Source organism: Lemur catta, chromosome 13 (assembly GCF_020740605.2).
Source record: "Lemur catta isolate mLemCat1 chromosome 13, mLemCat1.pri, whole genome shotgun sequence".
Classification (NCBI taxonomy): Eukaryota; Metazoa; Chordata; class Mammalia; order Primates; family Lemuridae; genus Lemur; species Lemur catta.
In genome coordinates this window covers 60,499,429-60,762,960 of record NC_059140.1, presented here as the reverse complement: position 1 = coordinate 60,762,960, position 263,532 = coordinate 60,499,429, and the positions used below count along the sequence as shown (strand labels likewise).

The 263,532-nt window shown below is 38.6% G+C and overlaps 1 long non-coding RNA gene across 1 annotated transcript; it reads left to right on the top strand.

Moving 5' to 3' along the window:
- The first annotated feature begins 115,299 nt into the window (after nt 1-115,299).
- Nucleotides 115,300-258,191, top strand: LOC123649254. Its single transcript, XR_006738942.1, has 3 exons — nt 115,300-115,352; nt 194,198-194,304; nt 258,054-258,191. It is a non-coding gene; the product is annotated as an uncharacterized LOC123649254 (long non-coding RNA).
- The last annotated feature ends 5,341 nt before the right edge of the window (nt 258,192-263,532 follow it).

Genomic DNA, 263,532 nt, shown 5'->3' with positions numbered 1-263,532 from the left:
GAAATCAATTTGTCATCCATTCCTTCACTGATTTATCCTTTATTTCACAAATATTTACTGGGTGCTTCTTAATGTTATGGCAGCTCTGAATGTACAAAGCTGACATGGTCCCTGCCCTCAAGGAGCACATAGGCTGCAAGAGGAAAAGGATAGCGATAGGTAACTCACGGTGTGTGATCAGCGTCATGAAGCAGGTAGTTGCAAAGTGTTAGAGGAATGCATAGCAGGGTGAGAGATTAATTCTGACAAGGGAGTTGGGGGGCCATTCATAGAGAGGAGAATTAAGCTAGGCTCCAAGGGGCTCTCCAGGTAGAAAAGGTCATTCAAAGGTGAGATACGGAGGAACAAAAGAACATAGAATATAGGGAAGAGTAGTACTAAATGGCTGGGGCATTGAGAACATGTAGAAAGTACAGAGAGATGAGGCTTGGAAAGGTCACATAGCTTGTAAATGATAGAATTGGGAAGGTACAAAGTTTTCTGCTTTCCACTTTGACGTTTTTCCTCTAGACAAGGTTCTTTGTTTATTTAGTTCTCGCTGAATACATCATTAGCCGAGGTGCCTCTGTACAGTCCAGTTGAAGAAGATGACAACTAGGGGTTTCACTTAACAAAGTTATCCCATTTAGCTAGAGTTGTAGCTAGTATTTTGGTCAGTATACAAACCTGTATGTGTCCTCGTGGATTAGTTAAGGTGCAGTGAGTGGGGCTGAGGCCCACATGTTCTCAGTTAAGTGCCCTGGCAGGTGAAGCATATGTCATTTGCAGATATTCTCCCTGCATGACCTTAGGCCTACTTTATCAGTCTCACAGGTTATGCATATTTGGCACTTGGAAATATAAAAACTTTAGTAATTATTTTGATGGAAAAGGTGTTTTTAAAGCTGTTTCTTCTGATTGAAAATGACTTTTTGCTGACAGAGGTAAGTGTTAGAAAGAATTGAAAGCAACTTGGAGGGGGACAAGTGGAGGTAAGGCATATTAGTTGTTAGCTGATATTATTGCTTGAAAGCAGGCGGTTTTGTTAGATTTTTGTACACTGTATGTGGTGTGAAGAACAAACCTTTCCATTTTTTTTCCTGAGAGCCATGATGTTATCGCAGTAATTGAAAATAATCTTCTAAAGTTGCTCTTTAACTAGATTTACACAGTCCCCTTTCAAATCAGCTGTTATCTGCCTTTACATTTCACAGTAAATGTTGCTGTCTGCACAGCCCCTGCTAACAAGAAGATCAAGTGTAACTCTTTTCATGATTTGAAATAAAGTGTTTCTATTGTAATTATCCTGGCTTCTGGTTGTGCTGTTACAAGTGGGCTCATTTCTCAGCTGTGTTTATGAGGATGTTTCGTTGTGGGATATAAGGCCCTCTGTTCACGCAGCGTTTTCTCTCACAAACATCTTATGGATTTCTCTGATTCTCCCAATCATTTTAATTTTTTGTTTGAAGGGTTATGGCTGGGATTAGGTTGAGGTGGGTCTTGGGAATTTTTTTCATCAGCTATACTGGGTGACACTTGAGAGGCACTATATCCCGTTTATATCAGCATTGGCCTCATTTTGGCAAAATTAGAATAAATGCTGTGCCTATTAAGCTGCAGTAGGAAGATTTTAAACAGGTGTTTTATAATAGTGGTAAGAGTGGTAAACACTGAAATGTGTTACCAGGTAATATTTTGAAAAGCTGTGGAATCTCCCTAGGAATTCTTCAGGAACAGGCTACATTTTCATATGTTTAGATATAAATTCGCTGGGTCTTATATATCTGTGATAATTCATGTAACTGTCTTTCTAGATAGTGTTTACATTTTATTTTTAAGTTATTACATCATTCCACTTGTATTAGTGACCTAAACACTTGTTTATTCTAGGCTGGCAACATTTTCAGTAAAGTTTTCTTTAAATCAAAATGGCTAATTGCTTACTTCCTCAAGGAAGATGTCAATCAACTGCCATTTTTAAGTCCACAGTTGCAGTATTGGATCAGTCTGAGACTACATAGGAGGTGCTCAGCTGGTATTTGCTACTGGTGTTTTGGCAAGTGAATAAGGCTTGAGGGTTGAATTAAGGAGGGCGTTGGGAGACACTGAGATAACTAGTTGGTTTTCAGGCTTCTTTTGAATGGAGTACTCATAACTCCACTTTATGATATCACTTGGGTGGTTTAGATTAAGACCTGCTGTAGACTGAATGTTTGTGTCCTCCCAAAATTTATGTGTTGAAATTTTAACCCACAAGGTGATGGTATTAGGAGGTGGGGCCTTTGGGAAGTGATCAGGTCATGAGGGCGGAGTCCTCTTGAATGGGATTCCTGCCCTTATAGAAGAGACCCCAGAGAGCTCTCTTGACCGTTCCACCAGGAGAGGATGCAATGAGAACACAGCCGTCTATGAACTAGGAAACAGGCCCTCACCAGACGCCAGATCTGCTGGCACCTTGATCTTAGACTTTTTAACTTGCAGATCTGTGAGAAAAAATTTCGGTTGTTAAAAGCCACTCAATCTATGGTGTTCTGTTATAGTGGCCCAAACAGACTAAGACAAGGCCTAATTCTTCCATTTAACAACTGTGTTTAAGTCTCTTAAACATTTTAAGGCTAACTTCCCTTGGATGAAAAAATAAGAGGGCTGGACAAAATGGCCTCTAAGATTTTCAACTTCTCTGAAATGATGGATTCGGTTAAACAGGAAGAAGAGTCAATGTACCATATACCAATAATGAGTGAATTTGAGCCGTATTTAAACTATTAATACACAGTTTGCCATTTTAGGCTATCTGTTATATTGATCAACTCCATTACTAGGAATAATTGAGAATGGACCAAATTGCTTAGGCACCTTCCTAATTACATTAACAAAAATATAAATATTCCATAAATATTTCATGTAATATTTCACAGGCTTCATATAATATGAGACTTTATTTTTATTAAAATATATTCTGACTCTAGGGAGAATAAGCATTGTTTTGCAATGTAAATAGTAAGGAGTGAACATCTTGCCTAATTCAGTTGGCTACCAACAGTGCTTTTTTAGTACTCTAGGATTCCAAGTGAGAGCTTACCCCAGATGATTAACTTCCGTCTGGTGAAAATGGATACCCCTGGCTTAAGTTTGTTGGAGGCAAGAGATTCAGGTTGTACTGCTTTACCGAGTAGTTCAAATATAGGGACAGTCTCAAGGAGTTAAATTCAAATTTTCCCCCCATGATTGACTGCACAGGTGAGGAAGTTGGTAAGAAAGAAACTCAAATCTGATTGTTAAAGTGAAGCTTAATTAAACCACCCCCAATTATCTCAGAAAACTGAGACTTGGCTGTCCTGTAGAATAAATAATAGCTCCCAACCTGGACACCTTTTCGTCTTTCTTCACAACCGTAGGCTGTTGACAGCACAAGGAGCAATGGGAAGATTGGAGGGGGAGGTATGCGTGGAGGAAATGGAAATGGCTAACATCTGTAGCTTACATTCATCCTAGAGCTCTGGACCGACTTGGTAATGAAGTTTAAATTGCCCCTGAGCTGCTTTAATTTATGAGTTTCCCACTTAATCGAGATGTTGCCAGATGAATTCAGACTTTTGCCAACACTATGCTATCCCTGAAGACATATCTCAGCAGTCCTATCCATCTCAGATACACCCATGCACATTAAACATTACCCTGCTACTTGTGCCAATAAGTCTGGCTTTATTGGACATATGGTGTAGAAAAAGTGAAAAAAGGAGGATGTGCATTAGTTAGATTTGTAGGGGGAGGCAGCATGACCCTAGAGTAGGGTAGAGACACATGCTTTTATTTTTGTTTCTCTTCCTGTTCTGCTGCTATTTGGAGCATTGTTTTCAATTCCTCTCCTGTAAAAGTTTGTAGTATTTTACTGTTTGAGGCTGGAAAGTTACACAGTTTTTGCTTAAAGCAGCAAGAATGTTGTAGGGCCTTTAAGTTGTTACATGCCAAGAATCATGAGTAGCTTCAGCAGACACAAATGAGGGAGAAGAGGAGGATCTGGGTACCTCTAGTTGAATAGCACATAGAGGTGGGTCATAACAAAATGAAATTCATTTGAAAACAATCCAGTCATATGCACAAAAATGAAGAGACATCCGAAGATAGTGGGCAGGGAGTTGATATTTGTAACATGCTAATACAAAGTCATTTCTGTAAAGGTGTGTAGGTAATTTTACACACTGTCATGGAATGGTGTGGTGTTCTCACTGTATGAAAAGTGCTTTGAGAGTTACTGCATTTATCTGAAGTAATTTCAAGGTTTTGGAAAGGTGATGAGTCCATGTGGTGATATAAAAAGATGAGGGTATTTTCCTTATAAGTTTTAAGTACTTTCTGTAAGTTTTCATGTGAAATAAAGGTGGTTTCCTTCAGACTCAAAACATCTATTAAATTTTTTTGCTAATCTTAGTTCTGGGGATTTTTTTTTTTTTTTGTGCCTCAACTTCTCAGTATCTGTGGAGAAAATTAGATATCTTATGGGCATCTCAGCTCTGGAAGCATTGCTTCCCAGAAAGAAAATGAGGGCAGGGGGTCAGGAAGAGCTTTAGGCCTCTTTCTGTGACTTTGGGCAACTCACTTAGAATCTTGTTGGTCTTAGCTTCCTTCTCAAAGTATTAATAATTAAATTTTCCTTTTTCTATATCTTATGAATTTGGGGAAAATAAGTGAGATAATAGTTGGTACAAACATTTGAGATCTTTTTAGGGAAATATTCTGTATAATCATAATTGATATAATGCTTACTGCCAGGCAGGTGGTATTTGTTTATTTGCTTGGTTTTTCCACTTTAATGCTCTGGAATATATTTGTGATGTTGGAAGTAAAGTCAGGAAAGCCCAATGTCCTTTGGCCTACTGAGGATATTTTCTACAAATCCTGTGCAAATTTGAACTTTGTTTTAGGCAAAGGGTCTTTTTACTTTAAATTTATGTATGTTGCCTGTTGTTTGGGTTCCCTTGGAAATTTTCGTTTTTGTTCTAGCTTATAAAATACAAGGAGGAGAACAATTTAGCAGAAGAGAATAGGTTAGAAGGGAGGAATGATGCCAGAAGCAGGCAGTGTGGACAGGTGCCAGTGTGAGCACTAAAGAAAACAGAATGTATCGCTGAGCTAGGGATGTTTAGTGCAGGGGCAAATGTGCTCATGTACACCCTGGATTACAGAGAGTAAGGGAAGCACAGACAGATGGCAGGGTACAGCATGCAGACTGAGTTCTGTTCCTCTACATCCCTCAGGAGAGTTTAAAGTCTTCGTGGTATGAGCACGTGATACTGACACTCATAACACTCACCAGGTGCCTTTGAAAATAGTGTAAATTATAATCATTTGCCTATTTTAGTGATTCAGGGTAGTGTATAATGTCACATTTTAGATGGATTTGGTTTTTAGAAATTTTAAATAAACTTTTAGCATAAGGTGATACATTCCAGCTTTCTAGAAAGTGCACTTAGACCAGGATACTTTTTCATGATAGCAGATAAATGAAGTGTTTATTTTCATTATCCAAATGGAAAAAAAAATTGAGCTGCATTTTCATGATGTGTAACTGCAGGGAAGAGAGAGTCTTAGTGTTGATAATCTTTCAGATGAGTAGATGCTACTTCATCCTGTGAGGTATTCCCATAGCTTCTCTATAGTCCCCACCATTATGAATTTTGTGATAGTTAAGAAATTATGTGAATATCCCTATATAATATAAATTTTATGAAGGCAAAGATTATGTCACTCTTGCTTATAGTTGTAGCTCCAGCATCTAACATGGTACCTAATACATAATTATTTGTTGAATCAGTGGAGGGATGGATGGATGCACCTCAATATGGTGTAGCTTGATTATGCCGTACCCTGGCTGGATGAAGATATCATCAAGAAGTAAATACTGTATCTTTAAGTGTTGCCTATATCTACACACTGAAGAGACATCATTCTTTATCATTCCAAGGTGATTAAAAGTCATATATATGAAAACCATTAACCCTTATTTTTAAAATGCTTACCAAATGATTCTGATGTGTAGTTTGGAAAGTCAGCCTCTGATTTAGAGTTTAACAGTTATTAATATATTTTATTCTGTAAGATAGTGGCTTTTCCATCACTGGAAATTAAAAAAAAAAACCCATTTCTTCAGTAGACATTGTAGAGAGTTCTTCAGTGTAACCTATGAGGGGTTGAAAAAGTTCACTGGGTTAAGTTCTAATTTAACTCCAAGGTTCTGTGACTCTTTGGGTATGTGTTTAATTATGTATCTTTATAGAAACTAATTAATTTCCAGCCCAGGTTTTCATTTAATCAACTTTCTGACAGGTCCTCTTTGTTTTATTCTATAGCTTTTTCTATTATACAGTAGAGCTCTGTTTCTCAGTTTTGTTGGCCTTGAACAGACAGGACCTCCTTTCCCTGGCTCACACTGCCATTGTCTGCTTTGTTGTCATGCCCCTGAATCTGGCAGGACTTTAAACAAATAAAAAATAATTTTAATTTATGACCATGTATGTTTATTATTATTTGTTACTATTGCTACTAATATTATCAATAGTAACATTTATTGAATAAAATAACACACTAAGAATGTTATAAACATCACATCATTTAATCATCTACTTTAAGCCTTATGGAGTACTATTTTTCTCCCATTTTATTGATAAAGAAACTAGGGTTTAGAGAGGTTTAGTAACTTGCCCAAAGCCATTCAGGTAATTAGTATAAACTTATTTTGAGATAACTGTAGATTCCTACATAAGTGTAGGAAATAATACAGAGAGATCCCTTTTGCTCTTTATTTTGTTTCTCCAAGTGGTAATACCTTACAAAACTATAGTACGATATCACAATGATATCATTGTGATATTGGACTATAGCACAGTGGTACAGTCAAGATGTTGGACATTTCATCACCACAAGGATCCCCCATGTTGCCCTTTTATACACACCCTCCCCACTCTCTTCTTGCCCCTACCCTCATCTGTCATCCTGGAAACCACTAATGTGTTCTCCATTTCTATAATTTTGTCATTTTAAGAATGCTACATAAATACAGATTGTGACCTTTTGGAATTGGCTTATTTTTCACTCTGTGTAACTATCTGAAGATTTGCCTAAGTTGTGTAAATCAATAGTTTGTTCTGTTTTATTGTTGAGTAGTCCAGGTTTTTAACCATTTATCTATTGAAAGACTTCTGTGTTGTTTCCAATTTTTGACTACTTTGAATAAAGCTTCTATGGACATTCATGTACAAGTTTTTGTTTGAATGTAATTTTTTGTCTGGAATAAATGACCAAGAATGCAATTAATGAGGAGTTGCATGTTTAATTTTACAAGAAACTTCCAAAATGTTTTCTACAGTGGTTGTATCATTTTACATTCCCACTAGCAGAGTGCAAGTGACCTTGTTTGTCTGCATCATCACCAGCATTTGGTGTTGTCATTATTTTTTATCTTAGCCACCCTGATAGGTGTGTTGTGATATTTCATCGTGGCTTTAATGTGCATTTCCCTAATTCTTTGGTGAAATGTCATGCATCTGTGCCAACATGGCAGAGTGGCTCAGGGCTGGCTGGTCCAGGACACCCTCACTCACATGTCTGGTGTTAGCTAACTGTCAGCTGGAGTGATGAGGTGGCCAGATCACATAGCCACATGATCATGAGCCAGTCTCATTATCCAGCAGGCTAGTGTGGTGGTGGGCAGGATTCTGAGAGAGAGAGTAGAAGCTCGTAAGACCTTTGGAGACCTAGTCTCATAACTGGTACACCTTCTTTTCCCCTCTATTCTGTTACTCGGAGCAAGTCACAGGGCCAGCGTGGGTTCAGTGGGTGGGGAAATAGACTACCTCTTGATGGGAGAAGCTGCCAAGTCACACGTCAAAGGGCATGAATACAGAGAGTAATGGAGAGTTGAGGGCCATTTTGCAATTAATCTACCATATCAACTATCTGATATAATTATCTTCCACCCATTTTCCTCCTTCATAACACACAATAACCTTGGAAGTAGTGTGTCTTAGTGAAAAAAAATATTCAACTGGGAGTTAGAAAATCAACATTGTGTGTGTTTACATTAAGAAATTGGATTAAGGATCCCTAGAGCCCTAAAATTATCTGGCTTATTTATGAACATTTACCTATAACATATCCAGGATGGCTTCTGCCTAAATCACAATGGGACAATTATAATTAGAGAAGGTCATTTTTCATCCTTTTTGTAAGGTGTGTAATGTAGACTAGTTTCTGCCTGTTCAATTTCAGCTCAACTGCTTCTCAGATAGCCCCTAAATTGAACAAACCTTTACTAAGTGGCAGGCACTGGATAATAAAGATACCTGCTGAGAACTCCTGGTCCAGTGAGAGGCATGGATGAACGTAAAAATGGCAAGTGGTATGTTGCATTCCCCACTGCATGCACATCTTTTTCTCCGGACTCTGGCACTTAAGTTTTTGTTCTTCTCACCAGGAACAACAAGGTCTCAACTCTCTTCCACTGTGCCACCTCCAAGTGTCCACCACATGTATTTATAGGCTGCTTAGAGCTTTGTCTGTGGCCTAGGCTATCTCTTGAGACCTGGGTAAGTGATAGTGTTATGATTTTCTAATTAGCAAGGGACTTCTCCATTTTCTAGTTAATCCTTCTCTTTAGTGATAAACCATGGGCTAGCTAGCGATAGTTCAGATCTCACACCATAATTAGTTTATGCCTTTGGTTGAAGGTCTCTCTCTAATGTTTTACTTATTAAGATCCTACCAAAAGTTACCAACATGTCTCCCTACATATTTGACAACTTAGAAAACAATTGTGGGTACCTTTATAATTTTATTTTTGTCAAAAATGTTATAACAGAGGAGAAAAGTATAGGAGAATATATATCACATGTTAGGAATAGTAATTTCCGGGTGGTAGGTTAAATGAAGATTTTAGTTTTCTTATTTAGGCTTATTTGGGCTAATTTTATACTGTAAAAATATATTATTGTTGTAAAAAATTTAAACATTTTTATATGAAAGAAATCTAAGGCCCACAAGTAATGATTTATAACCACAGGGAGAGCGAGAGCGAGCATGTGCATAGGAGTGAGAGGCTTTAGAGTTTCACTGGTACGTGAGGTTCTGATTAAAGCAGTGCCAGAGGCCTTCTGAATGACTGTCACACCGACCTAGAGAGATAGGAAGAAGGTTTGGGAATTTTGACCAGATTTCATTCTTTGATGTTAATTCTGCATGTTTTCTCCTGGTGTCTGTTTCTCTCTACCCTTCATACAGCATGTCACTCATACTCAAAAATGATGGTTCTGACAGTGACGGTCATCTGGAGATGTGGAGGTACCTGAAAAAGCTCATGTTCAACCAAAAATCCTTTCAATTGGGAACATGCTTTGAGGTTTTCTGTGCAGTGTGGAACAGAAGTGGTTTGTTTTCTGGGATTTGTAACAATGGTATTCTGTCTTTTATGTCCTGAACGGATAGAGTTCTGGTGATGTGAAGGATGGAGAAACATGTGACCTGTGAGTTTTCAATTGTGGAGAATCAATGCAGCAAATAGGAAATGCTGCATTGTTAAGCAAGCATTTTATCCGTGGATGCAGGGGCAACAAGAACATAAGCAGATTGACAGGCAGTCAATGTAAATTAATATGTAGGCTTCAAAGTCAGAAACTCAAGATCAATCTCTCAAAATACAAGTAGATAAATAGAGGGAATACTGCAGCTTCATGTCCCAGTTCTGAAATGTAGGGACTAGATTGCTACTAAGGACACCTGGTCACACAGGATGTGGAACAGAAGCAGAAACCAGCCTACGAGAATCACAACCAAAAGAAAGGGGAGGCATTACTGTTACTGGTTCCTCTGAGTCTGTCTTCTGTGGTGAGGATTATAGTGTTTCACATTTCAGAAACGGTGTTAGGAAGAACCATAGATATTAAATCTTTGTCTTTTTTCCAAATTACTTGGCTCATGGGCTTAAAGGCTCAAAGGCATACAAACAGAAATGCTGAGGTTATGTCTTTACTTCTCTTCTCTCCCCTAGCAAATGTGATTCCACAGTTTATTTTTTCCTGTATGTAGTGATCAACTTCCTTTGACCCCACTGCCATGCATTGAAATGTTAATCTTAATTCTTAATTATAGTGTCCTCTGGCAAGATTCCAAGGTACATTATCAGTATATAAAAATTAATTGTGTTAGTATATAGTAGTGGTGAACAATCAGAAACAAAAATGCCATTTACAATAGCATCAAAAATATGAAATACTTAGGGATAAATCTGATAAAAGATGTATAAAACTTGTACACTGAAAACCATAAAATATTGTTGAAAGAAATTAAAGAAGACTTAGAAAGCTATAACTTGAACATGTTCAGAAGTCTCAATATTATATGATGTCAATTTTCCCTGATTTGGTCTGTAGATTCACCATAACCCCAATCAAAATGCCAGCAGGTTTTGAAATTGAAAAGATGAATTCTAAGAAGTCAATAGAAATGCAAAGAACCTAGAATACCCAAAACAACTTTGAAAAAGAATAATAATGTTCAAGGACTGAAACTGCCTAATTTCAAAACTTATAATGCTATACTTACCAAAAGAGTGTGGTATTGGTGTCACAATAGACAAATAGATCACTGGAACAGAAGAGAGACCCAGAAAAAGACACACACGTGTGTAGACCACTGATTTTAGACAAAGGTACAAAGGCAATCCAGTGGAAAGAGGACCATTTTTTTTTTTTTTTTGAGACAGAGTCTCACTTTGTTGCCCGGGCTAGAGTGAGTGCCGTGGCGTCAGCCTAGCTCACAGCAACCTCAAACTCCTGGGCTTCAGTGATCCTCCTGCCTCAGCCTCCCGAGTAGCTGGGACTACAGGCATGTGCCACCATGCCCGGCTAATTTTTTCTATATATATTTTTAGTTGTCCAGATAATTTCTTTCTATTTTTAGTAGAGACGGGGTCTCGCTCAGGCTGGTCTCGAACTCCTGACCTCGAGCTATCCACCTGCCTCGGCCTCCCAGAGGGCTAGGATTACAGGGGTGAGCCACCGCGCCCGGCCGGGACCATTTTTTTTTTTTAACAAATGGTGCTAAAGCGATAGGATATCCGTAAGCAAAAAAATGAACATTGAACCATACATTATAGTATATATAAAAATGAACACAAAATAGACATATATGCAACACCTAAAAGTATAAATCTTGCAGATGAAAACATAGAAAAAAAAATCTTTGTGACATTTGTTTGGACAAAGATTTCTTAGCTATGATACCGTATTTTTTCATAGAACAAATTAATAAATTGGACATAGTCAGAATCAAAAATTTCTGCTTTTCAAAAGATAGTGTTACGAGAATACAAAGATAAGCCATAGATTAGGGGAAAATATTTGCAGCTCATATATCTGCTTTGTAATTCAGAATATATAAATTACTCCCGAAACTTAATAAGAAAACAACCCACTAAAAATGGGCAAATGATTTGAACACATATTTCACCAAAGAAGAAATATGGATAATAAATAAGTGCATGAAAAGATGTTCAATATGAGTAATTATTAGGGAAATACAAATTAAAACCTCAATGAAATAATACAATAGACATATTAGAATGGCTGTAATTAAAGCAACAAACTATATCAAATATTGATGCAGATCTGGAAGAAATTAAACTTTCATACACTATAAGTGGGGGTGTAAAATGGCACAGCCACTTTTGAAAATAGTTTGGCAGTTTCTTAAAAATTAAACATATATCTACTACATGATTCATCCATTTCCACTCCTTGGTATTTACCCAAAAGGAAAGAAAACGTGTCTATACAAAGACTTGTATATGAATGTTCATAGAAGTGTTCTTTGTAATAACCAAAAACTTGAAACAACCCATATGTCCATCAACAGGTGAAAAGGCAAACCCATCGTAGCATATCCATGTCCGTGCTGAAACTACTCAGCAATAAAATGTAATGAACTATCGATTCATGCAACAATGTGGATGAATCTCAGTATAATTATGCTGAATGAGAGAAACAAGACAAAAATAAAAAGACTGCGTATTGTATGATTACATATATCTTAAACTCTAAAAATGCTAATGAATCTATAGAAAGCAGATTAGTGGTTGCCTGGGGTTGGGGAAGGACATGGGTGAGAGGGAGAGATGACAGAAAGGCATGGAAAACTCTAAAAGTGGTGGATATGTTCATTATCTTGACTGGGGTGATGGTTTCACAGGGGTGTGTGTGTATGTATTAATATATTTAAAACTTATGAAATTGTATACTTTCAGATGTGCAGCTTATTGTATTTGAACTATTCCTCTGTAAAACTATTAACAAAACGATGCAGTAAAGTGCCATGGCAGCCAGAAGAGCAGGAGTGGTGCAGGGGATTCTGAGGGCACAAAGAAATCAGTGGTGAGTGTCTTCTGGGAGAGGAGAGTGGGTAAGGGCTTTACAGGGGGAGATGACCTTAGCTGAGAATGATGAGTAAGCATTTGTTGAAACTGCTACAGAGACAAAAACATTCTGGGCACAGACATTGTCAGTAAGGGCTGAGAGGTGAGAAGGAGCATGACAAAACATTTTGCAACTTACAAGGAGTGTGGCATCCTGGCAGCTGTGGAGGTAAATAAAGCTAGAGAAGTAGGTAGGGGCGTGACCACAGAGGTCTTGTTTGTCATCCCAGAGTATTAGGATTTTAGCATATAGGCACAGGGGAGATACTGGAGGTGTGTACTCTAGGGGGTAACAGGCCATGTTTGTGTTCAAGGAAGAGTGTTCCCACACTAGAATGAATGCTGAATTACAGTGATTAAGAATATGTATGATTTTAATTAAATAAGAGGAGAAGTTTCCACTGATAAATGTTCCATATGAACACTTCCTTTGAAAGTATTTTATTTTGAGTATGTCCCCCTAAAATTTGATTACATGAAAAATTATGCACCAAATGCCAACTGTTCAGCTGCATACATGTAGATACACATTCCAGGGTTTCTCTCCTATCTTCCCTTTACGCCACCTGTTGACTTAGAGGGCACATTCTTCAATCCTGTTCCAAGGCTCTCTTGACAAAAGGTTCCAGATGCGAGATCTTGCCTTAATAGGAACTGTAAAGGTGCTCCACTGCAGAATCACATCAGAGTGGAGCTGAGAACCAAACGTATCAGCCTGGAGATGTGGAAGGCATCTCAGTGTGGTTGAGCTCCAGTGGTCAAGCACTAAAGACCAGGCCTCTCTCTCCCCGGGGTGCTCTGAAAAGCCCCTTGCTATTAATATATTGAAAGCCAGATTGTAGGGGCAGTTGTCAGTCCCTCAGCTGGAATGTCATACTTTTGACACTGTTAAGGGAAGCTGGAAATAATAATACTGCCACAAAATATGGAGAGCTCTCTAATGATCACATCTGTCTTGATTCCACTGTAAATTTTTCCACTTCCTGATAATCTTTGGGCACTAAATCCGAAGTATGCCAGATTTTACTTTCTTGCTAGGAGGAAAAGCTTCCTGTTTTCTCTTCCTTCTGGGAATGGACTGTTAGCCATCTGTGCTGGAAAACTAAATCTCTAAGGGAGACCTCTCTGTTCATCCAGTGAAAACCTAAAGGTTTATTGCCTCTGACGTTTTAACACTAGTGATTTAGTAACCTTTTAATTGTTATAATTCTAAAAAATTAGATCCTGCGTTTGCATTTTTGGTGAGTCCTGGGGATGATGAGCACTAATTTTAGAGTATAATAGAATTATTGGGGCATATATGTGTCATAATTTGATTTTAATGTTCATTGTCTTACATGTTGGGAGGGTTAATATTATATTCAGCAAAGAATTCTGAATTCTTAAAGCTCGTAAGAAAAAAAAACTGAAATAAAATGATGGTGAGAATACTTTCACTTGCTTTGTAGCTTTGCTGTGATGATTAATTGTTGAGTTACTAATTACTCAACCACCTTAAAAGATGGAGGGGAGTGAAGTGCTTATTATCATCATCATTATTGTTTCTACTGTTACTCTCAGTTTAGAAAATAACATCAGTCACATTCTCAAATCAGTAGTTTTTGTAGGTTTTAAATTAAGTCAAACCCTACTAATTGCCAGGTGAGCAGCAAGGCCAGTCCCCTGCTGGGAAACAGGTGCATCTCTGCTCCCACAATGCTGACGTGGTCCTTGCTGTTGTCACCAAGCCCAGCATTTCCATGACTCCTTTCTCCAAGGTGAGCTCCTGCCTGGGCCACAGAGGCTCCTCTCTGCACCTGTTTAAAGGTACAAGAGCAAAGTTACATTTATCCCTAGAATTCACAGATCTGTTGTCATAAAAGAAGCATTTCAAACTATAGAGAATCTTTCTTGCACAGACTTTCGCTTGGTTCTGAAGCCACAGGAAATGGGGTCTTTCTAGTCCCTCCTTGGGAATAATTGTGGCTGAATTTGCTCCCTATCTCGTCCTCATTAACATCAACTATATTCACGGAAATAGTTTCATTTAAATGTGGCTGACTCCACTACATTTGTAATAAATCTTACTAAAATTCAGATTAAAGGAGGAATAAGTAGTTCTGTGTCACTTGATGAGAATCTATTACATAATAACTATTGATGATGATAATAGTTGATAATTACAACGTACCATGTGCCAGGCATGTTTTAATGTGCTGCACATATGGGTACTAATTTGACCCTCAAACCACCCTCTGAAATAGATATGATTTTCCCTATTTTACAGGACTAAAACTGAATCTCAGAGAAATTAAGTAACGTATTCAGAGTCATACAGCTTGTAAGTAGTAGAGGAAAATTCAAACCCAGGCGGTCTGTTGTTAGAGTCTGTGTTCTGAGCAATGTGCTACATTGCTTCTTAAGTATAAAACCTTTTAAAGAAGTCATCTTAAATACTCAATATAAATTATTACTTAAATGACACTAATAACTAAAATTGGACAATAATATTCCTATAAGTTATTGAGTAATGTGTCAGGTACTATGCTAAGTGCTTTGCATGTGTTATTTAGTATTTTGCGTGCATTATTCCTTTTAATAATACTTTGAAGGAAGTATTATCTTTCACATTTTGTAGATGAGAAAACTGAGGCTTAGTGAGGTTTGTTGACTTGCTTAAGGTCAGATAGTAAATTTGAGACAAGATTCAAAGCCATGTACTTGACTGAAATGCTTAGGTTTTTAACCCTAAGCTTTTTAGGGTTTTTTTGATAATAAAAAGAACTCAAATTGGACTGTTTCATGCATAGGCTGCTCTATTATGTAAGTCATGCCATTAGCTTTGAGCTTTTTAGTCAATATAAATAACTCCTACATATCAGAATTATTATGGATACTCAAATGTTTTCATTTTTACTTTTAAAAGTGTTTCAAGTAGCCAGGAGTAGTGCATCACGCCTATAATCCTAGCACTTTGGTAGGCCAAAGTGGGAGGACTGTTTGAGGTCAGAAGTTCGAGACCACTCTGACCAAACCCCGTCTCTACAAAAAATAGAAAAATTAGCTGGGCATGGTGGTGAGTGCCTGTAGTCCCAGCTACTCGGGAGGCTGAGGCAGGAGGATTGCTTGAGCCCAGAAGTTTGAGGTTGCTGTGAGCTAGGCTGACTCCCTGGCACTCTAGCCTGGGCAACAGAGTGAGACTCTGTCTCAAAAAAAAAAAAAAAAAAAAAGAAATATTAATATTTGCTGAGTTCTATGTCCCAGGCATTGAGCTATTGAGCTGTCATTATCTGTTGTTTGAATCTCACGATTCTTTGAAAGTATACCCATTTTTCAATCTAGGAACCTGAAGCATGTAGTGGCTGTGATGTGCTCATAAGTGGTAGAGCCAATCATTTTACTTTTTATACTGAGGAGTACCACTTAACTCTTGTCACCATTCCCAGCTTAATAACCTGGAGGGAGGGCCCGATAACTGAACAGTTTAGCTGCTAGCTGCTCTGATTCCCGCAAACATCTGAGACATGGTGACACAGACTAACATGATATACAAGCATGGTGATTTTCAACTGAAATTTGCTCAACTTGTTAAAGGCAGACAAACTGCATTTTAAAGTTCAGAGTGCTATTTTGAAACCAGAAAGTGGATTTCAGGTTAATGGATTTGGATCCAGATTACTTTGTGCTTGACTGGCTTTTGGTAAATTGGCCATATGTTATGAGTCCCCTCATAAATTCTGTGTACTTTCCTCCTGTTTTTCTTTTGTGCTGTTTTATTCACTGTTACCCATTAATTCTCAGCCTAACTTTTTCATTTATTTTCCACCTCTTTTCTTCTCTCTTTCAGACATTCCCTGTCACTTTTTCTGGCAACTCTGTGGATGAACAATGATCTTTGCTACCCTATGAAATACCTTCTCCTACGTTTATGTTCAGATGTGCTTCTCATTCCTGCAACCCCTCAACTTAGTGTGATTGGTTAACTATTGCCCAGGTTAGAGCCAGGTTATTTACCACTTATGTCTCCTGCCGACCCTATCCCTAACCACCCTCTGCCCTTCAAAGCTCTTCTTAGATTTTCTCTCTCAATACCCTAAGATAAACTTTCAAAAAGTTTTTCCCCATATACCAGTTGTTTTTAACATTTTTAATTTACTTTTTACTGTTTAATTTAAAAAGTCTTTTTTCTAATGACACATATAATACAAGGTTACAAAGTTTAAACATTATAGAAATATATTAATGTATATAATAAAAATCTCTCATCTCATAATTTCTCCTCCATTTAGTATGTATTACTTCAAACTCTTTCTTTCCTGTGTACACACTGACATATATTAATATAATGATTTATTTTCATATAAATATGATTACACCATACATATTTTTCTCAATTTACCTTTTAAAACTTTTGCTTGGTGATATCTCATAGACATATCTTCATATTAATTCAAATAAATACACTTCTATTTTTAAAGTGGTTTAGGCGGTCATTTTATATGTATGTCAGAATTTATTTAACATGTTATATATAGATGGATATTTGAGTTTCCCTTTTATCATCACAGAGCTATAGTGAATATTCACATATGCTCTAATTGCCTTTAAAAATAGAGTGTGTGTATGTATTTACAACAATATTAAAGGAAATTTCAAAAGAACTGAAATGCCCACAATTTTACCACTTTCATTCACTGGTTTTGATTTCTCTGTATCCCCTTCCAGACTTTAGCGTTTTGTATATGTGATTTTATGTCTTTATCATCTGATATTTTGCTTTTTTCATTTAATATTATTTTGTGAACACTTTCCCATGTTGATAAATTTTCTTGGTAGTTCTAATGGAAATGTCATTTTCTAGTATATTGATATTTTGGTTGACAGTTTTCTTGTCTTCTTCTATCTCTTCTGTTTTCTGTTACCTGTCTCGTGATGCTTCACCACTTCAAGCATTCTATTGCAGTTACTCTCTTCTTGCATATCCTCTGTTCAGCAGCCTTTTCTTCCCTCCACTCTTGTGAAACCTTCTGCTAGAGGTTGCCAGCACCTGGCTACCTCCTCTGTGGGGCTCAAGGCCCAGCATACTTTTCGTGCTCAGTAGATAAATGATCTTCGTCTGCAAGTGCGTGCTTTCCCAATATTTTTTTTTCACATTGCAGTGCCTCTACAAACATTGCCTTCTGGAAAAACTGTTGGTAATCCATAATGCTAAGATGCATTATAGATATAATTTATATTCACAGCCATTTATGCAGTGCATCATTTAGGCAGTTCAGCACCAAGGAGAGTGACTATTTGCTTTAGCTTGGGTTCAAGGTCAGTGGAGGATTTACTGTGTTTAGGCCTCTGTAGTGCTGTTGGCAAGATGTAATTTTTCCATAATAGATGAAAAGCCAAACCTTGTATAAACATACTTTAATAATGGTGAAAGCACTAGCAGAGCTGTACACTGAGGAAATATTAAAGTTCACATCCTGTAGCTTAGACTTAATTGAAGCAAATAGTCTTTATGTTTACATTTGGGTTGTTTGTTTTAATATCAGTTCTTGGAGTGGTTCATCACATGTCTTCCATTTCTCTACACATAACTTCTAAACATCCCCTTCCAGGATTTCATTTGGTCTCTGTCTTCTCTCCAGGCTTGAGGAAAGATTTACATCTTCTGTTGCTTGCCTTGGAGATCCTTGACGTGCTATCCTTGCCTTCTCTCCTCTGAATATTTCCAGTGCTAAGAGGCACATCTTCCTCATTAGTTCATGGTTCATTGAAAGAAAAATGACTTGAGGTTTATTGGGGTCTTAAACTGAACTCTTTATGTCTGTCTGTATAAAAGGTTCTCAGAACCAGTTTAGGGTTGCCCAGAACTTGTTTTCAGAAAAGCCCTGAAGCCTCATGCTTTCACTGGAAAGGAACATTAGCTAGTGCCATTCCTTGTGCTCTATGGACTCTGGAGATTTTCACTGAAATTGAAGTGTTTTCTAGGAATGAAGGGAGTGAAAAGCTGCTGCTTTGGTGCGAAGGTGTCCCCCAAAGTTCATGTGTTGGAAAGTTAATCCTCAATGCAACAGTTTTGAGTGGTGGGACCTTTAAGAGGTGATTAGGTCATGAGGTCTCTGCTGTCATGAATGGGTTAATGTCATTATCACGGGAGTGAGTGAGTTATTGTAAAAGTAGGTTTGTTATAACAAGTTTGCCTCCCTCTTAATGGCTGTCTCTCACCATGTGATGTTTTCTGCCATGGGATGATGCAGCAAGAAGGCCCTTGCCAGATGCCGGCTCCTTGACCTGGGACTTCCAAGTCTCCAGACTGTAAGATAATAAATCTCTGTTCTTTATTACCCAGTCTCATGTATTCTGTTATAGCAGCACAAAATGGACTAAGCTGCTAAATCTGGAGGAAAATCATCCTTTTTAATGCAGAGAGAGACAGCTTCAGAGCTTCTGCTTCCTCCCTGTGTGTCACAGTAGTTATCCTGCTTCACCTGCCTCTCTTGAGGCCAGAGGAGGAAGATTAAATCTCTTCAAAGGATCCTAGAGCTGCAGGGGCTTTTTCCAGTGCAGTGGTCTCAGCTATTCAAGTTACACCTTGACCATCTTCTCAAGGGGCTTTAATAGAACTCGAGGATTTATGCCTGAGAACCCCCTGGGCTGGACCTATTAGAAAATCTACCACAAAAGATTCTTGAAAGAGTTTCCAAGTTAATGGGAATCAAGAATCTCTTAATCTTCTAGTGAAAATGTTCTGGTTTGATTTGATGGGTGCTTAAAATCCCATCTACCTTGTAATATCTTTTCCATTGACCTGTGGTAAAATTTGTAGTTCTCACAATTAATCATTTGTTTGTGATAAGTCATCATGGTGTCTCTAAGAAGTACTAATGGCATTTCAAATAAGTTCCTGCTGAGGGATTGTCAGGATAGCTTCTGGCTGGTTTCTCTGCTTTTGTCCTGCCTCCCTTTTCCCCACTGCCCCTGTCTGTTTTTAATATGGTAGCCTGAGTGATCATGTCACTCTTCCCCAAACCAAAATTGCAGTTTTTGTGTCTTCAAAACCAAACATATCAGAATCAACTTTGAGTTCTTTCTTTCTCTCTCCCCCACATCCAGTCTCTTGGAAATTCCTATCAACTCAGCTTTTAAAACATCCAGAATTCAACCACTTCTTACCACTTCCAGTGTTACCCTCTTGGTTGAGCCACCATCATCTCTTACCTGGTGTGATGATTAATTTTATGTGTCAGCTGGGCTGGGCTAAGGGATGCCCAGATAACTGCTAAAATGTTATTTCTGGGTGTGTCTGTGAGAGTGTTTCTGGAGGAGATTAACATTTGACGTGGTAGACTGAGTAAAAAAGATGGTCTTCACTGATGTGGGTGTCATCTAATCTGTCAGTGGCCCAGTAGAAAAAAAGAATGAAAAATGGGTGAATTCTCTCTCTTTCTGCTTGAGCTAGAACACTCATCTTCTCCTGCCTTTGGCCATTGGTGCTTTTGGTTCTCAGGCCTTTGCACTTGGACCAAGACTTACTCTGTTGGCTCCTTTGGTTCTCATGCTTTCGGGTTTGGGCTGTAACTATGCTGCTGGCTTTCCTGAACCCCTAGCTTGCAGACTGTGAGACCTATCAGCCTCTGTAATCACATGTGCCAATCCTTCATAATGAATCTTTCCATATTTCTCTTTATATACCCGATTGGTCCTTTTTCTCTGGAGAAGCTTAAGATAACTGGTTTATGATAGTAGCTTCTTCCTAACTTGTCTTTCTGCTTCTACCCTTGCCCATTTAGTCTATCCTCTATATGGCAACTAGAGAAATCCTGTTAAAATGTGATTTAGTTTGATAAAAGTACAAGATAATTCAATAGGAGAAAGAATAGTCTTTTTAACAAATGATGCTGGGACAACTGGATTTCTACACATAAAAGAATAAAGTTAGACCCCTTTTCTTACACCATGTACAAAAATTTTTAATAATTAAAAATGTATTAAAGACAATTATAAGAGTAAGACTATGAAACTGTTAGAAGATAACATAGTTGTAAATCTTCATGATCTTGGATTAGGCAGCAGTTTCTTAGATATGATACAAAAAGCAACAAAAGAAAAGAAATAGATAAATGGTCTTCATGAAAATTTAGAACTTTTGTATTTCAAAGCACATCATAAGAAAATGAAAAGCCAACTCACAAAATGGGAGAACATATTTGAAAAGTATATATCTGTTAAGGGGCTTGTGTCTTGAATATGTAAATATCTCTTATAACTCAATAATAAGAAGACACATAACACAAAATATGAGCAAAGGATCTGTGTAGACATTTCTCCAAAGAGGATATACAAATGATCAATAAGCACATGAAAAGGTTCTCCATATCATTAGCCCTCTGTGAAATGCAAATCAAAACCATAATGAAATATACCTTGCACCAACTTAGATCCCTATATTCAAAAAAGCCAATAATAACAAGTGTTGTTGAGAATATGGAAAAGTTAGAACCCTCATAAACTGCTGGTAGAATGTAAAAAGGTTCAGCCACATTGGAGAGTAGTTTGGCAGTTCTTCAAAAGGTTAAACATAGAGTTACCATATGACCTCCTAATATTTACCCAAAAGAATTGAAAGTATATATCTGCACAAAAACCAGTATGCAGATGTTTATAGCAGCACTATTCATAATAGCTAAAAAGTAGAAACAAACAACACGTCCATCAGCTGATGAATGGATAAACAAAATGTGATATATCCAGACAATGGAATATTCAGCAATAAAAAGACACGAAGTACTTACACGTGCCACTAGAATGAACTTTGGAAACATTATGTGAAGTGAAAGAATTCAGTCATACAGACCACATATTTTATAATTCCATGTTTATGAGATGTCTAGAATAGGAAAATCTATGGAGACAGTACATTATTGGTTGCCTAGGGCTGGGAATTTGTAGGGGGGGGGGGTTGGCGAGACTGCTAAGGGTAAGGAGTTTCTTTTTGGAGTGATAAAATGTTGTAAAGCCAATTGTAATGATGGTGTAAAACTCTGTGAATATATAAAAACCATGGAATTGTACACTGTAATGTTTTAATTGCATGTTATGCCAGTTATAGCTCAGTAAAGGTGTTAGAAAAAAACAGGTAAATTAGGGCAGGTCATTCCTTTGCTCAAAATCCTCCATTGGTTTCCCTTCTCACTCAGAGTAAAAGCAAAGTCCTTACGACAGCTCCTGATGTCTTCCTGTCTTGAATACCCACTATACTTTGTCTCATTAACCCCACTCTAGGCACATTGGCCCCATTTCTGTTCCTCAGAAATGTTGATCTTCTAACTTATGACTTATGAATCTGCTGTTCCCTCTGCTGGGAACACATTCCCCATATACTGTTGACCCTTGAACAATGTGAGGATTAGGGGTGCTGACCCCTCATGCAGTTGAAAATTTGCAATAACTTTTGACTCCTAAAAACTAAACTACTGATAACCTACTGTTGACCTAAAGCCTTACTGATAACATACACAGTTGATAACACATATTTTGTATGTTATATGTATTATATACTACATTCTTATAAGAAAGTAAGCTAGAGAAAAGGAAATGCTATTAAGAAAATTTTAAGGAAGAGAAAATATATTTACTATTCATCAAGTGGAAGTGTATCACAAGAACGGTCTTCATCCTCATTGTCTTCACGCTGAATAAGTGGAGGAAGAAAAGGGGTTGGTCTTGCTGTCTCAGGAGTGGCAGGGGTAGAAGAAAATTCATGTATAGGTAGACCCATACAGTTCAAACCCACGTTCAAGGGTCAACTGTATATTACGTGGCTTCCTCCCTTGCTTTTAGTCTTCACCAAGTGCCCATCAATACATGAGTGGATTAATAAAATGTGGTATATGTATACCATGGAGTTCTACCCAGCCATAAAAAACCATGGCATCTATATAACACCTCTTGTATTATCCTGGATAGAGCTGGAGCGCATTCTACTAAGTGAAGTATTACAAGATTGGAAAAACACACACCACATGTACTCACCATCAAATTGGTATTAACTGACTTAACTGACCAACACTTAAGTGCACATATAGTAGTAACATTCATTGGGTGTTGGGGAGAGGGCAGGAGGGGATGGGTATATTCACACCTAATGGGTGCAGTGTGCACCATCTGGGGGATGGACACGCTTGAAGCTCTGACTCAGGTGGGCCAAAGGCAATATATGTAACCTAAACATTTGCCATTTGTAACCCCCTAATATGTTGAAATAAAAAAAAATCACAATGTTCCCCTTCAAAAAATCACAATGTACCCCATAAAAAAGAAAAATTAACTATATCACTAAAATAACATAAAATAAAATAAAATAAAATGCAACCTCATCGCATCAGCTCTTCTTGTTTGTTATTTTTCTCCATTGGTCTTAGAGCCATCTACTGTAGTGCATGCATACACACTTATATATGTTTAAATGAAGAAATTTATTATTAATTGATTATATTAGCCTCCCATGAAGGCAAGAATTTTGGTCTGGTATTGTTCACCAATATATCTCCGTTGTATAGAAGAATGCAGGCACATAGTTAGGTATGCAGTGGATATTTGTTGAATGAATGAATCAGTATAAGATAGCGAACAAACGGTATCAATCTGATTAGCTAGTTGGAAACTAGGAAACAGTGGATGACAGAGGAAATAGGAGATAGGATGGATTTCTTTTTTTTAATGCAGTTTTGCAGATTGATCAAAGTGTGGAATGGTGAGCATTGAGCACTGCCCATAAAGGGGCAACCTCACTAAGCCATTAATATGGAGGGTAGGGTCCTGGGTGCTATTTGTGAAAATAGTTCATAGAAACTATTAGAAAATACTAGAAAGGGAATGGAAGGACATTCTGAAAGCAGAAATATGTGGGGTTAAAGGTAGTTTGCAGTTTTAATTGGGATGAGTGTTGTGCCTTCTTAAGAATTGAGTTAAAATTCAAAATCAGTGTGAGTAGATGAGATAGTTTCAGAGTTTTTGACACAAAAAAATCATCTCTATATGCTAGTCAGTTATCGTACAAAATAACTGAGCAAACGTAACCCAAGAAGAATCAGTTGCCATCTTGGTTTGCCTATTGGACATTAACTTGCTTTATTTTTTTCAAAACCTTTCTAATGATATGCAACTAAAGAATTGTTTGGAAGGCACTTATCTTTGAAAAATAGTAAATAAAAATATGATTTCTGTTTAAATGTGGATGAAAGATGGGTCATTTAAATAGAGAGGGTTAATATTAACTTTACCAATTTTTAATTGATAACTTAAGAACTAATTCCATTGTAATTCTGTGTATGACATGAGAGAAAGGTAGTTAACCATAGTACAGATGTTTTCAATATAAGATATTTTTTCTTTATTTAATGTCAGAGAACTTTCCGCTAAGTTACTGGATTTTTTGACTATATACTTGGCTGTATAACTACATATTGTTATGTTGAAAAACTGATTAAAGACTCTTACATTTAAAATAATTTATAAAATTATTTTCCTCTAGGTGGTGTCATACATATACTGTGTACTCTTTAGGCTTGGGTAAAAAAAACGGGGGGGGGGGCTTTTGCAGATATTCATACTGTAAAATAAAGCATATGGCATTTCTAATGCTTTATAATCATATTTGGAAAATACCATCTTATTAATAACATGTTCTTACCCATTTTACTTAAAATACACAGGATTTGCAAGGAAGCTAATTATGATGATGAATTTAGGTATAAATTAAAGTAGGAATTCTTCAGAAGAAAGATAAAAATGGTTTAAAATCATGGCCCCAATTTTCCCATCAGAATTGATTTAAGTGAGGCTGATCCCCCCATGTGCTGTGGGGGATGTAGAACAGGATAAGATTTAGACCCCACATTATTAGGTATGTTTGCTGTGCAAGTGCCCATTGTGTGTTCATTGTGATTAGCAAATTACCTTTATGTGAATTTTAATAAATGAAGTCAAGGTATATTCATAATAGTCACGAATTATGACTTGTTTGATGACACTTATATTTGTGGATACCAGACCTTTAACCAGGTGGTCCCTTCTAAAAGGTCAAGCTTAATCTTCTTCCTTGTTGGATATGTTATCCTGCTTTTCACTCACAGTGTATAAATATGTTGAATATGCATCCTGGGCAATGTGTATAACTTGTGCAAGTGGGTGATGTCCTTGGCCAGTGAGATGGGTTCTGAGGAATGGGTCCCATCTATCTGGAATAGTTCCGTGAAGGTCTGAACCAAATGGAAGGAGGTTCCATGGACTCAGGAACAGTGAACCTGGGGAGAGAGTAGAACTTGACAGACTGTTCAAACATTTGTTGTCATTGGTGAGCATTGCAGTGATTTTTCAGAGATATAGACCAACATTTGCTTGAGGACATCTTCTGTCACTAGTCCAATGCCGAAGGTGGCTGGTATTTACTATTAGTGCTTCAAGATATGTAGCCCATCTATTAATATTCAGGACTGTTCAGTTCAGAAGTGGCAGATTCTCTCGTTATTGTCTAGGAATGGGAAAACCTAAAGGGCTCTGGAATGTAGCAATACAAATTTAAATTATCATTCCAAATTTTATCCATGATTCTGGAGTATCTTTTAGAAGTTGTGCTTGATTTTATTACATGCATCATTGCTTTGACACTGGACCTTGTTAGATGGAATGGTACATATTAGCTGGTCAATATTAGAAAAAATCTAAATGTAAAGCTGGTTTTCACTAAAAATCGTCTGTGGCAGAGTGGAATTAAGCCTACATTGGGACTGTATCTTCTGGTGAACTTGATTAATCCAAGTTTAAGTTAAGCATATTTAAGGGTAGTTAAAGTATTTAGAGGGAGAGATGAGGGAGGAGTTTGAGTGGGAAGACATGACAACCAATGTTTTTTCTACCTTGAACTTCGTGTCTTCAATAAGAACTCAACATCACCCCTTCCATTTCTACTAAAGGGCCCAGAACCCACCTTTCGTTATAGCCTTGTGGCTGGTTCTGTGGTGTTTACCACCCAGATTGTCCCCTTAACTTTTATTGTTAACCTAGTACAAATTTTCTAAGTGAGAGTCAGTCTTTCCCTTGGACTAGAGGGCCATACTGCAGGTTAGAGGCAAAGTATTAGGAATTAGCGTAAGTGGGATAAAATAATTCATCAGACAATACATGTGACTCCGCAGTTTGTTCGGACTGTCTGCACAGGATCTTAATATTGTGGCAATTTTGGTGGAAAGCTTGTTGACCTAATGTGGCTCTATATAACCTGAAGATGGACACACTGAAATGGAACACTTGTTTGCCATTCCCAGGGCCAAATTAAAGGCATGATGATAATAATGTTTCTGAAAATTAGAAAAAAATATTTTCATCCAATGAGTTGTTCAGGCTTGTATGATTCTGACTGTAAAAAATTTTTCTCATTGACAACACATTTGAAACAATACCGGTTGACTAGCATTTTTAGGGGAATAGGCAAACCACCATGTTTCATTTGCTCATAATTTTTAATAATTTTCTTGCTATAATTTGGGAAAATAAAAAATATTTACAGTGAAGCTCTTCAGGTTTTGTGGCTTACATTAATAATTAAAAGATCAATAAATGCACTGTAGCAAAAGTTTCTACACAAGTATTAATGTGTACAATTGAATCAATAAGGTACATTAAACGATGTTCCCTGCAACCAAGCTGACTGAGAGGGTGCAAAGTGGGTTTAAAAAAAATCAATAGAAGGAGGGAAATGGAAGAAGTTAGTCCTGAAAATGGGTTTTGATCATCATTCTCTATTGCTCTCTTTACCTTCTGTAATGTTGCAGCTTTACGGGAAGTTTGAAGGAACAAGGATTTTTCCCATCATTGTCTGCTGTGGTCAGTACTAAATGGAAGGGTAGATGTTGTTTTAAGCCTTAACACTGAATGACCTTATGGTGTGATTATATATGTGTTTTCACTGTCCTTCCAATTTGGAGGTTTTAAATTATTTTTATCCATGGCCTTTTTTCTCCCACATTTTATTTTTGCTCAGCTTTGCCTTTTCCTTTTATACTTCCTTATTCCACAAGTACTTGTATTGTTTGCAGTGAGTGGTAATAACTTGTACTGTTTGTTTCAGTTTGGTAAATACTGTAATGTGTTTTATTTATTATATTATTCTTTTGTTATATATAGCAGAAAGGAATTTTTATGTCTGTTCAGAAAAGCCAAGTTGTAATTGCAGTCTTTAAAAGCCCAGTTACTAGATTGTTACCTCAAATGTCATGCTTTCTGATACATTTAAACATTGAGTATTTCAATTAGTATTTTATAGCCTAGAAGTATGTTCCCCACTTTCCATTTTAAAAAGGTAGGCCAGCTGGCTGGCTGAGTTTCTTTCTTTGGAACAAAACTGGTTTTAGTTGGGATATCTGAAGTATATTATAAGCAAATGTTATCATCCTCTGGTTGGAGATAGAGAAGCATACGGATTGTGATCTGGCAGAAAGCCTGCCTAGGCCAGGGTTGGCAATGGTGTCTCGAAGATGTATCTTGAGCATGATTTTTCTCATCTGTAAAATTATGGTACGAGATCTCTGAAAATATAACTAGGTAACAACAGGTTCTCTGATTCTGTCTTCTATCGTTATGAATATATCCCATGTATCTTTGTTCCAGATGGAACAAACTGGAATCTCTTTTAGAGCACATTTTATTGTAGTGTCTGCTATAGGAATGCTCAATTTTCCCAGTTGCAAGTGGTGCTGGCTGTGATTTTATTAAATGATATAGAGTTGTTATTGTCTATGTGTTCATACCTGCAGATATTAAAACATCAAGTTACTAAAGGTTGTAGCTCTGGGTGTTCTGAAAAACAAGTGACAAGGCTCAGAAGTTGATTGCTGGGACTTCTTGGTTTTCCTCATTGCCTCTCTCAGGAGGATTCCCTTAGGAAAGGAAGGCAGGATGACCTCAGCAGGTTTCGGAGATACTTTTAGGTTTGGAAGTGGTGAATTGCAGTTAATGCTTTTTTGTTTTTCTTTTGATTACTGATAAGAATTTCTGATTTGGAGGGTCTTACCTATTGGGAGAGGTTAAAGAAGGGTCCTATGGCCTCTAACTCAGTCTACCCATTAGGATTAATTTTCATGCAGTCCTGCTTGAAGGTAAAAAAAGATGGAAGAGACAACCCTTGTATTAGTTTTCTAAGATTGCTGTTAAAGTACCACAAACTAGGTGGCTTTAACACAAGAAAAAATTATTGTTTCGTAGTTCTGGAAGCTAGAAGACTGAAATCAAGGTGCTGGCAGGGCCATGCTCCTTTGGCACCTGTAGGGAAGAATCCTTCCTTGCCTCTTCCTGGCTTCTGGTGATTTGCCTGAAGTCCTTGGACTGTTTTGGCTTACTCTGCAATACTTCAGTTTCTGCTTCCATTGTCACGAAATATTCTGCTTGTATCTTTTCTTCTTTCTTATAAAGACACCAGTCACATTGGAGTAGGGCCCACCTTCATGACCTCATCTTAGCTTGATTCCATGGTGGAAGACTATTCCCAAATAAGGTCAGATTTACAGCCACTGGACTTTAGGACTTCAGCATACCTTTTTGGGGGATATAATTCAAATTTCAATAACTTTGAAGCTTTTTTCCATGTTAAAGACGCAGAAAGTCTTTTGGTGAAGGGTTGAACCTGAAGATCAATTTGAACAATATATTTGGAAAACAAGTGTCTGGTACAAGGAAAGATGAGAAAGCATTTTAAAGGGCAGTGCTTTTGGTGTATTGAAAAACTGGGTCTCTGTTTTTTCTTGTTTGTTTGGCTTTTCTTGAAGTATTCAGACAAAGTCAAGGATAAATCACCACATAGGATGTGGCTTACTCTAATGCCTTTTGATGCTTCTGACATGTTTGTAAAGCCCTAGATTCGTTTGTGCATAGAGGTTATTATCTTTCAGTTCTTTGTGTAAAAAATAACTGAACTGGTGGTGTTTTTCAATAGCACAGTTACTATACCTTCCATACAGCAATTGCTGTCTGCTCTTTGCTCTTGCTACAGAAAGTATGTCACCTACCATTTGTTGTATTTTGGGGGTTGTTATTGTTATTATTCTTTCCTTCTGTGGATGGTATATAATTATTTAGAGTGTATGAATTCCTTATATTTTCTGTTTTCTAACCCCATTATACTCACGCTTTTTGTGGGGAATGGAGTCTGGTTATCCAGGAACGAAGGTGCTTCCTTCAGGTATGGAGAGAGATTTACCCTTCACCTCAGATATGGAGGGAGGTTTCCAGGAAGGGGACGAGGTGATAGCAAGATCTGTCTTGCAACTGGCCCAGCCAGTTAGGCATGGGCTTTTACTCTACGTGTGTGCCTTTGTGCAGTTAGATGTAATCTGTGTCAGTGATGTGAGCTGTCACTGTGTGCAGCTGAGCACTGACTTTGCCGTATCTGGAGCAGTCTGCCGGGCAGGTGGAGAACTTGCTTTGTCTTGCATTACTGGGGCTGGGTAGAATTCAGTTGGGCTTGAGGGCCAGTAAACCAAAATCGCTAGTAGGCAGCACTGTCTGAACCCACACCGAACTGTCTGAATTTACCAGATTAATTCTTGCGGGGACTCTCATTTAAGAAACCCTTAGAGAAAGATTTATCTTAGTATTCTCTTACCTAGTAGTGAATTGTCTTTTTCTTAAACATACTGTTTTTGGTATTGGTTCTTCAGTGCTTAGCAGTGGGAAGCTAGTTCACATTCACATTTTTTTTTAAATTAGTAGGGGGCTGCTTGGGCACTCACCATTACTTGTTACATGTTTTTCATTGACTTGGTATAAAATGAAACTAACTGTGTGAGAATGGAAGTACATTCTAGAGGCTTAAACTGTTTATACATCAATTTCTAATTGTGGTAATAAAGATTTGAGGGTGTATACTTACAAACAAACACAATTGGGTTCAGTGTATTTCCTGTCATTGCCTGCTTAATCATAAGGAGTGGAGGAAGACAAAAAACTAAGAGAAAATTATTGAATTATGAAACAGGAATGGGTTCTTGGAGTTCATTTTCTCCATCCTGTGTCTTTAGGCAGTTCTGTAGATTGGCTGCAAGGCTGCACAAGATTCAATCCCACAAATAACGCTGTTTTGGAGTTAGCTAAGTAGGTGCAGGAGCAAGGGGGTATCTGGCAGGCTTGGTGGTGTTACAAGCGTCTTAAATTATATTCACGTTTCAGATGACTCCTGGAAGGTTTGAAGTAAATTCTGATGCTGTTAATATTGATTTTAATTTTCTTTCCCGTTTCCTTCTCTGCTTGGGATAAAATGTTAATTAACTCTCACCTGTGAAACTTGTGTTGTTCATATTGCTTGCTTAATTTAGATTACAAGCCCGGGGGCAAGCTCTTTTCTTTTCTCTGCAGTGCTAAGGACCTCAATGGCAGAAATGTTTATTATTATTATGTATTATAATCATGATGTTCTGCTAAAATATTATGCTGATTGCATTTACTTAGAAGTGATAGCTTTAGTTCTTTTTAACTTGAAAATATTTTATTTTGCTTTAAGCTGGTTAGACAGTGATTTCGTAAGGAAGACTAAGCTAGATACTAAATTGAAATGTAGTTTGAATATATTTTTGAATTATGTTGGTTATTCTGAGCCAAAAGCAGTTGCTTTTCAATATAAAGTATGTTTTAATAATTTTCAATCTCCTCGCACTCCAGAATGGCAATTTGATCTTTTTCTCAAATTATTCCCAAAGAAAGAAAAAAATAGGACTGGTACCAAGCTTAAAAAGGTTTTGCTGAGGAAAGGAGTTATGATTGAGTTAAAACAGGTGGTCATAATATTCTGCTTAGAAATCTCTTCAACAGGAACTTTTTAAAAATTATAAACTTTGTCATTTACTATAGAAAGCTGTACCCATGGCAGGTGACAGAGAACTGAGGCACATATCAGAATAATTCAGTCCAAAAAACACTCTCTGAAATATCTCAACAGAGAAAACCTCGTTAATTAAAACTGACTTGGAAAGGCCAACCAAATTAGTGAAGTTTAAATTAGAGTAATCTCTAGTGTATGACAAATTGATGTGATTACCCAGGGCCATTACCTAGAACTTGGCAGGGGTTCTCGGGAGTGGGGAGGAATTTAGAGAGAAGGTGGGTTTAGTGGGTCTGTGCTTGTCGTCCCTGGTTATTCATTTTATTCATTCAGAAGACACTTACAAGGCATCCATTATGTCATAGGCACTGTGCTAGGAATGGGGCATGCACAGAGGAGTAAGACATTGCCTCTGTTCTCAAGGATGAGACACGTCATAAAGAGTTGGGAAGCAGTGTGAAAGAGCAGGGACAGCTACGGGAAATCATAGGGATATGGAGACTGGGGAGCCAGACTAGCCTAGAAGACAGGGAATGCTTCCTGGGGGGGAATGATGCTTGAACAGAGTCCTGCAGAATGAAGGTGAAGATGAAGGAATGGCTGGAACAAAAGTACTCAGGTCACAAATAGCACAAGCATTGCAGGAAGCTGCAAGTAGTTCTTGGACCACACAGGGTGAGGGGCATGATGGTGAGGCTGGGCAGTGGGCGGAAGCTGGACGGGAAGCTGTGTGAGGGAGTTTGGGCTTTGTCCATATAGATGACATGGTAGTACTGAGGTTGTTATCAAGAATGTGATGGAGTCGGCTTTGTGTTTTGCAAAGATCTCTGGGGATTGGTTTCTTGATTAGAAGATGGATTTGAGGGTGGAACAAGGCCAGAGGCATACAGATGAGTTAGGAAACTTACTGAGTTATTCAGGCAAAAAAGGGGAAGAATTGACATCTTGTTGGTAAACGCAGCAAACCTTGGAAATTAATTGAATGTAGGTTCTGAGGGCAATTGAGAAATATATAATAGAGTGAACTCCAAAGTCCTTGTTTGGATAACTGGTGCTAACAACTGAGATTGAGAACAAAATTGGAGGATCATGTTTATGGGCAAAGATGAGGAGAGGCTTAATTTGATATGCCTGTGGGATATAAACAGTATTCAGGTCCAAGGCCAGCCTAAAGATATCACCATCCTTCCTTTCCTTCTTTTCTTTGCTGATTCACTGAAGAAGTATTTAAAATAGTCAACTACAGTAATGGATTTAGGAGCCATGAACATAAGGGTGGTGGATGAAATTGTGAGAATGGATAAGATTTCTCCGTATTCCCTGTGGGTAAAGGGAATGCCTCCTGAGAGCACGGTGAAGATCCCCCCCCAAAGGGTAGGGAGATTTCCTATACAGTGGAGGAGGATCCCACTCAGAAATGAGTGAGAAGGTCTCTTAGAGTAGGAGTAGAAGGGATTCCCCCCAGAGAGTGGTGGTAACTCAAGAAGGGAGCCAGTGCAGGGGAGAAAGACTGTAGTGATTCCTGGATTTAGTTTACACAATTTACTTTCTTTCTCTCAATAAAGACAAAGGTTTCCTCCTTCATAAGAATGACATTTTTATTTTCAGCCTATTATTTTGTCATTTGATTCATTTTATGGTTGCCTTTAGTAAATTAACTTCTAAAACTTGATTCCACTTTGAGCAAAACATTGGTTTCTAGGGGATAATGGGGAGATGACAGAGAATGCACAATGTTAGCCCTAGGCTGCTTTTGTTAAAAATATTTTTAGTGCCAGTTTATTTTTTAAGATACAAATACTGTAAACAAAATGTTAAAAAATTAATAAATAGAGAACGGACGCGCTTGGGACTCTAACTCGGGGGGATGGGCAGGACATGGACAATGTATATGACCTAAACTTATGTACCCCCATGATGAGCTGAAATAAAAAAATATATATAAAAAAATTAATAAATAGACAAAAAGTAGATTAAAAATGAGCTTTCAGTGGGTTACTGTTAAGATGTTTGAAAATCATTGTTTTTGTGTGTCATATATGAATGAAGCATTTCCTGTGCTAATTGTGTTTATATAGACATGTTCCTTCTTCATAAATAATGCAAGAGAAAGGTTTACCTAGACCTAGCTGAATTATCCAAAATACCAAATTTGCAGAGTAGGAATTAATAGGTTTTACTATAATTTAATCAGAAGGGCAGCATTTTAATCTGAGTTAAATAGATACTTATTTAGATTTTATACTTTATGTTGGCATATATAATTATATCCAGAATACATATTGAGTAAATATAATTTCAGGGAATGTTAGATATTGTGGAATATTGGGTTTTCTGTTCCATGTTCTGCCAGTTTCTCACTGAACGACCTCAAGTAAACCAGAAAACTTCTCTGGACCTCAGTTTTCTCATGTGTGAAACAAAGGGACTGAACTATGTTAGTGGTTTTTGTGGTTTTATTATTATTCTTGATCAAATGAATAAAGCTGCGAGCGAACATATCAGGAACCTAGCTGGCCAAAGAAAAGGCAGAAGCTTTCTCCCTAACTTTCTTTCCCAGTCACTCAAATTCTTAATAATATTAAACATACCTCCATTTGCCATTTAAAATAATTCAGACAAAATATTTCGCAAATGGCATGATTGGATTGTAATCACGTGGTCCATTTTTCCTCCAGCTTGGGTTTGATAGAACAAGAGTTAGTGACACGTAGCCCCAAAGGAGTTAGTTGTCAGATAAGTCTTGGGAAATGCTACTTAACCATATTCCTCTCTTAGAAATTCCCAATGCATCTCATAGTCTCCAGGAAGTTCTGTTGTAAACAAATATAGGTTTTTTTTTTTTTTTTTAACACAGTGGTTCCCAAGTGAATTTATGAGATTCCTATTTTACTCAGACTCTATTACCATCCCAGAATCCCCTTGGTCTCTGTGCATTTTGGGAAACAGTGATCTATTTGCCCAAGATCTCCAGATGTTCACTGAGAGGATAGGATATTAAATGGCAGAGAAGTGAGCAGTACTGTGGTAGACTCAGATGTATGTTACCACCCCATGAGTTTTTGCAATCTAAAAAGGCCTGGGAGATGGCTATAGAAAGAAAAAAACTAAGTGCTATTTTTCCCCCTTACAGTCTAAACTGACAAGTCCTGCTATTTTGTTCAGATTGTTTTTAATTCCATACTAAGCAAGAGAATAGAATTAAAATTTATGAATTTGAGGTTTTTACTTTTTTCTTTTATTCTGAGGACCACTCTTGAAAAAGAATGTACTCTGACTTGTGAAAATCTGGCCTGGTTTGATTCATAGGTCACTTGCCCTATCTGTACCTCATTCCTGTCCCTTCACCCATCTCCAGGGAAGGATGAAAAGAAAAGAGCAAAGGAAAATAAGGCAAGGGGAATTGGATTTATAAAAGCCCAAGGGGTATTATAATAAATTCTGGCAGCTGGTGCCAACGCCTTTAGTACATTAAACTATTGTACATTTTCTTTAGTAGAAAATAAGTGTTGGGGGAGCTTTTGTTTTAAACTTAAAATGATTTCTTGTTATGGACTGGTGATATTAGTATTTATACCAGATGTGCTAATATGGTTGTTTTGGATCTGCAACTAACCTTTTGAAAATTTGATTTTTGTAAATATGAATAAACAAATGCATAATATTAATGGTAATAATTTTAGCACCTAAAGTCATTTTAAGAAAACCCTCCAAATTGATAATATTTTTCAAATTAGGGGTGAGGACAATGGGGAGGGTGGAGTGGAAGGGAGAGCAGAGAGGGGCAGCAGTTCTCTCTTTCACTTGGCCATCCGCCCATAAGGTTTAATTCAGACACACTCTCTCCACACTCCTGCCCGGCCTTTCCTCTCCCTTCCACCTCCACAGCAGCCACGCACGGGGTTCAGCACCATCTTTTGCTATCCCTATTCTCCTCATGGCAAGCCCACTGACATCAGGGAACCCCATGCCTAAAACAAACTTTTCAGAACAACTTCATAAGGACCATCTAGTTATGTTGTCTGCCACCTAAGAAGAAAAGAATTTGGATTGTATTCACTTTTATCTGTGTCTACATTGTCTGCTGAGAGTGAGGGATGGTATAATTTGGGGTGTCCTTACAAAGCAGAACTTCTGCTGGGGGTAGAGGGATGAGAATTACCCATCAATCCTGGATCTAGAGGAAGGCGATGCTCTCTTATTCCCTTCTGGCTTAACATGCATGATGAGGAACTAGCCCCAGAATGGTTTTTAAAAAGGATGTAACTTGAGTCTGTTAAAATGATTGGGGGACATCTGCCCTTACTCTGGAGTCTGAGGTGGTGAGAAGTGCTCCAGGAAAGAGCTGGAAGGTCAGTGCCAACACCGGCAAAGGGGGGAAGCAAACACTGAGAAGTGTAGGGGGTTCTTTGATGCAAGACTTTGACTTTGAGGCAAAAGTCAAAGACTCCTGCCTAAAAGAAACAATGCATTTCTTCACTCTCTTTCTTTAGAGCTGAATTGTGATCCAGGGAGAATTTCTAGTTCCCTTACCAAGGTCAGTTCTTCTCCTTGCCCTTGACTGTTTCAAACATGTGTATGTTTGTTGGGTGAGTCAGATGTTCCCCAGCAGTTCATTTTTTAAAGCTCATGCAGATGATAGGAATGGTCACTGAATGATTAAAGTTGAAACTTGAAAAATTGTGTAACAAAATTCAGAGTTTAAAACCACAGGGTTTTCTTTGTCTGATGGCAGCAGTCCTCAACCTTTTTGGCATCAGGGACTGGTTTCATGGAAGGTGATTTTTCCATAGATTTGAGGGTAGGGAAATGATTTCGGGATGATTCAAATGAATTGCATTTACTGTGCAGTCAAACCTCTCTGCTAACGATAATCTGTATTTGCAGCCATTCCCTAGCAAAACCTAGATCTCTCACATGTGCTGTTTACAGTAGGGTTCACACTCCTATGAGAATCTAATGCTGCCACTGATCGGACAAGAGGCAGAGCTTATGCAGTGATGTGAGTTATGGGGAGCAGCTGTAAATACAGATGAAGCTTCACTTGCTTGCCTGCCATTCATCCCCCGCTGTGTGGCCTGGTTCCTAATAGGCCATGGACCAATACTGGTCCGCAGTCTGGGGGTTGGGGACTGCGGTCTTAAGGTATGTGCTTTTTTGTGGTTTTATATTTTTTCAATTCTATGACCATACTTTGTTTCGTTCCCTTGTGGTGTGAATAACGTGGTTTGCTTTAAAAAATAGTATTGTTATCATGAACTCCTAGGACCATATCTGGTTGCCACAAAAGGTAAGAAATCAAAACTAAGTGGATCATAGTTGGTCAGGAGCATAAGCTGGCTGTAGAAATGATAACAGCAGAGAGCAGTAGTCACTTTTCTTGCAGAAATTTCTTCCTTGTGGAAGATAAATTTGACACAGGAGACAAAAGATACGTTCTTATTTATAAAATTCTTGCTGTCCGGTTTGTGCCCTTGTCTCAGGGAGAGGATCATGGCTTTGGCTGACTCTGTGTTAGGACCTCTGTTAGGACACATCACAGCAATAGAAGAACATCATTGCTTGTTGGGTTCTGAGGTCTGTATTCCTTAGGTTGGCAATGATTATAAAGGCCCAGTTAGCCATATCTTACTCCTTAAGGTTCAAGCATTTCAGAAAACCAAGGGTCTTTTTTAGTCATTGTGTTGGGTGCGGAATGATTGGGTTGATAGTTGTTTAATCAGCAGGCAAGGAGACCCTATTTGGTTTCTTCATAAAAGCAGAATTAAAAAAATAAAACATTCTATTCCTTCTAAATACCTGTCAGAAAAAGCTTATCCTTTCCTACCAAGGTCAAGTGCTCTAGAGTTACAACTTAATAGTCAAAGGAAGTGAGACATGCGTCCATGTAATAATGTTTGAATTCTGGAAATGCAAGAGAACTTAACGTTGGCTTTGTGCCAAACAGCAGGGTACTCCATGGAGGCAGCCATGCCCTCTCCCTCCTCTTGTCCCAGTGGGTCTGTGCTCCTGTGGTGAGAATAACAGAGTCAGATAGTTTTTCTTTTGTAGCTATCTCATGTATGCTACACCCATAGCAAGTGACTGACTCACGTAAAAGTGTGTTTCTCGCATTGATTTAAATAGAAGCTGTGTATGAGAGAGAGAGAACAAGGAAAGGGAAGGACAGACAAGGGAAGGACAGGAAGAAGGAGCCTTCTTTTGAGGAAGGGTGAATTAGATAAATATGAATTGGAAAAAATCCAGATTTTTTAAGTTCATATCGGTTTTTAGTTGAATTTTCTCCAAAACCTACTACAATACAAAGGAAAACTTGACTGATTTTTGTTTAATCTATATTTATGCATTTGGTGTTTGAGTTTCTGCTATTGTGCTAGTCAGGGAAGATACATAAATGAATAAAATGGTCCTTGTACTCAAGTATAGGTAAATAGATTATTTGATCAATGCGGTATGATCGTGCTGCCAAGGAGGGAGGGATGTATAGGTGCTGTGGGAATTCCCTCTCCTGTCCTTTCTTTGTGTGTGTTGGAGGTATTGATGAAACAGATGTCAAAAGGTGGACACAAGGAGAAGTGAGGTATCAGATGGATAAAGGACAGAGCAGGTAGAGGACAGACCAGGCCTGCTTGAACTCAGCATTTGGGGGCCTGGGGAGGATAGATATGCCACTCCTATTTGTGCAGAAGCATGTGTTACTTTTCATGCATGAAAAGTCCTTTGTATACATTTCATTTATTTCACTGAAAGGAACTGGTGGAGAGGCAAAGTAGGCACTTCCATATGGGCAGTAGCAAAAAGAACATGAAAAATGGATTTCTAGAATCTTTTCCTGGTGTTTGCAACATTATTTAAAAGACCTAATGTGATGTCATGTATGATTTATGCTGTGTAGGTGTTTTTCTACTGTGTTTGAAGAAGATAGGTATTAGGGTGTAATACATTACGTAGTTTCAAATATAAAAACCATTCTGGTGATGTGAAGAGATAAGGTGTTGTACTGCTGATCAGATAGCCCAGAAAAACTGTTTTCAGTGGCAAAGCTTATATTTGGACATTTTTATCCTAATGAAACATTCTGGAGTCTAATTTATTTTTTTTCCTACTTGTAGCTTAAAGTTTTGATCCAATTCTTTCTTTCATGAGAGTGTATGTGTATGTGTTCAGGCATTTGTATAAGATGCTTAAAATGCCACCAACAATTTGAAGTAGAGTAATACCTGGACAGAAAGAATCTTGGGTCTCATTTATAGTATGATACCAACTCACTTTTATTTTGAGTATCTTTGGTGACTCTCACTGTCTTGGCTTTTTCTTTTGCAAAAGTATGTTGAAAATGCATTTGTACTCATGGAATGGTTTGTTACCTACTTGAAATGAATATAAGAAGATTAAGAGTTTGAAGTGCTTTTAAGAATAGCAGATAGAGTCAGCTGTCTTCCAATTCTTAATTTTCAGTTGAAATTTGTGGTGATGTCATTTCAAAACAATCCTAACAGATAGAATACAGAGTACTTACAGGCTCCTGAGTAATTTTTTGAGAACAGAAACATTAAGTGAGCATCACAGCTTTGCTTTGATAGATCTTGGTTTCAATCACGTTCTGGGCTTAAGTGGTAGGGAAGAGATCAGTGTCCCACCAAGAGGTAATTTCACACCTGCTCTACTTCTAAGTGCTGGAATATGGCTTTCCTAGGGTGATTTTCAAGATGTTTAAGTACAAAAGCTACACAACATATTGTCAGATGGGACAAAGGTGCTGTCTGGCAGGCCTGGGCTCCCACTCGCTCTGCTGAGGCAGGGGCTAAGGTCTGTGTTCAGGGATCTTCTTCATAGAGAACGGGGCTCTAGAAGACAAACACCATGTGTACTCTGATAATTTGGAACTAATCGATGGGCACATGTAGAGCTCTGAATGTTTCTTAAGGTGGAGGAGCAGTTTGGGGAAGGCTAGAAACTTAGACAACTGTGTTGATGCTCTTAGAAGAAAACCTTTTGGCTCCTTGATTATTTTTAATGCTCTGCTTTATAATGATGTAATTTTCTTGAACAGATTTAGTATGTCTTTTAGGTTTCCTCCTGATTCAGATGGTATTGTCATGTTTGTGTGAAATTGAGGATGCCATTTTGGGTGTCTTTCAATATCCCTGAAGTTTGGGCTTTGAAGAGAATTCAGTGGAAGGTGGCCAGCTTTATGATAAATTAAATTATGGATAAATTACTTAACCTATCTGCTTTACCCTCAGAGTGATACTAAGAATAATGAAAGGAATGTTACCCACCTATTGGATTTGTTGTCATGGTTTAAAAAGATAATGTATGTAAGTTGCCTCTCATAATGTCTGGTATTTAGGATGTGCCAAGAAACAGTACCTACTATGATCATAATCATCATTATTTTATGCTCCATTGTTAGATGATGTTGTATGTTTCTTAAAACCATAAAGACTCCTCTACTCTCTCAAGGGACAGGGAGCTCACTGTATTCTCAGGCAGCCCATGTTTGCCTCTTTGGAAATTCTTCCTTATGCTGGTTTTCTGCATATTATAAATTCCTTCCAATGGTCCCTGCTGTGCTCTTACAGGTCTGTGACAGACACTCAACTGTTAGAAGTTATTGGTTGTATTCCTACTAGGTCTTCTCTGTTTCCTAAAGCCCTGCTGTTATGTCATCTCATCATTCTGGAGACACCTTCTAGTTAGAGTCATAATAACTAACATTTGTATAAAGCATTAGAATTTGCAAAATGCTTTTCACTTACATTGCTTTTAAAATGTCCTATTATCTCTATTTTGCAAAAGAGAAAACTCAGGCTCACAAAGGTTAGTTAACATCTGTTTGGTTATACACCTAGTAAGCTGCTGAAAGAATTTGAACCCAGAACCTTTTTATGTGTTCTTCTGTACATCCCATTTCAAATGTGGTTCCTAGAACTGGGCATAACACCTCAGGTATAGTCTGTCCAGCACAGAGTAGAGAGTGAAATTATTGTCTTCCTGGCCTGGGACACTAAGATCTTTTGTTCTGTATTATATTCAACACCTTAACAAGTGTTTGTTGAATACTGAATGAACATAAAGCAGGAGCCTAGGGGCTGCAGTCATGTAGCCATTAATGAAACAGAGTCCTTATGCTCCAGGTACCGATATCTTAGTGGCAGGGCTGTCTACCTAATTTCCAGGGTTTCAGTGCAAAACGAAAATGTTATGCCATGCTGGTTTTAAATGTAAACATAAGGGCACTAAACTTCTATGTGGAATCACTGAAATTACACAATTACATTCTTACCAGAGCAGTGTAAACACTGCACAAAACTAACTCAATTGTTTTTATTCCATGTGTTGATATGGTGGGCATATTCTACCTAACACTGTGTGCCTTTGGACTACTGATAAATGAGAAAGGACTTAAAGGAAAATGAATTATGGGTTTCCCTGTCTTTCCCTTTTCTGCTAAGTTGTTATTTTCAGCATAAGTGGTTGGCTACTATTTAGAAGGCTGCCTTTGCTCCTTTCTGCGTGTGAGCCAAGTTCTGGCTCAAATGGGAAGCATGTCCCCTCAGGGTTGTCAGTGCCCCTGCTTACTCACTACTTAGTCATGAATGTAATACATTTACCTTGACCTTGCTTTGAGTGTTGCCAAACTTCTACCCATTGTGGGTCCACTGGAGTTCTATCTTCATGCGGCATTGAGGTAGGCAGGAATGGTGGACATGTGTGCACACTCCTTTGCTCATGCACATGTTCAACTTCCTATCAGACATCACATACAAAACACAAATTCAAAGATAAAATTATTAAAAATTTCAAGATGACAACAGCAGAGCCTTAAACCTAGTGTGGGCTCTTCTGAGAGTGAGGTTCTGTGTGGCTGCGTAAGTCATGGGCCCATAACACCAGCCCTGCCTAGTGGAGAAATAGGTTAGTCTAATACAAGGCAAATAGAAGGTGAGCTATAACTGAGACATCTCTAGGGCTTGGGCACCTGGGAAGAGTGGGCAAAGTTTCAAGGAGAAGGTGATGTTTTAGGAGCTATTGAGGAGGGAAGTTGATAAAGAGGCATTGAAAGGGCTTCTGCATGAGGGAAAACTTGTGCTAAGGCACTGAGTGATGGAAGTACAGAAACTGGTAGGGTTCAGGGAGCAGCTGTAGTCCAGGGCTGCCTAAACAAAGAGAAGTGTGTTTATAGAACATTTACTCTGTATGGCATGAGAATATTGAATAAGATCATTGCTTCCTTATTCTCATTTATATTGCATAGGGGCTATAAATCTGCACACAGTCCTAGGAGAAACATCAGACTTGTGATTTTTATATATGTGATTTTTCAATAATAATATAAGTAATTTATATTAACTTTAGACAATTCCCCCCCACAAATGAAATACTATTAATTCTCTGTCCTGCTTTTAGAATGATTACAGTTAGAGATATAAATCTTGAATTTTTTTCAAATAAATCTGCTTGAAGAGAGGATTAGGTGAATATGCTGTAGATTCTTTTATATATATATGAAAATTCCAGCAAATTTACAAATGTTGGCCTTATCATATCTCAAAAATAGGATGTGAGTCTGATACCTTCTCTAGCAGTCAGAGATAGAAGGTCAGAATTGGTCAAGAGACTTACTCATTTGGACAAGCTAGGGGTTGGGAAGGAAGTAAGGCTCATTAGGTGGCAAGCTCCATGGCCAAGGAAGTGTCAAGCCCTTTCAGGATCTGGGCCAGTCTTTTCAGGGTTCCATTGCATGTTCTGAGGCTTTCCGTGCTTGGTAAGCTGCAGTGGGGCTCTCTGGAAGTTGCTCCTTTGTATTCCTTTTATTGAGGTGAGGGCTTAGCCAGTTGTCTTGTGTTGAAGTGCCTTAGGACTTGGTGCATGTCTGGTTTCTACTCTTTTCACCTGTGATCTTACCCTTATCTCCCAGCTTCCCAGCCACTGCATTGTGACCAGTAGGACAGGGAGGATTCAGGAGGAGTCTGAATGCCCAGGCACTGCACTGAACAGCTCCACCTTCCAGGCAGAGGGGCAGGCTATAACAAGACAGAGACACAGAAACCAAAAGCCACACCTCATCTTGAACATGTGAGTGCTGGTGCACATATGTGTATGTGAATGAGTGTATGTGGAGTGTGCTACAAATCAGTGTAAAGTATAAGAACACAATTATCATTGCTGAAGGACCTTTGACTTCTAATAGGCAGTATCTATAAGAGGTTTAGGAATCTTTGTGGAAACCAGTATCTGAAAGGGTGACGAGCTCCAAGGCCTTCAGGAAGTGATGGCTAGTGGGATTTAAATGCTAATTATCTTACATCTAGATCAGCTTGGAATTAGGTCCTGAGCTTCTGGGGATAAATATTAATAATTGCCTCCCCATGGAGAGCTGGAGAAGCATAGTGGTAGAAAAAAGAAATTGGGATGACAATAATTTTTTCCTATGTAGGGAATATTTCTTGGTTAATTCATTGTGTCTATTATATAATCTTAACATAGTCATAAAGTTTCCCCACAGAGGTCTTGTGCATTCTTATTTAAGTTAATTTTAAGATATTTTGTTTCATTGTGAATGCTATCTTATTTTCTTTTATATTTTCTATTTAGTTATTGTTTTTGTGGAACAATATGGTAGATGTTTATAAGTTGGTCTTGAATTCAACCACCTGTCTCAAATTTATTATAATTTTTAATTTTTTAATCTGTTTAGGTATTGATTCTATTTTCCGTTAGTTGAGTTTTTTTTAATGTTGATGGTCACATATTCTATTTATCTATTGATTATGTTAATTTTTCTGTGTTGATAGTTACATTTTATGATAATCAGTTTTTTCTCTCCTCCCAAAATTATCATTCCTCCAATTTTGTTTTCATGTCTCATAGTGTTGTCCTGAAGTGGTGATAGCAAATAGTATTATGTGTCTAAGTTTTTCAATTAATTATAGTGCTTGCTGTAGATTTTGGTATATAACCTTTATCTTTTCAAGGCAGTTATACCTTCATTCTTGGTAGTCTAAAAATTTTTAAATGAATCATTTTTAAACTCCTCAAATGTTATTTCTATATTTCTTGAGATAACCATGTGATTTTTTTTCATTTAATCCATCAATGTGATGGATTACTTTAATAGGTTTTCTGATATTAAACCATCCTTGAATTATTAGGATATTTATTTTCCAGACATAGGATAATTCTGCATATCAGTATAAGCTTTATTTGATCATGATGTCATTGTTATCTTTGTCACAGTCTCCTCCCTGCATCTTTCCCCGCTTATGTTAATACTCTGTCAGATGTGATTGACTAAAGTTTATGTTAGGACAGTTGCATCTGTATTGACAAGTGACATTTTCTTACATTGCCCTTATTATGTTGTTGAGTTAAGGTACCAGTGTTCTCATCCCATATGTTGGCAGCTTACCCTCTTTTCCTGTATGTTTTAACAACTCATATAAGATAGGAATGATCTGTTCTTTGGAAGTAGAAGTCATGGACAAAATGATCTGGACCCAATTTTTGTTTTTGGTAGAGATTTTTAAATTATCATTTAAATTATTTCCATTTCTATTTTTTATGCTTATTATTTTACTCAAGATTTCTATTTTATCTCAATTTTGACACTTAATAATTTTAAGAATCCTTGACAGTTATTCTTGTCTCATTTGAAATTTTGTAGTTATTTCTGTTTTTCTACTTTTTTGTTAATCTGAAACTTCTATCTTTTTATCTTGCTCAGATTTGCTTGAAATATGCCTAATTTAGGAATCTTTTCAAAGAATTAGCTGTAGGGTTTGTTCATCTTCTGCTTTCTTCTTTTGCCCTTCTCCTCTTTCTCCTCTTCCTCCTTCCTTTTTAAATATTTTCCACACTGATTTCTGCCCTCATCATTCTTATTTCCTTTGTGTGTGTCTGAATTTGTTAGCTCTTCTTTTCAGATTCTTGTGTTGATTATTTAACTTACTTGTTTTCAGTCTTTCTTGTTTCCTTAAAAATATATTTAAAATGATAATTTTGGGGAGAGAACCAAGATGGCCAACTAGAGACATTGTTTGTCCGATCATCCCAGCCAGAAGGTAGAATATCATACTGAGGAGAGTGTAGAGGAGTTGCAGCTCAGGTGTGGATCACAGAAAAGGACAACAGAGACATCTGGGGGGTCCCATGGAAAAAAAATGCAGAGCATAGAAAGAAGATGACAAAGAGGAGAAGTAGCAGTGCACATCAAACTCAGAGAGGCTCCGAGACCAGTGAAAGGGTGGGGGCAGTTTCCCCTCCCACATCTAGGTGCCTTCAGTGAACAGAGGGACAGAAAGTATGTTGAAGGTACTTTCACTCTCCACAAACCCAAACATGGCAGCTAAATAGGCATAGTGGGGTGAACCAGTGAAACCCAAGAGTTTGGACATCCATAAGGGACACTTTGTGGGAGAGTGCCATGAGAAACTGGAGTGCCGATTTTCTTACACCTAGACACTTCCTGCTTTTTATCTCCTCTATTCATGGCATCAGACTAATGGTATCGAATTGAAGATTTTTCAAGTGTTAATTGGCTCTTTGTATCTTCTTTTGTGAAGACTGTATTTAATTCTTTGGCCCATTTTTTATTGTGTTGTTTGTCTCTTATTGAATTGTAGCATTTTCAAATGTATTTTGGATACAAGTCCTTTGCCAGATACATGTATTTTGAATGTTTTCTTTTTTTCCCCCCATAATTTTATATCCTTATTTTAAAAACTGTGATTTTTTACAGACAAGATATTGTTAGCTCTTTTTAAAGCCAGTCTGGGAATCTATGGCTTGCCTTTTCATTTTCTTAATGATATCTTTTATTTCAAAAGCAGAAGTTTTAATTTTGGTGAATTGAATATATCATTTTTCCCCCTAATCCTTAGTGGATTTTATGTGTGGAAAGATATTTGCCATCCTAAGGTCATAAAGATATTTTCCTCTAGCAGTTTTATGTTTTTAGTTTTTATATTTAGATCTATGAATCATCATGGCTTACTTTTTCTCTGTGTTGTGGGGCTTATTTATTCATTATATATTTACAATAGTTCCAACATCATTTGTTGAAAAGATTGTACTTTCTGTATTGAATTAACTTGGTGCTTTTGTTGAAAATTGGTCATATATGCACACATGGTTTTCAATTCTTTATTCCATTTTATTGATCTGTTTATCTGTTCTTATAGCAGTACCATATTTTCATGATAACTGCAGCAATTTTTAAAATTTTGGAATCAGATTTTAAAATTCCTTCAACTTTGTTCTCATTAAAAATTTTTTGATAAGGATAGGTTCTTTATGTTTCCATATAAGTTTTAGAATTACCTGCTCATTTATAACAAAAATCCTGCTTCTATTTTCAGTGGGATATCATTGAATCTATAAATCAAATTTGGCGTAGCTGACGGCTTAATATTATTGAGACTTTCAGTTCATGAATAAAGATGAAACATCTCTTCATTTATGTAGGTCTTTTTTTCTCTAATATTTCATGCTTTTTAGGATGGAAGTCTTGCATATTTGTCATTATACTTTTTCTAAATATTTTATGTTTTATGATGCTATTGTTTTAAATTTCATTTTCAATTATTCATTGCTGGTAGATAGAAATAGTTGATTTTTATATACTGCCTTGTCATCTGCCGTTCCTAAATTAATTTTTTAGTTCCAGTAATTGTGTGTATATGTGTGCCTCCTTTAGAATTTTCTCTGTAATCAACCACATTGTCTGGGGGAAAAAACCCCACAAAATACAGTTTTATTCCTTCTATTCTGATGTTTATGCCTTTTATTTCACTTTCTTGCATTATTGCATTGTCTGGTACTGCTAGGTCAATGCGGTAAGAGTGGATATTTTCCTGACTTTAGGCGAAAACTGTCCAATATTTCAACATTCCTTATAATATTAGAGTGGGGTTTTCTTAAATAGGTTTATTAGGTTCCCTTTGAACCTTGCATTTTGGGGATAAATACCATAGGGCCATGATTTGTTATCTTTTTTACTTTTTGTTGGACTTGATTTGGTCATATTTTGGTATGGTTTTTTACATCTTCATGAGTGATATTGATTTGTAATTTTCCTTTCTTATAATGCTGCTGTCATGTTTTGGCATTAGGGTTAAAATAATAATAAAGTGTGTGGTGATATGCTCCCTCTACCTATTTATTCTGGTTTCTTTTTGAGAACCAAAATTGGCTTTTCTGATATTCCTTATTGCTTGTCTCTTTTCTGTAATATTTAATTGTGCTCCACTTTATTGCTTCCTCTCTAGTTTGTATTAATTTATTATTATTATAGCTTCCTAACTTGGCAGCATAGATCATTGGTTTTAAACCTTTTTTAGTTTTTAATGTAAGTTTTTAAAAGTTACAGATTTTCCTCTAAACGTTGCTATAGTTAATTGCACAAATTTTTATATGTTAGGATTTTATTACTATTTAGTTATAAGTATTTTCTAAATTCTCTTAAGATTTCTTCTTTGGACTCATGGATTATTTAGAAGGACATTGCTTAATGTCCAAATTTTGGGGGGAGAGTAATTTTTAGACCTCTTATTATTGTTTTTTCCTGCAAAAGACTTGATTTTATTGTTCTTTTTAATTCTAATTAAATGCTTTGTAGACAGGGAACATAATCTGTATAATTCAAAAAATTTATTGAGAGGTTTTTTAATAATATGTGGTCTATTGTATTGAATATTCTTCAATGTAATTGACAAAAATGTGTATTATATGAATTCTGCTTTGTTGAGTTTAGTATTCTAAATATATTTTAAGTTAAATTTCATTGATAATGTTTTTCAAATCTTCTATATCTGTACTATATTTTTTATCACTTCTTGGGAGAGGGATGTTAAAACTACGTGTGAATGTTTCTATTTCTGCCATTATTTCTGCTAGTTCTTCATATATATTAAAAGTCTTAGGTGCATACATATTTGGTGTTGTTATGCTTTATTAATGAACTGGCCATCTGTCTATAGTAATACCCCTTTATCATTGTGAAATAACACTCCTTTTCTCTGAATGTACATTGGCATGAAATCTACTTTATTTGATATTTATATAGGCATACCAGCTTTCTTTGTGTGGATTATGTGAGGTATATTTTTCCCATTCTGGTTTTTGATCTGTCTATGTCTTTACATCTAAAGTGCATCTTTTTTAATAGAACTTGTATATGCCCATTTTCTTATCTAGTGTAACAATCTGCCTTATAATTGGAGTAGTTTTATACATATTTAATGTAACTATTAATATTTGTGTTTAAGTGTGCAATTTTCCTATTTGATTTCTATTTGTCTCCTCTATTTTATGTTTCTTCATTCCTTCCTTGTAGTATTTTTAGGTAATTGAATACTTTTAGTATTCCATTTTATATCCTCTGTTGTCTTTTACCTATGTCTTTTGTGTTGGTTTTTAATGGTTGCTCTAGAGATTACAATATGTAGCTTTATTCTCATTGCCAACTTCCTTGAATCAGTATTACACATATGCATATAAAATGAAACAACCACATAATAGTACACTTTTATTTCCATCCCTCCTTGCCTTTATGCTCTTGATACCTTATATGCTTTTACATATTTGATAATACCCATAATATTGCTTCTGCTTTAGTCAACTGACTTTTTTAAATGGAGGAAAATACACAATATTTTATATTTATTCATATATTAAGTGTTTCAATTTTCTCTTTTTTTCCTGTAGATCTGATTTCAGTATTTCCTTTTAGCCTTAAAAATTACTTTAGTCTTTTTTGTCATGAGGGTCTGTCACAATAGTTATTGCTTATCTGAAAATACCTTTATTTTGCTTTAATTTTTGAAAGCTGCTTTTGCGAGACATAGAATTTTAGGTTAATATTTTTTTCTTTCAACATGAAGATTCTAATCCATTGTCTCCTGGTCTTCATTGTTTTTAACACTAGATCGCTGTCCTTTGCATGGTGTGTGTGTGCCTGTGTGTATGCACATGTTTCTGTGAGTAAAGACTGTTTTCCATTTATATTTGCTTTTTAGAAGTGTGACTATGATTTCACTAGATGTTGTTTTCTTTTTGTTTGTCTTGGATTTGTTGTTTTTGATAAAATGTATAAATCAGCCAATTTTTTAAAGATACTATTTCTGTTTTGATCTCTCTCCTTTCCCCCAGAGTTTCCATTTATAGTGTATTAGACCACTTTGTAATGTCCCTCAGTTTATTAAGACTCTGTTATAATAAATTTTTTATTCATTTATTTCTGATTTCTGTGCTTCCATTTGAATAATTTCTGTTGAACTCCCTTCACGCGTACTGATACTTTCTTGTTGCTATCTGCTGTTCATCTCATCTATTAAAATGTTCAATTTCAGATACTGTGTTTTTCAGTTTAGAGTGCTCATATGTTTTTTTTTTTCAGTTTTTTTTTGACCCAAATTCTTTTGTAGATTTTGTAACATCTTTATTATAGTTATTTAAAAATTCTTGTTTGATAATTTCAACATCAGGATTATTTACATTTCTTTAGTTTTCCTTTGAGTGTGTATCACATTTTCTTATTTATTTTCATATGCCGTTAATTTTTATGGCATACTGATATTGTGAATGATATGTTGTAGATAGTCTGGATTATTTTATTTCTTTTGGAATATTTCTTTGTTTTATTGTAGCAGCCAATTATGTTACCAGTCCATTTCATTAAACTTGGAGAAGCTTGGTATTAGATTTTGTTAGGGAAGTTCTATTTTTGTTTTGCCTTTAATACTAAGGCAAATAGTCTTTCAAAATATTCTTTACTTCTAACTTGTGGCCTTTTTGTGATGTCACTGGAAAGCCCAAGTTGTTTCCCAAGTCCCACCTATGTTGGCAGGACTTGAATTTTAAATTCTGATGCCCCTGCCTGAGATGTACAGCTGCTAAAATCTCCATTTGGTTCTTTCAGCCTTCAATTGGTTGGTTTTCTCCTCTTTAGAGTCGTGCAGTTAAGTGATCAGCCATAAATTTATTTGCGGGTTGTAGGTTTCGGGTTTTTCCCATATGCATTTCTTCTTTCTTGGATCCCCAACCCCATCCCCAGCTGCTTTTTGCAGTGTTCTGGTACCTTCAAACTTTGTCCTCTGACTCTTCAGGCCAGTAAGACTGTGGACTTCTGATTGAATTCCAGTTACACTGTCCTAGAGGAAAAGATATATAAAAGTAAATCTTACCAAGTGTGGGTTTTTTCTTTCAAAGGATAGTTTCCCTCTTCATTTGTTTTCTCTTAAGTACCTTCAAAAAGGTGTTTTTATATTTTGTGTAGAATTTGTACCTGTCTGCAGCAGGAGTGGTAGTCGATTATAAGCTACTGCACCATTGCTAGAAGTCAGAACTTCTCTGGAGGACTTGGTCGGTGGGTTTATACCGTTTATAATGCTTTTAAGTATTTTTATAAGGACGTAATGCTGTTATCTTATTCATATTTTCTGTTTACTATTTTTCCTTTTTGTTTTCTTTTTTCTTCTTATTTGTTTAAAATAGATCAAATTTTCTTTTGTTTGTTTAAAAGATATTCATTCAATTTTATTCTTTATGTGATTCTCCATAACTTAAGATGCTTATTAAGATATTGATAGAAAATTTAAAAAAACTTTTCTATCAGTAATTTAATTGTCATCCATAATCCTCCTTATCAAGAAAAGAACAACGACACACCTATCCTTGGTGTCTTTCACCATCTCTGTCATTTTGGTATTTTGGAATTTTAGTTCTTTGTTACCAAGGACACTTTTTTCAGATTTGAGCATGGGGAAAGGGATACAACAGCCTGTTCTAGTTTACCATTTTGCCATAAGTTGCATAAAGTTGCTTTTTAAATAAAATATATTTCATTAGATACAGAGGTCACCTTTTAAAAAATGCAATACTCAGAAGCTAATAAAGAAATAACTTCTAAAGGAAAGCTGATATAGAACTGGTGGACATAGTGTATTTTTAATAGTGATTCCTTTTTGGCAAACATTAGGAGAAAACAAAACAGAGTCTTCATTTGGAAATTAAGGTAAGTTCTTTAACTCCTAGCATATTGCTTGTTTATTATATATTTTTCTGTAAATTTACAAGCCACTGAGTAAAAATCTGTCAAGAAATATTATTGAGGTATTCTATAGAACTAAGTTAGAAATCAGGCTGAGACTGACAATAGAAAGGAAGATAGATGTGTAATGTTCCCAGAGAAGCCTAAAAGAGTTATCTAAGAATACTGTCTGGAACTGCCTGGATTTATGGTCCTGAAGAGCAGTCTCCACTCAGGGTTGATAGCAACATTTCTGCTTATCCATAACTGAAGGCGATTAGCTAAAAGAAAGTGAATGGGATAAGAGGGAAAAAGCTAGACTGTTGGATGGAATGGTTATTCCATATACCTTGTGTTTCTACAGAGGAGAGAGAATGTGTGCCCCATGCCTGAGGAAGGAGAGATGTGGAAAGAACACTACCCACTTCTCTGTGCCTCCCCACTCATTCTTCTCCAGGGTTTGAGGTGACCTGTCTTAGTCCATTCTCGCTACTATAACAAAATACCAGTTTATAAACAGCAGAAATTTATTGCTTTCAGTTCTGGAGGCTGGGAAGTCTAAGATGAAAGTACCAGCAGATTCGGTGCCTGAGGGCCTGTTCCTTATAGATGGAGCCTTCTGTGTGTCCCCACATGTCAAAAAGGGTAAGGGGGCTCCCTCAGACTTCTTTTATAAGAGAACTAATTCCATTCATGAGAGCTCTGCTCTTGTCACTTACTCACCTCCTAAGGGCCCTACCTATGGACATTAAGTTTCAACACATGAATTTGGGGGGCACATATTCCAACCATAGCATTACCTGAGAGGTGAGTTAGAAAGTAGGAACTCAGCATACCCTGAACTTCCAGATGTGCTTGGCAGTAATTTTCAACCTATGCCAATGGATGAGTTTAATCCTGCAGTAGAGTGTTAGCCAACCCTTTTGGCTGCAGATATAAAGCTGTGTTCTCCAATGAGAGTGAACAGTAAAACACTGATATCTTTACCCCTATCTGCCTGCTTCATTTGCCTTCTTATTTGGTTTGGAATTTGAGAGAAATGTTATTTATCTATCCATTTAAACCCCAACAATATATTTCTGTATTAGCCAATTTGTATGATGATCAAAATGATAGCAATATTTCAGAGCACTAAAAAGGGTAAAAATGAACTATTGATACATGCAGCAACTTGAATGGATTTAAAGGGCATTAGGCGGAGTGGAAAAAAAAACCAATCTCAAGAGATTTCACAGTATCTGATTCCGTTTATATGACATTCTTGAAATGACAGAATTATAGAGATGGAGAACGCATTAGTGGTGGCCAGGGCATAGAGATGGGGTGGAGGGAGTTCTTTTGTAGAGATAGAAGAATTCTGTTTTTTGATTGTAGTGGTGGTTATGTGAATCTATGCAGGGGATAAAATTATATAGAACTATACACAAATGAGTTTATGCAAAGAGCTGGTGAAAGCTGAGTAAGGCTTGCAGTCTATATAAGAGTATTATATATATCATTGTAGTTTCCCGGGAAGCCAATCATAATCCTGAAAGACACAATTCCAAACTCCATAATCCCAAAAGATCAAAGTATCTAAAGTCTCAAATTCCCAAAATCATAATCCCAAGAGATCAAAATTCCAAAAATATATTTCTGGAAAAAATAATTTTAAAATAATTTACAAGCTATTTATTTACATTTTCAAAAGGGGATTTGAGAAACATATAAAAACATGACTGAACACTTTATAGGCTACTTTACACAATAAAATAGGCAATAATAACATATTTTGCATAAACATTGTCATATACTAATGACAGCACAGTCATGAGCAGACAAATTGTATTCTTAAAGAAGTAGACCAAAAAGGGAAATGTATAAACACACATTACTATGGTTGGTAATTGTGTGCATCCAGCTTTATAACTTTGTCATATGAAATACTGTGACGAACAACCCAAGTCTTTGGACAAGATTGATCACAAACCGTGATGGGTCGCCAAAGCATTTGCAACTGTTCTAATTACAGAGATCTTGAGAAATTTTATTTTTCACAAATGCAGATGTACAGAAAGGGCATCTCTTCATTGATTGAGGAAGTTTCAGTGTTTTCACAAATATGCACAATGCTTATGCCCAAAGTCAGTGTTGTAATAATGAATTTTTATGAAGTTAAATTTGTACAAAATTCATAAAATGAATTAGAACTCTCTGAAAGTCTATATACAACTTATACTTCCAGTATTGGAAATGCTGCAAAGATGAAACACATAGCAAGAGAATTGTTAAAAGGGATGCTGACACTTTAAAACAGTGAAAAGAAAACTAAAAAAAGGAAAAAGAAAAAAAGAAAACAAAAAATTTGACCTATGAAAAAGTGTACTACATGGTTAGATTATGGGCAGTTGCACAGAGATAGTCTGTAATGACTTTCTCAGTCATTAACTATATTTTGAGGTCTTACATCATGACAAATAGCTGCTTTTTTTGTCTTTTAGGACATGGCAGTCCTTGTAGAATGCATTCACATTCATTTTCTATGTATTCATTTTCTATTTACCTCCTTAAGCCATACTTGATTTCCAAATGAAGACAATAACAAGGTAATAGTTCCAAATACAGACAATAACAAGGTAATAGTTCCCCTTAACATAGTGCAACTATCCTGTGATTGTGATTTTGGGATTTTAGGTGTTAGGGATTTTAGATTTTAGGAATTTTTGATCTTTAGGGATTTTGATCTTTAGGGATTTTAATCTTTTGAGATTTAAACAGTGGGATTGTATCTTTCAGTATTATGATCCAAGCCAAGTTTCCTGGATTTGATAATTTTGGAGGATGTTACCACTGGGAGAAGCTGAGCAAGGGTACACAGACCTCCCTGTACTATTTTTGCAACTTCCTGTGAGTTGATAATTATTTTTACAAAAAATTAAAAAAAAAAATTGTGCAAACATTGTCGCTTAGTCTAAGCCATTCCTCACCTAAAAGATAACAAACGGGGATGAACAAGAGTTTATTAAAGGCAGACATGCTATGAGAGCCTATTCAGCAATAAATTTTGTCTCAGCTTAAAGTCATAACACAATCTCAAAAAATCAAGAAAATATTCTACTAAATAATAAATTTCTAAAATTCCATTTATCTCTTTCTGAAGATTGTTCATTTAACTCAAAAGTTTTATTTCTGCCATTACTAGATGGCATTGTTGGCTGTCTTGCTTCCTATTTTAAAATCCAAGACTTATGAAACTCAAACTCCTTTGTGAATGTACAAATGCATTTTCAGTTACTGTTGGCTCTAATAAAAATCAAGATGCTTTTTACAAACAAATGGTTCTTAATATACAGTTAGAAGAAATAAGATCAAGTGTTTGACAGTATAGTTGATAGTATAGTAGGGTAGGTATAATAAACAATAATGTATAGTTCAAAATAGCTAGAAGAGAAGAATTGGCATGTTCTCAACATAATGAAAAGATAAATATTTGAGATGGTAGATATCAAATTCCTTGATTTGATCATTGCACGTTGTGTGCAGGTATGAAAATATTCATGAACCTCCAAAATATGTACAACAATTATGTATCAATAAATAAAAGACCCCCCCCCCCCCCATTGGGTTTGTGGGGAAAGATGTGCAGACTTAGGAGCAATGAAAGGTTTTAGTAATTATTCTTCTCTGCACAGGTATAAGTCAGTGTTTACTCTTTAGCAGTAATATATACTTCAAACCCTAAATATTCAAAACATGAACTAATTTTTCTTCATTATTGAAATCTCTCTATGCAAACCTAGTAGCATTTGAAAGCTAATCTCCCTGTGTGCCAGAGTAATTACAGCAAAGTAAATAATCTCCAGTGTTCTTATTCCCTAAAGAAATGGTTTAATATCTTATCTTTCAAAACTGGTTTTCAGCTCATTCAAAAAGCCTGAGAAAAGTTCTTTAGTATTTAGAAAAAGAGTAACTTTAGGAACGCTCTGGAGCATATGTCCCCTCTAGCAATTGCAATTGTGCTAGGGTACTTTCTCCATCCTAGAAAGAGAAAATACTTCTCTCTGCTCCTTTTTCCTGGCATGGGGTATGTGTGTTCCTCTGCAGAGCCCTAAATCAGACCCATGAAACAGGAATGTGTAAACGTTAAGTGATCTATCTGTCTGGCTCGTTGATCATTGCTTAGGTGGCATTCTCCCCTCAAGTCATTAACTGATGCCCCAGTGTGATGTTAGGAACCCACCAAGCTTTTCCATGAGATATTACGTAGAGTACCTTAGCAACCATACTGCTTTATCATCTGCTGGGATTCTTTTTTATCCTTTTCAGGGTTTGTGATGCTTGTCCCAGTGTCTGTGCAAGTTCCAGAATGAGTCATTATGCAATTGCTTCTCGAGTTATAAGGCAGTCATCAACTGGGAAGAGTTCTTTGCTTCTATATCTGAAATGTTGGATATCAGGCCTCAAAGTGCCAAAGCGATTCTTGCTTTTTAAACTGTGAAATTGTTTTTCACAGGCTCTTTACTAGTGTATGGGCTGGAAGCTATGCATTTTTTTCCCCAAAAGGTTAAAACTGTGAGGAGAGTTTTTCAGCATATATGACTCATGTTCCTTCTAGAGTAGGATCATTTGGAGACATTTTGTTTTGAATAAATATATCGTTAGTGAAGTATGCAAAGACTTTGACATATGCTACTTGCAGTTTTCAGCCTGTTATAATTTTGTGAAAAGTGCAGCGTTGATTGAAATTTTCTATTTTTGATCATGGTGTTAAGATGAGTTTTGTTTTGTTTTACTCTTTGCCTCAGTAAAAGATAAGGTGAAAAAAACAACTATTCATTTTCATGAGTTTTTATGTGTGTTAAAATTATAATATCTTAAATTTTCAAAAGACACCTTTTTATAATATGGTTTAATTATTTAAATTTTACTTCACAATCTGTCTATTTTATAACCACTGAATTTTACATTTTATTATTCATGCTGTGATTTGGCATTCTATAGAATTTCTGATATTTTGCTGGCTACTCTAAGAATTAGAGCCTTTGGAAGTCTGTTTTTCCAACTTTACGTAATTGATCTTTTATTTATCCTTAGTAAGCTTCTAGGTCAAGGTTGAGTGTGTTTACTGAAAGGTACTTATGTAGGAACTGCTATTCTTACGTATTGGTTGCCAAAAGCAGAAGAGGCTTTTGAAAATGGACAAACAAAGCATTATTCGTGACAGACCGTCACTGTTGGATACAGTGAAGGGAAATTTTTGGTGAAAACCAGGGAGATCAAAGGGATTCTGTGGTGACCCACCATTTCTTCGGGTGCTCTCCTTCAGTTTCCCTGATGTGCTTCTCTCCTGCATCACCATTACTGCCTACTGATGTACAGAGTGTTGTCTGAGTATTTTCTCCACCTTATTGTCTTTTTCTCTCTTCCTTCTTTGCCCTGTCCAATGTGGATGTTCTGCATGGCTCTATCCTTTCCTTCCTTAAACCCAATCACCTTCACTCAGTTTTGGATCCTTTTCTGAGCAGGACAGAAAGAACAATGAGGCTTCATCTACAGCACCATATGGGGACCCAAATCAGTCTTGCTCCTGGAGGCCAGGTGTTGAGAGAGGGGGGAAGCAGGTGAGTTCTGGTTACCCATATCCACACCAAGTTGTCTCACTCCCCTCAAGGCCTACCAGATCTGTTCAATCTATATGAACTAGTCCCTTCCTGGCACCCCATCCCTTTGGGTGGAACATGGCTGTTTTGCCCAGCGCTTGCTAGTCCTAGGGGAGCCTATGACTGGAAATTCCTGCTGCTGTGCCTGACCTACTAGATTAAACCTCCTATGTCTCAGCACTGGCTTGATTAAGCCTGAGTTTGTCGTGTCCTTCAGAATGTTGTAGTTGAACATCCAGCTGCCCTCTTTGAGGTGCAGCCCTAAAATTGGGTCTGTTTGCCAAACCCTGGCCCTGCCTGGTACTGGTCTCCTTGGCTTCCCCAGTGGACTCAGTTTCCTGTTTGGGAATGAGTTATAGTAGGCCATTTTTCTTCTCCCTCTGCACCCACTCTCAAAGGCTTCAGCAATGACCTCTATTAGGAAATATATTTCTTAAACAATAATTGTACATTTTTAGTTAATGGACCCTGACTGCATGTTCTCCTGGTGCCTTAAACCCAATATATGTCTTTTCTTTATCCTTAGTAAGCAAAGGATATATGTGTAAATATGTCAATATATGTCTAAAACTGAGCTCATTTTTTTTCTCTCATACCAAGTTCTTCCTCTAGATTTTATCATTCTTTCTCTTAACGACATGAACATCTATCCCATCTTCCATGCCCAAAACCTAGAGTCATCTTTTATTCTACCTTCTACCTCACTTTTCATATTTAGTCAATTGTCAAAATGTTAATTCTTCCCTATTTCTTTTGTATCCTTTCCTAAGTCTTTCTTTTCATTCCTTGACTCTGTGCCTTTGTTTATACAGTTCCCGCTGTCTGAGATGCAATTTTTCATGTTTGCTTGTTTAAACCTTTGTTACCCTTTAAGAGTCAATGAAGATGTTTTCTGCTCCAAAATAATCTTCCTTGATATGCTCACATACAAATACTCTGCCTTATATATTCTTTAAAAAAAACCAACAACAGGAAAATGTATTTGTCATTATTTATGTGCCTGTTGAATTGTCCTGGCCAAAGTATAAGCACCTGATATAAAGGTATAGATGTGTGTATGTTCCCCACCGTTCCTTTCAGAAACATTTGCTTCATCACCTAGGAATGGCGATTCCTTCTGCAGTCCACTCGAAGGCTAGGCCACAGTAACTCGATCTTTCCAAGAGGTGTGTGGCACAACCTTTGAAATAACCGCTAGGTTGAGAACTATTTGGTATTTTTCCATGGCACTTTTCACCAAAATTGTCATCAGGTTGGTCTCTGCATCCTTAGGCATAGGATACTTTTCACAGACAAAAGCATGCTGATGCCCAGTAAACTTGGCATTTCCAATTGTTGGTACTAGAGACTATAAAGAAGTTGTTCTTTTAAGTATTATTCCACTGTGGTTTGACCGTTATTTTCAGAACCAGAGCAGGTTTCACGCATTCGCCGAAGAATGCTTCCTCGTAGTTGAGATTTCTGTGTGGGGTGTAAGTGCGGGGCTTCTGTCAGCCCTGTGTTTGATTTGTCTACCTCCAGAGTTGGTAAGTGCATATTGGCGTGAGATGGGAAAAGTGTGGATCGTGCTTCAGATTTCATCCTGACACTTTTGAAATAACCAGTATGTTGGTAATTATTTGCCATTTCCATAGCGTTTTGCACCGTAATAGTGATCAGGTTGGTCTCCGCATCCTTAAGCCTATGATGCTTTTCACAGAGAAAACTCATCTGAGGCCCAGGTAACTTGGCCCATACCTGGCACCAGAGCCTTTGAAGATATGATTGTTTTCAGGATTATTTCACCATGCTTTCACCACAGTTTTAAGAACGGGAGCACTTTTCAACCGTTAGCGAAAGAATCCTTCTTTGGAGATGAGATATTTTTCTTGGGTGGCAAGTCAGGGCCTCTGTCAGTCCTGGGTTTGTTGAACTAGCGCCAGACATGAGAAGTGCGCCTTTGTGTGAGAGGTGAATAGTGCGGATCCTGTTTCAGTGTAAAGACTGAAACAGGATCCGCACTTTTCACCGTTCCTTTCAGAATCATTTGCTTCATCAGCTAGGAACAGCGATTCCTTCTCCAGACCAATCGAAGGCTAGGCCAAAGTAACTCGATCTTCCCAGGAGGTGTGTGGCACAACTTTTGAAATAATCGCTAGGTTGAGAACTATTTGGTATTTTTCCGTAACACTTTTCATCAAAATTGTCATAAGGTTGGTCTCTGCATCCTTAAGCATACAATAGTTTTCACAGAGAAAAGCATGCTGAGGCGCAATACACTTGGCATTTCCAATTGTTGGTATTAGGGACTATAAAGAAGTTGTTCTTTTAAGTATTATTCCACTGTGGTTTCACTGTTATTTTCAGAACCAGAGCAGGTTTCACACATTAGCCGAAGAATCCTTCCTCGTAGTTGAGATTTCTGTGTGGGGTGTAAGTGCGGGGCTTCTGTCAGCCCTGCCTTTGATTTGTTCACCTTCAGAGTTGGTAAGTGCATATTGGCGTGAGATGGGAAAAGTGTGGATCGTGCTTGAGATTTCATCCTGACCCTTTTGAAATCACCAGTATGTTGGTAATTATTTGCCATTTCCATAGAGTTTTGCACCGTAGTATTCATATGGTCGGTCTCTTCATCCTTCAGCCTATGATGGTTTTCGCAGTGAAAACTAAACTGAGGCCAGGTAACTTGGTATTTCCCATACCTGGCACCAGAGCCTTTGAAGATACGATTGTTTTCAGGATTATTTCACCATCCTTTCACCACTATTTCAAGAATGGGAGCACTTCTCAACCCTTAGCATAAGAATCCTTGTTTGGAGATGAGATATTTTTCTGGGGTGGCAAGTGCAGGGCCTCTGTCTGTCCTGGGATTGTTGGACGAGCGCCAGACATGAGAAGTGCGCCTTTGTGGGAGAGGTGAATAGTGCAGATCCTCTTTCAGTCTAAAGACTGAAACGGGATCCGCACTTTTCACCGTTCCTTTCAGAATCATTTGCTTCATCAGCTAGGAATGGCGATTCCTTCTCCAGACCAATCGAAGGCTAGGCCAAAGTAACTCGATCTTCCCAGGAGGTGTGTGGCACAACTTTTGAAATAACCGCTAGGTTGAGAACTATTTGGTATTTTTCCGTAGCACTTTTCACCATAATTGTCATGAGGTTGGTCTCTGCATCCTTAAGCATAGGATAGTTTTCACAGAGAAAGCATGCTGAGGCCCAATACACTTGGCATTTCCAATTGTTGGTACTAGGGACTATAAAGAAGTTGTTCTTTTAAGTATTATTCCACTGTGGTTTCACCGTTATTTTCAGAACCAGAGCAGGTTTCACGCATTATCCGAAGAATCCTTTTTCCTAGTTGAGATTTCTGTGTGAGGTGTAAGTGCGGGGCTTCTGTCAGCCCTGTGTTTGATTTGTGTACCTCCAGAGTTGGTAAGTGCATATTGGCGTGAGATGGGAAAAGTGTGGATCGTGCTTCAGATTTCATCCTGACACTTTTGAAATAACCAGTATGTTGGTAATTATTTGCCATTTCCATAGCGTTTTGCACCGCAATAGTGATCAGGTTCATCTCTGCATCCTTAAGCCTATGATGCTTTTCACAGAGAAAACTGAACTGAAGCCCAGGTAACTTGGTATTTCCCGTACCTGGCACCAGAGCCTTTGAAGACACGATGGTTTTCAGGATTATTTCACCATGCTTTCACCACAGTTTTAAGAACGGGAGCACTTTTCAACCATTAGCGAAAGAATCCTTGTTTGGAGATGAGATATTTTTCTGAGGTGGCAAGTGCAGGGCCTCTGTCAGTCCTGGGTTTGTTGGACTAGCGCCAGACATGAGAAGTGCGCCTTTGTGGGAGAGGTGAATAGTGCAGATCCTGTTTCAGTCTAAAGACTGAAACAGGATCCGCACTTTTCACCATTCCTTTCAGAATCATTTCATTCATCAGCTAGGAACAGCGATTCCTTCTCCAGACCAATAGAAGGCTAGGCCAAAGTAACTCGATCTTTCCAAGAGGTGTGTGGCACAACTTCTGAAAGAACCGCTAGGTGGAGAACTAGTTGGTATTGTTCCATAGCACATTTCACCGTAATTGTCCTAAGGTTGGTCTCTGCATCCTTAAGCTTACGAGAGTTTTCGTTGACGAAAGCATGCTGAGGCCCAGGAAACTTGGCATTTACAATAGTTGGTCCTAGAGACTACAAAGAAAGTGTTCTTTTAAGTATTATTCCACTGTGGTTTCACCATGATTTTCAGAACCCGAGCAGGTTTCTCGCATTAGCATAAGAATCCTGCCTGGTAGTTGAGATTTCTGGGTGGGGTGTAAGTGCGGGGCTTCTCTCAGCCCTGCCTTTGATTTGTTTACCTCCAGAGTTGGTCAGTGCATATTTGAGTGAGATGGGAAAAGTGTGGATCGTGCTTCAGATTTCATCCTGACCCTTTTGAAATCACCAGTATGTTGGTAATTATTGGCCATTTCCATAGCGTTTTGCACCGTAATAGTCATGAGGTCGGTCTCTGCATCCTCAAGCCTATGATGGTTTTCGCAAAGAAACCTCTGCTGGGGCCCAGGGAACTTGGTATTTCCCATACCTGGCACCGGAGCCTTGGAAGATAGGATTGTTTTCAGTATCATTTCAGCATGCTTTCACCACCGTTTCAAGAACGGGAGCCCTTTTCAACCGTTAGCGTAAGAATCCTTCCTTGGAGATGAGATATTTTTCTGGGGTGGCAAGTGCAGGGCCTCTGTCAGTCCTGGGTTGGTTGGACTAGCGGCAGACATGAGAAGTGCGCCTTTGTGGGAGAGGTGAATAGTGCGGATCCTGTTTCACTCTAAAGACTGAAACAGGATCCGCACTTTTCACCGTTCCTTTCAGGATCATTTCATTCATCAGCTAGGAAGGGCGATTCCTTCTCCAGACCAATCGAAGGCTAGGCCAAAGTAACTCGATCTTTCCAAGAGGTGTGTGGCACAACTTCTGAAAGAACCGCTAGGTGGAGAATTAGTTGGTATCTTTCCGTAGCACTTTTCACCATAATTGTCCTAAGGTTGGTCTCTGCATCCTTAAGCATAGGAGAGTTTTCACAGACGAAAGCAGGCTGAGGCCCAGGAAACTTGGCATTTCCAACAGTTGGTCCTAGAGTCTACAAAGAAAGTGTTCTTTTAAGTATTATTCCACTGTGGTTTCACCATGATTTTCAGAACCCGAGCAGATTTCTCGCATTAGCATAAGAATCCTGCCTGGTAATTGAGATTTCTGGGTGGGGTGTAACTGCGGGGCTTCTGTCAGCCCTGCCTTTGATTTGTTTACCTCCAGAGTTGGTATTGCACATTTGAGTGAGATGGGAAAAGTGTGGATCGTGCTTCAGATTTCATCCCAACCCTTTTGAAGTCACCAGTATGTTGGTAATTATTGGCCATTTCCATAGCGTTTTGCACCGTAATAGTCATGAGGTCGGTCTCTGCATCTTGAAGCCTATGATGCTTTTTGCAGAGAAACCTCTGCTGAGGCACAGGGAACTTGGTATTTCCCATACCTGGCACCGGAGCCTTGGAAGATAGAATTGTTTTCAGTATTATTTCACCACCCTTTCACCACCGTGCCAAGAACGGGAGCCCTTTTCAACCGTTAGCGTAAGAATCCTTCCTTGGAGATGAGATATTTTTCTGGGGTGGCAAGTGCAGGGCCTCTGTCAGTCCTGGGTTGGTTGGACTTGCAACAGACATGAGAAGTGCGCCTTTGTGGGAGAGGTGAATAGTGCGGATCCTGTTTCAGTCTAAAGACTGAAACAGGATCTGCACTTTTCACCGTTCCTTTCAGAATCATTTGATTCATCAGCTAGGAATGGCGATTCCTTCTCCAGACCAATCGAAGGCTAGGCCAAAGTAACTCGATCCTTCCAAGAGGTGTGAGGCACATCTTCTGAAAGAACCACTAGGTGGAGAACTATTTGGTATTTTTCCGTAGCACTTTTCACGGTAATTGTCCAAAGGTTGGTCTCTGCATTCTTAAGCGTAGGAGAGTTTTCACAGACAAAAGCAGTCTGAGGCCCAGGAAACTTGGCATTTCCAACAGTTGGTCCTAGAGACTACAAAGAAAGTGTTCTTTTAAGTATTATTCCACTGTGGTTTCACCATGATTTTCAGAACCCGAGCAGGATTCTCGCATTAGCATAAGAATCCTGCCTGGTAGTTGAGATTTCTGGGTGGGGTGTAAGTGCAGGGCTTCTGTCAGCCCTGCCTTTGATTTGTTTACCTCCAGAGTTGGTAAGTGCATATTTGCGAGAGATGGGAAAAGTGTGGATCGTGCTTCAGATTTCATCCTGACCCTTTTGAGATCACCAGTATGTTGGTAATTATTGGCCATTTCCATAGCGTTTTGCACCGTAATAGTCATGAGGTCGGTCTCTGCATCCTGAAGCCTATGATGCTTTTCTCAGAGAAACCTCTGCTGTGGCCCAGAGAACTTGGTATTTCCCATACCTGGCACCGGAGCCTTGGAAGATAGGATTGTTTTCAGTATTACTTCACCATCCTTTCACCACCATTCCAAGAACGGGAGCCCTTTTCAACCGTTAGCGTAAGAATCCTTCCTTGGAGATGAGATATTTTTCTGGGGTGGCAAGTGCAGGGCCTCTGTCAGTTCTGGGTTGCTTGGACTTGCGCCAGACATGAGAAGTGCGCCTTTGTGGGAGAGGTGAATAGTGCGGATCCTGTTTCAGTCTAAAGACTGAAACAGGATCCACACTTTTCACCGTTCCTTTCAGAATCATTTGATTCATCAGCTAGGAACGGGGATTCCTTCTCCAGACCAATCGAAGGCTAGGCCAAAGTAACTCGATCTTTCCAAGAGGTGTGTGGCACAAGTTCTGAAAGAACCGCTAGGTGGAGAACTATTTGGTATTTTTCTGTGGCACTTTTCACCATAATTGTCCTAAGGTTGGTGTCTGCATCCTTAAGCATAGGAGAGTTTTCACAGAGGAAAGCAGGCTGAGGCCCAGTAAACTTGGCATTTCCAACAGTTGGTCCTAGAGACTACAAAGAAAGTGTTCTTTTAAGTATTATTCCACTGTGGTTTCACCATGATTTTCAGAACCCCAGCAGGTTTCTTGCATTAGCATAAGAATCCTGCCTGGTAGTTGAGATTTCTGGGTGGGGTGTAAATGCGGGGCTTCTGTCAGCCCTGCCTTTGGTTTGCTTACCTGCAGAGTTGGTAAGTGCATATTTGCGTGAGATGGGAAAAGCGTGGATCGTGCTTCAGATTTCATCCTGACCCTTTTGAAATCACCAGTATGTTGGTAATTATTGGCCATTTCCATAGCGTTTTGCACCGTAATAGTCATGAGGTCGGTCTCTGCATCTTGAAGCCTATGATGCTTTTCACAGAGAAACCTCTGCTGAGGCCCAGGGAACTTGCTATTTCCCATACCTGGCACCGGAGCCTTGGAAGATAGAATTGTTTTCAGTATTATTTCACCACCCTTTCACCACCGTGCCAAGAACGGGAGCCCTTTTCAACCGTTAGCGTAAGAATCCTTCCTTGGAGATGAGATATTTTTCTGGGGTGGCAAGTGCAGGGCCTCTGTCAGTCCTGGGTTGGTTGGACTTGCAACAGACATGAGAAGTGCGCCTTTGTGGGAGAGGTGAATAGTGCGGATCCTGTTTCAGTCTAAAGACTGAAACAGGATCTGCACTTTTCACCGTTCCTTTCAGAATCATTTGATTCATCAGCTAGGAACGGCGATTCCTTCTCCAGACCAGTCGAAGGCTAGGCCAAAGTAACTCGATCCTTCCAAGAGGTGTGAGGCACATCTTCTGAAAGAACCGCTAGGTGGAGAACTATTTGGTATTTTTCCGTAGCACTTTTCACGGTAGTTGTCCAAAGGTTGGTCTCTGCATTCTTAAGCGTAGGAGAGTTTTCACAGACAAAAGCAGTCTGAGGCCCAGGAAACTTGGCATTTCCAACAGTTGGTCCTAGAGACTACAAAGAAAGTGTTCTTTTAAGTATTATTCCACTGTGGTTTCACCATGATTTTCAGAACCCGAGCAGGATTCTCGCATTAGCATAAGAATCCTGCCTGGTAGTTGAGATTTCTGGGTGGGGTGTAAGTGCAGGGCTTCTGTCAGCCCTGCCTTTGATTTGTTTACCTCCAGAGTTGGTAAGTGCATATTTGCGAGAGATGGGAAAAGTGTGGATCGTGCTTCAGATTTCATCCTGACCCTTTTGAGATCACCAGTATGTTGGTAATTATTGGCCATTTCCATAGCGTTTTGCACCGTAATAGTCATGAGGTCGGTCTCTGCATCCTGAAGCCTATGATGCTTTTCTCAGAGAAACCTCTGCTGTGGCCCAGAGAACTTGGTATTTCCCATACCTGGCACCGGAGCCTTGGAAGATAGGATTGTTTTCAGTATTACTTCACCATCCTTTCACCACCATTCCAAGAACGGGAGCCCTTTTCAACCGTTAGCGTAAGAATCCTTCCTTGGAGATGAGATATTTTTCTGGGGTGGCAAGTGCAGGGCCTCTGTCAGTTCTGGGTTGCTTGGACTTGCGCCAGACATGAGAAGTGCGCCTTTGTGGGAGAGGTGAATAGTGCGGATCCTGTTTCAGTCTAAAGACTGAAACAGGATCCACACTTTTCACCGTTCCTTTCAGAATCATTTGATTCATCAGCTAGGAACGGGGATTCCTTCTCCAGACCAATCGAAGGCTAGGCCAAAGTAACTCGATCTTTCCAAGAGGTGTGTGGCACAAGTTCTGAAAGAACCGCTAGGTGGAGAACTATTTGGTATTTTTCTGTGGCACTTTTCACCATAATTGTCCTAAGGTTGGTGTCTGCATCCTTAAGCATAGGAGAGTTTTCACAGAGGAAAGCAGGCTGAGGCCCAGTAAACTTGGCATTTCCAACAGTTGGTCCTAGAGACTACAAAGAAAGTGTTCTTTTAAGTATTATTCCACTGTGGTTTCACCATGATTTTCAGAACCCCAGCAGGTTTCTTGCATTAGCATAAGAATCCTGCCTGGTAGTTGAGATTTCTGGGTGGGGTGTAAATGCGGGGCTTCTGTCAGCCCTGCCTTTGGTTTGCTTACCTGCAGAGTTGGTAAGTGCATATTTGCGTGAGATGGGAAAAGCGTGGATCGTGCTTCAGATTTCATCCTGACCCTTTTGAAATCACCAGTATGTTGGTAATTATTGGCCATTTCCATAGCGTTTTGCACCGTAATAGTCATGAGGTCGGTCTCTGCATCTTGAAGCCTATGATGCTTTTCACAGAGAAACCTCTGCTGAGGCCCAGGGAACTTGCTATTTCCCATACCTGGCACCGGAGCCTTGGAAGATAGAATTGTTTTCAGTATTATTTCACCACCCTTTCACCACCGTGCCAAGAACGGGAGCCCTTTTCAACCGTTAGCGTAAGAATCCTTCCTTGGAGATGAGATATTTTTCTGGGGTGGCAAGTGCAGGGCCTCTGTCAGTCCTGGGTTGGTTGGACTTGCAACAGACATGAGAAGTGCGCCTTTGTGGGAGAGGTGAATAGTGCGGATCCTGTTTCAGTCTAAAGACTGAAACAGGATCTGCACTTTTCACCGTTCCTTTCAGAATCATTTGATTCATCAGCTAGGAACGGCGATTCCTTCTCCAGACCAGTCGAAGGCTAGGCCAAAGTAACTCGATCCTTCCAAGAGGTGTGAGGCACATCTTCTGAAAGAACCGCTAGGTGGAGAACTATTTGGTATTTTTCCGTAGCACTTTTCACGGTAGTTGTCCAAAGGTTGGTCTCTGCATTCTTAAGCGTAGGAGAGTTTTCACAGACAAAAGCAGTCTGAGGCCCAGGAAACTTGGCATTTCCAACAGTTGGTCCTAGAGACTACAAAGAAAGTGTTCTTTTAAGTATTATTCCACTGTGGTTTCACCATGATTTTCAGAACCCGAGCAGGATTCTCGCATTAGCATAAGAATCCTGCCTGGTAGTTGAGATTTCTGGGTGGGGTGTAAGTGCAGGGCTTCTGTCAGCCCTGCCTTTGATTTGTTTACCTCCAGAGTTGGTAAGTGCATATTTGCGAGAGATGGGAAAAGTGTGGATCGTGCTTCAGATTTCATCCTGACCCTTTTGAGATCACCAGTATGTTGGTAATTATTGGCCATTTCCATAGCGTTTTGCACCGTAATAGTCATGAGGTCGGTCTCTGCATCCTGAAGCCTATGATGCTTTTCTCAGAGAAACCTCTGCTGTGGCCCAGAGAACTTGGTATTTCCCATACCTGGCACCGGAGCCTTGGAAGATAGGATTGTTTTCAGTATTACTTCACCATCCTTTCACCACCATTCCAAGAACGGGAGCCCTTTTCAACCGTTAGCGTAAGAATCCTTCCTTGGAGATGAGATATTTTTCTGGGGTGGCAAGTGCAGGGCCTCTGTCAGTTCTGGGTTGCTTGGACTTGCGCCAGACATGAGAAGTGCGCCTTTGTGGGAGAGGTGAATAGTGCGGATCCTGTTTCAGTCTAAAGACTGAAACAGGATCCACACTTTTCACCGTTCCTTTCAGAATCATTTGATTCATCAGCTAGGAACGGGGATTCCTTCTCCAGACCAATCGAAGGCTAGGCCAAAGTAACTCGATCTTTCCAAGAGGTGTGTGGCACAAGTTCTGAAAGAACCGCTAGGTGGAGAACTATTTGGTATTTTTCTGTGGCACTTTTCACCATAATTGTCCTAAGGTTGGTGTCTGCATCCTTAAGCATAGGAGAGTTTTCACAGAGGAAAGCAGGCTGAGGCCCAGTAAACTTGGCATTTCCAACAGTTGGTCCTAGAGACTACAAAGAAAGTGTTCTTTTAAGTATTATTCCACTGTGGTTTCACCATGATTTTCAGAACCCCAGCAGGTTTCTTGCATTAGCATAAGAATCCTGCCTGGTAGTTGAGATTTCTGGGTGGGGTGTAAATGCGGGGCTTCTGTCAGCCCTGCCTTTGGTTTGCTTACCTGCAGAGTTGGTAAGTGCATATTTGCGTGAGATGGGAAAAGCGTGGATCGTGCTTCAGATTTCATCCTGACCCTTTTGAAATCACCAGTATGTTGGTAATTATTGGCCATTTCCATAGCGTTTTGCACCGTAATAGTCATGAGGTCGGTCTCTGCATCTTGAAGCCTATGATGCTTTTCACAGAGAAACCTCTGCTGAGGCCCAGGGAACTTGCTATTTCCCATACCTGGCACCGGAGCCTTGGAAGATAGAATTGTTTTCAGTATTATTTCACCACCCTTTCACCACCGTGCCAAGAACGGGAGCCCTTTTCAACCGTTAGCGTAAGAATCCTTCCTTGGAGATGAGATATTTTTCTGGGGTGGCAAGTGCAGGGCCTCTGTCAGTCCTGGGTTGGTTGGACTTGCAACAGACATGAGAAGTGCGCCTTTGTGGGAGAGGTGAATAGTGCGGATCCTGTTTCAGTCTAAAGACTGAAACAGGATCTGCACTTTTCACCGTTCCTTTCAGAATCATTTGATTCATCAGCTAGGAACGGCGATTCCTTCTCCAGACCAGTCGAAGGCTAGGCCAAAGTAACTCGATCCTTCCAAGAGGTGTGAGGCACATCTTCTGAAAGAACCGCTAGGTGGAGAACTATTTGGTATTTTTCCGTAGCACTTTTCACGGTAATTGTCCAAAGGTTGGTCTCTGCATTCTTAAGCGTAGGAGAGTTTTCACAGACAAAAGCAGTCTGAGGCCCAGGAAACTTGGCATTTCCAACAGTTGGTCCTAGAGACTACAAAGAAAGTGTTCTTTTAAGTATTATTCCACTGTGGTTTCACCATGATTTTCAGAACCCGAGCAGGATTCTCGCATTAGCATAAGAATCCTGCCTGGTAGTTGAGATTTCTGGGTGGGGTGTAAGTGCAGGGCTTCTGTCAGCCCTGCCTTTGATTTGTTTACCTCCAGAGTTGGTAAGTGCATATTTGCGAGAGATGGGAAAAGTGTGGATCGTGCTTCAGATTTCATCCTGACCCTTTTGAGATCACCAGTATGTTGGTAATTATTGGCCATTTCCATAGCGTTTTGCACCGTAATAGTCATGAGGTCGGTCTCTGCATCCTGAAGCCTATGATGCTTTTCTCAGAGAAACCTCTGCTGTGGCCCAGAGAACTTGGTATTTCCCATACCTGGCACCGGAGCCTTGGAAGATAGGATTGTTTTCAGTATTACTTCACCATCCTTTCACCACCATTCCAAGAACGGGAGCCCTTTTCAACCGTTAGCGTAAGAATCCTTCCTTGGAGATGAGATATTTTTCTGGGGTGGCAAGTGCAGGGCCTCTGTCAGTTCTGGGTTGCTTGGACTTGCGCCAGACATGAGAAGTGCGCCTTTGTGGGAGAGGTGAATAGTGCGGATCCTGTTTCAGTCTAAAGACTGAAACAGGATCCACACTTTTCACCGTTCCTTTCAGAATCATTTGATTCATCAGCTAGGAACGGGGATTCCTTCTCCAGACCAATCGAAGGCTAGGCCAAAGTAACTCGATCTTTCCAAGAGGTGTGTGGCACAAGTTCTGAAAGAACCGCTAGGTGGAGAACTATTTGGTATTTTTCTGTGGCACTTTTCACCATAATTGTCCTAAGGTTGGTGTCTGCATCCTTAAGCATAGGAGAGTTTTCACAGAGGAAAGCAGGCTGAGGCCCAGTAAACTTGGCATTTCCAACAGTTGGTCCTAGAGACTACAAAGAAAGTGTTCTTTTAAGTATTATTCCACTGTGGTTTCACCATGATTTTCAGAACCCCAGCAGGTTTCTTGCATTAGCATAAGAATCCTGCCTGGTAGTTGAGATTTCTGGGTGGGGTGTAAATGCGGGGCTTCTGTCAGCCCTGCCTTTGGTTTGCTTACCTGCAGAGTTGGTAAGTGCATATTTGCGTGAGATGGGAAAAGCGTGGATCGTGCTTCAGATTTCATCCTGACCCTTTTGAGATCACCAGTATGTTGGTAATTATTGGCCATTTCCATAGCGTTTTGCACCGTAATAGTCATGAGGTCGGTCTCTGCATCTTGAAGCCTATGATGCTTTTCACAGAGAAACCTCTGCTGAGGCCCAGGGAACTTGCTATTTCCCATACCTGGCACCGGAGCCTTGGAAGATAGAATTGTTTTCAGTATTATTTCACCACCCTTTCACCACCGTGCCAAGAACGGGAGCCCTTTTCAACCGTTAGCGTAAGAATCCTTCCTTGGAGATGAGATATTTTTCTGGGGTGGCAAGTGCAGGGCCTCTGTCAGTCCTGGGTTGGTTGGACTTGCAACAGACATGAGAAGTGCGCCTTTGTGGGAGAGGTGAATAGTGCGGATCCTGTTTCAGTCTAAAGACTGAAACAGGATCTGCACTTTTCACCGTTCCTTTCAGAATCATTTGATTCATCAGCTAGGAACGGCGATTCCTTCTCCAGACCAGTCGAAGGCTAGGCCAAAGTAACTCGATCCTTCCAAGAGGTGTGAGGCACATCTTCTGAAAGAACCGCTAGGTGGAGAACTATTTGGTATTTTTCCGTAGCACTTTTCACGGTAGTTGTCCAAAGGTTGGTCTCTGCATTCTTAAGCGTAGGAGAGTTTTCACAGACAAAAGCAGTCTGAGGCCCAGGAAACTTGGCATTTCCAACAGTTGGTCCTAGAGACTACAAAGAAAGTGTTCTTTTAAGTATTATTCCACTGTGGTTTCACCATGATTTTCAGAACCCGAGCAGGATTCTCGCATTAGCATAAGAATCCTGCCTGGTAGTTGAGATTTCTGGGTGGGGTGTAAGTGCAGGGCTTCTGTCAGCCCTGCCTTTGATTTGTTTACCTCCAGAGTTGGTAAGTGCATATTTGCGAGAGATGGGAAAAGTGTGGATCGTGCTTCAGATTTCATCCTGACCCTTTTGAGATCACCAGTATGTTGGTAATTATTGGCCATTTCCATAGCGTTTTGCACCGTAATAGTCATGAGGTCGGTCTCTGCATCCTGAAGCCTATGATGCTTTTCTCAGAGAAACCTCTGCTGTGGCCCAGAGAACTTGGTATTTCCCATACCTGGCACCGGAGCCTTGGAAGATAGGATTGTTTTCAGTATTACTTCACCATCCTTTCACCACCATTCCAAGAACGGGAGCCCTTTTCAACCGTTAGCGTAAGAATCCTTCCTTGGAGATGAGATATTTTTCTGGGGTGGCAAGTGCAGGGCCTCTGTCAGTTCTGGGTTGCTTGGACTTGCGCCAGACATGAGAAGTGCGCCTTTGTGGGAGAGGTGAATAGTGCGGATCCTGTTTCAGTCTAAAGACTGAAACAGGATCCACACTTTTCACCGTTCCTTTCAGAATCATTTGATTCATCAGCTAGGAACGGGGATTCCTTCTCCAGACCAATCGAAGGCTAGGCCAAAGTAACTCGATCTTTCCAAGAGGTGTGTGGCACAAGTTCTGAAAGAACCGCTAGGTGGAGAACTATTTGGTATTTTTCTGTGGCACTTTTCACCATAATTGTCCTAAGGTTGGTGTCTGCATCCTTAAGCATAGGAGAGTTTTCACAGAGGAAAGCAGGCTGAGGCCCAGTAAACTTGGCATTTCCAACAGTTGGTCCTAGAGACTACAAAGAAAGTGTTCTTTTAAGTATTATTCCACTGTGGTTTCACCATGATTTTCAGAACCCCAGCAGGTTTCTTGCATTAGCATAAGAATCCTGCCTGGTAGTTGAGATTTCTGGGTGGGGTGTAAATGCGGGGCTTCTGTCAGCCCTGCCTTTGGTTTGCTTACCTGCAGAGTTGGTAAGTGCATATTTGCGTGAGATGGGAAAAGCGTGGATCGTGCTTCAGATTTCATCCTGACCCTTTTGAAATCACCAGTATGTTGGTAATTATTGGCCATTTCCATAGCGTTTTGCACCGTAATAGTCATGAGGTCGGTCTCTGCATCTTGAAGCCTATGATGCTTTTCACAGAGAAACCTCTGCTGAGGCCCAGGGAACTTGCTATTTCCCATACCTGGCACCAGAGCCTTGGAAGATAGAATTGTTTTCAGTATTATTTCACCACCCTTTCACCACCGTGCCAAGAACGGGAGCCCTTTTCAACCGTTAGCGTAAGAATCCTTCCTTGGAGATGAGATATTTTTCTGGGGTGGCAAGTGCAGGGCCTCTGTCAGTCCTGGGTTGGTTGGACTTGCAACAGACATGAGAAGTGCGCCTTTGTGGGAGAGGTGAATAGTGCGGATCCTGTTTCAGTCTAAAGACTGAAACAGGATCTGCACTTTTCACCGTTCCTTTCAGAATCATTTGATTCATCAGCTAGGAACGGCGATTCCTTCTCCAGACCAGTCGAAGGCTAGGCCAAAGTAACTCGATCCTTCCAAGAGGTGTGAGGCACATCTTCTGAAAGAACCGCTAGGTGGAGAACTATTTGGTATTTTTCCGTAGCACTTTTCACGGTAATTGTCCAAAGGTTGGTCTCTGCATTCTTAAGCGTAGGAGAGTTTTCACAGACAAAAGCAGTCTGAGGCCCAGGAAACTTGGCATTTCCAACAGTTGGTCCTAGAGACTACAAAGAAAGTGTTCTTTTAAGTATTATTCCACTGTGGTTTCACCATGATTTTCAGAACCCGAGCAGGATTCTCGCATTAGCATAAGAATCCTGCCTGGTAGTTGAGATTTCTGGGTGGGGTGTAAGTGCAGGGCTTCTGTCAGCCCTGCCTTTGATTTGTTTACCTCCAGAGTTGGTAAGTGCATATTTGCGAGAGATGGGAAAAGTGTGGATCGTGCTTCAGATTTCATCCTGACCCTTTTGAGATCACCAGTATGTTGGTAATTATTGGCCATTTCCATAGCGTTTTGCACCGTAATAGTCATGAGGTCGGTCTCTGCATCCTGAAGCCTATGATGCTTTTCTCAGAGAAACCTCTGCTGTGGCCCAGAGAACTTGGTATTTCCCATACCTGGCACCGGAGCCTTGGAAGATAGGATTGTTTTCAGTATTACTTCACCATCCTTTCACCACCATTCCAAGAACGGGAGCCCTTTTCAACCGTTAGCGTAAGAATCCTTCCTTGGAGATGAGATATTTTTCTGGGGTGGCAAGTGCAGGGCCTCTGTCAGTTCTGGGTTGCTTGGACTTGCGCCAGACATGAGAAGTGCGCCTTTGTGGGAGAGGTGAATAGTGCGGATCCTGTTTCAGTCTAAAGACTGAAACAGGATCCACACTTTTCACCGTTCCTTTCAGAATCATTTGATTCATCAGCTAGGAACGGGGATTCCTTCTCCAGACCAATCGAAGGCTAGGCCAAAGTAACTCGATCTTTCCAAGAGGTGTGTGGCACAAGTTCTGAAAGAACCGCTAGGTGGAGAACTATTTGGTATTTTTCTGTGGCACTTTTCACCATAATTGTCCTAAGGTTGGTGTCTGCATCCTTAAGCATAGGAGAGTTTTCACAGAGGAAAGCAGGCTGAGGCCCAGTAAACTTGGCATTTCCAACAGTTGGTCCTAGAGACTACAAAGAAAGTGTTCTTTTAAGTATTATTCCACTGTGGTTTCACCATGATTTTCAGAACCCCAGCAGGTTTCTTGCATTAGCATAAGAATCCTGCCTGGTAGTTGAGATTTCTGGGTGGGGTGTAAATGCGGGGCTTCTGTCAGCCCTGCCTTTGGTTTGCTTACCTGCAGAGTTGGTAAGTGCATATTTGCGTGAGATGGGAAAAGCGTGGATCGTGCTTCAGATTTCATCCTGACCCTTTTGAAATCACCAGTATGTTGGTAATTATTGGCCATTTCCATAGCGTTTTGCACCGTAATAGTCATGAGGTCGGTCTCTGCATCTTGAAGCCTATGATGCTTTTCACAGAGAAACCTCTGCTGAGGCCCAGGGAACTTGCTATTTCCCATACCTGGCATGGAAACCTTGGAAGGTAGGATTGTTTTCAGTATTATTTCACCATCCTTTCACCACCGTTTCAAGAACGGGAGCCCTTTTCAACCGTTAGCGGAAGAATCCTTCCTTGGAGATGAGATATTTTTCTGGGATGGCAAGTGCAGGGCCTCTGTCAGTCTTGGGTTTGTTGGACTAGCGCCAGACATGAGAAGTGCGCCTTTGTGTGAGAGGTGTATAGTGCGGATCCCGTTTCAGTCTAAATACTGAAACGGGATCCACACTTTTCAGCGTTCCTTTCAGAATCATTTGCTTCATCAGCTAGGAACAGCTATTCCTTCTCCAGACGAATCGAAGGCTAGGCCAAAGTAACTCGATATTTCCCACAGGTGTGTGGCACAACTTTTGAAATAACCGCTAGGTTGAGAACTATATGGTATTTTTCTGTAGCACTTTTCACCATAATTGTCATGAGGTTGGTCTCTGCATCCTTAAGCATAGGATAGTTTTCACAAACAAAAGCATGCTGAGGCCCAGTAAACCTGGCATTTCCAATTGTTGGTACTAAGGACTATAAAGAAGTTGTTCTTTTAAGTATTATTCCACTGTGGTTTCACCGTTATTTTCAGAACCAGAGCAGGTTTCACACATTAGCCGAAGAATCCTTCCTCGTAGTTAAGATTTCTGTGTGGGGTGTAAATGCAGTGCTTCTGTCAGCCCTGTGTTTGATTTGTTTACCTCCAGAGTTTGTAAGTGCATATTGGCGTGTGATGGGAAAAGTGTGGATCGTGCTTCACATTTCATCCTGACACTTTTGAAATAACCAGTATGTTGGTAATTATTTGCCATTTGCATAGCGTTTTGCACCGTAATAGTGATCAGGTCGGTCTCTGTATCCTTAAGCCTATGATGCTTTTCGCAGAGAAAACTCAACTGAGGCCCAGGTAACTTGGTATTTCCCATACCTGGCACCAGAGCCTTTGAAGATAGGATCGTTTTCAGTATTATTTCACCATCCTTTTCCCACAGTTTCAAGAATGGGAGCACTTTTCAACCGTTAGCGTAAGGATCCTTCCTTGGAGATGAGATATTTTTCTGGGGTGGCAAGTGCAGGGCCTCTGTCAGTCCTGGGTTCGTTGGACTAGCGCCAGACATGAGAAGTGCGCCTTTGTGGGAGAGATGAATAGTGCAGATCCTGTTTCAGTGTAAAGACTGAAACAGCATCCGCACTTTTCACCGTTCCTTTCAGAATCATTTGATTCATCAGCTAGGAATGGCGATTCCTTCTCTAGACCAATCGAAGGCTAGGCCAAAGTAACTCGATCTTCCCAGGAGGTGTGTGGCACAACTTTTGAAATAATCGCTAGGTTGAGAACTCTTTGGTATTTTTCCGTAGCACTTTTCACCATAATTTTCATAAGGTTGGTCTCTGCATCCTTAAGCATAGGATAGTTTTCACAGAGAAAAGCACGCTGAGGCCCAATACACTTGGCATTTCCAATTATTGGTACTAGGGACTATAAAGAAGTTGTTCGTTTAAGTATTATTCCACTGTGGTTTGACCGTTATTTTCAGAACCAGAGCAGGTTTCACGCATTAGCCGAAGAATCCTTTCTCGTAGCTGAGATTTCTGTGTGGGGTGTAAGTGCGGGGCTTCTGTCAGCCCTGTGTTTGATTTGTTTACCTCCAGAGTTGGTAAGTGCATATTGGCGTGAGATGGGAAAAGTGTGGATCGTGCTTCAGATTTCATCCTGACACTTTTGAAATAACCAGTATGTTGGTAATTATTTGCCATTTCCATAGCGTTTTGCACCGTAATAGTGATCAGGTTTGTCTCTGCATCCTTAAACCTATGATGCTTTTCGCAGAGAAAACTCAACTGAGGCCACGTAACTTGGTATTTCCCATACCTGGCACCGGAGCGTTTCAAGATACGATTGTTTTCAGGATTATTTCACCATCCTTTCACCACCGTTTCAAGAACGGGAGCCCTTTTCAACCGTTAGCGTAAGAATCCTTCCTTGGAGATGAGATATTTTTCTGGGGTGGCAAGTGCAGGGCCTCTGTCAGTCCTGGGTTTGTTGGACTAGCGCCAGACATGAGAAGTGCGCCTTTGTGGGAGAGGTGAATAGTGAGGATCCTGTTTCAGTCTAAAGACTGAAACAGGATCCGCACTTTTCACCGTTCCTTTCAGAATCATTTGATTCATCAGCTAGGAATGGCGATTCCTTCTCCAGACCAATGGAAGGCTAGGCCAAAGTAACTCGATCTTTCCAAGAGGTGTGTGGCACAACTTCTGAAAGAACCGCTAGGTGGAGAACTATTTGGTATTTTTCTGTAGCACTTTTCACTGTAATTCTCCTAAGGTTGGTGTCTGCATCCTTAAGCATTGGATAGTTTTCACACAGAAAAGCATGCTGAGGCCCAATACACTTGGCATTTCCAATTGTTGGTACTAGGGACTATAAAGAAGTTGTTCTTTTAAGTATTATTCCACTGTAGTTTTGCCATTATTTTCAGAACCAGAGCAGGTTTCACGCATTAGCCGAAGAATCCTTCCTCCTAGTTGAGATTTCTGTGTGGGGTGTAAGTGCGGGGCTTCTGTCAGCCCTGTGTTTGATTTGTTTACCTCCAGAGTTGTTAAGTGCATATTGGCATGAGATGGGAAAAGTGTGGATCCTGCTTCAGATTTCATCCTGACCCTTTTGAAATAACCAGTATTTTGGTAATTATTTGCCATTTCCATAGAGTTTTGCACCGTAGTATTGATATGGTGGGTCTCTGCATCCTTAAGCCTATGATGCTTTTCGCAGAGAAAACTCAACTGAGGCCAGGTAACTTGGTATTTCCCATACCTGGCACCAGAGCCTGTGAAGATACGATGGTTTTCAGGATTATTTCACCATCCTTTCCCCACTATTTCAAGAATGGGAGTACTTTTAAACCCTTAGCATAAGAATCCTTGTTTGGAGATGAGATATTTTTCTGGGGTGGCAAGTGCAGGGTCTCTGTCAGTCCTGGGTTTGTTGGACTAGCGCCAGACATGAGAAGTGCGCCTTTGTGTGAGAGGTGAATAGTGCGGATCCCGTTTCATTCTAAAGACTGAAACGGGATCCGCACTTTTCAGCGTTCCTTTCAGAATCATTTGCTTCATCAGCTAGGAACAGCTATTCCTTCTCCAGACGAATCGAAGGCTAGGCCAAAGTAACTCGATATTTCCCACAGGTGTGTGGCACAACTTTTGAAATCACCGCTAGGTTGAGAACTATATGGTATTTTTCTGTACCACTTTTCACCATAATTGTCATGAGGTTGGTCACTGCATCCTTAAGCATAGGATAGTTTTCACAAACAAAAGCATGCTGAGGCCCAGTAAACCTGGCATTTCCAATTGTTGGTACTAAGGACTATAAAGAAGTTGTTCTTTTAAGTATTATTCCACTGTGGTTTCACCGTTATTTTCAGAACCAGAGCAGGTTTCACACATTAGCCGAAGAATCCTTCCTCGTAGTTAAGATTTCTGTGTGGGGTGTAAATGCAGGGCTTCTGTCAGCCCTGTGTTTGATTTGTTTACCTTCAGAGTTGGTAAGTGCATATTGGCGTGTGATGGGAAAAGTGTGGATCGTGCTTCAGATTTCATCCTGACACTTTTGAAATAACCAGTATGTTGGTAATTATTTGCCATTTCCATAGAGTTTTGCACCGTAGTAGTGATACGGTTGGTCTCTGCATCCTTAAGCCTATGATGCTTTTCGCAGAGAAAACTCTACTGAGGCCCAGGAAACTTGGTATTTCCCATACCTGGCACCAGAGCCTTTGAAGATACAATCATTTTTAGTATTATTTCACCATCCTTTTCCCACAGTTTCAAGAACGGGAGCACTTTTCAACCTTTAGCGTAAGAATCCTTCTTTGGAGATGAGATATTCTCCTGGGGTGACAAGTGCAGGGCCTCTGTTAGTCCTGGGTTTGTTGGACTAGCGCCAGACATGAGAAGTGCGCCTTTGTGTGAGAGGTGAATAGTGCAGATCCTCTTTCAGTCTAAAGACTGAAACAGGATCCGCACTTTTCACCGTTCTTTTCAGAATCATTTGCTTTATCAGCTAGGAATGGCGATTCCTTCTCCAGACCAATCAAAGGCTAGGCCAAATTAACTCGATCTTCCCAGGAGGTGTGTGGCACAACTTTTGAAATAACCGCTAGGTTGAGAACTATTTGATATTTTTCCGTAGCACTTTTCACCATAATTGTCATAAGGTTGGTCTCTGCATCTTTAAGCATAGGATAGTTTTCACAGACAAAAGCATGCTGAGGCCCAGTAAACTTGGCATTTCCAATAGTGGGTACTAGAGACTATAAAGAAGTTGTTCTTTTAAGTATTATTCCACTGTGTTTTCACCGTTATTTTCAGAACCAGAGCAGGTTTCACACATTAGCAGAAGAATCCTTCCTCGTAGTTGAGATTTCTGTTTATTACTGTGTCATTGCAAAACCCACTCAAATCTTCCTGAATTGGTCCCTGAACTCCAGGCATCATTGCTGCCTGACACAGATATCTTTTCTGTGTGTCCTACAGCACCACCTTCTTTGGCCCTGAAGTTCATGTTACCCACCTTGTGTTTGTATTGACCTACAGCAGCTAAAAATTCCCCATTCTGTGGACAATGTCTTTCTAACCATCCCAGTTATTTTCCAAGGTAAATTAAAAAACCAGAAAGCAGACACAGAGGAAACCACAAAAGGTCAAATAGAAAAGAAAATGGTGCAACTACTTTGGAAAACAGTTTGGAAGTCACTCAAAAGGTTAAGCATAGGGTTACCATGTGGCCCAGCAGTTCTCTTAGGTACTTATTGATGGGGCTCAGAACACAGTATTCTAAAATCAAGGCCTCAGGTGCAAAAGTACTTTTCTGACCTTCCCTTGTCTTCCTGCCTCTTAATCCTATTCTTTCCTGAGGCTGACCGTAGAAACTATAATCCCTCTTCCGGAAAGCAGATCATAAAAGCCAGAACCCCTTTTACCTGAAAGCCAGCCATAAAACCTAAAATTATTCCGTGAAAAAACTGGCTATAAAGAAATCTGACCTATCTCATTTGACTGTAGGCCATAAGACCCCTATTCCAGAAAGGGCCCTGCCCCATACCCAGAAGGAAGGAATGCACATGTTTTGACAAATGGTTCCTTGTTCTATCCCGAAGGCCAAGAAGGATCTAGACTTATAGGCCTTGCTGGGTTGCCCGACTCAGCCTGTCAGCATCAGTTCATACCCTTTTTGTACAATCCTATTTCTACACAGCTGCTCATACTTTGTTGAACCTAAGCATGAAAATGACAATTTGCTTTGTGTCTTTGAGTTTTCATTCTGAAGGCTCCTATTATACATGTTAAAATAAATTTGTATCTTCTTCCTTTTATTAAACAATCTGCCTCATGTCAGTGATTTTTCAGTGACCCTTAGGGGGGCAGGAGCCTTGCTCTGTACAATATCCAAGAGAACTGAAAATATATGTCCACACAAAGAACTGTATATGAATGTTCATAACAGCATGAGTCATAATATTTAAAAGGTGAGAACAACCCATATGTCCGTCAGCTGATGAATGGGTAACCATTATCTGGCGTATGCATGCAACGGGATACTATTCAGGCATAAAAAGAAATGAGGTACCAACATATGTTGTGATGTAGATGAACCTTGAAGATGTGCTAAGTAGAAGAAGCCAGTCATAAAAGGCCACATGTTATATGATTCCATTTATATGAAATGTCTGGAATAGGCAAATCCATAGAAACAGAAAGCAGAGTAGGTAGCTACCATGGGTTGTCATGGGGGTATGGGGAGTGACTGCTAATGGGTATGCGGTTTCTTTTTAGGATGATGAAAATGCTCTGGAATTAGATACTGGTGATAGTTGCCCAACTTGGTCAATATACCAAAACCCCCTGAATTGTAGACTTAAAGAGTGTGAATTTTTATGGTATCATATTTCAATAAAGCTCTTATTTAAAAGAAAGACAAGTAAAGAAAAAATTAGGGCCCCGGGGCAGCAGGAGCCGGACTAGGATGCTGAGTGGTGACTCCCCACTGCTCCCGGGGGCCTTAAAAAAAAAAAAAAGAAAAACAAAATTAGAATTTTAAAGGTCAAAGGAGAAAGGGTTTGGATATGTTTTGTTGAGCCAAGGTGGGCCCTCTGACTGTGGTTAGGTCAGTGCGAGCACTTTGACAGATGGGGAAGTCAAGGCTCAAAGAGATTAAGGACCCCTAGTTAGACTCCTGCAGTACCTGGTGGGGATGGAACAAGGAACCATTTGTCAAAACGTGTGCTTTTACCACTAATCACATTGCCTTCGCAGAAGAGCGTGTGCCTCATATCAGGTGTGTGTTTGTGAATTTATTACTCTGCAGGGCCTGGTGATTGCATGAGTTTGAAGTCTAGACTCCCTCAGGACTGAGCCCCACCCATGATCTGCCTTCCGGTGCCTTGAAGGGTGCTGTAGGTGTGTGCGCTGTTAGTGCTTGTGCTCTTCCCACTCTGATACCCGTGTTCAATATGTCCTTTTCTTCAGTAGAAACAGAGTGGTTGCTGGTCATGCTTGTGAGGGGACAATGATTGGGACTTATGTTTAGGGGTGGCTTTAATTTCTTAAATGCACCACAGTGAAGACGAAATGTACTAGTCACTTAAGGTGAGGATTTTAATTAAGCTATTTCAAGGGGGAGAATGTTCATTAATGAGGATTATCTCAAAGAAGAGGGAGAAAACTTGGGTTTCATAAAACAAGGGAGTCACTGAGGAAGGGTGGGTGTGAGTATTATCTTGGAAGAGGAGAGGGCAGAGTTGTGCTTTGCAGTCAGCTGCTGTTCTCACCACGTCTTCTCAAACATTAACAATACATTGACGTTATGCACGCTGCTACTCTGTGGTATTGTAAAGATGACAGCAATCTTGAAATACCACTCAAGGGAATATGTTGTCCTCTTTTCACACAATCGAGGTAAGACTCACTTACCTTATGGTGGACTGTTTTAAAGGATACTCAAAGGAAGACCTGCCAGAGTGTTAAAGAAAGGGAAGGACTGACTTGTGTGAACCAGGTTAATTAAGTGTCCACTGAAGGTAGCAAAGCATAAACTCAGCAGGAGAGGAACTTTGGAGGGAGGTGATGGAATGATTTTTCACAAAAGCTGAGGGAGTTATTTTTGAACATAAGAAGTGGTCAAAATTCCCAAGTTTGAGGTTAAGACTGATTTTGTTCCGGCATAGACTAGCTCAATAACAAATTAGACTTTTTTAGTTTTTTTTTTTTTCCTTCCCTAAGCCCGATTTCCATGATTTTACCAGATGGAAACTCTGACTTTTAAAAAGAACTTGCTCCATTGAGCAAGCTTGGTACATTTTTCAAATGTTTCTTGACATTAACAGCTCTATTTCTCAATTAGCAAAGGGAATAAAGTTGATTATGCATATCCATGGGGTGACAATTTACATCTGATTAGCAGCTCTAAGGTAAACATTAAAAGGTCACTATAAATAACTTTTACTTCTTTTGTTCTCACAAAGACCAGTCACTAGGTCCTAGCTTTCCCCTACTCCCCATGGTTGATAAGCCCTGTTTTAAAAGGATGGACTTTAAAACTGATATTGGGTAATAAACTCTGTAGAATTTAAAGCTTAGTTAGTTGACATTTTGTTTGTTGCATTTCTCTAACCATATTCTGATACCCATCTGTTTTTGTGAGAACTATAAGCTAATCATAGACATTAAAAAAGGGAGAGGGAATGTGTGTATAGACTTGCAACACGTCCTGGCAACCTACACGTGGATTTATCCCTGGAGCTGAAAAGGTCTTCCAACTTTTTTGTGACTAAAGATGGGCTAACTTTCAGAGACAGGGAGGGAGGAAATTAGCTCTACCTCCTCTATTATAAAAATCATCAATGTCAAATAGGAAACAGTTCATTCTTTATCTGTGTTCACTGGAATCAGCATAGTAACTGACTGTTTTGTGTATGAGAAAGATTCAAAATAGGAAATGTATTGTGTTACTTGTTCAGGTAGTAGATTAGGTGATCTCGCAGTATTTTGTTAATTGGATTTGGCAAACCTGTGGAAAATAGACTTTATGAGTGTTATTAATACTTGTTGGTGTTTGGTATAATCTAGTTAAAATGGCAGCTCTTTTAGACATGTGACCCTTCTCTCTTATAGGGGCCAACGGTCCCCTGAAGGTTTGCTGAGGGCCATAAGATGCAGATTAATTGAAGCTAAGGCATATAAATTTATTTAATGTGTATACACAAGAGCCTTCAGAATGAAGATGTGAAGAAACAGGGGAGATTGCCCATTTTTATGCTTAGGTTCAACAAAGTATAAACAGCTGTGTAGAAATATGATTGGAAAAAAAGAGTGAGATCTAATAATGCTAATAGACTGTGTGGGCTAACTCAGCAAGGCCTGTCCAGATTCTTCTTGGCCTCTCTGAGCAGCATTCCTGCCCTCTGGACCTGCGGCAGGGCCCTCTCTGGAATGGCAGGGGTCTTGTGACCTACAGTCAACGGGGTAGGTCAGATAATTTCTTTATGGCCAGTTTTTACGCAGAGTATTTTTAGGTTGTGTGACTGGCTTTCGAGTAAAGCAGTCCTCATTCCTATGGCCCGCTTTGGGGAAGAGGGATTCTAGTTTCTGTGGCTAGCTTCCAGGGAGAATGGAACTGGGAGACAGGAAAGCAGGAGAAGGTCAGAGAAAAACTTTTGCCTCTGAGGCCTTCACTTTGAGGTCCTGCTTTCTGAGCCCCAACACTCTCAGTCCATCCATAGGAACACTGGTTTTTATCTTCTTTCTCCGTTCTTTTTAAACAGTGGAAATAACTATCTTGTTGGTAATTACTTTTAGTTATAAAAGTATGTATGCTCTTTGAAAAAAATATCAGATAATGTAAAAAACGATCTGAAGAAGGAATTTATATTCCCACCTCCTGGAGATAATGATGACTTACGTCATTTTGGTAAGTATCCTTCCACAAGGTTTTTTTTTTTTTTTCTCTTCTGTACATATAAACACCCCTATTTTAAAATAAAAGTATGTTATACACTGTTCTCAAATGTAATTTTTTAAAAAATATATAATGCAGTGGTAGCTATCTGTGTAAATATGCATGTCATTGATTCCGATGGGTACAGGATATTGCACTGTAAGGAGTTACTATAATTTATTTAACAGCTCCGTGTTTCGGATGGCGAGGTTGTTCCTTAGGATAAATACTGGTGAAAATTCTGGATCATAATTTTGATAGACTAGTAAACTACTTTCCAGAAATTTTTATCAGTTCACTCTCTTATCAACTATATTCAACAGTGCCCATTTTCTATATATACCTTCTAAAACTCAGAGTATTTTTAAAATCTTTGTCATTCTGTTATAAAATTTGAATTTTTTTTGACTTGGGAGTTTGAAAACTTTATATAAATTTAGAGGCAATTTATATGCCTGTTTGTCCTTTCCTTTGCTTTTTCTAATAGGAGATCTATCTTTTTGGTATTTGTTCGAAAGAGTTCTTTATATATTAGGATGATTAGCCATCTGCCATATAAATCAATTTACACAAAACAAATTGATGCCAGGTAATGTGCAAAATATGCATTTTTCTCTATTGATTGTCTTTTCACTTGGATTTATAGCATTTTTTTTCCAGTTGAAAAGCTATTACTTATTTCCACTTATTAAGTCAAATGTATCAATCCTTACAATTTCTGGCTTTTAAAATCATACTTGGAAAAACCTTTCTCCCTCTGGATTCTAGAAATTGTCCCTTAAATTTTCTTTTAGTTCTGTGATTTTTTAACACATTGACTGCCACACCAGAAAAATAAATTTTTTTCCTTGGGGCCCCAGTGTTTTATTATGAAAATAGAATAAAAACTTCAAAAACAAAATGATCCTTTCTAATTCAATGAAGAATCTGTTAATTTTTATTGTTTTCTGTGAGTGAGTTATGTGCAACTTGAGAAATAGTTCTTGCAGCTCCCAAGTTGTGAAGAGACATATGAGTTACTCATGCTTCATGAGGCCCCAGGCTCAAAACTAGTGTGAGTTAAATACAACTCACCATGGCAGTTAATGTGTTAAACATTTAAGTAGTAAATCTTTCTGGAATTAATTTTAAGGGAAGATACTTGGCAAGGATTCAAAATTATTTTTGGTGCATGTTTAACTTATCCCAACACTACTATTCCAGAATCCACTGGTTTCCCACTTTCATCACACACAAAGTTCCTGTGGGTCTTTGGATCTAATTTTGTTTCTCTGTTCTGTTCCATAGATCTATTACCATCCTCCATCTCCAAGGTACAAAAGTATATTATCATATAGAAGTATTAGTGTTCACTCATAGAGTAGATGTCAGAGTGTTTGGAGAGCATTGAGAATGAGTCCTAAGGCTTCCAGGAGGTGACCCCTGAATGGACTTTAAACATACAGCGAGAGTGTGCCAAGGGTGGGTTTGGGTGGGGTAATGAGGAAGTGCGTCTTAGGCACACTTGAGTGTGAGCAAAGTCTCCCAGGTGAGAACTAGGAGCTGTGTATGCATGGTGTTAAATGTGAGGCAGAAGTCATGAGAGATGAGCTTGTAGCCATGGTCAGGTAGGTAGCTAATGTTTGGGGGGACCCCTCTGCCTTGTAATACATGTAGATTTATTCTCAAATGGTGTAATTGTTTAAGTGTTTTAAGCAGAGACCTGATACCATCTGATTTGTATCTTAGATTTTTTTTTTCTTTTCCTGGAAGATGAATAGAACAAATTCTATTAGAATCTGTGGGTGAGAAGATCTCTAGAAATTTCTGTAGCAGTCCAAATAAGGGGTGATGGGTGGTAGAGGGAGAGAACAGGGGCAGATGAGAGACCTACTTTGGTGCTTACTTATGAAGAATGACGGATCATGCAGGTGGAAGAGTGAAGGGTGGTCCTAGGTTTCCAAGCATTGGTAAAGGGTCTTAATTTTCTAGACATGGAGGGGACTAGACTGTCTTATAAAGAGGAAGAGTTGGTAGGGTTGATGTGGTGGTTTTAGGAGAATGAAAGGGATGAGAAAAGGATCTGACCAAACAAAATTGATGGTCTTCCGGCTCAGTTGTCATCTGAAGGCATTAGACATAGTGTTCAAGTTGTAAATTTTACATTCACATATTCTTTTGAACAAATGCCTAAGAATTTTCACAGGCTGTGTACACATCGTGTTGGTGAACTCCTTCCCTTCTTCCACAAATCCCCCTCAGACTAGCTGAAAGATTCTAGATTTTTTTTTAAACTACATATTTAACTTAGCCAGTGGGAAACAAGTTGCAGTTTCTCAGTTTCATACATTATCTGCATCAGCAGCTAAATTTCTAAGATGTGCTTTGCAGATGATATTTGAAGCTAGCAGACTTTGAATAATGATGACCCTATAAAAGTAGCAATAAGAAGGACTTGGAGCTGACAGAAAATCTCCTCACAGTAGCCAAAGCAGAAATGCTACTTGCAAAGTTTTTCTTTGTTTATATACGCTGGCTGGTCTCTCTCAAATCAAAAGGAAGAATTAATTTTGCTAATTGGAAGGCTATTTCCAATAGTTAAATTCATGCCTGATATGAGCTGCAATGTGAAGAGGAGTAAAGAAAGAATAAAATGCACATGATTTGTGCTACTGAACTGCCAACTGGGTGTTATTAAGTAAGGAAATATGGGTAGCATTGTCACCATCCTCAATTTATATTTATTGAACACCATGGTATTGAGGCTTATAAATAGTCACTTGGTCAGGTTGAGTACACTAATAATTTATGCTGGGCAAGTAGAAGAGGTTACTAATTTTGTTTTCTTTACTATATGTGTGCCTCCTGGGCAGATCATTTTTTAAAAATCTGCTTATCTTTTTTTTAACTTATTTATAAGCAAAGCTGGCTGTTCTTCTGCCAAAAAGAGTGTTCTAGATACAAAAATCTCAGAACCCCCTTGGTTGCCCTGAATATCTTACATTTTACAGAGAGAGAAGAGGCTAGATTGATAAGACACCACTCTGCTACTTGGTAACATGCCAGCAAGATCTCAGATTTCTTTTTTCCTAGTTGAAGTCTCTTGGACAAAGAGCCAAGAAAGGGGGCATAGGTGGTCTGGCGTGAAGTCTTCGTTCACACTACAGACTCTGTTGTATTTTATAATAATGGAATAGAACTTAAAATGTTATCAGGATGGAACCTATTAATAGCTTCTCTTCCCTGGTCTTCCTACTGAGAGCCCAGATAGCCATGCAAGCTGGGGTAGGATGGGAGGTGGAGGAGAAGCTTTGAGCAAAGCAGAGAGCATGGAGAATTGCAAAAAATCAAAGAGAAAAAGAAATGCATTTTGGTAATGAACCCTGTGAGTGCTTAGTGTGTGTATATGGAGCACTGGTATATATTCATATTTATATTAATATGTTCATATGTTATAAGAGCACATAAAATTTTTGATGCAGAGTACACATGTTACCTAAATAGGTTGATTTATGGGCACAAAAGTAAGTGGAAACAATGAATATTATAATACATAGCCTTAGAGCAGTCCGTCTGCACAGTAATGAAAATCTGACTTTTTTGAGAAGCCAATTTTGCCATTTTCTCTTAAATGCAATTTGGCTTATTTGTCATCTAAATATCAGAGGTACCAAATAAGTGTCAGCTTGTTACAGATGGACTCAATGCTTAATGACTAAATTTGTACTCATTTCTACATGTGTTCATTAAGTATCTAACATAATCTCCTAGTTTTATTTTCATTTTGTTATTCTACTTGGCTGGATCTTCTTTTTATCTCCCCAGTTTATCTCCTAACATTGGTGTTCTTCAGAGCTATGACCTTGGTCTCATGCTTTTGAGCTGCCTGAATCACTTTTATTCATCTTCATGCCTTCCTGGCCTATCTATGTATTTTTGAGTCTGGTAGTGGATCCTGGTAACTCTCCATCAAAATCTACTCTGCTCTTGATCCTAGAAACATAGCTATGCTGCATCTCCCAGCCCCTCTCTTGCAGTTAAGTGTGGCCATGTGAGTAAGAAATCTCCATAAAAGCCTCCTACAAGTGCTTGGCTCTGAATGGTCCTCATTTTGGCAGAGTAGGGTCATGCTGCTCTTGAATGGGCTCCCAGAGTGACAGTCCTTCCTCTCTCCATGTAAGTTCCTTAGATCACTGTATGGGAAAGAAATTAGACTTCTTATTAGTAAAACCACTGAATTTTGGTGGCCTGTTAATATATTTTAGATGACCCTGAGACAACTCTCAAATCTATATATCTTTTCCCAAAGCCCAGGTCTTTTTCCTGAAAGAGATCCAAATATCTAACTGCTTATGGGACATATCCTGAGTCATATCTTTCAGGTATGCTAAATACAGCTTTTCTAAAAACCGACCACTAACTCCTTCCTCCTGATCTTGCTCCTTTTCCTGTGTCTCTTTCTCTGTAAATAGTTGCCCTGGTCAACCAGGTGCTTCAAGGGCTCCCCATTGCCCTTAGAATAAAATAGCTGAGGTCCAAGTTCACCTCCACACTTAAACTCTAGACCTTCTTAACTTCAAGTGTTTTGCTTATATTATGTTCTCTCTTGTCTCTGGGTCTTCTCCTCTTCTTTTTCATATTCTCCTGTCACCCAGATAAGTCTCACTTATCTCTCAGGTCAAGACTTAAAAATGATGTTGTCTAGAAGGCCCTTCCTGACTCTACCTTATGTTTGGTTTCCTTCCCATATGCTCCATAGCACCCTGTGCTTCCTCTGTCATTACAGTCACTACACTTCTTTGGCCTTGTTATTTATCTGTCTTCCTCCCACTGACTGTAAATTCTTCAAGAGGAGGGGCCTTGTATGGCCCGAGTCTTGCTGATTATCCAGTATCCGTCTTGCTTGCAACATGGCTGGCAGGTTGTATGGGCAGCACCGCAGGGTAATACAGAGTCATGGTTCCTGTCCTTCCTGCCCCCCAGGAACTTACAATAAGAAGAATGCCTTTTAGAGTAAGGATTTTAATTGAATTAATTAAGTTAAAAGAAAATAAGTGATTAAGGGACCCCATCATGAAATAGGATGGCTTGGTGAGTTTGAGAGGGGAAGACATGAACTCTGTTGAATACAACAGCAGAGGGAACTGTGAGATACATACACATGTGACCACACATAGCACACCCATTCAGTAAGTGCCACAATATCCTAGACACCTGATAGGCATGATCCACAGACATGATCAGGCACAAGTATGGCTGTGTCAGCCATCTTCAGTAATAAAGAAGAGAGGAAAAAGAACATTTCTTTTTGCCCTAGTTAGAGAGAGCCCTTGAACAAATGTCATTTATTCATTGTTCCATTCAGTCTTTCATTTGTTTGTTTAACAAATATTTGTTAAACATGATACCAGATACTTGGAATACAAATATTAAGGGGAAAAAAAGGAGCTGTTACACCAGTGGGAAGGCAGACACCTAAAATTTAATTATAGGACAGTACGGTAAACATTATAATTTAGCAATTAGTACAAAGTAGTATGAGAGCACAGAGGAGGAAGCAAATTCTGTTTTTATCTATTTCTGGCAAAATGAAAATGGAAATGCGTGTACAATTTTTTTGTGTGTGAGGAACGGAGGAAGTGAGTAAGGTTGACCTCTCTTGTGCTTCGGTTTTGCCTGAGTAGTTTCTCATTGCCGCCTTTCCCACCTTTCTTTGGGGCTATGGAGGAGACAGTGTGTTGTTTTCCACATGAATTTGCTTGGCAGATTGGATAATTCACTGCCGCAAGACGAGCAGTAACAGCGTTTCTTTGACATGCTCGGTTGAGTCATAGGAGAGAAGACAGACACGGTTCCCATGACGTCACCACCCCGCCCAACTTCCCCAAGGAGACAGGAGGAAAACTCAGTTGACCACTTGAAATAGCCAAATGGGGACAAATCACGCTCGAATAAGCATAATACCATGTGAGTAAGGTCTGAGTGGATGTGGGAAACTTTGTTTGACAGAAGACTCACGTGGCTAAGAACAAACCCCGGTCTTTGTGGGCAAACAGTCATCTGGTTCGACTTCAGAACCTCCTTTTGCCTCATTAAGCCAGATAACACGGCAATGAACTGACAATGTGGTTAGAGAAATTTTTCTTTCTTTTTTTTTCCCCAGGATTTTTGTCTCTATTATCATCACTTTTTTTTTTTTTGAAGGAACTCTTGTTTTTTTTCTGCTCATCTTTTCCTTCATCTTTCAAAATTTATTGGAACTAGGCTAATCCTGATAGAAAATCTCATTGACCACTGAGAAGCATAAGTAATTGATAGCACATATTCACATCCCATCTTTGCTGCTTATTAACTGGGGAGACTTGAATGAGTCACTTAAGCTTGCTAAGCTTTGATTTCCTCATCTTAAAAAGGAGACTATTAATACTACCAATCTACCTCAAAAGATTATTATGAGGATTAAATGAGATAATACAAATAATGTCCTACTATATCCCAGAGCTCCTGAAGATTATCTGTTGTTATTAAGTCCTAATATGTAAGCCTTACCTATTGTTTCTTCTCTGTTTAGAAGGTCAGACACTTTTCCTTTGCTGTGCCAACCGTGACAGTGGCTGGAGCCTGCTAAAAGATTATCCTAAGGACTCTTAAGTGATTTGTGACTCCTTGGCTGGTGTATGTTGGCTGAGATTGCACTTATATTAAAAGATTTCTGAATGTTTAAAACATGCAGTGTTTTTTTCTTTCTTCTTTTTTTTCCATCTGCATTTTCCGAAAGACTCTGGCTGATTTCTTAGATTCTTGAGGAGGGCTAATCTGATAAGTAATGGGTATGCCTCTCTGCAGGCCAGGGTGTTCTTATTCCAGAGTCCCAGGAGGCAGTGCCAGCTGAGCTCAAAGTTGAGCTCACAGTCACCTAAAAGTCCAGGAAGATGAAAACAGAAGAATACAGATGTGCATAATTCATTAGCCTTTATCCCACCGCTAGCACTTTAAAGAAAAAAAATCTATTTCCATTTAAGGCGGTTCTTCTAGAATTTCCTTTTGAATTAAGGTCTTCCATACAGTTCAAGGTGTGACTTGCCAAGTACAGGACTCATTTCTTCATTATGTAAGCCATTAGCAGGTTACTGCTCAGATGTTTGAGTACTTGCTGCAGGCTAACAGCAAGGTACCCAAATGACTCCCAGCTATGCCCTCACACTTGGCTCACCTGGGGTCCCCACAGGAATGCTGTTCTTAGCTCCTCACCATTAGCTGTGAGTCCTGCACAGGGGCCTCCTTAGCATCAAAAAACTCCTCTCCTCTGCCTTCCTGGCAGCAACCTACCCAGGGGAATAGAAGGAAGCTGTGCAAGAGACAGAGTGCAATTACTTGGAAGTGAAACTTTTTGCCGAAAATGCAGATCAATTAGATCTGGACGTAGGGAAATATGAAGAGACCCAGTGTGGGAAAGTGTCATCCGAGTGAACTTGAAAGCTGAGGCAGATTGTTTGGCACCAAGTTGTGTTTAAAGCAAACACCGGAGAGAATGACCTTGGGGATCCTGGGAAATTGAGGAAGAACAGCATGATTTACACAATGAGGACAAAAAGAAAGTAAATGCTTAGGGAATAGTAATTTCTAAGAACTATAAGCTCTAAAGAGACATTCTAAATACTGCTTCTTTGAAAACTATTACAAACCTCAAATATTTATACTGATATTATTTAGCTATGATCATGAAATTTTTTAGTTTGGCCATGTACAATGTATGCATTACCATTTTGTAATTATCTAGGGAAAAATATTGTTCCCCAAAATCCATAAAAAGGCATAGCTTGTCACTGTCTGTGATTGACTATAGCTACTGTGCATAAAGGAGCACTGGCTTAATTTAGCTCTCCTTTTTCTCTCCAAAGAGGTCATATCATTCAGTGTGGTAAATGCAAACATGGGAATTCAATTGCTTTTGAAGATTACCTGTTCTCTGTAGGGTGATAGTCCTCAGAGGGTTCCAGGGCTTCAAAAACAAAGACATTATAATCCCCTAGTCATTACTGTCACTAGTGTGGGTTAGAGGTACTATCATGGGATTGACGATGCTATTTTAAAAGGACTTTTGATTGCCCTTCATGGCCATTCAGAAGGTCATCAGAATCCACTACATGTGACATATGTAAATATTTAGTTAAATATTTGTTTAAATATCTGTGGTAGGAGACATCCTGGGACATCTGACTTTCATTCATCTTCTTACTTAATTTAGACTGTGCTTTTCCCTTCCTCTCAACAATTCCTTTTTCATGTCCCATCAAATATAGCTGGGTTAAATTCTTCCTGACCACTTTGGTTCTTCAATAACTGAGATACTTATTGCTACCACACATTCAAGTACTTAACATTTTCTGACACATATTGCTCTTACCAGTCATTAAAACATTGTTGCTTTAAGAATTTAATGGGACAATAAGACAATTACATAAATGGCTAAAATGGAAGATAGAATAGGACATAGGTGCTCAAGTGAGGGAGATGTTATTTCTGGTTAGGACAACTTCATGAAGTAGGTTAAGTTTAAGGTAGGCCTCGAAAGTAGTCAGGTTTTAGCAGGTGAAGTTGCTTCCTGCACAGACATGTATACCTTTGTGAGCTTAGAGGGCGATCTCTGCAGAGGAAAATACAAGTTCTCTTCCCTTAGTGTCCTTTGCAGCATATGGTTCAGGGGCTGACACAGAACAGGTACCTACTATGTATTTGTAGACTTGAATTCTTCCAGAGGCAGTGAAATAACCACTCCTTCTACCAAGAAGAGAAGGTTGAAGTGATGGAGCCAACACATTGAACTACCAGGTAGAACAAAAGCTTGTCCTTGCCTAGTAGCCCTGGAATGTTTTTCAAGGGGGCATGCTTCCTTTTACCCCTATGTTGGCTTCTTTGAGCTGATTACTTTGATGCCACATTAAAGAGAAGGTGAAAGAGTGAGTGGGGATCTGAGGGGCAGAGCCTGGTTGCCTCCCGTCATCTTTGGAGATGAATGTGCAGCTGCTGCATCTGGGGTGAAGAGAAGCCATCCTAGGAAGCCAACTGAAGGTGGTGAATTTTTAAATCTCACTGTGCTTTGCCTGGTTCTGTTGTCTTTGACACATCTGCTTTGCATCTGATTAGGAAAGGTTACAATGGGCACACATAGAGCCATCACATTAGGGTAGAGAGTTCGAGAGAGATCCAGGAGTCAGGGGTTCCCACCACCATCTGGAACCTAGATCTGCATCTGTAACTGTGAAGACACTTCCATCCCTTCGGAGCTCTCCCCTTCCAGCCAACCCCAGCCTCTCCTGCCATAGGTTTTCAAACAGCCATTGAGGAGCTTGTATGGCAGTGGGAAGGGGGCGCTGAAAATTCCTCTTGTCTTGCAGCCACCCCACCAAAGATTGCTAGACAGTGGCAGGAACCTCAAAGTAGTACACAGCAGCCAGTCATAGGAGGGGAGTTCCCCAGCAGAATATCTGCCATTGACCTTGGCCTAATTTATCATGTTTTGGCTGATGATTCTAAAGATAAAGGATGAAGTGCCTTAGATTTGATGCACCACATTCTCCCTCTGAAACTAGGTTTGTTTTACTAGCTAATGATTTTATTCTGTTATATTATTATAAAAACCCAAGGTTTATTTTATAAGCATGACACTAGCCGTTATATGAGTAGTATTCCACAGGCCCTAAGCAGAACACATAAAATGTCATTTCAAGTGCCAGATTTTTCTAATGCCTTTTTTTTATTTTACAGAATTTTGAGAGCAGCTTAAATCTAATTGGCTCCCCCAGGATCTCAACTCCTGTTATATTTGTGGCATTTCTTTTTTGGAGAGGCATCTGGAGAGACTGAACTGCCACTGGTAGCTGGCATGCAGGGTGGGAGGGATGCAGCAACATTTTTTTCCCCCCCTCTTCCTTAGAATCTTTAAAATCTTGGCTCAACTCTTTCTGTGCTTTGAGTTTTGATTTTTGAAATTGTTTTTGTAATGTTGATTTCTGCATTTTTCTATTATGGAATTTCCTATGAATGAGAATGGCAACCACAACTGCCACCACCTCTGGTGGCCAGCCTGTGTCTGCTGTGAAAGAAAAATAAAGAGAAAGAGGAAAACAAAAATGTAGTTGTGTTAATAGTGTAGATCTGGGTAAATAATACTTACTGAGCACAGTTCACTGACTTTATCACCATCTAGTCCACTAAAAGTTAACTCCTATTTAGACAATGGAGCTGAGTTATTTTTAGTGGCCCAGATTCAGATGTTCCTATAATCTACACAACGGTGAGGGGACTGCCAGAATGTTTGCCTTGATCACAGTGAGTATGTGCCTTTTGTGAAGCCCGACATAGTGAAGCACATGTAAAAGAAGATGCGACCCTGATAATAGGGAAAGAGGGAGAGTGAAAGCAAACCAGGGGCTTTTTGTTTCAAAATGTTTGTTTTAGCCCCAGATCCTTATGCTCAAGGATTTGAGATATGACAACAATAGAAAAGTATACTTTTTAAAATGTATTATTAAAAGGCTGTGGTTTTAGAGTCTCAGTCTTCCATTGTGGAGTTAAAGGCTGGGAGTAAGGAACGCTGACCATTTCAGAGGCCGTAGAACAGATCTGGGCAAAGCATATTGAGGACAATCCAAAGCCAGATACAAAAGCATATTAAATACAGTGGCTAGGCTGCCTCTCACTGTTGGGTTAGAAATAGCATATGGAGCAATGGCAAGAAACTTGGTCCTTCTTTGGAAGATAAGTGATTTGAAGTCTCTATGTTAGGAGAGCCTTATCTTGTAGACATTTGATATCTCCTCTTCCTAAACACAGGCCAGAAGAGTGACAAGAATGGGCTCAAATTTTAAGTGCCTCTTGATATTGTGTGTGTGGGTGTGGGTGGGTGTGTGTTTATGTGTTATGGCCCAAGTGGGAATATCTGTTTAATTGTAATCTGCTTGTCCTGTTACTGGTTAGGCAGGACCTGTCCAAGCATGGAGAAACCTCATTTCAGGATTAGTAGGCGATAAAGTCAATAATAAAACACATTTATTAAATTAAAAACAGTAAGATTCTTGTTAATTCATTTAAAAATATTTCCCAAGATTTTTTCCTGAGAGAATGTTTTATGTATCTGCCAAATGGGATAAGGGCCAGCCAGAGTGCATTTGGGTAAATATACTCATGCGGTTGTCCTAAGGGAGATGGACTCGGGGAGTCCGGTTTTAATTTTGTTTGTGCCATTATAGAGCTATGCAACCCTGGGCAAATGTCTTTGTCTCACCGGTCCTTAGTTTTTTTTCTCAAGTATGAAATAAGAGGATTGGATTAGGTGACTTCTAATGTCCTTTCTACCTCTCATAGACTGTAAAACAGAAATGTAAACAGTGGAAAGAAAGGCACAGAAATGGTTAGGAAAAGATAAGTGTGGGAGCTCAATGCTTGAGGAAGGATTTTCTCGGGAAAGGAAGAGCGGCAGCAAGAACACTACAGCAAGTGTTCTCTCCGTCTTCGGTTCAACCCTGCCTTTGTGATGGCTTCAGATAACACAGAAATGCTCTTCCTGTTTGCTCCCTTTTCTTCTCTCTCCGTTTCTCTCCTCTTTCTCCACACCTCCGCTTCCTACCACCTTTCTATCTCTCTGAGGGGGGGATGAGGTTAAGATTTGTCAGGTAGATGCAAGAATAATGATGAAACTTGGAAAAATAATTTTCAAGATCATTTCTGTCCTTTCATTTCCTATCATCTGTTATAGGTTCAATTTTACTAAATATAAAAAAATAAAATATTTTAGCTTATGGGTGATAACACCATGAGGCAGGTGCTGTTGTCATCACTGTTATGCAGATAAGGAGACTGAATCAGAAAGGTTAAATAACTTTCCCAGGTTTTATAGCTAATTATATGGCGAAGTTGAAATTTAATCCCAAGAAGTCATTTTCTAATGTTACTACTCTTATGCACTTGGTCTTGCTGCATCTCTTCCAAGGCAGAGATGATATATTTTATTAAGTTTTGTATCTGCTTTAGAATTTGTATAATGCTGGAGGAAAGCAGACTTTAAATTCGTGTAGAATTGATTTAAAGGAGCACCATCCTACCTGGAAGAGAGAGCTCTCCATGACTTCCCTTGCCTTAGGCCTCCAGAATGCCCTCCCAAGCTTGTTGACAAATATTTGACTTGTTATTTGAAAGCATTTACTTCCTTTTTGCGTAAAATCCATGAGCTTTTTTAATTTAAAGGTTTCAGTCTTAATACAGAAAGTTAGACTATAGCTTAAGGAAGTTGAGCTGCATTTCTATGCAAAGAGAGAAACTATAGTATTTAACAAATGTGCTGATAATATATGAACCAAGTGGTGTTGGAAGAAATAGCTACGAACAAAGCGTCAGTGAAAGTGCTGGTTTTAGGTATTAGAAAAAATTTCCTTTAAGGTTTTATTTGCCTGATTGCAGGTGACTTCTTTTGAGACATGGTAGGTTTTTCAGTTATTATGAACATTTGACACACAAAAGGATCAGTATGTTTACATTCCAAGGTCAGTATCTCCACTCTTATATATGGTATTAGGGGTGAGAGAAAGAAAGGTGAGAGCTAATTCTTTTTATATTTGTTGCCATGGTACAAAGATTATACCTTCTTGATTAGATGTCTGTATTAGAGCGCAAAGGATGCGTTGTTTACTCATTATGCCCTCTAATACCTTGCTTATCTGGTGGTCATATTTCCAGAAGTTCTGTCATCTGGAGTTTAGAAGTTTTAGGTCATATAAGATTAGTGTTGGAAAGGATTTTAGGCATAATTTAACCCAATTGCCTTATTTTGCAGATGAAGAAATACAGCCCCAAACAAGTATAGGGCCTGGCCATGGATTAGAAAAAAGTCTCCAAGTAGAAAATAGTAATTACAAAATTTACATCCTATTTATTCATTTACTTTGTAAATATTTGTTGAGTAGGTATTACATTTAAGTCATGAGGGATAGACTAGGACCAGGGGCCCTCCTTGAAGCTCTTACCAAATATGTGTATCATGAGGCTGAGAAATGGCTGAGAATTGTTCCTGGTAAATTCTTTGAAGATGACAGGGACTTGATTTTGTTCATTCCCCAGTGTCTCATGCCTTCCAGAGGATGCAGCTGCCTGTATGAAGAAATGAAAGAGAGAATCACAGTGTAGACATTTGTGAACAGTTAGTGTGAGCAAATCTACTGACTTAAAAAAAATCCCAAGGAATTATTATTTTTTATTCCAGTGCTAAGTCTAAATTCATGTTAATAACAATGAGCCAAGAAAAGGATAAAATTCTTTCAACCTGATGTTTTAGCATAGTGGTTGAGTATGTAATACATTTTCAAAAAGCTTTCAAATATAAAGAGTATTAGTGTCTAAAAGACTGAGCTTCAGCTCTCTGGGAGAGTTTTTCTAAGGTCATCAAAGTATACTGAGCACCTACTATACATAACAACCTATCTCTAGACCATGAATAGATAAGTTTGATGTTGGTAGAGGAGAAATTGAGTCATTGTAAATAAACTTGATGTTTGGCTGTTAACTTTACAACAGGGTTTTATTTACTGAAACCATTATTAAGGTTGGTGTTGTGTAAGGAGTTAATGCTAAATGTGGGATAGAAAGAGAAAAGGGGATAAATGAGCTATATTACCTTCTGTAACCTAGGCAGTGCGCCAAGTCTGTGACTTTACTTAATTCTCACACCAATCCTGCGTGGTACTCAGTGTTACCACCATTTTGTTGACAAGGAAACTTAGAATCAAGAGGTGAGGTAATTTGCCCAGGACAACATAGCTGGCAAACAACAAGATTTGAATCTGTACCTACAGGATTCCAAAGCCTAGGATTGGTCCATTGTACCTGGTGCAAGTGGCATTTAACACTCCAGCTGACATGCGGCATAACTTTATAGACACATGCATTCATTCATTTATACATCCATCCATCCATTCAACAAATATTTGAAAGCCAACTTTATGCCAGACTCTATATAAGGAGAGGCAGATCTGAACTAATGGAAAATCTGAACTACCGGATAATATAATACATAATAATGGTACTTGATAAAATTACAAGAATGTGTTTTTTTTTTAATTATTTTAATCTATGGACTTAGTACCATTACTTTAAAATCATACCTTTTATATTTGGGGGAAATGTTTTTTGAATTTTAAAAAACATTGGTTAGACACAAATTCAAAATTAAATCATTTGTATTTAGCAAATTCATTTGAAAAATTACACATTATTGTTAAATTGGTGATGTTGGCCCTGATGACTAAAAGAAAGCAAGCTTTCTTTTTTTCTCCACTTTCAGGGTGGTAGCTTCCCCATTCAGCCCCCTGGATATATTGAGCGCACATTTGTTGTAGCACCTCCCAGATTTCCAAGTAAATGGGATATCAAGGGTGATGTTTTATTGCTTCATTAATTCTGAATTAGGGAAGTCTAGATTAGTGAAATATAGAGTATATAGAGTTACAGAACAAGAAATAGACTAACAAATATATACCATTATTATTTGTCAATTAAAAATAAAACAAATAAAAACAGCAACAACAACAAAAGAAATAGATTGATAGTATGTTCTAGAAAGCACAGGATCTCAAGTCAGAAGGTCTGGGTTTGAATGTAGATTCTTGTGCAACATTGTGCTTGATTCTAAATCTCTTTGAGCCTGGAATTACTTATTTAATAGTGCTTGTGTCACATTGTTATGAGAATTAAAAGAGACCATAGACATAAAATAATGCTTTGCAAAGAGAGATAGTTTGAGATTGTGTAAAGATCTTTATAGGATCATCTCTATGACAGTTGACACCTCATGGTATCAGGTATCAAGTGAGGATAACAGGGCATTTAACATGGGGCTCAAGCTGTGAAGGAAAGAAGAGAAACTGAGCTGTAGAGAGAGATTGTTTGAGTATAAAGAGAGAAGGATGTCAGTATTTGCCTGGTTTTAACTGCTCAGTTTTTTGCCTTTTTCAGTTTAGGTACCACTGGCATCCTACAGCCATCCTACAGCCAACCTTCTGCTTCCAGCCTCTGGAGTTACCTCCAAGATGTCTCAGAGTGGCGCCAAAGGCCCCCCATCCTGAATCTTCCCTGATTTCTGATCCACTGCTTCCTTTCAGCCACTCCTACACTCCTACTTGTGTGCTCATCTGCTCTCCACACCTCCCACCCTCTGTCGGTCTTGATCACTGACTCAGGCTCTTCCTAGGAGCAGGCTCTCTGAATCAAGTCCCCTCTGAGTTAGTCCTGGCTTGTTTTCACTCTTGCCATCTGCCTTTCCTGTATTCTCGTTACAAATCACAATCACCACACTACCAAAAAGGAAAGAACATCTTAATGATGTGAGAAGACACAGTTAGGAAAATGATGTGTCCAAGCAGTCCAAAGGGTTCCACAGAGCAGAATGGCCAGGGAGATAAGGTCTGGATGGAGGGTCTTGGTGGGAGACCCTGTGGGCAGTTTCAGAGGGTGGCTCATCCCAGTGTTGGATGACAGGGCAGATATCAACTCTACCTCATGTGTGCTGAGAGCATACCACTTATGTACCTGGGTGAAAGCATTTGGCAAGACAATTAGTGATGGATGAAAATAACTCCATTTTATGGAGTCCTAAGATGGTAACATACATGACTGCCATGGTTTTATCCCTGACACGTGGTTTTCTAAATCCTTGGGTCAGGGTGCAACTGACTAGGTATCTCAAACTCGTTTCCCCCGAACCCCCTTCTTTGGGCACCAGTAACTGTGATGGTGCATAATTCCCTTGTCATTAGTGGGCTGTAGGGGTCCTTTGGAAAAATGTTATTAGAGAAAAGCAGCAGAGAGGAAGTCTGCAAATCAACAAGAAAACAAACAACCCACGTTTAGTAGGAACAAAAATGTATGACTCACAGGGACAAACACAGAGGCGGACACCCCCTCACTGTTTCTCTTTAGATTTCCATATGTGAGGTGGGAGTCCTTACAGCTTCTGAGGGAGAGCCTGGCAGATGAACAATGAAAGCCTATTTTTAAAACTCGTACAGGTAGTAAGTATGCAGACTAAACAGTGCTGCCCAGTCCTGCCCCCAATGTTTATCTTCTTTAAATCTGATCTGAATTATTTTAGTGGTAATTTCATCTAATTAAATTTTATTCCTTTAAATAATGTTGCAAAGTCCAGACCTGTGAACTCTTTAGTTCTAGTGTTCTCATTTCCCTTTTCCTAAAATTTATACAGTGCTTTTGGTGTTCTTTGAGAAAGCTAAAAGTATAGGTGAGGAATTCCAAATGAGGGTGTGTTAAAAGGTACTGTCATGCCAGTAAGTCCTGGGCACAAGTGCTTCTTCCACTTAGGAGGAATCTGCATCTGTGTAGCCCCTCAGGAAGGCCTCTCAATAGCTTGTGCAGTAGGGGCTTTCTGGTTCGTAATTAAAGTGTCTGTTTAAAAATCTGTGTCACATTGCACTTTAATATTTGATTTGCTCTCTGTAAGGTTTGCTTTGGTGTTATTGATTTTTTTGGTTTTGTCAGCCACGTTTTATGGATTATTTAAATAGTGTCTGTGATGGGGAGAGCAAAAGGAAAAAGGCACAGGAAAGGCAGCAGCACACTCAGGTCGTCTGCGAGTGTGCGCTCTCATGCAAAGGACGGTGCTCGCAGCGTTCCCTGCATGTTCTGGGTGACACACAGAGGGGTGTGGTGACACATGGGTGATCTCATGAAAGGAGGTCTGGCTCCATGTTTCAGCTCTGCTGGTAACTTGCTGTGACCTTCGGTAAGACTCATCACCTTGTCTGCCCTCAGTGTCCTTGATGAGGGATAAGTTAATGGGGACAACAAAAACAACCACCACTACCCTGCCTCTCTGTTCCTCAAAAGATTGCTGAAATATTTAATATTTGCTTTGAATTATAAAAAACAATGTATTAAAAATTACATGCATTTATATATGCATGCATGTATATATGTGTATGTACACATTTGCTGTTCAAATGTGTGTATACACTGTGGCAGAGATCGAGCAAGCTGAACTTGATTTCTCCTGGTGGACTCACACACTCCCACCACTTCTGTAGGTCTGTAGCATGGCACGTGGCATCTTGCGTGGTCTTCCCCAACTCAGTGCATCGTGTCTCCTCCCATTCAGAAATCGTCTTTGATTCCTCCTCCTCTTTCATTTCCCATATCTAGTCTGTCCGTCACCAATCCTGTCATCTCCTCTTTCAAAACATACTTCAAATCCATCCACTTCTGCTACTCTTTTGCTGTCACCCTTGTCCCAACCACCATCATCAGCCTCTATTGATTGCCTCTCTATAATCTATAATCCGTTTTCCACACATTTGCCAGAGTGACCTTTCAAAAATGTAAAACACATTATGACAAGCCCGGCTTAAAATGATTGAGTGGGCTTACCCCAGTGCCAGTCCACTGCACTCTAGCCAAGCTGGAATCTTTAGTTCTTCAAATCACCATACTCCTTCTTAACTTAAGTATTTTTAAAATAGACTTTATTTTTTAGAGCAGTTTTAGGTTCACAGCAAAATTTAGTGGAAAGTATAGAGAGTTCTCATATACCTCTTGCCCCCCCACATGCATAACTTCCCCCATTATCAACATCCCCCACCAGAGTGGTACATTTGTTACAACTGATGGAGCTACATTCACACGTCATGATCGCTCAGAGCTCATAGTTTGCATTAGGGTTTGCTTCTGGTGTTGTACATACTATAGGTTTGGACAAATGTACAATGACATGTATCTACCATTGTGGTATCATGCAGAATAGTTTCACTGCCCTAAAAATCCCCTGTTCTCTGCCTGTTCATCCCTTTCTCTCCCCAGTCTCTGGCAGCCACTGATCTTTATACTGTCTCCATAGTTTGGGCTTTTCCCAAGTGTCCTATTTGGAATTGTACAGTATCTAGCCTTTTCAGACTGGCTTTTTTTCACTAAGTGATATGCATTTAAGTTTCCTCCATGTCTTTTTATGACCTTAAGGATTTTTCTGTAGCTTTTTGCTCCACTTCACTTTAAATTTCCACTCTATTTAACTAGGCTCTATTATCACATCACCCTGTTGTATTTTCTTCATAGCACTTAATTGCCCTCTGTCATTTTCTTTTTGTGTTTACTGTCTGTCTCTCTCACTAAAATTTAAGCTCAATTAGAGTAGGGGGATCTTGCCTCTCTTATTCTGGGCTGTATCCCCAGGACCTAGAATAGTTCCTGCTGCAGAGTAGTTGCTCAGTAAATGTTTGAAGAGCTAAATGCATGCATGACTTAAATATTAATTCTCCTTAGCTTTTCTCTTCTGCTTGGTCTTAAGGTGACAAACTCTTTCATTCACTCTGCTCCAGGTTTTATTCAGAGGAAGAGGCAGAAATTCATGTTAAGTCACTGAGTCTGGGAATCATTCCTTGTTCACCTTTGGCTTCTGAAGCTCTGTTGGTTGTCTGCTGAGTTTAATGGGTCTCCAGGAGAGTGGCAGTTTGGTAGCCTTGGGTGGGAATCAGTCACATTGCAAGAGAGAACAGAGGCAGTAAAAAAATGATTAAGGGAAAACAGCAGAAAAGTATGATTTAACATTTATTGAGTCACACATTGTACTCAAAGCTGTGTATAACATAAAAAGCAAATTAGGAGACAAGTCAGATATAAAATGAGTGAGCACACAATACTGCGAGAGAAAGGTATTTCTTCAGATGCTTTCTTTCATTTACCAAACTGTAGTCTTATCAAAAAATATGGGCTACTTCAAGAGAGAAATAGTGCAGCCAGTGTTGAGGCCCAGTTATGCCCTGTGGGGCACAGAGAGGCCTACAATTTCATTACTAGTTTTTAAAGAAACTTTCTCTAAGGCTAGCACACTTTCTAGGGAGGCCAAACCAAGTGAAGCTGAGTTAATGTTCTCATTAAAATGTTAAAGAGGCTTTATTCATGAACGACTGACGCTGTAATTGCTTTATTCTTGTAAACTATGAAAATATGTGGGATCTCTTACAGAGGCATTCACCCGGTCCCTGTGTCAGGGGGAGCTCTGTTTAGTGGAGGGCTGGGCTGGATGTGGGCACTGGGAAGTAGATCCTCTGGATCACATTTTTCGGGGTGTGGTAGAAGTGGTGGTGAGGGGTACTCCATCAGTCTGCTTTCATTCTGTAGATCTTGTTTTGTAAGCACGATTTGACTATTTGATCTTGAGTTCTAATTTGGAAGTCATATGAGAAATGAACTTATTTGTACACATATGCAAACAAATGTTATGGAAGGAAGCAGGTGCTGGTTGTGGTTTTATCCTTTCCATAAACCATAGTTTATTAGGATGAGAATAGAAGAAATAGATGCTGAAGTGCCAGTGAAACGGAACAGGGACTTAATCTGGAAAAGGTATGGCCTAGGAACTGCAGGGGGAGAAGGCACTCAGAACTGGCTTTGGGAGGTAACAGACCCACCACCCCCCTTTGCTGTCCCTCAGTGCCCCAGTGTGAAAACATAGCTGTGGAACTTTAGGTGGTGAATGCAGGTGGCAAATACAACTATTTTTTTCTTCCTGGAAACAACTCATAATGATGGTTTTTATACAGCTAGGAAACTATATGCTGGAAACCTCAAAATGAAATTTAAGGGGGAAAAGGTTAAGACATACTACTTTTTCCAAATTCTTCATTATTAGAAGCCTGTGTTGAATGGTAACAATTCTAGGCTTCATGATATGCAGCTGTAGTGTTAATAATAAAAGTAATATCTAGGGATTGCTGTAAAATAGTGTGTATTGGGGGGAATATCTTTTCCTCATTCATCCTAGGTTTATGGCTGAGGCCCCTCTAAAAAAAGATAGATTAATAAGGGAAGAGCATACAAATGCATTTAATATAAATTTATATGACAAGGGAGCCTTCATAAGAAAATAAAGACCTGACAAAATGGTTAAACTTGTGTATTTTTATGCTAGGTGATGAAAAGTGGATAGTCATGGAGAAACAGGATTGGATAAAGGGAGTATTATCTATGGTAATAAAATAGAGGACGTTTACCAAGGCCTGTTTGTTCAGATGCTTCTTGGCATCTCTGTGTCTTTGAGACCTTTCCTTAGTGTATAGGGAGAGTGCCTCTCCTGTGAGGGTCTTATGTTCTGCTTCAGGGGAAGGTCAGAAAATATTCCTAAATTTTATGACCTGCTTTGGGGAGAAGTGTCAGGAAGGTGAGAGAGAGCTTCCTGGTTCTGTTATTTTCTCAAGTGCCGAGATTCCATGTTTGGGGGTATCATATCCTAAACCTCATTAATATTTATTTTTTCTTTTTTCACTGATGAGTTTTCGACACTTTACCCTAGGTTACATTTAAATTAAAATACATATGCTATCAACATTTTCTCTTCAAAGGGCCAAATCCTTTTCAGATGTGAGTGCAGAGCATTTGTTAAAACTTCCTCCAGTCTGAGGGGGCAACAGAGTTGAAAGTTAATATAGGAGGTTCTCTCCATATGATAAATTGGGTAGATTTCTAAAGAGTTCTTTTCTAGAGGGATAATGATACCAATACAATGATGTTAATATTAAAAAGAACCCTGCATGGTTTTCAAACATAAAGAAAGTGAATTCCATTTTTTGGAATGCTGTTGATATGTTATAAAATATATATTTTTTAATTATTAAGAGATTCAGAACAAAATATAACAAATTTTCACTGCTGGCTCTTCCACTAAACTCTTGGTTGATTGAAATGGAGTAATTTGCAGTCTCTGTTTTGGGGAACTGCTAACCTAGTCTTTGAATTCAGAGGTGAATCCAGAGAGGTGGGGATTCTTAAGGTTCTATCCCGACACAACTCAACTTTGTCATGTCTTCTCTTCACCTTAGCTAATACAGGATTCCAGTCCCTTTCCTGATCTGTAGAGTGAATCCATTCTGGGGGTTTCTTTTTGGCTTGCCTAGGAAATCTCAGTGGGTTGTGATTAGGTCCTCACTTCCCAGTATGACTCAGAAACTTCTCAAGAAATGTAATGGTGTGGTGAGACCTTCACTAATAACAGGGTGTGTACACAGTATTGTGAGAACAGAGGGTTTGACTCATTTATTGTAGGGTTCTGTATTTTTTGCGAACTTTTGTCTGCTTTCAAGTTTTTCCATTTTCTCACTTGCTGTTACAATGCTAGTTGTCACATCTGACAGCTCAGTGCTCCTGCCCAAAGCAACCCCTCTTCCTATTCTAGTTCTTAGAGGCAAGTTACATCTGACACCTTATGTTGACCTTATGATTAAATGGCAATGCCAAAAACCTAGGGGAAATTTTCAAAGTGCATCAGTGTGTAATAATGTTTTCCTCCACATACTTAATTCTGTTGGGTCTTAAGGCTTATATTAATTGGTCAGTTTATTGATTAATTAACTCATTCATTCATCATATATTTTGGGAACATATACTATATGTCAGGGACATAAATTAATACTTTATCTAGGGACTGGGATAACAAGGTGGGAAAATCAGATTTGTCTACAAAATTTTGGTAATAGTTCATAGGTTAAATATAAAAGAAAACCAAATTGCTTTTCTGTAGTACAAAGACTATGTCTGAGATTGCCATATCACAGCCTATGCCACAGAGTTCTCCATAAGTGCATTTCATGTGGGAAGTGATACCAGACATTTTATATATTACAATAATCTTCATATATTTATTAAGCTGTAACTTGTAAGGCTTCCTGATGGGGCATTAAATGAGGCCTTTTGTGGGCTGCACTGTGTCTTTGTCAAGAAGCCCTCTGTTAACTCCTGCCTTGTCATTCATCTGGCTTGTGCTGGTAATGGAGCACGTTTCAGTCATTCCAGGAGGGTTTTGGGGATCTGCACAGAGAAGGACAAGACTAGCAAAAGGATTGGTTTCATGGTGGGTTGGAAGGAATGCACTTAGGGAAAACTAGGGATAGAAGGAAACCTTTCACCTGGTGTATTTAACATCTTTATACCCTTTCTGCACAGCAGCTGAATATTCCAGAATTGTTGTACATTTTAGGAAATGCTAAGAAAATGCTAGGTTACTGCATTTTAGAAAGTTTTTCTTCAAAGAAATCACAAGAGTGAAGGGGAAGGAGACAGGGTAAGGACTATTCAAATGCAGGATGAAGAGATAGGCACAAAGAGGGGAGTGCACACTTCGGTCACGCTGAGAGCCTTCAATTGCTCTCAGTGGACGTCTGCCAAATAGCCAGTGTCCCTTGCCTAAGACACTTTCCTGACTTTTGTATTAACTTTAATGCAATTCTCTTTATGGTCCCTGTATTGCGGCTTGCACTTTCATTGACACTCTGTGTGATCAAATAGCAAATGTGGAGGCGCAGTTCTGTTATCGCTGCCCCCTTGGAGTTTGCAGCAGACTTCTGAGTCAATGCTCCTGTGTTTGATGTTTGCCAATCCTCCTTGTCTACAGGTAGGAGAGTTGAAAGGGAAAAGAAACGTTCCTGAGGGCTGTCACATTTATAGCTCATGCATACAAATATTCAAGGTAGCAGAATAAAACTCTATAAAATCATAATCCAATGGTCTTTTGAAGTGTGATGACTCTTTCATTGCTGGTCTGGTTACCTGCCCTAACCCAACACCACACTTGCTGTACCTGTAGGCAGGCTGCTGCTTGAGAGACCTTTCCTCATCTTTTTTCAAGACTCAGCTGAGGAAGCCTTCCTAATATCTCTGATCTGGGTCAGGTGCTTTCTAAGTGGGCACCAGTACCCTTCCCTGCCTCTGGCTTCCTGGGCTTACCTTTCCCTGTTTGAGCTGCCATGCCACCTGGAGGTTTCTGTCCTTCCACTTTGGACTCTTTGCACAATATTGGTTATTATTGAGCACCTGGTTATGGAATGAATAATGGGTCTTATCAATGTCTGTAATGCTGGTCCTTTAAGTGTAAAATAAATCTTCTAGAATTGGCTATGCATTTACATGTCAGTTTAGCTATAAGAAGTTTCTGGAGAGTTTAGTAGGATTTTTGTCTCCAGATTCATGCAACTGTAATCGAGGAGTTGTGCTTCCATTAAGTTCTAGATACCAGAGGATGGTCTTGAAGTTTTGGGAAAACTGTTTCTTGTGATCCTAGTAATCACAAACCTGATGCATAAGACACTTTAAAACTATGCTTCTCAGACTTCAGCATGCATAGCAATCCTCTGAGGATCTTGCTAAAATGCAGATACTGTTGCAGTAGGTCTCAGGTAGGTTCTCAGAGTCTGCACTTCAAGCTTCCTGGTAAGGATGATGTTGCTGTATATGGACCACGCTCTGAGTAACAGGGCTTTAAAATACTTTCTAGAAAATAAGGTAGGGATTTATTCTATGAAAATATATAGGTATACTTTATAATTTGCAGACAATAAATTTTCTGAGAGAAAATTTCTAAATATCTCTTATTTCAACTTGGAGATTTGCAAGAATTTTCCACACTTAAAAATAGTATGTCTGCTACTGGTCAGCTTCCCAAACTGCTTTTGAATGCTCCTGTAGGTTGTACTACCCTTAATGTATAGTTTTATATATTTAGGCTTTCTTAGGATGGAAGGCTGTGGCCCTAGCACTGGCCCTGGTATAGCTACTTTAACAACAAAGACTAATTGTCTGTAATATTCTCTGGAAGCAGAAATATTCTTTGGAAGATTGACAGTTCAAAGGCTGTGTTTATGATGAGACCTTCACGTTTATTGATTGTTACCAAGTTAGCACCATGCAGAGACCTTCTCTAAAGGTGTTCAGTTGGAATGGCTGGAAATGGAAAGGGCAATGTTCAGCTCTGCAAGCAGAACCTCGCGTCCGCTTACACATGTTCCATCAGCTCTCTGAAACTGATGTTTGAAGTTTTTCCTAACAAGATGGCCCTTATTTTACAGGTCCTTTGCAGCCAGCATGATATCATATTTATAACACGTGGAGGAGGAGAGAGCTCACCTTGCTCAGGTAAAGGGATGGTGTGCGCTGCACAGGGCTAACAGCAGGTTGGTTGTCACTGTCGGGGAAGGTGTTTAGCTTAATTATACTGTTGACATCATTCTCTTATGTGTGTCTCGCTCAGCTGTGCGGGGGTTCAGAGGGCCCGTGGTAGAAGATCTCAGTGAACTAACATGCACTTGGGGAGCACCTGCAAGAGTCCTGTGAAAGGGCCTCTGTCAACCCAGTGGGACAACCAGATTATTACAACCAGTTTAGTGACTGTAAAAAACCAGTTTAAGAACTGGCCACTTGACATCTAAATAGAGTTTACATAGAATTATTACTATTCTTCATCTTTAGTACCTTGTCAGAAGGCTTTTATCTCTTTAACATTTATGTTGATATGTGAATACTGAAGATTTCTAATTAAATTCTCATCTCTCTCCCCTTATGTGAAGTTATCCTACTAAATTCCCTTTGCATTTTCTTTTTAAATAAATGCATGTCCCACGACTTTGATTTGCCTAAATAGGTGACCAAGATTAATTTTCCATGAACCTTTATTGCTTCTGTTCTAATCATCTTTTTAGAGGATTAAACAGTTCCCATTAGGTTGGCCTCAGAGTATGAACCTTCTTTTTCTTCGATGGCCTTTATTTATTTATTTACTTACCTTTGTTTAGAGATGGGATCTCACTATGCTGCCCAGGCTAGTCACAAACTCCTGAGCTCAAAGGATCCTCTTGCCTCAGCCTACTGAATAGCTGGGACCATAGGCACGTGCCACCACACTGGCCCTTTGTTGGTCTTTATAGAACTAATGCGAATGGTGGTGATCTATATATAGTCCAGTGACTGATCCCGTCCCCATTAACTGAGCCAAAGCCTCTGTAGGGAGACCCACACTAGAAGTTCTGTTAACCATGGCAATTTTGTTATTGGGCATGTTTCTTTTCTGTATTACTTTCCTCTGATTGCCTTAACAAAATACCACAAACTGGCTGGCTTAAAACAGAAATTTATTGTCTCACAGTTCTGGAGGCCAGAAGTCTCACTAAGGTATCAGTGGGGTTGGTTCCTTCTGAGGGATGTGAGGGAGAATCTGATCCATGCCTTTCTCCTGCCTTCTGGCAGCTTCAGGCACTCCTTGACTTGTATATGGCATTCTCCTTGTGTCGTTACATTGTCTCACTTCTATGCATGTCTTTCTCTCTGTCCACATTTCCCTTTCATAAGGACACCAGTCATATTGGATTAGGGATAATCCTAATGACTCATTTTAACTTGATTGTCTCCAAGAAGCATATTTCCAAATAAAGTCACGTTCGTATGTACAGGGGATTAAGAATTCAACATCATCTTGGGATACACAATTCAACCCATAACACTAGCTAAGGGAAGGGTACAGGTGTACCTTATTATATTACACTTTACATTGTTGCACTTTGCAGATCCTGTGTTTTTTACAAATTGACAAATTTACAAATTGTGGCAACCTTGCATCAAGCAAGTCCATCAGTGCCATTTTCCAATAGCCTGTGCTCACTTTGTGTCTCTGTGACAGTGTTTTTTTTTTTTTTCAATAAAGGAGTTTTAAATTAAGCTATGTACATTGTTTTTTGAACGTAATCCTATTGCACACTTAATAAACTATAGTATAGTGTAAATGTAACTTTCACGTGCACTGGGAAACCAAACTATTTGTGTGACTTGCTTTACTATAATATTTGCTTTATTGTGATGGTCTGGAACTGAACCTGCGATGTTTCCGAGGTATACCTGTACTTAATTCCTCTAAGTATCCACTAAAAAATCTAGCACAGTGCCTGCTGCTTAGTATGTGTTGAATGAGTAAATGGCAAAGACCATAATGGCGATGGTCAAGTTTAATTTGAAAAAGCAAAGTGTAGGGACCAGAGGTGGGCAGGTATAACGCTGGCCCTTGTCCTCAGTGAACTCTTCCAGGGTAGTCCACGTTAAACAACATCATAAATGGGGTAAGAGTTTTCCTTCAAAAGTAATTGCAAGTGGGATTTTTAAAAATATAGCTCTCTGTGTGGAGCCTGTCCTGGCGTCTCTGCTGGCATCGCAGGCTCAACTGCCAATTTACATGCCGCCTCTATCAGTACATCAAGATATCTTTCCAGCTAATTCAATACCATTTAAATCATACTTAGCCAGGCTATTCTTTCTTTCCAGCTGCATCGCTTTGCACTTATTAAATTTAACGTTCTGTTCCCTGGCTTTAATCTCTAAATGCTATCCTGAAATAGATCTGCCCTAATCGCGCCTTCTCCCTTCTTTATGCTTCTTTAGCTCAACATTATTAGAAGTTATCTGTTGAGTGTTCAGATTTGGATGTTGATAAAATATTAGGATACTGGTCTCCAGGTAGGACTTAAGTGATCTGTTCTTTGGAGATGCTTATTTGGGAAACCCTGATTTCCTGTTGAGGTAGTGCTTTCTGGCCATGTCTACTTTGACTTCCAGGAAAGGATTACCTTTTTAATAGCAAAAGGAAGCATCCTGCTGAGAGAACTCAAAGGCCAGGGGCAGATCTCCTCCTGAGAGTGAGGTAGGTCTCTTCGGGAGCCTTGTGAATTCATTTAAGCCCTTGGGTTAGTGCTGTGAGGAGCTGCTATAAGTAGGCAGGCTAATGTCTAGATCCTTCCCAGGCCTCAGGGAAGTCTGTGCCGCAGGCATATTGGAATCATTTACTTACAGGCCTTCTCAGCCCCACCGGGAGCTTCTGCATTCCTGGGGGTGGGGCTGCAGGCTGTCCCATGGCCAGATGATAGCATCGGCTTAGACAGCACTGAATTTATAAGACGATGACAGGCAGTAGAAAATGAAAATGAAAATACAAATTCATTTTAGCATTTTTCACACCGACATTAGTCCTAAGAAAATTGGTAAATCAAACAGCAGATATTTATGGCGTGTGTGATGTGTACAGGCAGAGTTCTACCCAGTGCCGCCTGTGGACGTATAACTTTATCCTGTGTCTCCGCTGCTTACTTTTCTTTTCTGTTTTATTCAAGAGCTTACTACCCTCGATTAGAGGCCTTCTATAACTTTTCATGTGAACTCTGCTTGGCTGGTTTGTGAGGATGTCTATAGAGCTTCATTAAAATTGAAACAATTAATTTATTTTGTCCAATGATCAAATCTGAGTGATGGTGGGACACCCCTCTCTCGACTACAGGTAGAGCCCAGTAAGCAATTACCTTCTGGTAATTAAACTGTCCTGAAATAGCTAGCAAAGTGTTCTACCCTGTGCGTTACCACAGTTATAGCATTCCAATAAGTCTTATTTTAATAACTAAGTTATTTTGTGTGTATCTAATGCCACTCTATTTTTAAAGAGACAAAAACCCATAAATAAAACCTCAAGCACCTTGAACACTAACAATGACTTTATTGTTGTTGCTTTGTCTTTACTTCCATTTTGTGTTTTCTAATTTCACTGATCTTACATTTCTGAAAACTCAGATGTAAGGCTCTCCTGGAGTTGGTAATCATTTATCCATTGTTAAACTCGGATGAAGGAAATGATTTTTATGTCCTTTTAGTTAATAACCTGATAGTTTTATTTAGATCTCTGAAATTAGAGTATATTTATGATAATATGGAAAGTATTTTAACTAAACAAATTATACTTTGAATCCAGATTCTATCAGACTTTCTCAGGAAATTTTTTCACACGAATAAGTTGAAATAGGAATCTCAGTGTCTGCTTTCCCTGGGTTCTTCTGCCTCTTTTCTCTCTCTCTCATGCTTCCATCTTTGTTTCATTTAAATCCGTGAGATTATGTTAACTGCTTATGAGCTGATAATGTAAAAGTTAGGAAGAAGAGCTGGGGCTTCTGACAGGGAACTCAGAAGCTTGACATTCTCCTCCATCTGGTCCCTCCTCTATATTTAGTTATCACTAAGCTTGTCAGATATCTGTAATTCTTTCGTATTTTTACTCACCTTTTCCTTTTCGTGTGTGACTGCGCTTTTCAGGATTTTCTTTTTTCTTTTGTTTGTTTGTTCATACCACCATTTAGTTGGTTCGTTCGTTTGTTCATTCATTCATATGTTCTTGTATTGCCCTTTGGACATATGCCAAAGATTGTTCTGGGAAAAACATCTAGTATATTATAATTTAGGTGGGAGATGATCATGTAAAAAGCATTGCTATGATGGAGCTGTAGATTAAATGTACCTTTCGCATAGGAAACAGAGCAACTAAATGGGCTTGGGGGAGTTAGGAAATGCTTTATAGAAAAGATTACGTTTCAGTGGAGATTGGAAGGAATAGAAAACTGCTCAGCGGATCAGTGTGGTGGAGAGAGAACATTACACAGGAGACAGAGGGTGGGTTGGCAGAGAGGTGTGAGGGGGAGGGCATGTTTGTGTGCTCCGTGTTGTTGGGCATTGCTGGAGTGGAGCATCAAGTGGGAATAGGGGCGTGAGGCTAGAGGAGGCTCTACAGGAAGACAGAGATCAGTCTTGATGCTCCTCTGACATGTTGCTGAGGCTTCCTTTCCATCTCAGGTCTACAAATTGCAGTTGCCTTCAGTACATCCTCCTCCATGTGAGGAGCATGTGTTAAAAAGTGCTTATATCCTGACAAACCCCTCCCCTGTGACCCTCACTCTGGTCTCACTGCTTCCAAGGGGAATTCAGGCCTTTTCTGTCTCTTATTTACTCTGTTAAATCATTTGCTCAGCTAGATTTGCTGGCTTTGCTTCTCGTACACCATTTGTTACTTTCCTCTCTTAGCTTCCATTTTCAAAATCCTCCCATCCTTCAAGATCTCACTGAAATTCATATAGGAAAACTTTTCTCTACTCATAAGTGATTTTAGCCTTTGTGAATTCCAGGGGAATTTTCAACAGATTTCTCATATCACAATTTTCGCCTGCTTCTTTCTATCACAAGTTATTTTTATAACACTCTCAGAAGGACCACCCACATGTTGAGGGGAAGGGCTACATACCTTAGTATCCTCTTTATGCCAAAAGTGAAGCTTCTTGCATGTAGTAAACACTGCACTGATGTTTGTGAAAAGAATGGAGGGAAACAGGGTCCCTTTAATTTGTAAGGCTGTTACAGAGGTGGAACTGAGGGATTGATTAATTGTCATGTGGAAGAGGCAGTAGCCCAGATGAAACATTTGCAGGGCAGAAAAATGGTCAGTGAAGGTGGAAGGATCACATTAAACAAAAGGCAGAAATATGTACAGAAAAGAGATCCCATTTCGAAATCAGTTAAACTATCCTGAGGTTTGGAGATGGAAAGAAGACACCTAGGAAGCTGTTCAGCATACGTGATTGTCTTTGACAGTGAGTGACAAATGGCATAGCAGGTAAAAGCACCTATATTGCATTACAAAGCTCTGCATTATTGTATAAAGTGGCCTCTGGAAAACTTGATTCAATTTCAGACTTCTCAGTTACAGATCTGGAGACAATCACAAATTCAGAAATATATTTATGAAACTCTGTTGCCACTGAGCACAAAAGACCATAATCCTATTAGTTGTGATTTTGAAAGGGGTAAACATGAACAACTGAAAAGAATTATTGATTAAAGAAGTAATATGAACAGGAATAATGGAATTAAAGTAATTGAGGCAATATTGGGCCTAATGGACCTTGTTCCCTTAATGCCTTTCTTCTGCTTTCGTATTGAGTTGGCCCTAAAGTCGATTGGGCCATGTGCACAGAAAAAGGGAGGACATGATGGAAGAATTAGTATTGCTTTCTATAAAAAAATCAATCTGTTGTTCTTACAGAAGAACATCAATCAGTCTGTGAAATCAATCAACTGGAATTTTTTACATTCGGCTCCTAAGATAATGAGACAAATGATGAGAAAAGACTGTATGCCTTACTCATAGTAGATACTCAGTAAATGTTTCTTGAATTGAAAACCAAAGGGTATCATGGATTCAGTTTAAAAACTATTTCAGTGTAAGTCCTTTTATCAGTATTCATTGAGTCCCATTCCTTTTACTTGACTGTCTATATCTATGGTACTGAGAATGTAGATTACTCAATTTCATTGATTCTTGCTCTGAAGTGAGTTCTCCACATTTTTACTGCCAGGGAGTCCAGCTTCGTGTGACCTTGGATCTCTGGATTATTTAGTGTCTTAACTGTTTTCTGTGACCAAACTTTCTGCCCTGTACAGCACTGACAGATTATATTTTTTGCAATATCACTTTGATGACATTACTTCCTATTCAGAAAATGTCAGTGTCTCTTCTTTGTCTGCAAAGTTATAGGCTCATTGTACTTTAGAGCCCTTTCCCCACTAATGGCTTTTGCGTTCAAACTTTTGCTGCTGTCCATACTTCACCTCCACCAGTGCCCTGCCCAGACCTGATGGGGAAGACAGATTTGTCTCTTCACCCTGCCATCCTGTTTTTCAACATGCACGATCTTCTGCTTGGAATCCTTCTTCTCATACCTATGTCCATCCAGTTAAAGTCAGTTCTGCTTCAGGCAAAAGTTACAGTCTTTAAAACTGCACATTATCAAGCACTTCTCGTCACACCATCATCGCTGACCAATTCATCAAGCCTGCTTGGAAAGCCTGCTGTTCTCTACCAAGAAAATATTCATTTACATTCAGTAGTTTGTTTTTTGGATAAGAGAGGCAAGTGGGCGGACTAGAAGCAGCCCATACACGCCTCTTAAGGAGAAGATTGGAAGTTGCAGGTGGATGCTTACCTACGGATGGGCCTTCTGGGAAAGAGGATTGCGAATCATCAGATAAGTGATGGGGGACACTCAGAGTGAAGGAGAAGGTGACGGGATGATCCATGCAGCAAGATCAGAAGGTACCTGGGGGAGGCATCCACATGTGGGCAGGGACGGGAGGAGAGAAACCTTGGGCACTATACTACCCCTGCGACACTGCCACCAGAGCTGTGAGGGGGCCCCACCACCAGTGCAGACCTCTGGACTGATAAGGGAATAAGGGAGCTGCTTGGAGTCTGTGCAGTGACATTGAACCAGAAAGTGGCACAGCAGGGACCTGGTGGCTTCCAATCCCAAGTTCTGCAACAGATGCCATTCTGAGCTCTCAGGTCCACAGCTCCAGGTCTGCACAGGCTCAGCTTCGCTACAGCCACCTCCACTTACCCCAGTTGGCCCTGGAGGGAGCAGGGAGAGTGGATACTCTTGCACATCCCATGATGGGGAGCCAAGCACTCCTCCCCTCATGGGGGATCTGAATAGATCGGGTGCCACGGACACCACCTGAGAAGCCCTACAGCGACTGCCTCCATGAGACCTGAGCAGAGGAGGGCCCTGGATCCTCAGCAGCTCGGCCCCACACGCTCAGCCCTGTGATCCCCAAGTTGCCACTCATCCTCGTGGCTCTGCACCTTTGGTTCTTGCACTGTTGCCCATTCCTGAGGCTCCAGCACCATTGCCTGGTCACATGGTTCTACCTCCAAGGTTCCAGCTCCCAGGATCCTCTGCTGCCATCGGGCTCCACAGCCCCAGCACCGAGGCTCCCCTACTGTCCCTGGGCCCTATGATTATGGCCCTGAGGCTCCAGTGCCATTGCCACGCCCGCGGCCCCAGCTCTGAGACTACTCCACTGCCATGGGGCCCACAGCTACACAGCCTCACAGCCCCACCTCTAAGGCTTAGCACTGCAGCCAGGACCCACAGCCCCAGCTCCAAGGCTACCCTGCTGCTGTTGGGCCCTGTAGCCCCATGCCCAAGGATCTAGTGCCACAGCCAGGATGTGCAGACCCACCCCTAAGGCTTCAGTGCTGGTGCCGGGCCCTGTAGCTTCACCCCTATGGCTCCCACTGGTTGCCTAATGGGAACTACCCCCACAGTCCAACACACCACCAGTTGACCCTCCAGTCTTGAGCCACTATTGCATCTGGACCTGGTTAGAACAAAAACCTTGAGTTCCAACACCCACAACCATGCCTAGATAGCCTCGCACAGCTACAGGGAGACCAAGGTAGACCAGTCTCTTGCAATGCTAACCTCCGTGGAGAGGGACTCGCCCAGACCCCAACCCGAGCTTCCAACAGCAGCGTGGGGAACCACTCACTGCTCTGCACAAAGATCATTTAGCATGGTTGGACTGTGACTATCACAGGGGAACAAGACAACACAGATCAGCTGTATCACAGTCTCTCAGTGCCCCTCCGCTGCCAAGTCAGTCTTCCAGAGTAGGTCACAAGAGCACCATCTACAGACTTCTCCTTCTTTTCACTGAGTACATGAGTTCCCAGCAAAGGAGAACAGGTGTGCTGCAAACCTATCTGTCCTGAGCTGAGAGAAGGGGTTTCAGATGAGAAGAAATCAGCAAAAGAACTCTAACAACATGAAAAAACAAGCTAGTTCAACACCCTAAAGGGCTCAAAATGGATCTATAGCATGGACTCCAACCAAAAGGAAATTGTCAAAATGTCAGAAATGGAATTTAGAATGTGGATGGCAAATGAGATAAATGGGATTGAGAGAAAGCTGAAAACCAACACAAAGAAGCCAAAAATATGTTTCAGGATGTCAATAAAAAAAATGAAAAAGTCACTAAAGGGCTAGACAACAAAGAAAGAATATAACGTAACTTAAAGAAATGAGAAAGTCATTTAGAGAATGTCAAAATACAACAGAAAGCTTTGGCAACAGATTAGGTGAAGCAAATTTCAGAGCCTGAATACAAAGCTCTTGAACTAACCCAGTCAAAGATGCAGAAAAAAGAATAAAGAAGAATGAACAACCATTCAGAGAAATATGGGACTATCAAAGTGAACCAATATATGAATTCTAGGTATCTCTGAGAGTAAGGAAGAAAGCAAAAAGCATTGAAAATTTATTTGAGGAAATTATTGAGGAAAATTTCCCTGGTATCATCAGAGATTCAGATATCCAGATACAAGATGATCATCAAATACTGGGAAGATTCATGGCAAATAGGACATTGCCAAGACACGTAGTCATCAACTTGGCCAAAGTCAAAAAGAAAGAAAAAATTCTACAAGCAGGAAGATGAAAGCAACAACTAACATACAAAGGAAAATCTGTTAGGCTAACAGCAGACTTCTGGTGGAGACTTTACAAGCCAGAAGGGATCGGGGCCCCATTTTTAGTCTTCTTTGCAGAACAACTGCCAACCAAGAATTTTATATCCTTCAAAACTAAGTTTCATAAATGATTCAGAAATAAGGTGATAATAATAATCCTTTGCTCACTGATTGGTAGACTCAACATTGCTAAAATGTCCATACTACCCAAAGTTGTTTACAGATTCAGTGTAATCCCCACCAAAATATCAATGTCATACTTCACAGGTCTAGAAAAAATAATCCTAAGCTTTATTTAGAACCAAAAAAGAGCTCTAATAGCTAAAGCGATCTTAAGCAAAAAGAACAAATCTGGAGGCATCACATTACCTGACTTCAAATTTTAGTGCAAGGGTATAGTAACCAAAACAGCATGGTACTGGTATAAGGGTAGACACATAGACCAATGCAACAGAATGGAGAACCCAGAAATTAAAGCTACAATTAACTGATCTTCAACATAGCAGACAGCAATGTACACTGGGGATAGGAAGCCATATTTAATAAAGGGTGCTGGGAAAACTGGATAGCCACATGCAGAATAATGAAACAGTACCCCTGTTTCTCTCCATATACAAAAATTAATTCAAGATGGATAAAAGACTTAAATGTAAGGCATGAAAACATAAAGATTCTAGAAGAAAACATAAGAAAAACTCTTCTAGACATTAGCCTGGACAAAGATTTTATGACTAAGATCCTAACAGCAAATACAGTAACAACAAAAATAAGTAAATGGGATTTAATTAAATTAGGAAGCTTCTGTACAACAAAGGAAATAATCAAGAGAGTAAATAGACAACCTACAGAATGGGAGAAAATATTCACAAACTATATGTCTAATAAAGGGCTAATATCCACAATCTACAAAGAACTCAAACAAATCAACAAGGAAAAGAATGAACAACCCCATTGTAAAGTGGGCAAATGACATGAACAGAAGTTTTTCAAAAGAAGATAGAGAAATGGCCAACAAACATGAAGAAATGCTCAATATCACTAATCAGGGAAATGCAAATTAAAATCACAGTGAGGTACCACCTTACTCCTGTCAGAATAGCTATTATTAAAAAGTGAAAAAACAACAGATGCTGGTGTGGGACTGCAAATTATTACAATTTCTGTGATAAACAGTATGGAGATTCCTCAAAGAAATAAAAGTATGCCATTTGATCCAGCAATGTCACTGCTGGGTATCTACTCAAAGGAAAATAATTCATTTTATCAAAAAGACACCTGCACTCAAATATTTATTGCAGCACAATTCACAATTGCAAAGATGTGGAATCAACCTAAGTGCCCGTCATTTCATGAGTGGATTAAGAAAATGTAATATGTATGTATATACCATGGAGTACTACTTAGCCATAAAAAGGAATGAATTAATGTCTTTTCCAGCAACTCAGATGGAACTGGAGACCACTATCCTGAGCGAAATATCTCAGCAATGGGAAAACAAACACCACACGTACTCTCTAATAATTGGGAGCTGAATGATGGACACACACAGGTACAAATAGATGTGAAGGACATTGGAAACCAAGAAGAGGGGATGCTGGGAGGGGGCGTGGGGTAAAAACTTACTTGTCAGGGACCATGAAAACTGTTCTGGTGATGAGCATGCTAAAAGCCCTCTTAAGCCTTATAGAGAGTATCCATGTAACAAAAACATTTGCACCTTTTTAGTATTTTGAAATGTCATATGTCATTGGGGAATTGCAAGTTAAAGCAATGAGATACCATTACAGATTTTAATAGAATGTCCAAAATCAATAACACTAAGAATACCAAATATTGGCGGGAATGTGGAGCAACAGGAACTCTGATTGATTGCTCTTGGGAATACAAAATAGTATAGCCACCTTGCAAAAACAGTTTGGCGGTTTCTTATGAAACTAAATGCACTCTTTACCATATGATTCAGTAACTGTGCTCCTTGGTATTTATCCAAATAGGTTGAAAATTTAGGTCTACACAAAACCCTGTGCTTGAATGTTTAATAGCAGCTTTATTCATAATTGCCAAAACTTGGAAACAACCAAGATGTCCTTTAGTAGGTAAATGGATAAATAAACTGTAGTACATCCAGACAATAGAATTTAGTGTTTAAAAAAAGTTTTATCAAGCCATGAAAAAATATGGAGGAACCATAAATGCATATCCGAGTGAAAGAAGCCAATCTGAAAAGGCTACATATTGTATGATTCCAACTATATGACATTCTGGAAAAGGCAAAACCATGGAGATAGTAAAAGGATCAGAGTTTCCCATGTTTGGGGATTGGGAAGGGTTGAATAGATGGAGCACAGGGGATTTTTAGGGCAGTGAAACTCCTCTGTATGGTACTGTACTGATGGCTACATGTCATTATATATTTGTCCAAACTCATAGGATGTAAAGCACCAGCAGTGAACTCTAATGTAAATTATGAACTTTGGGTGGGAATGATGTATCTATGTAGGTTCATCAATTACAGTAAATGTACCCTTCTGGGGGCAGATTTTGATAGTAGGGGAGGCTGTGCATATATGGGAGCAGAGGGTATATGGGAAGTCTACCTTGGACTCAGATTTTCTGTGAACCTAAAAGTGTTCTAAAAAATAAAATCAATTTTTAAAAAAGTCAGCTGAAACAATAATGCTTCTCTTTCCCACGCCCTATCCCAACCCTCTGGCAATAATAAATGGTTTTATAGTCTGAAACACAAAACAGGGCTGTGCATTATCAGAAAGTGTGTTATAAAGATAATTATTTAAGTGGGATAAATGGTGTCAGGGACTAGAGTTGCAGGTATAGCTTCACAACTGAGCATCACTGCAAAAATACATTTTACTATATCGATTTCACAAGATTGTAGTGAACTAAACTGATAATTTAAAAAATTATTTCAATGTCTTAATGATCCACTATGGGAGAAACAGAAAATAAAGACACTTAAAGCAGCTCTATTATAAGCAGAAGAGCTTCTTATCTTATACCAGGAGCCATGGTCTGCATAAAATAAATCTTATTTTCCAATCAATTGATCACTTTATATCTAGTATACATTATGCAAACTGCAGAAGCAATGTCTGTAACACTTTTTTTTTTTTTTTTAAAGCCTGAGTTTAAGCCCTGCACTGAGTTTGCCTCTAACCATTCTACTCCCTTGCCTGGTAGTTCTTCCCTCATGGTACCCTTTTGTTTGCTTAATTATCAATTCAAAGACCTCTTTAATGATTAGCCTTTCTGAGAATTTTTAGAGCCTGTTCTGAAGTAAGGACATATTTATTTTTGTTTCCCACAGTGCCCAACACATTGTTAGGGCAAGGAGATATACTAGCTTATCCGAGCATGCAGTTATTAAATTCAGTTTCATCTAAATCCCAAAATGGCTATTTTCCCTACTTCCTGTTTCTCCTGAACACTGGGCCTTAGCTTAATGTCAAAAAAGAAAAAAAAAAAAAGAGTAATCCCATTCCAATGTCAATATAAAAGGATGAAGGGATTGAGAGGCTTCAGCTTAAAGATGAATACACGTGTTTGTTCCTGGCCCTTCTGGAAACTCCATTAAAATAACGTTTAAGGGAGTTTTTTTTTTAAAAGGTACACACCTATAAGAAAAAAGAAATGAGGCAACAGCCACAGCATTTTGGAATCATTTGTCCAATATATATAGATGAGTGGTGACTTGCTTAGACCTGAGAAAGTGGAATTCTGGCAGAGGAGAAAGGAAGAAGGAGACCAATTTACACTGATGAACCCTGAAAAGTCCAGAAATAAAAACCCCTGGAAGTGAGGGTAAAAATAGGATTAAGGTTAGGACTATTGGTTGAAAGTTCAGGTCTGCTCTCCAATTTTATACAAACACATAACTGCCCTTCTTCCACTCTAAAGGAGGGATGGAAGTTATGTTTTCTATAGAGATGATAAAACAGAAGGTTTCTGGATTGAAAAGTATCCAGCAAAGTTAAAGGTAGTATCATATAGTCTTTTTCTTTTTAAATAACTTGTAACCAATTTATTAAAATAGTTGACTTACACATCTGCAATGGTGACTTCAACCTCAACTCCTGGCTCAATACCAATAGAAGTGGTCTGCTTAACAATCTCAGAAGGACTGAGAAAGTCAGTGAGTCGCTTGTGGATTCTCATCTGGGAGTGATCCCACGTCCCAGAACCTTCACCAGAAGGAGTTTTCCTTCGAGTGATTCTCTGAGTCTTGGTAGGCAACCAAAGTGGACCTTTCACTTGGAGATTTTTTTCCTTTGCATCTGATCAAGTCAGTACACACCTTCTCTGGGGGGGTTTATGTGGGGTTTGGTTAGGGTAATTCTAATTCAGGGCCACTGCTGGTTCCATGGGCGTTTTTCCAGCATCTTTAAAAGCCAAGGCTGTGGCATGGTGTCCTGACCAGCCTGTTCTCCCGAGAGAGTGAACAGCAGTGAGTCAGGAGCAGGAGTGGGCAGACTAGAATTCCATAGCACCTGCCACTGCATCTTCCTCAAAAAGGTACACTACAGTCATGAAGTCTAATGGTTTACATTGATTTATGAAATCCTAAGAAGCACAGCACCGTCTCCCTGCTGTGAGCAGCCAGGATGATGCTTTAGGAGGAGACTCCAGGAAGCTTCTCTGGGAATCTAACCTAAAAAACAAAACTCAAAGATGCTGACATCAGGGATTCCCCAAAGGCAGGCCTAGCCAGAATCATCCTAAAATAAATCCTATATCAATAACCCTTTCTGCCAACCTTCCTGTTGAAGGTCGGGGAAGCTGATGGCCAGGTGTGACCTGCCCAGAGACCCCAGCTAGCCCAGGCCCCACTGATTCCCTGCGACCTAGGGGCATCTGGAACCAATTCATTGCACAGTAGTGTGCCAAGGCCTACCAGTTGGGAAGCTCTGATTTCCAGATGTAGAAACAAATTCCAAAATAATTACTTAAAGAATTGAAAGCCGTTTTCTCTGGGTCTAATGCTATTTAGCAGTTGAAACTATGTCATGAACAAATTGGTTTAAATACAAACTAATTTAAAAAAGAAAAACTCTTATGTGGTCTTATTAGATCTTTTTTGCCTTCTCAAGACATTGGAGAAAGTTGCTTTCAACTCTGTTTTCATGAGATGAGAAGACAAAATGTGTACAATTATGGAATATGGTCTACTTCTTAAGTGTAGAGGCAGTTTGTCTTAAATTCAGTTTGTGGATTATCTACATGCTATATTTTACATCAAGGATTAAGGTAAAGAAAGAACAATAAATCTGAAGATAGCAAACTTCAATTTTTAATTAGAAGAAAAAGAAAAGTTGAAAATTAATGAGAAATATAGCTGGTGTTTTGAAACTTCAATTGATTATTTTCCTGCTGTCCCTTTAACATGCTCCTAGGGAAGTTAGTAATAATGATTTAGGAGAAGAGTTAGGAAACTGATAGTCATTTTTTCACTAAATTAGCTGGTAAAAAAAGAAAGGCACTTGAGAATACATGGCAGAGAACACCCTTCTTTTGCGGGGGGCCCTGAGAGCGAGGTCCATTTGATGTCTTCCATATTCAAGGCTGAAATTGGAAACAATGGTGCTTTAATTTGCTGCTTAGCTAATGGGCCTACTGATTTATTCTCATTTTTCAGACTTCTAATATGTCCTTAAAACCTTCTCAAGGGTTTTATACTTTTAGCCTGAGGTCTCTGTGCTTCATTTTTCCTTTTGTTCTTCAAACACTTACATTGCCTCTCCCTGTTTCATCTTCTGAGAGGTTCAGAATAATGTATGGCATGCATTGAATAATTTGGATGAAGCTTGTGACATGTCTCGATGTTAAACGGCTCAGAATCCTAGGAAATAGCCCTGGCTTATATTAGCAGAAGATTAATGCAGGTGAACTTTAAAGTCTTAATTTTTAAAAATTTACATTTTTATCAGTGATGATTGAAAAACATTGGCATTCTTTCTGCCTGCATTACTGATTACAATTGCAAATACTTGCAAAAGTGCTAGAATGGCTTCTCACTGTTCCATACGGAGCAGAGTATTATTTTACCCCTTTAATGGCTATTAAATATTTAAAAAACAATTTTCGAAAAATATATCCATAACTATATGTAACATGTGCATAAATCACAATGGGAAATGCATTTGGATACACATGCATAATAACACTTGCTTAGATAAGTTTATATATCTAAGGAAATTTGCCGAGAGGAAATATCAAGTTTTGAGAGGTTTCTCATTTGAGACATCATTATAAGAAAAGGTAAAAATCAGGATGATTTCAGATGAAGTCAAGACAATGATTACTCAGGTAGTCACTACCCTTTTGCCATAGGATTTCCTGGATGTCAGCCCAAGCCTTATGATCGGAATCAGGAATGGTAGAAAACCATGGTGAGCTAGTTATTTGGAAGGTGGGATCAAGGAAAGCTATCAGCTCTTGAACTTTCCCAGTGAGAAATGAGCAGGTGTCATTTTTAATGTTCAGAGAGATCTGTTGAGTGGAGATTCAAAGGAGAACAGGAACCTATTAAAGGAGAGGTGATGGGAGCAAAGGGTTTGTCCTGCTATTTGGAGAGCAGAGTGGGCATAGCAAGCAGGTTGGGGAGAGCATGGTGGGGGTCCAGGGGGTGTAAGGATAAGCTGGGAAGAGGAGAGTCAAGGGAGTCAGCTGTGGACATGTAGATCTGGGGTTGAAATTTAATTTAAGAAGAAACATTTGGAAAATTTGGCAACAAGTGACATGATCAAAATGACATTTGGGGAGATGAGTCTTGCTGTGTGTTATAAAATAGCTCAGAGAGGAAGAAGACAGTTGGTACTGTCATGATAAGAATGACTGCAGAAGAGGGGGAAGGAGAAGGAGTTGGACTTGACAGAATTGTTGGAGAGGATAGAAGATAAAGAGACATTATAGAGAACTTAAGTCAAGGCTGGATTGCTACTTTGGAGAACAACTCCCATCTCTGCCAGTCCAAAAAAAAAAAAAAAAAAAACCCAAAAGCAGAGTGTCCACAAGAGTACACAGAAAATGTCCAGATACCTTCTGGAATAGGTAAGTTCTCTTCACAGCTTATAAATCATGGAACAGTGGAAATGGAACAGTTTGGAAAAGATAGAAATGTATTAAGCTGATCAATTCTGTTTTGGATGTGCTATGTCCCTCGCCCTCTCCCCATGCATGCACTCCCAGAAGATCATCCAGATGCAGTATATAAAGGATCAGAGTTAGAGGTCAGGGAGGGAAGTGCAGGTCTGGGCTTGTCTGTGCACACACACAGTTGGATCTGGGTGTGCAGATGAACATTCCGTGCCACAGAGTGGGGAGGGGACAGGGCAGAGGCTAGGAGCAGATACTGTGAGTGCTCTGTGAAAAGGCCAAGGAACAAAAACAGAGGAGTGGTTGGAGTGGCATTAAACCCATGAATTTGTTTGAGCTGAATGTAAGTGGATATTTGCTTCATTAGAGCAGACAGTCTGTTTTGTGTTTTTAGGCTTTACATAAATGAAGGGACAGTTCCATCCCTCAAGACTTAGCATCCACAGAGAATGCACAATATAAATACAGCAAGATGAGTTTCCAAACCGGCATAGCTGAGCAGATCTTCAGCCACCAGAAAGATTTTCACGAGCCCCCTCTCCTTTACAAATACAATTCACCCTTATTGTCCTTACAGTTGACTGTGGAAATTCTTTAAGTGGGTATCAGGAAGGAAATCTTCAAGAAAATCTTGCAGTCCCAAGTGGTGGGGTTATTTAAACAAAGACTACATCATGAAATCCATTTGGATCTTGTATCAACGTTCACTAGAGAAACAGAATCTATCCATATATTAAAGATACACACACACACACACACACACACACGCATCTATGATATGATACACTCATATATATAAGAGATTTGTTTTAAGGAATTGACTGATGCAAATGTGGGAGCTGGCAAGTCTAAACTCCACAGGGCAGGCCAGCAGTCTGAAAACTCAGGTAACAGGTAGTGGTAGAGCCTTAAGTATGAAATCTGCAGGGCAAGTTGGCAGGCTGGAAACGTGGGATTTCTGTTATAATCCTGAGGCAGAATTCCTTCTCCTGGAGACCCAGTTTTTTCTCTATGGTCTTCAACTGATTAAATGAGGCCCATCCACATTATCCAGGGTAATTTCCTTGACCTAAAGTCAACTGATTGTAGATGTCAATCACATCTGTAAAATACCTTCCCAGCAACATGTAGACTAGTGTTGGACCAAACAACTGAGCACCGGAGCCTAGCCAGATTGACACACAGAACAGAACCATCATAAATCTCTTGTTTTTACTACAGTGAAAGAGCAGAGTCAGCTGTATTTTGCCCCATTTCCTCAATGATAAAGATTCTGTTAGTGATTCAGTGGTGGTAGTTTTAGTGATGCTTTTTCTTTTCTGTCAAATTATTAAATAAGATAGTTTGTTTGAAAAGTTGGGCAATGTTAGCACCTAACCTCCATCTCAAATGGTGCCAGATGGTCTTGTCTGCTTTGCCTGGTGAGTGGGGTGGGCATGGGGAATGCAGATTTTGACTGAGCAAGGTTGTTGACTTCGCAAGCTCTGCAGTGAGACTACTCAGCTGAGTATGTGACAGTCACATGGGATGTGGGGAGTTAATATTTTCTGGAAAGAATTTTAATGTTAGAATTTACTGTCTTTTGCACATATAAATTTGAAGCCTTAATGTTATGCTCTTCTGGTTATTTGCATTTAATATGCATGCAAATTCACAATATATACTATATGCTGAGAACATAATTTATAAATCAGTACTTTCCCAGGTTGTTAGCAATTTTGGCCACTTTAAAAATTAATACTTTGAAGAAATATATGTTTTCTAATTTATCTTTAGTTTCCAAAGAAAAATACATAGTGTATTCTCTACCAGAAAGGTAGATCTCTGCTGTAGGGTTCTCTGTGTTTAAAAAGTTATGCATAATGCTAAAGGTTAGAATGTTTTTATTTATCTTTCCTAGGAATGGGTTTCGATTAGGTGTTGCAGATGTTTGTTTCCATTAACAATGCTGAATAGTATGTGTTTTTGTAGCATGATTGCAGCCTATGGCATTCTGGTACAATCGGGGGGGGGGGGGGGGTGAGTCATTTCGGTGATAAACACACCTTGAGAAACAGAGCAGCATATTGTACTTCCCAGTGGAAGGAGGGCTGCCTGTGCTGCATAACCAAGAGCAGGAGAATCCCAGAGAGGGACTCTGTAGCCTCTCTGGCTGCCATTGAGGCTTGTTGTCTTGGCAACTAGAACACAGCCATCCTTCCTTTCCCCAGGCAGGGAGCTCCAGTCATCCTTGACTCTGCCATGACCTTTTCTCCTCCCCCTTCCAATCTGTTGCAGGGATCTGCCGCTCATCTCCCAGGCAGCTTCGCGTTTTCTCTTCCCTGGACATCTCCAGGCCACCACCAGGTTCTGTTCTTTTCCCCTTTGACCACTGAAACCTCATCACTGGCCTCCTGGCTTCTGAGGTGCTCCCATCTTCCATTAGGCCAAAGCGAAGCCTCCCAAACCTTCCTGCCCGCAATCGCAGTGAAGTCGTCCTGCAGTGTAGACCTCCTGAGTGCAGCATTCTCTGAGGGGTACAGACATTCATCCTTGACTTCAGCAGTCTGCTCTGGCAAAGCACTGAGGATAATTTTTTAAACATTCTTCTCTCTGAGCTATACGTCTTTCATGACTTCATCACCATCCTTCCACATTATCAACCTTGTGGACTGCTTTACCCTCCACCTCTCTAAGGCATCTCAATTCCTCTCAAAATCAGCCCTCTTCAAGTGCTAATGAGCAAGGGCTCTTACCTGACAAGTCTTGTTGGTGGCACCATCACCACCACCATTGCTATAAATATTATCATAGACTTCTTTGCTAGCATGTTAGCATATTACTAGTAGCTGCACAAAATGGACTAAATTCGTCTGGCCTGTGGATTAGTTCAAAACCTAAGTCAGGACCTCTGTGTTATCCTGCACCTGGCAAAGGGCTCAAGTCAGGGCTGGAAATCTTGGCTATGCCCACCATGTGTGTCTTTGGGCACTGCTGGATCTGCCAGGATTAAGAGGTGACTTCCACCCCTCACTGCTTTTTTCCCCCAACAAAGGGAACTTTAGTTAGCCAGATGGTGCTAAGACACAGACCTGAAGGGGCACCGTTTGCTATTTCACTTTTGAGCTAAGGAAGCATCATTTACTATTAAAAATTGGCAGCTAGGTACCCTATAGGCTTATTGAGGCCTTGATTTATAGAATGTATGTGAGAATCAAGAAGAATCAAAGTGAAGTCTTCTACTTGTAGAGGTAACTGTCAAAAGGCGGCTGTCCTTTAGAAACTATAAATGGTGGGGAATCTTGCTTTTGAATTACATGACAATATTTAATTAATTTGTTGTAAGTACCAAGTGAAGACAATTTTGTGATGATAATGGCATCCAGGCAAAATATTTTGCAATGATTTCTCCTCCCCTCCTCTTCTCTCCCCCTTTTCCTTTTCCTCCCTTTCCCCTCCCCTACCTCTTCCTCTTCTTCCTTTTTTCATAGTAATCATAGTGGCTAATAAATGTATAAAACATTCTGACTGGCTCAAAGATGCATTTTACTGGGCTTGATTGGATCATAGGAAACTCCAACCACAGAGGTCCCCTGTGCTGTGGGCAGAGCAGCTTTCTAATTGTTATAGAATCTTTGGGGACATGGAAGCCACATGCTTGATTCACACCGAGCTCAGGAGCCCTGAGTGTAAGAACCTGACTCACTTTTGGAGTTCAGACATGCACTGATCTCTCCCATAGCTCGGGATTCCCCAGAAGAGGCTGGATGGAGGGGAAGTGATGAGGTCCCTGAGAGAAAGCCATGAGTAAAGAAATCTACCAACGTGGACCAGACCGAGCTGCAGGGTTTGGATGTCCAAGGGCTCAGTGGTTCTTGGCACCTCCTCTGACCTAACCAGCCTCCCCTCAACCGCCCCTGCTAACAACAGACTTCTCTTCACACAAACAAGTATGCTATGGCATAAACCAGAGCTCTGTTGTAAAACAGGGCTCTGCAAACTATGACTCTTGAGAAAAATCCAGCCTGTGGCTGTTTGGGTAGGTCTCAAGGGCTAAGAGTTGTTTTTATATTTTTAAAGGGTTATTTTTAAAAAAGCAAAGAAGAATGTACTACAGAGCCATGTAGTCTTCAAAAGCTAAAATATTTACTATCCAGCCCTTTACAGATAAAGTTTGCTGACTCCTGCAAAGACCTAGTCATTGATACCGAATAGTGCTGCCTTGGCAACCATATTATAAAACAGCAGGGCCCACGAGTGGAAATGGCCCCCTGCCAGCTAGGCCTGGAGGTTGGTGTTGTAGAGGAAGTCATCTGCCCATGTCAGAGGTGCTGATTGTGACATGCGGGCGGCAGAGTGACCAAGGTCAGTGGAGCAGAGGAAAAATGTCAGAGACTGGGGAGGAGGGCTGTCCAGTGGTAGGCCCTAGGTCTGTTTGTCTGGTAGATGTCATTCCCACCACCCAGGGAGTCCTGGAGGAAGAAACTGAGGCAGGGGATCCCAGGAAAAGCTCAGGCTTACTGCACGTCCATGTCTGGAGTGCAGAGAATTGGGATTTAGGCTGTTGCCTTAAATACAACATATTTGTAACACCATGGGTGGGGAGGCCAGGGGACTTTTGGTTTTTATTTGTTCTATAGTTTACAAAGTCTTTTTTTGTATTTGTTCTGTAGTTTACATAGTGTTTCTCATTTTGTAATTCTGAATTCAGAAGCAGGCAGAATTGGTGTTACTATTGACCTTGACTTATAGAGAAAAATAGGATTGATTCTTGGTCAGGAAAATCTCTTCTTCAAGGTCATATAGTTATTATATGGTGAAGTTGGAAATCCAGATATTCTGACTCTAAAACCTGAGCACCATTCTCAGAGTCAATGAATTATCACTACTCAAAGTGTGAACTCTGCCCCCCATCCTACCCCTAACACAAAAGCCTTCTCATTCAATGTTGTTGAAGTCTGTAAGTTCAAACACCAGAGATGGTTAGAATAGCTCCAGAACTGGAATCATTTTGTGTCTCAGGTTAATCACCCTCTCACACGGGAAGGCATATGTGGAACAAACTCCAACCAGAGTGTAAAAGGTAGACCATACTGCTCTGGATGTTTATGCATGTCTTGCAACTCTGGGTTGAGACAGATTACTTGGATGTGCTAGTTTCACTTTCATAAAGTACCTGGGAAAGGAGTAATTGTGAGAAGTAATTATTGAGACTATGACATCCTTAAAAATTGGAGCTGTTTTCAGTATTTTATTGTAGACATTCGAGCAAGGCGCTGTGCAATAAATAAATCGAGTGACCTGTTCTGTGTTTGGATATCAAAGACCATCATTCCTACATGATATGACAGGAAAGAGAATTTTGTATACTTGCCGCCTTTCTACTTTGATATTTTTGTCATAATTAAATGTGCAGTGGAGCTAGCTATGGTCTGCAGAGGCTCTCGTGCTCTGAGTCTAAACCTGAGCAACGGATTTGGTGTTGGGGCTGGTGTCACTGATACGTGCCACAGCCAGCCACGGGGAAATCCATCACAGTAATAGCAATCTAGCTGTCTCGGGAATCTAACCACATCCATATTCAGATAAGGAGAACACTGAGTGCTCTCACAGAGAATGATATCCAGGGGCTCTGGGATAATGCTGCCTTTACACTGTTCATAAAATATGTTAAAAAATAAAGCCTTAAAAGTCATGCTTGTGAAGAGTGAGGACAGAAAAATGAGAGTAGCAATTCACACCATACAGTTTTCCTTGGAGCGAGAAGTCACGTCAATTTGTCAAAATGGGTGTTTCAGCTCTTCCAGCATCCCTTTGAAGGCTGGGTTAGCCACAAGCTAGCGCCTTATGAGCTCACTTGGACATTTGCTAGGCCAGCAAGTGTCCTGTCTTTGAGAGCCTTGCATCCCCCCAGTCTGGGGTTTCTGTCCCCCCAGCTCTGCTCCCTGTGTTCTCTCTCTCATCATCCTGTTTTATTTTCTTCACAGCACTCTTCATTGTCTGCAGTTGTCTAATTGATTGATTGATTTTTTTAGTCTCTGTCTCTCATCTCTGGATGATAAGCTGTCTGGGAGCAGAAGCTGACTGTGATTCTCTGGCTCACTGTTGATTTGATAACACGTAGAGCAGTGCCTGGCCTGTAGTAGGTGCTCAATAAGTTCTCTGAGAGAATTGATGAATGAATGAATTAGTGAGTAAGTATGTGCTTTCTTGTTGCTTAATTCCAGTATAGGCCCCAGTACTGGGTTGTGGTCATTCCCTAGTGGAAGACTCTAAAGAGATTATATTAGTTTTTTATTATTGCAGTAACAAATTACCACAAGCTTAGTGGCTTAAACAACACAGATTTATTATTTTACAGTTCTGGAGGTGAGAAGTCTAACACGGGTCTCACTGGGCTGAAACAAGGTGTTAGCAGGGCTGCATTCCTTCATGTAGACTCCGGGGGAAATACATTTTCTTACATTTTCTGGTCTCTAGAGGTCACACACATTTCTTGGTTTGTGGCCCCTTTCCATCTCTGAAGCCAGCAATGGGGGCCAGGTCCTTCTCATGCCGCCATCTCGCTGATTCTCTACAGCTGGAAAAGGTTCTCTGCTCTAAGGACCGATGTGATTAGATTGAGTTTACTTGGACAATCCGAGATAATCTTCCATCTGAAGGTCCTTAACCTTAATCGCATCTGCAAAGTCCTTTTTGCCACGTAAGTTAATATATTCACAGATTCCTGGGAGTAGATCCTGGATGTCTTTGGAGGAAGGTCATTATTCTACCTATTGCATGGATTTAGTCACAAAGGAGGTGTGGGAATGGTCAAGCCCAAAGCCTCATTTTTCTTCCAGAATATATATTGTGAAAGAGAAAGTCTTGCCAAGTCATTTATTCATTTAACAAGAAATATTTGTGGAACTTGTTACATTCTCCATGACAATTTTGTTCCCGATGATAGAGTGGGCCTAGATTGTTGTTTTGTAGGGTTGGGTATGGGGACCCTGGGGAAGTTCACCTGAGTTCATAACCAGGCCTGATAGTCAAAAACTGGGCTGCTAACCAGGGTGGGATCAGGTGTGCAAAGGGAACTCACAGCCGCTGTAGTGGTAATGATGATGGTGACTGATAATACTCATTGAGTACAGGCCAGCTTGGAGTAATTTATTTAACTTATGCAATCTTAACATCATCATATAATAAATGTGCTGTTACTATCCCCATTTTACAGATGATGATGAAACTAAGGCACACAGAGGTTAAATATGTTGCCTAAGATCACACAACTGATGAGTGACTGACCAGGATTTAAACATCCCAGGCAGTCAGTCCTCGACCCTGCTCCCTAACCGCTGTGCTCCTCTGCCTCCTGTGGGGCCCGTTAGACAGTGGCCGGAGTGGTGCTAAGGAGGAGGATGTTATGTTCTGTGCCACTTGCCGAACCGTCTGTTGGACTTTTGGGTTTGGGGAAGTAGAGAGAACGGAATGGTCAGAAGCCCTGAGTTTGTGTCTGCTTCGTTAGTTACCAGATCTGGGCCAATTCACTGAGCCTCTGTGAAGAGAGAATACGAATTCTGTTTGTCTCCATCTCCAGAGTGGAAGAACGATCATCAGTGATTATGGGGAAGTGCTCTGTAAATGCTGGATTACTATCCAAGTGTCTGAAGGAGGAGGTGAGGAAGGGAAAGTGCGATCACCTTGGCGCCCTGAGAATCCGTCTGTCTTTTGTCACCCTGGGGCAAACTGGAGAGCGTGATTGAGGCAGGCGCTTTCCTTCCCAGAGCCTCCGTGAGGGAGGCTGATGGACAGCAGGGATGTACGAGTTGGCCAGTGACAGTGTGCAATCGCTCAGGGCACGAGAAGGGTAGCTTGTCCTCAGTGTACATACAAGGGCTCTCTCTGATAACCCAAGGGCAGTCATCAGAAGGGAAGCCTCCCCCACCTGCCTCCACTTTCATCATTTTAGTAGCTGTAGGGTGGCCAGGCAATCCCAAGAACGTCATGTACCAAGATAGTATTCTTTAGTGGGTTTTGCCCTAATTGTGTGAGCATAAATGACAGCTGTGAGTTCTAGGCTGCAGAGGGAGGAGTAAAAACTTACCTTGGAGCCAGGCAACATCTGCTGACACTTATTTAATTGATCATAGGTAACTCTTAAGAGCACAGAAGGGTCTGAGAGCCTTTACCCTGCCTGTAAGCTAACTAGTTAGCCTGCCCGCTTCTTACATGCTAGCAGAAGACACAAAACTCCTGGGTCAGACACTAAGGACATTATTGCTCGTGGCACAGCAGGCAGCATGGGCTTCATGCTCGCATCTTGGTTCTCCTGGTCCCCAACTCCCTTGGGGCTAATGCAGGGCCCCGGGGGATGCTTCACACGTGGTGGGTCTGTGTCAAAGCTGGGGAACACAGAGCCTAGGAAATCACCAATCTTATGAACGGCTCCTGGCACACTTGCCCAGCCTTTGCCCCGGAGGAAGGCATTATCTTTATGACCCTGGCCAGAAAACAAAACTATCTTTTGTCCTGGACACATCTTTATCCTTCATCCTCGCAGGCTGTTTGCTTTACAGACATCCTTGAAAGGGTAGTCTGAGACAAAAGGTGTTTCAAGATGGAGAATTGTCTCCTGGTAGAAACTAATTTGTAATTATCTAAATTTCTAATAATAGCCATAAAAGTTGTTTATACAGAATTTTACCAGTGAAGTGATATAATCTGAATTCTGTTTGAGAAGGAAAATTTCTTTTCTAAGTCTCTTCCCTTAGTCAGTTCTACTTAATAATTTGGAACAGGGATTCAGCCAAACCCGTTGCTTAAATACTCAGTTTTCATGGAGTGCAGAACATCCAATGAGTTGGTAATTAAATGATATTTTAATGAAAGTTTGTTTACATGGAATATACAAAGTGCATATGGTTGATTGTCTCTTTGATCAGCTTTGGTAACAGGAGTAACCGAAAATATAAATTTTGTGCTTTGACAATGGATGATACTAATTGAAGCTTATGTAAAGATTTTTACTTTTCTAAGCACAGATTTTCTTTGAATTCCATGATAATTTCCTAGGCAAATTATTAATGGGAAAATTATTTGATATACAGAGTTCTTTGTATTTGATTTTTTAATTCTTAAAATATACTGTCTTTATTTATAGTCACGGTTAAAAATTATAGACCTATCTATCACTGCCTACTCAGTGTGTAGTCAGTGATAAATTGGACCCAAATAAATTGTATAATCCATGCAATAATTGAACTGTGGATATATTTTTTAGGTTTAAGCTTGATATACCCACAAGGTACTGTAAATGTCAGAACTTCGGGGACTCACATTCTACCTGGGCTTGGTGCAATACTGTGAACATGGTTTTAATAAATGCAGCTGGATCTGAATTGAAAGCCAGCTCTTCCAATTCGTAATTCTGCAGTTTTAACTAAAATATCCGAACCTTGGTTTTCTCATCTATAAGTTGTATATAATGATTATTGCATAATAGGATAGTTGTGTGGTCTACATGAAATAAGTTGTTTGAAGCTGATGCACTTTTAATTGTAAAGGGACTATTACAGTCAGTTCAGGACCATTATAAAGTTTTTTTGATTATTTTCAGCTTGGATGACGCTTTAAATTCTTAGTTAAATTCCTTCTCTAAAGTACTCATTTATTGTCTATTATTTTTCTAGTTATCTAGGTGCATTGGGGAATTAAAATCATCATTTAAAAATCATCCCATGGATATCAAAAGCTCATAAATTGTTAGATGCTAATGGGAAAGTCAAGAATCTGCTTCAACTTATAACTGTAGGCATACACAGAGCTATCTAGGGAAAAGCAAGGATTGGCTTAAATTCCCAGAATAAAATACTTTGCAGCTTTCAAAACATGTCACTCACTATAAAATTAATTTAATTATTTACCAGCTACACACCTCCTAATCAAGGTTGAAAGTATGAAAAACCACAGGAAAGAATGACCGGTTACTTTTCTATTACAAGTGCCGGTATTAAGAAATAATGACAGCTCACATGTGTGTGATGCCCTCAGTTTTATGAGAAATCAGGAACTGAATATTTTAAAACTAATTACAATTAATTAAGATGACTAAAAGAGCTGTGACAGTTCGGTATTCTATTTTTATCAACTGAATCAATCTCTCCAGTGAAAAGTAGGAGAGAGATTTTAGATTTGACAAACAACTTAGGAGCTTTGCAGTGGGAATGGAATGAGACAGCACACAAAGCAGAAGACTGTTTAGTGAAATTCTGTACTCGTTAACCAGATTCTGTATTTTGAACGTAAAGGTAGACATGACCGAAGAGGTAGAGAAAGAGGGGGGAAAGTTAATGTGTTTCAGCAGATGGAATGATGGAAAATAAATGCTTCCTCTTGGTGCGTAAATCTCTATTTGCTGCTACCATGTAGAAAATAGCACTACATCATAGTGCCAGCTTATATATGTATATATGTGTGTGTGTGAGTGTGTGTATATTTATCTATCTCCAGGATGTCTTCAGATTATATATAAAAGGGCTTTACTTAGTAGAGATTGGGTTAAATATTTACTTCTTGCTAAGTATTACCATATGCTTCAACTTTTAAAATAGTAGCTATTCCAAAGGGAGAAACAAACCAAACAATTTGGAAGATACATCAAAGCTTGTTTCAAGTGGTTGTTAATGGAGGTAATTGGATAACACTGATGTTATTTCTGTTTCGTCCAGCTCATATTAAATAAGCATCTACCATAGTTGCTGTGCTGGCTCTGTAGTGACTAAACTGATTCTGATCATTAGCATATCTTCTCAGTTCATTCACAGCTGGAGGTAGACAGTAGGGAACACAGACACTATGGACCCACCCTCAGTCCTTGGCATATCCCATGTAGGAAATGGGGTTTCTGAATCTAACCATTGTCCTTAAGAACTTATTATGTGGTAGGGAAGCTTGCACATCAGTGAGACAGAACATGTATAAACATGTAAATCAGTTTATGATAACAATTCTTCTTCAAATGATTTCTATAAAAATGGCTTGGGTTCATTTTTATAGATAATATTTTCCCCCACATTATTGTAATTATTTTATTTAATACTGTGAAAGACAGTGACATGAATGTTTTTTTCTCTTCATTTTCTACTTGTATTTTTCTTTACCTTGGACTTTGTTTGATCATGGACATAAATATTTCATAACTTTTGGTACAAACACAACTGTAGCATAAATGAGGAATTAGAATATCAGCTCAAGTGAAGGTAGTTTAAACTCTGGACTCTATTAGACAGGAAAATGGATAATTCCAATAAATAGAGTTGTTGAGGCTACAGCAAGTTATCTGTAGAAAACTGCAGGGTCACATTTTTTAGATAGTATTATGGATGAGTAATTAATTAAGTAAAGGAATCTAATCCCAGGAGAATCTTGGGGAAATGGGTTTATACTTTCTTCTCTTTGAACGTGGGGGCAAATTGATCTTTCATTCTCTTGTAGCCATCTCTTGGGTGCTTCTGCCCTAAGTTCTGCTTCTATTACTGTGAAAATCCTTTTTGTTGAAATGACCTTAGTGTCAGTGACACTAAATTTAATTACTTTTCTAAAAATACTGTCCTTTTCTTCCCAATAATTACTTCAATTCACAATTAAAGTGTAACATGGTAGAAATGTTCTTGTTTAAACTCTTCCTGTTCATCCCCTTATTGATTTATTTATTTATCACCAATGACCAACTCAGTATAGGTAGTATTTCTCTCAGCTTCCAGCTCTTTCCCTATATTGATTCAATTTTGAGAGAATCAAAGCAAGCAGACCATAAAGAGAGACAGGTAAAACTGGACCTGGGTGTTTGTATGTGTGTGTGTTTGTTTGTATGTAAGAGAGTTGTTATCCTATTTGTAGGATAATGGTATGATCTTTTGAAATTGGAGGCTGAGTTTTGTAGTGTTTATTAGCATATGTAAATTTGGATAAGTTCTTAAGTAACTCCTTTAGCTTTTTTGTTTCCTCTTCTGTAAATTAGGATGATAATATCTAAGGATCTTGTTGTGGATTAAATGATGAAAAGCACCTAAAAAGTTCATGATATGTAGTCAATGTTCAATAAATATTAAATATTAACATTATGACTTATAATTATTTTTATCTTGATTATTTACGTTTTAGGACTTTATCAAACTGAAAAGCTTCTTTTAATTTGCAGTATCTATATAGGCACATGAAACTTCTTTTAAAAAAATTTCTGTTACTCTGTGTTACTTCTTGTCTCTGATTTCAGAAGAATTGATTTAAATCACGTAATTCCTTATAGAGAGTCAGGGGCCTTGAGGGCAGGATCATGTCTTATCCTTGTGTACACCACTCTGGGATAGCACTTTGTTCAGAGTAGGTTCTCAACAAATTTGGACAAAACCCCGGGGTGTGGACGAGGGAGGCCTGAATTTAGTTCTTGTTTCTTACTACCTGTGGGGTTTCTTGAGTTACCTTTCTGAACCCAGGATTTTTGAGATTGTAAAGCCAGATTTGGAAACAGAAAGGCCTGAGCTTTGGGTTCTGGCTTTGCTGAGGGCTGGTCCAACGTATGTGGGGTTTCTTGGTCAGTTATACCTTGATGCCTTTTCCAAATCTGTAAATATTTGCTCAACATTTATTTAATGGAGGCATAAGGGGAAATGACTTTTAGCTAATAAAAATGTAATATATGTTTAGATTCACTAAGTCATTTGCTTTCTTTGGCCCAGGCAGGATCAATGGTCTGGGGAAAAAATAGTGAAAGTTTTTTCTGTTTTACTTATTGTCAATTTTGCTGTAGGTTGTGTGTGTGTGTGTGTGTGTGTGTGTGTGTGTGTGTGTGTGTGTTTTCAAAATCAAGCAAGTAATTGGGATATTAAAAGATTTAAATCTTAAATAATAAAACATCTCACTTTCTTTACTCCATGACCATCAGCCGTGCTTATTTGATTTTACAATTTTAGCAGGCAATATTGATGAAGTATTCAAATGAGATAGACAGATGATGCTGGGCAGGTGTTCTTTGTGTAGATGGGTGGGAGAGGAGGGAGCAGACTTTTTGCCAATTGAGAGTACTAGTTATGAAGGATTACATGATGAAATTTGAATTGATTGGTGCATATTACTCAAGTAACAGTTTAGCACTCTAAAAAAAATTGTCTCCTGAGGAATCGGCCTATTGTTCTGAGCCTGCTTGTCACAGATTTCTGTGTCTTAAGCATCTAGAAGAACATGGTAAGTAGTAGGCATGCAGAACATAGCGTATTTTCTCATGTCTGATCTACCATGGATTGCTAGATGCATTAACAGTGTTTTAGAAGGAAAAGAGAGAACACAACATTTAACATAGATACTACTTTGAGATACATCTTATTTTCAAAAATGTTCAAATGTGAAACAAGCATGCATCCTAGAATTGAGGAGCAATAGTAGTAGATATGATTGGGATCAACCTTAAATTTAATTTTTTCCCTTAGAAAGATGACATTTTTAAATAGGGCATAAAATTATTGCATGGTTTCAACTACTCAGAGATTAAAAACAGATGCTCTTTTTTGAGGGTATGTAATCTAATTTTAATGTAATAATATTGGGAAAATATTTTGAGATTAATTTTGTAAGTTGGCCAGAATATGTATTTTTATATAATAATATCAAGAATAACAATAGATGACAATTTTTAATTTATTTAAACAGCATTGAAAAAAATTCTAGATAAAGCACTTACAGATGTGAAGTCTATTTTTTAAAACATACAAACCACACTGGGTCAGACTCATGGTCTATCCAGTGACACCATAGATGTGTTAGGGGAGGTTGCTTGTCAACCCTAAAGATTAAGTGCTTGCCCCCAAGTCAGACTGCCCAATCAATGCCTTTTATTTTCAATTCATTTCAATTAATAAATGTGAATCGAATCAGGTACTGGTGATCTTAGCCTTTTGTCAGTGTATCTTAAGTACAAAACTTCTTAAGAAAATTTTGGGTCCTTAACAGTTATGTACAATAGTTTGTTCTCATTAATTTTACTTAATTTTCCACACTTTTTCTCTTAGTGAAAAAGTTTGCATATGTAACTTTTTTGTTTTCTGGTAAATGTACATGCCAATTCTTTGCTGTTTATAGTTCCCAAAAAGGTATTAATACTCCTAGAACAAAGGAAAACTAAAACAAAATAACCAGATTTGTGGAAAGTTTTAATCTGAGCCTGAAGCCACAATGAATTAATTACATAATGCCATCCATCAAGAGTAGTTTTAAAAGTCAATATTTATATATATTACACATGGATAGTGTCTTTTATCATCAGCTATTTCATAACAGTCTGAAGTTAGATGAGTCTGTGCCCCCACCCACACAAACACACATACACAGATACACACACGGACACACAGTTTATATAAACAGATTGTGAAACAACCTTGGAGAATAAAATACATAATCATAAGTAAATAAAGATACAGCAATGCTGCTGGGAGGTACAAGGATTAAAAAAATAATAACCATTTGATTCTATTATGACTTACTATGTACTGCACAGATTTAAACTTTTTGGTTTAGTTGGTAAGAAAGTTTATTAGGTTAGAAATCAGTTCTTTAAATTATAGTCTTTGCAAAAGCTCAGTGCATTTAAGGAAACTTTCTCTGAATTAGGGGGTCAAATATTATAGTTTTCTGAAAAAGACCCTAGACACTTATGATGATAGTGTGAGGTAATTCTATTTCTTTGGGCGAGGTCTCACTGTGAGGACACAATGCACCACTTTGGCTGAGATGCTGTTTTCAATAAATATGGAAATTATGGCTTCCAGTGCTGTGGCTTGGTATGAAATCTCATGGGAAATAGCTTGAATCTATGTGATAGATTTGAAATTAATTCCTAACCCCCTCCCTGAAGTAACCAACCTATATTTACAAGATGTATCATTATTTCTTGGCCGTCCAGAAAGATGAGTAAATGTAGTCTTATTTTGTGGAATGAGGCTGCGGCAATAAAAAATTTCTAGTCCATATATCCTCTTTAGAGGACAAGTTGAACAAAGCAGGCTATGATTTTGTGAGTCGAACAAAGTGGGCTGTGCTTTTGTAAGTTAGAGTTGCTCTCTGCCCCTTTTCCCTGCTTTGGCTTTGGTTTTCTCTACTGACTCTCAGCAGAACATTATTGACTGAGGTCTTTCCCTTTGCCAGATGGGGATGGTTTTGTAATGATGGGTTTCACAGTAAACCTGTGTTCTCAACCTTGTGAAATCCTGGCAAGACAAAGGTGAAACGTGCCTGTCATTTTCAGATTATTTGTGAAGGAGCCATTAGAGATTTACTATACTGTAAATTTGAGGGGGCAGCTGTTAGTAAGAGGGGAGAAATGGTAGATGAAAAAGTGGTTTGAAAATTTCCATAGATAAAGCAGAGACAATCAGTGAGCATTTTTTAGAATGCTGTTCTTGAATGTCTTAAATTCCAATGTGGCAACTGTCCACTGAGGTCAGAAAAATCTAACCTACATATGCTCTGAATTTGCCTCCTGCCATATCAGTGTCTGTGAATAGGAAGGGCCGTGAGCAGGCCTGGCTGCCTCTGGATGTTGTGGGTTGCAGACCTTCAGGGGACAAAGGCTCCTGGACATGCTATTGATTTTTTCCCCCTTCCTTTAGGGACCAGTATTTCTGAGTGTCCTCCTTAACTTTCTGTATCATCTGTGGCAAATAGCCTGTTTTCTTTAAATGGTGGTTTACCTGTTAAACAAGACATAAGAATAACCCTGATTTGTTAATTTCAAAGACTTCTGTGGAATATTTTGAGCTCTTGGCAAGATGATTCTAAAAAAAATCTAAGGTATGAGCATTGTATCAGGATTGGAATTCCATAAAAGATGAGGAGCTCTGAACTGAACACACTGGGCTTTATATAGCAGGATACCCAAACAGTCCCATTAGAAAGGGCGCATGTTTCTCCATAAAATTAGGTCCATGTAGTATGTGACTCTGCTCTATTCGCCTAATTATGTCAAAGTCCATTTATCCTTAACTGTCATCTGGACAATCCCAACTCTTCATTTTACAGATAAGAACCCAAAGCTCAAAAAGCTGTAACTTGATCAAAGTTGCAAATTGAGCTAAGGCAGGACTTATGGTCCAAACCTGTCACTCATGGTTCTGTTTTCCCCAGTGCACCATGTAACATGGAATGTGTGCTAGCCCACCCTTCCTCCCTCTCTTCTTCCCTTTTTCTTAGTTGATTTTCCAGGCTGCAACTTCCTGCCTAGTAATTGTTTACTGTGTCCTGGCATTCCCTAGGTGACTGACCGACCTCCCTCCTCCTGACCTCCTTAGCACTGTTCCTTCCTGACTTGCCTTCTTGGATCTCTGATCCCCAAGGCTTTGCTATGCTGTTGCTATGTCTACTTTTCAAAGGATTTCTGTGTAACAAGCTGGAATGTTCTGGACATCTCATTTGAAGTGTGATTATTTCCTTTTGCTTTGTTGAATAATTGAGAGTGTCAAAATAATTTTACTAAGAGAATATTTGTAATAAGAGCTTCATAACAAAAGTTCACGGGGCTTTAAGAGTTTTCAGAAGGGGCCATAGAGACTATTGGGATGAGAAAATCCAGGCCCTGGAGGGTGAAGTGATGATGCTCAGAGTCAAATGGCAGGTTACACTGGAGCCTGGGCAGGCACTAGATGGTCTGCTGGCTCTTCCAGAGTCATCTTCCTGTCAGGACTGGGTTTGTGTCGTGTTCCCTGGTTCTTGGTTCTCAGGACCAAAGGATGGTTACTGGTACAGAGTCAACGGAATGAATGAGCAAGCCAAGCAGGAATACGCAAGCCAAACAGCAAGGTTTATTAAAGCACAGTATGCTCTGGAGTGGGAACGGGTCTGTCTCCACAGTGGAGAAGACCCTGTGTTTTGAACATTTCTACTTTTAGGTCTACATCTTATGGTGTGCTAAATGCTGGGCAAATATTCACTTTGATCCCAGGAAGAGGGGTGGAGATTTCCTGGAACCAGGGGACCCTCCCTTAATTTGTCCTTATAGGGTAACTTACAGGGGTTGCCATGACATCTGTAAACTGTCATGGCCCTGGTGGGTGTGATTTTTACTATGTTATTGAGGATGGTTCACCTAAGGTCCTGCCAGCTCATCTGTGTGCCTGCCCCAAGGTGTTTGTTTCTGTGGTTGGGTCATCTCTTTGATTTGTGGTTTTCTTACCCTCCTAATTGGCCAGCAACAGTATCTCTACCCAGTATGTCTCCCTTACCTTGCCTCTGCCCATTTCCCCTTCCTCCTGGTCCCTGCCTAACATTCCTGTGATTCCATGAAACAGTGATTAACACAGACTTTACATGAGAAAACTTCACCTTTGAGAAGATTCTGTCCCTTGAAACTGGATGTGATGTTATGCTACTACTGCTAGTAGGAGACCCTTTGGTGGTGTTTGTGGGTTACTGTAATTTGCATGACCCTGGGTGTGGTACTCCGCGCTCATAACCCATTGTCAGCTCTGCCATTTGGTGCCTCTTAGTAACAGCAAAACTTCTGTGCCTGAGTTCCCAAGGCTCAGGCAGCCTGAGGTGGCATAGGTCGGTCAGAATTCTCTTCTTATTCAGTCATTTGGTCTCCACACTAGGAAGGAGGCCCCCACTAGCTGTGCTGAGCTGGGCTACTCCAGCAGTCCAGTCCCAGGAGAGGACCCTGCTGCTTCTCCATTGATAGATAGCTATGTGCTGACCATTGCAGGAGGGCTTCTGAGGACTGCTGCTTCACTTTCTGCATTTGCCCTGGTTCCTGAATCTCTCTAGTTTTCTTTTGCCCCTGAATTGAGATCAGAGTGAGTATTATGCTTTGCCCACTGCAGCACATGTGTGCAAGTATGTGCATACACATACATACACACTCACACACCCACTCAGACACACTTGCTCTAACTGCAAGACTAATGAAACTGCAAGACTCCTTTGCTGCCTTATCTTGCTATGAGTAGCTGACAAGAGCCAACAAAATCCTGATATACATCGTAATTTACTGATACTGTACAATTTTAAACATTTCTCACTTCTCACCTGAAAATTACAGGAAATATAAAACCTGAACATAAATTTCTACACTTAAACAGTGAGAGATATTCTTCTAGCACATTTATCTCCATTAAAAGACAAAAAAATCATATAATGATTCTTTCTATATTATATTTTTGCCGACATTTCTTTAGGGGTACCCTCACTAAATGCTGAGTTGTTAATACGATTGTGACTTTGTTTTTTATAATGGGCATTTATTCAAACAAAGAAATGCTTATCAGTAGAAATGATAACTGTGATAAATGGCCTAAGTTGTCACGCTTACCTACTATTTTCTGATGGCACTAAATCCCAGTTTTAAGTCTGAACAAAACTAATCTGAATGTCTTTTCCAGTGGAGCTTCCATCTCCCACAGATTATTTATGGTGTTTTCTCTTATACCCCCTTTTGGAGTCTGTGCTCTTTCATCACTTCACAGGTATTAATCCTCTATTCATCCCTCGCTGTTTACCTTTATTTCTACCCAGATCAGCCTTTCTATATTCCTTAATTCTTCCCTTCATTCCTTCCTCTCCCTTTGCCTCTGCGCTTCAGAGCAGCTGCCATAGAAACATTTCCCTGTTCTCTGCACATACACACAATAAATGGGTTCTTGGTCCTTGGGGGGGAATTAAAACCCTGGAGAGCCACTGTGCTTGGTTAGTAAGCAGCAGATACGCCCACCATGGTGGAGAAAAGTGTTCTGAGAGTTGTGTGTGCCCACATATATTTTTTGTTTATGGCCTTTTTGTCCATTAGCATTGTTATTTTACATTTTGGACTTTACTTTGAAACACAGAATTACATGTTTATAGTGTCATCTGGCTGATAGACCCTGATGCAGCCTCTCCCAACTTTCCACTTCCACATTCCATACCAATGGTGACACACAAAAATAAAAACATTATACTGGCGGAAAATAAGACTGATAGCCTTTTGCTGGATTTCTAGTGGAATTTCTATTGATTACAGGTTGATGGAACTGAATTGAGAATAAATATTATTGGCCAACATTGGATTTGCATACCCCTCCGAAAGCCTGGGCAATCATCTCCTGTGGGTGGTGCTTTTGACACGTTCAGAATACTGTAGCAGATCTTCTTCTCTGTAACAACTGTTTTTTAATATAGTCATAGACTGCAGCTCCCAGAAATTTACCATCCTTGTTTAGTAGGTAGTGCTGGAGGAGAAGAATAAAACCCATCCTAGGTGGTAGGGCTTTCTGTCCTGCACAACATACCATCAAAGTCTGTAAGTGGAGGCAGGAAGAGCTCATCTAGCACTGGGTGCATGGAGGCAGTGTTGGTCATATTGTTTTGAAACTTATCTTTTTATTTAGTAATATATCTTAAGAGATTTTTGCATATTATTACACATATATCTACTTCATTCTTTTTAGTATCTATGTTGCTTTTATGGATACTTCATAATTTATTTTCTCATTCCCCTACAGATGAAACTTTTATGTGGATTTCAATATGGGGTTATTACAAATAGTACTGTAGTGAACTACCTTATTTATATCTTTATGTACATGTGTAAGAATGCCTATTGGATAGATTCCTAGAAGGAGAATTGTTGAACAAATTGTACTCACATTTTGCATTTTGATAGATACTGACAAATTTCCTCTAAAATAACTGTGTCAATCTCCTTTCTCACCAGTGGTCTATAAAAATGCCCGTGTCACTCATATTTAATACCAACACGGGACATTGTCAAGCTTTAAAATTTTTTACCTACTTATTAGTTGGCAAATAACTTTCAATTCCGTGGTTACTAGTGAGCTTGAATGCCTTTTACATATTTACTGCTTATAAACATTATCTTAAATAATCATAAAATTTAAATCTAATGTTTAAAATCTAACTTGAATTATTGATTCTGAAGTTCATTTAGAAATTTTGAAACTTGAATTATTGAATCTAAAATTCATTTAGAAGAAGAAATGGGTGAGCTACTTACAATTTTGAGGAAAATAAAAAGTAATGATAATATAGAAGAATTGTTTTACAAAATATTAAATATATGACACACCTCTAGTAAACAGTCTAAGAATCAGCAGTGGTACAACTAAAAGAGTTATTAAAAACATATATGAAGTAATTTGCTTTATGATAAAAGTGGTATCAAAATCAATGAAGCATCAAATTTTTCAAAAATGATATTTGATCACTGTTTAAAATTATAATAATACTAAATTTAAAAAATATTAAGTTTGTAATAAAACTAGAAGTAGAAAATATAATTAATGAAAAAAATATATGTATGTAATTTTGGGGTTGGGACAGTGACCTTTCTAATTGAGAAAATAAAGAAACAAATGTTAAAGTAAAATATTTTTGTGTACTATATTTAAATATTTCTGAATGATAAAAAAGAAATCCACCAGATATAAAATCAGGTGGCAATGAAAACTGGGAACAATAGTTGCAACAATGTGATAGACATGGGGTTAATATCATTAGTATTTAAATGGCTTTCTCCAAATCCAGAAGAAAAAAACCCTAATACTTCAACAGAAAATTGAACCAGGGACATGAATAAATAAAATGTAAATCCTTTCCTGCTAAGGATACTCCAAGAAGAGCAAACAGCTGATGGAAATTTGGTGTTTTAAAGTAGGTTGACAGATGAGTGCTTCTTTCTATAAAGTTACTGCTATTTGTCTTGGTGGCAATGGAAAGCATTCTTGTTTTAAAGAATATAATGTTATGATAAGCCACATTTTTACAGTTAAATAACTATAAGATTTATTAAGAAAAGGAAAAAAACAGCTTCAAATGTGCCTTACTGAGAGCAACATGTGATCAGAGGGGAAGCATCACAATCAGTGTAGTGAAACTATGTAGTGCCTAAATTTTAGCCAAAAAAACAAAAAAAAAATCACAAAAGTGTACTTTACATAGAGATATAGTGTTCCCAGTTTTGTTTTAAAAATGCTATTTTTTTATAGCATGGAAACTATTTTATTTGTCCTGAATTAAATTAGCAGCAGGGCTTCCTACAAAAAGTGTTTCTCGCCTTTCTACTGACTCTCACTCTCATTTTGGTCCTCACTATGCCAGTGGTGAGAATAGGCAGAGTACAAACCAGAAGTAAACATACAGAACTCAGTTTCCCTGGTTCCCAGCAGCCTTTCCAAGGAGCAGGAGAGGCAAATACAACTTTGTGCAAGCTGGAAGAGCTCTAGGCTTGCCTGGCCACACCACTGCACAGGAAATAAGCACTCTAAAGAGAACCCCAACAGTGTCTTGCGAGAGAGAGGCAGAATCTGCAGTCAATTCTAAGTGCTGTGGCCAAGAGTGAGTTTGGCCCTGACCCACAACAGTGTTCCCAGCTCTGGGAGGGAGCAGAGTGCTGCAATCCAGTAATCCAAATTCTAGCATTCCCCCTAGAGAAAAAATGAAGTCAAAGATTTATGTAAAAGGATATTGCATTGCAGGGTTATTATAATAAAAATGGTAAGAATGTAAAAACTTAAATATCCTCAAATAGAAGAATATTTAAATAAATTATGGCACTTTCATAAGGTAGAATATTATTATTGCAACTATTAAAGACTTGTGATTTTAAAGACCACTTAACCAAATGTGAAAACACATTATTATGTTAAGTGAATAAAGCAGGGTTCAAAATTGTATTTATGATATGAGTCAGTTTTATAAAAAGAAAAAAAACAGGAAAATACAGAAGAGACCAGAGCAAAATATTCTGAAAATATTTCAAGTAGTTTATAGCTAGGGGGTATTATGTAGATTTAACATTTTTGTGTATTTCTTTTTTCTCCAAAATATCTATGAACAAATATTTTATCAGAAGTTTTTATATATCTATACACACACCCTCTGTTGAGTTTGACAAGGAGATAATCCTTTTACTTCATGTATATGTGTTTCTTTGTAGAGAAAAGCAGGAGCTTCAGCTGCTGAATTAAAACAAAAACCTTTATGGGGACCGTGTATTAATGGCAATAAGCTTTACCTGCGGGAGGGTGTTTTAATTGTATTCCTGTTTTAAATGGTAGGACTTCCTAATTTTACTCCCCTCTTGTTCTTGGAATGCTTTGTTCACACCAGTGTTGAAAGTAACATTTAAGACAAACAAGTCTGGAAAATAAAGTGGTATAATCAAGTGCGAGGGCTGAAACAAGTGAAGAAAGTGGATACTCATCTGGCAAAATTGCTGTTGCCCATCCTTAGTTTTCTCACATGTATTGGCTTATTTCTGCCTCTGAAAAAAAGCTACTTGTAAAAAGTGAGCACTCGAGGCTTCTTTGAATGATGGCAGTTCACCCTCCTACACACACATACTCAGATGTAAATACCCTCCAAAATACTGATGAAAACTGACAAAAAGAAGCAAACATAGACTAGGGAGTAGTCTCAATATTATACCACAAATGTCAAGGGAGTTTTGTTGAAGATAGTCTGACTTAGAATAAACTAAAAGGAGATACCAGGTACTCGAATAAAATTCCCCTTGTCAGGACTCTGTGTGTGTTCATTTCTGTAAGTAGAGAAGGCTCAGAACATTTCACGCATAGCCTTCGAATTAGATGAACAGGAGCTGGGTCGGAGGCAAAGGAGAGAAGAAGGAATCTACAGGAAGCTCACTTCTGAACACCATTACTTCTTTTCTATCCTATAAGGAAGAATTTCCCTTAAAAATTCTTAAGTTGACTGTAAAGTGGCAAGTGTGGAACCCCTATGACCAGGTTAATTTAGGTGTAAGGGCAAAAACAATTTCTGCAATGAAAACCAATGTCGTAAAGTAGTGTCAACTCTGCAGAAATGTAATTGGTTCAACTGACGTGTAAATGTAAATTGGTCTATGGAAGGCAATTAGGTAATAGCTATCTAAATTAAAAATGCAGACTTCTACTTTCAGATAATTGGAGTAAATGTACTTTATCTATTCCTCCTACTAAATACAACTAAAAACGCTGGGCATTAGATATAGAAGAAATACAAGAGGATTCCAAAGGGTGGAGAGGAGGGAGACTGGTTAGGGACATCAGAACCAGAGGAATGACCTGGGAATGAGTTCCCTACATTTTCTTTTTGTCTCATGTATCTGAGACTTGATACTCAAGAAACCAACAACCTGAGAATGCCAATGAGTACAGACAAAAGAGCCCCCAATGAAACTTACTCTCTCTAGCTGGAAAAGTAAGAAAGGGACAAGAAAGCAAGACAGAAGACTTGTAGATGCTAATTTCTCTACTTCACGAAACCACAGAAAAAAACTGTGGCCTCACCTATACCCATGCTGGGGAGGTTTAAGCAGGGATTATAGACTTTCTTTCACTTTCCAGAGGCTGTAACAATTCTCTTGTTAGGTTGGTATCAGAGACCACCTAGGTAGACTTCCACATTCACACAGCAAAAATTTTGTGCCCCTTCCCCTTCCTGCTGGGGTTGTGATAGAGAAGGCCTGGTGGAGACTCAGGACTTTCCCCGTTGCCCAGTAGTGATGAGGCCACCCTCAGCTCAGTGCCTCAGGAGACTACATGGGGAGCCAGAGACTCCAACCAAACCCAGTAATAACAAGGAACTCCCACTGGGGTGGCAGCGGAGGCCAAGTAGGGAACTTGGACTTCAGTCTCCATCTGGCAATAATGAGGCGGTGTCCTCCCTTCCCCTGTTGAAACAGGATCAGAAAAAGCCAGTGAGTACAGAGAGTTTAAATAAGATCCAAAGTCTCAGAGCATAATATAAAAACGTTCAGGTTTCATTTGAAAATCACTGTTATATCAAGAACCAGGAAGATCGCAAATTGTATGAAAAGTGGCAACAGCTGCCAACTTTGAGATGACTGTCAGAATTATCTGACAAGGATTTTAAAGCAGCCATGATAAAAATGCTTCAACAAGCAATTACACATTTGAAATAAATGAAAACATAGAAAGCTCAGCAAAGAAATATAAAATATAAAGAAGAACCAAACAGAAATTTTAGAACTGAAAATACAAAAACTGAAAATGCTCAGTGGATGGGCTCAAAAGCATAATAAAAGGGAGAGAGGAAGGAATCAATGAACTGGAAGACATAATGAGAGAAATTATCCCATTTGAATAATGAAAAAAATTGAATAATGATAAACAATGAACAGAGCCTCATCGACCTGTGAGATTGTAACAAAAGCTCTAATGTTCATGGCATTGAAGTCCCAGAAAGAACGAACAAGTGAGCAGTGCCAGCAAAGCACCAGGAGATACAGTGCTGAAGACTTCTCAAATTTGGTAAAAGACATAAATTTACATATTCTTCATTTGTAGATTGAATGGTACTGGTGAAATGCTAAGTATTTCCTAGTGTATTGAAAGGACTTCAAAAATGTATATGCCAAAGTTAAAAATAGTTCTTATCATTAATTAAATCACAGCTGGTTCATGCTAACTGGAGTTTTAAGGTTACATAATTTTTAAAGCTATCTGTAAGAAAAGAGAACAAAATTTTGACTAAGTTCCTGGTCCTTGGAAGAGGCCAGTGCAGGTGAGGGCCCTGGCCCTTAAATTCCCTTCACGTCATGCTAGATTCACCTGTTGAGACACATACACTTTCTTTATGCCCTGCTTCCCCCTTTTTTGGGGGGGGGGGTTTATTGCCATATATTAAGTTATGAAAACACACCTATTTGTCGCTGATACAGTTTGAAGCTGTCTCATGCAATCAGATTTATTAAAATATAAAGAAAAAGAATACGTAGTTAAGTTTTACTGCTGAAGGTTCATTAAGCTCATTGATGTTTCAAGGCCCTATACATAAAGAAATTGGATTTATTTATTCCTCGTATTTTAAAGAAAGCAAATCACTCGGTCTTTCAAAAAATATGTATTCAATTAATATTATTTATTTACTCTGTAAATGGCCCTTTCCACAGTCTTGTCCCAAAATATATTTAGATTTTATAGCAGGACTTCTGAAACTTTAATGTGTATTCAGATCATCAAAGGGTCTTGTTAAAATGCAGGTTCTGATTCAGCAGGTCTGGGGTGGGGTGTAGGGTTATGTCTATTGAACAAGCTCCCACATGATGCCTTTGTTGTTGGTCCTCAGACCACACTTTGTGTATAGCCAGGATCCAGTCTGTGAACCATGCTAACTGTACTTGATAAATCTTCACTGGAAGTGGGAGGCACCTCCATTCCCTCCACAGGTAATTTGCAGGGAAAGTGTTCATTCCAGCCTATGGCTCTTAGGGATAGCTGGTGGGTCCATAATCATGAATCTAAGTGTAGAAGAAACTGGATTGAGACTCAGCTGATGATAAGGAAGAGGGGAAAGAGAGAGACAGACTGATGCAAGTTAGCAAGTGCTGAAAAAGAAGCAACCTCTTTATCTATTTTGGGAAAATGTTCAGGAGGAAACAGGCAGACTATTTTCACTTTTAGCCTGAGGTCAGAACCACAAGTGAGGCAGGAAGTATGAGATTCTTGTGGGAATTTGAGACTTTAGAAAAAGAGCTTAGAATTGTTCAGCCCTGGTCACACAGATATGGGCACTTCCATTTCAGGGTTCAGGGCATGACGTGTGCACTGACAGCCCTTCTAGCAGGCAGCCTGTCCAACTTGTGACCTTTTCTTCTGGAAATTGTCATAAGAAACTGACTGTATCCAGTGTTTTAGGGTTCCTTGTGCCACCACAAAGAGTCTTTCCATAGTAAATCTGACATTAAACTCCTTATGCTGTCAAGCTAACTGCAGATTCCTGGTGGGCAAAGACAGGTGTAGAGGGCTCTGAAGAGGCTGCTTCCAGTAAATACTATTCCAGTGACAACAGACATAGGACTTTTTATTATTGAAGTAAACAAAAGCGTCAGAGCCCTGTTGTCTCACCTGTGATATTCTGCATTCCTAGAAGATTCGACCGCTTTTTTTTTTCATTTTTGTGGAACAAAATGAAATTTACCTTCTTAACAGATGTGTAAGTGTGCAGTACAGTACTGTTAACTATAATCACAATGTTGTACAGAAGATTTCTAGAACTCTTTCATCTTGCAGGACTGAAACTCTATACTCATTGCAGAAACTCCCTATCTTCCCTCCCTCGAGCCCCGGGCAATAACCGTCCCACTCTCTGCTCCCTTGAGTTTGACTATTTTATTAATAGATACCTCATATAAGTGGAACCATGCAATATTTGTCTTTCTGTGACTGGTTTGTTTCACTTAACGTAATAACCTCAAAGTTCATCCATGTTGTGGCAAATGCCAGGATTTCCTTGTTTTTTATGGACATTTTAACAATATTAAGTCTTCCAACTCATGAACATAGGAAGTTTTTGCATTTATTTGCATTGCCTTTATTTCAGCAAGTTTTATAGTTTCTAGTGTACAAGTCTTTCACTTCCTTGGTTAAGATTATTCCTAAGTATTTTATTCTTTTTGATGCTATTGTGAATGGTATTTTTTTCTTAATTTCCTTTTTGGATTGTTCATTGTTAGTGTGTAGAAACACAACTGAATTTTTGATTTTGTATCCTATAATGTTGCTGAATTCGTTTATTCTAGTAGTTAAATTTTTATTCAAAATTTGAGGAATTTTTAGGGTTTTCTGTATACTGTATACACTTTCATATCATCTGTGGCCATAGATAACCTCTTCCTTTCCAGTTTGAATGCCTTTTATTTCATTTTCTTGCCTAATTGCTCTAGTTAGGACTTCCAGTACTATGTTGAATAGAGATGGTAAGAGTGCGCATCCTTGCCTTGTTCCAGATCTTAGAGGAAAAGCTTTCAGTTTTTCACTGTTGAGTATAATGTTACCTGTGGGCTTTTCATATATGGCCATTATTATGACAAGGTAATTTTCTTCTATTCCTAGTTGGTTGAGTGGTTTTTATCATGAAAGAGTGATAAATTTTGTCAAATGCTTTTTCTGCATCTATTGATATGATCCTGTGATTTATGTCCTTCATTCTGCTAATGTGGTATCATATTGTTTGTTTTTCATATATTGAGACATTTTTGAAACTCAGGATTAAATCCCACTTGGTCGTGGTATATGATCCCTTTCATGTGCTGTTGAATTCAGTTTGCTTATATGTTGTTGGGGACTTTTGCATCTATATTCATCAGGGATATTGGCCTGTAGTTTTCTTCGCTTGTAGTGTATTTTTCTGGCTTTGGTATAGGAGTAATGCTGGCCTCACAAAGTGAGTTTGGAAACGTTCCATCCTCTTCAATTTTTTGAAAGAGTAAGAAGAATTTGCATTAATTCTTCAAATGTTTGGCAGAATACACTAGTGAAGCCATCTTACCCTGAGCTTTTCTTAGTTGGCAGGATTTTGATTACTGAGTCAATCTCCTTACTAGTTGTAGGTGTGTTTAGATTTTCTATTTCTTCATGATTGAGTTTTGGTAAATTGTATGTTTCTAGGAATTTATCCATTCATTAGGTTATCTAATTTATTGACATATAATTATTCACAGTTGTCTCTTATCCTTTTAATTTCTGTGGCATCAGTTAGTAATATAATGCCTCCTCTTTCATTTCTGATTTTACTTGAGTCTTCTCTCATTTTTTCTTAGGTAGTGTAGCTAAAGTTTTGTCAATTTTGTTGAACTTTTCAAAAAGCTCTTACTGTCATTGACCTATTTTTAAAATGGCTTTCTTGGGTGTAATTTACATACCATAAAATTCACTCATTTAAAGTGTACAATTCAATAGTTTTTCATTTATGTTCAGAGTATACAACCATTATAATTAAATTTAGAGCATTTTCACCATCCTAAAAGAAAATTTATACCCATTAGCAGGCTGAGCCATTTTTAACTGCATAAATATAATGGATTTCTTGGGACATATTTTTGGCTCATAAAAAATTTGATGAAATATGGTAGTAGATATGATGAACTTTGGGGACCAATTTTTGACTGTAGTTGAAGATGGATTAGCAAACAATACAATTATTAAGGTATATATCCCATTGTTTTAACTGCTTTATATTTTTATTACTCAATAAAATATTTTATCACACTCAAATATTTATTTTTCATAACTGATAAAATTGTACATATTTATCATGTACACGTGTTTCTAATATATATACATTGTGGAATGGCTAAATTAAGCTAATTAACATATGTATTACTTCAGATACCATCCTCAAATATCAATTATTTCTTAAGAACATTTTTTATCACTTAGAAATATTTATTACAAAGCATAAAGCTTAGTATTTATTGGCAACTATGCAGTAAATAAGTTTTGTTGGCCGGGCGCGGTGGCTCACGCCTGTAATCCTAGCTCTGGGAGGCCGAGGCGGGTGGATCGCTCGAGGTCAGGAGTTCGAGATCAGCCTGAGCAAGAGTGAGACCCCGTCTCTACTAAAAATAGAAAGAAATTATCTGGCCAACTAAAAATATATATACAAAAAAAAAAAAAAAATTAGCCGGGCATGGTGGCTCATGCCTGTAGTCCCAGCTACTCGGGAGGCTGAGGCAGTAGGATCACTTAAGCCCAGGAGTCTGAGGTTGCTGTGAGCTAGGCTGATGCCACGGCACTCACTCTAGCCCGGGCAAGAAAGTGAGACTCTGTCTCAAAAAAAAAAAAAAAAAGTTTTGTTGATATTGAAGGAGTAAAAAGTATGACACATGAAATGTTCATTGCATTGTGTTTATGGGACAAAGTACTATGCTGAAGTAGATCATAATGCTACTGATTTATTTTGATATTATTCATATCATGAAAGTCTGTGAGAAAAATATTGAGGAGAATGTATGAGAATTAATTAGTTACTAGATTAAATTTTTGAAGCAAATTCTTCTGGAGGAAAAAGCATTAATTTTCAAGTCTACATTACATAGAATTCTTGGGTGAAAACTTTCTAGGAGCCATAAAGTCTGCTTTCACTTTATACTTTTTGGAAAGTACCCCAAATTCTATTCCTAAGCTTTTAGCAAAAAAATCTGTCCTTTATAGCTGATGGCAGTGAGGTACCAACAAAGATGTTATTTCTGCTTGTTTAGATCTGTTTGTCAACGAAAATCTAGTTTCCTTTCCAATCTTTCTCAATCATCAAGAAAAGCTCTGTCTCAGGGAAGTAAAACTTAGTGGAAATCAAGGATGAGGGGAGGGAATGGGCGAAAACCTACCTAATGGGTACAATGAACGCTATCTGAATGATGGGCATGCTTATAACCCTGACTCAAGCATAACAAAATCAATACATGTAACCAAAAACATTTGTATCCCTATAATATTTTGAAATTAAAAAAAAAAAAAAAACTCAAAAAAATATTCCCAGGGGAAAAAAGAAAGGAAAAGCTCTGTCTCTCAAATATGGTACTTTCACACTAATGGTCCATTAATAGTAGGGGTATAATCCATACAGGATACCTCTGTGTTTTCATCACTGACATTTTCAACTGCTGTGAACTGGGCTGGTCACCATGAAATCTGCGCTGTTTGCCCTTCCTGGCTGTAATAGGCATCATCTTATTCTGGAGGAGCCTGCCTGGCTTCTTAGCCTGTTCTGTCTGACTGCTTTCCAGAGATCAGCTTCCAGAGTAGTTTAAATGGTTTTCCTTTGGCTTCCTTTCCTGTGGTCACCCGTCATCAACTCTGCCCACAAAACAAATTGCCAAGAACTCTTTAATAATACAGTATTAACATTCATATGTGATGATGACTGTTGATGGTGATTAGTTGGATATAAACAACTGAAAAAAACCTTGTAGAATTGGCAAAAAATGGAAAAAAAAGGTTCACTCTGGATGTGATATCAGACTCTTGGAGAGCATTTAGGGAACCAGTGTTCATGAGGCCAGTGCATCAGGAGGCTAAAAAGCAATGTGACATTGCTGGAACCCATGAAGAGGAGCAAGGTACCATGCCAGGGGCAAGCCCAGGCCTGTGGGCAAAGCTCTCAACTGCTGAGAGGTTTACTTGTTTTGCAGACTGTACAAGTAATTGGTTGTTAAGTCACAGTCTGTGGTTGCTGGCACAATTGTGCAGTGTGGCTTTACAAAAGAAGTATTGCTAGAATACATTAGAAATGATGATTTAACATTGAACTGGCTCTGTTGAAATAACCTAAATTACGTGCTGTAACATTGTTTTTCCCAGGTGGTTAAAATGACTGACTTAAGATATTTAACATGTCAGAAACGTATTTTTTTAATAACGTTGGAGAGTCAGCTCTACTTCAGGGAGTAGCATAGGACTTCATCATCATCTAAGCAGCCTTTTGAGACTATATGGGCTGTGACTTGATTTCTCTCAATATAAATAAATCCAAAATGACTGATGCATTTCGACATCTGGACAGGGCTGAACCAGCTGTGTGCTGGAGTCAGTGTTTGCAAGTTCCTTGTTTCAAATCCTTCAGTGTATATTTAGCATTTAACATTTAAACATTTATGCCAAAGGATTATTCTTCTAAGTATTGTAATTCTTGATGCTTAAAAGAGGGATCGGTGGATGCATGTGCACATCTGAGTGAACAGAGCTGGATTAAGGAATGGCTGTTTCCCTGGACACGTTGTACTGGAATGTCACTGGTATAGATGGGAAACATGGCAGTTATTAATTCAGATTTCCACATATAACACTTTAGGCAATTGGCAAGCAAGATTTGTTACAAAATGTATTATCTCAAGGTGGAGTAGGCAGGAGATAACAGTAAGAGTTGTTGCCGTTGTTGAACTATGTCTATTGAATATTTTACACAGTGTAACAGCAAGCCTTGCCACCATCCTATTTTAGAATTGCCTGAATTTGACAGTTCGGTGTCATTGAAATTCTTATACTGAGTAGTAGTTTATGTAGATCTTACTGGCAATGAGTGATTTGTTTTTAATATCTAAATTTAAAACTTGTTAGTATGCTTTTGAAGAATTTGCCTAGTTTGGTAAGTCATCAAAGAAAACTGAACTGAAAGAAAGGGTCATCTAAAAGTGGAAATGTTTTAACAACATGGAAGTAAATAAACAAAAAGAACTTTGAAATCTATTTTTGTAACATTATACTTATATCTGTGATATAAGATATCTGTATATCTTCTGCCCTCCTGAGTATGAGTAACTAATGCCATCCGCTAATGAGAAACCAAAAAATTGTGAAAGGAAAGAAGCTGACACTAGTGAAACTGATATGTTCAACTAGTGCATGAACTAACTCTGTTTACCAAGCATAAAGAGATAGACACTTTTCTGAATGGAAAGTAAGTTCTACCCAACTCCACCTAATAAATGTTGAATAAGTACTTTAAAAATATCATTTTGAATAAGTACCAAACCTTAAGACTTTCTGGGCACCCATAGATCAGTCTTGGTCTGGCAAATTACGTGTGTTGGGGGAGGAGGGCAGAAAGTGAGGATGTACAAGCTGACACGGTTGAATACACAGCACAGGAAAAGTACTCACATGCATGTGATTAGATGGGTCCCAGTTTGGAAAAGTTAGAATCCACTTATCACCTCTGAAATGTTGCAAAAACATTACACAAGTGCTAAGAGCACTTTGACTTTATAATATTACATTGGAGAAATATCTGGACCCTGTCCTGATGGCAGGGCAGATGGTTGATATCATGTGCTAAGAATGGGCACTTTGCAATTCTCAGCATTTGGAAATCTACTGTGTAAATAGGAAATGGGTCAAAGTGAAATGCTGGGATTCTTCTATATTTATGAGAGGGTGCAACATTTTAAAACTAGGGGGAAAATAGGAAGTTGTTATCTGAAAAAACAACTGTATTAATAAAGAGATGTTTGGAATCAGAGATTAATTTATCTCACTTTTCTCCAGATGAACAGAAGATGGGAAAAATTCTTAAATAAATGAAGTCTCTAGTTGTGGATTAATGTTTCTTATATTTGTAATGGTCATTTTTAGTATTTGTGTTGATGTGCCTTACATTAATTCTTATGTGTCATTGTGCAGATGGGTGGATTTATTAAAAAAAAAACTTATGCTAATCTAATGTAATAGTTATTACTTTTTAATGCAGTAATCTGTGTGCAAGCATTAATGAGTCTTACAAGGAGATTAAAATAAAATGACATGGTTTATGTTACAAATTTAAAAAGAGCATTTTTTATCAATTGGAAGTGTAAAGTTATATGCAAAAAAAAAATACTGCAGTGATGTGTCATACTTTATAATTGCTTTGCTTTTTAGGCTTGGATCTTAGACTTATATCTCATCTATGGGGTTGTTATTAGATGAGAGGAGGCAGCATCAGAAAGGTGGTGAGGCAGCTTCTAGAAAGCTCAAATTCTATATCCACAATGACTCAGAATTATTCATTATGCCAGAATATAAACTATTTATAAAAATATAAGTAAAGCAAAAGTGACTACTTTATTAAATTAGAACCACTGGGTGGAGAAAATTTATGAAAATAATAAGTAACTTTTAAGCTATCAAATGATATGGTTACAAATGTTATTAAGATATAGACAAGCAAAGTACCACATGTACTCACCATCAAATTGGTTTCACTGATCATCACCTAAGAGCACATTGAGGAATAGCATTAATCGGGTATGGGGCAGATGTGGGAGGGGAGGGGATGGGTGTATACATACATAATGAGTGCGATGCGCACTGTCTGGGGGATGGACACGCTTGAAGCTCTGACTCGGAGAGGTGGGGGGCAAGGGCAATATACGTAACCTAAACTTTTGTACCCCCATAATATGCTAAAATAAAAAAAAAGATATAGACAAGCATAATAAATACCTCATGTAGGGGTGAAAGAAAAAGAGTAAACTTTATTCACAGGTATGTACTGACAGTAATGGACTATGATTTGCTGGTCTGCTGACCATAAAGCCAAGGTTCTATATGTACCAACCGGATTGTAAAAAGACACGGAGACTGGGGAAAATGTCAGATCAAAGATTGGACTATAAAGTACAGGGAAAGGGCTCTAATATTTATTGAGTGCCTGCTCTGTGACAGGCACTCTTCTGGGCATTTTATGCACATTGTAATTCGAGAAGAACAGAGAATGTTCTGAATAGCAGAATAATTGGCAGAGTTTAGAAGGGGTGGTGCAAATGGTGTAGAAATCCAAGTGGTGTAGAAATTCAAGTGATGAAAGGGAAGTGGGTAGGTGACACTGACACTAGAGAAGAGGCTCAGCAATAAGGAGTAACATTCAGGTCCACCCCGGAGACTTTGCGGAGTGTTTAATGGGAAAAGGCTTCACCTGTTGCTTCCTGTACCTCAGTGATGATGGCTAAGGGCAATTTTGTGCACGTTCAAAGCACATTAGTCATAAAGCAGGTCTTTAGTTTGTATTTGGGATGGGAAGAAAGGGAAAAGACCAGAAAGCAAACTGATATCAGAGGCACTTATCCATCAGTCCTCCTAGCATCCATCCAATTCAAGAAGGCAGTTCTCAGTGAATTCCCATGACCCGTAGCCCTCAGATCCTGTGGCACACTCATTTCTAGCCATAGCTGTGCATAGTGCGGTGACCCAGCAGCACAGCCGATGACCCGGAGTTACCAAGGAAAAGTTGCTTAAAATTCAGTATATCCTTTTAAGGAACGTAGGCACAGGTAAAAGAAGTCTTCTAGAAAGATTTCCATCTTTTTAGTTGGTGATTCCTTGAAGAAAAGAATTACTCCTGATTCATCTTTATGTCCTTTGACACCTAGCACAATGTTTTTACATACTAGGTAAAATATTTGTGATAGCAAATAGAATAGAAATAACTTAAGTTTGGGGGAAAAATCATATTGTTTAAAGTCCAGTCAGCTCTATCCTCATAGGTACAGTCAGGTCTGTGGAGCTGGGGAGAGACAGAAGAGGCAGCCACTAAACAAAGAAAAAAGGTAAAATATATGCTACGTCAGGGGGTGATATGTGCTGTGGAGGATGAAGCCGGGAAGGGAGAACAGGGATGCTAGAGGAGGGTTGCTGTCATGCAGATGGCGCTCAGGACAGGCCTTGCTGAGCTGGTGACAGGTGGAAGGGAAGAGAGTTCTAGGCAGAGGGAACAGCAAGTGCAGGCTCTTGAAGTGAGGAGGTGCCAGGCCTGTTCAGGGACAGCCGAGTGAGAAGGTGAGCGGTACTGGATGCGGTGGTGTGGACCCATGTTGTGTAGGGCCCTGCAGCCACTGTAAGGACTTAGCTCTCTCTCTGAGTGAGATGGGAGGCTTTGCAGGGTTTTGTGCAGAAGAGTGACATGTCTGACAAAATGTTTTAACAAGACCCAGTTGGCTGCTCTCTTGAGAACAACTAAATGGAGAAAGGGCTAGAAACTGCGAGATTACTTAGGAGCTGATGTAACAGCCCAGGTGAGAGACGGTTGTGGTGTGGACCAGGGTGGTTAGATGTAGTCATAATCTGGATTTATTTTGTGCCAGAGCCAGCATGATTTGCTGATGGATTGGATGTATAGTGTGTGACACGAAGAGGTGAGTCCAAGGAGACTCCAAGGCTTTTGGTTTAGACGTCAGTTAGACCTGATGTTCTAGTTTTTGTTTTGAAGTCAGAGTTAGATTCCATTCCCACCTTGGTCTGTCACTGGCTGTTTCTTTCCCTTTCTTGGCCATTGATGATAGGGGCGTGCTGTAATTCTTACCATTATACTCCTGGCGCCCAGCACAGTGCCTGCTCATAGTAGGCACTCAGTACATAGTTGTTGTGTGAATGTTGTTGTACCTCTTGCCGTAGGTTAATTTTCCTAACTATGAGGTCTAAATAATAACACTGACTTTACAGGTAGTTTTGAAGAATAAATGAAAAATAGAGCATCCAAAGTGCATTGTAGACATACAGAAAACATTGATACATGGAAGCTATAATTGTCATTGCCCACGTTCTGTGTTCTTTAGAATGCTGATTACAGTTCAAACACCCATAAAGAAGGCTACTTCATCGGAAAAATAACGATGAGTCATTTTCACCATTTTCATTAAGCCTTTGTTATTAAGAGCCTTCTCTTGAGTGACTCAGAAATAGAGGAAGGACTTCCACGTCTAAAAGCCAGAAAATCCAAACGGGTTTAACTGTATTGCTGCAAATGGAAAGGATCTGTCCTATAGGATTACAGCAGGACAGAAGCAAGAGAAACACTCCCTCGGAACTTTCCACACAGAAATATTACTTACTGTGGTGATTGGTGTTGTAGGGTGGTTATAAATGGAGAGACTGTGGTGGTGTTGAAAGTGGAGGAGCAGAGAGACGGTGCACTTCAGTTGTCATGGCAGCTGAAAGCTCCCAGTAGATCTTTTCCCCTGTGCCCAGATGTTTAATGTGTATATTAACATGCCCTAAATGGGGACAGAGCCAGATGTGAATGTATAATGTCATTTATTTTTTTTGTCCTTAACAGTTTAGAAAATCTTTTTAGAGCTCAGAGATTGAGTTCAGCTGGGAGTAAGCAAGTGAGAATTTGGTATAACATCTGTGTTTCTGAAGTTTGTATTTTTAAGCTATATATGAAAACTCAGTTGTCTCTGCAGATGAATGTATGAAGAGGAATTCATAGAAACTATTATTAATAAAAGCGTATCTGGTAATTGAGACTAAAGAATTTTAAAACTATCTCTGTGAGTCCTTTCTTTTCTCCTATCATGGCTTGGGTGCCAATTCAGGCTAATGACTGGGAAAGAACAGACCAGACTATGATTTACAAGTAGCTCCTAAAGTTGATTGCTTTAAGAAAAGAGCTCTGCCTTTATTGTAGCTCTTTTAGTAAGTGAAATGATACATGCATATATTTTCTAAGTACATTTGATTTTTCACTAGTGTTTTATTCTTATTTTATACAAGAAAGCTAACGTTAGCCAGTATTTTCCTGTGAAAATACCTCCGATGAAAGTGAACAGTGTAACCTCGTCTTGCCATTTGGCCCTAGGATCCTATGAACGAGTGTTAACTGGACGCCATAACACGTGTTAAAAGAGCAGTTAACTCTTCTTGAGAAAGAAAATTTTTAATGTTCAGTTAATCTGTATGAAGAACAATGAACATAAAAGTGTAATACATAAAAGAAATAAAATATTTATTGCAGTTATATTTTTTTTCTGGTGATTGGAGGGCTAAAGAAAAAGAGGGACAATAAGTTTTTTATAAGGAGATCAGAGAGTCAGATAATCAAGGAGAAAGAAGAGGATAGGAGAAAGTGAAGAGGACCTGGTATGACTCCATGAACTTCTATTCTTCCCAGACCTTTACCTCTATTGGGTCCTAGTTGTCCTTCTCAATAGCCCCATAAAATCTGGTGCACTAAACCTCTTCTGACCTAGGTACTCTCCCCTTCTGAGGCACCATCTCTCTCCCTAGCTGTGGGTCCAGCCGTGGGGAGCCCTGGCGAGTCATCTGAAATCCATGCCCACTGTCCTTCTGGCTCTCCACCTACCTCTCTTTGTTGGATCACCTGAGCTCTTCACCTGTGGTAACCTTCCTAGTGCCTGCCAGTGTGGGGGGAAGTGCCTCTAAGGTAAATCTTTTTTATCTCCCGTTAGGATCTGTGCATTCAGCCTGATGACTTCTCTGAGTAAACTTTGTCTCTTTAGGGTAATGCTGTCTTTGCTGTCCAGTATGGTAGCCAATAGCCACATGTGACTACTTAGGTTTAAATGAATTAAAATTAAACATTCAGTTCCTTAATCACACCACTCCCATTTGAGATGCTTGGTAGCCACATGTGGCTAGTGGCTACTCAGTTGGACCGTGCAGCTTTAGAGGAATCCCAGGGCTGGTGGCAGTGGGGCAGTTCTAGTACCCCACCATGCTCAGACGTGTGCTGAGAGATGCCTTGGGGACTCTTGGTCTTGGAGTGAAAGCTGTGGTAGATGCAAAGGTGACTGTCAGTCAGCCATGCTCCTCGAAGCAGGTTGTCTTGAAGGGAGACTGGACCTGGGCTCCTCCCTGGCTGACATTTGCCTCATCTCCTGATACATATTGGTTCAGCTGTGGGTGTGGGGTTTGGAGTTAAGCCTGGGTTCCAATGTTGGCTCTAGTAATAGTTAGCTCAACTTTTGTTTCTTCACTTCATAAAATGGAGGTGATAATACTTTCTTTCCTGGGCTATCATGAAAATTCAGTGAGATAATAAATGGAGAGCAACACAGTGCCTGACCTATCCTAACCTCTTCCTATGTAAACCAAAGATTATATATACTGTGGATCCTATGTCATCCTCAGCCGCCCTCTTTCTGCAACTTAAACAAAATACTAATCAGCCTTTTGAACTGAAGTGATAAATAAACAAAATAATAATTCAGGAATTGTTGCAACGTTGCCTATAATTTTCAAACATGTTATTTCATACAAATATAACTCTCCTTACATGAAGATGTTATTGAGGAATTGTGTGTGTGTGTTTGTGTATGTGTGAAAAGTAGTCTTTATTCACACCATTATACCAGATAGGTATGGTCTAGCTAAGTTTTTATGAAGTTATGTCCTTGACCTCAGGTTGTAGACCCCAGCCAGTTGCTGTTTTCACCACTGCCATTCACACTTGATGGCCATCCAAATCCTCTGTTTAAAGCTTTGTACCACTTTTCTGGATACTGCATTCCAGATTGCAAAGGGAGTAGAGATATCAGAAGGGATGTATCTGTCCATCTTAGAAGAATTCCTTCTGCCCTCTTTCCTGGCAATTCCATGCCCTTTACTTACCCAAGCACAATGGGGCTTGGTGTTGATGGGCTCAGTACGAGAGAATCGCTAAGGTGGGGGCACACCTACTTGATCTTGGAAAGATACTATTAGTCCTAGAGTAGAGGAGGATCAGACTCTGATACAAAAACCCAAATGGATTTAACTGGATGAACTTCAGTTTTCACATGCTTTTCAACTCCATTGCTCAATAACTTCTGCACAAAACAGGTCATAGTATGAATTGAATTTTAAATACTCTAAGACCATCCCCAAAGGGAAGCTTGATGAATTGTTTCTAATGGGATGCCTGCAGTGAGCTATGATGATGCCACTGCACTCCAGCTGGGGCAACAGAGTGAGAACTTGTCTCAAAAAAGGGGTGGGGAGGTGTGCCTGTGTGTGTGTGTGTGTGTGTGTGTGTGTGCACACACGCATGCAGGGGTGGGTGGGGGCAATAGAATTACGAATCCCAGTGGGTCCTCGGGGGTGAGGGTGCCTTTGTGGTTGCCTCCACCCTTTCTGATTCCTTCTGAGTGGGGAACTCTCTCTGGAGCCCCTCCTTAATCTGTTTACCTCCCAGGTGAGCTTTGAAGGGTTTCTTTTACTTTGTTTTATTTTAAGGGTTTCAATGCAGACAAGGCAACCAAGAATACAAAGTTGGGGATGTTGCAGCTGCCTCAGAGACTTGCAAGGGCCCTCCTACAGCATTCTCCCAGAGTCACTCTCTCTCCACTCACCCTCATTCCTGAACAATTTTATTTCTGATACCTGATGTAGGTAAGGCTATGGGATCGTTTCTTCATTTTGTTCCTTCTCCCTGGAAGGCTGTAGGCCTGAGGATGCATTTTGGGCAAATCAGGAGAGTCCTTTTGTTGCCAGTGGGATAGCTGACCCATAAAACCTACAGAAAGATAAATAAATGGAGGAAGATACTCCAGGCAGCAGTCTTTATCAGTCCTAGGCTGCTGTTCCCCTCTACAATAATTATTAGCAAAAATTTTAATTCAATTATATGAACAGTTCCTAGAATTAGTTGGCACTTACTGAGTTAGTATATGAAATACTAGCCAAACATTGCTGCTGAATAAGTTATGATAGCTGCTTATATTTTTGACAACTTCAAAAATGTAGAATATTAAGTAACACTTTAGCAATTTATGAAAGTGTGTTTGTATGGGTACCTGGCAAACGAATAATCATAAGGCAACTTTTCCTTGAAATCGATTTTTAGTGTGCTGAAGAATTGTTGACTTTATCAGATCCAAATTTGACTTTAAGAAAGAGTCTGTGATAAACATTAGTGTTTTCGGGGCCTTTTCTCTGCAGAGGAGGATAGCAATCTGGCAAATATCAATGCTGCAAGTTAAGTTGGCTTAGTTGAATCATGTAGGCTGTCTTTGGAAAAAATCTTAATTCCTTCTTCCCTCCCTCCTTTCATTCCATAATATATTTCATTTAGATTGTAATTTCAGCATAGGAAAATCTATACAAATAAGTTTTGCATACTGATGTAGAAACATGGAAAATCCAGCCAAACTCATTTTGAGGAATTAGCTTAAATCACATACTAATAGATATTGATATTCTGTTATTGACAAGAATAAATCAAGCTGTTAGCTTCAAAACAGCCTACTCCTTAATATGATTTTTTTCTGAAATTTTGTGTCCATTCTACGTGTTCTTGTTTTTACGTAAAAAATGCAATGATAATATTTTAAATCATCTGTGCATAAAACTACATGCATGTTCCCATAAATTACTTAATCACATACTTTTACCTGTCCTAGATGTTCAAGGTTTTAAATTACTGCAATATGCACTAATAAGTTATGCTTATAAGGACTGAGTGTTTCAGCAAACATTGATTAGCTCAGCAGTCCCCAACCTTTTTGGCACTAGAGACCAGTTTTATGGAAGACAATTTTTCCATGGACCGGAGGGGTAGGGGATGGTTTCAGGATGATTCAAGTGCATTACATTTATTGTGCAGTCAAACCTCTGTGCTAATAATAATCTGTATTTGCAGCAGTTCCCCAGCACTAGCATCACCACCTCAGCTCCACCTCAGATCCTCAGGCATTAGATTCTCATAAGAAGCACTACCTAGATCCCTCGCATGCAGTTTACAGTAGGGTTCATGCTCCTATGAGAATCTAATATTGCCACTGATCTTACAGGAGGCGGAGGCTGAGCTTATGTGTGATGCAAGTGATGGGGAGTGGGTGTAAACACAGATGAAACTTTGCTCACTGGCTGCTGCCCACCTCCTCTGTGCGGCCTGGTTCCCTTATGGACTGGTACTGTGGCCGGGGGGTTGGGGACCACAGGATTAGCTAATTTACAGTAACACAAGCCTTAAATCCAGAAGTCACTTACATTTAAAGTGTAATATAATTACAAGAAATTTTACTTGTATGCTTTATTGGATCCCTTTCATATTTTATATCTAGTCAAAAAGAAGTTCAAATGATTTTTTCTTTCAATTAAGGTGAGTGATTAGGACTTGCTGAATGTACCTTGTGAAAAATCTGTTCTGAGTGTTGTGATCTCTAGGGTTAACTAGTCCTCTTGGGATACTCCGGGAAGCCCTTGTGTGTGTCTGAAGGCCGGTCCTCCCCTCAGCTCCCTTGTGGAGCTGCATGGCATCGGGGATGTGGTGAGAAGGTGACCCCTGGCATGGTGGATTTCCGGGGAGGGCTTCAAAGCCTGGCTGGTCTTTCGACTTGAAAGATTCCCTGGGAGGAGTTACCTCAAACTGTTATTAGCCCAAACCATGATTATCACATAATCCTTTGGCAGCATTCGTGGATGGGAACGGTAAGAGGCAGGTGGGAGGGATCCAAGACAAACCTGGCTGAGGCCCCAGTTTTGCCCAAGGTTTGCTGTTCACTCCCAATTCCATGCTCTTTTTAGAATTTGAATACTTTAAATGAGATACCACATACATATAAAAGAACATACAGTACATAACAGGTATTTACATTATAAGAATAGCACTAACATCTGTGTGTGCACCATCCAGCTAAAGAAATAGACCGTTACCAATAAACAGAATGCCTCCTATACACCCTTCACCAGTTTGCTCCCTCTCCTCTCTCTCCCACCAAACCACTTTTCTGTGGTTATAATGCTCTGTCTTAGAATTTTATTCTACATGTGTGCATCTGCAAAGTATTGTTTTATATGCATTTGAGGTTTATATAGATTGAATCATACTCTATTTTGCTTTGTTTTACTTAAAATTATTTTCCTGAGGTTTACTGATATTAATTTGTGTAGTGATGCTTCATTAACTTTTATTGTTGTAAAATACTCTATTGTATGATTATTCCAAAAGTTTTTAATGATCTCTTGATGGATATCATTTGAGTTATTCATAGTCACATTTTTAAATTTTTTTTTTTTTGCTACTATAAACAATGCTGCTAAGAGCTTTCTTACACAAGTCTGTAATACAAACATGCAAGTGATTCCCTGGGGAATGTATTTAGTCATCGAAATGATTAGGAATGTGAGTCTTTAAATATAATGCTGAATTATTTTCTAAAGTGGTTGTACAAATTTAAATTCCTACCAGTTCTCAATGCTCTGTGTTCTTGTGAACATTTGGAAATCACAAGTTTTCTAATTTTCTCCTAATCTCAAGTGGCAAATGGTATCTTCTGGTGTAAATTTATATTTCCCTGGTTATTATATGATGATTTTTGTGTGAGCTTATTGGCCATTTGTGTTTGCTCTTCTTTGGAATATCTGTTTCTGACATTTTCCCTTTTCTCTGTTGGGTTGTCTTTAACTTTGGATATACAGGCATTCTCTATATATTCTACAGAACATCCTTTGTGGGTTTTACTTTCACCATGTTTGTGGATTAACTCTTTACTTTTTTATAGTATCTTTTGATAACACAATTTTCATTGTAATGTACTACTTCTCATTTTCTCTCATCCATGCCTCATAGCCTCTCTTTCATATTTTCTATTTCCTATGCTGTAATCTGAGTTATTCCTTCACATTTTTCTTCTAGTTCACTGAGTCTTTTTTCAGGTGTGTTCTAATTTGTGATATAATTGAGTTTTTAATTTGAAACATTTTCCTTTTTATTTCTAAAAACATCTGTTTTGTTATTAAGTATGACTAGATATTTTTTGATCATTTAAAAATTTTTCCTCTTGGCCAGGTGTGGTGGCTCACACCTGTAATTCTAGAACTCTGGGAGGCTGAGGCAGGAGGATCGTTTGAGGTCAGGAGTTTGAGACCAGCCTGAGCAAGAGCGAGACCCTATGTCTACTAAAAAATAGAATGAAATTATCTGGACAACTAAAAATGTATAGAAAAAATTAGCCGGGCATGGTGGCGCATGCCTGTGGTCCCAGCTACTCGGGAGGCTGAGGCAGGAGGATGGCTTAAGCCCAGGAGTTTGAGGTTGCTGTGAGCTAGGCTGATGCCAGGGCACCCTAGCCTGGGCAACGAAGTGAGACTGTGTCTCAAAAAAAAAAAAAAAAAAAAAAAAGAATTTTTTTTTCCTCTTTTATTTCTTTAGCCACTTAAAACATAACAATTTTATATTCTGGATCAGTTTTTGCTAATATTTGAGGCCGTGAAGGTTTTAAATTTATGGCTCACTGCTGGCTTAGTTCCTCATCCACATATGGTAATGTTTGATTGTGAGCTCATATTTGACTGAATTTAATCTGTGGGAATTACGAGGAGCCTATATTAAGGTTGCTGTTTTGTTTAGAATAGACTTGCCTATGCTTCAGTGGGACATCAGGGAGTGCTGCCAACGTAGGGCAGCTTTTATTTAATTATTTGGCCTAGCATTTTCCTGACAACTCAAGTAATATAAATTTAAGCTTTATACCATATGAGATCTGATACTCTGTTGTAGATCTAAGGGAAAATATTATTATATTATTATCTTCATTATTATTTTTATCCATTCTGAGAATAGACAGAGACAAGTAGGTTTCCTATCTGTTTCTGTGCAACAGGCTGTTGGCTTCCAGTGCTCATTTTCCCTGAGAGTGAGGTTCCTTCTAGTATCAGCTGAGTTTAGTAGTCCAGGCTTGACAGCCCTGTTTATCCACAGACCCATTGCTGCTTTTCCATTAATGTTCAAAGCTCTGGGTGCCTGGTTAGGTCATTTTTCCTCAGGGAAGCTATGGCTTCAGGCTTTGCTTACTGTTCTGTTTTTAGTTTGTAGGTTTCATCATCTGTTAGCTTCTCTTATTTTCTGGAGAACTCAGCAATGTGTTTACATGTAAGTTAGTTGTTATTTATCCAACATGTAAGTGTTTTGTGACAGGAGCACTTTCCTGAATATTTAGGTCACCATTGGTTAGAAGTTCAAGTCTGGCCCTGGCTCTTTGCCATTAAAATACCACTTCACCCTCACTCCACAACTTGCAAGTGCACTATAGTTAAGAGACACCAAGACTTGATGATTGGAAGGAATCATATCTAAATCTCATCCATTAGTTTTAAAATTTTGTTCTATGGAGTTGGAGCTAGTGCCATGGGATGGAGGGTAAGAGAGTGGAGCATCTTGTGTCTTCAACGTCTGCATCCCCAGAGCAGCCCTGCTCTCATCATTTGTTTACCGAAGTTTTGAGCACAGTTTCACCCCAGGAACAAAAACTTGAAACTGCTGCAGTTGATCTCATGCACTGATGAGGAAACTACAGCTCAGAAGCTGCATCTCCAGGAGGTATGGGGAAGGAGGCTCAAGTAGGACTTTTGGCTTCAAATTCCTACCTCATCGTACCTATATTGAAGTTCTAAGCCCTCGTCCATAAATTGTACTGATCTACATTACAGGCTTGTATTTCAATCTTATTCTTTATTTTTTTAAGGATTATGTGGATTTCTCAGCTATACACACAACATAGGAAAGAAGGCAGAGTGCAAACATTGCAGCAGTCTAGGATTACTGATTGTCATTATCAAGTCAAAGAAATGGAGATCTAGTGGGGTAATGTGACTCTTCTTATCTAATAGTGGATGAGCTAAGCTGTGATCTAGATTTTTTCACTCCCAAACCACTTATTTATACATTTTGTTTTAATGAGATAATATTGTTTATCTTAAAATATGTCAGAAAATTTTAAATGCATTTGTATGGTTTAATTTTACCAGGTCAATGTAAGATAGTAAAATTAATTAATTTGCATAAATTAATGGAAATATACTTAATCTGGATTGAGATTTTTTTTCCCAGCAGCCAGTTAGAGATGAAATATTTTGTTCAGCTTGTCCCATTTCACTCCGAGCATAACTTGGGTCTTCATTTCTATTATTTTATCAGAAAGGCAGAAAACTTAAAAGGCACTCTCTGCCTTCAACTATGTCTTTCTCATTTTAGAATTTAAAAAAAATACAAAGAGGTTAATGAAATCGGAGGATAGCTCCAAAAACTACTTCCACATGTTTTGTCTAAATCATTATTTCTGGTGTTTATGGCTTCTAAAATGAAGTTGCATCAACTGATGGTTGAAAAATGTGTGTTTATTTTTACTTTGAGTTGAATTGTTATTCACCCACATAAATATATAACATGTTTAAAAATAAAACTCCTAGAACACTTTCTGAGGCTCTGATTTGAGTCTAATGGTTCTAATTATAGAGTGGAATATCAAGTCAAGATGAGCTATACTGTCAGTACATTAGACAGTTTTTGCAAAAGAGTGAGGTTTTTATTACTCTAGGAAAAAAGTACTGCTAGATTATCCTAGCCATCATAAAGAATAGAACTGACATGTAAGTATTCCACAGGTAAAAAGCCATTCTCACCTGTCACTCAGGGATATGAGTCAGCAATATAGGGGTGTTATCAAAGAGGTGAACAAGATCTGGGGTTGCATTAACCAGAATGTGGCCATGAAATGATCTACTCACTGTGTTTGACATTGATAAGGCACATATTAGAGTCTAATTTTTAGCTCCATATTTTAAACACAATATTAGGAAATTGTAGATGAGCCAGAGAAAAGGAATGAAAATGATTTGAAAGTAAAAATCTTATCTACACTGAAAACTGAAAGAAAGTTGAATTCTTTATAACCAAAAAGTGAAATCATAGAAGTGATTTTGAGTGGGTCACCATCTATAGCACAATTGGGACTGACAAGTGCTTCTTGCCCTAAAATCTTTTAAAGTGAAGTTCTTAGCATTAGAAGAAGTGGCTATGATACCAGGGCTGATTGTTCTTGTACCACTTCTCAAATCTAGCACCTGCTCACTGATAAAATAGGAGTGTGAAGTCATCAGTGTCTTATTGGGCAGGTATCAGATGTTCATTCTGAAAGGAATTCCAAAGCCACGTATGAGCCAGAAGTAGAAGAATGATAGTGCAACAGGAAAGATTGTATGCCAGAGGTCATGAGAAGGGAAGGCTTGTCCATCCTATTCATTCAGAGTGAGGGCTGGGCTAGGCACTGTGGGCAAGAGAGGAAAAGGGGTCACTCAGGGACCTCATTGTCAAGAGCTTGCCAACACAGTTGGTTCAGTATTGAAAGATATTTAGGAGTTTGTCAGTTAGACAAGTAGTGAGGGAACAGCAGACAAAGGCATAGAGTTATGATGAGGCACCAAATATGAATGTAATGCTGGTTGGAGCAGCAAGTTTGAACAGAAGGCAGAGAGATCATAATTGGAGGGTTAGGTGGGGTGTCAGAATATGAAAGATATTTATCAGGTCGGGATACTTAATTGTCAATCAGATGTCAACATCAAGCCATTTGTCTTGAGACAGATTTGTGTCTCATGAAGGTCTTCTGGAGCATTTGGAGAATGACTGTCTCAGGTTGGGGTTGGAAGAGGCAGTGGCCTGAGTAGATGCAGGGTGACTAGTGAGGAGTCACAGGATGGAAGTCTGTCTCAGGGAGTACCCATGGGGATAGGAAAAGACAGGGTGGGAAGGAACATAAAGAACTTAGGAAAAGAGAGGAGTTTAAACATTCTCAGCCCGAAGAAATGACAAATGTTTGAGGTGATAGATAAGCTGATTAGCCTGATGTGATCATTTCACAATGCATACATGTACGGAAACATCACATTGTACTCCATAAATATAAGCAATTATTATTTGTCTATTGAAAATAAAACAAAACTTAAGAATTTAGGAGGCAGAGAGAGTCAATAGGTCTTGGCAAGTCATGTGGCAGGGTGGTAATTGAGAGTGATCCATGAGTAAGGATGCTTTGAGGCAGTGCCATAAACCAAAAAGAGGATTGGTCTGTTAATTTCCCATCCCTGCTGTAACAAATTACCATAAATTTAGTGGTTTAAAACCATATAAATATGTTACCTTACCGTTCTGGAAGTTGGAAGTCTGAAATGGGTTTCGATGGGCTGAAGCCAAATTATCAGCCGGGCTGTGCTCCTTCCGCACACTCTAGGGGAGAATCCTTCCTTGCCTCCTCCAGCTCCTAGAAGCTGTTCGCACTCTTTGCTCCGTGGCCCCCTTCCAAGTTCAAAACCAGCAGTGGCCCATCAAGTCTTTCTCACATCAAGTCACTCTAATACTGGCTTTTCTGCACCCTCTTTATAATGAACATTGTGATTACGACGAGTCCACCAGATAATCCAGGATAATCTCCCTATCTCAAGACGCATAACCTAATGACATCTGCAAAATCCCTTTTGCCATATGAGATAACATATTTGATGGTTCTGGGGATTAGGACGGGCACACCTTTGGGGGGCCATTATTCAACCTAACGTGGTTGGAATGTGGAGCATGATGGTCGTTTATGCATGTGATCTCGATAGCAAACTGAGACAGCGGGGTATCTGATTCTTGTCTGGAGATGGAGATTTTGGTGACAGAAGACATGGATTGTAGTTAGGCTGGTGTTAAAACTGTGGAGGGAGGGACTGATAAAGATGGGCAGAAGGAAATAAAACGTAACTACTAGATTTCCCTACGAGCGAAGTACTGGCTGTGTCAACTTCTTTGGTTCCCAGGCTCTCAAAATAAAGTGTAATTCTTGTACTCAGAATGAACCAGAAATTTGTCATTTCATTGCATTTTGCTGCTTTTGAAATGGTACCCAGATTAACAGCTATTGAAAGTCCAGCTCTCCAGAATGTATCAACAATGGTTAGAATTTGGCCTTTTTGTACCGTTCTAACCTAATGTCAGTTTATCACGTTAAATTCCATAGTCCCTGCTCTGCTTAATATTCTGTTCCTAGCAGACCTTTGGGTGTAATTCTGATAGGACTGTTGACCCTGCCCTGCATAACATATTACACGTACATTTTGAAACTCGACATTATGACTCTCTCACAAGTTTATACATTTTCACTGAAATTTTAGAACACAGGTTAATATTTGGGCTTTATGCAAAATGCAAATATGAAGAGGATAAGTATGTGCAGAGTGAGAGAGAGAGAGAGAGAGAGAGAGAGAGAGAGAGTGTGTGTGTGTGTGTGTGTGTGTGTGTGTGTATGTGAAGTACTTGCTTCCAAACCAACAACCTAATGAAACCAACAATTCCATCCTGACTTCTTTATTCATTCCCACCTCCGTGCCTGGAATTGATGGTTGTAGCTGCTTTTTGCCTTCTGCAATAGTAGTTACTGTCAGTTTACTCACTGGCTGAAGGTGATTAGCATTTCTCAGTCTGGAGCTTGAGCGCACTTCATGCTGCCATGATTCCGGCTGTAGGATGACAGTGGGGCTGATGTGGCTGGCCAGTGCCCTGCTGATTTTCAGATTCCAATTTTTCATTCTATGCACATGCAGTAACATTTTAAGGGAAACTATTACTCACAAGTCTTCAGTTTGCTTTTATGATCTGGATTTTTGTCTGTTTGTATTATACACCAAAATGTGCAAGTAGGTAAGGATTTGCACTTAAGGTGATTAGAATACAAAGGTACATAAGACATAGCCCTTTACCTCAAAGTTTCTAGTCTAATAGGAGAGCTAAAGCCTTTATACAAATATCTGTAATACAGGGTTAAATATAACAAGTGCTATAAGAGAGAGAGAGAGAAAGCATTTTGGTTGTTCAGCAAAAGAAAGGTTTCTGATTGTGGGGAGAGTCAAGGAAGCTTTTAGTTATGAGTTAATAGTTAAATTGTTTTTTGTAGGTGGGTAAGCTATTTAGAACTGGGAGGAAGTTTGGGCAGATGGCATTTCAAACAAAGATACAAAATTAGCAGAGGTCAAGAGACAAGAAATAGCATAAGTATGAGAAAAAATGAGTAATATTGTTTGACTATCATTAGAATAGTGGGATTAATGTGGAAAAGAAAACTTTAATGCTGTAAGGCTTTGAATGCCATAGTGAGTAATTCCTAAGTTTTTTATCTTTTTTTATATTCCTGAGTAAAATAAATTCCATTTGGTCATGGTGTATTATTTTAATTGCTATTGGATTCTATTTGTCAATGTTTAATTTAGGACTTTAGCATTGCTATTCCTAAATGAGTTTGTTCTATAATTTTCTTTTTGGTGCAGTCTGTCAGGTTTTGGTATCAGTGTTACCATTGCGTTGTAAAAAGAATTTGGAAACTGTCCTAGTTTTTTTTTTTCCCCCTTATGCTCTGAAAGAGTTTAAATGGTATTGGAATTTTCTGTTATTTAAAAAGTTTGGCTAGTTGTGCTATGAAATCCATCTAGGCCTTGTGTGCATGTGTGTTATGTTTCTAGTTTTGGAGATAACTAACAGTCCTCTATATTTGTGTGCTAATTGATCTGATAGATTTTACCTCTCTTCTAGAGGTAGTTTGACATACCATATTTTCTATAAAATTATCTCCTTCATCCAAGTTTTGAAATTTATTTGCACAGAGTTGAACAAAGAAATATGTTATAATTTTTAAAAATGTCTTCTATATTGGTATTATTTGCCTCTTATTAGTTTTGATTTTCTGTAATTTTATTAGCTTCCTTCCTTCCCGCCCTTGGTTTGGTTACCTAATTGTTTAAGTACTAGCTTTTTGATTTATTTATTAATTCTCTACTCTTCTCCCTTTCAATTAATTTATATAAATTAGTTTTTCTGCTTTCTGTAGTTTTCATTTCCTTTAACTCCCTAAATTAGATGCTTAATTTATTTTTTGTTCATGTTTATTAATAAACCAAGCCTATGAATTTTCCTTTCAGCATGATTTTAGCTATCCCATGGATTTTCAAAATATAGTTCTTTAGATGTTATTAATATTTTCCTTTTCTGACATCAAAATTATGAGGGAATTTTATAATTTTCAGAAGATGGGACATATTTTTTCTACTTTTGTTAGGAATTGTTTTATCGCATCATGATGCAAGAATGTGTTCTGTTTGGGGAATTTATTGATGTGTTATTATTGGCATATTAGATTGTCAAATTTTGTGCATGTTTGATGGATACTATTAGAAAAGAAGCTATTTGCTTTGTTTTCAGGGTGGAGATATGATATATGCATGCAGTGGGTCATACCACATATGATCTACCATTTAAATTTTATTATTCAGATATTCTATATGTTACTTATTTTTTATCCACTTGATTTATCACACATGGAAATAAATAAATAATTTCCTGCTCTCAGTTGGTTTCTATGTTTTCTGTTGCATCACCATATTGATATTTTAGATAGGACAGTTCTTCATTGTGCATGGCTGCCATGTGCATTGCAGAAGGTTTAGCATCTCTGGCTCCTTCACAGTAAAAGCCAGTATAGTCTTCTAGTTTATTGTGACAATCAAAAACACCCACATGGATAGTAGGAAGAGTATCATTTGCAATTGATAACCACTGAAGTTTGGAAAAAGTAATGTTTTCTAAACTTTTTTCTCTCATTCATATAATCATGTATGTCTTGTGCTAAAATTTAAGATTTTTAGAAAATTATTTTTAATTTTATATGAAAGAAGTTGATTTTTCCCCCTTGGGATGGAATAAAACCAATGAAACAGTGATGCCAAAGGGAGCCATGAGGAATCATGCAGTGCCAAAATTTCTTAGGTCAGATAACTTCTCCCTCCCCCTTTGCTCTATGTTCAGGTATAAGAGACCACAAGGTATACCACATAAACTAGCTCTTCCAAAAACCTTAAAATAAATCCATATATCATATTTCAACACAGAGCCCTAACTTTTATTACCACCTGCTGCAATTAATCTCCCAAAGGACAAGCTATATTAAATTCACAAGTTCTTGAATGTAAATGTGGCTTACTAAATAACATGTGTATGTATACATTTAAAACTTCTTATGATTCTAAAATAAATTCTTAAAGACCCAAGCAAATTTCTGTACATACAGCACAAAAAATATAAGAATCCTATTGAGAGAGAGTGGAACCTTACCTAGAAAAATAAACTCTGAAGTTCCTTGAACTCAAAAAGGAGCTTACTAAAAACTACGTGCAAACAATGAGGAAGGACTATAACAATTTTAAAGCAATTTTTGGCTAGCTCATCAGAATTTGAAAGAATTCCCCCAAATGTGTGTATAGGATTTGAAACAGCTTAACTGAGGCTAACATACATTGACATCAAAGTCTTTTGTAGGGTGTTTGAAAATGACTTTCACTGCTACAGAAAGGAGAATAAGTGTGTATTTTTAGGTATTCACCTGAGCATACAAGAACTGTTCTTAGTGTAGCTATTCTGGTCAGCACTTGAAAATGCCTTATAGAGAAGCTGCTCCAGATCTACCACTGGTGAGAATTAAGTCATACTGTGTTTGCAAATGCTACGCAACATTACTGGTTGATGATAAAAGGGGCCAATACTGTTTACAAAAAAACCCCAAAGAAGCTGAAGGCCAACTGACAGTGCTCACACGGATTGCTGTTCTTCTTAGAGAATTGGAATATGCTAAAAATATAATTAACATAAAAATTAATGTAGAATGGCAATTAATTGCTCTTTTCTAGAATAGCAGATGATTTATGATATCTCAAGAACATGAGTATCCCAGATTACATCCTGACACCATAGCTTTAGAAGCCCACTGACTCATTCTCCCAGTCTGAACCTGGATTTAAATTTTTCACATTTCCCTTCCTTTTAAAAAGGCATGATTACCAGCTGCTTGCATCTGGGTGCACCCCTGCACACAGCCCTCACTGCCCTGTCCCTGCCCCCTTTGCTTGAATGTATGGTGGTGGTCTTGAAGAATGTCTTGCACTCTTTCCTATTCTAGGACCCCTTTGGGAGAATTCAACTGGTTCCCAGTTTCCTATCCCTCTGTCTGCAGTAGGATATGGGCTTCTTTGAATTTAGATACATTTAAATTCTTCCTCTCTAATTAAGAACTATAGTGGTTTTTGTTTTGTTTTGTTTTGTTTTTTAACTCAATTGCAGATCTCAAAGTCTTTGCAATTTCTCCCCTTTAGGCTTGCCCTCAATTCTCTTTATCATGAGCCTTCTAAGCAAGCGTAACTCTTAGTGTTGTTCGGTCTCCAAGAACACCTGTGTTCCAGTCCTCATGTTCATCCACTCCTGATTCCCTGGCCTCATGGGGAGATCAAGAACATAGACACCAACAGTGAAAGATAGACAGGAAGTTCCTCGTGTACAGAGAAGACATTAACTCCCTTGTGAAATAGTAGAAATGCATCTGCTGGATATTGGAGGCTAAAATGTTCTTTGTTTTTTGCATCTGGGAATTGTGCTGTATACTTCTCAGTTTAGTGTTAGTATGAACATTGGATCTTAGAGTAGGAAGTGAGGTGTTAAAAATTATCTAATGTAAATTCTTTCTGATACATAAATCCTCTTTCCAGTATCTCCATCAAGTGGGTAATTAACTCTGTTTGAACACCTCTGGGTACAGAGAACTTACTCCTAAAACCATTTTATGAGGATAGAAAATCCTATGTTTTCTTTAAGCCATTATTCTTATTCCATGATTTCAACCCGTTATGGAGTTTACATTTAGTAAGTGCTTAGTAGGTTCCAGGCACTATTCTATATACTTTAGTCTTCAAGTAACCCTATGACATAGCTAATATTAATATTAATAACTTTATTTTACTGATGAGGAGACCAAATCATAGAAAGATTAAGTGGTTTACCCAAGGGTATAAAAGTAGAAGGAAAAAAAATGAAGACACTAGAATTCTTATCTAGACAATATGATTTATGGTCCCATGTGCTTAATTAACCTTATAATACACATTAAATCTAGCAAGATTTCTAGAATAGATATAAAGTTAATCTTCCAGTTGCAAAGTTTTATAAATCATTGAGGGAGGAGATGGTTGGTAGAATTAAGTCAGGAAATAATACTTCAATTTCTTGTTCATTCATTCATTTATTCATTCAACAAAGGTGTCCACTAAGGGTTGCTGCAGATAAAACAGTGAACAAGACATACCAGCTGTGCTCTGATGGAGTTTACATGCTAGAAGGAGGAGGCAGATGTAAGCATAAAAGTGGATACATGGTGAACAAGAACATGTCAGATAATGATCAGAAGGAAATAAAGCAGGGGTATTTGTACCTATTGAGTGATGCTACTTTTGATGGGAAGACAATTCTGAGAAGATAACATTTGAATTGAGAGTAAATATTTGATATTTCATTCATTATTACTAAATATTAGAAATAAAAGATTTCAAATGTGTCAAAGAATTTTGGAAACAAAATTCTCCTAGAGCACAAATACAATACATTTCCCCGAGTTACTTCTCCTTTATCCAGTATGCAGTTGAGTTTGTGTCAATTCTTAGTTGAGATAAATTTTCTTAATATTTCCAAGTTGTATTTAAATCTTTCCCAGCCACAAGGGAAGCCAAATGGTCTTATTCACCTTCATTCCTCTCCTGTGATTTTGATAACCTCTTGATGTTCTTCCCAAATTTTGTTTTTAGTCTATGCATCCTGCTTGTCTCAGAAGCCAGGTGGTTTCAAATGGCTATCCCGTTTTGTCAGATAAAGGCCAAACAAACCTAGTTGTTTCTTCCTTTCTTGTCTCTAATTATATATTAATGTTACATGCATATTTTATTGGCTTCCCTATAAAATCAAGTTTCTGGTTACCATTCCCCTTTCTTTATAGTTTCCCATTTTAAACAGATCTTTGTTCTGTGGGTTCTGTGATTGTGGGTAATTATAGTAGCTGTGACTTCAAGGATTCAGGCTTCACTCTCTAAGGACTATCAGTGAGGATAGGGACAAGGAAACAGACAGTTGTCAATCAGTAGTGAATGCCTAGAGTTTGCAAAGTCATGTGGGGATGCTATAAATGAGCTGCCTATCTGGATTACTCCTCCGTCTACAGTTTGGACAGTTAGTGCTATGGTCTAGATGAGTCCCCCCAAATGCATGTGTTGCACACTTAATCCTCAGGGCAGCAGTGTCGGGAGGAGGGTGGGGCCTTTTGGGAGGTGTTTAGGTTATGAGAACTTCACTCTCCTGAGTCGATAAATTCTGTTATATAAGGGCTTGATTTAGGGAGTTAGTCTCTCCCTTTTGCCCTTTCCTCTTTTCTGCCGTGTGAGGACGCAGGGTTCCTCCCCTTCAGAGGATGCAGTAGCAAGCTGCCATCTAGGAAGCAGAGACTGGGCCCCCACCAGAAATTGACCCTGCTATCTCATTTCCAAATATTTTCATTATCCCAAAAGGAAACTCCCCACCCATTACACACTTGCTCCCTATTCTCCTCTCCCCCCAGCCCCTGGCAACCACTTCTTGTTATATTTGTATCTTCAGTGCCTTATATAATACTTAGTTAAGAGTAAGTGCTCAATAAATTTTTATTAGAATAATGAATAAATTCTGAATTCTGAAGGGGGAAGACTGTCTTTATTTAAATTGCTTTATTTATCCACACTATTTCAGACTAACCACATGTGCCAGGCAGCAGGCTGGGTATAGACCATGGAGCAGTGAACAAAACAGACATGTTCCTGCCCTCATGGGGTTTATAGTCTAACCCAGTGCTGTCCAATGAAATATTATGTGAGCCACATATGTAATTTAAACTTTCTAGAAACCACATATATTCATTTCCTATTGCTGCCTTTACAATTACCACAAACTAGTGGCTTAAAACAACATAAATTTATTCTTTTATGTTACTAAAGGTCAGAAGACTAACATTGGTCTCACTGGGCTAAAATCAAGTTTTCAGCAGAGCCTTATTCCCTCTGGAGTAATACGTACTAAGTCTGCCAAGTCTTATGTGAGTTTTACACTAAAGCACATCTCAATTTGAACTAGGCACATTTCAAGTGGATAGCCACATGTGGCTTATGTCTACCCCATTGGCTGTCACAGGCATTGAGGGATAGAGAGACATTGAAAAAGTAATTCCAAATGTGATATGTGTTGAGAAAAAGTACAGGGTCCTACAAGATTATACTCTAGGGAATCCAACCTCATGGTGAGGTGTCAGAAGTTTTCCTAGAGAAAGCAGAAACCTGAGTGGCAAGTGGATCGCGTCTTAAAAGCAGAAGGATAGATGACATTTTCCTCTCTTCTCCCAGTTTAAAACGCTGAGATAGCTTCTGTGGTCCTATGGCAAAAGTCCATGGGAAGGATTTTGTACCCATCTCAGTAGGTAAGTGATGGGATTGGATATGCATTTCTTTTATTAACTTTTTTTTGAAATAGGGTTTCATTCTGTTGCTTAGGTTAGAGTGCAGTGGCATCATCATAGCTCACTGCAACCTGAAACTCCTGAGCTCAAGCAATCCTCCCACCTCAGCCTCCCAAAGCTAGGTGCACAGGCATGAGCCACTGCACCTGGCTTGGATATGCATTTCTTAGACAATTACTCCAGCTGCCTTTAAGGTCTCATTTTCTTCATTCTTAACATTTCTCCCTGAGTTATGTTGTTAATTGAAAAAAAAAAATTTTGTTTCATTATCTTCTCTTACAAGTTTCTCATCAGACCACAGGGTCAGTGCATTTCAGTGGAATGCAAATTATTCCATTTTTTAATCTTTAGAAATTTGTGTATTGCAATATATTTCTAGGATGTGCTTTCTTTTCTTCTTCCCTGCCTAGGCACTTACCTCCTAAATATAATCTGTCATGACTGTCATGCCACCGGTGTTGGTTGAGTTTATAGAAGAGGAACCTGGAATAAAATTTCCGAATGACTAGACAAGCATTTTATTGGGTGAGGAGAACCACAGCTGGAAATTTGCTACATTACGAAGGAATGTGTGTCTTATTCTTCTGGTAACAATCCTAGTCCTGTTGTTTTGAGCTTCTGGGATAAATGGTAGCTGTTATGAACCACACTATAAAAGCATCTTGTACTGTGATCCTCTTGAGAAGTATTTAAGGATTGATGGGTCAGCAGGAAAGCAGAGGTTCTTCTTCCTAGGATCAGTTTAATAAAATTGATTTTACATGGTTGGAAGGTGTGGACTGAACGCTGCCTACTGCAATCTGCTGTGTCACTTACCTCTGTCCAGAGAGTAGCCGATGTATTTTCCATCTGTCAAGGGCAGGCCATGGAGGGTAGAGAAGTAGTGTGGTTTCCTGAGATTTACCTTGTTTGTTTTCTGAAAACCATCTAACTTTGGCAAACTTCCCTCTCAGTGCTCACCTGGGAAGCAGGTAATGGTTGCTTCCTTTTCCAAGGAGGACTCAGAGATTTAAGGTGTCAAGTGGAGTTAAACTTCCCAGTCCTCATTAAACCGTCCCTTGAGAAAGCCTCGTGCATGCCTCTGCCTCCTTTTAGGAGGTCTTCACAGGGATTTGTGTTCAGGAAGGTTAAATATTAAAGGACCAGGCAATTCACTCCAAACTTAACACTTGTACCTTATTTCCCCAGATCCAAAATGTTCTTTAATTATAAGTGGTTAAAACAAACTTTGAATTCATTCTTAGGTGAATGTTAGCCCAGACCTTTTAAAGCTCCTGAGAACATTCGGAAGTCTGTCTTGTGCTGTTTCTCCTTTGCTGCTGTCCCTAACCCCCCTTGCCCGCCTCTGAACCAGTCAAGGAGAGGCTTCTCCCGAGTCTTCTGGATCCATCTTCTGTATTCCCTGACATATTTGTTTTGTCTCATCTCTGTTCCAAACCCCACTTTGAAGAAACATCCAGCGGGGAAGGAAACCGAACATACAGCTTTAACTAGTCCATTTCTGTTCCTATCACACTTCCATGTGATTCACAGTTTCTAGAGCCTTAAGTAGGTGCAGGAAGAGTTCAATCTGTGTCTCGCCACACGGATTCCAGTCATTGCGGGGAAATCTTGAATAACTCGATTCTCCACACCCGCTGCCTCTGCGCTGAATCCTTGTAAACATCCATGCAGCCATTCTAGAGAGAAAGTCTCCTACTATGATAAAGTGTGTTTGCAGGAAACCAGTGGTTTCTCTTTACTGATAATTCAAGCATGACAGGTGTTTAAAGAGCACAGACGCCTTGACTGGGATTACAGTGGAAAACAAGTGTGTGTTCTGGTCAGCCGTGGGAGTTTTAGAATTCTGAGTATTCTTCTACCTTTCATAATTCCGGTTTATAGTGAAGCATAAAGATTAAAAACTTTGGCAACAGTATGCATGACACACACATTCAATCATTTCCATTAATGTCCTCCAAGCATTGATTTTAACCCAAAACATTAATTTTAGCACAAATTAATGCATTGTACATTGAAGTTCAGTTAGCAAAGTGGGTATATACCATTACGTGCTCAGGCTGGAAGGATTCTTTCATTTGTAGAACCTGCTGACAATACCGCGCTTTTACTAGCTGGGCGGGAAAAGCTGTTTGGTGGTTTGCTTTCCTGATTGTCATCTTTATAACTTGTTAGGACCCCTGCCTACCTGAAAAGTCCTTCACATGGCCTCTTGTTTTTTTCCTATCAGATTGACATATATATTATTACATTTTAAATAGCACTTAGTCTGTCATATGCAGCATTAGCCTTGAGGATTTGCAGTCCATGTTGTAATTTTGAGAAGGAAAATTGGTTAAATGACAGGAGAAATATGGCAGTTCATGAACAAAATTCTTTCTGAGTTACGTTTCCTGTTCTAGTCATCCATATCCCTGTCACTAACCTCATTAGGTCAAGGGCTTAAAGGCATTTTGTATGGAATCGGCACATTTTACCATGTGTGCAGTGATTTTCCTTCCTGTTTTGGGAAGCAGTGGTTTTCAAATACCTTTAATTTTTAACATTAAAAATTAATATTACACAATGCATTTTGCCTCAGGAAGACTTCAACGCTGGATACTGAAGTTTGTCTCACTTTTCCCACAAGTCTGAGAACTCAAAGTTTTACCAGCTGCTGTAAAGATCAAGCAATTTAATTAACTTCTGAGGCAGGACTGGTTTTTTAATTTATTTTGGGGGGGATGTTGTTCTTTTATTTGTTCTAAAGTTATCAGGCATTTGAGGTGAGCAATATATTAATACTATGCTATGGGTTTGAATCTTTAAGGAATGTTCCTTTATTGGAGTGATAATGGAAAAAATTAGTCATGTTTATATTGAATGGGGACTGTGGAATGAAACATCTGTAGCCCTCCATGGATGTCTGGGTAACATACTTACAGGGTTGTGCTGCCAGTTTACATCTGGAATAGTTCATCACTACTGAACAGATGCTGGTGTGAACTAGGTCATTGTAGCGGCAGGGCACAAGAACGCACAAATTTCTTTATTCTTGAAGTGATAGCCATTGCATTTTATTCTTGCTAATTTTGACAATGTCACCTTTTCTCTGAAATATGAGCACATGTATGCTAGCAAGTCTTGGAGGCATCTAGAGGTAAAAAAAAAAAAAAAAAAAAAAAAAAAAGAAAGAAAAGAAAAACAAGCTGCAGAGGATTTGTAAAACACCACTTCCATAGTACAGACAAATAACTCTCTTGATATTGAGGCATGGAATTGGAGGAAGGGATAGATGTAAGGGTGCATGGAGTTCTGATATAGACACTTTTGTGTGCATTCCTGGTTGAAGACACCCAGAAGGGTGCTAATTCATAGAGGTACAACAGTCCTGTGAAAGGTGAGATCACTGAGATAACAAACAAAATAAACAGCATTAGGACATGAGGCAGTGACATCAGTGAGTTCTTGTGACCAGCAGTCATTAGCTTGCAAGCCTCCTATTAGTTTCCATGCTTTATGTGATTTCCCTGACCAAGCAGGGAGTCTTGGAGCACTAGTAGCTGTTATTATCACACAAGTTATTGTTTCTTTCTGGAATGCCTTATATTTTTAGTGCCAGTGAGATCCTTCACTGTCCCCATGTGCCTCTAAAAATTTAAAGAGAATCAAAAAATGCATAATTTATATTTGTCCCAAAGGTAATGAAGTGACTCAGTGATATCTGTGAGGAGATGATTTTAAATTTCATGTCTTATGCAAGAGGTGATTTTTATGTGAAAATTGCAAGAACTGGCCTCAGGGATAACCAGATAATTATCCCTCTAACAGCAGGGATAGATTCCAGGAGGATTATAGCTGAAAGCTGTGGTGGATCAGCTATGCCCTTGTGAATTGCGGTTGCCACACATAGCAACTGATGCACGCCATGGAACACACCTTACTTTTACCTCTGGAGAGCACCTGCCAGAGACCTTGTGTATCTCAAAAGGCAGATGAGCAAAGATTTCCTGTGGAAGAATTCAGTGCAGGGCTGAGTTAGATTTTTGTTTACAACAGAAGCCAAAAAAAATTGCTTTCTGCATTCTGGTCCCAGAGGGGTTCACTGGTGAGTCAGAAGAAATCCATTAGTCCTTAAACCATGTGCCATAGCTCCCTGGATCACCACTGTTTTCACTGAGTCTGGAAGCCCTCCTCACCTATACCCCTTGCTATATGGAATGTTGGGAGTGGAAAGATCTTAGTGCTTCCAAGGAGCAAGAGAGCAAAATAATATTCTACGATCCTCAGCTTGGTTAAAAGTCTTTCTTTTGTTCTGTGAGCCTAACAATTTCTAGCATTTGCTTTTAAGTACTTTGTGGCTATTCATTTTTTCTTTGGGAAAATTTAGGAGCAAAGGTAAAAAATTTTATCATCTAAAGTGGGAAAGGGCTTATGTAAGCATTGAAGGAGTGGTGGAACTGGGGAGAATTTTTTTCCAGCCTGTTTTTCTGTCTTACCTTTTTTTGTCTGTGCCTATGTATATTGTATATATGTGTCTATATACATTTTTGTGCATATATAGCAGTCTTCACTTTTCTCTCAGAGAATGCTCTTGGCAAGTACCCTATGACCTCTTCATTTGTCTTCAACTTGGGAGACCTTTCTGTCTACCACTCTGTTGACCACCCACTCCTGCTTTGAATCTTCACTTCCTTTCGCTCTAGCTGTGTCTGGCTCCGTGCTCCTCCTGCTTGTCTGACATGTGCATGTACACAGCATTAAACAAATGTTCAGAGATTGCTGGGAGGAACTTTAGAGATCATCCACTTCAACTCCTTAATCTTTCAGTTGAGGAATTAGAGGCCTTATATTTCTCTATCTTTTCTTTAACAGTCTCCTTGAAAAGTAATTCAAGGTTTTAAGGCAATGATAATTAAGCACAGATTCTCCCCTTGAGGTCCAATCTAGTTGAGAAGAAAACATGGGAGTCAGATAAATGGAGCACACTCCGTGAGCTGTATTGCCAGCGTGGCTGAATTGAAGAATGTGACTTACATCTGTGACCACGTGGGCTTCTTAATAGAGCCCCCTGTGATGTCAGCTACCCCCTCCGTTACAGGCAGAGCTGGACAGCCCCTGTCTTCCCCAGCTGTGGCAGGCTGTTTAAGGCATAACAAGATCCTGTTCTTTTTATAAATTTAAGAGAGTAAGGTGATGAGCTGGACAAGTTTAATTCCTTCTCTCAAATTCAAAAATCAGATCAATTACTCCTTCCCAAAGAGAAGTGAATGAGAACACAGAGACTGTATTTTCTTGTGGAGTTGGTGTTCTCTCTCCTTTACACAAACATGAGGAATGGAGGAATAGGCATTTACCACCAATAGGAATTGCGGAACCATTTTCCTAAGGACATCTTGCCTAAAATATATGTACGATGTTGCAGTAGGAAGAGTAGAATCCTTCCTGCTTTTGCTCATTGACTAATTCCTTCTCACCACACCTTTCTACCCTCCTTCCCACCCAGACAGCCCCTGAAGGCCTCCTGCTCAAGCTGTGGTTTTTGTGAAGTCAAGATGAGAGGCGCACATGCAACTCACTCTGCAGTTGGTTTTCCTGGTCTTTCCCCTCTGCTGAAATTCTCTTAATGATGTCTTGTTTTGCCCTGCGCGCTCCTCCCCACAAACTGTGAAGTCCCTCCTCTCTGTTTACTTTTCATCCCACTTGACCGTGATGAGACACGGACATGATTAGTACCCCTTCTTATTTTAAATTTTTAATGCCTTTGGCCTCTCAGGTCCTCTAGTTTCTTCTTTATCATTTTCCCCAATCTCCATATCTCTCCCTGTTCTTCACTGGCCTTTAAATTTTGGGCCACATTTTGGATGATCCTACAGGGTTCTTTTCTTTCCACTTTTTCTTATCTTTCATTAGGTCCTCTTTGTCCATCTACGGCTTCTGCTCCCATGTCTGTGCTAATGACTCCCAGACAACTGTCTTCTGTTCCAAGTCCCTTTCCAGCTCTAGCCCAGATCTCCCAACTTCATGGCTTCTGTGGCACATCTAACTGGGACTTTGAAACTTGAATATCTCCACATGAAACAAATTACATCTCACAATACAATCTGCTGCTATTTTTCACCTCCTTTCTTGGTTAATGTTATCACTATTCCCTTTGCTTCCCAAACAGAAAGCCTTGAAGGTATCCTTAGTTATATTTAGTGCGTCCTAAACTGTGCTAAGTGCTAAGAAAACAGAGACAAATGAAGACAAAGTTCCTGTTCTGTTCTCAGCCAGTTCACAGATATTAATGTAAACTAACAAAGCACAGGATTGGTACAACTATAGAAATGTTTATGGGAAAGGTACAGAACTAACCCAGAGAAGGGAATGATTAACTTTCTCCAGGGTGTAGCATGGGGTAATTTATGAACTGGGTGTTCAAAACCAAGATGGAATCTGTCAAACAAAACAAAAAAGCAAAAACACCATATAAAAACATGTAAGACTTTAGAAACATCTTGGTCTGGTGAGGGAGCTATAGGGCCTATTCTTGGAGGAGGAGGACTGGTGGTGTGAAGTGGAGCAAGACTGCAGGGACTGGATGGAGGAAGATGGCCTTTGTCCTGCTGAGGAGCTTGCCCTTAGTACTCCAAGGAAAAGATTTTAATACAGGAAGAGGCCTTGTCTCAGTCTGTCTCTCCATGCAATGATGCCTGGGGACCCTTCCTTCTCTGAGAGTCTCACTGGGAGTGCATTTTCCCTAAACCCATGGGTTACAATGAAATCAAAGGTTTCAAGAAGGAAACTAAGGTCTGTGAGCCAAAGCAAAGAGTCTGAGGTATTGACCCAGGGAACAGAAAGCAGAGAATAACTGGTAAATTGATTAATGAAGGTGTCATGGGTCTATCTGTCCATCTATGTTTACCTACCTTCCTTCCTTCCATCTACCTGTCCATCCGTCCATCCAAAGTATCTATTTATCTGTCTGCCATGGTGGTTTTTATATACTTGTGTGGCATGCCTCATAACAGAGCCTAATCAGAATAAAGAACCAGGGGTGGAAAGGGCAAAGGAAAAGTCACTTTAATAGCAGTATGGCTTGGAAAGGGGTGAGGCTGTAAGCAGGAAGACTCTTTGAGAGTCTATTAAATAAAGTATTTTAAATGAAAGGTAAGTGAGTAGACGGATACACTTATATCTAAGGTCACACAGCTATTTACTATTACCTGTTTTTTTAAAGCTTCTTATTCAAGGAGACTTCAGCCATTTTGCATAAAACCGAAGTTTCAGCGAACACTTATTGATTATGACATGTTCTGCGAGACCTCAGAATTCCCCAGTCTTGCACCTGTAGCTAACAGATGTCATTAGGTTGTGCTTTGCCACCATGCTCAGCTTCAGAATTCTTCTCCAATCAGACCCCTAGACAGATGCTTGTAATAGACAAAAATTGGCTTTTGAAGTGAAATGTTTCCCTTCTTCTGTTTAGTCTCATCAATAGAATAAGCTTTATAAACTTAATAATTGTGGAAATAAAAATAATGATTATACTAATGGACCCAAATCAACAAATTAGTGTAGGAACTTGAGCTTTGGCAGACCCAGAAAAACGCAACTCTGGAGTTTTAGGACCTGCTCTAGACAAAACAATGTCTGAGCCTGGAATTGGTGACTGTGGGGGGGACGAGTTATTTTAGGAGTTTCATTCTTTCCTAGTCACACTGCTCTCTCTTCTCTCAACTTCTGATCTCACTTAACCCTTAGAAGCTCAAGTGGGGTGGAGCAATCATCAAAATGTTTCTGAGAAGAGGTTATCACCAATGACACTGGTTTGGTTAAAGTAGGATTTTCTCACACTTAGAGCCTCTGACTTCTTCCAAGGCCACCCTGACACGGTTGCTGAGGACAACTCTTCTTTGGCAAAAGCTGAAATGTTAAGTCAGATATTATATGTTCTTAACATGTGTTGTCCTCTGTGGACAGTGTGCCTTGTGCCTGCCGGCTGCTTAGAAGGTTTCATGCGTACTAGGGAAGGGGGAAAATGGTTTCTGGATTAGCCTTTTGAGGCAAGGCATTTATCTGACACCTTTTATCATAATATTGTGGCTGTAGTTATATACTCTCCTATGCCACTCAAGTTTATAAATAATAGTGCCACTTGTCAAAGAATTGAAAAAAGAGCGTTATTCTATCACAAAGAAAGATTCATCACCTAGGGATTTTTCATATTATGTTTTGAAAGTATAATAGATCAGTATTTTTATAGTAGGGGAGCATTTTCTGTGGTTCTTAGAGACACAAAGTAAACATCTATAAATGTCAGAAAGCTTTAAAACCCAAACAGGCTGTAGTCTCATTAGAGAGCAGTATGGCTAGAATTCACAAATTGAAATATCCTGCCATAAAATTTATTGTAAACAAGAAACTAGGAACAGGCATGTATGCAATTCAATAAATAACAAGCTCTGGGTTTCTAGCTTTTTAAACGCAAAGATATTTGAAGTTACATAATCATACCCTGACTCTTACCAGGATTTATAGATCTCCTTTGTAAGCTCTGTTTCTCTTCCTCCAGACTGTGTGAAGAGGGCAGAGTGGACATGTGGTCACCTCCCGACCCCTCCTCTGCAAAGCACTCATCTCTCTCTGCCTCAGCTCCTTTCCTCTAAATTGTGGGCATTTGTGAGTCTTGTTCTCCTACTTTTCACGAACATGTGAAGATTAATTAATTGTCGGGCCATATGTAGACAGGGGTGAAATGAACTTTGAATTACACTAATCATTGTAAGCAATTAAAAATATTTCTTTAACAAAGTGACTTTTAGTAAGCAGTTTGTTTATTGAATATGATTTTTGTCCCATTTTAAAGCACATGGAACATTTAAAACTAATATAGAAAGGCTGGATAAAAGGAAGAGTGATAGAACTCCTTGGGCTGAAGATCATATTATTTTTAAAACAATAACAGAGGTAAAATGAGATTAAAAAATGAACACTGATGTCGGGAAAAACCACTTGATGATGATGTATTAAAATGTGTTACTTTGATCACTATTCAAATATAGTGGAAGATAGTATAATGAAGATGTCCTGATATTGACCATCCTGTAAAGGATTTGGTGACATGATGTTTACTCCAAGCTTCCAGGCCACTAATTGTGCTATCAGGTTTTAGTTATATTTTTTTTTCCCTCCATTTAGTCTGGTGAGTTTAAAAAAAAAAAAAAAGTTCTTGGAGAGACCAATCAGGAATTGGCATGGAGACATTTTATTCAAATTATAAATAAACAAATTGATTTCTTGGATGGAATAACATTTTCCATTGGCTGTCTCTACTTCTGGGAGGGTAGCTTGTTCTGCTTATTCTCATTTTAGATGGCCTGGACCCGGTCACTGAAAAAATAATAATAGGGCGTTAGCCATAAGAATTGCCATAATAAACCAACTCCAAAAATAATAATGGTATGTGCCTTTACATTTTACAGTAGTTTACAATTGCAAAGCATTTTCACACACGTAAACTTTTAAACTCATTTAGACTATAAGTATTGTCCCGTAAATTATTAAACTTCTTCTGAAGGTGGAGACAATATCTCATAATTATTCTCTTCTCAAATGATACTAGTCCAGATAACTCAAAGTTCTTAGCTTCTAGTCTTTGCTCTTTTTTTTTTCAGAAATAATACTTTATTTCCCAAATAACCAGTGTTCCTTCTTTATTGCTGCAGATAGAAATATTTTTTAAAATCACATTCCAACAGAATATAGACATGCTATTGCCATCGGGAATAAGTGTATATTCCAAACCCAGAAATAAAATACATTTATTCACCCTGGGTGTTTGTCTTCCTTAGAAATACTAGTAGAATAGAATTCATATGATATAGTAAATATAAAATTCATTGATCTATGCATTGGTGGTTTGCCTTAAAATGACTATATCTGAAGTGTTAAAATATCTACAATGTGTGGCCAAGTTCATTGAGTTTTACCCCATATGACTGTGGAATAATCATCTTTTTCAAGAAACCAATATGACCTCACAGAGAAATTTAGTCTTATTATTGCAAGATTTAAAAAAATAATCTAGCATCATATATACACTAGCATATTAATTCATGCTAATAAATAACAAATGGGAAAAAATATAAACACTGACATCCCTAGAGCAACTTACTTATAGTCAACGTTTGTATAGGAAAGCATAATTTTAGTGGCAAAAACATTTAGTTGAAACTTGGCTCAGGAAAACAAGCATTTCTTAAATTTCCTATTGTCAGTTATCATTGGTCACAAGTTATTCAAGTTATTTTCCTACTGTAATATACGTGGCAGTTACAAAGATCAAGCATTTAAAAATAGAAAAATCTCGTCAAATATTGCTATAAAATTGAGATTCATTTTCTATCCATCATGGTTTTATTTTTCGGAATGATCCTAAGGGATATTTATTTACTAGGGTGGCATGGTGGGTTTTTTTGTTTGCTTGTTAGTTTTCTAACATAAGTCTTAAAAGATTAGTGACACACTAGCAACTATCCTAGTTCCCCTGTTCTTGGTTTGCACACAGCCTATCCTTAGATTTTTCTGCTGTTCCCAATTGATTTTGTCCATAGTGCTAATTTGGAAGTTCACAGACAAAATGAGGAAACAAAAGGCAGGAGTCTTTCCTTAGCTAAACAAGTTATACTAAAATTCTGCGTAATGGATTGAAATACCCCACCCTGTTCCTAGAGTGTGTCTTTGTGGGGACAGGAGCTGTGAGCCCCAATTACCCTGTCCTCACGTCAGGCTCTTGTGATCCCAAGGCTCCAGCCTGGATGCGTGAGAGAGCCCCAGGCCACGGGAGCTTCTGAGCATCAGCCTCATGTGCTATGTGTGGAGAGATGAGGAGCTGCTAAACCTCTGGCAGTCGACAAAAGCAAGGGGGAGATGAGTGCTTGATGTCCAAAGATGGAATCCAGAATTACTTTTTGCTTAGGACGTGTTTCCCTGGCACTCCCTCAACTTGGCTCCAGTCTCACGCCCTTCCTTTTGTTCTGTGAGCACATCCAGCTCTTTACAGCCTCAACGTCTCTGCTCTTGGTGTTCTCTCTACCAGGGACTTCCTCTCACTTATCATCTGTGTCTTCATTCAGCCATCATTCCGATGTCCCTTCCTCAGAGTGGCCTTCTAGCCCATGGCAGCACTCACTTTTATTTTCTTCATAGCTCTTGTCAGTGTCTGAAGTAATTTCATTCATCTGTTTGTTGATTTTTATGCCTTGTGTCCATGGCTACTCCCCTTCCCAGCACTAAAGTAGAAGCCTCATGAGAGTAGAAACCTTGCTTGTCTTTGTTCATCACCATTGTCCCTCTCTTAGGACAGCCATGGACCGTGGTAGGCATTCATCCAATGCTCACTGAGTTAACGAATGAGATTTATGACAGTCCCACAACTCTGCCTGAGTAGCATTGGTTGTCAGGGCAGCAGGAAAACTCCTCCGTCCTGTACAGCGGGATTTCTGTAGGAGAGGTGGTTCTCTTTTTAAATATTTGCCTTACAGATAACTTTTGGCACATAGCTTTCCTTTCTTAAGTTGGGGATTATTCTGTGATGGTAGCTGATTCCATTTATTAGTTGAGATCAAAGAATAAGTAAACTTTTTTAATTTAAATAAACAGAATTTGAGATGTTTGAGAGGATAACCCTTTAGCAATCTATATTTTTAAAAAAATTCCCTTCTTCTAGCCAAATGCAGCCTTTGACTGCACGCCCACTAGTTTACTCATTGTCCCTAAGGTAACTAGTGTTTTTGTAAGGCTCTTCCCCACTTTTGGAATACACACAACACTTGTCTTTGCTTATTTTAGGCCTCCTACTCAAATCCTGTCTACTTCTCACTGCATTTCGTGACTGCTCCTTTGGGGTTTCATTTCTGTGGTCATACAGTATTTGCTTGTCTGTTGTAAGGCTTATTGGACTTCATCACACTCTAATTTATATTGTTGTCTCTATTAATTATTATTATGTTGACATGCCAGATTTATTTAAAACTTGCCACGTGCATGCCAGGCACTACTCCATGTAATAACTCCTTTCACCATACAGCAGTCCTGTGATATTGCTGCTCTTATTATTCTGACACACTGTACCTGTCTGCACCTTATGGATAAGGAATCTGAGGCCCTGAGATGCTAACTGGCTCTGGGTATACAGTTACCAAGTTGGATTTGCACCTTGCTGCCCCACTCCAGGGCCCACTCTCTGCCTTCCGGTCTACACAAGTATAGGCAAGCTCTCTGTTGGCTGGCCTCTTGCCTGGGCATTCTTTGCATACCAGTGGTGAGTGCAGTCAGCGCCCTACACAGGGTACACCTTAGTTAGTGAAAATGATAAGGGGTACGATGCAAAACCCTAAAATATAAGATCTGGGATAATCACTGTGAAGGAGGAATCCTATGGATTTACTGAATCCTTTTATCAATAGAATAATAATTTTCTAGGTCTGCCTTTTTGGTTATACACCTTGCTCTCTCTCGCACACTCCTTCCAGAATTGTTGGTAGGGAAGCAGAGGAAGAAATAAATGAGAACAGAAATTTTGTTTACTGCCTTTTGAGTGACTTCTGGGTACAAGGAGCAATCACTTTCAGGTCAGAATCTTAGCTGGGAATAAGACAGGAAGCTGCCAGGTGAGAAGGAACAATTTATGGAGGGCCTCTGCGACTATGTGAAACTGAAGAGGATTTTCATGAGTTAGTCTTGGTGACCTTGTTACCTAAAATAAGCATCACACCTGAACAGAGCATGTCATGGTTGGCACCATGCAATCTATGCTTTACAGTTATTGGTATATTTAAAATGTATTCTTTTCTAGAAGACTGTTTCCCACTCCAAAACAAAACCAAAGCCAACAGACAAATGAAAAATTAGGAAAAATATTTGCAATACATGGGACAGATGATGGGCTAATTTCCTTGCTAAACAGGGAGCTCATATGCATCAATAAAAACTAACAACTCAATAGAAAAAGTAAGTAAAGAATATGAATGGGCAGTTCAAGGAAAAATACAATTGCTCACAAACATGGCCTCATTAATTTTAAACAATTTTAAAATAAGCTAGTATTTTTCAGTTGTCACTTGAAAGCAATTTAAACAGTTGATACTATCCAGTGATGGTAAGAAGTTATTATACTTTTGGAAGGAGTGTAGACTGGAAAAATATTTTTTGAAGGAGTTTTAGTCCTATCTATACAAAGTAGGAAACTATAATTGTAGGAAAGCACATTGAAATTGGTTATTTTTTGTAGTAATTAAAACTCAGAAGTAGCCTAAAAGTATACCAACAGGAATATAGGTATTATAGGATACCTGTTCAATAACATACAATGTAGCCATTAAAAAGAACAAACCAATCTATGCCAATGATATGGAACAATGCTCAGGAATACTATATATACAGTGTGAGCACATTTGAATAAAATAGCAAATGTTTCCATATAGCTTAAGCATGTACCAGCAAATATGCAGATACATATGCTTATATACATGTGGGCTGCACACGAAACTTTGATAGTTATTATCTCTAGAAAGTGACACTGGGGGTAGGGAAGATGACATTTCTTAGTCTTTTGTACTAGTTGAAACTTTTAGTTTAATCATATCTTAAAGAAAAACCCTGATTAGAGTATATTTGAAGCACTTTACTAGAGGAGGTTATGTTTTAGTATTTTTAAAAGTTACTTAGCCCAAACAATTAGATCTTTTTTTCTTGTTATCTGTGCTCCTAGCATATTTTAATCTCTATTAAAAAATAAGTTTCTTTAGTTATAAAACATTTTGCTAACCTCTTACATGACACACTCTCCCACTATTATTTCTGTATGGTTCCTTTGCTACTATATTGTCTTTGGCAACTGACTTGAAGGAAAAGAAATCCACATATTCTCTGCATTTAAGGTCCCTGTTCTCTTGTTCACAATTTTGAATAGTTATGATTTGAGATAATTTATATACACCCCCAAAACAATGGAAGAAGCATATTTAAATAAGTACTTCTTTTCAGAAGTTGTTTAAATCTGCATTTTGGGGTTTGGGGGTCCATAGACTCAGTTTTAAGTCCCTCTGAATCCCATATTGTCTTTCATGTCACGTAGAACATGACGTTGTGCACAGAACACTGGATTCCAGGGCAGTTTATAAAGAGCTAAAGGACAAAAGCAGTTCTAATTAAAGAAGAGAATTTAGCACTGAAAATAAAAAAAAAGTTTAAAAACACCAAATAAGGGCACATGTGTTTGGAGGGAACATTTTTGTGACCTGTGTCCCTCACATATTTGTGGAGTCAGCAGGCCACAGGGCATGTCTGACTCTAAATGCTGTTCCCCTGCTTCCTTGTACATGCACAGCTCAGTTCTACTGAGACCTGCCAGATGTGTGTGAGCACTGCATTGAACTGAGAAAGTCTCTAGTGACAGATTTTTACCCTGTTTGTGGCACCCTTTTTGTTAGGGAAGCCAAATGGTTTGCAGAGAAGAGGGGTGAGGAATTGAGAGGCTGAGGAAAAGAGTTTTCTCATGTTGCATTGTCCTCTTTAAGGGGGCAAAGTGAGGCAGAGGATGTAAGTAGAGGGTTAAGTGGCAGAAAAGAAATACTTTTTTATCAGAAAGGTTATCTCCCAACCAGCTGGTAAAAGAAAGTCTGGTACTTTAAAAAAACAAATCCAATAGCTTTCTTATAAAAATCTACTTCTCTTTAATCTATCTTTTGTTAACTTCCCATCTATAATTTGCCATAATGACCCATTTTCCCCTTTATCTGGAAGATTGGGGAAAAAAAAGAAAGAAAACTAATGGAGTTGTTCAATCTATTTAGTGTTGAAAGGCAGAAGTGTCTCCTTGTCACAGAGGCAAAAATAAATAAATGAAAACCTGCCGGAGCAACTAAAGCAAATAGTGACTAATTCGGTGTGATCAGGGTTAGAAACGCTGGACTTTCCCTGACGCCAGCACAAACCCAGACCCATCCTAGAAACATTCCGGCTCCTTTGGAGCACTGTGCTAGGATTTTAGGCCAGCCTGATAGCCCATCCAGTCTTTCTATGCCTCAAGGAAGCGAACAACCGGCTAATTGTTTTCAAATTAACTGCTGCTTGAACAAGGACACCCAGAGGAATAGTTCAGACTGGAAAATGCAAAATTCTTCCAACCGGTGAAGCCCCATCATCAACACAACAGCCGATGGCCTTTCTGCTGAGACACTGACAGTAGTCAGAAAGGTGCTTACTGGGGGGCAGAAAGGGCAGCTGCCAACTAGAAGCTGATTGCCTGGTAGAAATATTTCCTCATCTCCCTGGAGGTACCCGGCGCAGCGGGTGCTGCCTCCTTGATAACTCTGCACCACGTTGGTTTGGTCTCCCGGCTCTCAGAATGTACCACAGAAGCAGGTAGCATCAGCTGAAGGTGCAACTCTCGTGGACAGGACCTCCTCCAACCCTTCTTGTGATTTCCCTCAGTAGGACACTGGGCCTAGATTTGCTCCAACTTCATAAGGGAAGAGATAGTGTGAAAGTAGAAGAAAATCTGTTGTATTAACAGTAAGTAGCGTAGGTCCCGTCAACTATGACCTCCTAACTGACAAATCGCCCTGTATCTTGTTTCTCATCATTACTGTTTTTTTCCACTTATAGCCACAAAATGAATCTTCTACTTTTAATCCAACTCCTTCAGCTCTTGGGACCTGGTTGGTTTGACTGAAAGGCAGCTTAGGATACCACCCTTGTCCATGATGGGTGTGGTGGGGGTGGGTATACTATTTCTAGCACCAAGCGAGGCTCCTGAACCAGCATGACACCAGACTTCCTTCAGAACCACAAGATAGGTCAAAGCCACCCTGCTTCTCACTTCTGCCCTCCTCGCCTCTCCCAGGCAGTAGCTCCCCCTTCATGCCCTCATCCCTGTCAGGGAGTTTGTACAAAAGAACCCTCCTCCCAATGCCCCTTCTCTGAAATTGTGGTTTGCTCCTGGGTCTTCTGACAGCTCTTTTCCATAATAAGCAGGTTTCCTGACGGCCTCAGACCTCTGTATGTGATCTCCACCCCTACACCTCCTGCCATAAATGGAACTTGCCTCTTATGTAGAGAATAGCCCTAATTCCAGAAACATCTTAACTCCACAGATGCTCCCGGAATTGGAGACAGGTATGAGAATTCTCCGGACTCTCCGTTTTTTCTCCCATCCTAAGTAGAAACCTTCCTGCTTTGAGGTTTATGGAATCCAGCCACTGTCTTTCCTGGCTGGTGTGGGACTTTCCTGCCCTGACCCACCACTGATCTGTAATGTGAACTCTCCTGCTTCAGGTTGGACTATGTACTTTCGTCTGCTTGTCCAAGCTGTTTCTACCGATTGGAATATGTGTCCTTTTCTTCTTCACCTATTCAGATCCTGTCTAGGTCAGGTCTTTTCTTCTCATCCCTTCTCTGGGAGCCCCTTGCTGACAGATGTTTCTTTTCCAAATATGACTATAGCCCTTCTTTGACACATAATCATATGTGGTACTTGTGACAGTCGACTTTTCTTTGTCTTATAATTTAAATCTTCTTATGTTATTTAACTTTTTAAGTGTCATGTGCCTTATGTACCCACTTATATTGTCAAACTCTTTGAGGATAGAACCTTCTGGGAGCTTTCTTTGATATAATTATCATCAAGCCTAAGCCTAACACTTAACTGTCTAATAAATATTTGTTGAATGAAAGAAAGAATTAATCACGAATGCATGTTTCAAGATGTTGGGGAGCCTTGCTTTCCCATGTTGCTAATTTGCCAGCTATGACCTTTCTAAAACAAATTTCCTCATATGACCTTTTAGTTCTTAGCTTTAACTTACCATGAGGCTTGAGAGATCTACAATAAAGTAATTTGAACTTGTTAGAGAATAATATTTTTAATTAAACATTATTAGTACAAAGAAACATTTGTATAGAGTCAAAATAGTATCTATGTTCACTGTCATCTCTATAAGTAAGGAAGTACAGTGTCCTTAAGGGAAAGCCTAATGTTCTATGCTATTAATCTCTGCAAAATATATTTTTTTGTCTTTGGTACATATTAAAAAAGAAAAATAATTAGTTCTAGAGTTAAAAAAAAAAAACCTAGGCAAGTAAGCCTAGTAACCTCTTTTAATTGCTTGCTTGTTTTCCTGGAAGCATCAAAGAGAATGGGAGCGATTAAGGATTTAGAAAAAATACTATTATTTGTGCCTCATGATACAGTGAGAGCTTACCACGGGATGCTTTTCGCTATACATTGACTATCCGTTGGTATCAAAGTACTTTTCATTTTAGGGAGCCATCCCCAAAGGAGAATAATTTAAGTAAGGGGAGATTTGAGAAGATTGAGAACTGTTAAATGTGGGAGGAGGTAGATTATAACTGCTGAGCCTTCTGCACTTTGATTTCTTTGCTCTGTGCTATCTCTAAAAAGCAGTATGTCATCCCTAGCTGCAGTGGAGCAGATTCATACATATTTACCAGTTGCAAATTAGAAATGCGCAGCCCAGAGAATAACAGTGTTCTTTGTCTTTTCTGCTTTTCTTCCTTCACTAATGATTCAAAACTCTTAACACATCCAGAATTTGGAGACTGGTTTTGTAGCTTGTCATTTCCTTTGTTCACCAATTAGGTCTTTGTAATTTAAATGGAATTTTTTTTTTTTCCAGTTTGGAAGCTTCCATGTAGGTAGACTGAGGTTTTCTCCATCCTGTGTTAGGGCTTTGATGTAATGATTTATTAAGGTACTAGGAGAGATATTGATCCTGCTAATAGCTTCTGCCTTGCCACATAATGTTTTACATTTTACTCAGCTAAAAGACCATATTCCTTTTTTCCTCATCTGATTGACCATAAATGCTTTGGCCTTTCCTCAGCAATTATCTCACTTACCAAAGCAGTGGGTAAAAGTCAAGTATTTATAGACTAATTAGTGAAGTCAACATGTCTAAATAGAGTACTTTACATAATACCAAGAGATATTGTACAGTACTGTGAAATTAGCAAAGTTTGCTACATGGCAAAAAAGCAAGGGCTGAAAACACAAATGGTCGCGGACACATATACTATTGATGACAGTTGTCTTTTGTTTCATTAGGAAGACACAGTTAAAAGGATGTTTTAATCATCGCGCTTTTTTTCCCCTTAACCCCAACATCTGTTTACTTGTGAAAGCTTTGGGATGTTAGTGGGTTCTGAACTTATTTCAGATTTACTTTTTAGAGTTTGCTATCTCAGGATACCAATAGACAGGAAGGTATCATTTAACACTTGCTCTTAGATAGAAAGACATTATAAGAATACAAGGATCATTTTGTTATATATATTGAAGCTACTTTGCATTTTCAAAATGTCTTAAAAGTATTAATTCTTGTCCAGGATCTAATGAGCTCAGTTTTGAAAATAAGAAAACATTGCTGGTGTAGCAGAGGGCGTGCTGGGCTGGGAGTCAGGAAGCCTGGGGAGAGTCCTGCCTTCGTACCCTGTCCTTGCACGGGCCACACAGGTCCTTTAGGCACCAATGTCCTCATTTTGGAACTAGAGATACAAAAAATTATAAAAATCAAAGGAATTATGTTCAATTACTTTGTAAATTGTATAGCATTATAGAGGTGTAACTATTTTCTGAATCACTTGCAATTACCAATTACATGAGTCCAGCAAAGGCTTCCTTTTGAGATAATGTGGGCAGAAATAGAATGGTAGCTGACCACAGCTGCATTAGTAATGTTGCTCCCTAGTCTTGCCCCTGTTGTTCCTTCTGATTCAATGTGTAGACAGATCCTCAGGTATACCTGCAGTTTGCATCCCATATACATTTTGGAAGAGATGGAAAATCTCTTTGGAATCCCCAGAGGAGATTATGGAATTTCTTTGGAAGTAACAAGGAATGTCTCATTATCTTGGAGCCACGTGTAGTTATTTATATTTTCCCCAAGTAGCATCAGTGTACTTCGACTTTGTGATTTCTCACAATACTTTAGTCCTAGAATGGTTAAAAAAAAACCCAACAAACCAATTCTTTACTATATCTACTTTAAGTAAACAACACGGTGTGCCTGATTTATGTCATGTTTTCTGTTTGTTCATTATTCTGCACTTCTCTTAATCCCTCTACTTGTTATTATCTGCAGGAACTGACCATTTGCAAAACCAGAAACCAAAGCAAAATTGAATCGTGCAAATGACATCAAAACAGGAAAAGGCAGATATATCTAACTGAGCCTGTTTTAAAGAAGTGGTGAGTACTTTAACACCAGTGAAATACAAACTTTTTCTTTGAGCCTCGTTGTCAAGGCAGCCAAGCATCAAGCCCAGTCTGTCTTATGGGGTGGCATTTTTTTCTTGTTTGTTTCATTTTGGAAAATAAAATGGTTGTGGTGGGGTGGTATTAACTTGTGTCATGACGCTTTCATCAACTACTCAATGAAAGTTTTCAGCATATAGGTGTTATAGCTATACAATCCTAAGCCAAATAGTAACATTTATGTTCAATTTTGTTGCTATCTATCATTTTTGTGTGCCTTTCTCACCCCCTACTGCCCCTCACACCTGTCTCTAGGTGCCAGTGGTGTCTTTAGGTTGCCAGATTTCCTGTTTCAGGACCTCTCATCTCCCATCTCCCCCCATCATTCCCCTACAGAATATCGCAGTCTCCAAAATTACCTTCTCTTCCTCAGTAGTATTATAAAACCCATTTTTTTCCTATGACTGGTTAAGCTAGGAAAATAATATTATTAAACTAATTTACAATAAGGTGTCTGTGATCAATGAAGCTCCTCCCTTAGTTCTCCTTGGCTGTGTTTCCACTTTAATGGATAATGATAGTCTTCAAATATGCTATTTTCTTGGAAAAGCAATACTTTGTTCATTCATTAACTCAACAGATAACTGAGTGCCTACTCTTACCTTCATGTACTAAGACAAGTGAAGGTTAGGTAGAGTCTTTTGGGGCGTGTTGGTCCTCAATTAATGGCATAGGCAAACCTATGTCAGGCTTATCTTGGTTCTACTGTTTGTACCCAGGAGTGCCTACCCCTGCAGGCAGCAGCGATTTCAGAACAAACTGGAGGAGGGAGAACGGTTGCACAGATGAGAGGGGAAGCAAGCTGGGGCACGGACACGCACAGAAATACCAAGGGAGGAGAACGTACAGCCAGAAGAGTTGAAGCATTTAACCTTCAGGATCTCTCCTCACCCTGAGATTCTGTGTGAATGAGAAAGAAAACAGGGGGGAATAAGATATGAAGTGAAAGAGGTCGGAGAGGGGTTCTAGGAGTATAGTAAAAGGCTACATTTTTTAGCTACAAGCCTCCAGGTTAATAAATATACCATCATGTGCTGTTCAGCTCCTAGAGCAGGGGTGAACCCTTGTCTGTGGGTTCTAGGAATTTAAAAGATCAGCTGGCGTGTGGCTTCCCTGGCATGCGCCTGTCAAGACATCGGAGAATGCCTCCCACAACAAAGTCGAGGCTGCCAATAAACACTTCAGCATTTTCTTTTTAAGCATTTGCTTCTCTAAGTCAGAACCCTTGAAGAGGGTTGGTAAGGGATCAAAAATTTCTCAAAGTGACAGGGCTAAAGGTCCCTGCTCCTTCCTGCACAGGTTGGAAATGACTCAGGGCAACAGGTAGGAACCGGAACAGGCCTGTGGGATATTAAAATACAGAGAGGCTAAGAACAAACCCCAGCTCCTTATAAAATTAATGTTTTCTAAACTAAAGAAGCACAAGTGTGAAGAGAATTTTAATATATTACCCTTTATTTATTTTTTTTATTTCAGCATATTACGGGGGTACAAATGTTTGGGTTACATATATTGCCTTTGCCCCACCCAAGTCAGAGCTTCAATCAAAACAACCTCCTCTTATCTGAGCTGATGTGTGGGCACAGCTGTGTTGGGCCCATCCTTTCCTCCCCTGCTGAGTGTACCCTAGGAGAGGAGAGCTGTAAGAAGTCCCCGAGAGGCTAGTGCAGTTTTGGGGACAATGTTGGGTGCAATTTAAATTAGTATTAAGATACCAAATGTCCTTTTACTTTGCAGTCATTGTATTATCAGATGCAATCATCAACTGTTGCAGCTTATTAAACCTATGACTATCAAATTTGGCTAAATTGTAATGTACCTTTTAAGATGAAAATTTTGTGTGTATGTATTAAAATGCTTTGTAGCTTTAAAAGGTCAGTAGCTTACTGAAGCAGAAATAGACCATGTAATTTTTAGAAGATATATAATACCCCAAACTTGATTTAATTGCTCCATGTTGAAGCCTCACCATGGACAAATGTCAGCTACATTCTGTGTTAGGTGTGTTACACTTGGAGGAAGATTTAAAAAAGCATTTCTTAAGCAGATAGCATCTGCAATTTTGGTTTTATTTTAACAAGCCAAGTAAAATTAAATTTAGGATTGTGTATCTTTTTAAGAGTTATGAGAAATTTCTTTTAAAAAAATTTGTCTCTTGGGCATTAGGGTATTTGAAAGATGTTACTGGGATAAAACATGATTACACTAGGGTTTTACTCTCTAAATATGGGTTGTTTATGATCTAAACTCTTAAATAGTTAAGAGGCATATTTTGTACTATGAAACCCTTGCTTTAATAACATAAACTGGTGATTAAAATTACTTTGAAATTTCACAAAAGGTTCATTGGATGAAGAAGATCAACTCTTTAACACAATACAAAGTACAACTCCTTTGCTATGTACTAGTATCCTTCTAAGATGGCTCTTAAAATCTTTGTGAGGAGGAGGAAAATTTTTGTACTGTTTGAGCACATTATTGTGGGAAAGTTACATAACCTCTCCAAGGCTCTGTTTTCTCATGTATCAACTGGTCCAGTAATCATTTAACCCTCTCATAGTTTTTGTAGTGGTTGATGGAGGCACTGAGCAGTACAATCACATCTTAGCTCAAGCAGGGATGAGGTGTACCTTATCTGCAAACAGGTACAAGGTGAGAAATATGTGTAGGCAAAACTGTTCTTGAAATGAATGTAAGTTTCTTATAAAAAACAGCAAACATGGTTCTCTGCCTGCTTATACCATCTCTGGGGATGTCCTACATAGCCCATGGTCCCTCCAACATGAGGCCAGATTGCTGCTGGTAAGCACTGGAGGAAGATGCCTTGTTGAATGGAAAATTGCACATGGTGGGGCTCCACCTGTACATAAGATACCCAACCCCAAGCCTGGCACAGTTAATATCAGTTTACCTTTCCCTTGACCTTAATGCCTTGATAATTAGTCTCTCCTGAACCTGTAGAACCTGAGTGTGGGATTCGGTACAGCTTTGAAGGCTTGATGGTTTTGAAATCTAAGATGTTGGAACTGGGTTATTGTGGGATAGTCCTCATTTTCATCAGAGACCAAGGAGGGGACATATGAGCCTTGGCCTCAGAGCATATATATATACACGTATATATATATATATATATATATATATATATTTGCAAGATACAGAATAATACTCTCTAGAATCTACTTATGCAGTTAGTATATTTTAAGTAATGGTAAATTACAGCAGTGTTAAAAATAACATCATCTGAAAAATCATGCATTGCTTTCCCATAGGCTATTTTTACATGAAGTATTGATCAGACTGGAAGACAAAACTTCTATTTTTGTGAAGTCAGAAGGTGAACTGAAAATGTAAATGAAGTCAGAGATGAATTAAAGTTATTTTACTAGGTTTTGAGTTGAATAGAGGGACTTGCACTTCCTAATAAATTATTTTAAAGTACTTTAGCAGTTAATATTTTGCTTTTCTTGTCTGAGTTTGGACCTTATTGACCAGGTAAATATGCATTTCTATTATTGAATTTTCAAATTTCTATTTACAAGATAAAGACATTAAAGATGGACGCTTTGCTAGAGACTGTTTCCGTGTTACTTCAGAATAAATTCGGTGTGACTGATCTTACAGTGGACTGATTGATACACCCTGAGAGAGAACAATTATCTCCATCAACCAGTCTGATTCCATAAATTTTTACTGCTTTGTGCCAAAGATTGTCCTAGGTGGCAAAGATAAAATGCCTTTTGGGAATTTACTATACTTAAGACAAACACATGGACAGAGAGTTTCAAAAAGTGAAGTAAATTCTGCCATAGAAGGAAGTGCAGTAGGCCGTGGAAGGACTAGGAAGGGCCTTCCACCAAAGGGAGAGGGTCTGGGGAGAGTTTTGTTTTTTTAATGAACCATTTTCAAGCAAATAGTTCAGTGGAATATGGGGACAGTTTTTGCAGGAGGCAATATCTGAACTCAGTTTTGATAGGCTTTTGATTAAAGGAGGAGGAAACAGGTAGATGGAGGGAACAGCATGGACGTTATGTAGTAAACATCTGTTGGTCTCAGATGGCAGCTTGCGTTCCTTTCCTGGTAACAGCACCTCATGTTTTCCCTTCTCAGCTTGCGGAATTCGAGTGGTGTAGCTGCAGGAGCTGGCTGCCAGGGCTGGCCAAGTAGCCGTGCAGACTGCAGGGATGGCCTTGAACCAAGCCAGGCTAATGAAACCCAAGCCTGGGACATTTGTTAAATTCTTGGGAGAAGTTTTGTTTTATTTTTTAAAATCGTGGTTGCTCTATGATACAACGTAAGTCTGGAACTCCTGGTAGTCACTTTGCCTCCAGTTAAAGATATAAACTACTTAAAAATGAAGCCAGTGCAGAGGACAGCAGAATTAAGAGATGGAGAAGGCTCTTACAGTTTAAGCACCAAGTTCTACCCGTACCTGGACCCCTTAGCCCTTGGACTTTGCAGTTAAGTATGCCAATATATCCTCCTTTCTGCTTCAGTCACTTTGAATTGAGTTTCTGTCACTTGCAACTGAAATAGCTCTAATAAAGGGTTTTTTTGGGGGGTGTACAAATTGTTTTGCTTTTAAGAAATTTTGTTATTTTTGACATAAAAAGGAACTGTAGCTGTTTACAAATAAGTATGTTTTTTCTAAAAGAAAAACTCCTTTTCTCTTCATAATGGGTTCAAATAATCAGAAATTTAAGCTCAGTCCTAAAACTATTAAAAAATCATTGTTTTATAGAAAAGGTTTATTTTATTTTTATATACTCTCTAGCCACCCCCTTGGAGGAGGGCTTAGGTTTCTGGATGTGGATGCCCCCAACAGTGGGGAAGAGAAGCCTGCAAACCAATTTAGGGTCTGCACCTGTCTTCCCTGACAGTACTGAGGGTCAGAGCTCTCTCTTCTGGGCTTCACAATGATGTCTTTCTCCTTAGTGTACCAGAGAGTCCCACTTTCTGGAGGAGCCTCTCAGCAGGTTATCTCTTGTTTGGCTTCAGTGTAGGTTTTGTGAGCCAAGATATGTGGATATATTCAGGCAGAACATGCTTTTGTAATATCTAACCACTGTTGTTAGTCATTTCAAACAATAAAAGTTCCTCAGTGGTTTGCTGACAAATTTTTCAAAATAAAATATTCCCTTTGGACCTGCAAGAATAAAACAAACCCACATTGTACCTATATTTGTCTTATCTGGTGAAAGTTCACTTTCAGATCTTTCTCTTTGATGTCTTTATCAGTTACCTTTTTCAATCAAAGATAACTTTTATCTTCACCCATTGTTAATGAAGTTTTTAGAAGTTTGCTTTGCTTGTACCTGTATCTTGTCATTTATCTTGAAGTACATAGTAACTTAATGTGCTCTTCCACAGGGCACCCTGGCTGTTTGAAACCATTTCATTTCCATACTTTTATCTCTGGTTTGTTTTCCTTTAAGGAAACCAAACAGATATAGACTTAAGAATATGAACTTGACAAAAAGTAGTTGATTGTGTTGGGGAAATGTTTCCTCATGGAAGCAAAGATCAGACTTCGCTACAGAGCCGTATTCCCCAGTTGTTCTGTGGGCCTGGGGTGGAGCTCTCAGCGATGTTCACTGTGATCCAGTTCAGAGGCGAGAGGACGGGCCAGGCCTGACTCTCCTATGATTTTATGGTTGGCTGAGCCAGCTTAACAAACAATAAGCTTGCGAGCATTGTTGAAACAATAATCCTTGATTGGCCCAAAGGGAGATATTGACAACTCAAATGGGAAGAAAAGCAGTTTAGTCCTGTCTGCATTATCCATGTCTGAGATACTTTGCAGAAGGCACTCATTTCCAGGGAATCCGGTCTGACACGGGGACTTGGCAAGTCAATCCCAGGCATGTTGTGAGAAGGATAATTTAGATTAATTTGTACTGTTTTGACTATTTTCTGGTTCTGTTTCTTTCTGTTCAAGTCATTGTGAAGCATGAGATTGGTGAGAAATATAAGGGTAGGTGAGAGACCTTATAAATTTTTTAGGACTGGTTTATTTATACATAAACATTTTGTCATCAAAGTTCAGTCTTGGTTGAATCACAATGAAAAAGCAGAAATTGGGGGTGTGGGGAATGTCCCCCTGTGCGGTGGCCTGGAAGGCATGGGTCCTGAGAATGTGGTGAGCCGGAGTCATGCGGGGAGGTGGCAAAGGAGATTCATTTGGATTGAGGTCCCTGTGGGTGGTTTTCCTTTACAGTCGGAGTGAAATAGGAGCTCCTCCCCAGCCGCCACAAGCCCCTGTGGGGTCTGGCCCTCCCTCCCCACCCATGACCTCTTCTCATGTACGTGCCCATTGTTTACCAGGCTCCAGCGCACAGGCAGCGCCTGTCCTGCACCGCCACCGCAGGGCATTTGCATCTGCTGCCTGGGGTGCTCCTGAACAGAGCCAGCGCTTGGCAGCTCTTTATGATCCTTCAACTTTCAGCTTCAATGCCAGCTCATCCCAGAGGCCTTTTCTAAACCTGCCAAAATCTACCCGCTTTCCATAGCCAGTCACTCTCTCATTGAATGACCATGTTTTACCTTCTTTATATCACTTACCACTATTTGAAATTTTTAGCTGGTCTATTTTGTCTCTTCCAACTAGAATACTTGTTCTATGTCACCACTATATTTCTAGCACTTAAATTTCATCTGGCACAATACAGGAGCTCAGTTAACCATGAACATTTGAAATTTCTAGACATGTTCGAGTGCTGCTCCATTATTTTACATGTTTTAAAAATAAACAAATGGTTTTATTGCCCCTTGCATTGTAGGGAAAATGCCAACCTGTTGAACTAGCACTCCCTCCCACTTCTTCCCCTGCACCTGTCAGAGGTCCCTGTAGCTCAGATAAGGTGGCTCCTTTTATTGAGTCAAAGAGGATGGAGGATAATGGATGCCAACAATTAGACATATGTTACTTGCCTAGAGGAGGCATCTTTCCCGGAAGCATCTTTCTGACATAAACAGCCATTTCCTGACCCCCAGGGAACATGCACACTGTTACAGTGCAGGGACATTAAGTTTTCAAAATCAACAAGTCCCTGAAAGTTTCTAGCTATTTCTCCATCCGTGACCTTTGGCTTTGCTTTATGAACCATGTCTGCCTGCTGCTTGACAGAAAGCAGGGAGAAGAGCCGACTCCAGGAAAGCTCAGCGTTGCAGCCGACCTCTCACAGTGACGGGGCCTCTGATTGAAGCCTTTCACAGGAGCCCGTTCCATCCCTCCCCACCCTAACATTTTCCTACACCCCCGGGGCCTCTTATTTATGTGTGTGAGAGAGGAGACAGAAAGAAACTCGACAAAAGATTATTTTTGTGAGGTAGTTTAATAGCAGAATAGACAGCAAATGCCACCCTAGGGTCAGCTGGAAAGGCTAGTTGCATAAGAATTGCATTTTCTTTATTACTTTGAAGACAGTAGGATGGGAAAACTCAGTAGCTTCATCCACCTCGGAGTTCTTTAGAGATGACTGTCAGTTTACTAAAACACATACGGCCTGTTTTCTTTGGAGGCACACAGTTTTAATGATATCTGGAATTCCTCTGAGATGGCAAAGGGATGTTGTTGAGCATTGTGCTCCCACCTCCTTGGATGCAGCCATGTGGTCACGGGAGCACAGTGCTGCCGCAGGCCAGGTACAGTGGCACTCCAAGGTGCACCCGTCACCCAAGGGCTAAGAATTTAGAGGACAGAACAGTGCGTGGAGTTCTAGGGGTGTGCGTTGTTTATGTATAGATGGGAGCAGAAGAAAGGAAGTATTTAAAAGAAAATAAGTACTGGCCTCTGTTCAATATGGTTTGTTGTAGGCTTGTTTCAGAGCAAAACAACTGTTCTCTCTTATCAACTCATTCATTCCTTTTGAAGATAAGCAAAAATATAACTGCCTCCTCAGCCTAAGCGTGCCACTTCTTTTGACCAGCAGGTGCTTTCAATTATTGGCTTCTTCCCGGCGCAGAGAGACGTGTTAAATTCCTGCCAGGTAAGGTGAAGCTTACTCGATGAAGCTTCACTTTGGTTCCCTTTGTAGTTGGATCATTTGGGAGATAGGTGGTTCCTATTGTGATTACGCTCCTATCCCCCCCAAATTAACAAGCTATGGTTTCTATAATTATTTTGTCAATAAGCATACTCTCTTATCAAGAAAACACAACAGCACCCTTCCTTAATTCAATTCTGTCAACTTTTATCAAGCATCAATTGTGCATCAGGCCATGTGTTGGCCCTCAGGATAAAAAGAGATTAAATGTGCTCTTCATGACAATAGACAACAAGATGCCTGCTTATAGATGAGGCAGCGAAGAAAACAGTTGTGTGCTTGGGTTCTCACTTTATTATAGTTCAAAATATCGTCTATTGAATGCTTAGCTTTGATCAGGCACTTTGCATGAATCATCTCCACTCCTTGCAAAAATCTAGTTAAGGAGATAATATTAACATTATTTAATTTACAGCCAAAGAAACTGAGGCTCAGAGAGAATGAATAAATGTTCAAGTTTATACAGCAAGAAAGTGATTCTGATTCATTGTGTACTTCTTTTGTCAGATGGATGATAATTTAGATAGGAATATATTTTAAATAAAGCTACTTCATATGCCAATTTTTAAGACCATCAACAAAAGAGATAAAGGAGAGAGATGATTGTCATAATCTGAAAGCTCAGTGAGCTAATATGGCTAGGGACTTGAGAACTATTTAACAGACAATCGGCATGTGATGTAGAATAAGAGGAATGAGAGATAAGTTCTGAAAAGTCAGAAGCAAGATTTTCTTCTCTGCTCCATTATTGATAATAGGAATAAAGAGAAAACTCAGCCATTTCATTCTAAAAGTGTAAAAACACAAGTAAAAAATGAACAATAGGTATTTAACATAATTGTCCTTTACTGTGAGAAGGAAGAGGGCAAGGGAACCTTAAATACTGTAGCTCTGTGAGCCATTTTTTACTGCAAACCATAGAATGAAAAAAATTTTATATGACAAATCAATATACACATATTTGCATATACCCACACAATACACACACACGTGAAACAAGTCTCATGAAATATTACCTGTATTCTGCACCATATACTCTGATGCTCTGATATCTTGTATTCTAGCTAACTAAACAAATTCTGTTCATGATCCATTCATTAATATCTCACAATGTGATGTTTGAAAAACAGGACTCTATCTAATCCCCCAATTTTTCCCTCTCCTCTCTTTATCCGTCAACCCCAGGGGAAACATCATGGTAGCAAACACGAGAAGCATTAATGCCCTTCACCTTCCTTCATGCCCTTCCCATTCCATGTTCCCACTTACAACATACATGCCCCTCCTCTCAGCCTCCACACGTACCTGTTGCTATCGACTGAATGTTTATGTCCCCCCAAAATTCATATGTTGACATCTTAGTCCCCAAGATGTTGGTATTAGGAGGTGGGGCCTTTGGGAGGTCATTAGGTCATGAATGGGGGATAGTACGCTTATAAAAGAGACTAGAGAGCTCTCCCTCCCCGGGTCCCCATTGGTATGTGAGGACTGAGCAAGAAGATGACCGTGTGTCAACCAGGCAGAAAACATTCTTTTTTTTGATACTTTTTGATATAAATTTTATAACTGGAAAAAAAAAAGAAAAAGTTTGTTACTCAACAATCTTACAATTCCATTAGAAACTTTATCTTTTTATTTTGGAGACAGCTCAAAACTTGAAACCCTAAATGCAGGTCTAGTAATGATTTGACAGTTATCATTTCAATTACAAACATGACGGTTGAATAATAGAAATGCTTCTTTTGAAAGCAGCAGTACCAGAGTTTTGTGTTAGGGAGGAAACAAATTGTCTCTTACCAGGATTGTCTATTTCAATTTTATTTCTTTGTGAAAATGCAATACAATGAAATTTTTGATTTTTTTTTTTTTTTTGGAGACAGTGTCAAGCTGGTCTGAACCTCTGAGGGTTTCTTACTGAACCTTGTACTGTCTTTTGTGAGAATAATAATATAGTATGTGGTACAGTGTTCAGTTTTATTTGAAATCATTTTTAGCACAAAAACTACAAAGAAAAAAATTAGAAAATATTGGAGAGTGTGGAACTATGAGAGGTTTTCATAAACTTGCTACTTATAAATATATTAATAATGGAAATAAGAAAAAATAATAAGCAGTAGATTTGATCAATGGTCTGTAAGCATTAGATTTTACAGTCGATATAAGTTCGCCGCAAACACTTCTCATCAGAGTACCTGATCCAGAATCATGGACTTCATCCTATGATACCACCCTCTTTCTTACTTCCCACATGAATATTCTATCCTGTTGATTCCACCCTCAGAGGCACCTCAAAGCCACATGCTTATGTTTTACTAGTCTAAGGTACCACCTTTTTGTGGGGAGGAAGGGTCTTTAGAAGACTACATTCCACTTCATTCTTGCCTCCTCTAATCACTTTTCACCATAGCTGCCTGTGTAAACAATTAAACACATAAATCTGACCCTGACACTGCTTTATATACTGGGAAGTACATTTGTAACAAGGTCAACAATACTGCAAAGCACTGTGGGATCTAGCTCATGCACATCTCACCAGTCTCGTCACTTTCTGTCACACTGGCCCCCTTTGTGTTCCTGACTGAGAGCCTTCCAATATACCTTTGTATGCCAAGTGTCATGTGCTTTGTTTCTTTTAAAAGAGTCATCTCGGGAGACTGCATATATTCTTATGCTGCAATTACTTGATTTTTTTAAACTTCTCTGAAACTATATTCAAGAGCCTACATCACAGTTTTTTTGGAAAATCTTTAATGGAATTATATTCAGTAATAGAAGGCTTGCATTAGGACATTGTAGTTTCCAAAGCATTTATGCAAAGCTCAAATTTTGTTTAATCTTCATAATACCTATGTTTGAAGTTGATACTGATGTTCACAAAAACTGAGTAGATGGCAATAAGGTAGACTTAAATCCAAATATGTTAGTAATCATATTAATTGTAAATAGACATATGTTCCAATTAAAGGACAAAGATTATAAGACTGGATATGGCCTGAATTAATGCTAGTTTCAAGAGATATATTTAAATTATAAGTATGTAAAAATGTTAACAGTAAAAAGATGAAAAAAGTGTAAAATACAAATACTAATGCCCCCACACACAAAAGGTTGATTGTAGCTATATTAATACATTAACTTTATAGAAGACTTTAAAGCCAAAAACATTACCAGATATAAAGAGGATATTTTATAAGCATACAAACTTTAAGTCACTTGGAAATTTAATAATCCCCAAGTTTTAGAAATTTAATAAGTTAATTTAAAAAAGTATTGACAGAACTAAGAGGAGAAATAGAAAAATCCACAGATAGTAAAAGATTGTGTTATGTTTTTCAGTAATTGAGAGAGCAGACCAAAATTTAGCATTTAGAAGATTTATATAATATAATAACAAACTTTACTTATGAACCCATAAAGACATTGAACACATAATAATTGCAGAAAACCATTTTTTTCTAGTATATGTAAAACATAAAATCTTGGCTAAATAGCCAAGAAGCAAGTGTAAAATATTTCAGAGGATTAAAACTTACAAAGGGTCAAAAGTTGATATTGAAATTGGGAAGCTCAGACAAGGAAAAGAGATTAAAACAATAGCTAGGGGTTAGGAATGAATAAAGGGGACATCACTATAGTTCTTTGTAGGTACTGAAAATAAGAGAATATTATGAACTTTATGTCAAATAAGTGAAAAATTTCTAAAGAAAATATGAACAAGCTAAGTCAAGTAGTATATGACAAAGTTAATACCTCAGCAAACTGGATTTAAAGCAGAGACACAGATTGGTTTAACATAATTTTCCACACCAATTTTATAAAGGAGAAAAATCACATGATTACTTCATTATATGCCAATAAAGTATTTATTAAAATTCAGCATTAGTTTATGATAGTAATTCTTAGTATACCAGGAATAAAAGCAAGTTCTCATAATATAAAAAGTTTTCTTAATCTTCCCCAAAGTCTACAGTATAGTTTATATATGTACACCCCAAATCTGCAGTCTGAAGCGTGTGTTGTGTCAGGGTCATTTTGGCCTTATCAGACCTGTGCCATTCAACATTTGTTTGCTCATCTTCTCTGTGGTTTCCAAAAAAGTTGATAAAAGAGAAAATGAAGGAAATATTTTATTTTTGAAACCGTACAGAATGCCTACAGATGGTAGCATTAGGTCAACATATTGTTACAGTCCTAAGTTAGGCGTAACCTATTGACATGAGTGCAGAACTGGCAGGGACGGCCAGACTCAGAGGCAGCCTGATCAGATGGGGCAAGCCCTAGGATGAGCTCAGGGATATCAGCTAGTGCTGAGAGGACTGGTGGCTGTCGTAGGTCCAGGGAGGCTGGGTGCAGAGCCCAGGAAATGAAAATTCACTGAGAATCAAGACTATTATCTGGTTGCTAAGTATCCTGTAGGATGACTTCTGCTTCCAGATGTCTGTGAGGAGTCTGCCTCCCAGGACCCTGCCCCTGGGTAAGAAACTGGGCAGGTGCTGGGCTGTCCCGCATAGCACTTAGACTTCAGGCAAATGAGATAGTGTTTCTTCTACTCCTTAGTTCCAAGCAGTAATAAGCTGGGAAATGTTCTCTGTCTGTGGTTTATCACAAGAAGATAGAGAAAACATTGGTTTTTAGCAGTTTCTTCTACTTGGTTCAATACTTTTGGATATTGTGTCTCAGATCACAGGATAGTTTATAATTTAACTTGAGAGCTTATTAATTTCCAGTGAAATATTTTGATATCATTGTTCTACTTCACAGAAACAATGCCAAGAATTACATAGGAAATGAAGTAGCTGTTACTCGCAGTCATCATTATTACTTCTGCAAGTTTCCTGTATTTCCCAAGCCACTTCATCCTGGGGATAAAAACAAATCACAATAACAGTTACAAAACAGTATTTCTTTGGATCCAGCTGGCTGTCTCAGTTTCCTCCCAAAAAGCTCTGGAGTCACCAGTGTCTCACATGTATTCTGTGAATGAGGCCTCTTGATTACTGCTAATCACCAGCAACTTTATTTCCCTTCTACCCTGGGGAAAGTTTCCAGTTGCTGCGGCTCCACATGTGGTCCCCATGGCATTGGAAACTGGGAGTTGTGACATCTACTATGCCCATCCAAGGTGACAGAGCCTCACGTCCAGGGCACTTTGTTATAACTCAGGAATGAGTGTTATCTTCCATAAGTTGACAAATGCTATTGGACAAGTACTACTAATGTCTTGCATTTCTCATACCCCACTGAGATTTCAGATAAACCATTCTCATTTTTTAGTTCTACATTTACTGTAATTTCTCTACTGCAGAATCCTGTGTGCCCACTGGAGCAGTCTCTCAATATTCAAAGACTGTGTGTTGTTCTCAGCATTACTTCTTTTTTTCTGGCATCATTGTTCCTTGTCCTAGAAGCAGATTGTTTCCCTGTCACTCCTTTTCCTTCCATCCCTAACCTAGGAGGCTCCTTGGTTCTTTTTGTTGGTTTCCTTTTTAAAAAAAATCTTTTATTTCAAAGTATTATAGGACTACAGATGTTTTTAGTTACATGGATTACTTTTGTAATGCTTGAGTCAAGGCTATAAGTGTGCCCATCACCCAGATAGTGTTCATTGTACCCGTTAGGTAGGTTTCCACTCATCCCCTCCTCCCCACTCCCCTGCTTGATTTCCACTGAGTTTTACTTTCCTCTGTGCACATGTGTGTTCATCAGTTAGTTCCAATTTAATAGTGAGTACATGTGGTATTTCTGTTTCCATTTTTGAGATACTTCACTTAGGATAATGGTCTCCAGTTCCATCCATATTGTTGCAAAAGGCATTAATTCATCCTTTTTATGGCTGAGTATTTCATGGCATACATGTACCACATTTTGCTAATCCATCCATGAATTGATGGGCACCTGGATTGATTCCACATCTGTGCAATTGTGAATTGTGCTACAATAACATTTGAGTGCAGTTGTCTTTTTGACAAAATAACTTCTTTTCCTCTAGATAAATACCCAGTAGTGGGATTGCTAGATTGAATGGTAAGTTTACTTTTAGTTCTTTGAGGAATCTCCATACTATTTTCCATAGAAGTTGTGCTTATTTGAAGTCCCACCAAGAGTGTGGAAGTGTTCCTTTCTCTCTACATCCACGCCAGCATCTACTGTGTTTGGACTTTTTAATAAAAGCCATTCTAACTGGGGTAAGGTGATATCTCATTGTGGTTTTAATTTGCATTTCCCTGATGAATAGTGATGTTGAGCCTTTTTTCATGTATTGACTATTTGTCTACGTTCTTTTGAAAAGCTTCTGTTCATGTCTTTTGCCTACTTTTTAATGGGGTTGTTTCTGTATGTGTGTATTTTTTGTTTTACTGATTTGCTTGAGTTCTTTGTAGATTCTGATTATTAGCCCTTTATGGCATGTAAAGCTTGCAAATATTTTCTCCCATTCTGTAGGTTACCTATTTGCTCTTTTGATTATTTCCTTGGCTGTGTGGAAGCTTTTAATTTTAATCAAGTCCCATTTATTTATTTTCATGTTGCTGTGATGGCCATTGGGGTCTTTTTCATAAATTCTTTGTCCAGGCTGATATCTAGGAGAGTTTTCTTATATTTTCTTCTAGAATTCTTGTGGGTTCATGCCTTACATTTAAGTCTTTTAACCATCTTGAATTAATTTTTCTGAATGGTAAGAGATATGGATCCTGTATGTGGCTATCCAATTTTCCCAGCACCATTTATTGAATAGGGCTTCATTTCCCCAGTATATATTATTATCTGCTTTGTCAAAGATCAGTTGGTGGTATATGGATGGTTTTGTATCTGGATTCTCTGTTCTGTTCCATTGGTTTATGTCTCTATTTTTATGCCAATACCATGCTATCTTGGTTACTATTGGTTTGTAAAGTCTGGTAATGTGATGCCTCCAGATTTGTTCTTTTTGGTTAAGATTGCTTTGTCTTTTTGGGCTCTTTTCTGGTTCCAAACAAAGCGTAGAATTACTTTTTCTAGATCTGTGAAATATGACTTTGGTATTTTGATGGGGATTGCACTGAATCTGTAAATCACTTTGGGTAGTATGGACATTTTAACAACGTTGATCCTGCTGATTCATGAGCATGATATGTTTTTCCATTTGTTTATGTCATCTGCAATTTCCTTCCTCAGTGATTCGTAGTTCTCTTTGTAAAGATCTTTTACCTTCTTGGTTAAATATATTCCTAGGTATTTTATTTTTTGTAGCTATTGTGAAAGGCATTGAGCCTTTGATTTGATTCTCAGCTTAAGTGTTATTAATGTATAGGAATGCTACTGATTTCTGTACAATGATTTTGTAACCTAACACTTTGCTGAATTTATTTATTAATTCCAGGAGTCTCTTGGTGGAGTCTTTGGGTTTTTCTAGATATAAGATCAGATTGTCAGCAAAAAAGCAATAGTTTGACCTCCTCTTTCCAATTTGGATACTCTTTATTTCTTTTTTCTTGCCTGATTGCTCTGGCTAGGATTTCCCATACTATGTTGAATACAAGTGGTGACAGTGGGCATCCTTGTTTTGTTCCAGTTCTTAGTGGGAATGCTTTTAACTTTTCCCTGTTCAGTATGATATTGGCTGTGGGTTTGTCATATATGGCTTTTATAATTTTGAGATATGATCCTTCTATGCCTAGTTTGTTGGGGATTTTTATAATGAAAGGGTACAGAATTATGTCAAATGCTTTTTCTGCATCTATTGAAATGATCATATAGTCTTTGTTTTTGCTTCTGTTTATGAATCACATTTATTTATTTATGTATGTTGAACCACCCTTGCATCCCTGGGATAAAATCCACTTGGTCATGATTCCTTATGTAAATTGATCCAAAGGGAATCTACTTCATAGTCTTCTGTATGTATCAGATACACTTGATACATATGGATACAAATAGAGCATCAGCGCAGATACAGGACAAGTATATTACTAGGACTTCCCCAACAAAAGAGCGAACAGCTTTGTACTTTTTACAGTTATATCTCAAAAATATCCCTTCCTTAGCATGTAAGGTTGTGAGTGACCAGAATAATACAGCTAATGTTACAGAAATCAATGGATATATTTTGAAGGAGGAAGCCTGTCATGAACACACTTCTGTGCCTCCTTTATCATTCTGGTTTGGAATGGAAGGGTTTATAGAATTGAGAAACCATGGAGTTTTTTTTTTTTTTTAATGAAACTCTCTGCTTTATAAATAGTCCAAAAACTAATTATCTCATGTCCTCTTATGGTTTGAAGCCTCTCAGCAAAATATAGGATTTTTATATTACATGCAAGTAAATCAGCAATAAATTTCTCCAAAGCAAATACTATAAACTTTCCTATGTAAGAGGACCAAATTCCTAAAATGCAAGGCTAGTTACCTGCTTCATTAAGAAACATGAATGCAAACAAATTTCATGAAAAAATTATGGAAAGCAATTGGCTAGAGAGTGATTACAGAGGTTAATCTGTGTACTAATTTGCTTGTTTAGGATGTACCACAAAACCAGATTCACCAATCATTTCTAGTTTAAGTAAATGATGCAGCATTATAGCAATTAAAACATGATTTATTTTTCCACAGCATTTCTACATTAACTTAAAAATAATCATTTGGGCTTAATCCAAATCAACAAAAAATATATAGCATCTAAATGGAGCTTCTACCTTTCAAGTAATTTTTCCTGCTGCTGAATGTGTAGAACAGTGCAAGAACCTCATTTCTGAACTGTAGAGCTTAAAGGATATTCTCCTAAGGCATATACCTTCCTTGCAACCCCTATTTATTTATGCTATGGGTCATTATTCTAGTGAATGTGACACTGCAGTCATTCTTACAGTTACGAATTATGATGTGTATGTTCAAATTATAACTTTTTTGCACAAAGCAATGAGCAAAGCTGTATCAGGTGATATAAGAAGGATAAGTTAAAGTCACTTGATACAGTAAGGAAAATAAATTATGAAGAATTTTTTCACAGGGGGAATTTTTTTTTTTCCTTGAAAGATGCTTAGTTCTGCTAAATTAAGAGTTTCTAGCTAACAGATGCCAAAAATGCTGTCGGGAGCAAGTAGCCTGGTGGTATGGGCTGAATGTGTGCTCCTCACAGGCTGAAACTTTAACTGCTGAATCTTGAACATGATGACATTTTCAGTTCTGTTCCCTTTCTGAGGTGCATTGGAAGTCATTCACTTGCATGCTGTTTTCTCTTTGTTGTGAGAGTAATTCTGCCACAGAGTGCCTGAGGTACCAATCTAGAGTATCTGGGTCATGATGGAGGGGAGAAGTAGTGAGGACCCGGAGTACTAGAAGACCCCATCAGGACTATCATTGCATCCTGGGATGCTAGAGGCAAATGAAAAGATGGATCTTACTGAGTAGTGGGGTCGTTCTTCTCATTGTATTTTTTTTTTTTTTTTTTTGAGACAGAGTCTCGCTCTGTTGCCCGGGCTAGAGTGAATGCCGTGGCATCAGCCTAGCTCACAGCAACCTCAAACTCCTGGGCTAAGCAATCCTACTGCCTCAGCCTCCCGAGTAGCTGGGACTACAGGCATGCGCCACCATGCCCGGCTAATTTTTTCTATATATATTTTTAGTTGGCCAGATAATTTCTTTCCATTTTTTTTTAGTAGAGACGAGGTCTCACTCTTGCTCAGGCTGGTCTCGAACTCCTGACCTCGAGCGATCCACCCGCCTCGGCCTCCCAGAGTGCTAGGATTACAGGCGTGAGCCACCGCGCCTGCCCCTGATTGTGTTTTTGCTTAGCTGGTTGTGTCTGTGAGCTCCTTGGTGAGAAGTTCCTAGTCTTTATTCAAATTCCTGTATTTTCGGGTCCAAACAGAAGCACCTAGTAGTTACTCTGATGATGATGATGATGGTGACAGCAGCAGGAGCTTTCATTTATTCACTAAGCACTTTGTATATATTATCTAATGTAATCTCCATGACAGTTATGTGGAAGACTTATTTTCTCCATTCATAGGAGAGGCATGGAGAGTTTAAATTCCTTGCTCAAGGTCACACAACTGGCAAATGTTAGAGCCAGGCTCAGATCTCTCAGATAATGAAAACAGTACACAAATACAAATAGTTGAATGAACTATTGAGTAATGCAAGCAGTGTTTCCATTTATTTCCATGGACCTAGAAGCATGTGTTTTACATTAGACTGGGGCAGGGTTTCTAAATCTATTGACATTTTGGGCTAGATAATCCTTTGTTGTGGGAGCTGTCTTGAGCATTTTAGGATGTTAAGCAGCATCCCAATGTCTACTTACTAGTTGCTAGTGGCAACCCCCCCATGTCCCCTATGGTGACAACCAAAAATATCTCCAGAAATTGCCAAATGTCTCCTAGAGGGCAAGATTCTTGCCATTTGGTAAGAACTGGACTGAAAAGACACCCTTAGGCATCTACTTTAGGAGCACCAATTCCTACTATGGTTATCTGGAAATATTGTAATTTGCAAAGAGACTGAAAGCATCACTTTCGACAACCCCTAGGAGACCTAGCTCAGAGACATTTACCTTCCTAAGTCTGTGATAGCATTACTTTCTCTGGAGTTGGGGGATATGGGAAGAAATAGTTCCTTTTTTCCTTCTGTTATAGAAGTGAGAGAAGGCAAAAACATTTTCCCTAGAAATTGATTAGATTCTTTAACACAGTATGGAAATCAAAGGGTAGACGTTTAGAAGTAGGGCCATGGATGAGGGCCGTTACAGTGTTGGGAAGAGTCCTAACGTGGTGGATGCCAGATGCACTGGGCCTGGTTTTGAGAACACAGGCCTTGGCCCAGATGCAAAGGAACTTAGTAAGGACCCAAGTGGATTGTTATATACTCCACTCATATGTTTTTTTTTTTTTTTGAGAATCTCTGTTTGTTGAGGATCCAGCATGGGTTTGTGGTTGACTCATAAAATGGAAAGGGCATGTTGGATCAGGAGGATGTGGTTTGGTTTACAATAGTAAGAGCCAGTATAAATTTTTGGAGGACAAATTCAACTTTTGAGTTTGAAAATCATTAATAAAGAGTCCCATACTCATTTTGCACTAAAATACAGAATGTACAGCACCAATGTTCACAGTTTGAGAACCTTACATGGCTGTCCCGTTATTTAGTTCCACTCTCTGTAGCACTCTGGAGTGGATGCCCTGGATTACTTAAAATGGGTGCTCAAATAAATGCCTCTATAACAATGAAAATTCCTAAGTACTGCAGAATACATTTTAGGGAGTATATTCTGCTTCAGAGTTACGTAGGTAGATCCTCCCCTCCCTGGGACCATTTGAATTTAATGAGGCTAGCTGTCTATATATTAATATTTAATTTTTTAAAAGTGATATAATGCATGAGAGAATGGCATTTTATAGAACTTGTATGCTTTAGAAATCTGAGCAGACTTTGTTTTTTTTTTAATTTTAAATTAATTTTAAAAACCAATTAGTGTAGGTAATTTTCTTAAAAGAAAATCTAGATTTACAAAACATATAAACTAGGTCATGAGTCTTAATGCTATAAATATATTCTTAACCTTCATTTAAAAAGGCAGATTTAAATAATATTTCTTCTAGTTCACTAAGGGCCATGCAGGTTACCAGCGATTTGACTCAGAGGTGGTGAAGATGGAAAGGGAGTTAAGTAACAAAACTCAGGTGCTCAGGACTCAACTTGATTAAATATCAATCAGAAATGAAAAAAAATATATATGAGAAACTTAATGTGAGCTAAAGGAAAATACCATTTGACTTCCTGAAGTAAATTTATATTTCAACTTCTTTCAACATGCTTCTTTGGAAATCCTAGAAAAACCAGACCTTTAAAAATAATGGTAAATATATTACCTATTAACATAAATAAGATACAGTTATTTTCAAAAAAAAAATATTAGCAAGAAAGTTATGTTCTTTTACATTTTTGCAAATCTCTATTTTACTTGATTGGCTTAATAGATGACACCTGGATTCCCTTACCTGGGTCACTGTTTAGGTATGCTGTGTTTCAGTGAAAGAATATAAAGACAATCCAGCCTCGCATATATGTGTAGTTGTAAAGGGAAGAGTATTTTTTTCTTTTTGGTTATCATTTTTTTTATTTCAGTAGATTTAGGAGGCACATAGTTGAATTGTGTTGCATGTACATATTGTACAGCGGTGATGTCTGGGCCTTTAGTGTGCCCATCACTGGAAGTGTTACATTGTACCAATGGGCAACTCCTACCACTCTCCCCTGCTTTGAAGTCTCCAGGGTCCATTATACCATCCTGTGTGTCCTTACATAGCCATCACTTCGGTCCTGTGAATAAGTGAGAACACATGGCATTTATTTTTCTGTTTCTGAGTTACTTCATTTACATTAATGGCCTCCAGTTTCATCCACGGCTGCAAAAGACATTATTTCATCCTTTCTTATGGCTGAGTAATATTCCATAGTATATATCCACCACATATTCTTTATCCATGGAGTAGTATTTTAACAGCCTTTTCAGATAACAGTGGATGTTATTATTTGATACTGGACCAAAACTCAAAAGCTGCCTTGATTCTTTTTAATCCTATTGCAGTTTTACCTACTGTTGCTTTTGCCTCATCAGTGCAAATGTCAACACAGTGAAAAAGGCAGATAACATTTAGCATTATTATGAAAACAGATTTGACCTCTCAGACCATAGGAAAGGATCTCAGGGATGCCTAGGGTTCTGCAGACCGTACTTTGAGCACTACTGTTATAGATGAACATTTTAAAATGTGGAAAAAGTCCACAGTGGATTGTCAAGTGATAAAGGGACAGAATTGTTATCAGTGTTATAATTAAAAATTACAGATTTTAAATTAAAAATATGTACAAATAAAGAGAAAAACTGGAAAAGTATACACCAAAATGTTAAAACTGGATAGAAAAAGTCATTTTCATATTCATCTTTTTGTTTATTAAATTTATTACAGAAAATACTTTATAATAGTTATCATTTATTCAGTCTTTAACATGTTAAAAATGAAAGGTTTTGAAAATTAAGGAAAATACAAAACCACCTGTAGGCCTGTTACCCTGTTTGTACTTCTTGTTCGGTTTAGTTTTTATTGCTTTGTATTTATATTTGCATAGTGTTTTTCATAGAGTAGTACAACCTGTTTTTCCACTTATTATTTCATAAGAACTTTCCCAGATTGTATATGGCCAAGAAGCTTTCATTCTGATTATATATAAAATATTAGCAGTGCTATTACTGGTACAGATTTTGACTCATATTGAGATTAACTGGCTAATCTAAATGGTACCCAATGATATTAGTTAATGTAATTTTTTTCTAAAAAGGAAGTAACAGTAATTTTTCATTAACTGAGTTTAAAGAAATGTAATCATCACATTAATACTCTAACAGTTTTAGATCCTTAATTATGTTAATTTCATTTTAATGATTTAGCAAATTTCTATTTGTTCTTAAAGATTTAAAAATAGCCAGAGGTGCTTTCAGTTTAGACACCGTTTTGTTTAATACTATTGTGGCTATAACTGCAGTCTTCTAACTTTTAATCATTCTCAACTTAGTTTATTTCACAGATACCTTGGGACTAATGTATAAAGGTAACTGTTTTCACATCTGGCATTGCATGATGTCTGCATATGAGAGATTTCTGCTACAACCATTTTCTAAGCCATACAATTTTCATTTCCTGGCACCATTTGCATAATGAGCTCCAGGTGAGGGAGTTTTAACACAGGTAGACTGCAGGTTCCTCCCAGGTGGATTCCTATCGGAAGTGATAAGTAGGAAGTAACTGAATGGCAGCACCTTTCCTTTGTTCAGCTTTGGATCTTTTGGAGAAATTTTACTCTGCCTTTCACAGACTAACTCCCCCAAATACCTTGTCTACTCTGATTATATACTTCAGTTCTTACCAATATCTATGTCAAGCCTGTTATCTCTATAGAATCAGATGATTTATGAAAACTGATGGGTATTGTTTGAAATACTATGAACATTGGATGCTTTGTTTAGTTACTTCCCATCTGCCCCAAGATAGCCTTCACTCATATGCCATGTGAAATATTAGATGAATATTGAAACATTGCATACACTCAGGAGAGTCATCCTACTTTAATCACTGATTCAAAAGGACCCCAGGTCAGAGGTATTCTTGGCATCTAATCTCAGACTACTCCGGGTGGACAGCTTAGTGTGATAACGTCATTAATATTAATAGTTTGTTTATTTGTTATTTTAATAGTTGTTCAGATAATTATTAGTATATTGGCTTTTTAAATTGATTGGGCCCTAGAGACGGTTGGCCTGGGATTAAACTCGGCTCCTCTACTTCTCGTAGTGTCATTTGGGAAAGCTACTTAGCTTCTTTCTGTCAATGTCTTTGTCTGTAAAATGGGAACACAGTTGTCCCCCTTATTATCAGAGAATACTTTCCAAGACCCCCAGTGGATGCCTGAATCCATGGATAGTACCAGACTAGGTTGCCATAAATCAGAACACATTTCTGTTCATTTCTTCCACCTACAAATTTAATGCCTTTTCCATCTTAACTAAGCATTTATCATGCACTGTGGCCATAAATTTTGCAATTTGAAGTGTGGCAGCAAAACTAGCACAATTTTTTTTCCTTCTTCACAATTTCAAAGAGAGAAGATTTGGTCTTACCATAGATCTTAGCAACCTCAGCATATGATTTTTTTCTTTCCTTATTAAGTCAAGAACTTTCACCTTTTCACTTTAAGCACTTTACAGCTTCTCTTTGGCATATCCAAATTGCCAGCATTACTACTTATGCACTTTGGGGCCATCATTAAGTAAAATAAGGGTTACTTAGATACCAAGACTGTCAATCTGATAACCAAGCTGCCTGCTAAGTGTGGATGTTCTGGGCAGAGGGAGGATTCACGACCCAGACAGGATGGAGCGGGATGATGCAAGATTTTATCATGCTACACAGAGCAGCATACAATTTAAAACTAAGGAACTTTTAATTTCTGGGATTTTCTATTTAATATTTTCAGACCATGGGTGACTGTGGATAACTGAAACCATGGAAAGCAAAAGAAACTGTGGGTAAGGGAGGACTACTGTAATGGTTTCTCTGAGGATTAAATGAGCTAATACATATAAAGTATTTAAAACAAGAAATTTTCAACATATACTAGCTACTATTATTACTGTAATTATTTATCTAGGTAAACACATAATACTGTTAAGCAATACCACACATTTCTGCATTGAGCAACCTAAACTCAAATGCTAGTATTAGAGTAGTTGTGTGTTGGAAGTCAAGTTTTGCATACTCTAGCCACATTAAAGTGTATTTCAAGTGTAAGAAAACATCATAATATTCAGATTTAAAAAATAAGGAAACAGAAATGTTAGAGCCAGAGACTAAGAGGGAGATATTGGAAAGTAAACATGAAATGGCAAAAAAATTTTTAAAAAATCAATGGAGTGGCTAAATAATAGAATGAAAAATGCTGAATGCCAAAATGGTGATTTTAGAAATTAAAGCACTCCTTCCAAAACATAAAACAATGAGACAGAAGACTGAAAACAAGAGAGAAAAGTGGGGCATGGAAAATCAATCCAAGAGATCAAATATTTATTGACTAGGAGCTCTAGAAGAAAGGAACAGAAGATAGATAAGACAATTATCAAAGAAATTATCAGAGAAATAAAAGAAGATAATATCTCTAAATTAAAGATAGACTTGTGTCTTCAGATTAAATGTCAATCAATTTCCCAGCATAATGAAAAAGAAAACAGTCTATATCTACATGTAGCATCTTGATGAAATTTCAGAACTCCTAGGATAAAGAGAAAATCCTGTTTTCAAGGATGGGAAAGAAAAAAAAAAAAAGAAAGCATTCTGTTCATGGACTTCTTTTGGGCCACTCTGGATTCTGCAAATACAATAAAGCATAAGACTTTAAAATTCTCATGGAAATTTATTTTGAACCTAGAATTCTCAAATATAAAGGTAAAATATTTTTAGAGGTGTAAAACCTTCTATAAAAGAATAACTTAAAGATCTACAGCAAAATGAAAAATAAATATTCAAGTGCAAGACAAGAGATAGAATTTTTAAGATGGACAAAATACTCAAACTCAATAATTATGGAATTTTATATTAAAATGACTATTGAAATTTTTATCCAATAGACTGATAATATTAAATTTTGGTAAATATGGGAACTTGGCACTCTTTTATTTATATATATACTTTTGGTGAGATTATAATAATTTAGCACAGCCTTTTTGGCAGATAGTTTGGCAGCATGTATAACTATTTAAAATGCAGCATATGTAACTATTTAAAATGCACATTCCATTTTATCCAACCATTCTAGTTCTAGGTTGCTATAGGAAGACAAAAGCCCTATGTATACAAAGGGTGTGTATTAGGGGGTATATTGTATAAGGAATAGGACTGACTGTGAGAGTTGGGCAAAGAAACATCATTTCTGTAAGCTTCTGTACCATTTACATTACTTAAGTAATTATTTTAAATGCCCCAAAATTCAGAAGTAGGGTGGGTCGTGAAGTCTGAGGCTTCATCAACAAAAAGGATATTAAACCTGATCTACTTTTAAAGGAAACACACATATGATCAACAGAGTAAAGGTTGAATTGAATCTTCTCCACATTCAAGTGAATCAAAACATCCAGTTTTGAACTGAAATCAAGCTTAGAAAATTTTAACCCCAAAGGAAACCCTTTTGGAAAATTATGACAGAATGAAAATTGGATCATAATGGAAGTCTATCTACTCTATAATTTTATGGCTTTCCAAACAGTATATCATCTCACTTTGCATTGTGTTTACTTAATTAGACGTTTGAAATATGGAAAGCAATATTTAGAAGAAAGCAGAAACATAGTCTTAATGAGATTCAAACTATATAAACAGAAAAAATAAATTCAGGTGTCTTTATATTTTAATCATACAAATAATAATTCTGGTATAGAAAGTGAGCTGGCTCTTTTATTGTTTTCCATCAATCAGATCCTTTTTCATGTACGTAATATCAGATTTTTCTTCTTGTAAAATGCATCAGGCTAAATTCAGTGACAGAGGATGAAACCAAAAAGTATTTTTAGATTTCATCTCAGCTAGGATGAAATTAGCTATGTAATGAACTCTAGCTGTATAAAAGGATGTAGAAAAATAGGCCCCCAAATCAATATATTAAAAAATCAAGTTCCTCTTTCCTTAAGTAGCATACACTAGAATTTTCAGAGGAGAAAAAGTGTATAACTTGTGGGTAGGAGGGTTAAGAGGAGAAATATAGAATTGAATGTCGTATATTACAGCAGTCATAAAGTGACCAGACCACAGCTGCCTCTGGAGTTGTTATGACATCATGAATGTGAAGCACACAGCATGAGGCCTGGCACATAACACCAAGAAATTCTAGCTAGTGTATTTAAAATTTTTAATTTATCTAACAAACTTTTATTCAGTGTCTGTTATATGTGAGGCACCATTCTGGATACTCTTATGCCTAGGTCTTTGGGAAAAGGGAACTTAGGTTGAGGGAAGTTATATCTTGCCATGTGTCTTAGTCCGTTAGTGCCGCTATAGCAAAATACTTGAGGCTGTGTAATTTATAAAGAAGAGAAATTTATCTTCTTGCAGTTCTGGAGACTGGGAAGTCCAAGATCAAGGTGCCAGAAGGGTTCCGCTGTGTGGTGAGGGCTATACTCTGCTTCCAAGATGGCATCTTATTGCTGTATCCTCTGGGGGAGAGGAACGTTGCATCCTCATATGGCAGAAGGGCAGAAGGGCAATAGGGCCAGATGCTATGTGATGCCTCTTTTATAAGGTCCTTAATTCCATTCGCGAGGAAGGAGCCCTCATGGCATAGTCACCTCTAAAAGGCTACAACTCTTAATCCTATCACACTGGCCATTATGTTTCAACATCTGAATTTTGGAGGGGACACATTTAAACCATAGCACCATACCATTTACTTCCAAGCAAATAATGATTCTAAGGTAAGAAGAAAGTAGGCTGTAGTATAACCGAATGCCTTTCCACTTTAGAACTTTGAGTTGGTACCCTTCAACTATGTCATTTTTCAGTTAGTGTGAGTAGGAAGGGAGACATAAATTGTATATTAACATAAATTCATTTTCAAATATAAAAGAAATGTTAACTCAAAAGAGTTCTGTTAAATACTGCTTTTCTCTTTTTTTTCCCCTTGGCCTTCTAGTTCAAAGAACATTGAAATCTTATTTTTTTCAATGTTTCAGAAAACTATGTCTTTCTATTATTACACCATGAAAAGCTCATTTAGAAACTTTTGTGCTTTTACTATTTTTCACTCTGGTTTTTTCAAGGCCAAAATAAAGAATGAAAATAATGGGCACAAAACAAAGGCTTTCAAGTGGAAGATGTAGAGGTTTTAATTAAAGAAAGATGAAAAAGTGACTAGTCCTCCAAATCTTTAATAAAGCTAGTTAATTCTCCACTAATGCTGTAGAAATTGTGCTCTAGTGAGCTGGGACATTCTATTCATAATCAGGCAACATTATGTGCTTTTAATTAACAGTTGTACTTCCATTTGTCCACCACTATTGAAAGAAAAGTGATACCAAATAATACACTACATTATTGTATTATTTCAAATAATACTTCAAAATACTTCAAGAAACTTTAAACACTAAGCCTGCATAGAACATTGTTTGTTAAGCATTGCATGGATCAAATCAACAGGCTCTATCTCTCTTCTCTAGGAGCACACTGTCCAAAATAAATAAAAAACATCATGGACAGATTGAGAGAACACTAACCAATGTGAGAAATAAGAATTATAATTATTTAGCAACTGACTGAATGGGAGAAAATATTTGCAAATCATTATATCTGATAAGGGATTAGTATCCAGAGTATAAAAGAACTTCTACAACTCAACAACAAAACCAAACAGACTGATTAAAAATGGGCAAAGGACTTGAATAGATATTTCTCCAAAGAATATATACAAATGGGCAATAAGCATAAGAAAATATATTCAACATCATTAATCATTAGGGAAATGTAAATCAAAATCACAATGAGATACTATTTCACAACTGTTAGGATGACTACTGTCAAAAAAACAAAATAGGCCAGGCACAGTGGCTCACGCCTGTAATCCTAGCACTCTGGAAGGCGGAGGCGGGAGGATCACTTGAGGTCAGGAGTTGAAGACCAGCTTGAGCAAGAGTGAGACCCTGTCTCTACTAAAAATAGAAAAATTAGCCAGGTATTGTGGCACACACCTATAGTCCCAGCTACTTGGGAGGCTGAGGCAGGAAGATTGCTTAAGCCCAGAAGTTTGAGGTTGCTGTGAGCTAGGCTGATGCCACGGCACTCTAGCCCAGGTGACAGAGTGAGACCCTGTCTCAAAAAAAAAAAAAAAAACAAACAACAAAAAAAACAAGTATAGGTGAGGATGTGGAGAAACTGGAACCCTTGTGCACTATTGGTAGGAATGTGGAATGAAAACAGTATGACAGTTTCTCAAAAAAGCAAAATTAGAATTACTATATGATGTAGGAATTCTACTTCTGGGTCTGTGCCCCAAAGAACTGAAAGCAAGGACCTCAAGGAAATATTTGTACACCCATGTTCATAGCAACATTATTCATAATAGCCAAAATGTGGAAGCTACCCAAGTGTCCATAGGCTGATGAATGGGTAAACTAAACATGGTATGTACATACAACAAAATATTATTCAGTCTTAGAAAGACAATTTAGACACATACTACAAGATGGATGAACCTTGGGGACATTATGCTGACTGAAATAAGCCAGTCAAAAAGACAAATTCTGTATGATTTCACTTATATGAGGTACTTAGAGTCAAATTCATAGAAACGGAGAATAGAATGGTTATTTCCAGGGCCTGAGGGAGAAGGGGAATGAGGAGTTATTGTTTAATGGACAAAGAACTTCAGTTTTGCAAGATGGAAAGAGTTCTATGGATGGATGGTGGTGATGGTTGTGTAGCAAAGTGAATGCACTTAATGCCACTGAACTGTACACTTAAAATTGTTAAGGTAGTAAATTTTATGTGCATTTTACCACAATTTGAAAACATATACATTATTTAACATTAAATGTGAAAGAGTAGTTGATAAAATGAGGGATTTAAGGACAAGTCAAATTTTAGATTTGCATATTTATGTATATTATTTATCGAATGCCTGTATTATTCTAGACGCCAGGGATCCTTGGTCAGAAATATCGTTCAGACTCAATGCTGCTCAACAACTAGTGAGAGTTGAATCAGTTAGTAAACATACCAACTAGTGCATATGTAATTGAATTTCAGGTGGGGATTTATGGAAAGAAAATGAAGCAGGGTAAAGATAGTGAGGGAAGCACTCTTTTAAATAAGGTGGTTAGGTAAGACCTCTCTGCAGAGGCGATATTTAAACAGAAACTTAACGAACAGAGGAATGTATCCATGGACATTTCTTGGGGAAGAGTATTCCAGGTGGAGGAACTGGCACATACCAACACTCAGCAACTGGAATGTGTTTTTGGTGCGTTTGCAGATGGCAAAGAGGCCAGGGAGCTGGAGCAGCGCAAGCTGAGCAAGGGGAAAGGTGGTGGGAGATGGTGCAGAGAGAGGGCCAGGGCTGCGTGACAGTGGCCGGGGTGAGGGGTGATCTCAACACCTAGGTGACAGGGTGTTCATCTACCAAGATGGGGACCCAGAGAGGAACACGTGTCCAGGGTGGGGAGCAAGAGCTTGGACGCTGACGATTCAGAAAGACCGCTCGGCAGAGGTGCTTGTTAATGAGAGGAAGTGTGAGTGGCCAGGAGTTAATGAGCTGGAAGTGTCTCTGTGAAGACCATGGGGTGAGAGCTTAAATCTGATCATAGCTGGCTTTTCAGATGTCATTATCAAAACAGTGAGTTGGCAAGAAGACTTGAGATTAACTGAAACAGTCTGAAGGCTGGGATGACGTGAGGGAAGCAGGGAGTGGCCCAGATGGTTTCCTGAAACCTGCACTGTGGCCACAGCCGTGGAGGATGGAAAGGAAGGGGCAAGATTGCAAACATACCATGAAGGAAGGAAGGGAGCAAAATACTTGGTCAAAACCTCTGTGTTAAGTGAAGAACAGTAATGGACTAAAAACATCGAGTGAAGCATCTTCTCGTTGATTGTGGGGTGCTGTGCTTCTTAAGATGTCCTGTGTGTGAGTCCCTGGTCAAGGAGACTCTGGTGACTGAGTGGCTACGTTTTCTGTGCCGATTCTATTCAAACCCATGGCTCTGGTTGACGGCTAATGGTTAGACTCACTTCTCTGGGGCCAGAATGACATCTCAGAGATGAGGTAGTTCTAAGATCTTCCCACAGAGGCTACCAGGAGCAGGGAGGGGACAAGAGAGGCATTTGACAGAATGCGGCTCTGGGCCACTTCTACCAGAGCAGCACTGCATTTGTTGGAAGATATTTTTTCCTAGAAAGATTTATCTCCTCAAAGATCTTGTTTGAAAGTAGTTTAGCTGCTAAAAGGGAGGTTAAAAAGTCACTGATCTAGTTCACAACCCTCATTCATCAGATGAGAAAACAAAGACGTGAGAGTAAGTGACTCGCCTTCCTCAGAGGTTTGCTTTGTTCCGGTCCTCCTTGCTCTTGTCCTCCTTTCCCTGTTCCCTTCTTTTCCACTTTTATGGTTATTGTAGCTTTTCTAAGGAATTTTATGCTTAGAATCTTACCATCAGCCCCTGGTAATTAGGGCAGATACTGTAAACCATCATTTAGAAGAACCCAGGCCTCTTGCCTTCTAACTTGGACCCCTTAAAACTTGACCCTATTTCCTGAGAACCTCATCCAGAGTAGGGTCACTGAACTGGGGTTTTGAACATTCACGTCAGATGGTTCTGATACAGGTAAGTCCTGAGGGCACATTTTGAGAAAAACCAACTGGGTTTCTTTGAAAGGAGCAACCCTTGCAGAGAATATGGGGTGTGGGGGAGGACTCATTGGGGGAGGGTCGCGGATTATTATTGAACTTTATGGATAAAAAAACAAAGTTAGAGATCAAAATGACTCACCCAAAGATGCACTGCTACTGTGATATATTTGGGAGCTAAATTCTATGTCCTTGCCACAAAACCACTGCTTGCCAAATGGAGGTCTACAGAACAATGACTTTCCACATTGAGGTTTTTTCCTCTTACCCATAGCAAAATGAGAAAAATGTGGAACCATATTGTGTTTTATAAAGAATTTCCATTTATTCTGAGATTCAGCCCTCCAAATGTTTTGAGTTTTAAAATATTCCTTCTTTTATGACATCATGGTAACTGGATGTACTAGTTCCTTTTTTTAATGACATGAAATCCACAAATCTGGGTACTAATGTACTGAAGCATGAGGGTCCACAGGAAATGACAGCAGGATACAAAGAGTGGAGCTCTGCCCTCCAAGTCCCCCCCCAACCCCACACACTGTTCCTTGTTCTTAAAGGGGTTCTACAGGGCACTGTTTGAAAACCACTAATCTTATCTCCTTTATTAGTTAGCTATGTAACTTTGGCAAATAACTTTGTTGGAGCAGGAGACTGGGAGACAGGGCTGAGACCAGATGCAGGGGCTTGAAGATTAGGTGCAGGGTTAAAGTAAACAACCCTCAGGCAGAAGCCAACTAGAGGGGCTGATAACCACAGGCAAGCACTGGCTTCAACCGGCTTGTCAGCTATCTCTGTCACCTTACATGAACTTTGGCTAATTACAGTATCATTTACATTGGGGTTTTAAAACTTCTCCTCCCTTGAAATCACCATGACAGTTCTTAGACAACCATATAAAGTATAAAAATGGGAGGAAATCCAATTCTAGGAATTGCTCCCCAAATTCTTGGTAAATGACAACCCCTTAGGCTCAAATATTCTTCCCCTCAATCAGTAGGACTTCAAAAACCAAAAACCACTTCTTCCCAGTGCAGCTGCTCTTTTGCAGCCTGCCCTCTCTCTCAGTCTCTCTCTTGTGTACTTTTGCTTTCAATAAAAAAAATAATAATAATCTGTCGCCTGCTTGGCTTATGTGGTGCGTACTGAAATTTTTTTCCTGGTGATCACCAAGAAGTTGGAAAAACTCCACTCTGAGGCCACTAACAACTTCATTTCTCTGGGCCTGTATCATCATTTAGGATTCTGTGTGCTTAAGGATAAATTTCTATATTTTTAAAAATGGGAATTATTAAAATGGATTATGGATTATTTTTCTTCATTATGAGTAATTCATCAGCTCTACCATATTTGTATAAAATGACTAATACAATTTTTTATTAAGCCCAGTACACAAAAAGCTCATTAAGCCAATACTGGCTTACCCAGAGTGGTATTTAATTCAAGGCAATTGCTATTCCCTGGTAATCTAGATCTCTGTGGTTTAGTAGTAAAAATATTGAATTATCTGAATCTAGTTAATGCAAGGCTCATTTGTTTCAATCTCCCTACTTTTAAATAGAGTTTTCCCTCATGCTTCAAAAACTGGATGTGACTAAGGGTATGCAGATGAGTGTCAGCCTCTGACTTATCAGAAAGTGGGTCCACTTTGACATCTACAATGCTGCTCAAATGGTCCTGTCCACAAATAAATTGTTACATACCTAGGATTTGATTCTATTCATGATTCTATACGAATCAGTCTCCGTGGTGTCTTTTAAGTGCTTGTGTGCCACATCAGCTTTAAAACTCAATTTTTATCTAGGGCCATTCTCCTGCCTTGCAGCATTTATGTTTTTGTGCATTCAGAAAGCATGTAGTGAGCACACACGGTCTGCTGAGCACTGAGCGAGGCCTCAGGAACACCGTTCAGACCTGACCTCAGGGGGCTCCTACTCCAGTTGAGGAGTTACACTTACAAGTAAATTATTGTATAAATGCAGTATGGGAAAAATTATATTTTCACTAAGTTTTTGCACTCAAATTCTTTTCACATTTATTCTAAGCCAGGACCTTCTAGGGCAAAGTAAATTTTATATCTTTCTTGGTAGTGGGAGGGACATGTGAGTGGTCTTGTAGGGTTCAGGGACAAAGAACTACTTTGTCACCAAGGACTTGACTTGTGTGCATGAGGGTAGTTACCAGTCTCACAGGGAAGAGAATTTGGACACAGTCCCTCCTGACAAGCAGGAATACCCGGCCCCAGATCAGCCATTGTTAAGAAACCTGAGATGAGCCTCCCTCATCAGTCTATGGACAATCCAGACTGCTGCTCTCTAGGGACCTGAGATACCCTGCACAATGTGTGTCATAACATCAGATTGTACCCAAATACATCTCACGGTGGCTTGCTCACTGGTCCAATATTAAACACATCCCTTGGAGCTTACTGATGGGTGTCTTTCATAATATATCTGTTAAATACAGAATTTAATTGTTCTGTTACGGAAAAAACCTGTTTCCAGACACAAGGAGTCAGTTTACTTCATGCAAAAGGTTTGGACAAAAGTCAAATTATGTTCACTTTTTCACACAGCTCCAAATAAGAGAGTGGGGCAGAGCATCATCTTCTGGCTTTTGTTTGGAAAATGGTGATATGCCCTCATGTGTCCCTACGGGAAGGGTGCCATGGCTCACACCTGCACTCCCAGTATTTTGGGAGCTTGAGACCAGGAGTTCAAGACCAGCCTGGGGAATATAGGGAGATCCCTGTCTCTACAAAAAATAGAAAAATTGTCCAGTGTGGTGGCATGCACCTGTAGTCCTAGCTGCTTGGGAGACTGAGCCAGGAGAATTGCTTGAGGCTGGGAGTTGGAGGTTGCAGTAAGCTAGGCTCATGCTACTGCACTCCAGTTTGGGTGACAGAGTGAGACCTGTCTCAAAAACAAAACAAACAAAAACTGTTACCTGCAAAATGCACATATATTACCAAATTCCTAGATGTTACTACATTAAGAGTTTCCCTCCTGTCTTTCTTCCCTTCCTTTCTTCCCTTTTGCTAAGTTGGAAAAATTCATATTATTTGTATGTGGAGATGATCATTATGGTTTTGACATAGAGCCTGCCTCCTCCCTGCCTTTCCACTGAGCCTAACCCTGGCCTCTGCTCACTGTAAGGATTGTTGCAAAGCCTTCTGGGCCTAGACCCGCTTAATGCCACTTTCCTGACCCTAAAGTGTTTAAATTATGTCCCCTATCTCATGCCACCTTCTCCTCAAATCCTATCTTTTCTGCCTGACCAACAGCCACCCCAGCAAAGCCTCGCTAGTCCTATATCTGGGTGGCTCATTTGATGATGGTTTTGTTCATGAGTATATATCCCATCTCCCCATATGGATAAAAAGCTCTGTGAAAAGACAGATGATGTCTCATCATTTTTTGACCCTACCCAGCTAGTTTCTTGCATGCAGTATTTATTAGTGATATTGGAGAGTTATTAAGAATACATAGTCATAATTTTTTTTAAAAAAACTTTCCTTTTACCTTATGGAACTAATTAGTAAGATAATTAGAACATCGAGATACCTTGTGTGTGTGCCAAGTGACTACTAAATTGTACTTAAGGGAATATAATGAACAACCAGGGACAATACCAGTGAAGTCTGCTCCAGCCAAGCTTGCTGGGGAATGGGCTCAAGGGCTTGCTTCTGATCCACTATGGCAGAGTCAGTTAAAGGATGTGTATTGTCCAGGGCTGTGGTGATGAGAATCTAGATCGCCAAGCCAGTGGAGCAGTCAATCAAGAGGCGCCATTACATTTCTAAACTAGATTGCATTTGTTTATTCAATTATTTGATGAATGCTTTAAAAAGCATTTACTCTGAGCTAAGCGCTTTGCTGGGTTCTGGGAACACTAAGATAAATGTGGTCCAGGATCATTTAGGAAGCTTATAGCCCAGTGGGGAGTCAGACACATTAGTAGATACTTAAAAGCGAGCTAAACATGCAGGGGTGGCGATGTCATACATATCACTGTGGGCCTAGGAGGGGCAGTGAACCCACTGGAAGTCCAGATCTAGCTCCTTAGTTTAAATCAAGGACATAATCACTTCTTTTCTTTGAGTAGATTTGGTACAATGTACACTATTTGGATAGGTATGTTAAAAGCCCATATTTTACTACTATACAATTCATCTATATAACAAAAAAGCACTTGTACCCCCTAAATCTATTGAAATTAAAAAAAAAGAAACAGGAAATTGATTATATTAATAGAAAATGTATGAGAAAGGTAGAGGCTGATCTAACATGTGAAAATAAATGTAATAACACTGAACAACAACAACAAAAATCAGTTAATCAAGGACATAGAGAAAAGCAGCAGCTTGTATAGAAGACAAGGGCATTGGATATGAGTCTGGGACTGCCCAGAAAGGTTGGTTATGGCACAAAACATTTCAGGCCCACAGGCCAGGTCAGAGAAGGTCACAGGAGATAAAGAGTTCCTTGGACTCTCTGTGCTTGGTTCTACCTTCTGTTGCTTTCTAGCTACCTTGTCTAGAAAGCAAGATGCCTGCTGCTCCTGGGATGTGCTCTGTGGTCTAGGCTCTCCTGGTCTCTGCTTTCTCATGCCCAATTTGTCTGGCTGCCAGCCAAGCATTCAGTATAGGCTTTCTGCCAAGTGTGTAGGGAGACCGAGATGAACTTATCACAATCTCAGAGTTAGTTAAGGGGAGATCCTGGAGAGGTGTGGAAATGCATTTCAGTAATATTTTGAGCTGGAGTGCAAAGGTGGGGAATGGTAAGAAATGGTCAAAGTAGTGGCCAGTCAGGCTATAGAGGTAGGTTGAAGTTTTGTTCTTAGGCTAGAGAATCTATTTCCTATTTTTAGGCAGATAAGGTTTTTTAAACAGGCATGTGATTAATACAGTGCTATAGGCTGATGGGTCAAAGATGGCATATAGCAGTGGTCCCCAAACTTTTGGGCACTCAGGAGCAGTTTTATGGAAGACAATTTTTCCATGGACCAGAGGCAGAGTGGGGTGTTTTGGGGGTGATTCAAGCACATTACATTTACTGTGCAGTTAAACCTTTCTGCTAATGACCATCTGTATTTGCAGCAACTCCCCAGCACTAGCATCACCACCTCAGCTCCACCTCACATCATCAGGCATTAGACTTTCAAGGAGCATGCAACCTAGATCCCTCACATGCACAGTTTATAGTAGGGTTCTCACTCCTATGAGAACCTAATGCTGCCGCTGATCTGACAGGAGGTGGAGCTTATGTGGTGATTAGAGCTATGGGGAGCAGCTGTAAATACAGATGAAACCTCCCTTGCCACTCACCTCCTTCTGTGCAGCCCGATTCCTAACAGACCACCGACTGGTACTGGTGGCCCAGGGGTTGGAAACTGCAGGCATATAGGGTGGATGGTGAGATTGGGGAAAACACAGGCATGTGTTCTGTAATCGTATTTAATTCGATCGAAGTAAGTCCATTGTACTTGCCTGAATATGAGCTAACATGCATCTCAGTTGGCCTAACAGTACCTCTTGGGGAAACTTCAGCACAGATTCTTAATTAAAAGGAATTGCATAGTTATTTGCACAGCTAGAACTAACACCCAGGGTTTTTGTTGTTGTTGTTCTCTACCCATACTCTCTAGATCCCTAGCTTCTTATATGCTATAGAAAGGAAATAAGATTTGCTAAGGATTCTTGACTTGGGTAGGGGAGAGCTTTATCATGTACTGCCTTGACTCATTTATTTCAGTGCTAAACTTAATGAAAGAATGTTAAAATTAATAGAGATTCCACTTGACTGTATTTTTATAATTTACTTTTAAATTCCTCAATGTGGACACTGCAGGATATGTGTAGTACATGTGAATTAATCTATCTCTCAAATATGGTAAACCAATATCTGAAACACCTAATTGAGAATATTCAATTCAGGGTGCTTAGCTCGTATTTGAAAGATTCATGAGGTGGTTACCATAAATGCTTTGATCATCTTTGAATCTGATCAACAAATTCTAAGAGGACTTAGAATTTTTTTTTTAAATGGTGAAATGGGGTTCGAGATTTATGGATTCTGTACTATTACATGAAAAAACTTCAAGAATCTAGTGAACCAAATGTGGAAATCCAGCCACCTTTCAAATATTACTATAGGTGACATGGACCATTCTGCAAGAAAGACTGTCCTATACTAACTAAAATAAGTCTGAGTGTTGCACTAATATCATAGCATCTTTTTCCACCAAAATTTTGATGCAAAGTGCTGTTGGACACCAAAAAAAAAGCAGAGAGAATGACTCTGATGGAACTTATTGCATAACTGTTTGTGTGTCTGATTGCTAATAGATGTTTGTATGTGTGACAGATTTTGGTAGCAAGGCATGGGAGAGAAGACCTACATGTCTCACCTATCAGAAGGAACCTAGTATCTATGAATGATCAAATTGGCTTAGATTTGTTCTTACAACATACTTTCTGAGAATGAACTGAATTAAAAGGGGTGGAAAAGGAGTTTAAAAGAGAAGAAAACATGTTAATATGGTTGATGGGTTCTTCTTGGTAAAGAATGCATTCCTTAGATTGGTTTTGTTTTGCGGATGTTATTTGTTGGATCATGCATCTGTTTCCTGACTTACTGTACCACAGATCCACTTTGAAAGGAAATAATAGTGCATTCTTTTAGCATTGGGCAGAGCAAATGTCTTAGTCTGTTCACTTGCTATTAACAAAATACTAGATGGCTTATAAACAACAGAAATTTCCCACAGTTCAAGATCAAGTCCAAGAACAAGGTGCCAGCAGCTTTAATGTCTAGATAGGGCCTACTTTCTGGTTCATAAATGGCACCTTCTAGCTCACATAAAAGGAACAAAGGGTCTCTTTTGGGCCTCTTTTATAAGGGCACTAATCCCATTCTCATGACATAGTCACCTTCCAAAGGCCCCACTGCCTAATGATGTCATCTTGGAGATTAGGATTTCAACATATGACTTTTGAGGAGACATGCACATTTATACCATAGCAGCAGAGATAACTGGCCCACACTAGAGTTGATCAAACCTACAACCATGACTACATCGGCAGAGGACACTCACTCCTGAACTTTTGGTCAAAGACATTGACTTGGATTTATTTCATGAGATCTGGCTTTCACAGAACTACATATTTCACATGAAACTTAGAGTCCTAAAAACTCGAGAGCAGTTTCTTTAAATTACCAGGCCAAAAGCTTCATAAACATATTTTCCACCATAAAACATAATCGCTAGGTACAGCATAGCCTGTATTATCTAAAGCACATTGTTTATTTGTGTGGTAATCTGAGCTCTCCATCACTGGATTAGCATAATGGCTTTAGCTTGTTTTTGTCTTAGGGTACTGTTTAGCAGAAAAAATTAAAACGGTCTGTTTCTACTAATCACAAATTTCATTTTGTATTTGTTTGATATGAATTCTTTCATGTGAGTGAAAACTCAATCTCTTTTAAAGGAAGAAAAATGTCAGTAAGTCTGTTTAACATATGTACAATCTCAAGATTTTAGTAAACTATACAAAATGGGGAAGCTAATATGGGTTGTTTGAGGCTGCTTATTTGTTTGAAGAATTTAATTACAACTCGTTTGTCTTTCAAGGCATGTAAGACATTCTTCCCTAAGACTAGAGAACATTTTGCAACTAAGTTGCCTGATTCACTAGGCCACTGAGAGAACAAGCTAGATAAAACAACAAGAAAGTTCTAGACACAGGAGCCAAAGAACCAAAGTACTACAGCTTTGTTCTTCCCTATTTTCCGAATGTTCTTGTGCAAAAGAATTTTGTTTTCCCCAGATGGCTCCCACAGTCATTGCAGAGCAGGGGAAACATGATCCTCCGGTAGTCAGGACAGCAGAGCCCTCAAAATTCTTGCTTCTGGCCAGCTGGAAAGAAAAGGACTGAATTCACGAGCTAAGCTCCACTTCCCCATCCGCGTACATGTTGATAGCACGGAGGCCAACTTGCTCTCATGTGTGTGCTCCCTTTTATTATGCAACAGGAGTGTCCCTGAAAACCTGTGTTTAATTCCCATGTTCATGGATCCCACAGAACGTTTCCCACTGACTTAGAATTTCGGAGATGTTTTATCTGAAATTGATCAATTGGTGGTGGCTTTAACTTTCTGCCCTCCAGGTCTTCTGTCAAGAAATTAATGACATGCCAATGAACACAGTGATTTGGAAACCTTTGGTAAATTCTTTTATAAAATGAATAAACACTCCTTACTTTATATTCAACCATTCGTTCATTCCACAAGCATCTGTGGAGTCCCTGTTCCCTGCTAGATACCTATGGCAGAAAATAAATAAGGCTTAATGTCTGCCCTTAGGAGATTTCTAGTTGCCTGTGGAAGACATGGTTAGATTTTCAGGTGTAGCTCTGTGTAATTGTGCCAGGTGCTGGGAGCAAATAGGGGGGACATCTAATTCATTCTGGACATCCAGAGACAGTGTCCATGTTTTGTCAGATGAGGGGGAATTAGCCATATGAAGACAGGGTGGGAGGGCAGATAGGGCACACTGGCAAGGAACAGAGAGCTTGTGAAGGCGCTGGAGAATGGAGCAGGTCATCCTGGAGGAACTTTGAGCTGGTCCATAAAGCTCAGATCAAAGGTGTGCATGAGCAGTTGCTCTCCACCTTTCTCATGGCGATTGTAATTCTTTGTTTGAAACTGCAAGTCTAGTACAGTGTGGTGGTTGACACATGGACTCTGGAGCCAGATGGCCTAGGATCACATCTTGTGTGTGATTTGAGGCAAGTCCTGTTAGCATCACTGTGCCTAAATTTCCTCATCTATACCATGGGTATTATGATACTATTATCTACCTTGAAGGTTTTGTGAGAGCTTAATCAATTAACAAGACATAGCATGTAGTAAATATTATAAAAGTATTTGGCTTGTTCATGAGACACTTAAAAAATGAATTTAAAAATTCTAGAAGTGTTCCTAGTGAAAAGATGACTAACCCTCCAAGTTTAGCAGTAGAGGAAAAGACTTCACAATTTTCTAACTACTGTGAATGAGAATTACCCAGGGAGTTTATTAAAATGCAGATTTTTGGACCCACCCTCAGTGAATATAATTCGTAGGTCTTGGCTAGGATCCAGGAATGTGCATTTTAAAAATCACCCACATCAGTTTTCATGTGGATGGTCTCAATCTTTGTGAGACATTACCTGAGCTTTGCCCTTTTGGAGGTTGTGACCCATAGGGTCTCAGAAGACCTGTGTTCTGGTCCCAGCTCTGCCGTGTACTGATTGTGTGACCTTGGACAAATCAGTTAATGCTCTGAGCATCTATTTCTTTGTCTGTGATTAGTGTCATTGCACTACTGTGAAAATGGCACAAAATGTGTCTCTGAAGGCACTGATGAAGCAACCATTGCTAAGTGGTTTTGTTATCGAAACTATGGGTGCCTCAACCTACAGTCTGGCCTACAGAAAGCCTCAAAATCCTGGTGGCAAGGTTTTTTTTAGGAAGGGGGCTTGCAATCGAAGCTGGACCTCTAGCAGCTTTTCTCCATAGAAACCACCTCTCTTCTATGGCATCTCGATTATCCAGCTGATATTCCAGTGCTCAGCAGACATAGATGGGATTTACTGCTTTACAAGGCAAACCTCTTATTATTAGGCAGCTCTCTTTATAGGAATATTCTACAAATTAAGCCAAAATGAGACTGCCAGTAAGTTTTGCCATATCATTTTAGACAACTGAATATGAAAGGGTTACTTAGAAGAGGCTGGTGGGATTGGGTGGGGAGGGAACAGGAGGGCTGGCTGGCTGAGAATCTGCACTCTTCCCTTCCAGCTGTTTAAGTTAACACTCCCATTTCAACCGACCTGTTACGTGTTTGGCTACAAGTACAAGTTCATTGCCAAAGTGAAAAGAGAAGCAAGAGTAGATTTATAAAACAAAGAAAGGGTAGGAGAGATGTTTTATAATTTATTAAGTTAAAAATATATTTGGTGCTAGATATAAACATTTGAATGATTCTTTTCTGAAGTATAGTTGCTTCTGATTTAGGAATTATAGCAGCTACCCAGAGGGACTTGCTCTGATGGAAGCCAAAATATTTAGGACTAAAAACAAAACAACTCTCAATTGCAAATTTAAAATATATAAAACTGGTTTGGGCTGTGTTTTAATTCTACTTCAATTTTAATAGAATCCAACAAGAAAAAGAGCTGAAATACAAAACTGCCTCTTTGTCTCGAGAGGTGAACACAAAGTACTCTTGCTCTACTTAACCCACAAGGATAAAAGCTAATTATTACTGCTTCTGTAATGGCCTGTTAAGAGAGAAATAGATGTATATACAAATGTGTATAGCAAGGTACCTGAATGTAAACAAGCATTACATTAACTCATGCATTTCATAGTTAAAGATTTTGATGTTTTCTATTAAAACATTTAATCGTTATATAATTAATGAAAAATCGTAGTTTTCAGATCCTTATTTTTCTTTGAAAATGATATAATTTATCAAACTAAGTGATCGATAGCTAAGGGTGAATTTTTACTTTAAAGGGATACTTGTGATTTTTCTCCTTTTTTATTTATTGACATTAAATGCATTCATTACTTTTGTGTTATTTGTCCCCATTAAAATAAACCTCATAAAGGAGATGTAAATCATAAATGTAGATATGATTATAAAGCTTGACCTATCATTAAAAGCTCTCCAAAATTTCCTGGCGGTGTAGATGGATACTTGCTTTGTGTTTTGTTATAGACGATTCACTGGGTTACAATGAGAGGTCTGTGTTAAGAATAATGGAATAATACTCTTATTGTTTATTACTACTTCAGGATGTGTTGTTAGTTACCCCATCCAGTATTTATTAAAACCACACATGATCATATAAGCGGGATCAAGAGCAAAGGATGACTCTTAGAAAAACAGGAGTAGTCCTAGCTGGTGCCCGTCTGTCCAGTCTTATTTCTTACTCTCCACACTCCAGCCATTCCTTCTCTAAGATTTTTTTTTCACAAATGTTTCACACCCTCCCTTCCCCTGGTTATTTAATTGTGCTGTTCCCTCTGGCCCCCAATTCCCTTTTTTTTTGTCCTGGCCACATACTACTTATTCTTAAGGCCTTAGAACAAATGTTCTTTCAGGATTCCTTTATGATCTTTCTCTGTACTCCCCCTTCCCAAGTGTTGCTCTTTATCCTAGCACTTAGCATAAATTATGATTATTATTTCTTTAACTGTGAATCTCCCCAGCAAGGCTATAAACTCTATGATGGCTGTCACTTTTCTTGTCCTTCATTATCTCTCTGGCATCCAGCGCAATGCTTGACCCACCTTATACTTGTTAGAAAGATGAATGGATGAATGGATGGATGGAAAAATACAATGTTCGTAAAAAAGGACAGATACTGACCTCATGAGGCAGGATTTTATAGCAGTTTGAGCCAGGAAATTTGTACTTCTTAGGTTCTCAATAATAACTACAGGTTTATTATTGACTGATTTATTTGAGTGTCATGCAGAACTATAAGTGACAGGCAGCAAGTACAGTATGAAAGTCAAAGTACCAAAGCTGAGAATATCAGAGTTATTTCCTTGGCCCAAAATGGGAAAAAAAGAAAAACCCCCACACACGTTGGTTTTGGAAGCTCTCTAAAAATATATTTCTAACATTTAATTTTTTGTAAGTGGTTTTCTTTATTATGTAGTATGTTAAACATCTCTAGAATCGTGCTGGCAAGTCCTTCAGTCAATTATATGCTCATTGGCAAAGTTTTCCAAAATATTATGGTAGACTTTGGAGCTGCGTGCCATTCAGCAGCTCACATGACATTTCCATGTCAGTACGTTGCTTTTTTTATTGCATTTTGTTCACCCATCACTTGAGTGCTTCTTGCCAGCTTTTGTTCTCAGGATGGAGTAGATTTGAATTTTTGGATGAAAATATGTGAAATGGTACAAGAGCCTAACCATGTTGTGTAATTTAGAAGTGTATAGTACAATGAGAAGGAAAGCAGGTTAGAATTAACTTTCTGGGCTCTGTGACTCTGAGAGGATTTTTGTATAACTGTTTGTAATGGTTTAAATCTGAACAGCCTTCGTAGATCTGCCAGTGATAGAAAAGCTCAATCTGATCTTATAAAACAATCAATTGATCAATGCATGTGTGTGTATATATGTATATATATATTAGATATGCACATACAATATACGTAAATTGTATGCATACAGTATCCATAGATTATGTTTATATAATATCCATAGACTGTGTATATACATAAATACGTGCACACACTTCTCAGCTTTACCCTGGGGAATTTGTATGATCACCTGTGGAAAGGAAATGTCTGGTGTTCTCTCCTCTTGGATTCCCTAGGATGAAACTGGAAGATTATTACAGTTTGAAGCAGCAGCTGCTGGTGACAGTTTTTCCCCTAGAAGGAGGTGAAATGATGCAGACCAGTGGTCTAACATTTCCCAAAGCACTATAAAAGAACAAATAAGAATCAGCGAAATGGCATATTGCTTTATGCCTTATTTTGGGAATTTTAGAGTTTCTTTGGCAAAGTACTTTTCCCCAGGAGAACCTCTTGACCTAATTTGGTAAGTTCTAACTGAAAGGGCTTGCTGAATGACAGAGTGTGTGGTTCAAAAGTGGTGTGTTGTTTCATTTGGGGGTTTTCCTTTTAAAGGTTCCAGAGAAATTCAGGTCAATCATATATGCTTATATTGAAATAAACTGATATTTGGATTTCAATACTAATGGAGCAGAGTCAATATAACCATACAGACTCTGTTATAATAATCTATAAAATAAGCTCTTCTGAATAAAATTACTGTCTAAAAATATATCAGTTACCAACACTAAGAATGTTTCTAAAGCAGATTTCAGAAAAATTAGAATTGTTTTACCATTGAAGAATCTTGTCATGTCCAAGTAACTTTACAAAACCTTTGTAAAAGAGAAAACATATTTAGCAATGTGCTTTGAAAAACAAGCAAAGAATGGATAAGGCTGTGATTAAATGCCTCAGCTCATATCCTTATTTTATCCCAAACACATACTGTATTGAGTTATAGCTCCCCTGGGCTCTTTCAGGAACTAGATACGTAGAAGAATACTGTTATCAAGTTTAATCTTCAGTGAGATTCAGCAATATAAAATATAGCTTTAAACTTGCATGACATTAGTAAAAAAAAAATCACAGTATGGATATTGCTAAATTCCTTTATATATTTTCTGCATCCCTATAATAGTAGTAGCAGCACTAGCAGCAGTATTTAGTGCTCTCTTTGTACCAGGCCCTGTTTTCCATGAGTCATATAAAGTAATCTATTTAATTCTCACAACCTTATAAGTTAGGTACCATTATTATCTCCTAATTTACAGATGAGGAAACTAAGCATAAGGAAGTTAAATAACTTTCTCAAGATCATATAGCTAGTAATTATGTCAGTCATAGAGGTGGGATTTGAACTCAGGCAGTTCAGTTTCAGAGTTTATACTTTAAACAACTGCATCATCCTGTGTCTCACCTGTAGATGAGTCTAATTATGGCCAGTATTAGGATTAAAAATGCAGAGAATGGCTTGGTCAGAGCCCTTAGGAGCTAGCCCCAACAGGGATTAGATTATACAGTGACTCACATATTAGAACGTTTTAGAATTTGCAAAGCACCTCCACCTGTGCTTGTTCCTTTGCTCTTTACAATAAAATGGAGTTTTTATTTATTTAAAAATTTGACAGAATACCTATTATATGTCAGACACTCTTCTAGATGATGGAATAAACTAGTAACTAAGACAATATCCTTGCTTTCATGAAACTTACATTCTTAAAAGGATTGTATAGTAATTATTAATATAATGTCAGTAACAGCCACTGCTACATATGAATACATCAGAAACAGTAGCGCAGGCTGGCAGGGAAGCAAGATCTTGTCCTTTACCAGTTCTAGAAGGTCTGCAAAATCTCCCATGGAATGATCTGGAGGTTCTTAAAGCTTTGATTTTATCCACAGCAAGACAATCCTGTAATACTTACAGATTTACTTTTTTTGTTGTCATTCTATTATAAAAATATTTGGTGACTTCCCTCTCCTAGTTAGATCTATCTATACACGTAGAGATAAAACATTTCTATAATGACTTCCAACAGAGGCCTGAAGTCTAATACTACTCGTGAAACTTTCTAGTCCTAATTTTTGCAAAAAAGAAATAGTCAGAAGTGGTGCCCAGTCCAACTCTGAGAACATACGTCTGGAAACATCAAGCTGCTGGAAAATTCTCATTCAGGAAAAGGTGGGTGGGGGGGGGGGGTGGGAGGAGAGCCCATTTTTTTTCTTTCTTTCAGAAAAGCAAGCCAGCATTCATTTTCAAAGCTTTTGCAAAATGGGGAGTATTTAAAGTCTGCTATTGAATTTCAGATGTTTGCCTATATCAAATGACACTGGAAAAACTCATTTGAAATGTTTAAACACTGAGCAAAGGAAATTTTAAGATGAATGAGATTACCATTCACAAACTCTACAATCTTTGATATTTGTCCCTTTTTAAGGTTTTCCCCTGCATTTTTACTTTTTTCTAAATTTGTATTTCAATGTAGTTAATACATCCAGAAAATCTAGTCCATGCTACATCAGATATATCCCAAATTTTAAGTGACAATTCTGTGGTGTCCTACTATGCCTAAAGTCATCTGAGCTATGTCATGTTTGATGGTAGACGTGTTGTGTCCTAGGAATGAAACTTGGATATGTAGCTCATAGACCCCAATTCTGATGGGCAATTTGTAATCCTGCTCATTGGAAATCACGGAGGGATAAATGACAGACTCAGGATACTTCAGGATGGCTCCCATTTAAGTAGTCGTCCATTGTTGTTTTAGTGAGCAAAGAGACCAACGTGCCCCTTTCTCTGACATGTGTTAGCTACTATCATTAGGTCAGGCATTTATACCCCTCATGTTTTTCACAAATATTTTAACCACAGTTTTTTTTCTTTAACACCTAATATCCCTAAAGTAAGCTATTTTGTCATCTATTCTAAAATGTTGCTGTGATATTTTCTGCCACAGGGTAAACTTTGTAGAAGATATTTTTGAGACTTAAAAATGTAGTGTTTTAATTTCTGAATTACCAACAAGACCTTATTTAAATGCTGAGGGTTGCATTATGATGAAGCATTAGTCTAGTTGGATGGTTTCCAGATGTATTTTTTAATATTAATAAATGCTTCACATTTATTTTTATCAATAAAATGCATGTACATGCATTTAAAAATTAAAAATACAGGAGGCTTATAATTAAAAACTATAGTCCTGGATCCCACCTCCAGACTTATTTGCCCAGAGAAAAATCTTATAATTCTTTTAACTGTTTCTGTGTTTATATATTTGATAGTTCCTTTATAGTGCTCTAATTTATAATATTGGCTGAATAAACTATGTGTGTATATAAGTGTGTATATAATCACAATTTCTTGATGTATTAAATTTCATGATTATTATCTGTTGACTTAACCATTGTGACAATGACCTAGCTTGTTTGTACCACTATCTCCCCACTCACAATATACCCTCATTTTTAGTTCTTCTCTTGTTACCACTCTACCTTTAAATAATATACTTTTTCATTTATTTCTGTCTCATCAACCATACATAATACCTAATGATTTCTTTGTAAGATGAGAATATTACCATCTGTGTGCTGCTATAACAAAATACCTGATACTGGGTAATTTATAAAGAACAGAAATTTGTTTGTCACAGTTCTGAAGGCTGGGAAGTCTCAGATCAAGGTGCCAGCAGGTTCAGTGTCTGGTGAAGTCCTGTGCCCCTGATGGCATCTTTTCGTAGCAGCATCCTCACGTGGAAGAGAGGGAAGGCCAATAGGGGATGAATGCTATATCCTCACATGACAGAAGAGTGGAAGAGCAAAAAGGACCTAAACTAGTTCCCTCTAGCTACTTTAAAAGGCACTAATTCATTCACAAGGATGGAGCCCTCATGACTCACTTCCCCACAATGCTCTATCTCTTAATACCACACAGTGAGGATGAAGTTTCAACACAAATTTTGGCAGACACATTCAGATCACAGCAATTGCCCTTTTTATGACTATAACAACTTTCCAGTTTCTCTCATATTTGCTTTTAATTTTATATTATTAAGGTTGATATAATTTATATTCTATTTTTTAATATATTAAAATTTTAGTGTTTTATCTGTAGGTTGATTCTAAAAGTAATCAATAAAAAGTTATGAATGTGTAAGTATCACTCAATGCTGATCTAAGTAGTATACTATGATTGCATTGCTTTATTTTGTTTAGCTTTTTATTTTTCTTAGAGTTTCTAACTGCTTTTAATTTTCTTTGCATAATCTGCCTTTATGGCATCCTTAAGTTCTTTAACCTTCTCAGGAAGTAGAATGAAATATTTAGAATTCACCCTTCTCCTAGATACTTTTCTCTGTCTCAGGTTAGAGCAACTGGTCTGTAGGCATCTTGTCTTGCTCTTCCCTGGATCCATGTCTTCCTTTTTCTCACTTTAATCTTACGTACTGGTGAAGCACGTTCTCAGGAATCTTCCTAGAAAGGGTATGTGGGAGATAAATATTCTGAATTTCTGCATATCTGAATGTGATTTGATTAATGTTTTTGCTAAATTAAGAATTATAAGTTACAAATAATTTTCCCTTGGAACTCTGGAGGCATTACTCTATTTTTTTTTTAACATCCAGTATTGTTGATAAGGAATTTAACTTTTTTCTCTCTCTGTAAGGTACTAATTTTTTCCTCCTCAGGTTTTAGAAACTTATCTCTAGGATCTGTCACCAAAACATACCTGGTTATGGTTCTTTCCTTCATTGATTATGTTCAGCTCTTGATGGGCTCTTTCATTCTGAAAACTTGTAACCTTCAACTGTGGGAATTTCTTTTTGATTATTTCTTTGTTTTCTCTCCTCTGTTTTTTTTTTTTTTCCTTGGGAATCCTGTGGCATTCTTAGTAGTTGGGTCTTCTGGTCAGATTCTCTACATCTTTTGTCTTTTTTCTTGTGTTTTCCATTTTTCTCTCAATTTTTTCTAACTTTTTGGAAGACTTATTCAATACTATTTTAATACCTCATATTAATTTTTTAAACAAATTTGACTGTCATGCTTTCAAATTTTTTAATAATCAAAATCTGATTATTCATTTTATATAAAATCCTACTGACGTTTTTAGAGTTTTAAAAGTTCTCTATTCCTTGAATCGCTTAGGTTTCCTCAAGATTCCTTTTTGTTTGTTTATTGTAGACTTCTTCCTTTATCTTTTCAGCTTTCTTCAAATGTCTCTTGATAGTTGTTATCCAATTATATTTAAGATTAAAAATTTGACTGCTAACTTTGTATCAGAGATTATAGCCTGGCATCCTACTTTTTTTGGTGTATGTTGGAAATCTGGTTGTTTCTCTGCAGAATTCTCCCAAGTTTCTGCATTCTTTTAATCATCCTCCCTTCTCACATGTACTTAGGTTGTAGCTTTATTAGTCTTTTGTTTAATTCCATAATCCAGAATTTTGCTGGAATTCTTTATCCATTCCTATTTTGTTTGGTTTTATAGATTTATGGCCACATGGGAACTTGGAAAGACATGAAATAAACTGATGTGATCAGTTTACCATTGTGGGCTGGAAGCATCTAGAACAAGTACAAAGTCTCATGTTTTTCTACAGTTGCTTGAAAGTAAAATGTAAAATAACCTGATATTACCTCACCAAAAGATAGGTATACATTTCTTTTGTTTTCTAAGATAGTATTATCTTCTTGACTTTTGAAGTCAGAGTAGTTTTTGGATATTGACTATTTTTAAAACAAAATAAACCCTATTTTATTACGATTGACATCCAAAAAGTACATATTTCATGTATATAACTTGATGAGTTTGGAGTTAAGTACATACCCATGAAACCACCACAATCTATGCCATAAACATATTAATTGCCTCCAGCTGTTTCCTATTTATTTTGTGATAAGAACATTTAACATAAGATCTAGCAAATTTCTGAGTATGTAAAATATTATCTTTAACCATAGGCACTATACTGTACAGTAGATTTCTAGGACTTATCTTTTATAACTGAAACTTTCTACCCTTTGACTAATACCTTCACATTTTGCCATTCCCCTAACCCCTGGCAACCGCCATTCTACTATCTGCTTCTGTGAGTTTGACTATTTCAGATTCCTCACTTTAGTATCATGTAGCATTTGTCCTCCTGTGTCTGGCTTACTTCACCCAGCATGATGTCTTCTAGGTTCATCCATGTTGTTGCATATGAAAGAATTTCCTTGTTTTTTAAGGAATATAAACATCTTTTTTTAACATTTTAATGTTAAAAATGGATTTCAATTTCTTTAGATATATACTGAGAAGTAGGATTATGACTATCTAGTAGTAGTTTTATTTTTAACTTTTTGAGGAATCTCCATAGATTTCCACAGTGGTTACACCAATTTACATTCTCACCAACAGTGTATAAACATTCCCTTTTCTCTGCATCTTCACCAAAATGTGTTATTTTTTTTTTTTAATTAGAGCCAACCTAACAGATGTGAGGTAATCTCTCATCCTGGTTTTGATTTGCAGTTCCCTGATGATTAATGCTATTGAGTACCTTTTCATATACCTGTATGTCTTCTTTGGAGAAATGTCTATTCAGTTTCTTTGCTCATTTTTTAATTAGATTGTTTTTTTCCTGCTATTTGAGTTGTAGGAATTCCTTACATATTTTAGATATTAACCTTTTTTCAGGTAAATGTTTTGAAAATATTTTCTCCTATTTTCATAAGTAACCTTTTCATTTTGTTGTTTCCTTTGCTGCGTAGAAGCTTTTTAGATTGATGTAATCTCACTTGTCTGTTTTTGCTTTTGTTGCCTGTACTTTTGGTATCATGTCCAAGAAATCATTGTCAAAGTCAGTGTTATGGAGCTCTTCCCCTATATTTTGTTCTAGAAGTTTTATGGTTTCAGGTCTTCCATTTTTTTTTTTTTTTAGTATTGTATAAAACAGGGGCTCAATTTCATTGTTACATATAGGTATTCAGTTTTTCCAGATCCACTAGTTGAAGAAACTGTCTTTTCCCCATTATGTAGTCTTGGTACGTTTGTTGAAGATCATTTGACCTTATACGCATGGGTTTATTTCTGGGCTTTCTATTTTGTTCCATTGTTATATATGCCTATTTTTTATGCCTGATTATCTTCTTTTGATTACAGTAGCTTTGTAATATATTTTGAAGTAAAGAAGTGTATTGGCTCCAGCTTTTGCTTCTTGATCAAAATTGCTTTGGCTATTCTGGGTCTTTGTGGTTCTATATGAATTTTAGGATTGTTTTTTTCTATTTCTGTAAAAATGCCAATGGAATTTTGATAGATTGCATTGAATCTGTAGATTGCTTTGGATGGTGTGGACATTTTAACAATATTAATTCTTCTAGCCCATGACCATGGTATGTTTCCCTATCTGAGTGTGCATTAATTTCTTTCATCAGTGTTTCATAGTTTGTGTGTATACATCTTTCATGTCCTTGGTTAGGTTTATTCCTAAGTATTTTATTCTTTTTGATGCTATTGTAAATGGGATTGTTTTCTTAATTTCCTTTTCAAATAGTTCATTGTTAGCGTGTAGAAACAGAACTGATTTTTATATGTTGATTTTTGTATCTAGCAACTTTACTGAATTTATTAGTTCTAACAGGTTTTTATATGGACTCCAGAGTTTTCTGAATACAAAATCATGTCATCAGCAGAGATGATTTTACTTCTTCCTTTCCAATTTTGATGCCTTTTATTTCTTTTGCTTTTCTGATTTCTCTAGCTAGAATTTCAGTACTTTTTTGAATAGAAGTGACAAGAGTGGGCATCCTTTCCAGTTCCTGATTAAAGAAAAACTTTCAGTTTCTCACCCTTGAGTAGGATATTGCCTGTGGGCTTTTCACATAAGGGCTTTTATTGTGTTGGCATGTCCTTTCTATCCCTCTATACCTAATTTGTGAATTTTTTAATCAATGAAAGAGTGTTGAATTCTGTCAAGTGTTTTTTTTGCATCTGTTGAGATGGTCATGTGATTTTTATCCTATATTATGTTAATGTGGTATATCACATTGATTTTCATATGTTGAACCATCCTTGCATCCCGGGGATACATTCCATTTGGTCTTGGTGTATAGCCCTTTTAATGAGCTGTTGAGTTCTGTTCACTATTATTTAATTTAGGATTTTTGCATCCATGTTCAACAGGGATATTGATCTCTTTTCTTGTGTCTTTTGGTTTGTATCAGAATGACTGGCCTCATAAAATGAGTTTGGAAGTATTCTCTCTTCTTCTGTTTTTGGAAGAGTTTAAGAATATTGCTGTTAATTTTTTAAATATTTGATAGAATTCATTTGTGAAGTCATCTGGTCATGAGTTTTTATTTGGCGGGAGGTTTTTGATTACTGATTGAATCTCATTTGTTATTGATTGGATTAGGCTTTCTATTTCTTCATTATTTATTGTAATCTGGTAGAATATATGTTTCTAAGAATTTACACATTTCTTCTAGGTTATCCAATTTGTTGGTGTATAAAATATAGTCTCTTATGATCTTTTTTATTTCTGTGGCATCAGTTGTAATTTCCCATTTCATTTCTGATTTTGGGTCTTCTCTCCTTTTTTCTTAGTCTAGGTAGGGGCTTGTTAATTTTGTGTATCTTTTCAAAAAACCAACTCTTAGTTTTGTTCATTTTTTTCCTAATGTTTTGCTATTTCATTTATTTCTGCTTTAACCTTTAACATTTCTTTCCTTTTGCTAACCTTTGTTGTTGTTCTAGTTCCTTGAGGTTTAAATTAGGCTGTTCATTTGAGATCTTTTTTATTATTGTAGTAGGTGTTTATCACTACAAACTTTCCTCTTAGTACTTTTTTTGCTAAATCTGATGTTTTGGTATGTTATGTTTTCGTTTTCATTTTTTGAGATATTTTCTCAATCTCCATTTATTTCTTCTTTGACCCAATAGTCACTTAAGAATGTTTTTTAATTTCCATGAATTTGTGAATTTTTCCTTTTTATTTTTGTTATTGATCTCTTGTTTGATTCCATGAGGCCTACATAAAACTTCTTATAACAGTGTATTTTAAGATGATAACTTATCTTCAATTGCATACAAGCACACATTTGTTCCACACACTGTTATTGACAGAATTGACTTTTTATATTGTACATCCATTAATAAATTTTTGTGGTTATTCTTAATACCTTTGTCTTTTCACTTTTATATTAATGTTAAAATTCATTTACATATCACCATTACAATATGCATTATTCTTTATTTTTCTCTATTTCTTACCAGAAAGACTTATACTTTCATATTCTCTCAGGTTGCTGTTTGTTTAGTATTACAACTTGAAGAACTCCCTTTAGCACTTGTTGTGAGTCAGGCCTAGTGATGACTTCTGTAGTTTTTGTCTGTCTTGGAATGTCTTTATCTCTTATTCATTTTTAAAGGGCCGTTTTTTCCGAGTATAATATTCCTGGAAGGCAGTTTTTTTTTCTTTCAGCACTTTGAATATATCATCCCACTCTCTTCTGATCTACAATATTTTTGTTGAAAAATCTGCTAAAAGTCTTATGGAGGTTTACTTGTATGTGATGAGTTGCTTTCCTCTTGTTGCTTTCAAAATTCTGTCTTTGACTTGTGATCATTATAATTTGTCTGTTAGATGTTTTAAGTTCTCTGCACTTCATGAATCTAGATGTCTATTTCCCCTCTTCAGATTTAAGAAGTGTTCAGCCATTATTTCTTTAAATAAGCTTTCTGCCCCTTTCTTTTTCTCCTCTTCTTCATGTCTCATAATGTATATATTAGTTTTCTTGATGATGTCTTATAACAGGATTTCTTTATACTTTTTTTTCTGCTCCTCTGACTAAATAATTTGAAATAACATGTCTGAGTTTTTTGATTCTTTCTTCAGCTTGCTTGAGTCTGCTATTGAAGCTATTTAATTTTTCAGTGCAGTCATTACAATTTCAGCTCCAGAATTTTTTTGGTTCTTTTTCATGGTTTCTATCTCTTTGTTGAACTTCTCATTTTGTTCATTTTTTTTTCTGATTCCATTTAGTCGTTTATCTGTGTTTCCTGTAGCTCACTGAGCTTCCTTGATTGTTTTGAATTATTTGTCAGATGACTGACAGATCTCCATTTCTTTAGGGTTGGTTACTGGAGCTTTATTTTGTCTTTTTCATGGTATCATGTTTTCCTGATTCATTATGATTCTTGTAGCCTTGTGTTGGTGTCTGTGAATGTGAAGAAACCATCACTTCCTTCAGTCTTTATAGACTGGCTTTGGTAGGGAAAGCCCATCACCAGTCAGCCTGGCAAGAAACTGTGAGCAGGCCAGTTGGCAGGGTCCAGGGGTAGGCCAGGTGCCAAGGTCTGTGGGTAGAAGAGTCTAGTGCCAGGGTCTGTGTATGTGTGGATATTGACCTTTATTATTTATTCTTCTAATGGAATCCCATGTTGTTTTTGGACATAGTTATGGCTATTACTGATAATGTTATTATAATACTAAATTGCTCTTGCTTACCCCTAACCATAGTATATTTATAAAAACTAAGAAATTAACATTGATACAATTAACTACAGCCTATAAATCAGGTTTTCAACTCTATTCTTTTCCTATTCCAAGATCCAGCCTAGGATACCACAGGAATCATATTTCTTAAATTTCTACCACTCTGTGGCAGTTTCAGTTTTTCCTTGATTTTCATGACCTTGACAGTTTTGGAAGAATACTGGTCAGATATTTGGTGGAATATTCTTCAATTTTTTAAAATGATGTTTTGTCACAGTTAGACTAGGGTTATGGATTCTAGGGAAGAATATCACATAGGTAAAGTGCATTTATCGTATCAAAGGTATATGATATCAACATGATTTTAAGTGGTGATATGAACCTTGGTCACTTGATTAAGGTAGTATATGCCAAGTTTCTCCATAATTACTATTTTTCTTTTCTATATTATATTAGTATCAAGCAAGTCACTAAGTCTAGCATTCAGTCAAGGGGAGAGAAATTAAGTTCCAACTCCTGGGTGAAAGAGTATCAAAGAATTTTAGACCTATGTTAAAAGCACCACAGTAATTAATAAATATGCTAGTGGGACTACTTTGAGTCTGTTTAACTATCCTGTTCCACATTAAAGTATTGCGTACTTATTTTAGTATTCATCAATAGATTTTGCCCATAGCAATTACTACTGGATGTTCTAAATATTGTTTTCTTCATACCTTCTACATCTTTTAAAATTTGGAATTCTACAAGAAAGATACTTGTCTCTTCTCACCCATTTATTTACCTATTTACATATTACATATTCAATTATTTATTTTCATATTTTTGGACTCATGGATATTTATTTTATTCTTTGGGTTATGTGGCCCAATATTATCTTTATTTCTCAAATTGTTCTAGTTTTGGCCAGTGGGAGCTCTTTCATATTGGCTCTGGTGACTTTTGATGCACCCAATCATAGTTTTTATTAACATCATCATTTTTAACACTTCCATGCTTCCATGCTTCCTGTCACCATAAGATGCTCCAGGCTCAGTCATAATAGAGGTTAAACTAACCCACAGAGTGGACAAATCAATAATTTCATAAATAATTTTTGAGTGTTAAAACTATGCTAAATGCTATGGAGAACAAGGAAGTTTAAGATATTTCTGCCTTCAAGGATCCTATAATCTACTTTTCAGAGATAAACTAATGAAAGCTAATGAAAAACACATGGCAGTCCAAAATTAAATCAGCAAGGGCTGGAGAAGCTCTCAGAAGAGGAAACAAATAATATTGAGTTTAATATGTTAAGAAAGGAGGTCCAGGGACATGTATATGGTTTAGTCAGGTGAAATGAAAAGGAAAAGACATAAGTGCAGGGATTGTTATTATGGGGTATGAGAAGTCATAAGAGACAAATAAAATCATCTTAGATGAAATGGACAATTTTTTATAAAATAAAATTTGCTAAAATTGATATAAGAGATAATAGAATGGGAATAGCTCTGAATTTGTTAAATGAATTGAATTTATAACCTAAAGCTTTTCCACAAAGAAAACTTCCAGATGATTTCACTAATGAATTCTTTCAAATATTTAAGGAAGAAGTAATACTTACCTTAAGCAAATACAGAAAATAGAGGTGGAGAGAACACTTACCAAGTCATTGTTTGAAACCTTTATAACCCTAATAGCAAGTCTTGATAGGACACTATAAAAAAAATTCTGGGCTGATATTTCTTAAGATCATAGACACAAAAATGTCTAATACACAATTAGGAATTTATGTCTACAGTGATATGTAAAAGGAATAATACATCATGACCAAATTGAATTTATTCCATATATGTACATATTCTTTGATATTCAAAATCAATCTGCATTGATAAAGGATAAAATCTCATGATTATCTCAATAGATGCAGATACAGCATTTGATAAAATGTAGCACCTAATCATGATGAAAAATCCCAAACTAGGAATAAAAGGTATCTTCCTTGATCTATGAAAAACCTTCAACTAATAATGTTTGCAAGGAAAGCTTTCCTTCTAAATCAGGAAAAAAGATGTGGGTGTCCACTTTGACAAATTTTATTCAATATTGTACTGGAGGTCATAGCCAATTCAATATGGCCACTAAAAGAAATAAAAAGCATACAGATTAGAAAGGAAAAAGTAACAAAACTGTCTCTATTTGCAAAAAATAGAAAATTTATATAAAAATTTATATACAGAATCCCTAGGAATCCAAAAAAGATCTATTTGAACTTACCAAAAATCCATGGAATTTAGAAAGGTCTCAGGATACAAGTCAATATAAAATATCAATTCTATTTCTATAACTAAGAAACAATTGGAAAATGGAATTAAAAATAGTATCACTTAGGATAGTATTAAAACCATGAAATAATATAATTAAAGAAGTATAAGACTTGTTTTACACTGAAAATTATAAAACATTTCTATGAAAAATTAAATATGACCTAAATAAATGGAGAGATTAAACATATTTTATAATGGAAGACTCTGTATTAAGGTATTGATTTGGCCGGGCACAGTGGCTCATGCCTGTAATCCCAGCACTTTGGGAGGCTGAGGCAGGACGACTGCTTGAGCCTGAGAGTTCAAGACCAGCCTGAGCAACATAGACCCTGTCTCCACAAAAAAAAAAAAAAAAAAAAATTAGCCAGGTGTGGTGGTACACACCTGTAGTCCCAGTCACCACTCAGGAGGCTGAGGCAGGAGGATTGCTTGAGTCCAGCAGTTTGAGGCTGCAGTGAACTACGATGACACCACTGCACTCCAGCCTGGGCAATAGAGCAAGACTCTGTCTCTAAAATAAGGAAAGAAAGAAAGAAAAAAGATGTGGTTTTTCCCAAAATAAGGTGTATGTTGAACACAGTCGCAAAAGGTTTTTGAGGTTTTTTGTTTTTGTTTTTCGGTAGGGTTTTGTAAGTAGGCTCTAAAGTTTATATAGAATTACAAGGACTAAAATGTATCAAACCATTTTTGAAAAAAGAATGACAATGCTGGAGGACTAATACTCCCTGATTTCAAGTCTTACTATAAAAGCATCAATAATCAAGAAAATAGGATATTAGATAAGGGTAGACAAATAGATCGATGGAACAGAATAGATTGTCAGGAAATAGACACCACTTATCCAGTCAATTGATTTTTGATGGAGGCACCAAAGTAATTTTATGAGATAAAGCTTAAGAAATGGAACAAATTGTATTGATTGAAACAAAGTGAAACTTAATACCTTCCTCATACCATACACAAAAATTAATTGAAGATGTATCAGACTTTCACGTAAAAGTAAAAACTATAAGCTTTCTAGAAAAAAAATGTAATAGAAAAGTGGTAATTGTTTCTTAGGATACCAACAGCACTGATGTTTTAGGAAAAAAAATTGGTAAATTTGACTTAAAAATTAAAAACTCTTTATTAAAAGATATTGTTGATAGGCAAGACGGGAAATAATTTGCAATACCTGTATATGAAAAAGGAATTGAATCTTGAATATATAAAGAACTTTTACAACTCAAATACAAATAAAACCCCTCTCCCAATAAGCAAATTACTTAAACAGAAACTTCATAAAAGAAGATATAAGAATGCTCAGTAAAAATTTGAATATGTAATAATGACATCCTTAATCATGAGAGAAATGCAAATTTAAGTACCACTTCACATCCACTGTCACCTACAAATAAGAGGACTGAAGACATCAAATACTGGTGAGGATGTGGGAATACTGAAACTCTTGCACAGTGCTGGTGAGGGTATAAAATATTACAGGCTTTTTTGGAAAGCTGGTGGTTACTTATAAACTTAAACATGTACCTGCACTGTGCCCCGAGTAATCTTACACCTAGTTATTTACTTGAGAAAAAATGGCAGTATATATAGCCTTGCATAAGAATATAAAACTTTGTATAAGAATTTTCGTAATAGCTTTATTTATAATAAACAAATACTGGGCCAATCTAAATGTTCATCAACAGGAAAATGGATAATAAATTATAGTGTATTCATACAATGAAATAGTACTCATATAGTAGGATACCACTCATTTATACAATGAAATAATTCTTATGCATTAACTACTGGTATATTTAACAATAAGAATAAATCATAATCTTTTTGTTGTGCAAAAAAAGCCAGACATAAAAGAATATATGCTGTATGACTTTATATATATGAAATTCAAGTACAGGCAAAGCCATCTATGGGGACAGAAATCGGAACTTTATGTTTGGGAATGCTTGACTAGAAAGAATCTTTCTGGAGTGATAGAAATGCTTTTTATGTTGACTGTTGTGCATGTTACTTGAGAGTGTGTATTTGACAAAGCCCATTGAATTGTACACTTAAAATTATTTTACTGTATGTAAATTATACCCCAGCTGACAGATAAAAAATTAAAGACATAGTCTTTGATATTCTCTGTTGATCTCTGGGGAAATATTTATCAAAACTTGGATTTTCAGTATTCATAAATATAGGAAGGAATGTGACATTTCTCAAATTCGGCATATCGCAAAGCCAAGTTACTATCGTTCTCCACTGCCTGGGCATGCAGGCACATGCCAGCTCCCCCTCTGAATTTCCAAATTCTGTCAGTGTTCTTACAGTCTCCCTCAGACCCAGCCTCAAAATATACTTACAATCTTTGACTGCTTTTCTTTCATCATCAATTTCATCTGATTGATGGAATTTATTTTATTCTCTACTTTTTCTTCCATTCACCCCACCTTGATGTTTCCACTTCTGTTTCTTATTTCACTTTTTGCAGTAGCCCCCTCCTTTATTTTAATTCTAAACTTTGATGTCACACTCATCTTCAAAATCACACTCCTAATCAAAATCTGTTACAAAAAACACTTCTGATAGCTCTAAGACAGTCTATGGAATTTCAAATGTTACTCTGAAATTCACTTTAGTCTTATTCTCCACCTCCATAAAATCTCCACTCCAGTCACCAAGGGTGTTATGATTTGTCTCATCTCTACCTCTTTGCTCACTATTCTGAAATAATGTATTTGCCATCTTACAGTTTTCACGTTTATTTGTACTTTTTTTGAAGGTACCTGTAATTGTAAACAATAAGAAGTTAGTTGGGGAATTGCTACTTTTTTTTAGGTTATATGAAGACACTGCCAGTGAGGCTTTATCACACTTACTCAATTGTTTAATTAAGTATGTATTGTCATATGCCAGGCACAATATTAGGAGCTGTAGGTTTTCAAACATGATGAACATGGTCCCTGGCTAGACAGAACTTGAAGCCTATCATATTAGAGAAGAATTTAAAAAGTAATTATAACTCAGTGTGATGAGTGCTATGGTGGGTGGTTATTATCTGTGGGTTTATATATTAGTTAATTGTGATTATTGTGATGGTTGATTTTGGGTGTTGACTGGATTAAGGGATACCCAGATTAATAAGCATTAATTAATTAAAGCATTAATCTTGGTGTTTCAGCAGGCACTGAGCTTGTTCCTCTTCTGCTGAAATGGAAGCCTGGGTTGTCTGACATTTGATTAGAATGATTGGGCTGCCCTCGGTGTGTCCGTGAAGGTGTTTCTGGAGGAGATTGACATTTGAGTCCATGGGCTAAGTGAGGAAGATTTTCCGTCAACATAAGCAGGCACCATCCACTCAGCTGGGGGCCCAGATGGAACAAGAAGGTGGAGAAAGGGTGAATTCTTATTCTCTGTCCTGGAGCCAAGATTCCCTTTTTCTTCTGCCCTCGGATGTCAGAACTCCAGGTTCTCTGGTCTTTGGGCTCTGGGACTTGCACCAGCAGCTCCTCAGGCTCTCAGGCCTTTGGCCTTGGACTGAGAGCTACACCATCTGCTTTCTTGGTTCTAATGCCTTTGGACATGGACTGTGCTATGCCACTGGCTTCCCTGGTTTGCCAGCTTGCAAAGGGCCTGTCCTGGGACTTCTCAGCCTCCATGATCAAGTGAGCCAATTCCCCTAATAAATCCCTTCTTAAATATATCTCTCTCTATATATGCTATCAGTTCTATCTCACTAGAGAACCCTGACTAAAAACAGTCAAGGTTTTCCAGAGAAACAGAACTACTAGGGTAGAGGGTGTGTATTTTAGGAGATTTATTTTAAAGATCAATTGTGGAAATTAGCAAGTCCAAACTCTGCAGGGAAAGACAGCAGGCTGGAGATCCATGGAAGAGCCGATGTTGCAGCTCAAGTCTGAAGACAGTCTAGAGAGCACAATTCCCTCTTTCTTGGGGAACCCCAGTCTGTTTTCTCCTAAGAACTTCAACTGACTAGATAAGGCCCACCCACATTATGGAAGATAATCTGCTTCACTCAGTGTCTGGTTTAAATGCTAATTTTATCTAAAAAATACCTCCACAGAAACATCCAGACTGGTATTTAGCCCAATATATGAGTACTGAGGCCTAGCCAAGTTGACATATAATCATCACAATATTAAAGAAAAATTTGATGCACAATAAAATTTTAAAACGTTTGAATACAAAACAATATATGAATTGGGGAACACTAGACTGAAAGGTTTAGATTTCCAATCACAAAATGTCAGAGGCAAGTATTTATTGGAAAAATGCAGAAGAAAAATAAATAAATAATTTTACTAGTTTTCAATTACATATTGTCTTTGTAGGTAACTTTGGGAAGTCTCTAGTCATATAATTATATATTACTTGGCTGCTTATGATTGGCTGGGGTTAAGTTTTAATTATAACGTAAGCATTTATCCAAAATGACCCAAGTTTTGCTTATATTTGCAGTTTAAGCAAGATTAAGGCTATTTTTAAGGCCTTTGGTTTTGTTTGCTCAAGAAGTTTTCAGGCATGGCCCCCATTTTAATTTTGCTTTAAGAAGAGTTAGGAATCAGGACATGACTTAGCTGTTCCCCTCAGCTCTGGGTCTTTCACTAGTCTTCAATCAAAGTGTTGGCCAGGCCTATAGTCATCTCAGCTGGAGCAGGATCTGCAGTAACTCTGCACAACTGGGGCAGAATATATTTCCAAGTTCCCTCACTGGTTGGCAGAATTCAGTTCTTTATAGGCTGATGGACTGAGAGCCTCAGTTTCTTGCTGCCTATTGGCTTGGAAACTTCCCTCAGTTCTTTCCCAGATGTGCCTGTTCATAGGGTGGCTCACAAAGTGGCAGCTGATATCAACAGAGCAAGAGTGCAAGAGAGATGTCACCTCCCATCGTATTTGTCATGGGTGACACACCATGAATGTATGATGCACCTTTAGTTGACATTCACTATAATATATTGAGCAGACTGTTTCTATTTGAGCCACAGGTTTTAGTCATAACTAATCTGTTTTGAGATTAAAATGGATGATGGAAACAGATATTCCTGGTAAGGAACTTAGATCTGATCCTTGAGAAAATAGGGAGCCCTTTGGAGGTTTTGGTAGTGGATGTATGTAGGGTGGCATTTTAAAAATTTATGCATTCACTAACTTTATGCTCAAATATTTATCACCATTATAGTCTGAGAAGATGACAGATCTTTGGACTCTTTTCAGCATGAACTAGAAGAAGGAAAACCAGCTAGAAATTTACAGCAGCACATGAAATGTGATGTCATGAGTTGGAATGAGTGGAAAAAGTTGATAGGCTTTCAGAGAAAGGGATAGAGTGAGAAGGGAACGGTCTCTTTTGCAGGTCCACTGTGTCTTAGTCCCTTTGCGCTGCAATAGCAAAATACCATAGACTGGGTAATTTATAGAGAATAGAAATGTATTTATTTTCCTCACAGTTCTGGAGGCTAGGAAATCCAAAATCAAGGCACCAGCACGTTCGGTTGTCTGGTAAGGGCTGCTCTTTTTTTTCAAAATGGTTTCTCTGGAGGGGAAGAATTCTGTAACCCCACATGGTGGAAGGCAGAAGGGCCAGCTACCCAAACACTGTAGGAAGCCCCTTTTATAAAGGCCTTAATCCCATTCATGAGGGAGGAGCCCTCATGGCCTAATCATCTCTTAAAGGCTCCACCTCTTAATACTAGCACCTTGGCAACACCTGAATTTTAGAGGGGACACGAGCAAACCATAGAACTCTCCTTAAGCAGACCTCTCAGGGCTGGGAGGCAGGCAGGGTGTGAGAGAATTCAAGCCACTATGTTCTTTTAGCTACTTTGTATAGTATTATTACAACATCGTATGGGTCTGGCAAGGACAAAGTAGCATGGCTTAGTGGCCCCTTGAAAAAGTACGTATTGGGAGGGACTGTATGTTATATCCATAAATGATGAGATTCCTGCCAAGCTTCTTTTGAATTAAATAAAATCTGGAATGTGGGGGAAAATAGTAGGAATGTTCATTAATATGATAAGACATCTCCAAATGAATGATACAAAATCAAACAGTGTTTTCACTGCTTCTAGAGAATCACAGCCACCAACAGTACAGTACATCTTTCCATTAAACTTTCCAGAGCAAAAGGGCATATGGTTTCTGTCCACAGTGACAGACATATTTTCTTGAACAATGCCCAGGAAAGGTTGCATTGGAGAGTTGAAGTCTCAAGCCCTGTGATTTAAATTTGAGGTTAAGTTTAAAATTGGCATGTCTAGAGCTTGCCAGGTTCCATTAAAAGCCATGGTGTCATTTTGGATTACAGTTGAACAGAACAGGACGCTGTGGGATAGAGTACCTCTCTTGGTAGCGATGCATGAATTTTCTTCTCTATCATTCCCTGGCTGTGTCGTTATGTTAGGTATCTGCTTTCCCATCAGACCCTGGAAAAAATGTCTAATTTCATAGATCTATTTTTTTCCTAAAGTTCCTCATTTTCTGGCTTTTCAATTATTATCAGAGGATTTCTGTAAAAGCCTAATCATGTGTGTTTTAGTCATAGATGATCTTAAATGCTCCCTTCCTCACTAAAGCCCTTTTGGTTCCCTTCACCCCCAAGAGACAGGATCTCCAACTCCTCTGAAGCTTCAGAGCACTTTTCCCCTTAGTGATGTTACCCCTGATCTGCTATACAACAGTCCTTATATTTCATAACGTTCCTAACATTCAGTGAGTTCTTACTATGTGCACACATATCTTACTTAATCTTCAAAACAACCTTTGAGGGCTGTATATCGTGCAGATGAGGAAGCTGAGGTTACGGAGTTTGCGTACCTTGCCTAAGGCCATATGGCCACTAAGTAATGAATCAGGAACATCTCCAGGCAGTCTGGCTCCAAGTCCCATTCTTGTAAACACTAATTGGTATCACCTTCTTACCGTTTTTGACATCCCAGTTGTATTCCACTACAAGACAGTGAGATGCTTGACTAAAAGACTATCTTCTTTATTTCAGTGTTACCGGAATTTTCCAACTTATTGATTGACTCATAAGTATCCAATAAATAGTGGCTCAGTGAATGCTTAAAAATTGCCATTGGAATTTTATGACAAAGGGGCCTGCTAGTTTAGGCATTTAACCTGAAACTTCATTTTTGAGTGAGTGGAATAAAGAACACAGAATGCTAATATATGAAGTTTTAAGGAGCGTTTCTATTCATTTTGCATTCCTGTCACTTAGGTTTGATTCTAAGGTCCAAATCTTTTTTCCCCATTTTTTTGTCAAGCTCTCCTTTCTTCTCTTGTGCAAAGATAAACCACCTCTGTTTTTCTCTGTTCTTTTTTCCCCAGGTAATTATCCTAGGCTTTGGTTCCATAGAACTTGAAAATACTATCAATCATTTCCCCCTGTTTCTTTATTCATGACTGAAGTTCCTGTTGCCAAAAATAAAATAAAATAAAATAAAATAAAATAAAATAAAATAAAATAAAATAAAATAAAATAAAATAAAAATTTTAATTTAATAAAAATTTTAAAAGTTATACATGACCTTCCTGGCTCCATCATTTTCTAGCCTTTCTGAGGTACTTCCCAAGTGTAATGTGGCCATGAGCTAAAAGTTGTATGACCCAGACAAAAGTCTATGGCATTAAAAGCTGGCATTTTGAGGGAAATGTTGAAGTGCTTAGTTGGTGGGCAGTGACCCTGACATGCAATGTGAGAGTTGGGGCTGGGACAGCTGGTGGGGAGTAAACTGAGGGGCTCTCTGTGTTAATACTGTAGCCATCAGAAACATGGAGAAAATTGCCTAAAAACGAGAATAGAATCCCACGTAGAGCCCTCAGTCACCATCAGCCATTAAGATGGATGTAGCCACAAGGAGGTGCAGTAATCACTCAGTGACAGCCACAGAGGCTGTGGGCTTGGCTCCTAATTGCATCAGGAAAACTAGGTTTTCCCTTTCCTAGGGACAGCAGAGGAGCTCTGGGTCATGTGAGGGGCGGGAGGAAGATGAAAGGTTTGCATCACCAGTCTTAATGTAGTACTGCACACAAACACACACCATGACACAGGGCAGCTCCTTGGTTTCCAGCAAGTTCTCTCTCTTTGTGTAAGGAAGAAAGGTGTGAGAAAAAGTGCACCGCTTAAAGCTGGGTGTCTGTGGACCTGACTGAATGAGACAATGTTTAATACAGGACGAAAGCAAATTAGGAAAGACAATTTATTAATTTAGTAATATTTGAATTAATTTGGTATATTGCAGTGTTATCTGTTCTGTTGTCAAATCTGTTTGTGAAATGTTTTTCTAAATCACCTGGAGTGAAATGAGGGAAAGTACCTGCTCTGAGGCCCTTGGGCTTTGATAGATGCAGTTTCTAAGCTTGAGCTCCGCAGTCTGTGCCTTCGTTTTCTCATCTGTAGAACAGAGCCAGTACTTTCCAGTTGCAGGGCTGTTCAGAGTAAAGGTCCCATGTTTACAAAGCCCCCTGCCCCTGGTAGGCACTCAGTAAATACTGTCACCGCCTTTGTGTTCATACCCTGCCCGCACTTCTTCAGTCCTCACCTCTTTAGGTAAGAGGAAAAGCAGAAGTTTGCTTCGTTATAAAATATTCCTGACTTTTAGAAATTTCTAAATACAGTGCTGAAAGGTTACTGTCCCACTCTGGCATTTATGCATAACAAGATTTGGGGTACAAAATTAATAAAAATTAATACTATCAGGCTCATAATACCTGCAGGTGCTAATACAGCACTTTCTGACCACGATGGCTGGGCCAGGCAGTAATGGTGCCTTGGACATTTCCTAATCGTGTGCTTTTCTTTGCTTTCCAGAAGCCTCTGGTATGTCAGAGCTGCACAGTCTTCCATGGGACTTCCTTTGTGAACAGCTTCCATTTAAAAGACTTGTATGAATACATTGTTTCAATCAAGTCCCTGAAGAACACATTTGTCCTCTGAGCTGCTGGCAGTTTCAAGGTTTGTGTTAGTTTTTCCATTTTCCTTACTGAAGATATTAACTTTGAGGGATGTTTTTTTAAATGGATAATAGTCATACTCTATTTCAATTAGAATTCTGGAAGTAGATTTTTCACATATTATAATCTTCTGATTTCATTGAACAATATAAATGAAATGAAATATCTTCTTGTATTTATTTGTGTATACTCTATGGGATATTATAAGGACATTAGAAATAAAATATACCCTACATTGGTTTAAAACAAATTTTATTTCAGTGTTCATAAATTCTAACTGAATATACTCAATAAATTTACATCAAATGTCTACATATATCAGATTTTGTTAAGTACTTCCAATTATTTAAGACCTTGTGGATAAATTATATTTTGAAATATTGAAAATCAAAACTGCATTTGTCAATATCAACTAGTATTGTCATTGTTATGACATTTTTCAAATTATAAAAATGAGTGGCCAGAATGTTTTCATTTAGTTCTACCAGGGGGTACTCACCCTATGATTTATAAATGATAGAATGGGGTTTGTATTGTATATTAAAAGTTTGAAAAATTGCTAACAATATTGTTGCTTACTCAAGGAAAAAGCTTGCTAGCAGAGCAAGCATTTCATTTTGGAAGTACATGTTTGCTGTTGAGATAGCACCAAGTAAAACACTTTTATTTTGAAGGTACTTTCTGACAAACCTAACCAAAGGCTAACTCCAGTCTGCATCTTTCATAGCTGGGAAACGAAACAGGGTGTAGGTTAAAGCTGGTACATTGAGTGGACGAAAACTAAATGAAGAGCAAAGGAGAAGGAACACAGTACTTTCTAGCCTGACACATCTTCTCCCACAGGCATTTATTTCATTTGGTGGTATTTTTATTCTGTCCACGGTGACAAATGTTTTCTCCCTTAATAGCCCCTTACTGCAGTTTCACTTTTTTTTTTTTTTTTTTATTTCTACTGAGAGTCAGAGTAGATGTTACTGTACTGCTGGGCTGGATTCCAGTTTCCCCACTGCACCTTGGTTGTTAGGCCTCGTGTTTAACTCACAGTGAGGAGCAAGGCAGGCCATGGGCTGGGGGTGGGGTGGATGGAAGTTGTGCCTCCATTCCCAACTGTCCAGTTTGTCAATTTGGTAGGATGTCACAGTGTGTTGGAACCTAATAACTGTATCCATAGAAACAGAAGTGCTGGAAAGGACTTGAGAAGTTACTTAAATGCTCCTCCTTACTCTACAAGCAAGATTCCATGTGAATTATCTGAAACCAATAAGAATCTGTTTTCAAACTTTCATATCCAGCATACCCAGGGATCCAGTTGCCTTTTACTTATTTATTTATTTATTTATTTATTTGTGGTTAAAAAAAAAAAAAAAGCAAAACAAAATCTACCATTTAACAAATTTTTAAGTATATAGTATAGTATTGTTAACTATATGCACATCGTTGTATAGCAGATCCTTACAACTGTTTTGTCTTGCATGACTGAAACTCTACCTGTTGAAAAGCAACTCCCCATTTCCCCTCCCTTCAGCTCCTGGCAACTACCATTCTACCTTCTTCTTCTTCTTTATTTTTTAATCATGAAAGGGTGTTGAATTTTGTCAAATGCTTTTCCTACATTGATAGTTGCATGCTGACCATTGCAGGAGGACTTCTGAGGGCTGCTGGCCCACTTTCTGCATGTTGCCCTGGTTCCTGAAACTCTCTAGTTTTCTTTTGCCCCTGGATTGAGGTCAGACTGAGCATTATTTGCCCACTTTAGCACATGTGCGTACACACACACACACTTGCTCTATCCAGAAGTCTAAGGCAAATTCTGTCCCCTCCTTTGATACCTTGTATTGTTTTTATTTCTTTTTCTATGGAAAGAGAAAAATGTATTGGTCAGAGTCCACCTGTATCATCATAGTCTCAGTTCTCAAATCATCCTCTTTCTTTTTGGGGGAGATTAAGACCATTTAAATTGTATAATCCAGAATGTTACTTATCCTCACAATTCTTTGATGAGTCTCATAAGTTCCCTACATTTCACTGAAGTTTGAATCTAGACAGGTTGAAGAAGCATTAAAAATCATCTATTAATATTTCTCAATGGCATTTTAAGTGGGACAGTCTTTGTGATGAAAGATTGTTCTGTGCATGTCAGCATATATACTAATCCTGGTTCTGAGGAATGAAAGGCCAACAGTCCCACCAGCCCTTAGCCATTGTTATGACCACATTCAAACCTTCCTTCCCACGTCCCTGCAGAGGAAGCCTGTGACTGCCCAGACCTCAAACTCCTCACTTAACAAACAGTTGACGGTTCTGAACTGGCAGAGTCCAGAGCAGGGTACAGCTGGGTCCAGCCCCCTGTATGTAACTCTGGATACCATTCTCCTTCCATGCTATTATACTTCTACTCTGAGCTTACATGTATTTTTCAGCTGTCTAGAAACACACTAACATGCATTTATAGATGGATATACTCTTTCGAAGAACCAGAAATTCTGGTTTGGTGTTTAAAGAGATCATTTTTGTTTCATACAGGAACTTGGATCAGGGAAAGATACTGTTAAAACTCAGTACAGGAAATGGCAGAGAGACGAGAGCTCTGGGGATAGGGGGCCCTGGGCCTCAGGGAGAGTGGTGGGGCTGAGGGCACAAAGCCTGAGGTCAGCTACTGAGTGGAAGGGGTAGAAAATAGGAAATCTGAGATAAGACTGAGAAAAAGGTAAGTAATGAAGTATTATTTTTTTCACTTGCTTTTCACCAAGCACCCTAGTTTCAACTCTCTGCTCTAGGCCACAGGTTTCCTCAGAAATTCAAGATCAGTTTATGGGGAGCCCGAGGGATGCTTGCTTCCAGCTTAACCTCCCTCTCTGTTCAGTCCAACATCCTTTACCTGACTTCCCTGCCGTCCTCCTTAGCATCTCTGCCTTCTCCCTCACCTGCCTGTCACAGGCCCCCAGTTCCTTCTTCATGCATGTGGAATGTGAGGAAATGGCACCTTCTCTGTCTCCTGATTCTTCCAAGGGCTCATGTAAAGTTATAAATTAAAAGGCAAAGACAGAAACAATTGACCTTTGGGAAATTTCTCCCCCTAAAAGCTTTGCTAAGTCTCTTATCTCTTGAGACTTTTATCATAATACGGGTACAGCCTCCCCGTGGAAAACCAAATTCTCATGCATGAGTATTTTCTTTGGGTGTAAGAGAAGAAATCATTGAATTCCCTAGTACATGGATTATTTAATAACAAAGTGATAATTCAGGAGTTAAGGTTATAGTTCTAAGTAGGGGTGCTTCAGTTTTTAGAGTGGGATCACACTTAATATCTGGCTTAACTTCCACAAAATACACAAAGTAGAGAGTTGAAAATGAGAACTGGACTAAAGGAGCCTTTTCTTTGGTTTCTAGTAAAATGAGAAATCCTACATGATAGGATGTATCATCTTATAAAAAGGCTACATTTATGGGGATAGAAAAAATAATATCAAAAGATTTCCGTTATCTTGTGTTATTTAATTATTTAAAGCTTTATGACTGAGTTCCTGAGTCAGGTTTTTAAAACATGGGGATTTTCCTGTCCTGTCTTCTTTTGTGCATAGGACATCGAGTTATATTTGGCTTCTCAGAATTTCTCATTTCCTGAAATGCACTCCTAGCTCTATAAACATGAAAGAATAAATATTAGCCTTATGAGAACATGTTCCTCTACTAGTTGAAAAATAGCATATAATAAAAAATACAAGGATGTAATATTGAAAATTATAGATCAATGTGCCCTCTTATTGTGGGTGTATATCTAATCCTCATGCATGGAGTCTGTTTTTTCAGAAAAATGTGTGCTGTGTAATACCACTTGTGTCTGTGATTTATTTCTACCCGTTATATTTAATAATATATCTCAAGTGCCTCTTGCCTCACTAGTAAAATGTTAAAGGCTTATTTTCCATTATGATTTAAAAAAAACCCTCTTTGGCTCATTGCCATTAATTCTAAGAATTACACATGATCCAAAATTAATAAAATGTTAGTAGGTTTCCTTCCTGCTGGAGCCCCCCCAGCACCCAATGAATGAGCTCTTTGGGAATTATATTAGAAAATGTTAATTGGCAATTTTGAAAGAAAAGGAAGTCTTTGTGAGGAGCTCAAAAATAAAATGTTAATTGTGGTCTTGCACAGCTAATCAACACTCATAAGTGTGCAAATTATTATTCCAAAATCCAGGCTCTAATCATACATTTGTAGAAACAGTGAAAATGTGGCATCCATTAACTGTGTCCCTTAAACCTTACATTGACACCCCATAAGGAAGAGAAAGAGTAAACCAGTTGAAACACTCTTTTAAAGCTAGAGGACTGATATGATTTGGATATTTGGCCTCTCCAAATCTCATGTTGAAATTCCATGCCCAGTGTTGGAGGTGGGGCCTGCTGGGAGGTGTTTGGGTCTTGGGGGCAGATCCTTCATGAATGGCCTTGTGCCCTCCCCAGGGTAAAAAGTGAGTTCTGGCTTTACTAGTTCACAGGAGAGCCAGTTGTTTAAAGAAGGCTGGACCCACCTCCTCCCTCTCTCTTGTCCCTTCTCTTGCCATGTGACACTCCTGCCACCTTTCACCTTCCACCTTGATCAGATCAGAAGTTCCCTGAAGCCCTCACCAGAAGCAGATGCTGGCGCAGCCTGCAGAACCATGAGCCAAGTAAACCTCTGTACTTTATGAACTACTCAGTCTTGGGTATTCTTTTATTGTGATGCAAAACAGACTAACACAAGGACTCAATATAATTAGGTTCAGATAATTCACTTCTACCTGGAAATGACCATCCATTTGCCAAAAGTGCCACTGACTTCTCATATTAAGGACAATCTTTTTTTCTACATTAAGTTCCCGTCATTCCTATTTCTGAAGGTGGAAAATAATCAGCCTTATATATTCCCAGATCAGAAGCAAGAAAATTAGACTTACTGGAATAGTTCCTTCTAATTGCCTCAATGTCTACAGCTTTCTTTTTTAACAAGAAATTTCAAAAAATATATCAATTTTTATTATGAAGTAGCTTAAACCTACAGAAAAGAATAAAGCCTATGTATCTACCCCCATATTTTAAAATGTCGATAGTACCATATTTGCTTCCGATGTCTAACTTTTAAAGTTAAAAAAAAAACAAACACCATTTGTCCTGCTCTCCCCTTCCCAGAGGTAGTATCAATGTAACAAGGATGTTGTACGTTATTCCATTTGTTTTATATATATATATATATTCGTAATTAATATGTCTGTTTATATATACACAGTATTATTTTTAAGTTTACATAGATGGGATCATGCTGAATATATATCTTTAAAACTTTTTTCTCAA